Source organism: Buteo buteo, chromosome 14, assembly GCF_964188355.1.
Source record: "Buteo buteo chromosome 14, bButBut1.hap1.1, whole genome shotgun sequence".
Taxonomy (NCBI): Eukaryota; Metazoa; Chordata; class Aves; order Accipitriformes; family Accipitridae; genus Buteo; species Buteo buteo.
In genome coordinates this window covers 30,917,534-31,205,891 of record NC_134184.1, presented here as the reverse complement: position 1 = coordinate 31,205,891, position 288,358 = coordinate 30,917,534, and the positions used below count along the sequence as shown (strand labels likewise).

The window sequence follows — 288,358 nt, the reverse complement described above, 5'->3', positions numbered from 1 at the left end:
GCAATTCAGCAGGAGCAGAAGGTTAAATGACTCCAAAAACCTGCTCTCACCCTATGATTACAAGCATTGAGAAAAAGAAAGAGCGAGACACACAGTTCAGTTTTGTTTTTATTAGATCCTCACCTTTTTTTTTGCCAGGTTTTTAAAGGCAAGAGCCTTAGAGCGAAAGAGGGAATGAGTCACCGCAATAGCTTCTCATTAAACTAATGACAAGACATATAAACAGAGGGAGCTCACTTGGCTAATGTTCCTAGCATCCGCAATGCTAAGCCATAGGAAATTAAACTAGAAAAAAGTCATGTAGCGTGCCTTGGACTGGGTGTTCAATTAACCTTAAATTGGAAATGTTAACATTTGATTTGAAAACAAGAGTTAGGCATTTGCACCAGGTGCCCTGTAGCTGGACAGGGTAAAAAAGAAGTAAAATCAAATATCAAGCTCTGTTGTTTGCACTTTTGAGTGAATATACACTGGGTAATAGCACCTCTGTTGAACCACAAAGGCGGGGAGTTCCTTGCTGTTCTCATTGCTCTCTTTTTAATACCAAGTCAATTACCCAGACACCTCCTTGGGTTATGGTAGGCGCTGAACACTTCTGAAAAATACCCTCTCAGTAAAAGCCATTATTTGCCAGTCTGAGTCCATAAAAATCAATCTGCCAGAAAAAATACATTCTGAAGGACCCCACGCTAAAACCCCTCTTCAGAGAATACTCCATTTTCAGTAGAGAAGTAGATATGAATGATCCTCGTCCAGTTCAAAGAGATTAAAAAGGCCACAAGATATTAATCTGCAGAAAAGGTCTTATAGCAAAACTGTTCTAGGTGTACAGCATCAGTCACAGATTGCAGGAAGGATAAGATCTTTTGGTACTGAGAAAATAATACTGAAATTTTTTTAAAAGTTGCAAACAGCAGTGTTCAAAACACCCATTTTCAGCAGTGTTTCCCAACTAATATTTACTAACTTTTTAAATTGAAATTTTTAGTTGAAATGAATCAAAAATGCAATCATTATTTTGAAATATTTTGATAACATTTTATTTTAAAAGGGGATTGGCAGTTCCTGATATGCTTGACAATATGCTATGTGGACATAGCAGTATTAATGCCAACTAGTTTTTAAACAAAGAATTGAAGATCAAGTTTTTCTAGCAACAACTCCATGTAATTGCATAAGATCTCAGGCCTCTCTGCCTGAGTATTTTAAGTTTTGGAGCAATTCACATTGAAGCATATGTTAGAGCTTTGGCAAAAAAAACCAGCAATAACTTACCTTTTTGCCCCATAAATGCCTTAAAAATAGCTGAAGCTTCTTCAGCTCCATGGCTAATGTAAAGGGAATGAGGAAATACATTCCTTTCATTTCCTCTCTTTTGTATAAAGGCCAAGGTTTAACAGAGAAAGAAGAATAATTTAGAACTTTAACTATGTTTGTAACAGGCAATCAGGAGAACTTGTCTATACAAAGATCCTTAAAAACCGAAAACAAAAAGAGCAGAATCTTAAAAACACTAAAAACTGTATAGAAATGTAAGGCCGACACAAAACCAGCCCAACAAATTAAGTTACACAAATACTTTATGTCATCAGTCCATTAAATTTATCCATTACAAATTGCACAACATTTCTATATGATAAAGCATGAGAGCTGAGCAATCATTTATTCCTGGCATTGCTCAGCATGCAGTAGAAGTACAAGTAGAAGAATGACTTGTACACTAACTCGCACTAATAAACAAGGCCATTATCCTGGCAATGCAAAAAATAATTACAAACAGTTGAAGTTGGGTGGGTGGTTGGGTGGGGGGATGCTGACAGACTGTAATGGAGATTTTTTTGAGCCTGGAGGTACAAGTAATTTTCTCTACTGGTTTCTAGAGAGCTATTTCAAAAGTGGTAGCTAAAAATAAAGGGGCAACAATATTATTGAACGCCATCAAGCTGACAGATACTTCTTTACTAAGATGCAAATAAACTCTTCATGTCACAGATGATGACACCTGGTATTTTCAGTTCTTTGCCAAACTTGAATGTTTTGGGCCAACAGTTTTCACATGAAGCAAGCGTCTTAGTTCGAATGTGTTTGTTTAAGCTCTGTCTAATGCCGTTCAGCCTTTTCTGAGAGAGCGATAAAGGAAAAATATGTTTTCTTTTTCTCATCACAAGCCTTACAATGTTTCTTAATTGAGAAGTTCTAGCACCTCCACGTGACACAGCCAAGATGACATTCATCTCTGTAGAATTGGTGTCACAGCCTTTCTTTTTGCAGTCCCTGTGCAAGTTTATTGCCATCTGAGCTTCAGTTTCAGCTAAGGCTGATGTCTTCGACGTCTTCTTTGCCTCACCCTTCACTATATTTATCTCCCAGACCCCTGTGCTATTTTCATAGAATCACGGAATGGTTTGGGTTGGAAGAGACCTTAAAGATCATCTCGTTCCAACCCCCCTGCCATGGGCAGGGACACCTTCCACTAGACCAGGTTGCTCCAAGCCCCATCCAACCTGCCCTTGAACACTGCCAGGGATGGGGCAACCACAACCTCTCTGGGCAACCTGCGCCAGTGCCTCGCCACCCTCACTGTGAAGAAGTTCGTCCTTACAACTAATGTAAATCTACCCTCTTCCAGTTTAAAGCCGTTACCCCTGGTCCTGTCACTACATGCCCTTGTAAGAAGTCCCTCTCCGGCTTTCCTGTAGGCCCCCTTAGGTACTGGGAGGCTGTATACAGCGTTGGTGCGGCCTCACCTTGAATATCGCGTGCAGTTCTGGGCCCCACAATTTAAGAAGGGTGTGAAGATCCTTGAACGTGTCCAGAGGAGGGCAACAAAGCCGGTGAAAGGGCTGGAAGGAATGTCCTATGAGGAGCCACTAAGGGCTTTGGGCTTGTGTAGTTTGGGGAAAAGGAGGCTGAGGGGCGACCTCCGTGCTCTCCGCAGCTTCCTGAGGGGGGGAAGCGGGGAGGGAGGTGCTGAGCTCTTCTCCTGGGGTCCACTGACAGGACGTGTGGAAATAGCTCAGAGCTGCGCCAGGGGAGGTTTAGAGCGGGCGTTAGGAAGCGTTTCTTTACCAAAAGGGTGGTCGAACGCTGGAACGGGCTTCCTAGAGAGGTGGTCGGTGCCCCGAGCCTGCCACTGTCGTTTGGGCAATGCCCTTAACAACGGGCTTTAACTTTCGGTCAGCCCTGAACTGCTCAGGCAGTTGGACTAGATGATCATCCTGCGTTCCTTCCAACTGAAATAGTCTGGTCTGTTCTGTCTTACTGGTACTGCTGCAGGTCAGCCGTGGTCAGAGGAGCAAAGTCATCAGCTTTGGCTTTTCTGGAACCTGGCAGACAAAGGTGAAGATGATTTACGGAAGGATACAGAGGGTGGCAAGATGCAGGATGAAATGGAAACAAAGGAAGGGGCTGGAGTAAATATGGAGGGTGAGGCAGGGAGAAAGGAAGGAGACAGCAGAAGCAGAGACAGGACCTGGGGATGTGTGTTTGTGGTTGGAGTCAGGAGAGGTTGGACAGGATCTGTAACTACCAGATAACCACAAACAGACAACGCTGTCCCTAATTTCTGGTGGTGTTGTGCTGTCATACAAAAGCCAGAGAGTGCAAACATCACCTTAATTCAACAATTTGTGCATTTGCATTACAGTACAGTAGGGGACTAGTTACCAGAGGGTTAAAGTCTGCGTCACAATACATACGTGCAAGGTTGCATAGACAGTCATAAGTCTGCTATTTTCTAAGCACAGTGTGCTTGCCATTTTTTGTAGTTTGGATTGATGAAGTCTTGCAGCAAGAGTTGTGCCTTACCTAACTCTCAGAAGTGCATCCGAGTGAATAGTGAATCTGCATGGAAAACAGTTTAATATACTCATCAGCAGCAGTTTTAACAGTAATGAAGTTCAAATGTTGGTATTAAGAAGATAAAACCCCTTCTAAAGGAATTTTAGTTCCACCTGGTTTAATATGAAAGAAATTATGCTGCTATTGCTAAAAGCCCATGACTTTGCTGTCTTAAATACTAGGGGAAAAAAGACTGTTTCCCTCCACTCACCAGGCTCAGACTCTCCACAGCAGTACAGACCCTCTTCCCCAAAGGGAAAGGAGGTTCACTCTCTGGTCTCATTCCAAAGGACACCAGACAGGCTAATGCTGAAGATAACACACTCCTCAAAAAACCCACCGCACTCCATTACGCAGTGGGGAAGAACAGAAAGATGGAGCTGGAGAAAATAAATATGGAAAATTGACCTGAAGGCCCAAATGTGATAAATCCCAAATCCTCAATCTTCTGAATTCTGAGTCCGAGCACACATTTGCACACTTGCTAAATCTGGACTTTATCAACCAAAAGATCTGATCTGTGCAAGGAGTTTGTTAACAAGAGGCAAAAGGAACTGATCCTATACACTGAGTAATGCAGTTGCTCAATTACAGTTCTTATTATCCAGTGCCCCAAACAGGAGGAAGTGTGAAATTAATTGATAAAAATCAAACTCTCTCATATGCAAATATCAAGGCAATTGTTGAACATGAAATTTATGATCAATAACCTCAAATACAGCAGGTAGCTCGAGAAGAACCACTTCTTACAATTCTGAATTGTAGCAACAATGAAAATGTCAAAGAGGCTAAGAAAAGCTTTCTTCTGCCAGAAAACTGACTTAAAAATAAATGACTGATAGAGGTTGAATTGAATAACAATTGCAGTTGTCTAATATGACTAAAGACAATATGTTCTTCAACTTCAGAATTATCTACTTATGCACTACTGTGAAAAGACAAAATGGATCCAAAAGCTGTTTTTCAATATTGGTGATATTTATCTAAAAAGAAAAATTCCCTAAGGTCAAAGTGGCATTAATAATTATATGTGGGTTAAGGGTCTGCAGGGGAATTCCACACAGGATTAACATTTAAAGTGCACTAAGCTTTTTTAATTCTGGATGTGTTATTTAAGGTGAATCAGTAAGTGAACTGAAAAAACACATATTAAACACATTCTTGATTATTCATTAAATTCTCTTAGTGCTCTTAATAAATGTGATTACCTGGTTCGAGCCAATTTGTTCATGCACCTTATATCTAATCTCCTGTTATTTGTGAACAATATTTCCCCTGAAGATTTTCAGGAAATGAAATGCAAGGATTGGAAATCTCCAGAAATGGACTGACAAAAAATAATAATCTGAGCTACAAAACATACCAGTTTTGAGTGTGTCGATGCTGAATCCCTACATTGACTCCTCAGTCATAATATATCTAGAGGACTTGCAGGCCTGAGATGGTTCTTGGTTGAAATTTAATACCATTTCACAGGTGGTTTTTAAGAAGAAAAAGTACAATCAAGTTAGTAATCAAACATTTGTGATGCAGTGGGTAAGGAAAAAAGGCCAGTAATGTAACTGGATTTCATATGAAGCTGTCCAGATGTAAATCCCAACAGTACAATTACAGAGGCCAGGAGATCACCAAGTGAGGCAGCTCATCACACAATACTCACTTGTCACCATATTTGAACGCAGACATGGACTTCATGTTAGAATAGGGCAAGAAGCTATTTTCTCATTTTCTTGGGTTTGGAACATTTTAAATTCCTCTACTGAACAGGGACAAAACCCAAGAACCTCAAAGAGACCAAAACGAAACAAACAAACAACCCCCCTCCCCAACAAATATAGCTTTAGAGCTGACTTTTATATGTTGATCTTCTTCATTAAAAATCTTACTTTTCACTGTAGTTACATTTCAGAAAGAAAGTACTTCTGAAATGAAAAAGCAGAGCATTTCATTTTGAAGATACTGGAACAAGATATTAAACAAATGTCAAATCTTTTTGACTTGGGAAAAAATACTGAAAGCAATCCTTTGTCATAAAAAAAGTCTAGTTTTGACAAATTGGCATTTTCAAACTAAAAAAAGAGATTTTTCTTGTAAATCACATTCAGCTCTACACATCTCCAGGATACATTGCAACAAACTGATTCTTGCGTGATTCTGTATGTGCATTAGGAAAGAAACCCGTCACGGGCTGACAGGTGGATGGCCTCCTATGACCTTTGGACTTTTAAATGTGAAAAATAAACAAAATTAAGTCCAGCAAAAGGAGGTCTCACATTGTAATATCCCGTTCAGGGAGTTTTTAAAATGGTTTTCTTCTTGATTCTGGCTAGAATACAACAGAGATGACTACCGGAAAATGTTCTCTATTAAATAAATTAATTGCCTGACTTATCCTCATTACTTTTTTGATATATATATTCAATTACAGATCTATTAGTAGGTGTATTTCATTCGTGGAAGATGATACCACAACTTGAAGAATTATGAACTGAGAGCTTAATCAGCCATCTAAGTACTTGTGGATATAATTTGTAAGTATAATGAGTTAATTTTTTTCTCCTTACTTACACCTTTATGCCCCCAATAATTGCAGCACTCAAGTGGAAGTGGGAGCCGCATGTGGCCCTGTATCCCAACAGCAGCCAGTGAGTTACATCAGATTGCACAAGTGCCCAGATCGGCGATCTCGGAGCGAGGGAGATATTCTCTGCCGCGTGCTGTTTGGTAAAACCTCGAACCTCTTAGCGAAACAGCAGCTGGATTGTTCTTGAAAAGGAAACCTGGGGCCAAAACCTCTGCCAATTTCCCACCCTCCTGACCTGGGATCTCCAAGGAAGAGGTCAAAATACCCGAAAGACGAATTTTAGACCAGCCTAAATACAATGTTGGTGTGGCGGTTTCACAATCGCTTCTCTGTCGAAGCTCAGCGAGACTCTCCGCGCTCCAGTCCCGCTGAACTCTGGTGCATCCCAGGGTAGAACCCTCTTCCTCGGGAGGGATGGGAAGGGGCTGGCGTAAGGTAAGCCCCCCTTTCCCCCTTGACCCACAGACTACATGGCTTTTTGCCGTTCTCTTTCTGTACATGCAGTTTATAAAATTCAGCCGCCCAGGAAAATTGGACGTCGGTGGCTATTGCACTCCATATTTTCCTCTTTCTGCAGATGGAAATTTCTTATCAGCCCGCCGCACGAAATGGCAGGCAGGGCAGCGTGCTATCAGAGCTGGCAGGCTGAAGGAGCTGAGGACGTCTCGCCATGCGCCACTTTGGACAAGAGAGGAATGGCACACAATGGAGCCGTTAAAAGGTAATTTCCACATAAAGAACTCAGGCAAGGAAATCTGGCTCACAACAAATGAATTGGAAGTAGGAGGGAACATCAGTCAGTCACCACAGACACATGTTATCTTCCAGGAAAATACAGCTGAAGGGGAGGAGGGGACGGAGGACCGGAGCGTGCTGAGAGCCGAGCAGATGGCGCAGCAGCGCGAGGGCAACGCCATCCAGTCATCCAGTGTGTCACAGGAGGAGAATTTGCAAGGTATTTTTAAAGTATGCCTCCACATTTATTTGTCCCAGTCATGTGATAAAATAAGAATAAACCTTCTTTACTAGTGATGCTTTGATGTAATTTATCTATGTGCTTATACAGCACAGCTGACGTGGCTCCATAAACAATGATCTGTGGCCAACTACAGCAGTGATGAAGCTGTAAAATGTGTGCCAAAGCAATAGGTGAATGACTTTTATAAAGCCACTAAATCTTTTCCGTTGAGTTGGAATTCAGAACACTTCCTCTCATTATCATTATTATTATTACCATTATCTTTATGACTGTGACATATAGATGTTGTCACAGAATAAAAGATGTCCCTTGCCCCGCAGATGGTCATGATTTAAATTCAAGACAGGAGAATATTAATAACACCAGAGAGGTGAAGAGGGATCTTCAAGGAAACAAGGGCTAATTGGCAAGATGGGAGGGGATATCAGGTTGCCAAAAAGGAGAAGCTTTTCCAAATTTTTTTGTAGATATTATGTAAAAGAAAGTTAGAAGGGGTATTCTGAGTGACAGCAAGATAGAGTCAAAGATGTTTATGGCATTAGCTCCCCAGTATGGGTGACAATGGGAGAGTCATCACAAATGTGTTCAGCATTTAGCAAGCAGGAGATTGGGAAGCAGAGAATAATCAAAGATAGCAGTGCTCTTTGAAGGACTGAATGACAGGCGACAGGCAGAGTAGGGACTGGCCATGAAAGGCTTTGAAAATAGAGATGTCACTTAAATTTAGTGAGGTAGAGAAGCAGGGTGCAAAGACATGGAAAATAATTGGTAAGTGGTAGCACTCTGAACAGGTAAGGGGAAAAAAAAATGTGTTTATCAAAGCCAGAGGAAAGTATGTTGCAACAACTAAGATGAGCTGATGATGACAGCTGAGAAGGAGATTTAACTGCATGGACGGACTGCAAGTATGACATTCATATAGTGCTGTTCAGGATGAACTTCAGGACATCAGGAGACACAGAGAAGCTACAGATGAAGTTGATGACCAGGCTGAGGACCCAGGAATGGGTACTACCTGAAGGAACTGACAGCAAAAGAAGGGAGTGGTAAAGCACTCTGGTAAGTGTAGGTGATAGCTGGACATCCATGAGGAGGTGTCAGAGAAACAGGCTGAGATCTTAGTGTGTATCAATAGAGGAAGGCTGGTTAGAGACACGGGGTCTCTTGTTGGGGACTGGAAGAAGATCCAAGGCAAGATAGCCACTGCAACCAGAGGAAGACAAGGTTTTCCAAAAAATAACATGATCAGTGATGTCAAAGACGACAACAGGCCAGGAAGGATATTCCTGCAGCACAGATGCCAAGCCTCTCCGTGAGGAGTCACTGAAGGATCAGATGTGACTGAGAGCTTAAGGAAACAGTGAAGAAGCTGGAAACCACTTTCACAACAAGGTGCAATCAACATGGAGGAGTGAATTTCTTGCCAAGGGATAGGGCCAGTGGCAGTAGTCAGAAGAGGCAAGCGAAGTTGAAAGGAATGTTTTAAGATGGACGAGGTGGAAAGTTTTCTGCATAGTGAGGAAAGACATCCAGGGAAGAGTGAGAAGAAAGGGGAAGTGTAAATGAAAGGATAAGAAGAGTTCTGGGGAGACCAGCAGGGACTTGTCAGGAGTAATGAATGTCAGCATTGCCTTAGGTACTCTAGTCTGTCTCGGTAACTTCTTACTCATGGGTTTGTGGGCTGATTAACTTGACTGTTATCTAGTTTTCCCCCTGCAGAGCAGAAAGAATCATAAAAGTTTAAAAGAAAAGTGAATGGAGAGGTTTGCGAACTCTTTATTCTGATTCAAAGAGAAGGAGCGGTGATGGAAGAAGATTGTAGAGGATGCTGGAATCAGTAGATTTGCTTGCTTATCACAATTTAATGGTCATCCATGATGCTGGATTGCCAGAATATTAGATCCTATACTGGAGGAACTGAAATGTTGAAGTGACACTTTTAACAGCACACAATGGAAACGACAATGTCTTCTGTGAGCGGAGCACCATCACTCTGCTGCTGGCTTTATAAAAATAAAATATTTGGAGAAAGAAATTATAAGGGCTTGGATCAATGACTATGGCTCCCAAATTATATAAAGACATCGCTCTCTTGCTCTTGAAGACCCAGTGGTGCTATAATAAAGTCAGTGGGTGATTTACAGCTGATTTCCAAAAAAATGTCTCCCCCATGATCTAAGGTAATGTCTGCATTTTACCAGGTGAGCTGGTAGATAGAGAGATCCAAACAACAATACTGATCAATCTCTTTCAAGCTGGGGTGAGCTTCCACTCCATGCTGGCCTCTCTATCACCAGCTCTGGGTCCTTGACTAAATGGGAGGCTGCCAAAATAGTTCCTCACATCTTTTTAACCAGTCTGTAGCCAGGAAATCTCTCTAGTGTGCTACAACAACCATCAGATATAAGAAAATGGGAAATACCAGATCTAATTTCAAAAAGGTTCTGGAGGTGTTTGCTTGCATTGCCGTTACTGATTGTGAAGCACTGTCGACAGACTCAGCTCTGGAAAAGACACACAGCAAGTCACAGAATCATGGGATCATGCCACAATTCAGGTTTGATGGGGCCTCTAAGTCACAGCATTCAAGGATGATGCCATAATTCAGGTTTGAAGGGACCTCTGGATGTCTTCCAGTCATCATCTAGAATAAGTCAGGGTGCTGAAACCAGCATGGCTTCTCCCATCAATGTCAACAAGAACAGGACCAATGGCATCTTCTCTGAATTGCTATAATCGACCATGTTTTTTTGACCTCAGGTAACTTCCAAATTTTTAAAAGTAATGTTTCTGAAAGCTGCCTTAGGAAGTAACGTGCTGCCTCAGACAACCCGCAGAGCATCAGAGGTAGAAGCAAAGGCGATTAGAGACAGGAGACAGATGTGTTTGTGGAGGGGCACGGAGAACAGGCCAGTCTGTCCCCAGTTCCTTCCCCTCCCACCGGCTGCGCTGGAGATGACGCTTTTTCAGCCACCCTGGCTCCGTTGTTTGCGTAGCTGCTGAGAGGCAGAATCCTCCAGCCTGGCAGCAGCAGCAGTGATCATCCTTTCCTGGCTTTTTTTCTTAAATCAATACCATTTGTGCCTGCTAGGCAAAATTAACAACTCCAGCTGCCAGTGGATGCAAGCTGGAGAAAGCGAGGAACCCATTAAACTCTTAAGACCTAAGCCTGAAACAGAGAATTTAAGCCAGACTTAGGAGATCTCTGCCTCACATGGGACGTGGGTATTGATCTGGGTCTCCTTTCTGTGTCTTTGCTCCTTATTTAATTGTAGGCCTTCTCACAGCCAGGAAACAAGAGCAGCCTTGTATGAAAGGGCTTGTCTGGAGCATAAGGAAGCACTTTGGGAAAAGCAGAGATTTTAGAGAGCTGAATGGTAGCATTTGTCATGGAACTGTCCAGGGAACAGCTCATTAATTGAAGTAAATTGAAGCAAAGTGCACGCTCTTAGTGGTATATCTGTATAGTTAAATTATAGTAAGTGACTCCTACTTAATTACTTTATAATTTTTGCTGCTGGATTTAGGGGAAATGTGTTTAAAAGGCAGTCATTAACTATGAGATAAAAAATCCACCGTCAAGCTCTTTCCACTTTGAGATAAGCCAAGCCAATAGGGAAAAGCTTTTGGTGCTTCTCACTATTTCTACATAATATTTTTACACGCTATTACCTTTATCTAGCAATCAGAGATTTCAGATTAATGTCCTCAAATTCACACTTAGCAGAAAGCCTGCTTTGTGTCCAGCTGGATCATTCCCCTACACTGGGTCACTGGCCGTGCTTGGAAGCAGGGCAAGAACAACTGCGGGGTTTCAGCTGCGAAGGGGAGCTGGTGTCTGTCTGGCAACTGCTAATTGACAGTATTAATTAAATTGCACCCTCATGGGGTGATCTCACAGCAGATGAGGCCAACCTAAATGTGGGCTGCCCTCCACAGCCCCTGCAACCCTTCCGTAAGCGTGCCTTCCCGAAACTGCTCGCTGCACTCCGAACTTCAGGACTACTGGTCCTGGTGCGTGGGAAAGGACGGGGACAGGAGCAAAGGGAGAGGCTGGCAAATGGGAAAAGACCCTTAAGATCATTGAGTCCAACTGTTAAACATGGTGTTTCTGTCCAGTTTTGAACCAGTCAGCTTTCACGTGTTAGGCGAATGCGATAACTACTACACTACAGAAACTCCAGCTCAGAGGGTTACGGTGGAGGGGAAGTGTGCTTCTGGGTAATCTGGGGGTTATGCTCTGGTTTGGAGACATGCATGATGGGAAATTATTACCAAGATGCAGAAGAGCTTTATTCTGAGATTTTTGCTGTATTTTGTTTTGTTTGTCTCCCGCTCTGAGGTTTTGGGTGGGAAGCTTTCTCTCTGAGGACAGTTCTGTGTGGAAAAATGTAAAAATGACCAAGTTTGCTTTCACCATAATTAGAAATATTATTAGACCTTAAACAAAATCTGAAATTCCAAATACAGTTAATGTTGCTATTCCCATTTTTCACTTTCCATTTTTCTGATTATTTTAAAAATAATGGTCCAAGTGTTAAAGTAAGCTGCAGTTTGTTTAGCCTCCCCTTCCCAAACCTGTCGTTGACTCCTAGTCCTATTCCTCTAACCTTCTCTCTTTCTCTCCAAAATTACTTAACACCTAAGCAGCAAAATGTGCAGACTTCACTGTGAATTTTTCCCAGGCCACCCTGGGGGTTTATGTGCACAGGGGATTTATGTGCACTGCAGCCCTGGCTGACCTGGGTTAGTTAGCTCGGGTACTGGAGATGGTGTGATGTGACTGCAGAGGACAAACCGTTCTTACCGGTCACAGAACATCCACATTGTTGCAGTCTGCTATTAATAACTGTAATTAATGATCCTAACTTTTATTTATCCTTCAAGGAGTTTTGGGAGTGAGGGAGAGGAAGGTGGCAGGAAGGGGCTGTAGGTACAACTAGGAGAACTTTTGGAAATTGCCTGGGTGGATGTTGCAGCTGGCTTCCCTGAGCCCTTGGTTCATTGCATTAGAAGGAAACTCGGAGAGAAAGGGGCTTTTCCAGTTCAATGGCTGCTTTGGAGAAGATAAACATGACTTTCAGTTCTCATTTTAGTTCTTAAAGTACATAGAAGAGAGAAAGAAGAGGGTAAAGGTTGCCATGGGAAAAGAAGAGATGACAGATGACTCCCCTGCCACCATGGCAAGGATGAGACTGAAGGAAAAAAACCTCCAAATGACCCACATAAGTTATGCCTATACACTTCTCCCTCAACAATATAATTCCATTTTAGCAGAATTTTTTATTTTTCAGCTTTCAGTACCCATGAAATTAAGGATCCAAGCAGACCTTTTTTAAATAGGCTCATCTGAAAGTGGTTATTGGTGCATAAGCAGTTGGTGGGGCTTCTGGGGAAACATAAGTGACCTAACAGGAAAAGCTCTGTGCTAGAAAAATAAATGGCACTATGAACAGGATTAAGAGTACTGCCCAGGCAGGTATACATAAGCCTTCCTGTTCCCTTTTATTTACAAGGAGCATTTCCACCCTCTCTGGTGGAAGAACATTTGCAGACATTTCACTAAAATGTTCTTGTAGGCTGCTTTCATTGCTCTCAATACTGAAGTTGAAAGCAAACAAGGCAGTGGGTACCTTTAGCACAGCGTTGGTACGTTCCCCCGGAGCACAGAGCAGTTGCTAAAGCTACAGCGCAGATCAAGACCTTTCAACATGCCCCTTTCTTTGTAATTACTATATCCTAATGTGCATTCGTTGCAAATCTAACCTCTCCTTCCTACATCGATATTGAATCACTAGACTACATAAGACAAAAAGCTCCTGAGTTTGTATACTTGAATTAAAGACAGAGTTTGATTACTTATCTTGTCTTTGCTATCTCTGATCCTGAAGGAAAATTGCTGGGTAAAGAGCTTCTCATCACAGGTTTTTTAAGGGTATATAATATCTACTTTATGTAACTATCTGAGATTTAGTAAAGTGAAGTCAGCTAAAGAAGAGAGGGTCTGCTTTGTAGCACTGCACCAGATGGTACGCAAGGTACAGGTAAATGACACCATAAGAACAGGGTAATTGCCCATTTATTAAACTTTACCCATATTTTGGGGGTCTTCAAGAAATGCAGAACCCAGTTAATTCAGATTACCAGTGTTTGCCAGTGATTTAGGTTATTTATACCCATTTACATTTAAAAATTACAGAGAACACTGTAGCCATCATGCCTTCCAAATACAAGAGGAAAAAAATTTAAAGACAGCCTTTCAGGTATAAACCTTTCAGGTGCTTTTATTCAAGCAAGCTGTGCAAAACTCATATGCCCAAAAGCCTTTCTGGTTTTCGCAGATGGTATTGATTGGTCTGAGATATTATCACACTTTACCAACCACGGAATAAAAGAAGAACCAGCAGCGCTTCTGGAAGGCGTGCAGGCATACAAGTACTTAGGGTCATTTCCTTCAGGAACAAAGCCGATACCTTGGCCAGGGAACCGATAAAACGTAACCTTCAAATAGTCCCATTAAAAAACTTTCTTATCAAGGTGGGAAGGTTAATATGAGCACCAGGGAGAGGTCTTGAGAGCACCAGAAGTAGTCTTGAGGAGGTAGAACTCCTCTTCACCTCCACCTTGCCCTTGCAAGCTTTCAGGTTTGATGGATAACCAACGTCCCACAGGAGCCAAAGGCACATGGTGCCTTGTGGCATCTGCAGGACAAGCCAAGCTCGTTTTTTCTCATCCAAGCTGGAAGAGCAGGAATTCCTCCTGTGAGAATGAGAAGCCCGCGGAGAGGATGGCAGCAAAAGTTAATGGGAAAACGATAAGTTCAGGAGAGGCTGAAGTTTGGGCTGAAGTTCAGGAGAGCCACAGGAGATTCACTGTAGAACACTTCTGATGAAAAGAAGAGTACAAATAACTGGATGCTTGGAAAGCTGCAGACAAAACAAGCTGTAGGATTTGGGTTTTTTTCAGCTTGATCATTTTTGTGAGCTGGTAGTCGAGGGTGCTCAAAGCAATAGGGGCCTGCAGCCAGATGATATCTGTCTTCGAAACTCATCAGGCAAAACTCTGGTATACCAAATTAGGTACGACTCTGTTTTCTGTGACTGATGAACATGTAAACACAACAGTTATAAGGCCATAAAAAATAATCAGGTGCAAACTTTTAAATTGTTCCGTCATACTTTTTTAACCTTTGGAGAAAGCAGCAACTTTTAAAGAATATTGGAAGAAAAAGACCTAGAAAATGGAACTCCTACAGTATGTTAATCTGTCCTGACTCCCCAGCAGGTACAGCAATTTAAATACAGGTCTAGTCATTGTGATCACTGAAAGCGTGGGTGGGAAAAGGACTGCTACAAAGTGATAGAAATGACATTCTTATCCTTGCAGTTATGGCTTCAATAGGTTTGTTCAACAAATAAGTGATTGCGCATTGGTCTTTTGCAATGTTGGTGTTTATTTAAAGTACCACTGCAGCTGCAGAGCTCCAGCCCCTTGGCTTTGCAGAGCTGCTTTCCTAAACGCTCACCTCTGCTCTCTGGACGTACACGAGCTCTGCCATTTTGTGTTAATACTGGAGAAGTACCATTTGCTTCATGCTACACCTGGACCACTTTGCTAGTTCCGGATTGTCTCCAAGCACGTGCCACGGTACCTCAATATCACCTGCCTTCGTTCCCTGCTGCTGCTTGTCCATGTCCAGAGATACCCACATCCCACCTCCCCAAGGTCTGTTACTATGAAATTCCCAAACTCAAAGCTTTCTAGCAGCTCCTGACACTCTCCCTCATCACTGGCACTGTCACCGTCTTGCCCCGGGGCACGTGTCGTTCCTATTCACATGCCATATTTCCGATTTGGAGCCTGAGCAAAATAAAGAGCAGGGCCCCCGTTCCCTTGCAGAGGAAGGGCAGATAGGTAAAGAAAGGAAGAAGCTGAGGGAAGTGAGATAAGGCTTGCACAACTACAGCAAAGCACGCCGTCCTGTGAGCAGCAGAACAAATTAAAACTGAGCTTATTGAGGATTTACGTTTTGAGGAAAGTATTCCTGTGTGGATGCTCTGGTTTCTAATCAGAGCTGAACTCACCCAGCAGTCCTTCTCCTTCTGAAATCCTTAAAAGTAACCCTTCACTCAGCTGCCTTTTTCATGAGATACGGGGAAATTTAATATCCTTAGGAACTCCACTCTTCTTTCCCATGTGGCTGAAGTTAGCCAATTCCTTCAAAACATATTACCGAGGAAAAGGTAGATGTATGTTGAGAACACTATCATGTACGCCACACTCTCCAAGGAAATTGGGCTAAAAATAAAATGCTCTTTGCTGCATTTGGAAATTTTCCTATAGGAAATCTGACCCGTGATGTTTCAAAGTTCTCCTCTTGCCCAAAGACAAGGGTGTGCAAAGGGGCATGAAAGTTCTTCAAAAGCTCGATGCAACATCTTTGGAGCGTGTGTGTGTGTCTGTCCCACAAGGAGCGATGCTGCGGAGGGACCACACCACCTCTCTGAGCCCCTCATCCACCTCACAGATCTGTGCCACTCCTCACACCTACTCTGTGTTGTCCGTGGAGAACACACTCTTGCTCTTTTCCTCCACAGCAAGCGTGAAACCTGAACACTTGCCTGCGGTTAGTATGACTCATCTGGTCTTTACAGTGCCCTCCACGGTTTTACACTCCCGTGTAGCTTATGAATGGCCCTATCATTCCTGATTCCATTCGGAACTGGACTAGTGACGTAGAAATGGAAGAACTGGCATACGCTTACTTTTGAGCACCGGTAGCGATTCTTTCCGTGCGGAATATTTCTGACAGTAAAAAGCTCCACAACATACCAAGAGGCCTGGCTGGAGCACACTTACTTTCATAAATCTCTGGGAGCTAAAATACCATTGGGGTATTTTGGAGAAATTCCTTCTTCTAAGAACTGACAGAGAATTTATTCCAAGAATAAAGACTTCCAAGAGTTTATTCCAGGAATAAACTTCTCAATCATATCCAGTAACAAGAAACTAACTCCTCCCCTTAGAAACCATCGTTACTATACAGGGCAGAGAAAACCAGTAAGACTCTCATGTCCACCCTAAAGTCCTGTCTGGGTTTAAACAACAGTATTTTGGTTCCTATATTCTAAGAAGTAACATCTTTTGGGACTTCTTTGTCTTTGAACACATAAATAGGAGTCTCCACAAAAGTTCAATGAATGTTTGGAGTGAAGTTCAAACCTGTTTTATTATGTTTCAGTGAGGATGCCATTCCCTATTAGAAATGTCATTTATACTGTGTGCCCAGTAGTATGCATAATCTAGACTATGATCTAATATATCTATATATTAGGCCAACATGTGGCAAGAAGAGCTGGGGAGAGACAGTGAGCATGACTCAATGAGTTGTAATCTGTCCAGTGGGAAATACAACCTCAGAAAGTTACAGGCAAGAGACAAGATTTATGGGAGAGGGAGAATATGTGGGCAGCAAGTGCAAGGGGAAAGGGAGTGAGAAAGATCTTTGAGCATGTTTCCCTTTATTCTTCATCTGGGAAATACCCCATTTCCACATCCCATCTACTTTTTCCAGGAATACATAAACTGCGATAGCAACAAGTACAGAGTAATTGTGTTTTCGTTTCAGCACATCAATAATAAGCATTTCTAAACATTTCACTGTACAAAGCTGGCATTGTATAAAATGATTACTAACACCAGCCAAGCACTTTTACATTCATTCTCATGCCGCAGGAAATCGCGGTGGATGTGTCTGCAATGCAGGCAACTGCTGCGGAGCGTGGAGGTGCTTGAGCTCGAGTCGTACGATCCAGGTCAGGTAGCAGTCCAGCACCACTGCAAAGACCTCAGTGCAAACAAGAAGAAGTCATTAATAACCCAGCTTCCTTCTCTGAAGTGTGAGTTAAGTTCAGAGCAGTGGAGACAAGACCCAAGTGGTAGTATAAAGCCACTGTGATCTGTCTCCAGGGCCTTGCAGCGGCATTAATATGGGCTCTTGGCACATAGAAACCATAGGGCTTGAAACATTGGCCAACCAACCCGAGCTGGAAAGGAGAAAACTCCCAAGGTGAAGGCAAGGGAATTTTAGGGCTGGCTTTACCTTGTTTAACTTTAAGCAGTTAATAGTGCAGTGTTTAGGCTCAGGTAAGCATCTGTGGCGTGATTCATTTGCCTACATATAGACATAAATGCTATGTTAGCCACCCTAAGGTATCCTGTCTGACCTCCTGCATCCCCTTTTAGGGAATGTGAATCATCCGTAGCATCAGACCTGCCAGCCCTGTGGAGATATGGTGCATCCCATCCCCAGCCAATGAAGAAAAGTCATCTCTGATGTGGGAGAAATCCCTTGCTAGAGCGGGTGTCCGAGGCATGAGCCGGGTGTAGGAACACAGACATCCAGTGCTACTTGAGATGCCCCAGTGTAAGCCTACATCCTCACAGGGCTGGAAGACACCACATAAGACCTGTATCCTACTGGAGCGTCAACTGGATACTCAGAGGTACTCCAGGAAATCTCAAATTGCACCAGACCCCTGTGTCTAATGAATTGTGCCCAGAGGGGAATGGGATAAGTTGCTGCCAGCAGGTGCCTGTTCTCTCACCAGCTGGAGAGGAAGACTAAATGTCCGTTTTAGATGAGTTTTGGATGTGTGACGTTGCGTGAGATGAATCCCTATGCATATGGCAATGCAGAGCTTGAGGGCAGTAGTGTGAATGCCAGGAACTGCACATAGCATGTGTGCAACCATGGCAAACCACATCCTCAGCTCCACAACTGTCTTTAGTCGTTGAATTCCTTCATTTAGCACAAGCTACTGAAGAAGGCACCTCACCCAATAAGTTAAATATAAGGGACAACACTCTTGCCTTCAGCTGCACATGCAAACACAGAGACAATGCATAAAGATCAAACTGTAAAGAAAGGGAGAACTGGGTTGGAAAAGATCAAGTTATTTCACTAATGAGGCCATTCCTCCATTAATTACATTAAGTGCTGTGAGGATTCAGTCGTCAGGAGCAGAACTGGAGCTGAGGGACTGCGTGACAGAGATGCCAACAGCAAGTCAGTGAAATTACGGTCGGACTCATTTTTTGTAATCCTTTTTTTTGTATTATTACTGCCATACTACTCCGGGCTATTAACTCACCATCACCCTGAACTAAGCAAAAGCAGCCCTGCTGCGCTCTGTTTGGAAGGGAGCCACTGGGATCCAGTAAAAACACTGTCTCTAACCCAGTAACTGAACTGGCGCCCTAATGTGACACAGTACAGCCAAAACTCTTCTCTCTGGTGTCTGTGGACCATCTTTGGGAACTTGCTGTCTTTAACATGCACCTACCTGCCAGTTTGCTTCATGTCTACAATATGCTCCTTCCTCGTGAGAGGAGGGCATTAATGCAGACCTGAGTGCAGTTCAAGGATGAGAACCCAGCACTGTACAACACAAAACTACTTTTTTGTTGCTCTGACCATGCATTTTGGAAAGAGCTGAGGGCGGAGGGACCAGTGTCTGGCCTGATGGAAGAAAATGCCAGCAACTCAGATCTCCCACGTCACCAGCAGAGTCAAAATGAGTGAAGGAAGTAAAGGAGAGGCAAGGAGGCTTGGCAAAAACAAAATGCATGTTTCCCTCTGAACCTGGATTGGACTGGTTGGCATGCTGGACGTCAGGAAAACACTGGGTGCTAAAGGCAGATTTGTTCAAGTGAAGCAGGAATCTCCCATCCTGAGCTTTTGGTGTCATCTCCACTCCTCGGAGGCCGTCTGCCAAAGTCAGGTCCAGTGCTCTAGGGAAAGTTTTGTCACAGCGATGACACCCTCCCCAGTGTCAAGTCATTCCGCAGCTTCACGTAGATGCAGTAATTGCATTAATTCCTAGCCTAATTAGCTTTTTTCTTTTTGTATTTCAGTGTGCCACTCATCACTTTAGCACTCCTCGTTCAGAAACAGGGATGAGACTCCTGCATCTGTCTCTACGTGCCTACAGCACAGCAAGGCTCCTTGGGCATAAAGATCCTGCTGAAAGCCACTATGTTTTTGTTATTTCATTATATATTGATGATGCCTAGTTAGCCACAGTGCTCTGGTGTATGTTATGAGGCTGCATGGTATGTCCCTGTGATGGTAAGTGTCAGAAATGTCCAGTTCACAGCTGTCATGGTATATGCCATCTGCTCAGAGAGCTGGGCACTGAGCTCTACAAGAGCAAAGAAAAGGACAAGAAAAAGTCAGCAGGCTCTGGGGGAGAGTCTGAGCTTGAAAGAATTTTCCCTCCTATACATATATATGACACAGGAATACAAAAAGTCATTTTAGTCTCTCCACCAAAACTGCAGGTTATTCTTCCATGCCTTAAAGTATTTCGTGTGTGCCTGTATTCACCTCTCTTCAGCGTCTTGAAGTTTACTGTAAGCAGTTTATTCACTCTGCGTATTTGTTTACCTTTTCTAAGCAGATCCAATCAAAGGACTAATTCAGTAATAGAACTGAAGCACTGGCACCAAAAACCATCTCAGAGAGAAGCTACCTGCTACTACTGGTTGAAAGCAAGTAAATTCTGGGAAGAGTTAGCCATAAAATGCAGATTTCTTATGGCTTTGGTTACCAAATGGCCCTCAGGAGGGGCTCAGCAGGTGCCAGGTATATACAGAAATGACACGTCACGACTTCCAGGCCACTTTCCATCCCAGCCCACAATAGCAGACTGCATTAGTGCCAGCAGCAAGGCAGCACTGATGCAACACAGCAGCCACACCGAGTATGGCAAGTCGCCTGTCCAAAGTGCTTCTGACTGCTTGTACGAGCTCAAGCAAAGGGGACTTGAGAAGGTTTTTGCGTGGATATGAAGATATTTTATTTTTTGAGGAAATAGGATTGAGTTGGAAATGTTTTCTCCCTTCTGTCAGAAACTGACATTACAAAATAAGTCAAAATAAAGAAGAAAAGCCGTGACAAAATTTTGAGAATTCATGACATTAATTTTCAGATAAAATTGACTTTAAAATTATTACTTATATAATTATTGCAATTAGTTGAACTTCTGACAAAAATAAGTCTTCTGGATTTTTTTTTTCCTTTTTATGGCAGAAATATCTGACATTGGGACTATGTAAAATCTTCTTTCAAAAGGAAAATTAGTAGATATTGACCTTCTTTCCTGAACAATGTTGCTTTTGCCAAATCAGATTTTTCTGACAAAAATTGCTCATTGAAAATTTTTCCAACTAGCTTTTCAAGTAACTTTTAAAGGAATAGCAAGTCTATACAGAAAAGAGGCCTCCAGTTTAACTGGATCAGACACAACATCTGGCACCGAAAAACTTTCAAAATGTAGTTCACCTTGGGGGTAAAGTGTCCAGATGCAGAGATACATTTGACTATATAATGACATCTGTTATGCAAACCAGTATTACAGGCTTAGATCTGTATCTCCTAATGGGTAAGACAAAAATTAAGCTAAACTAAATGATAAGGAATGATTTAAGATTACAAACTTAATTAAATGGAAGATAAGGGGGTTTCCTCCTGAACAGTTGATTAAAAACTTGTATCTGATCAGAACAAAAATGCACACACATCAACATACAGGATTTAGGAGAAATATTAGTTGAATCGAGAAATAGGCATTACTGGTCCATTGCAAGGTGGATCAGTATGGACGCACCTTGATGGACGTCAATGACACGATGATAATTGCCTACAGCTTTGTGGACCAGGTCATACAAATGGAGGACATAAGTTCTACATGAAATTTTTGCTAGAGTCTAGGATAAATATATAGATTTTTATGGCTATAAATGTAAAATTGTAGCAATAAAAATCTACTGCTAGATCAGCCTATGGAAAAAGTAAAAGACTAAAAAGCTGGGAGGATCCATATGAAAGCATGTGCTTGCGATAGAAGGTAGCTAGGCTTATTTATATGGCTTATTTACCCTTTAATAATGGGAAAGATGAGAGGAGGCTTAATAGGAATGAATATTCAAAAAGAAAAATTCCAACAGATAAAGATGAAAAAAATATCTACGTTCAGTGTGCTGAAACTTCTGGAGCAGGTTAATCTTCCAGGAAGTACTAGCATGTGAAATTGCAAGTCCTGCAGCAAAGCTTTTCTAAATGAACCTATTCATCTCTGGCTAGTGCATTAGCATTTGAAATTAGCAGACACAGCACATGTATTTTGAAAAGAGAAAAATGACCCATGCAGTTACAGGACTGTTAGCCTGGCTCCCAGCGTATGCAAGGTGTTGGAACAAATTTCAAAAGAAAGACTGCCTAACAAAACGGAGATAAGCAGAAAATGGGATGCAATACAAACGGAATTTACAGCAATGGATTTTGGCAGATAAACTTGGCATCTTTCTGTGATGTACTAGTCTATGTTTAGATGAAAGAATGTGATAAACAGAACCCACCTTACCTTCTGCTAAGACTCACATACATTCCAAGGACAAATTATTAATGCTTAAGGAAAAGACAAAGGGGATAATTACAATTAGTTTTAAGAAAAGATGTGGCTGCAGGGTAGGTAACAATAGCTAACACTATTGGAGGAAGGAAGACGAAGCCAGAAAAAGGCAGGTTCTAAGTGGAATATGTCCAGGATCAGCCATTTTGTCAGTTGTTCACAATACCAGGGCACAAAAATAACTAATAAAAATAGTTAATGACACAAATCTGGGAGACAATGTTAATAGAGAGGAAAGGTAGAATATTATATAGGAGGAACTTGATAATCTTGAGCAATGAAGCAATAAAATTCAGATTAAATTTAACAGCCTGAAGTGCCAGGTCAGGCACACAGGGACTACTACAAAGATTTGCTGTAAGCTGGGGGCTGAACTGTGATAATGCGAGGAGAGGAGAAAGCCCAGACTGGAAATAATCATTCACAGCATGGCCATGAGTCATCAACATGATTCAGCCACACAAAGGTTGATGCAATTGTAGGATGTCTCAGGAATAATTTTTCCAGTAGACAGGGACAGAGGAGAACGGTAAATCAAAGAGGATTATACCTGGAATATGACAGAAACCCAGCCACTTATACTCTATATGGTCACACACTATAAATATCCATGGGGTAAGAGGATCTAAACAGAAAGACCTTGTTGGGCACAGAAGAAAGAGGTAAAAAGGGGACGTGGAAATTCAGGCTGGAAATGAGCAAAGTTCAAAGATGATGAGCACGTAGCAGCGTAGCCCCCTGCCCACGAAAAACACCCATAGCACCGCAGTGACCACCGGGCAAGGAATAAACACTTCTCCTATATGATCTGGTTCAACCTAAACAAATACTCTTCCATCAGCCAGAGGCAGGGACAAACTGGGTTTGGGAGCTATTGGAGCAGCTTTTTCCAGCTCGAGGAAGGTTTGTGCTCCCAAACTTTTCCCATGGGTGCCGTGCCTCTCCTCCCAGCTTCTCAGCAGAAAGTTTGACACGAAGTTGCCATCAAATTGCCAATAATTAATTTTATGTTGTGTTTCCTGGACTCATTTTTTACTAATTTTACTATTGCAAGGAGTACATTTTGAGGCTCATGAGTGACAATTCTTGTCACAAGGAGCAGATCTCTCATTAATTCTTCCTGCTCTAGATTAATTTGTGTGACAATCATTTGTGACAAAGATTAATCTTTCAAACAATTACTGTGACAATCTTCTCCACAGAGACAAGCCATCACACTTCTGCTGCTTTGCTCTGACCTTGTTTTGTGACTTTGGGAAAGTTATTGTTTCCTTAAGACTCATTTTACCCATCTATGAAATCTACAGAAGTCATCTGCACAGAGTATTTACCACATATCTCAGGACATGGGAACTTAATAAACTGTGAAACGATCAAAGGGAAAAAGGTGATTGGAAAATAATCTGGGATCTTCAGTAAAAAAAGATAATAGACATAACTTCACAAATATTACAGTGAAGAGCCAACCAGAACATAAAAAAAAATGGATGTATTTTTCTGGAAGTATTTTGTTTGTTTGCTTCTAAGAACTGAGGGTGTTTTCATAAGTAATTTCATGATTTTGATGAAATCGGTATCCAAAATTTCATAAAAAGACTTAGTGAAGTGATCAAAGCGCTATCTCTAGCAAGTAAACAATATTAATAACACTGAACGAAGTTAATCTGCTTTTTTTGGCAGGACTGCAATGCTGACTATGCAAACAATATTTTGCAAAAATATTAAGCTTAAAAATATTTCTTTTTTATTGAAATTTTTTGGCAACCTCTCATGAACATCGGTCCACACAGTGACTTTTGAAGCATGCAGAATCTCTTCTCTGCATGAAATATTCATAACGTAGAGAAAGGGTTATTCTTAGAAAGACAGAGAGAGAGTGTGAGTAGCATGACGGAGAAGGCAACTTTTTCTGTTAAAAGACTCCTGCTCTCTCATTTTTCATATTTAAATAAAAATATACTGTGCAGCTACAGTTCCTGTTCAAACCTTTGGTGTCTAGGGGGGTACCCACCTGCCTACAACACGTGTCAGATCTATAATACGCTACGCAGCACAGCAAAGTGTACAGGATTATTCGTTAAAAATGATGTCCCCAGTGTTAAGGACTCTCTAATGAGGACTGTCACTTGCCGGTGATGGACACCCTGCAGCTTGCAAGTCTGAACCTAAAATGATTTTCTACATCTGAGTTTCCAAACTGTTCTCTGTTTTATAAAAGGCAGATTTCATTAGGCTGCAGGGCAGAGGCAGCGAGACCGAAGCTCCGATTAACAACAAGCTGAGAAGAATCTGAAGGAATTTAAGTGCCCAAGCCCATGATCTTTGCCTTCCCCTCTGAAAAGTCGTGCCCAGGGTGAGGGCTCGCGGGGGTCTCCCCATGCCCTGGCCCTCAGGAGGGTCCCACTGGTGTTGTGCACCCTGAGGGTGCAAGGCTTGGCCATGGTTTTTGGGGGGAACAAGCTGGATCCTGCCTTACGCTCCCATGCAGGACCCTCATGGTCAAGGCTGTCTTTAACCCTGGGGAGGACCCAGGTCCTGCCCTCCTGTGTGACTGTCCTGGTTTTGGCTGGGATGGAGTTAATTGTCTCCCTAGTAGCTGGTACAGTGCTGTGTTTTGGGTTCAGTATGAGAAGAATGTTGACAACACACTGATGTTTTCAGTTGTTGCTAAGTGGTGTTTAGCCTAAGTCAAGGGTTTTTCAGCTTCTCATGCCCAGCCAGAAAGAAGGCTGGAGGGGCACAAGGAGTTGGGAGGGGACACAGCCAGGGCAGTGACCCAAACTGGCCAAAGGGGTATTCCAGACCGTGTGACGTCATGCCCAGTATGTAAGCTGGGGGGAGTGGGGCTGGAAGGAATCGCTGCTCAGGAACTGACTGGGCATCGGTCAGCAAGTAGTGAGCAATTGCATTGTGCATCACTTGTTTTGTACATTCCAATCCTTTTACTGTTACTGTTGTCATTTTATTAGTGTTATTATTATCATTATTAGTTTCTTCCCTTCTGTTCTATTAAACTGTTCTTATCTCAACCCATGAGTTTTACTTTTTTTTTCCTGATTTTCTCCCCCATCCCACTGGGTGGGGGGGAAGTGAGTGAGCGGCTGCGTGGTGCTTAGTCGCTGGCTGGGGTTAAACCACGGCAGTGACACAGCGACCAGGCAGGGCTGGTGACACCTCCACCGCAGACCCTGCTGCTGGAAGGTTTGAGCTGCTCCCCTTGTAGGTCACTGCCAGCCCCAAGGAGCTCAGCCCCCCCAGCCCTGGGTAGGGAGCAGAGGGTCCTAAATCAAACCAGCAGCCATCCCGCTGGCACAGAGGCACCTGAACGCAGATATTGCACATGTCTGTGAACCCAGATCTCAGCAACTTCACAGGGTCTCACCCAAAACCTTTCATGGAGATGAGAATCTTCGCTGGGATCCTGGAGCTACTGGTAAGTGCTCCTTCCCTACAGGCATGTGTTAGCACTGCATTCCCGCAGGTTTTTACAGGTAGAAGGCTGTTACTCCCCTGTAGTACAGCATCATAAAGCTGGACATGTGCAGCGGTGGATCACACTCTGAACAGCTACAAAATACGCCGGCAGGTTTGTGTTAGTTGGTTGTGTGGTCTCTTCTTGGGTTATGTATGCTTGTGCAGTTAATGGGACTGCAATGAAGTCAGAAAATCATGCCTGATTACAAACCATGCAAATGGTACACTAATAATGCAAAATCATGGGATTTGTATGATAAAGGTGGCATGTAGAGGTGACATGTAAAAAAAAAAAAAGTTTTCAACAAACCAGAGGCTACAATCAGAGGGAAGCACTTTCTGTATTCAGGCTGGAAGTTAATGAGCCTGATGCAAAGTGTGAGCAAAGAAACATGGTGGGAAATTAAAATGTTTCAAGAATCATTAGGTGTAGACATCTGGGTTTTCTAAAATTCATTTACACTAAAACTAGTTTTCCAATGCAAAGCTTTGGCAACCACTGTTTAGCTGTAAATTTAAGCAGTAAAACATTTGGTGTTGTTGATGTAAAAAAGGCACTCTAAATGAAAACTTTGCCTGGGAAATGTTGTCTTAATCCCTAATTCAGTTTAAAAAGCACAAGCAATACATCTCATGCATCTGAACTTCTGCAAAGCATTGGGTAGCATAGTTAAACTGGAGACTGCAGATTAAATCACAAATTGACAGGAAAGCACTACGTGGGACATGGTGGGAAGTATACTGCAAGAGGAAATTTTGGCTGGATGGGGTTACTGACGGAGCTCCTCAGGAACCAGCCAGAAATAACAGAGTGATCAGAGCCCAGTGCCCAGCCCCAGGGTGACTCCAGCCCTTTTGTGAGGCAACCACTGAAAAACAACTTCAAAACTAAGCTGGATTCAAGTGAGATGTCTCCAGAAAAAGGATAGGCAAGCATCAGTTCCCCAGTTTTAGGCAGCAGTGACCCCCCCCTTGAATCTTGTATGTAACCAGCACAGCCATGCTTAAGACAACAAAAGCAAAGCAGATGCTGGAAATTGTCCGCTTACAGACTTTTCAGGGGAACTGGCAGGCTGGGACGGTGCGAAAGGTACTTTACAATTAAAGCATCTGTATCATCACATCCCCAGAAACGCAGGGTTTATACGAGCTGTAGTTCATGTAGGATGAGTGCTGGCCTTAGACTTTGGTCCCACTGCTTAATATAGGGACTGGTCAATCATGTCACGGCTGACATCAAGTTCTTAAGCCAATGGGCTCCTTCCCAGAAAACGGTGATTTTATTTGCCACAAGGTGCTATGGGTTTCATATGAAGTCGAGCTACATACATCCTACATTGTCAGAGTGAGCGTGCAAAGCTTAGGGCAAGGGACATACCTTGTGTTAGCTGTACTTCAGGCAGTGTTTCTGAGTCTGAAAAAGTCTGGCGTGCTTAGTTTGACAAAACAAAGGCTATTTTCCTTTACAGAGGAGAATACTTAAATGTAAAGAGAGAGCTGAGACTGGCCAGACCTTTTAGCCGACCAATAAATCTGAGAGGATCTTCAGTGACCAGAAAAGAGAAATTTGACTTAACTGCCACCTAGAAGATAGTCGGAGCAAAAGTCATGCCTTTGTCATACTCTGCAGTCCTTCTCGCAGCCTGTCTGCTTTCACTTTGCAGTTGTTAAAATATCCTTGTGTAGTTGTCAGGGATTGTACAGAGAAATAATTCCAGTCCTGTTAAGTCCCTCGATACAAGACTATAATTTTAAAAATCAATTACTCCAAGTCAAAAGCTGTGGCTGTCCTAAAAAAGCCCAAAATGAAGAGCATGCCCTGTCAGCCAGGCAGAATGTGCACAGCCCCGGTTTCCCTCCCTGGTGTGCAGTTTCTTAGGCTGCTCTTTAATTCTTTGCCATGCTGAGGATTTTCAAAGATAGATGCCAAATTCAGAAAGAATATGACACTTGCTACCTTTCCGTCAAAGTCTATGAGAGCAAGTCGAGATCACTGATTATCAGGCCTGCTAATATCCCTGTGGAGAAGGTCCACTGTGGGAGACCGTAGCCCCAGTGGGTTTGTAATTTGCCACGTGGCAAACACGGTTGCACCGTGGCAGTAATTACGACGGCTTTAAGGTCACCCTGGAGCCAGTGTCCATCCGTGTGGTGTCCAAAGCGGTTCAGCTGTGGTCGATGCCTGCCTGCAGCGTTTGGCGCTCATCTGTACCTGCTAGACCACGGGCAGCAAATCCGCCAGCATCGTGCCCCACGTTAGCTGTTCCCCATCCTCTGACCTCTCCTTTCTTTCAAAGGCAGCGAGGGAAAGCGGGGTAGTTCGTGTGCCCTTTGAAGACCCCATCGTTCCTCCTCATGCTCCTCTTCCCTGTCCCCTCCGTTGCCCGCACTGATCCTCTGAGGGCCTGGGTGCTCTAAATCAACCCAAGGAAATGTTCTGGCAAACAAAAAGATTACAAAAGAAGAAGGTTTTATTTTTTTTTCTAGTTGCTGTTTTAACCCCCAGCTTATTTTGCTGATCCGGATTAGAGCACAGCCCTCATAAAATACTCCTGTGAAGAGGTCAGGCTTGGACCTACAACAAATAAATTTGCCAGCAGGCAAATATTCATGTAACTGTACCTTGAAGTTGTCTAAGCAATTAACATGATTAAGATAAATTCAGGGCAGTAGTTCCCTACCTGCAAAGAGCTTAACTACTTTCTTTTTTCCTTTTCTAACCCTAAGAAAAGACGTACTCTGCAGAAAAGCTTGTATATTTTTTCCCAATTATACTGCTTAGTCTAATAAAAGATTCTCCTGCTCAGTAGAAGTGACAGAATTACATAAACTTCTCAGGAATCCTAATGTTTAGAAAATCTTTAAGCTTGTTTCAGAACTTTGTACTCATATTAATCTATGGGCTTTGTAAGAAATTACTGTAACAGAACTCTGCAAGAGATCTTATGGAAAGAAAGCTGATTTTTACAATACAAAAATCTCTAAGCAAGTCACTTTCACCTACTCCTTCTCAGCCTCTCATAGGTTTCGTTCACACACTTTCCTCTGACCCATATACTCACGAGTACCAAGACACACGTGCCCAAGCAGTCTTAGACCGCTTGTATGCAACGTGGAGGACAAAGGACATCAGGAGCTGAGGCTTCAACACATATCTTGGGTTTTGGACTTGCCTTTTGTACCTTTTAGGAGCGGATGCTGTACTGGATTGCTTGCCTTGTGATTTTGACTCACCTCCTGTAAACGTTAGGCAAAATTCCTGGATTGCACAACTTTTATTTTCCTAGCCTGATAAGCTCTAGTTCTGTTCTTCATCCACTTGACAACTTTAACTTTAGCTCAATTTGTTCTTCCTCTTTATTAGAATGAAATCACAAATCCTGAGCTCTGTGGCAATTAACACATGCCTCTCCTTTTAACCTTTGCTCTGCTGCTTCCTCCAGTGCTCTTGCACACACATTTCCATTCTTACTCCATTCACACCAATCTTCATTTTTCTATTACAAATTTCTGCAGTGCTAGTGGAGTCACTCCTAACTTGGGACATTGGAACGGACAGCTCATTACAGTCCCCCCAAGAATGCCAAATTCATGTGGTAAGAACTGGGAAGAAAGCCACTGCTTTTTTTTTTTTTGTTCAAGAATTGCAAAAATATCAAACATGAGGAAAATACAAAGAAGAATCCCATGCCTTTGATCTCACATAACACATTATTTGATTTTTAACGTGGGTAAGGCTATTCAGATGATTTGCTCTTGGTTGATTCTGTGAGTGCCATTGCAGTCACTTGCTATCGCACCCACACCTTCTGTACGGGACCTTCCAGGTCAGCCCCACCGCAGCCCTGCCCGGCTCTGGCAGAGGAAGATCACTGCTCACCCACTGGTTCAACCCTCTTCTGCATGACGCGCAAGCAGGAGTCTCAAACAGCTCTTCTTAAACTCTCACAAAAATGCTTTCTCCTACCAACAGGCTCATAAGCAAACAACAAAATGTCATTGACAAAATGATTATAGTGGGATGACAGAATGGATCTCCATAGTAACAAGTAAGTGGGGCTAATGCCACCCCTTGCGGCATCACAGGCAGCCACCCAAAGTTTCTTTTACTTTCTCAGAGCAGAATGCACGGAGGATCTCAGCTGCTGCTCAGTCCTGGGAGGTGGAGAGCCAGCAAATGCCTCTCATGGCTCTTTTTTGCCTGCCTGGGATGGGTAGTCAGGTATTGTCACAGCTACCAACAGCACCTGATGTTCCTTAAAATTGTTTTAAAGGAAGTAGCAGGACATACTCGTTCCCTCCATGAACCCTCTTCTATTCATCCTCAACAGAGCAAGCAGAGTCAGATCCCCTGCAAAGTACCCTTTGTATTTGCATTCAGTTAATTTTCACTAATTCTGTGTTTCATTTTGGAAGTGAAATGTATTGAGTGGTGAGGAGGTGGCCAGGGAGCTTTTCCTATCTTCCTAACCACATGTTGTATTACTGTCAACATTTTGACAATTGCAGACCTACTATGTTTCTGTAGCATTGAATACCGCTCACTATTAATTCGTTGAAATCCGTGCAACATGGACAGGCCGAAGTTTCAGTCCTTAGTTTGGCTGAGGTTAGAATTTTGCTCTTTTGGTGTTAAATGTGTTGTTCATCTCCAAGTAAGGCCTTGAGCTAGTACAAACCAGAGTAGCTTTAATGATTTCAGTGCATCTGTGCCATTTTCCCCCCTCAGTATCTTGTCCCACTGTCTGTCTTGTTCACTTTCTCTCAAGGCTCCTGCATCTACAAATGTTTCTTGCAATTCCCACGACAAAGCTGAGAAATGCAGGCATGCATTTAGAAGGAAACATATCCCTGGCATGCACAGTTCTCCACTCCGAACAGCAGAACCAACCTCCGGGTGGATATTCTGATCCTGACACATACAGACAATTTCCATAAACGTCACTGCTTGGTGCCCGACTCATCCCTCCGGCACAAAGCAGCCCTTCCAAAGTAAAGCCAGGATGACACTGAAGACCAGCACAAATTTTCTACTAAGTACTTTTCTTTGTGCTTTTCTGTCATTATACATGAAATAAAGTTGCTGCCTTGAGATGTGATTCTCTACCTCTTCGGTAGATACCTGCTGGGGCTAATTCCTGTGAAGTCACGGCATTATATATCATGAAGGGAGGGGATGCTCAGGTCTCCTTATGCCCCTGGCTTTAATGGAGAACGTGTGATGGAAAATGATTAATGGTAGTCTGTGAGCTCTTAATATAACTCACATCCACGGTTTATGGCTTCTCCTCTGCAATACATTACTTCCTCTATTTCCAAGCAGTTTTTCAGGCAGAGAAGCCATGTGAAGAAGTAACTTGCTTCCCTTTCAACGTGAACTTTGCACAAGTAAAAGCAAATCTGTTGCTCTGCATTTGCAGAAGTGTTTTCTGATACACAGAAAACATAAAAAATAACAGAATAGATCTGAATAATAAAAGTTACAAGTTTTTCCAGGATGTCATGTTTGGGAATCTGTTCATTGGTAGTAGCAGGAACAAAAATACAGCTTATAGACACATACTGAAAGAGGAGTAAAGGAGAGGCACAGAAAGTGATTCCTTGCCACAGTGGTATAAAAATGGACTGGCTGAACCTGCTAGCAGGCAACAACCCAGAGCTGGCTTCTCATAGCTAGACATTTAAATTATTCTCATCCAAAGTCGCTTCAAATAAATAAAATTTGAAGGAAACATGTTTACAAGAAATACACCCTTTACTTCTCAGGGGTCTCTGTGGGATTTTATTTGCTGGTGCCCTCGGGGAGTTATGAGGCAAGGCTGGAGTGATCCCAGCTCATTCCCTTCAGCCTGGGAAAAAAACTGCTCCAGAGCTGCCTTCCTAGAACTGTCTCCCCCAACTCTGAAAAAAAGGATTTAGCTATCAGTGAGCTTACCCCAATTTCCCTGAAGGCTGAGAAAACAGAGAGGGCTCTCCGCTTGGGACGAGACTAAAGAACACCAGGTTTTTGGGTTTTGTCCTTTTCTGTGTGCTCCTCCACTCTCCCAGGGTCTGCCCTTGCTGTCTACCTCAGAGCCCCTGGATCTGGCCCCATCTGACCTTAGGGGGCCTGTGAGCCTGACGTCAGCTAAATTTTTAGTCTGGTATTCCTTACTGAGACTGCTAGCTCTTGCTTCTGTGGGAGCCAGAGTGTTCATTTCCTACCTTTTTTGTTAAAGCTATTGTCTTTATTCTCAATTAAAAAGAGCTGGATACACCAGTTGGTACGGAAACAGAGAAGAGGAAAAAAAGTGTTAATTGCAAATAGCTCTTGAGCGCTGTGTAAATCCTATTTTGCATGTTAAAGCGGGACTTTGATGGAATAAAAGCTTTGTGCAGCTCCTCAGCACTGGGGAAGTTCACCCAGAGTGCTCCATTTCTCTGTCACCCACACGCACAGCTCGAAGTGTGTTGGGAGTGGTCAGAAGCATCTTCTGGATGAAAGGAAAAATATTTGTTGCATGGCATTAGGAAAACAATCTCTCCACCCGTACAGTCTCTGTTTTGTACATAAGCCAAAATGACCTGCGCTGTGCCAAAGCTGGAACAGAAGGTTAAAGGTGTCTGCTGCTGCTGCTGGACCTCATTCCCCTCCAGATTTTGCACAGGTAGAAATCTGCCCTCACCTCTGTTCTGCTCGAGGTTCAGGGACTGCTGAGCTTCCTCACCCACTTCTGTTTTCTCAGCCCCGTCTGACTTATTTTTGGTCCATCAAGAAAAAAACTTTCCTTGTTACCCCAGGGATATTCTGAGTAACAATTTTCAAATATTCACCTTATATATGTCCTGCAGTAAGTGCTTAGGAAGCTGTGCTTAAACCCCTTCAATGGCATGTAATATTAAGCCTGCATTTTTTATAAGAGTTTCTGTGTGCAGTTTCCCCCTCTTCTTCCTGATTTGCCTCTGAGCATGATCCAGAAAGGCTCAGAAACAGCTGAGCCACTTGGCTTCAGCATTTACTATTTATCATGGGACCCCATGCAAAGAGAGGATTTATCACCGATCTACCTTGTAAGTTTTTGAGCGCTTCGAAAATCAAACATTTTTGAGGCTTGGTTTTCCCACTTAGACAGGAGAAGAAAATTTGGACACTCTTCTAAACTGGAATTCACAGTCGATGTGATAAATACATTTTGGGCTGGCATTATGCCATTTTAACAGGTGGGATGCAAGTACTTCGCTGCTCCGGCAGACCACTGTGAAAAGACTGATTCCCAGCCAGGGACACGGGAAAGTTGGTCTTAAAGGCTGCGTGCTTATACTTAGTGATGAATAGGGAATGAGAGTCTTTAATAATCCATCTCTGATTTGGGTTACTTTCCATATTTCTAGTCACCTCAGGCGTGTTTGATGAGCGTTCATTACAATGAAATGTCCCACTTACATTGACACGCGTTACTTTGCAATAAAATGACAACAGTGAAGGGCACCCGGTTGTGTGCCTTAGCAAGTCTTCTCAGCCCTCCCGAATTTCTGCAAGCTGGCCAACTGCTCTGCAGGTGATGTACGGCGTCTGTGACACAGCTCGTAAAAGAATAACAATGGGTACTGGGCAGATATTGAATATTAAAGAGGTTTGGGGAGCATTAGGGGAATTTTGCTTCTCAAACAGGGAGGGGAAAAAAATCTGTAAAGCTCCTGTTTCTGTGTAGGCTGGCTCTGGTATTCAGTATTGAAATGAGTTAGAGACCCTCAGCAAATGCATCATGTGAGGGAGTGAACTAAGGCTTCCTTCTGGCCCCATCTCCTGCCCAAAGACACACTTGCAGAAAGTGAGCTACAGAGCTGCTGGGAGAAGAGAAAGGGACCAGGTACCTCTAACACGAAAGCCTTTCAAGTTAGTAAACACTCTTTGTCAGGATAAAGCTGTGAGCCCTGGGTTATTTTTCTCCTGAAGATTCAAGAGGACAGCTTTCATATATAATAAACATAAATCTTTTTACTAAAAGATATTGTAAATATTAAATATATTTGCACAGTAAAAGAACTAATGGTAAGCCACCAAATACACAGCATCTATCCATCTTGCTTGCTCACATATCTGAAGCTCTTGCTTTTATTTCTCCTGCCTTTGGTGCTAACATGTCTTTCTGGGTGAGCATTATTTCAAGTGACAGGGAATTACTATAATTCTAAAAATAATTTATTATCTTCCAGGAGCAAAGGTCATTTTCATTTTGAACAAATAAATGTCAAATAGTGGATGATATACAGGATAATAATGCATGGGCAGCCAGCCAGAGGAGATAGCTGTAATTAAATTCAAGTTCAGGATGACACAGAGAGCCGAGAGATGAAAATCCGAATGTTTTTAGACAAGTTATCAGAGTCCATTTTACTGCAGGATGTGCTGTTATCTGATCCCCTAATCCTGCCTGTGCCCTCATAAAACACAGAAAACCTACAGGAAGATGGGTCCTATAGAAATCTCTCTTATCTGAGAGCCCAGGCAACCAACAGGCTAGCTTTAGGTAAGGCACGTGCTGGTGCTGGTGGGTCGCGCTGGATGGACCCGCCACAGTTTCCACCAGCAGAGAAGCTGCTCAGTGTCTGTGGAAGTAAATACGACAGGGAGAGAAGCGTGAAGTGCTGAAGGGGACAAAAGCTCTTCACAGGACAAAGCTTGCTGGGTACTGGGGGACACATAGGCAGCTTTTTGCCTCCCCTGTTCCCTTCGTTTTTTAATTTGCAACTTCGCTTGGGACTCAGGTCAAGACTAAGACACCCAACTGTAGTTTTGATAGGCAGATATCCAAGAGTCAGTGGAGAGCGAGTCTTCCAGGCAGTTGACCTACTTTGATTAAGCCAAATCTTGAATTCATTGACTACGGGTTCAATTCATGAGGCTAAACCTAGGAATTTCAGTGCCACTTGGGATGACCTCAGGTATCTGAGACACCTAGCTGGACCTGCCTCCCTGTGGCAGATGTGGCAGAAGACCTTCAGATGTCCCACAGCCTTCAAAACAGGCAGCTGGAGGCCAGGCAGGGTCGGCTGCAGCAGGTTGCTCAGGGCTGTGGACAGTCAGATTCTGTGTATCGGCAAAGGCGAAGATGGGACAACCTCCCCGGGCAACCTGTGCGAGTGCCTGACCACCCTCAAAACCCACCTCCGCTCAGCACCATCCGCAGAGCCAAGGGAGAGACCCAGCTCACACAGCAGGACATCCCTCCCGGAGGAACTCTTCTCCTAACACGGGGGTCTAGTGCCATTCCAAATCTCCTTGCGTGTCCTGCCGGACATCCATCTGCCAGTCCCAAAGGTCTCCCATAGGTCCCGTGCGATATGTGTCATTTAACAAAGAAGGAATTTTCTGTGGTGTACTGTTCTTTTTTCCCCCTACTTTTGCACAAGCATCTACTAATTGTCAGTGCCACAGGCAGTATCCGGAATGAGACAGCTGATTTGCCTCATTCTAAATGGCCAATGTTATGTTGTGTGGCCCTGTTACTACAGCTGTAATAGACGTGCACATCCTATTATTAGAGCTGCAAAGGGTCATGAACTGGAAAATGCAAGTTCAGATAGGGCTTGCTCAGGCATTTGGAGGCTTTTGGAGCTGGGAGAGAATGAACAGTTGTTCACTGTATTACCTTACTCTGCAGAGAAAGGCTGCTTGTGAGATCTGTGTGTACGTCCAAGATTTCTTGCCATTTAAGGATGCTCTGATCTAGGTTTTGATTCAGGCCCATTCATAGCCACAACTTGAGTAACAGCTGTCAACCAATTAATTTCAATGAGTAATTAACAGAAAAGAAACAGGGGAAAAAAAAATCTGTATTCATGCAATAACAGGAGATAATTCTTTAGGCACACAAGAATCTTTTCAGTAAATCTGACATGACAAACTCACTTCCATATTGTGGAGGAAAATTAAGAATTCTCAGCCTAAGTGAAGCAAAAAATAACTTTCTGAGAACTCAATAAAACCAGATTTCTTCCTTTTATTAGAAGTCTGCATATTATATGATTGAACTATTCCCAGGACAACAGAAATTTGCACATGAATAAGTAGACAACTGCAAATTGCAAAGCAGATGTTCTACTGACCTCCTCCCACTGGAATATGCTAGCTGACCTGATTGGGTTATTCTCTCTTTCACCCATCAATAAATCAGCATGTCGACTAGACCACAACGGAGGAAACTTTTAACTAAGTGGGCAGAAATATAATTACACAATTCCTCACAGTGTTGCTAACAACTGGTAGTTAAAATGGAACCACAAGCGTTGCAGAAGTATTGCAACTTAATCCTCACTAATTTTTATATGGTGTTCATTATTCTTTTGTTGGCATTCAGCACTTGGTACTATGAAACTAGAAAAAAAGAATTTGGGACAAGTGGGGAAAAAATGTTTTAATGGTGAAGTTCATTAGACTGAGGAATAATGTCCTAGAGAAAGTAGTGTAAGTTTTATTGTTTAGTAATACAGATATTGCCTAGGCAGAACATCGGGAAAACGCAGACAATAATTGTGAGTTCCTTATCCTGGCACTCCAAAAGAAAAGGGAACTGTGTGAACATGATAATCTAGTAAATCCTTTTAATCCCTAAATACTATGATACTCTTGTCCAGTAAAATACTTGTTGATTAACCATATGCCTAAAAGTTGAGTTGGATGTGTGCCTATCTGATTCAATGAATATTCAATATTGAGCCCAAGAAAATACCACAAGCTACCCTGCTTCTCTTCACTAATATTAAATAACCTTTGCAATATTATAAGTGGGGAGGGGGGGGGGGGGGTTTACTGTTTTGAGATTCATGCTAATTTGTGCTATGGTATTGATTCAGACCGTATAAGCAAGAAATCTTTTCAATGTGCCCTGAGGTAAGTAATCTGCTTTTGCCTTGTATGTTAGTCATGAAGATCCAAAGGTGTTCGAATCACAAAGCCCCCACATTAAGATTCAGTGTTGCATAAGAAAGAGATTTTGCAGTCTGAAGCAATGCTTTGGAGGGCTCCTAATCAGGAAGGCAGTGCTGAGGATGTATCACCTTGCATGCAAGCAAGCCTAAGAGGGTGTTTATTTAACAGATACTGTATTTGCCTACTTGCCAGCAGTTGCCCTTTTGCTTTGCGCATTGAGCTTTAGCTGACTTGGCACATCTGCTTTCCTCTTGCTGTAGGCATTTTATCCAACAAGGTGTCGAAGTTTGTGTTGCTGTGAGGAAGACTCAGTGGGAATATTTTCGAGGTGCTGGGACTTAATAAAACATTTTTGAGAGTAACATCTGTCGGATGTTAATTTAGGAAGTTTTTATTCTGAATAAACAGATTACAAATTGCCCCAGGAAATCAAAACAGTTTGCTCTTTCGTGATACACATTCCAGATTGAGATTAGGTGTTGGGGAGCTATCACACAGCCATACTCACAAGGGCTTTCTTTCTCGGAGGAAGGATAACTTCATTTGTTTCAAGGGGGCAAACTATGACTCATCTGTGCTTCCTCTCCTTCTACCCCAGGAATTCAGGCACCCCATTAAGTGGAGAGGAAGAACTCTTATGCTGAGCAGAAAGGGGTATCAGGGCTATGAAAGTTACTCTAAAAGTTGTTTTCTTGTCAAACTTTTATCTTCTTCAACACTTAGAGGGTACAGAAATAGCCCAAGACAGCACAAGCCATGGATTTTAAAGCCTCATATTGCTATAACTGCATGGAAGCTATCACATTATGCAAATATTCCCTTTCATTTGGTTGAACTATGTACAGAGGAAAGTACACTGAATATTGGTAAAAATGTCAGAACCTGACCTAGAATTAATTTCTGTATTATTGGTCATGAGATAATATAAAGAGCTCTGGAATTTTCTCACAATGAAATGCTAGATAACTGTCACAATGCAATTAACATGTTCATTTTATTCATGCCAATTTTTCAAATCTACATGTTTATATTCCTCACTTCAGGCTTGCAAAACCTGTGTCCTGGGGCATGGGGAAATGAACAGACTGTTAATAAACAGGCAATAAACCCTCCTTGCTGGGTGAAGACTGCCTTTCTTCTGCATATCCCTGAGTTGAGTTTCTCTGCTCTTTCAGTAGGAGGATGTGTTAACCCCAGGTATCTGTTAACCACACTAGAATGAACCTCGCCATGGTTTATAGAGGAAATCAGAGAAGAATTAAGAGTAGGGTTGGGCTCAGTACTGGAAGACGTACAATGATCAAGGTTGGACAAGACCATCTGATCTTCTACCATGACCTGTTTCCCGAGCCAGTAGCTTTAACACCATTACCTCCATACTAAGCCAGATCTACTTGGGTCTGATTAAACATACGCCTTGAGAAGGGCAGCTATCCTTGACTGCAAAAAATGAGGTGACAGAGGATTTATCAGCTCCTTCATACCCAGTGGCTAATCACCCTCCCTGCTAGAGGTTTGTGTCTAATTTCTCATTTGAATTTGGCTTCACTTCCAGCCAGTAGTTCTTGATGTGCTTTTCTCTGCTAGATTAAAGAGCCATTCAGTAACTGGTATTTACTCCCCATGAAGGTTCTTACATGCTATGATCAAGCTGTCTTTTGATCTGTTTGATAAGATAAACAGATTGAGCTCTCACTGTTCTCTCTTTTTTTATCCCCTTCCAGCCATCAAAACATATCTGTGGCTTATTTCTATATCCTCTGTAGTACTTCAACATCCCTTTTAAAATGTTGACATCAGGACTGTATACATTATTCTACATCAGTCCCAATAATGTCACACAGAAAGAAAAGTCAATTTCCTCCTCCTACTCACTATTCTGTTGTTTATACTGACAAGAATTGAATTAGCACTTTTTGCCTCTGTATCATACAGGAGCTCATGCTAGTTCATTTTCCCTTAGAAGCCAATGCTATTTTCAGTCAGGGCTTTCCAGGGTACAGAACTTCTCTCTGCAAGAACAGTCTGCATTGCCTGCTTTTAATGGATAATTTGGTTTGGCTAAGTTTTAGCCTACCATACCATGAGATGAACCTCTCTCTGGTTTTGGCAGTCCTATTATTCTCAACAGTATTTATTATTGCATCACTAGGGATTTTGTATTAGCTTCCTAAACAGTTGAGACTATTGAACATCATGAAATTTCTCACCAAACTCTACAGAAACTCCTAGAAGTAACACTCTCTGATAAAGACCTCTGACAACAATAATTTTTTTGAGATCTTTGAGACAGTCAGGTATTAAGCTACTCAATATATACTTTACTGATACCCTAGGGAGCTCCTTTATTAATCACCATATTCTGTGATAATAAATCAAACACTTTGTAGAGGTCTGAATAATTCCATGTCTTTGCAATTACCATTGCCAACAGAACTTGTAATCTCATAAAAAATGAAATCAGAGTTGTCTGATAGCAGCTAGATCCTTAACATATATTCACTGTCATTAATTACTTACATTCCTGTACCTTAATTCTCTATGTACTTATTCCTGGGTTAGCTGGTCTGTTACTTTGCCTGTAGCAGTTGTACTTAAATGGCTTTACAACTTTCAGGTCAGCCCACTGCACTTTGGATTATTGGCCCAGGATCTTGCACATTCCAACTGATCTTGCAAGATTTAGTGGGAAATTACATTGCTGACAAATGTAAAATACAGTTACCATCTCCTGATTGCAAGTAGTGCAGGACTGACAGTTATAGAAATATTTGTCACCTATCATCCACTAAATAAGGGAATGTGACAAACTTCAGCAACATACACTACATAATTCAAAGACCTCACCCTGTTCTTTCTGAACAGTCTGTACAATTTTTTTTAGCATCTTTGCATTTTCAGCACCTCTATTAAAATTCCCATTTGGTATGTAATTTATACTGGCACCAGGGCTTCTTTTCTTCCAAAAATATTAGTTTCTTGACACTGTCCTCTACCTCAGACAGATACAGACTTCTACCAGTGCCTACCGCTTTCTACTGGTCGCCTATTCTTGCCCCAGATTGCATAGTTTATCAGTGGCATGACAGCAAATTTCAGGAGCCCACAGAACCTCATGATTGGCTCTGTTTTTTCAACAACCTGATGAATGATGGCACATCAGCTTCAAATACCTACTAAAGTTATCAGACATCTGCAGGACATCTCTCCTGGACGGATGCAGGTGTCTCAACAGGGATGTCTAGTGCCATTTGAAATGCTCTTGTGTGTCCTGCCTGGTGTCCAACTACCAGTCCCAAAGATCTCCCCTAGGTCCCGTATGATATCTGCCAGCCCCATAGGGTTATCTTGGATACCCTGGGTGTCCTGGTTTTGGCTGGGATGGAGTTAACTTTCTTCCTAGCAGCTGGTACAGTGCTGTGTTTTGGGTTCAGTATGAGAAGAATGTTGACAACACACGGATGTTTTCAGTTGTTGCCAAGTGGTGTTTAGACTAAGTCAAGGATTTTTCAGCTTCTCCTGCCCAGCCAGAAAGAAGGCTGGAGGGGCACAAGAAGTTGGGAGGGGACACAGCCAGGGCAGTGACCCAAACTGGCCAAAGGGGTATTCCAGACCATGGGATGTCATGCCCAGTATGTAAACTGGGGGGAGTGGGGCTGGAAGGAATCACTGCTCAGGAACTGACTGGGCATTGGTTGGCGGGTGGTGAGCAATTGCATTGCGCATCACTTGTTTTGTTTATTCTAATCCTTTTATTATTATTGTTCCTGTTTTACTATTATCATCATTATTAGTTTCTTCCCTTCTGTTCTATTAAACTGTTCTTATCTCACCCCATGAGTTTTACTTTTTTTTTCTGATTCTCTCCCCCATCCCACTGGGTAGGGAAGTGAGCGAGCGGCTGCGTGGTGCTTAGTTGCTGGCTGGGGTTAAACCACGGTACCTGGGACATCTCACATGGCAGTAGTTCAGGCAATTGAATCATCCCAGGTAGCTGGTCAGAGGAGTCACTCGCTAGGCTTCACCAGCTGTAAAGCTTTTCACTGGCTGTAACAGCTTAGACAACCAACTTACACGTAGACTTCTGAATTAAGGTGTTTTGGACATGGACAGCTAAATTAAAGTGTCTTGATTTTGAACTGAATCCCACCCTTCTTGTTCCTTCATGACAGTCTGGAACTGAGGCTTTTTATGTTCTTATTTTTATGTCAGAATCTTGTCCTCTCATACTGAGTTAATTGCCAAGATGGGCTAGTCCTCTAAGGCAAAAGTGATGCTTTTTAACTGTGTAGGCAGCATTTAGAATCTCTGGTTGACATATCTCAGTAGTCCCTTGAAACTCTTCAATCTCACAGTGATGGTATGCTTTTTGCTTTCAATAAAACCTCTCACTCCCAATATGCTTTGAGTATTTTAGCTACTTACTTTTACCCCCAAGATTAAAGCAGTGTTAATTTTACTCTTCTCCAGCTCTACTCAGTCATGCAGTACCCAGAGACTGAGGCAAAGTCCCGTGACTTTAAAAATTCAATTCCGTTTGTTCCATGGCAGCAGATGTAGCTCAAAAAGACAGCTGTCATTAAAAGAGAAGTTTGGTCTTTAGTTCATAAGGCCACTGATTTAATGAAGCTTTCTCCAACACAGTCTGACAATTCTTCAATTGTCAAACCATAATTTTCAAATTATCTCCTATAACAACATAATGCACCGGAGAAGGGTTAAATCTAAGTCCATTTGATCTTCTGGATGCTGAAAATATCTTTCCAGTTTCTTATAGCAGGCATCAATCTCACGTGTGATGGTCTACTAATAACCCACTAGACAGTGCAGTTTTTCTTTTTCTCTTGCTAGTTCTCCTTCCTGCGTGCTGTTTGTTCCCATTAGTAAGACAAGAACAAAGAATCGAGCTCTGCACTTGAAATGGAGGTGTCCTGTGCAGTCGCTCTTATTTCCTGCAGACTTTGATCTCAGTGCCTTGAGACTGCCTTCACCCACCCCCTCACAAGTCATGTCTTCTGTATGACGGAGTATCTTGCTCGACACCTCCACTGAGCTATGAGAGTGGGGATACCAACCACGTAGTATCAATTTTGGAGTATTTTGTGTTGGGGTCTCCCTCAGCTCAGGGGACTGAGCTCCTGGAAGGTCAGGATGTGAGACTTCGAACAGAGTGGGACAGAGAGTAAGTCTGGTGGGAATGCGATAGCCCGTGTTGTGGGCAAGATGTGTTTTTGCATTTAGTGTAACTGTTGCTATTGAGGGCTGAAAGTTTTGTGATCAACCAAAATACGTCGCTATACTGGGATCACATATAATACAGCTGTGTATAAAAGGCAGGCTGTCACCACTCAGATGAAAAGTGGAGCCTGAAATCTGTTCTCATAAAACAAGGTGTAACACTAACTTTTCATTTACAGGCAGATTGATTGGTCATTTACATTGAATTTGTCATGTGCACATGAAAGAAATTTCAGCATAAGGCCCTATGACTGCAAGATGCCACCCATTTCTAGTTCTTTCTCCCAAACTCTCTACCTCTAGAAAAGATGATTTGGCAATATAACTTCTACCTTGAACAAAAAATGAAGTTATTGCAATTGTCTAACCCTGCATCCCTCAGAATCAATAGGATTAGTGATTGACGGAGTTTAGTCCATAATGTTCTGTTCAGATTTCAGCTGTGCAGCTCTGAAATTATATTTTAATTCCATGCAAGATCCATCAAGTTACTCTGTAGGTAAACCACACCACTGGTATATGTTACTCTGCAATGAATTGCTCTTCTCTAGGATGTATGACTTGAGAGAAGAAGTCCATATAATATATAAAGGAAAATAATTACGTCTCTCATTGTTTTACAAGTATAACGCCTTCACCTACATCTCTACTCCAGACAGGAGAAATATGTGGAAAGAAAAAAGCCCAGTATGATCAGTCTTAATGTGCAGAAGATAGAGCACTCTAGTGATGTGTTGAGTATATGAAATGAAAGCTGGTAAACCTCTGTTGAGGGCTACTTCTAGTGAACCTCACTAACCCTAATATTTATTCAGCAGCTTGGTCTTCTGCAGTCCCATGGAGAAGTCTCTGTTTCTCTGTCCCTAGAAGCCAGAGTCAGAGTACAAGTCAGAAAATGTATTTCAGGCAATCATCTTTAAGCACACATTTTATCAGCGTTCCAGCTGGCTCTTCCAGAAGCAACTGCAATTTCACCTTTATTCCCCTACATTTTAAGGCAAGCAATTTAATTTTAAGTGTTTCTCTAATGACTTTGTATGGCAACTAAAGCAACTAATACCACACCAGGAAAAAATTTTATCACAATCATTAAACGATTTGTTAAATAGACACATTTGACCACTTGTTCTTCATTTCCATTTTACTATCTCCATAGTCATAAAAAGTTATAAAATGTAGCCATCTAACCTTCCCTTTTACGTTGAGAAAAATGGTGATTCTGAGGCTTCATTTGGCTCCACACTTGAATTTTGCTTCAAATGGCAAATTTACTTCATAATTAGCTGCACTTCAAAAAACCCTCACCTTTATGATTGCAAACTAGGTGCTACATTCCCCATAGAAGTGGATGCTAATTAGGAGAACTTTTAACCTCCCAATTACACAAAATCAAAGTTTACAGGCTTGCCAGAGGAAGCATGCCCACATGAGAAGACACTGATTAACACAAACTCTCTGCCAAGCACTTTTTAATCTTTTATTCATTATTTGCAGGACGCTGGTAAATCTGACCTTAGAGTTTTGCCTTTACTTTTCAGGGGAAAAAGCAGACTTTTTCTCTGTATTTCTCACAGAGCTTGAGAATAATGCTGAATTTTTCTTACTTGAGTCATAGCATTCTTTGAGGATGTTAAAAAATGAAGGAAATTCTGAATGCTAGTGTTGATACATACCTGTGAGTGATCCTCATCACAAGGCTTTTTCACAGATTTAGGGTTAATAATGAATGGTTCAAATGTAACAATCATGATTTCTTACACCCTGGCCGTGGTGCCTGGGAGAAGGAAGGGACATGTCCTCATGTCCTGCCCGTTCTTCACCTTTCCTTCTTTTCTTCTCTGCTGCAAAACCGTTGGCAGTTGTTCCTCTTTAGGTCACCCCCTGCTCGTTTTTTGCTGTTTGCAGTTACTTCTCTCTTTCCACCTTTCATCCAGACCTGCTGCTGTAATGCTTTTCAGGCAACATGAAATTGTGAAAAATGGATTCATGCTGCTTCACACCTTTCAGCACAGTTTTTAAACAACAGCAAATCAAAACAAAAGCTCTTTTCCAAGTGAAAAAGAGCTAAGTAAATTAATTACATTTCTTCTTTTCTTATCTTTTTATTGCTTATGTAGGTTCTTTCTCCTCTCTTTAGCTCCCTCTCTTGAATTTCTCCTTTCTGTCTATACTACCTTATATTTAAAACTTAGGAAGACAAATTACCCAAACTGTTGGGCTTGTTCATGGGGATGACTTTGCCAAAACAAACTTTTTTTCAGTCCTTCCAGAATATAAATGATCCGAGCTGCATTTCAAGGCCTGGCCAAGCCCCAGCAGGATGTTTATAAGAAAGTAGTCAGATAGATCCTCTCTTTTAAGTAAGCTCCAGTAAAAGAGAAATTTGGAAAAAGATTCCTCCAACAGCATCTCTATCACCCTGCTTGAGATGATTTCCGTATGGCATTCCCTCCCCAGAGACCCATGGACAGAAGATCTTCCCTCTCCAAACCCTTGCAGGCAGAAATACTAAAAAAGCAACTCTTACCCCACGATGATATTGGGTTAATAATTGTACAGTGATATACTGTGACAGAAATAAGCAGTTTGTCATAGTCCATTGCTATGTTGCAATATTTTCAACCTATTCTTAGGCTTCCTCATGATACTGACGTGTTTTATTATAAACACTTTCTTTTTTTAAATTTATACTGCAGTTCTGGCCTGTATCATGATCAGGCACACATGGTGCCAGGCTCTAATCTGGAAGAGTTTATACTGTCAGTTAAATATTTCAGTTGTAAATCTTGCCCCAGCACCTTCAGGCACCACATTGACGTACGACTGTGTTCTCACCAGCACTGTTCTCTAACCTCTGGGTAATATAAAATCCCTGTTGAAAGGATCAGAGGGACCCTCCACAACCAAAAGAGCAAGCCGTGAGCTCTCCAAACAAGGAGACCTCTTTCCAAAGGTAAAAGGAAAGCACCACAGCGCTCACCAGAGAGAGGAAAGCGCTGTGAGGGCGCTCGCAGTAACTTTGGTCAATCTCAGTTGCAGTCAGTGAAGAAATCACACTGAAACCTTCTGCTGTGGCAGAGGAGGAATGAGTATCTGGGATCTCCCCTACAAACGGCACAGCCATCCCAGAGGGTCCCTGTCCCATCTCTCAGCATCCGAGCAAACGAGATGAGTTATCTCTGGGCACCCTTAGCAGGCAGACCCCCTCCCCTCACAAGCATTGGAAGCTTTCTGCAAAACAAGTGAAAGGCAGCACAGCTGGAAAATAGGGAAAATGCAACAGAACGTGCTGTGTAAACAGCAGTTGTATCCTGACCCTTTGAGAAGGCTGAAAAGCTGAGCTAGGCAATAAGGATCCTTTTCCCTGGTCCAGCATGGAAACACCACCTTTAAAACAGTTCAGTGATTCACATTTTTTAATTTAAAGTTTATCTAGCTCTTCTCCAGTGAGCTGCATCCTCCTCGACACCTCTCAGAGCACGAAGAAGGTCTGAAACCACTAATCTTTGCCACAGAATAAAAAAATCTTCTCTCAGTCCTTCTGGACATCTGTTATGCCTCTGAAATAGAACAGTGACTAGACAGATTGTGAGTACAAAGCCTAAGCTGAAAAAACTCTGTATAGTAGTTCTCTTCCCTTTTGATCATGTGGGGAAGTACCACAGTGCTTGTAAAGCAAACATTCAATTTGCATTGTCATCCACAATGCCAGTAATTAACTCACTAGCTAATCTGTTATAAGCTTAGCTGCAACTAATGGATACAAGATGAAACTTGTCCTTGTTAAATAATCACCTGGTCTTTGATATATTTCCTTCTCGCACAGAATGCCTATGTATATGCCTATGTATTTGTCCTTAAAAGACAAAAAAGAAATCCTGCATGCACGGATATTCCCACTTTTCTTAAGCTCTGACTTATTTCTACTGCAGCTCAATTTTCAAGTTATATGTAATGTATTGGAGAGATGTGGATTTGATGGATGGACCACTCAGTGGATAAGGAATTGGCTGGATGGTCGCACTCAAACAGTTGCGGTCAATGGCTCAATGTCCAAGTGGAGACCAGTGACGAGTGGTGTTCCTCAGGGGTCGATGTTGGGACCTGCACTGTTTAACATCTTTGTCGGCAACATGGACAGGAGGATTGAGCGCACCCTCAGCAAGTTTGATGATGACACCAAGCTGTGTGGTGTGGTCAACAGGCTGGAGGGATGGGATGTCATCCGGAGGGACCTGGACAAGGTTGAGAAATGAGCCCACGTGAACGTCATGAGGTTCATCAAGGCCAAGTGCAGGGTCCTGCCCCTGGGTCGGGGCAACCCCCAGTATCAACAGAGGCTGGGGATGAAGGGATGGAGAGCAGCCCTGCCGAGAAGGACCTGGGGGTACCAGGGGATGAAAAGCCGGGCACGAGCCGGCAACGTGCGCTCGCAGCCCCGAAAGCCGCCCGTGTCCTGGGCTGCATCCCCAGCAGCGTGGGCAGCAGGTCGAGGGAGGGGATTCTGCCCCTCTGCCTCCATCGGGTGAGAGCCCACCTGCGGTCCTGCGTCCAGCTCTGGGGTCCTCAGCACGGGACAGACATGGACCTGTTGGAGCGGGTCCAAACGGGGGACATGAAAACCATCAGAGGGGTGAAACACCTCTGTATGGAGAAAGGCTGAGAGAGTTGGGGTTGTTCAGTCTGGAGAAACCTTATAACAGTCTTTGAATATATAAAGGGGGCTTATAAGAAGGATGGGGACAGACTTCTTACCAGGACCTGTAGTGACAGGACAAGGGGTAATGGTTTTAAACTGAAAGAGGGCAGGTTTAGTTTAGATATTAGGAAAAAATTATTTACTACAAGGGTGGTGAGGCACAGGCACATGTTGCCCAGAGAAGCTGTGGATGCCCCATCATTGGAAGAGTTCAAGGCCAGGTTGGATGGGGCTTGGAGCAACCTGGTCTAGTGGAAGGTGTCCCTGCCCATGGCAGGGGAGTTGGAATGAGATGATCTTTAAGGTCCCTTCCAACCTAACCCTTTCTATGATTCTGAGTATTGAATGTTATGGATCCTCTTTTCCTATTGCAGTGGAAAATTCTGATTGGTTTTGAAACACAGAAAACACAGAAGACATGAACAACCCAGAATTTGGCTCCTCTTATTAAACAGCACAAAGAAGTAGCAATATGATTTTTAAAGGTGCAACTAGGTCAGTAATATTCAGGGACATGAAGGGGCAAGACTTTATAAACTTACTGGAAGAGGGTCTTGATCTCACTTTTCACAGTAGGACATTTCTCAGAGTATTTACTTCCACCTTTTTCCTGTCTCCCCCACCCCCCCAACAAATTTTACAGTCAGCTAAATAATTTGAGCCATAGCAGCAATCTCCCTTCTGCCCAAGGCCAGTGGGGATCCAAGGGAGGGCTGTGTGGGTTCTAATAGCGTTATTCCCAACAGTGTATGGATCCAGTGGTTGTTTCAGATGAGCTCAGGAAACTCAAAGAACAATTACACTGGTTGTCAGAGTCTTGCATCTCATTGCAACAGCCAGCCATAATAAGTTTTCTCTTTAAATGCCACTTGCGTGCCTTACAAATTAATTAACAGAGGAGCTTGCTTGCACTTCAGTTGTTCACTTCTTTATGTAAGTGACCTTAGAGGGTTGCATAACCCAATACAACACTGTGATTCACTGCAATGCTCTACCATATTTAGTCTTATTAGCAGCTATTCGAGAAACACTGCTGCTCACTCTGGAGAGACATCATTTATAGTGCTATATAAAGGTCTCTATATTTTTCCCTCATGAAAAGGATTACTGCAGCATTCTTATCTGTAATGCGATCCAGAATAGGAAACACTCATTGATTTTTGAGGAGGCGTTTTCAATATGGTGACCTGTTCCACGCTTTCATTTGAGGTGTAATTATAGCACAAAATACTAGGATGGGAAGTGCGCGTTGTAGGGGAAAAATATAATACATGTTTTTCCTTGGCATTTACTGAGAAAAAACCTTGCCCATTTTCTAAATGTTAATGAACAGCATACACACGAAGCACCAGTGAATTTCTTCAGAGTTTAAATACCCACCATGCTGACACCAATTGCAATGACAGCATTCTGAAAAACAGAATGAGGGCTGAATTTTCACTCCTAACAGTAGCTCTTTTAGTAGAGAGGAACAACCAGAAGACAGATCTGCACTGCATGAGCGTTTTAAAATTAAAATCAAGGAATAGATCCCTTGTCGTCTCCTCCTGCGCTATGGTATGACTGTCATTTTCTGGATTTTCACAGAGCTACCCCCAGTCTTGTCAGTGCAAGTGGCAGAGAAAAAGCAAGCTTGGTGCTAGTGTTAGCCTGTTTACCAGAAAAGCCATAATTTTTGCTGCTTTAACCTGTGCATTTTATAATTCCGTCTGCCTCCCAAAATATAAGAGAATTAAATTCATCAGTCTTGACGTGTTAACAATTTTAATAGGAAATTATTTTTGTTGGAAAAAGTAAACCTTTCATTCTGGTCAATCTGGATTTTTTACCCCTACCTTCTCCCTGGGGCTGGGGAACGCCTGGTTCCTACCGCCTCAAAGCAAGGCTCAGCCAGGCTCTGCAGGCTTTATCAGAAACAACATCATTTTCAATCTGGGAAATATAAGGAAAATCCTGAGAAGGGAACAGCAAATTTCATATAAGGCACAAAGCTCCTGTGAATACCTACTGCCAAAAGTCATATCTGAGGGCATTACACACTTCCCAAGAAGCAGCCAGCACCTTTGAATATTTGAGCCTATTTTCTTTATAACTTTTTCATTCTCTTGGAGAAAATGAAAAAAAGAGGTACCTATATTGCATATGTATCTATATTGGTTGCTTTGAAAATGAATTTTTTTTATTCTGTATGATCAAGTTATACCTTCTCTTCTGCTATATATAATGTACACAAACCTAAAAGCCACAGGAATTGCTTGGTAGTTTTATGAAACTTTTAAAATGCAATATTTATATTTTACAGTTATTACCATATCTTTGGCATGAATTATTCATATTATTTCCAGTGTCACTGTTGTTTTTCTCAGCCTTGTGGAAGAACACCAAAGAAGTTAAATGAAAGGGGATGATTTTTGTGTGTGTGTGTGTGTGTGTGTGTGATAAAAAAGGCTGACCAATTGCTAACCATTTAATCTCAGGATGAACTTGCAGTAAAAGATTACGGGAATTCTAGAGCAAAGACCTCAACAGTACTGTCAATACCATGAAGATCAATGATGTCACTGTATGATACGACAGAGAAATGCCAAATACTGCTGCAGGGCACACGTACAAGTATATCTCGGTTTTTAAGCCCCCTTGTCTTTAAGGAGAATTTCATTTCTGCAAAGCAGATACGCTCAAATCAGCAGACCAACAGGGTTGTCACTGTCCTGAGCACAACATCACAACCGCCTCCACCGCAGCTATCACTTACAAGATGTTGCCGTGTGTTTCCACCATCAGACAACTACCAGATCTCGTCTTCAGAGAGTCATGAGCTTCCTGCAGCCAAAGATAACGGTGTGATAGCACGTCTAGATGAGTCGGCTCAGGGCCTATAGAGATGATAGATAGGATGGAGGAGTGCTCAGTCGCCACCTTTCATCACAGAGTCCTACGAAGCAGCTTGCCTTTGTTTTGACGGCTGCTGTGACATCTTTGACCCTACAAGCTTTTCCCATCCGTGAATATGCTGGTTTTGTTCAGAGAGACCAACACCCACCTCCATCGTGGTTTCCATGTGCTGTCTATCTGAAGTGGAGAGATCAACATCACGGGAGCAAGCAAATGGGACTGGACGTTAGGAAGTACTCTGTCACTAGGAAGAGGTCCCAGTGCTGGAACAGATCCCTGAAACAACTGTGCAATCTCCACCCTTGGAGCTTTTCGGGATTTGGCTGGATGAAGCCAGAAGTGCTAATTCTGCATTGGTGTAGGTCCTGTTTTGAATAGGACGCAGGGGTATATGACCTCCTGAGGTCCCTTCCAAGATTTCTATGAGTCTGTGAAATGTACCTCAAGCGTCCTGTAAGTAGCCAACACCTCCTTTCCACACCCTCTTATTTGTAGTGGAATTGGAGCTGCTCAAGCCCTCATCACATGTTGCCCATCCAAACCTCACAGCTCTGGGCTAATCCTTTCAAGCAAAGAACAGTGATCTCATGGGACTGCTGTGTCCTTTCAGGTTTAAGTGATGAACTTTTCTATGCCCAATGCTGTGGTCACTTCGGTTAGGATGTACAACTGCTTTCTTCTTGCTACAGATCTGCTTGTTTAGCAAAAACATCTGTTGAACTTCACTGTTAATTCAGTTCCCACCATCTCTTAGACCTGCATATGAGACAGAACAATCTATAAAGAGAATGGAAAATAAAACGACTGTGAGGGTTGTAAAAAGAAGGTAGCTGCAACAGCAAGCTGGAAGAATACACATTTAAACTGAGTTGAAATAGTAGTTATCAGTGTCTTTTTGTCACACTGAAAAGGATGGAGTCCTGCAGAAACCTGCCCTGACCCCAGTGATTATGTATTCTTTATGGACTGTTAATGAACTGAAAGTACATATAAATTTGCAGATAGCATGAAGCAGAAGGGGGTGTAGCACTCTGGAGGACAGGTTCAAAATTAAAATTAATCTTGATAAACTGAAAAAAAAATAGAATGAAATCTGAAAGGTAGAATTCTGTGAAGAGGAGAGCGAAGGGGTCCATTAAGAGAGGCATTAAATGAATGAGTCCAGAATGGGAAATGATGTAGCAGGCAGCAGTACTAGAGGGTATAATGGATCAGTGAGAAAATAAGAGTCCTATGTGAACCTGCAGGGTAAAAAAGACAACTCTACATCCTTACTAACAGGGGAGTTACACATAAGACACAGGAAGTAATTATTCTGCTCTATTTGATATGGAGGAAACCACAGCTGGAATAGTGGGTCCAGTTGTGATCCTTACACACTGAAGAGATGTAAAATTATTGGAGCTTACAAGAGGGATAAGAGACTTTGAAAACATGATTTAGGAGGAAAGAATTGGGTTTCTTGTAGGAAACTTTGATTATGCAAAAGATTGCTGTAGGGATGGTGATGATTCACTGTACTATTTGCTATGTCTCCACCAAACAGCTACTGAAGAAGATTTAAGAAGATCTGATTCCTTCCCAATGCAGATGGATGGACTGTATGATAGGACTGTATGATATCTTTAGAGATCCCTCCTCTACCCTTCCAGAGTTCAACCAGTCGGACACAACTCAGTACGTTCTAAGGAGTTATCTTGCTAATCCTCTCTGAAATCCCTTAGTCATTTTTGTGGATAATTGTGTGAGAGCACTGTGAATGAAGCAATTAAATCTGAGGGCCAGAGGGCAAAGACGTAATGCCAGAAAGCCCCGCTCAGATCAATTCTCCTGGCTCTATTTAAATCCTTCTTCATTTGACACCTTGCACCAACATCCTGCATCAGCCCCAGGACACGTTACGTATTTCTGGGAACTGCTTAATTCACACTAACTCCCTTCTCCTCGCACGAGCAGCACATACTTGCCACGGTCTCTCTGATACCCGTCCTGCAGAATTCTTTTGCGGATCCTAAAGTGGCCTCAGAAAAAGGGCATGTTCTTTTCAAAAGTTTCTGCTCTGTTGAATAAGACTTTATTGCTGGGTAGCCTTGGGAACAAGGCTTCCATCAACTCCGAGACTGTATAAATGTACATCTCATTGTTCTAGTTTATCAGCAATGAGTTATGATTTTGGAGGTAGCACAGAGAGTGAGAAACCTCTGGAAAAAAAAGCTCTTTACAGTAAAGATGTAAATCTAAATACTTGCACAGGCTGCATTGCTGTGGTATTTTAGCAACTCAAAGCTTTTCCTACATTTTATACTTTCAGTACCTGTCTTTAAATTGCCCCACCCAGAGACAGGGAAAAGCATTATATCTTTTTGCAGATTGAAATTTGGGTTGGAAAATTGAGCAACGTACATGACTCAGAAAATGACTGCGAGTGTTCCCAGCTGCAGCGCTCTGCTAGCGTGCGCTACCCTGCCAGTGCCTGCTGGTGATGAATATTCCTTCCATTGGGTTGTATAATTCTGACCCCAGGTGAAATTTCTTTCTTGACCCCTTCTGTACTTACATGGAGCATTCTCTGGGGTTATTGATGGCTGCACATACTATCTGAATGATGTTATTATGCACCAGACAATGAAGCCAAAAATGTTCTCAAGTTTTTCCATTTTTTTTGATTGATATGACAATGTTTTAAGTACCAAGAGGCAACAGTCCAATTCCAGAACCCTTCTGCTCACTGTTTATATGTTCATTTTCTCACTGCGAAGCCAGTATTCCTCAATGCAAGCTGAAGATTCCCAGCGACACGCTCTCAGCAGAAAAAGAGAAACCCAAATGGATTTCCTCCTTCTTCAGGTGACTTTTAGAGATCACAGCTTTACTGATTCCCTGGCAGATTTGCCCCCTGGCGATTAGCACTGTTCTTTATTTTGGCCACTTCTGGATTATCCATTAGTTCACAGATATTCCAAAAGCACCAGTGACTAGGGTCCTCACCGCTTACTTTTGCTTGTGGTAATGGGCGATCTTGTCTGGCATATGAAGGGAGGCAAATTTGGGGACATCTTTTCTACCTCCTCTTCTTCAGGTGAGCATTAAGGCACCCCAGAAAATTACTGAGTGCTGTTGCCTTGCTAGATCAGAGAGCTTGGGTTGCTCATAGGAGCAGTCATAAAGGCGATGTGGTTATAAGTATAAAATACTGACAGAGAAAATGCCTGCCAGCCTGGGAACTGCCAGCCTGGGAACTAGACCTGTGCAAACATACTTGAGAAGCACAGCTGGAACCTTTGAAGTGCAGCTGGGTACCTAAAAACCAGAGATATCCTGAGATACTATTGATAAGTGCAAACCCAAGAAACTGTAACAGCAACTTATCATCTGGAAAGGTGAAAAATAGTCTGGAAAAGAGGGAAAAGAGCCTGAGGAAGTAGGAATCGGCCACTGCTATTGGCTGTTCTAGCTGCAATAACAGGAAAATGGTCTGCAACAATAAAACTTGGTCTGCAATAACAGAAAACATCATTGTCTATTGGCTGTCCCAGGTGAAAAACAGAAATTAGCAGCATCTGTTGGCTGCTCTGGGTGGTGGTGTCCTACAGCCCTTAATTCCCCGTGATATAAATTTGACTTGATTTCCACCCAAAATGGAACCTTTTTCTCTGAGAATGTGCTCTGAATGAACTTTTCTATGAGATCTCCTGGGCAAATGGGACCATTGCTGGGGATGCCTGGCTGACTCCAGACTCTGAGACGTGGACCATTTTTGAAGTGAGACTTTGTCCATCAGTGATTTTGAGGTCCTACTCCTGGGAGCGGTTTGGTGAGTGTTGTACTGGTACTACTGTGAATAATATATATAGGTGTGCATACAAGTAATTAATCATAACTGTATTTGCTGCTTTCTAGTAACTTGTAATTTCCTAGTAATTTCCTAGTAACTTGTAATATTTAAATATATACTAGCTGCTACTATTGATTACTGTTGCTATTGTTATATATATATATATGTGCTTTTCCGGTACTAATTTTGTAATAACTTTATATATATGCCTTATTAATCATAAGTATACTTGCTTTACTAATAATAATTTGCAGTAATCTGTAATAAATATATTTAGAAAATAAAGCTTCTGTGTCCTTGGATATTATGCAATCGTGCAAACCCAGTGTCGTGGTAGCCCTTTAAGTCACAACAGTTGCCTAAATGCAGGTCTACAGCATTTACTTCCAATACCAACAGGTTTTATAATTTTGACCTTTCATACTTTATTGTCTCACATGCATCAGAAAACTATGACTGCCAGCAGCAGAAGAAAAACATCATGAGATGACAGAGTATGGCTTGGCTACTGTACCTCCCAGTGGCTGCAGCTCTCCTGATGAATGTGATCATTTGGTGCGGTGTAGCTGTTCCAGGAGAACTGGCTCCCAAGGTGGGATTTGAGGGGAAAAAAGTAGAAGAAATGTAAGGTGAGGGAAGGAGGTAATTTGTGTGAAAAGGAAAGTAGCTCTGGGAAAAACTAAATATTGTATCTTCAAAACGGGCATCGGCAGCAGAGGAGGGGAAACTGAGGCAAACACGAAAGACAAGAGAAGGTAGATGTGAAGTAGCAACCATCCAAAGACACGTGAGTGGGAAGAACAAGGAGCTTCAGACTGAAGTACCAGAAAGTAGCGTGGGCTGTTATGGCCAAAGGCAGGGACTGGGAAAATGGTCTCGTTCAGTCCTCCCCTTGTCCTATCCTCATTCTAGCCTGGGAACATGGTGGAAAAGCCTGATGCACTAGACCAGTGACTCATTTCATTGCACACAGCAATGATGTTCAATTATTGGAAAGACATGTCCTTCTGGATGTCCACATCTAGCTGAAGTGGAAATTTGCATCAGCGTTACAGGTTATGACACACTGAGAACTTCTACGTCTCTAGAGCTGATGTCAAATAGCTGACTTCACTACTGTTAAGTATGCACTGAAAATAGCTGTTCCATTAATAGACACCAGCTTTTCTTCCTGCCCACTTTGGCTTCTTTCCCTGGCAGTAGTGACATATCTGCACAAGCTGTAGTTCATTATACTGCATGGGGGTTTTGATAGAGTTGGGCAAATAGACTATTACAATTGAGTGTTTGTGCCTGTTCAGAATCGCTGCCTCACCAACAGTGCAAAGTAAGGGCTTCTAAAAATAGAAGAAATTGTTCAGACAGACTTTGATTCCCAAGTTCTTCTGTCTGGATGAGAGGAGCCTAGGTATACATGACTCTTTAGTACAGACACAGCTCTTCGTTTACTCATTCATGCATTCTGGTCCCAGCAGCATTATAACCCTGTGTGTCAGGACATGTCCTGGGCTTTCCTCTTTTTTCAGTGCAGCACGGCTGGTCCCAGCGTGCCACCAACGTGAAACAGAAACGTCGTGATCTCAGCATGCAGAAGCCCACTCTTCTTGCCATCAGACAGGTAGTGATACACTTATCAGTGAAAGGAGATTTGTCTGATCGACAAATGCTCATCTTCCTTCCCACCGGGCTCACACATAACCTAAGCACATCCTACAACCCAGGCTAGTCCAGACAGAATGGTATTTCCCCATGCTTCAAATGGGTTCACCTGGCAGCATTCATAATAAGGAAGAGTACACCGAGTTGCATTCACTGAGAGCCTTCAGCTGCTCTCTCTTCAAATGATGTCACCAAAACTAATGAGAAGTTGATCTGATTTCCCCCACCTTCAGCTGACTTCATCTCCAAATAGTGCCAAATCATCATCAGAAATTGGTTTACTTATTATCATCTCTGGAGGGAAAAACTGTTTTGCAGTGTTGTCACACCGTATTTGCCGGGGGGAGGCATGAATGTGTCTGTCCATCACAGGAGAGCACCCACGGCTCCTCCTCTAGGTCTATAAGGTCCTGTCCCTTCATCCTCTTCCATATGGCACAGGACTTTATAGACGCCACATATTCCAGCATGTTAATCCAGGAAAAAAAGCTTCAGAGCTCTTTCCATCCAGAATCTCGTTTCCCTACACAGTTGATGAAAGATAGTTGTTGGGGCACCAAAGCCAGGCACGAAAAACAAAGATCTGAACATAACAACATAACACCGCTGACTTCTCCCCAGTCCTGCACAGCCAGAGGCCCCAGTTCTGCAGCCCTGGGAAAAAATGGCTTAATAGGTCTCTTGGGACTAGATTTGGGAGTAGGCAGCTATGTCTGGTATTGTCACTACAGCCCTGGTTCTCAACACAGTCACAAAATGGTTGTTTCTAAAAGGCAAGCACAAATGTTCTGAGGTAAGCCTTGAATATGAAATAGTCTGGTCAAGTTTTTCCCTATGCACAGGGGAAGCTGATGGGGGGAAACTAGCAGAAATTTGTTTTAAGGAGCCCATATTGAAATGCTAGCAGCACACGTATTTGCAAAAACCTCAGGTGCGTAACTGCATTTTGTGGACAAATTATGTAGCTGTCTGCATTCTTGCTTAGACAGAGATTTCAACCACATAATTAAGCCCTGCTTTAAAGTATTTGCATATGTATTTGCATTTAGAGGTAGCCATGCCACTGTGATAAGGAATAAAAAAAGATGTTTTCAGTTCTTATGGATTCCAGTTTCATTCAGATTGGTCTTAGCTGCCTGCTCACACCTCAACAGATATAAATTTTGCTGGCAGGAATACATGCAGCTTAAAACTGTATGATCTGAATTTGGCTTCTGCTTCTTTTTACTCCTTGATTTTTTAAAAAACAGCAACTCACAGGGTGATCATTAGACATACCTCCACACTGATTATTAGGGTCAGCTTTGAAGTTATCTGCAAGGACTCTCAGGTACATAGGCAACTTTTTACCCGCATTACAGCTATCTACACAATACTCCTTATCAAAGTAGAGCTGTAATACGGCTTTATCGCAGATGCCTTTTCTCTCCTTCTGGACAGGAGAGGAACCAAGAGGGGGTTGGAAAGGTGATGCTGGCAGTGTCCTTGTACCAAACGCTTCCACAGGGAGGTAAGGTCAACACGAGGATGTTGACCAGAGGCTGGCACGGGAGTCAAGGCTGGCCTACAGTCTGGTCCTCAGGACGTGGACTATCTGTCACCAGTCTGGATGGCTGATGATCACCATGAGCCCACCTACAGGTCTGTGAGCCCGGTCCTGTTCTAACCCCAGGAACAAAGAGGGGATCTCCTTCCCCGGTCAGAATAGGATTGCTGGCCAGAGGAGGACATCTAAACCGACTTTGTGGGCACTCAAGAGACAGTAGCTTCTGTCCAAGCAAGGTCTTCCCCTTTCAGCCCTTGTGAAGGCTGAATGCTCCAAAATAGGGGAAAATAAACGATGGGAGGAGAGTAGGGGGAAGATCCAATCCTTAACACGACTCTTGTTTTTCCTTCCCTAAATGGCTCAGGCAGCTCCTATAGCCGGGTCATTAGGCATATACTGCGCTACCATTTACACTGTAGTGGCTTTTCTAAGGGTGCTTTGCATCACTACTGTTCAGTACTGGAACCATGATCTCTGTCTTAAACCCAAGCCTATGGGTTTCTGGCTTACAAGCAAGATTTCTACAAGCTGAAGAACTGACACTCATTGAGATGACTAGTCCCTAAAATCGGGTTGTGAAAATAGGTTTACCCCTCAGCTCTGTTAACTCAAGGAACTATTAAGATTTATTTACTACTGCTGAATCTTTCTGAGAAAATTAAGTTATCGCTTCATACAGATTAATTGATTACTTTGCTTCAACCTACACATGTCAGATTGTATTACATTCTCATATATCTCACATCAGTGAGTATCTGAAGGAGGAAAGTACCAAAGATAACACAGAAAGAACTATATGTTCAACCCAACATACCTCAGTACTTCTGTGCCCCAGAAATAGGCTGTTGAGTAAAACTAAGCACTCAGCCAAGGTGAGCAGGACTTGGGCTGCAGTCTAGTGCACAAACACAAAACCAAATAGGAAACCCATCCACTGCCAGTGATAGTTACTCACCTCAATATTAGACCCAAATTCCTTGTACTTGTCTCATTAGTAAAACAAATTTAAAGCCATTTGTAATAAGACAGCAAGAATAGTGAATCAAATTACATATATATTTTAATTCAAACGACTGTTCTTGCATTTTGAAAAAACAGGAAGAAAGGATTTAAGTACCACAATGCTGAATCACACTGGTCTGGGACATGATCGCAGAAATTAAACTGCAGCTTGGTAAAAGATCTTCCCATATTTGTCTTCATAACATTTTAATGACAAACATGTGTTTTACATGGCCAGTAGTGTTGCCCTCAGGGTGGACAAACCAAGTCACAGGGATTTGGGTTTTCACTGGGTAATTACTGGAGGTGCCAAGGGAACCAGTGACTATCTTTCTAAAGGTACTGGTAGGACACCAGCTTGTGGGGCCAGCACAGACACAGGGCTGGACCAGTGGTACTGTTTGGAGCTCAGACCCCCTTGCTGCCTTTGGGACAGCTAGCAAACGCCTCTGGGCCTTGAACACGATGTGCAAATATCACGGTTTAACCCCAGCCAGCAACTAAGCACCACGCAGCTGCTCACTCACTTCCCCCCACCCAGTGGGATGGGGGAGAGAATCAGGGGAAAAAAAGTAAAACTCATGAGGTGAGATAAGAACAGTTTAGTAGAACAGAAAAGAAGAAACTAATAATGATAATAATAATAATAATAAAAGGATTTTAATATACAAGTGATGCACAATGCAATTGCTCGCCACCCGCCGACCGATGCCCAGTTAGTTCCCGAGTGGCGATTCCTTCCAGCCCCACTCCCCCCAGTTTACATACTGGGCATGACGTCACATGGTCTGGAATACCCCTTTGGCCAGTTTGGGTCACTGCCCTGGCTGTGTCCCCTCCCAACTCCTTGTGCCCCTCCAGCCTTCTGCTGGCTGGGAATGAGAAGCTGAAAAATCCTTGACTTAGGCTAAACACTACATAGCAACAACTGAAAACATCCGTGTGTTATCAACATTCTTCTCATACTGAACCCAAAACACAGCACTGTACCAGCTGCTAGGAAGAAAGTTAACTCTATCCCAGCTGAAACCAGGACAGCAAGTTTGTGTATGGGAAATCCTCTGAGATTCCCTAGAGCCTCCTAGAAGTTTTGCATAGGCATCAGGTAGGATCAGGTTCAAACCCTTAGTTGTCAAGTTGTGTGTGCCTTTTTGGTACCTGTGCAACTACACATCAACATATGGAGTGGAAAGCCTCAGCTATGCTCACAGACTACTGTCAGCGTGGCTGAGTTTAACAAAGGCTATCACAGCTCCAAAATGGAGATTAGTTAGAAAATGCTTTCCCAGATTCTCCCCAAATAATTAGACAAAGGAACTGAATTTTTCAGAGAGCTTGTTCTATTAATTTCTTTCCCAGGTTGATAAACAATATTAGTATGATTGGAGAAAACCTAAGAAATAGAGATATTTAAGCATTGCAGAATCACAGAACAGCTGAGGTTGGAAGGCACCTCTGGAGACTGTTGAGTGCAACCCTCTGGTCAAAGCAGGGTGAGCTAGAGCAGATTGCTCATGACTGTGTCCAGCTGCATTTTAAGTATCTCCATGGATATCTTCACAGCCTCTCTGGTCAGCCTGTCCCAGTGTTCAACCACCCTCATGATTGAAAATTTGTTCTTCTTATGTTTAAAGTGAATTTTCCATATTTCAGTTTGTGCCCATTGCCTCATGTTCAGTGGTTGCCTCTGAGAAGAGCCTGGCTCTGTCTTCATTCCTCCTCATCAGGTATTTATCCACATGGGTAAGATTCCCTTAAATAAATCTGTGGCCCTGCACTGGACTCACTCCAGTATGTTCAAGCCTGTCTTGCACTGGGGAGCCCAGGACCAGACCCAGCAATCCTGATGTGTCTCACCAGTGCTGAGTAGGGGGGATCACATACGTAGTAAGTAGCAGAACTACCTTAAAAATCAGGTTTATCAAAACATCTCTGCAGATGTTTATCAAAACATCACAAAAATAGGGGATATTTTAATAAACATCTAAACCCCATGTTTATAGTTATACATGATTAAATTTATTTTTGCAACACTGTATGTTTGGAATAAATACTTTGAGGTTATTTATGTCAGAAGGAAATCTTATACTGAATACCACGGTATTATTACCATGAAACTGAAAGGTCAACATTGCATTGCCTTTGTTTTTCCATCAACAGGAATTTAAATATAAATCCACTTAAAATTTAGTACGAAAGGTGATCACTGGGAATGGAAAGCAGAGAAAAAAGAAAGCAAAACTTCTACATGATTTTCTAAATGTTGCTAATTCTCTAAATGATATTTGTCTGAATCACAGTCAATCAATTTCACAGCAGATGGTCCCTGACAATTTACAGCCTCTTACCAACAGTACCTCCAAAAACATTCAATCTTCTGTATTCTATAAAATCTAGCACAGAGACACAGTTGCTCCCAAATCCTTAGGTATCGTCTCTCTTTTGGCACATATAATATTTTTGAGACCACAGGGCAAGAATTTATGATGGAAGTTCATGATCTTTCTGTACCATGGAACAAACTAATTCCAGTAAGTGTTTTTCCCCAGTAAAGGACCATGATGTACTGAAAGCAACACCATAAATAACAGAAAGCTGGGACACTAGAGTCATGAGGGTTTCATTTTAGCCAGGAGTAGATCAATGTACTTAGCACTTTCATCTTGATCAAAAGACAAGAAGAGACATCAGATTTCGCCAGTTTTCACCAGGTCAGAGGGTTCAGATTATTGGCCAGATAAAGGAGGTACACTTTGTAGCACTGTAAACCACAGGAAGATAGATACTCATCTCCACATTAGCACTGAGCACATTTTTCCCAAGCCACTACGTAGTAGCAGGCAGCTCACATCTTCAAGCAAAGCAGCCTAGTGATGCAGCTGAGGAAGACTCAGGCATATTCCTCGTCAGGTTCCTGCTAATCAGAGGTTAAAGAGATCCCTCCAACATTATATGTCATGGTGGAGCTTAAAACAGAAGGTAGATAGGTAGGGACTGATAACTTAATTGAGAGATTCCTGAGCAGCGCCTGGAATTTCTCTAGGAGGGAGCCTCAGCTTACAAGTATAAAATCGTGTGACTCATTTTTATCCTAAGATAAAAGAGCAACCAAATGAAATGACTGTGTGGAATGAGCATAATGGTGCTGATTTAAGTAACTGCAATGTCCCAGAAAGAAGCTACTGACCACATCTTTGAAATATTATGAGACATGAGACATAATGCACTCTTAATACTGAAAATCCTTTCATACACACTTGTTCAGAAAAGGGCATTCAAAGGTAAATGAAGGCTATCTTAGACAAGCCTATTCATTGTTGGAGATCTACTGTCATTAATATCCTCTAAGTAAACAAAATGAGAAACTATTAAACATTCAATTAAGCACTGTCAGATATATTATAATTATGTGGAAGAAATACCGTGCAAGATGAATTGTGAAACTGCTAATAGAAACAGTGGATAAAGAAAAATTATTTCATAGAGAGTATTATGAAATTACAGATGGTTCAGTCAATAATAATACGTAACGTATGAGAAAGCAGAGCCGGTCAGATGCTTCCTAAAAGGACGAGCTGTTCTTGTCCTCCCCAAAAAAAGAAAGAGATCAGGCATAGGGCACAACATGCATTTTGAATTACTATTTTCCAACACATGTCTACGTGTGGCATATTTAATTCATTGTACAAGAATTTTAGAAGTTCCATAAAAATAAGACACTGTAATATAAATCCCCAACTGTATACTCTGAAATCAAACTGCTCTGACTTGGAGCAATACCGATACGATTTTGCCAATATTTCTTTGTCAGTGAGACATAGACAGATGTGCATTCCGCAAACAGCTGTGTCAGCAGCATGTAAGACCGCTCGGGATCTTTCCTCCAGCTGTTCACAGCCCTCCTCCTGCTGCACCACATCTTCCAGCAGACCTGCTCCCAGCTCATTCCACTGGGTTTAACAACGGTTTATAATTTTGTTATTTTCCCATGAGACTCTCTTGGCCAGCAATCCTGCTGCCACATACAAGGTAGTAACAGGAGAGGGAAGAGGTGAGCGGCAGATGAGGCAGGTACTTCAGATTTCAGTAGACACAACTGCAACGTAAGGAGATACCTGCCCAGCATACCTTACCTGCTCTTTGTTGACAAGCCCTGAGCTTCATCCTTGTACAAGTGTGACAGCCCTTTGCTTGAGAGCAGGGAAAGACACTGAAATGAGTCACTTTATTGAGACCTGAGCCCAATAAGCAGGGTAGTTATCAAGCCTTCTCCATGAAAATAATACACTTAGAGACAGCCAACAGCGAGGATTTTGGTTCTGCAGAATACCCTGGTACTTTAGGCCAGTCTCTTGAAGAAGGGTCACGTAACTGAATTTTTTAAATATCCCCAGGAAATACACACCTTGAAATGTTTACGTTTTGTCAGGGTTTCTCTCATTTCAGAATATTTCCCAGGCCCCCAGCCAGCCTTGCAAGTAGCAGATGGGCAGTCCAGAAAAGCCCCAAAGCAGTTTCAGCAGGGAGGGGGGAAGACGGGTCCCAGGCCTTCATGTTGCCAAGGAGCTGGGGCAACGGGCATCCCTTGGGTTCCCCATCTCCATGGGATTCAGCCAGATCTGCTGTCTCCAGACCCTGTGCATCATAAACCATCTTGACTATAGCGGAGGGACATCCCCAGCAACCTCCTCACCTTAATTCCCAGTGGTCCACACCCTGGGGGAAGTTCTCTGATGTTTAATTTGGAGATGACCACCCCAGAACAACTTCCTTCTTCATAATTAAAGAGAGAAACAGCATTCCTGTGGTGTGATCCACCTCATCGTAGGTTATACAGCCGCATTGTAAGATGTACTGTGCCCTAAAAGTGCCTATTTCTCTCCATTGACTGGAAGGAGAACCTGGAGTGTTCAGACATACTAATCGGGTGAGGTGACTCACCCTACACATCTAGCAGAAGCTAAAATGTAGATGGGACAAATCTATTATGCTATTAACACTTCATGAAGACGATTTATTTTTTTTTCCCCCAAAAAAAGTGAGACAAAAAGCCCACCTCAAACTCCCTCCCCAACCACCAGGCTCCAGAACAACATCTCCTTGCTTTCTTTGTGGCCCATACAGCTGATACTCTTTCCTGGTGTGCGAGACAACTTCTGGGAGGTGAATACAGAGGCTGGGAACACAGGTTAGGTTTTCCTATCACTGGTAAGTGCTTTTTTACTCTTTTTATTCCATACGTGAGGCTGCACAGCAATGCCCAGGGACCACAGGAGCCCCTTAAAATGACTGCAGATCTCTTTGCAAAAGAACTGGTAGCGTCCCCCATAAAAGAGGGTAACACATCCTATCCTAGCTAGACTTGTGCTGCTTTTTAAAGCTGCTCTAATTCATCCCTGCAGTTTGCAGAAAAACCTTCAAAATTCAGCAGGGAGAAAGCCCTCAGGCTAAAGGAATACTTTGTCCCATCAAATTCCATTTAACTTTGGCTAAGTTATAAACTGTTAAAAACCACAAGCTCCCCACTAAAGCTTGAAATCCTCAAGAAAAAAATATTGCCAAAGTGCCAAAACAAGTTAAAAAAGAGGGAAGAGGATTTACGCATTGGTTTCTTGCGCTGCCGAGCAGCACCAGTGAGTTCTGGAAGATCCTAGAGGATGGGAGAATGAGCCAGGTCTGGCTGATCTGGCCATACTTCTCCTTACACCTATACATAGTCCCATCAGATCCTGGCACATAAAGCAAAATCTGCTCAGTCCAACAGGGTCAGGCACCTTTAACCAGCCTCTAAAGATACGGCATCGGACACCAGCTGTCCATCTCCTGCCTGGGATGACAGTTTTCTCTAGGAAACAGCCAATACAGCAACTGGAGCGCTGGACCACTGGGCCGGCAAAGCTGTAAATCCCACATGATAACCTGCTCCTGAGGAGGAGATTATTAAAGTTATAGAGACACAGACTTCTTTCAAGCTTTTTCTTTAAAAGAAAAAAGTTAAATTTATCACCACCTGAATAATCTTGGTTCCCTGATTAATTCTCCATATCCATCATGATAGTCTACTTCTATTCCTCTGTGCTATTTTTTCCCCCGTTGTGATCCGATTCATCCCACACACTGTGATGATATTCCTTGCAGAGGGGAGAGAACAGAGATTGCACATGCAACCATGATAGGATTTTTCCTTCATTTTTCGTGTCCTTGTAATGCTGATTAGGTTTTTTCCCCACATACAACACACATGAAAGACTAGTAAACTGATGTGGATTTGATAAACATACTTTTTTACTTTCTGACCTTTTTTTCTAACTTCCTGTTTGTGCTGGTTCCGCAGAGTTATTTTGTTTAATTTCATCTACAAACTTCATTACAGTCAGAAAACCCATTGTGTCATTTAATCAATGCCCCTATCATCATAAAAATGTTATTATTACCACATTTTTCTCTCTTCTAGCAGATGTAGAATTGTTGCAGCTATCTTAAGCAATGCGCTAACAGAATTTATATTGTGAGATTACTCCCCTCTCTGATTTTACTGATGGAAATTTTTGCCTGACAAAAATAGTTTCTTTAAAAAAAAATTTAAAAAAAAAATCACTCATCACATTTCTGGCTTATAATTCCATGCCTTTGTTACTAAGTTTGTCCTTTTAAAACACCTTCACCTGCTTCACTGCTTATAATATTCAAATATTTGCAGGCAGTAAAGTTTTCAGTTAGTCAGCACATACCCAAGTTAAAAAATACGTAGCTCCCCTAATATTTTCTCCAAGTATCAGGCATTCTGACAGTGATGTTGCAGGGTCTCAGACACTGCTGAGTTCTAATGAACAATTAATCTGAGCTGTATAACTCAGCTTCAGAGCATACAAAACTGAATTCATTTATAGCTGAGTAGCACTGCAACCTGCTACAACTGTTAAAAATGTAAAGGCAGATAGAAGATTATTACAGGCAATTGTAAGATGGCTAGTGAGCCTTTATTTCAAGAGATTTTTTTTTTCCCCTTTCTTTTCTTGTATGAGTGAAAGGAAGATTGAATCAATCATCAGTGAAACCTGGCCAGACCAACACAGAGTCATGTAACTATTGACTAAATACTGGTTTCAGAATAGAATTCAGTGTCATAAAATATAGCTTTTAAATGAAAATAACCACAGAGCCTCCAAACTGGAAATCTCTATTTTCTAATACTGCTCTGAAATGCACACTTGAAATTAAAAAAAAACATAGATGTGACTTCATGTTTGAGAACCCTTAGAACATTTTATGGCATATATATATATACACACACACACACACACATATATATATATATATATATAAAACATCCCTTCACCTACAGCTCAGGTAGATTGCACGCAAGTGAGAAACTTCTAGAAAGGTCAATGAATGCTTATATAAAGAGCAACAGTTGCCCTGTGTAGATTCTAGTGTATTTTATTGCAAAGATTTAGTATGTAATGTGTGCAAGGTGGAGCTCTGAACCTGGGAGTAAACCCTCTTACTTGTCGAGGCTAGAGAACCTTGGCAGATGTCTTACCAGAAAACTCTGGATATTTTCATCCAACTTCTTCAGCACACGAGGAGAGAAGGTCTCCAGCCCCACTGGGCTCAGCCTGCCCTTGGCCGATTTGGAGCCTGGAGCTGGGACAAGAGATGGGCTCCCTTCACCTTCAACCTCAAGGCAAAGCATTTCAGAGAGAACTGGGGTGGAAGAAAAAAGTTGGAAACTGCCTCAGAATCTTGCTGGCAAATCAAGGAACCCATCAAAGAGTTGGGAAGAGCTGAGGGAAGTGTTGAAGGTGGCTCTTCAGTCCCCCAAGGCACGCTGGTGTCCGAGGGGAGGGCCTGGGGACAGGATCTCAGACATGTCTTTACATCTACAGAGCACACTTAAAACCAAAGGATGTAAAATTTCCTTAGAAATTGTTTACAGAAATTATTCCACCTGCCATAGCAATGCAAAAACCAAGGAACTGCAGCTGGGATTGTACTGCACATGGAACATTTTCACATCTGAAGAGGACTTTATCCGAAATGTTTATCAAAAGCAGAGCTAACTACTGGCTGTGTCACAAAAAGTGTTTATTAGCCCAGCACTTTGTGGGCTGGAGTGACTGATTATATCCAAGCGGGAATCTGTGCCTTATTGATTTAGAAGTGGTTGATGAAAATACTTCTTCGTGTGGCTGATGATATAGTAGAGATCGTGATAAGAGCATTTTATCAACACATCAAGACACAGTCCTTAAGATGAAACAGAGGAATGAGCATTCCTGGAATGAGTACAGAAATTACTTTTCATGGTTCAGTAGAGTAAGCAATAGTTCTCATAGGAGTTACTGTACTTTACAGAGACACATTTTCTCAACTGCTTGTAAGCATGTAAATGATCATAATAATTCCTAACATGAGACAAAAAGAAAATTTTTGAAACATTTCTTCCTTTTCTTAGGAATTTTTTAATGCAGATCACTCTAATTTGACAGCAAAATGAATAGTGTTTTTCCAAGATTTCCAATAGCTAAAAAGTTTTATCTTCTTAAGACAACAGCTTCAGGCATCATTCACAAAATATTAACTTGCCTTTCAACTGAGAAAGACTTTTAAAGCCAATGTAGAAAATGACAAACTTTTTCCTGTGGCCACTGATGATGCAAACCATGGAGACACAAAAATGTTTTTGATAAACTGTTTGTTACTGCATGGTCAAAGGGGGAATAATCCATTATTTTCAAGACACCCATAAAACCATAAGAAATGCTGGCAGATGTAAAGCGTGTACTGCAGTCAACCAGCTTGAATTTGGCAATGCATCATTTGTGACAAGATATCACGGTAATGCTGATCTGACTTTAGGATACACCTTTCTGCCCACAGATAAATGGAGAAGGAAAATGAATAGCTGCTTCTTGCTAATTGTCTTTGTCTATACAATACAGCAAAGCATTCAAAAGATAAATCAACAGATAAACTTGGGGGCTGTACAGCAATAATTTTGACAATTTTTCTGTATCTTCCAGGTTTCAAAACTACTAAAGATCCTAAATTCTGTCAGTCTGAAGCAGTGGGGTAGGGTAGCCTGCACCATGGCTCTTTCTATGTCTTGTGATTGAAAGAATCTTGAAATGGTTTTCTGTTATGAGAAGTTCCTACAGAATGGTTGAGAATTCCCCACTGAAACTTTAAAGTTCTTTAAAAAGGATAAATTTGGGGAAGATGGAGACATACTTCTGGTGACTTATTTCTCTCAAAAGCTGAAGACTTTTAACAAAGCTTTTACCTCTCAAAATTAGAATACTCAGTATGCACTGAAGTTTATGACCTCACTGAAAAGTAAAATACAATAGAAACAACAACAGGCTTGTTGGTCAAGAATGTCATTCTTATTTAAAAGCATGATGTGACAAAGCAGGTAAAAGTGGAAAGTGGGACATTATTCAGAGACATAAATTTCATATGAATTTCTGTTTGAATTGAGGAACAACAGTATATTAACTTGATCTAGCTCCCTTTTTAAAAAAAACCCATACATTGACTTTTTTAGGAAATCATAAGCATTACTGAAAGTTTGAAATCTGACAAAACGCTAGATCATAAAAAATATATATGTATAAAATTGTTGTGTACCAAGCAATTCAATAAGCTATTTATACATATTTAAGGAGTTTTATATTAGAAAATAGGTAATACTCTACCTTAAAATCTTGGTTATTTCAGTTTATTAAACCATATGGATTAAGAACCACTTTATTATGTCCAGCCTTAACTCACATGCAACCGTGGAAATAATATTTTCTTTATGAAAAAAAAAAGACTGGGCAGATTGCAGAATCCTGCTGAATATTGATAATCTTCTGACAGAGCTTCAAATCAAAGTTAATTTCTATTGTTCACATGAAGACCTCAATAAGCTTATCTCAGAAAGCAAATAAATATCGAAACACATTAAACCTGTTAATAAGCACCATTTTAATAATAAATAAAGTCTTAAACAATTTATTTGGATATTTAAAAATAGTAGAAATGTGCACTTGAGTGAAAAATACATGACTTGCCAAAGGAAAATCGTATTTCAGTAAAGTTTCTCTAAATAATAAATTACCCTTGGTTTTGATGTGATTTCTCCTTATTTCCCCTCAAAGATGGTAGTTGGGATATACTGGTGCCCTGCATAATTGTTATTGGAAGGACAGAGACTGGAGAAATGGTGTTTATCGGTTGCACTTGCCCTCAAATCCCCAGGGCTAGGGAGATAATACTCAAGAGCAGCCTGGCTGAATTGAAGGTTTTTACAAAAGCAACAAGCCCAAAGATGGTGACCAAATAAAAGTGTTCTACTCTGTGCCACCCCTATAATTCCATAACCTCCAACACCCATTACTCAGGTTTGTTTGTATCTGAACTTGTTTACTGAGACCCTCAAATTCTATTTCATTTGTTTAGCCCTCTGATAACGTTTCTGCATTCATGATATTAAATGGAACTTAACACTATTGCTTCTTTTTTCCTTGAAGGTTCATGAACCACCCACTCCCCTCTCTTCCAGGTTTCTCTGCTACCCTGCCAGTTCTACTTATTTTTTATTCTCTTTTCCAAAGCTGCAGCTTTGCAAGCAAGAGCAATTTCTTTGCTTGACTTAAGGATTTAAGCGTATGCAGTCAAATTGCATAGATACATTCCTGGTAAGTACAGCAGGTAGTGACATGTGTGCAGGGTCCTAAATATGTAGAATTTAACTAGGCAGGGACTGTGTATAGGATATGGAGGATGGAGATGAAGGAGCAGGATCGTCAAGGTCATCAAGCGGTGGAGATGCTGGCTTTTTGGAACAGATCACTGCACTGAAACATCTCAATCACTGCCTCCATGATACCAAACTATCGGCGTGAACCTCCCAATACGCCTGTTCCCGTATGGCTTTCGCAGTCCTGATCAGATCAATCAGATTCAGACAAATGCATCAAGAGTGAAAGAGAGAAAAACGGAGCAAAGACAATGGTTAGTAGAGCAGGGCAACAAACTGGTGACAGGACTCCAAAGTGACGTGACAGATCTGTGTCGCTGTATATTATAGAGTATTTTTGTTGTACGACACTACTCATTCCCTTTCTCTCCAGTATGTTCTGAGGGAATCTTTGCAGGCAATTACTGCTGCTTTTTTATTAGCTCTACTAAAAAGAAGGCAAGCCTAACTGAGGGTGATGTGGTAGTAGTGGTGCCTGCTATTTAATACTACGTAGTACCATCAGGCCTTGATAAATCCGCAGTGGAAGACCTGCCACCCTAGTGCCTGGCATCTCTGTTCCCGAGGCAGAAACGAAGGAACCGCTGGCGTACCCACGTGTGAGCTGCGCAGCTTCGCCGTCCAGCTCGGCGCTGAGCACCAGTGCACGGGGCTGGAGATTCACTGCACCTCCAGAGCCACTTCAAAAGAAAAGTAGCTTTTTCTGCCTTCCTTGTGGAAACATCCAGCAGGTGGGATGGAAGTGGGAATAGATGCAGCCCTTAAATCCGAATCTGACAGCACAGACCTATCAAAGCCTTTAGCAGTGACCATAAGCCTCTCATCTGGCAAGTGCTCTGACCACTATGTACGTACATCTGCTCCCTTCTAGAAAGAACACCAGTCTTTGGGTGTGTGTCCAAAGAAACACCCGCCGGGCCGAGCATTTTCCAAATCAGGCAGGGTTTGAGGGAATCTAAAGTTTAAACACAACTATCTTCAGACCCATTCCTCTTTTTGGTGACGTTCGCTGTTTCCCTGCTCCCGTTCCCCAGTTCCTGACCCAACACAAAGGAAATGGGACAAGTGCTCTAGACGCAATTCGGCTAGGTGAGCATCATCAAGCGGCGCCAGTATACAACAACAGGGTAGTTCTAGATGCAGTTTCCATGTCTCAACAGCTGGTGAATTGAGCATAGAAACTTTCCCTGCCTCAAAAGGATCTCAAAATATTTACGCTAAAATTCATGAGGCACTAAAAAAAAAAATGAGGAAAACATTAAAATCTTGTATAGGCAGAAGTAAATGACACAGATCCACTGCTGTTGTCACTAGGACTTCAATTAACTGCCTCACCGCGACCATTTATTGTCACTTAAAATAATCTGGTATATCCAAGGTATCCACATAGTACTGGCAGATATGACACCAGATCTGCAGCTGGAGATAAGCCATGATATCTTAGGGCATCCTTACTGGCAGTTGACCTGTGTGTGGGCAATTTCTTCGAGTCCCTGGTCACTATCGTCAATGGAGTCTACAGGGAAATTCAGCTGACCAGACATAGGTGTCTGTTTGGGAGAGATGACTAGCTTTTCAGATTATATCGACTACAAGGGTGGAACACAAAGGTAGTTTAGGACCAGGCTCATCTAGACACCCAAATCTCGGTACCTATGTCCTCAAGCTGCACACCACACCAGGAGGTCCAGCCAAGCATCTCACCGCTAGCACAGCTGCTGCTATATTTGTCGTGCTCTGACAGATCCTGTTCTTGAGAAACCATGAGTTTTGCAACTCCTGGCCACTTACCGCTCACCCATGATCACACCCAGCTTAAGCCGTACCTAGCCTAGCTCTTCCAATTCTGAGGGCCTTGTTTCAGTGAGCTAGTTTCTTGCTGGTTCATAGATATCCATTTCATAAAGCTGTCTACCCTATCTTATTTTTCATTATTACCATCAGCAACCTTTTCACCAAGATGCTAGTTTCTCAACTAGAAATAGTCTCTAGAGTCAACAATTTTTTTAAGAAAACATATTTATTTATTTCTCTCTGTAAAGCATCCTCATTAGCTTTTCATTGCATATGGGGAAAAAGAGGAGCTTTTATGTTGACAGATTCCATACAATGTACTGACAGTTAATGGAGTGTGAAATGCACAGGCATAAAAGCAAACTAATGTTAATTGAAAATGGCTCCTAAACATGTGTGCTTATTTTGCTAGCACATGGTTGGGAAAAATGTACATTCATTTCATCTAGCTGTGCCCAAGATCACCTGTTTCTGTGCAACAATCTTTTAATCATTGTTTACAGCAATTGAGCTTTACATTTGCCAGTAACACTATCGTATTATTACTGTAGAAACTGTAATGCCACACAGCTGCAGCAAGGAAAGGAGAAAGGAGCAGCTTCTGTTGTAGGAAGTAGAATAAAAACAACAAATATGATAATTTTCATTCTCTTCCCCTCCTCCTCCTTCCCCTCATACACATTGGCACACTCCTTGTGTATATATATATACAGAAAGACACATATGTGTATTTCTCAGGAATAAAAAGAAAGAAGAGAAAGGACCTGACCTTGCACTTCAAATTTTAGTTCCTCTGAAGGCGCTAGCAAAATCCTTTCATCTAACAGCAATACTCCAGCTCTGACTGCTCAGGACAGAGCCCAGTGCACGCTCAAAATGGTGCAGGGAGGCTTTTCTGCCTGCATCTCTGCAGATGCCACAAGATTCTAGCAAAAGTGGCAAGAAGAGCAAGGAGCACCCTGTAATCATCCTTTATTAGAGGCTTAACTTGTCAGCAGCCTCACAGCAATAGGTTTTCCATCACGCTTTTCCCCTAGGAGAACAGCTCCGGTACTACCCCTCTTCTTTTAGCTGGGCTTCACTTTGTGCGACCCCTGACAGCCAGCAACATTGTCCTCTGAGTCCTCGACAGGAATTTCCCCAAGGAGAACTCGGGTAGGTGCATGGAGGAAAGTCATTAAGAACTGAGATTTCAAAGCTCTCTTACTTCATATAAGAAGCGAGGGATTTTCTATTTGCAGTTGTGTGGTTTCTTCCCCACAGAAAAAGGAAGACAATGATATATACGTTCCCAAAATCTGACAGTAATCATAGCTTGGACTTACTCAGGTATCCAGAGAGGCAGACAGCAGGTCTGTGACTTCACTTCTAGCTAAGGCCAGGTTCTATTTAACACCCATTTTCTTGTGCAGCCATGGTTTGGAAAAACCTCCGAGCCTTTTGATATACATTGTTGGTCTCTGCATAGGCTTACTGAGATTGATTTGAACTGAATTAGTTGTTTCCTTTAAAAGATTCCAGCTAGTTGTAACCCAAACTTAATTAATGATAACATACGAAATGCTGCTCAGCTGAAGAGCAATTAAGGGGTAAGCTGAAGGACAACAAATAATCAAGAAAGTGATGGTGTAGGCTAACAGCTTGCAGGTGGTGTGAGAAACCTAGTTAGTATCCAACAACAACAGATATGTAACTATTCTTAACCTCGCCCTCAAAAGGAAAACAAAGAGTACCTGCCACAGTGTGATTTCCCGTTCCCTAAACAAGACAGAAGAAGAGAAAAAAAAGAAATACAGAAGTTGGCAGAGGAAAAACAGCTGCTGAGATAAGCACTACCAGCCTCAAAGGAAGAAGTGGAAAAATTATAAAAGTGATGAGAATGAAGAACCTGTGACACCTGGAACAGAGAGCTGGACGCACGTGCAGCCTGCGGCTTGGTCCCCGTGTACCCCTTGGCACCCCCCGTACCCCAAATACCCACCGCTCCCTGGACAACAGAGTGGTCGGGTGATATTAAAAAGGATTACGTGTCACTGCTTAGTTTTGTACAATTTTGTTTGTTCCCAGGATGTTTCTCCTTTAGACTTGTACCATCTCTACCTTCGCTGCCAACTCTTCGCTTGCTCTCTGGGTTTATCCCTTCAGCGACAGTGGTGGCAGCGAAGCAGAGAAAAAACGGTGAGGGACCGAGAGGAACAGCTTAGGTGAAGGCAGAGTTTCTGAAAGAAAAAGCTGTAGGCGAGAAAACAGTGATAGTAAGACAGTGTTCAGGCAGTGGAGTGGAGTTTTAAGTGCAAATTAAAGCTCAGTGGAAAGTGTAAGTCTGAAAGTGGGCTTGATGCTAGGCTTGATGCCAATTAAATAGAAATGCAGCCTGAAACTCTCCACAGAAGAAACAGCGGTTCCACAGCTCTGTCACAAAAGTCTGTTTCCTTCACTGGAAGATGCCTTTCTCATTAAAAAAGCCACATTGTCTTGTCCTTGTCTCAAAATAACTCAAAATTTTCTTCCTTTGGTTATGACTGTTCAGTTCCTTGTCATGGCAGGAAACCGAGTTAAACTGATGAGTTGCAGTTGTAATTTTCTGGAGTCAATTTGAGGTTCATGCAAGGTCATCAGGGAGAAATATAGAGAGCTTCATATAGGAGATGGGGTATTAGCGTTGCGTCTGTGTGTGATATCCCCTGGTCCCACACCTTTCCCAAAATAGTGCAAAACCAAGCCAAGAACACTGCGAGTTCCTACTACTATTGAACTGATGGCTTTGATTTCTCAAGTAATTTACAGATGATTGAAATGTTGTTAACAGCTCCAAAATCCAGTCTCCAAAATCATCGCTGCTGCTTTTGACCATATGTGTCTTAAATTATAACTTCTTTTCTTCTATGAGAAGTATGATTAGGAGACTCGGTGAGCCTTGTATTTTTAAAATTGACTCCAGAATTATTTACCTCTGTTTGCTCCTTTGCAGCTTTTAGAGTTTCCTGTGGCATGAATCCCCATTGCCAGTCTAAGGACTTTGTTACAGCTTTGCCTTTTAAGATCCTGACTGGAGTTTGTACCAGGATATACAGCCATGTAGACTAGGGAACAGCTTGTAAGCAGACCACTTGTTGGTACCTCTAGGCTATATCTCTGCTAGCTGTCACTGTCTCTGCTAACAAAGGAAGGACATTACAGAAAAAGCAAAAAAATTATCTGGAGGTTATAGTAGGTTAGAAGCTGAATATGAGCCAAAAACCTGCTGCTGCGAGAAACTTTAATGCAATTGTGGGATGTACAGAGGTTTCGTAAGTGGCGAAGAATGTAATTTTTCTGCCCCGCACAGCACTGTTGAGAACCTGTCTGGAGTACAAAAATGTAAAAATAATGGGAAAAACCCAGAAGAGAGTAACATTATTTCTGAGAGCTTTAGAAAACAGACTGGTGAGAAATGCTTGTCAAGAATTTTGTTTCTTCCATCTGGAAGAGAGAGACTTGAAGAAGTTGTCTTCCAATATAAACCGAGTTTTCATAAAGAGGACTGCAATGAATGGTTTCATTTTGCACCAGGTGTGGAACAGAAAGTTCTTTGCCACAAGAGATAAACATTCCAAATATAAGAAAAAAACCCTTCTAAAGGTAGTGGTATGTGGAAACAAGGATCTTAGGAATATTTGGCACTTTTAACAAGGCTACAAGCTGTGCCAAGGCCACGCACTTCTCTTTCCCCAGAGAAGGGAGATGGCTAAAAGGACTTTCTTCAAGTCCCTTCCAGGATGAATAATTTCTGTAATTCATAAACTCATACCTGTGCCCAACAGAAATCCCACACAGTCAACTTCCAGATCCTCCCGCCAGGCTGCCCCAACACAGAAACAGCATGCCAAATGCAAAGTGATCCTACTGCCAGCACCAGAGGCTCCTAGCGAGATTTCATTCATCAAATATCTGTTGGTATTAGCTGCCAAGCAGACAGCTGTCCTAGTAGTGAAGTCCTCCCTTTCATGGTTCCTCTCCTTTTACTGGTAATGTTTCCTGCTAGTCTGGTACAGATTGTATATAATCACTCTTCTCTCTCCATTTCTGCTTATAGCAATTTGCTGTCTTCATAGAATTCAAGCACCTTTTGTTTTATTTTATAGCGTATCTAATATAAATATATGAACACTATAAACCATGTGTTAAGCTGACTTTTACAACGGAACAGCTGTCTTGGGTTTAGTGGGGTGGTTCAAAGAGGGCTCGAGAGCACTTATTCCAAAATCACTGGCGCAGGTTTGTATTTCCTCCGACAGTCCCCAGCGAACGCTCGGGAAGCACACACACTCGTGGTGGGATACGATCCAGGTGGTAAGAGGAAAGCAGGACGGACATCTGAGTGGGGACAGGCTGTTTCAGCGGCTGAGACTTCGCTGAAAAGAACTGCTTTTCAAGCAGGAGGTGTCGATTGCTGCTTCAGTCCCAGCCTAGATTTTAACAAAGGGTGGGCCACGAAATTGTGTCGGATGCACAGTATTTTCCCTGCCTTAGCCTTCTGACTGAAAATCAGATTAAATGGAGGAATAATATATAGCGCGCTCCTAATGGTTTATCCTGTCAAACTGTGGTACCTGAGCTCAGCTGAGATCTATAGTCATCATCTGAAACCCCTTATCACCTATAGTGTTTGCATACAAATTATAGTACCTCCAACGTCTCATAAATCCTAATTAGCTCTAACTCTGATGCCTTAGAGTCTCTGATTAAGGAGATCATCGTATCTCACTTTGCTGCAGGATCCCTCAAGAACCAAAGTACAGCATTTGAAGAATAGTCTGATATAAAGTTAATAACCTACGAGCATCATGTTCAGACCTGATATCTTTAATTAAGAAAACACCAGTTGTCCCATTTGGAAGTTTGAAAGAAAGAATAGGGCAGTTAAAGCAAAACATTTACAAGAGGAGAGTGGCCATTAAGCAATGCAGTTCTTGCGACTGCCTTTAAGAAATATTCATATCACAAATGTATTTTATACTGGCATCATTTACCATAGAGCAATTTGGGAGCTTGCATCTGAACTGTACCCTTACTGGTTTGTAACTGGAAGAGGGCTGAAGGGCTTATTGCACTGCTGGTATGAAATGTTGCCTGCAACCTGGGGAGCCCACTTTCCCCTGGGTTATTGTTTTGTCTTCCCGTATCTAATGCTTCCTTGAAAGGCAAAAAAGCTAGTTGCTTCTCACACTCTGCAATTCTTGCCTTTAAAGATAATGGTCTGTCATACTCCGTGCTTTCTTCCCTTCTGCTCTAGGCTTGTCCTTTATACCCCCAGCCTTTATGGCATGGCTGTCAATTTGCTTTTTATTCCCTGCCTGCAAACCCACACTCCTTGTTCCTTTTTTATGCAGACTTACTCTGTTCCTCAGATATGCTTTTTGAGTGCTACGTTGGAAATTAAATTTGAGCTTCCCTGAGTTAACCTCAGTTTCACTTCACTCGTGGACTGCATATTCCCAAATAGGTTTTGCAGCATTACAGCGCTCTGCCTATCTTCTTACCTCAAAGAGAGACCTATCTGGTGTCAACAAGAATAGCATCCATTTCCACTAACGTATCTTAAAACTAGACTTTTTGCCAGATCTGGCCGCACTGAGGCAAACACTGCAGAATGATTTTGTCTTCTTGCAGACACGCAGAGTGCCATATACACAAATAACCATGTGTAACAAGCAGAGCTGATTTTGAAAGTATTCTTCCCATAGGAAATGTTGACCAAAAATTTAAGAGCAAATATAGTTGCCTTATTAAAAGCAAAACCTGTAGTGTTTGGATTCCTTGCCCTCACCTTCCTCAGTTAGTTGTTTTCCTTCCCTCCCTCTCTCTTTCCTTCTGCTGGAAAGAAGTAGGGAAAAAGAGTGAATAGGAAGAATGGCAGAATTCCCCAAATTTTCCTCCTTCTACAGAGTCTCATTCTCTATTTTCTTCCTCTCCCTTCCTCTCTCTTTCACAAGCACACTTTTTAAATAGAAAGCAAGAAAATAGAAGAAACTCTGAAAACTCCTGAAACTTTTCCTTTTCTTTTTAATCTTCCCTCTTTGTTCCCACTGGGAGGGGGAATAAACCACTAGGATGCATATGTGAAATGAACAGATTTTCCACGTTTTCAAGGCAATCTACTCCAAAGTCATCCCAAAGTAAAGCAGTTTATTCAATTCTGACATGGATATCTGTAAGGTGACAAGGTAAAATAAAATGGTTTTCTCTTAGGTCACATTGAGCAACTTGACATCTTAGGTTATATCTAAAGTTTTCCTTTGACTTTGCTGCTGGTTAAAGCATTTTCCCCTTCCAAAGGTGACAGAGAAACAGCAGCTGTGGGCAGTTTAATTACAGCTGAGTCTGCAGTAATGTCTTCTGCAGAAATCCCCCTACCTTACATATTCATGCAGCTTTCACCCTCTGCCTGTCTCTCTTCTCAAATTCAATTTGCCCTCAGCTCTTTGCAGCACGACACATCTCCCCAAGGAGTTTGCCTCCGTATTTCAGAGGGATGTTTGGCTTCCCTACATGCACAGAAGTCGCATCCGTTCTGCTGAATCAGAAGATACTCACATCTGCCGGTCAGACTGGATTTGCTGGGCTTTCAGTGGTTGCACTACGAAAGCTTCCGAAGCCATGGAAGAGCGAGGGTCAACGAAGAATCCATCTTCAGGGGCAGAAATTTAACCCCACTGCTCTCGGGATGGGTGGCTAACACAGCCACCGCTCACAACACCAGACAAGCATACGATGAAGACCGGGAGCACAAAAACCCACCGAACAATTAACTCTGGCTCTTTACGTTCCCCGTTGACTGCAACATCTTTAGCGTTGGGCGATGCAGGTGTCAGGCGTAACCCGGAGCGGGGTGGGGGACAGAGGGGAGTTTGCGCTGCCGGGCTGAAGGCAAAAATAGAGTTTGAGGTCACTTCTTCACTTTTCCCCCGGGCTTCCCACAGGATGAGACGTCTGTCATCTCCCTGCTAAAACACGGGCATATGCTCTGTTAGCCAGTGTCAGCAAACTGCATGGTGACGGCTACATTTCTCCTTACACAAGCAGAGGATTTTGTCATGGTAAATGACTACAGTGCTAAGCCTAAAAAGTGTCGTGAATTGGTTCAACCCCTCTGAAGAATTAGATCTTAGTTTCTATTTGTCTTCTTACTTGGGGGGGGAGATAGGAAACTAATGTTATTTCTTTAGCTGTCACAGAAAACAGAACTGAGAAAAATATTTTGGAAGCTCAGAGGTTTTCCTTTTTCATAATATTGCACCAAACCTTCCCAAACTAAAAATTTTACAGTGAAAATGTAAGCTGTGCGCTTCTGCTTACCATGTAATAAAGAACAGTAATTCCTCCCAGAAGACAACAGCACTCCAAGAAACTTTTGCTGTCCTAAATACAACAGGATTTCAGCTATCTATCTCCTGGCACCAGAAATATATTCCTTCCCATATTCAGAAATCTTTGCTGGCAGGGAAAGAAAAGAGCAAACACCTACACTTCCCATGAGCTGCTGTTAGCACTTGTGCGATGAATTAATAAGAAGCGATTTGGTCCCACAGCTTCTCTGCTCCAGTCGAGTTGGCTGTCGTTTCCAAGAGCTGGTGGGACTGCATGCCTGGAGGGTCAGGTTTTGATTTACATTTATTTTCAACTGTATTATTCTCTTAAGCATTTTTCCAACAACCTATCTTCGAGCACTGCCAACAGGAGTATCTTCTGCCCAATAAATGCTGTCTGGTTCCAGATGCTAGAATACAAGATTTACAGCCAAGATTAGGGATTTGGGGTGTAAGGCTGAGCAGGTCAGAGAGGAACAGCCGCCCACGGAACCAGACACTAGTGGTGCATTTCTCGGGAGTGGAGCGGCAGCAGCAAGAAGGGAGGCCTGAGGTGCTCTTGAACCTACTGATGGTCAGTCTGAGAACCGGCTGCAATTAACAGCCAGCTCTTCCAAACCGCCTCTGGCGCAGCTTTGCTTCTCACCTGGACCTGTAACCTGGTGATTCAGTGAGTGGCTTTTCTTTATGAGTCAGAACTGATCAACTGCCTTACAAAAGCAGGTACAGGAGCTGGTACAGTCATCTTTCAGCTGAGCTCTACAGCAAAGACTCCAATCATAGAAATGGAGATTTCATAGTATCTTCTTAAGTGTCCTGGTATTTATCAGTGTCTGCACACTGCATCTCTGATTGATAGTTTTGTTTTGTCTGTATGAATTCCTCAATCAAGTTTCTCATAGCATATAGGTTGGGTTCTTTTTTACATTAATATCTCTTAAGACAGAAGACTACCTCAATTCCACAGAAAAAGGAAGAAATCCTTTACAAAGATAGGGTAAAAACTCCCCAGAGCCACTAATTCCAAAGTCAACCACTGAGAAATATTTTGCATATATGTATGAAGTATGTACAAATATGCTATATATAATAGATATATAGTACTATACATAGGATGTAGTAATAAGTAGGATACTAATTCCCTATGCAACTAGGAAATGTCAAATTAAATTTGCAGCACTTCATAAAATTCAATGTTTGAAGAGATTTGACTTACTTATGAATTAAATTCTAGTCCAGCCTTTCTGTCAGACTTCAGTTATCTTTTCTTTTATTCTTTAAGAGAAATGTACATAGTGATTAGATAAGGAAGCATTTATTCTGTTGTCACTGCTTTACCAAAACCCTCTGCTCTCAGATACTGTTCTCAGTCATACTCTACATACCTATGCAGTTATTCTGTAAAACTTATTTGACAAGGAGTTTTCTGGGGGGAAAAAAAACAAAAGAAAAAAAAATCAAAAAACCAAAACGAAGTGAACTCACCCCCCACCCCCCATATTCTTTGATTTCACTAATAAAACATCAGTACCATGGTTATGACCTTTGCTCTGACTCTGTGCATGATTCAGAGAGTACCATAACAGCCCAGCTGGTGTGTAAACAACTGCCAATGTTGCAAAAAGTAGGGAAGGATTAGATGCACAGTAAGTGTGCTCTTAACTTCAAGGGGCATTGCAATTGCCCAGCATTATGCAAAGTGTGAATCACCATAAAGTAGGTAAGAATTATTTTTGTTTTCACCAACACTTGAAGCTCTAAATTGTGTTGACTGCAGCTAATTACAGTATAGTTCTTTGAACAGGGAACAACATATTGGTGCACAGGAGTGCCTCTATTAATTATCAACTCTTGTCAGAGGTTTCAAAAGTTGCTTTTAAAATGTTTGCTAGTTCCTAGTAGAGGAATATTAAAACTGTAAGAGAGTATCTCTTTTATCCCAGTGTGAAATTCTTATAGTACCTTCCTGTTGGTAGCCTTCATAGGACACCTTACGCCTGGGAGAAGGGACCACCATCAGCAAACCCAGAACTCTTCATCATCTCTAAAGAGAAATAATATACCTTAGTGAAGAGAGATCCGGATCTGGGGTGTCCCCAGGTTTCGTGAGACTGTGCAAGGGGAAGGAGCTACGTTCTGCGAGTGAGGAAAACGTGATACCAACCTAACTTTGGCTGGGAAGGCGCCTGAAGAACTTTGCCCAATGTGAAGTCAGGAATATTGCTAGAATAACTGCTGGAATTGCAGGTTTTCCCGGAGCTCAGAGCAGATGTTCACACCGCAGCCCGTGGAGGACCCCACGCTGGAGCAGGTATATCGTGAAGGACTGCGGCCCCTGGGAGGAGGAAGGAGCAGCAGAGAGGAGCTGGTACGGACCCACTGTAACCCCCCACATTCCCCATTTCCCCTGCGCCGCTTGGGGAGCAAGAGGTAGAGGAGTCGGGAATGAAGAAGTGAAGCTGAACCTGGGAAGAAGGAGAGGGTGCAGGGAAGTTGCTTTAGTTTTTGTCTTTGTTTCTTACCATCCCGTTCCATTTTTAATTGGCAATAAATTAAATTATTTTTCTCCAAGTTGTGTCTGTTTTGCCCGTGGTGGTAACAGGTAAGCAATTTCCCTGTCTTTATCCTGACCCATGAGCTTTTTCACACAATTTTCTCTCCCTGTCCTGTTCCGGAGGGGGAGTGAGCGAGCGGCTGGGTGGGTGTTTGGCCCATAACCAAGGTCAACCCACCACAGCACTGCACAGCTGGACTTGGGGAACTTGATGTGTGGCCAACAAAAAGTCTGCTGGGAAGGCACTGTCTCCTCTCGAAGTGTGCAAGGTGATTACCGATGTAGATCCGCTCAGAAGCAGTTCATCCCTGTAGGTGATGACTAAGGTGATCATGCAAGTACCTGCAAGTACAGATGAACCCATCAAGGAGCTACATGGAAATAGTCAAGTTTACCATTTAATCTGAGCTGAGCACTCAATTCCCAGCTTACCTCAAAGGCAGAAGCTCTGTTTCAGTTCACCCTCTACTCAATAAAATTTATTTTGCTTTTCTGTCAAACGCAGCAAGCTATTTAAGCCTCAACTTTAGTGGAAGGGCAATTTAATTAATTCACAGAGTTATTCTTTTAATTGGATTTGTGTGAATCAACTTTTCTGAAACTGAAGAAAGGGAGGTTATTAGCTTGGCTTCATAGATGCTATTCCTGCTTGCATTTCAGGAGCACCAGAAGCAAGGTTATTTCTCTCTGAGGATGTCAGTCTGAGACAGTGGCATCCACAGCAGTTTTATTATTTTATTAACATAAAAATGCAAGAAAATGGAATGTTAAAATCAAACTCTCCCCTTCATAACACATTTTTAAATGATGGCAATGTTAATTAGGCTGACACCAACTTGATCACCAGGCTGTATCTTCAACTGTCAAGAAAACAAAAATCAATGAAAGGGGAAAAGATTCACATTTTGGTGAGGAAACATTCTTGTCAGCTTCATCATGCAACTGGGGCACTTGATTCACCTGAGCGCAAGCTGGTAGATAAGACAGAAATGATGTTCACAGAAGTGTTGTCAGCTCCCTTTGCTGTGCTAAGTAAAGCAAATTCAGTAAAACAGTGAAGAACAACCAGACTAGTCTACACTAAAATAACAGAAGGTTCCTCCTGTATTCTGGCAGGACTAGCTAGTTGAGGAGACACTATAAAACCAGGACGGAAACAAATCAAAAACTCTCAATAACAACCTTTTAACCTAAAAATACTCAAAGACCAAAATGTCTTGAGACAGAATCAGCACTCTATCAATAAGATATGTCAAGGGAAGGATTTTTATTTCTCTTTTTTCAGTGGCAGTGAATTCTGGGGTCATTAGGAAGTGCATAGCTAGCATGATCTCAGTTCCAAACAGTAGGAGCTTCCAGATGGTGCCTTAATGCAAAATTGCTCCCAATTCCTCTCCCCATTCCTTCCCAGCGCACGGGCAGACAGGAGTGGGCAGCGTGTATTGTTAGTGGTTGTGTTCATGCACATATATAAACCTCAGCTGAGTCTGGGGCTGAGCACGTGGTCCCCTGATGGCACCAGGGACAGTATAAAAGCAGAACAGGACACAGTTCTTGCCTCCAGAAGTTTCTAAGTCCAATGAGACACGAAATACTGTAAAAGGAGACAGAACACAAAGAGTAAACAGTGTCAGAGAAATTCCCTCACAAGTGGGACATTCAGTGCTACAAAAGAGATTCTGTGTCTGAACTCACTTCAAGAAAAAAAAAAAAAAAAAGGTCCCTCTAACAGCAATACATACAAAATTGGAATTCAGGTAAGGCAATGAATTCACATTCTATGGCTGCACTCGTAAACACCAAAGTAGATGTTGACATTTAATTTTCTCACATTTATATTCCTAAGAGGAATTATACATTCAGTTTACACAGATTTATTGCCTTAATTGCTTAGCATCATGTGCTATAATAATAAAAAGGTCAAAAAAATGTTTTTAATACCTATTGTGAGGTTCTGAGCCCCTGTGGATTACAATTATAAAGCCTTCCCTCTAAAACAAAAAGCAGTCTAGATGCGAATGTGCACAAATGAAATGGCTTCAGAGGTGGGAAAAAAAGAAAAAAGAGGTAAATGCTGCTTTAAGCGGCATGCACAGAAGCATATTTCTGGAGGTAAATACTGTCTTCTCTGGTGGGTGGCAATATGTATGTGCTGTTGCGTCTGAAGTCCTCAGCTGTGATCTTCTTGTTGGCTGTTCCTGAGCAAAGACCCTGGAGGGAAGGGAGCTCGTGGTTCTGCTTGTACAGGAGCCTGATAAGACCATCCACTCCCGAGCACTGGGACTCATCTAGTGGTTTCAATTCACACTTTGCAGTAATGGGAAAATTAGGGGGTTTATAAACAAAACCCTCCTGCAGAAAGCTTTGCTTTCTTTCAAACGCTTTCAGATTCTGAGGAAAAACCTTTCTTTTTCTTAATCAAATATATATTCCTTTTTTCAAAAAAATTTCAATTTTTTTCTAAAGAATGTTTTCTTTTCCAAACAGCTCTAGTAGATATCTTATGTCAATGACTAATCATGTAATTGATTATTATTTAAGGTCAAGATATGATCTTGCATAATTCAGGCTGGTTCTGCTGAAGTCCAAAGAGTTATGGCCAGGCAGCGAATTTTCCAAGATACTGTGGAGTCTGTACCACCCCGTCTTCTCTCTATCCATGCCAGCAAATGAACCTGCAATGATTAATGCATTGAGACTTATACACCTCCTTCCCCATTCAGATCAGGGCTGCATGCTCCACTGGCAATGCCATTATACGCTGGATGAGGGTCTGGTCGTCAGTGTATTCCTTTTTCAGTCCTAAATTCCTTTGCATGTTTCCCACGTGCAAAGCCCTGAGCAGCTTATGAGCTGCTCGCTGTGGCTAAATAGGAAATTGTTTCAATCAAACCATTTCCCACTCTGTGATGATGATATGTACTGTAACTTCAGTGCATGACTCCTACCGCTAATTTAGCTTAATATGAACGTGTATCATCACAAAATCATTTGGCAACAGCAGCATTAGGATGCCAACCAGAGCTGTTGTCATGAGATGAAGATTAGTTTAGTCTTCTAAAGCAGGGGATGATATTTTAGCTGGAAATGCCACAAACTGTGAAGAACTTAATCTGAAAATAAGGATATGGAGTTGTACAAAATACAGCTGATTTAGGCATGTACGTTACCAAACCAGTATGACATTACACTGACCATGCTGTAGTTTTTATAAATCATACCTTAATGCTGTAATCGGTACATTTGTTTTGAATTCAGCTTTTCACCTGATTTTGATGGAAGAAGAAATATCAGAAATTGGTATTCTCTGTGCTTCCTCAGACCAGTATTGTTCTGAACAAGTTTCACTGTGCCTGGGCAAGTAAAAATTACAGCAGGATCTAGGGTTTTGTTGCCATCTTCTAGACTGCCACTGTTAGAGCTGGATGCTAGAAATGAGAAAAAAAACTCTCCGGACATTGAGTCTAATTCAATGCAAAACGTTTGCTGTCATCTGTGTATTTTCTAAAATCCTCATTCACAAGGTTCCCTGTGGTGGATTTCTCCAGAAAGGGAAGGAGGTAAGATGGTGAAAGAAAAATTGTCTCTTGGCTTCAACCTGTTTCTGTTCCACCCTTTTCCTTGCTTAGACTTTGCTACTTCCATTTCTTCTCTGTAGAAATATTTCCAGTCTCTATCATCCCATCTTGTATACCTCCGCCAATAACCAACTAAACTGAATCTTTGCTGTTGAGTTAAGCCCCTACACTTACTTGTTGCTTTTCTGGAGCGCTGATATGTTCTGTTTCCATTGTACAGCAACACCGAAGTAGTTCATGTCTGCAGGGGGATACCCCATCTTCACGCTACGCTGCTTCCCCAGGTAGGAATGGAAACCAAACACAGAACCCCCAACTATTTCAACCAAACCAGGGTGGAAAAACTCTACCAGTCCTCAAATCTATAGAAGATTCCCATCATGCTTTCTCTTTAAGTAAGAAGAGGCTTTGGAGGACCAGCTTTTTACACAGATGAAAATTATCCCTACGTGGCTTCCAGGGTGGGCCACTGCTTGGCTGATACCACTATGGGCACCTCTCTTTCCAAAAATGCTGCAGCCAAAACAGGTCACAGCTGAAGGTCTTGCCTCTTCCTAGCCTGGTTTCTGTCTGCTGATCTGCCATCTTCCAGATCAGGCTATGCTAGAATGAAGGCACTGGGAATTTTAAAGCCTTAAGCCGACACCAGTTAAAGTGATTACCTCCCAGATAAAACTTTAGGCAGAAAAATGTTCTCTGTTCCTATCGGAGCTCTGTAGCTTGACCAGTTGCTGCTACAGACAGAAGGTTTATTCCTCATCTTAAGTGAGAAAAGAGATTTTTTCCAAACCAAAAGGGGATTTTTTAAATTTTAAGACAAAGCTTAAACTACTAAGCTGTTCCAGTGTGGCTTGTAAAATATAGTACCAGATACAATATAATATTATGTAAAGATCTCTGGGAAGCAGAGACGTAGGACTCCTTGCAATTTCAGATCAGTTTTCAGGAGCAATTTCTCAAGACCCTGCTGTGGCAGGGACAACATGCAGTCAGAAAACCAACATGGAGAGCGAATGAACGAAGGAGTCAAAGTTAGGGTGGCCAAATGCACACAGTTCTGTGCAAAAACCACATTCGGTAACTTACAAAACATACTGATAGGTCTGAGATCACCAGGTGCATCAAATATAGATAAGAACACACCGCTGGCCAGGCACCCCTTGGGCAAAATCTGCCCTGTAAGTCTGCTCAAGTATTAGTTTATTTTTCTTCCCACAAGGCAAGAACAATTCAACGTTTCTTGAGGTGCTGGGTATAAACAAGCTGTCAGAATTACATTCAGGGGCAGTCCTGCTTCGTTTTGCTCATTTATTTGTATGTATAGGACAGGGTAAGCACCTATAAATATTTTCCTGCCTAGAAGAGGAAGGGGGACATTTGATGGTTCACAGCAAACACTCACAGACCCTCAACATTGCCGAATTGCTTCACATGGACGAACTGCCCAGCCCCTTGCTCCTGTGCTCAAGCAGGCGTGCAGTTAACTCACATGAAAATTCCCGTCCATTTACCATGGAACATCCAGCTGGACTATGAACACAAAGCATCTTGCAAAACGAGATTGCTTGCACTGTCCAAAACCCTGCCCAAGTACATGCAGCTGGAACAAGGGATGGTGACACCACTATGACTAACGAATGTAGGTCATTAAGTAGTCAAAAAAAGAAACTTCCTACCTCAGACTCGCTTACTGTTTGGGAAATTCTATCATTACGCTTTGGGAAATTATATTCATTTTTTTCCCTGGATGCTTATGGGTGTGACAGTGCCAAAGACTTAAAATAGGAAGGGTCAAGCTTGCTTAACACTTCAATATTTGTTTGTTGGAGACTATTTCCAGCAGGAAAATCTGGATTGCACATGTAAAGAAGAAAAAAGCAGAAATGTGGCTAAAATCCTGTGAAGAACACGGCAGCTGAAGAAATACGTAAAAATTGCTCAGAAACAAAACAAAACAAAATAAAACAAAACAACCGTTGTTTTTCATAGAGTCATAGAATGGTTTGGATTGGAAAGGACCTTAAAGATCATCTCGTTCCAACCCCCCTGCCATGGGCAGGGACACCTTCCACTAGACCAGGTTGCTCCAAGCCCCATCCAACCTGGCCTTGAACACTGCCAGGGATGGGGCAGCCACAACTTCTCTGGGCAGTCTGTGCCAGTGCCTCACCACCCTCATTGTAAAAAATTTCTTCCTTATGTCCAATCTAAATCTACCCTCTTCCAGTTTAAAACCATTGCCCCTTGTCCTGTCACTACAGGTCCTGGTAAGAAGTCTGTCCCCATCCTTCTTATAAGCCCCCTTTATATATTCAAAGACTGCTGTAAGGTTTCTCCAGGCTGAACAACCCCAACTCTCTCAGCCTTTCTCCATACAGAGGTGCTCCAGCCCCCTGATGTTTTTCGTGTCCCCCCTCGGACCCGCTCCAACAGGTCCCCGTCTGTCCCGCGCTGAGGACCCCAGAGCTGGACGCAGGACCGCAGGTGGGCTCTCACCCGATGGGAGCAGAGGGGCAGAATCCCCTCCCTCGACCTGCTGCCCACGCTGCTGGGGATGCAGCCCAGGACACGGGCGGCTTTCGGGGCTGCGAGCGCACGTTGCCGGCTCGTGCCCGGCTTTTCATCCCCCGGTACCCCCAGGTCCTTCTCGGCAGGGCTGCTCTCCATCCCTTCATCCCCAGCCGGTGTTTGTGACACTGGGGGTTGCCATGTGCACTCGATCCTCCTGTCCATGTCGCCAACAAAGATGTTAAACAGTGTGTTTTACATGCTAACCTGTTCCAGTGGGTTGCTTGCAACCCCGGTAGGTTGCTTGATGCTTCTCTGGCTGTCACCCTCTGGGAAATTTCTGTGACCACTAAGCATCATGGAGCTAAAACCAAAACCAACTGGTATACAAGGCTTCCTTACACTAATTGCAACAGTGAATATTTTTCAGAATACCTGTCATCCTGGAGGAACAGGCAGGATCCTTGAAGATGAGGTTGTTTTCACAACTTTATCCAACTATTGTAGCTCCTGCCACATGAGATGCATGCCCCTGCGCTTCTCCTCTGGAGGGATGTTTCAGTAATAGCAGAATATTCCCCTTGTAGTGCTATAAACTGCAAGAGGAATCCTTGAACAGTGATTCCCCTTAGCGCTTGGGGTGCTCTTACTTTCCTGAGGGGAGTTTTATCATTAAAGCTCTTACCTCTGCCAATCTTCTTTGTTACAGTGCCCTGCTATCTCAAGCACATGGTGGTGGAAGACTTTTCCATCTTAAAGCCTATTCACTCCGCTCCACCTTACCATGCCACGTCATCCTATATCAAGATGTACAGAAGGTTTTCTGAGAGCATGAGCTCTTTTTTTGAGGTTACAAATCCAGCTTTCCCATGTTCTCTGCTGCACCATGACCTCTGCTTTTCTCACCCTGCACATCCAGCAGGCCATAAATTTAGCTGACAGCGGTACCGCACCACTTCCCTCTGCCCCGCTATCCCTCTACCCCATCAGCCGCCGCGGCCGTATCTCTTCCTCCTGCCACCTCCTGCCTACTCGGCCTCCTCAGTTCAACCTCCCAGTGTGATCCTTGCCATACCCTCTGCAGCATTCCTGCTCAAAAGCATCTTTTCCCCACTGATGCTCACCAGTCCTCCAAAGCGTTTGCCTTGCTTTACCCCCTTTGCTTGTCACCAGCCTCCTCCGGTGCCTGACTTTTCCCAAACCTTTTTAGCACTGACAGGGTTAATGATGGAATGAAACAGCTGTGGAATGGGAAGGGCAAAAGCTCCTAATTCACTTTCTCTTTTTTTTCCTTCCCCCCTTTTTAAGGGGAAAAGCTGCAAACACAATTTCAAGGACTGAAATTGCACTGGGGGGACAATCCGTTCCAGCCCAGAAAGTGGTGGGAAGAGAGTCCAAGCAAAAGCAAATTGTCCATCTCCAATTGTGAAATGGAAGAACAATAGGATTAATTATCTTCCACTTTGGATACAAAGGTTTGGCAAACCTTTCCTGGCTGTGTATTACCATCAAAGCTGAAATGTTAAGACATACGCACTGTGAGAAATCGTAAAAGCAGGGCAGCAAAAAGGATGCAGAGGCTGCAGGAATAAAGATTTAAAAGGCTAAATATGCATAGAAGTGAGCTTAAACACATCTACAAAAGAAAAGGGACATAGCAATTTTCTTATCAATATTTGAAGGGTCCGACCACCAAGGGGAGTTACCTCCTTCAGCAGAAAGAATGCAATTAGAAACGGTGGATGAAATCACAAGGTGAATTTAAACTGCCCATTGTGGAGGGGAAAAAAAAAAAGTCTTTACGTAGGAAGATATTCTGGGAAGTGGGTGTCCCATTGCTGGGGGCGTGGAGAACTACACTGATTCAACAGAAGCACACCGCCTGCAGCAGTCCTGCACTGCCAGGGACGCACAATAAGTGACCACAAACTCAGGATTTGCATGTGTTTATTAAAAGAGTTTAAGATTGCTTCTTTGCGCTGTGTCCCACAGGCTGGCATCACTTTGCTTTCCTCTGTTGCCAGCACAAGCGCAGTTTTAATTATTAATGAAAGAGTGGGTTTTTTAAAGCTTTTCTTATCCCAATATGTTAAATCTGGCTTGGAGTTGTACTACTTGTAATTAAGTTTAATGCATTTGAGTTGGAGGCACAAATAAGGTGGATGCTGTAGTAGCAGTGTAACGACGGGATTTTTTGCCAGATGATGATACACCCCGGAGCGTTTCCACTTTTCAAATTTTTAATCTAATGGCTCGTTCCTGTTCTTTACCAGGGAGCATGCGTGAGACAGAGACACAGGGTGCAAGCGCTGAGCTGCTTATCTCGTAAAGTCAGCGGCTACGCACTGCGTCTGAAGCCAGACCAGTAGCTCATCCCAGAAGCTTGGGGCAGGACAGAAAGCAAACTTCAGGCGGTAATTTGCTATTTGGTTTGGACGTTACAGAACCAACTGCTCTCACTTGCCAGCACACATGGATGCCAGGGACGTTAGGGGACCCTGGAACAACATATCTAAACATCTCAACAGCAGCAGCAGGGTGGGGAAATGGGGAGCCCCGTCCCAGGCAGCTGCAGGCAGGAGGGATGCAGCATTTTCCAGCTTCATGTTTGCATTTTCCTGGAGCTCAGGGCCTCCTGGGACGGCCTTCCTAAAGCACCAGGCTGATTTCTAGTTTCTATGACTCTCTAATAATTAATTTTCCATAGTCTGGACAGTGAGGTGGGTAGCACTGATGTGTTTATTTTGGAGAACCATCTACAAGTCCCAGTAAGCCTTGAGTCCCCATGCCAGAAAGCACCTTGCAGAGCGCAGCCCATAAAATAGGCCTGGATCACTTCTTTTTAGGACTTTGAGACACTGAGATAGTTAATGCGTTTTGATGAAGGAACTTCTGCCCCGCATTCTCCAGCTTACATTTTGTGGGAGCTTGATTCTCTATTAACTTCACACTAGTGGGAACACTATTGGTTTCAGGGAATTCACTGTTAGGAAAAAACCCTTGCTTTTATGAAGTCTTCCTTTATTTGTCTTGGATCATGCTGTTTTCTTTGTTCACCTATCACCAGCACAGAATAATTCAAGCCGGATGTGCCAGTTCATCAGTCTGATATTTAAGCACGTATTTACAGGAAAAAGGCATTCCCTGAGCAGCCCTTGACTCAGAAATCGGATTTTTCCAGCCTGGCAGGGCCCAGGGGTTTTGGCCATTAGAAAACAATACAAGGCTCATCTCCTGTCAGGTTTTTTGGGTGGATGCCCTATCGACTTTCAGAGGCAAAATTCTGGCTTGAATCTTGCATTGTAATGCCATGCGTTACACTAAACACCGCACACGGAGCATCAAAGAAGCAATTCGGTGCGATGCTTGCAGCTCTCCGGCATGATGTATTGATTGCACCCAGCGTGTGCCGGGTATGTCTCGTAGCCTTGAAATTTCCCAGCACCACAGAACAGTTTGATTTCTGTTCCCCTCCCGGTGTATTTCTTGGGGACAAGGTATAAGAGACAAATGGCACAAGCAACGTCCTTATAGCAGAAGTGTCTCTCCAAAGTCAACGTGCTGTAGGCACTTCTGTCCTTTTCACTTCCAAACTGCCCCAGGCACAACTCCTGACTGTACTAAACAATACGGTGACGATAAATGAGTTGTGTTTATAATAACTCTTCCTACAAGGCAACCTGGAAAGGAGGTGAATTTTTCCCACTGCCTTTTTTCCTGCGGATTGTGCAATCCAAAATCTCCCTATAAATAAAACCAGACACATATAAACACGCAGCCTCTAACCTCTGCCAAGCAGACTTCCAGTAGCATCAGGAGCCTGCCTCTGCAAACAAAACATCACAAATCCCTATTCTGAATTTGCTCCCCACCATAACCTGTGCAACTAAAGATGACTTCTTGCCTACACATAGTTTCTACTGAAATCTCGCCTGTCCATTCCAAGCCTTCGTTTACAAAGGCAGGTTCTCTGCTGTTTTCTCTCAGACTCTCACTGGATTTCCAGTGTTAGAGGTATTAAAAGTCAGTCTCAGGAAAGAATACTGGCACAGCACCTTGGGAAACGCCGGTAAGAAGATCCCCATGGGCTAGATTCTGCCCTACTGCAGAACAAGGCTCAGACAAGCTGTTTCCCTGGAAAACTTTGTTCTCCACCTGGAAACACACAGGAGATTTTCCATTTACATTTGTTTACCAGTGGTTTGAAAGACACTGTACTGCCCTGCCAAGCTTTCCTTTTCTTAGTCCAAACAGGGACATGGGACTAAGTTACTTGGAGAAGTTTTTCTTTCTACAGCACGCCTGACAAACATATGGAGATAAAGTAGTCTAAGAAATACTGAAGGATGAAAAGGGCATTAAAATAAGGACTTGACTGTGTATGAAAGCCAAGAAAGGATTAAAACTTTAAAGAGAGCTCTCCAGGACCCTAAAGACTCTTTTGGACAGAGATCTAATCTTGGGTTGGTTTTTTTTTTACTTTGTGAGTTTTTGCATTTGAAGCAACAAACTTCAAACCATGGCTGTGGGAAGGGGTCATTCCTGGGCTTACAAAGGAATCTAGCTGGGTAGAAGGGAGTTTTTGTCAAAGGCTCAGATGAGTCTGCATACCTGATACCTGACTCTTATGAAGCTGCAAACCGTAACTGAGAGGTAGATCTTCCTTCCCTCCCCTTCACCCACCAAACATCAAATCCTTCTCCATCCTCCTATACACCCCTCAATTCCTCGCCTGCAGGTCCCGCCACTTTGCACTGCCCGATATTGTATTAATAGACATTATTATTAATTACATTGCCCTATATTGTATTAATAGACATTATAAAAACTCATGGTTGGAAGAAAGGCAATAATTTAAACCATTCAACACTTTAATACTCTTAATGGTAATGACTGTTCCCTCATTCCTGCCTCTCATCAACAGCTTTCGAGGAAGCATCATTAAGAAGGCATATTCCAGTACAAGAGAGGCATCAGGCTCAGTTAATTTAAAAGAGATATTTCAATAAAGCTAATTTAACATTCAGATCAGAGGTGCCCTCAGGGATTCCCGTGCCTGCCCCACACGGCTCTGATGCTCGGCTGTAGCCCACGTTTGTACAATACCGGTGTGTAAGGTATGGGGGTGCCCCGTGAGTGTGGATTTTACTAAAAGGCTGTAACATAAGTCAGTCTTTTTTTGGACTCCATAATACCGTGGTGGTCAGGCATATGTCAGAGTGTGGGAGGGTATAAATTGCACTACATAAAGTGATCTGGTTCTCCACTTGTACTCCAGCTTATGGAACTTGCATCCCTGGTGGAAACTGATAGAAAACTTGATATTTGGACCCTTGGTGGACTCAAAAATGAGTAGGAAGAAAATGAAAGCCAAAATGTTTACAGAGATATCAAACCCCGCTGGAAAAATATTTTAGCTTTCAGTAGTATTCCACTTGTTTCCTTAAGTGATTCAGTGCTTTAAATAAATAGTTTTGATTGCCTTAAGTGTTCTGAAGGAAAACATTTGGATTCCAGGGATATGCAGGAACTAGAGCACACATAAAGCAGTGTCTATTAAACTAGGTAAATAATAACATCTTCTTTTACAAATCAAGTTGTAAGTTTTTGTGATCTCCCCAGGACCTTCACAGCAGAATTTTACAGGCTCTGCAGAGAGTACCTGTTCACAAACTGCATCGAAAAAAGAAGGTGGGAATTAGTTGCACCACTAAGCCAAAGGGATGCTACATTTCCTCTGGAACACCTGAAATTATAGTAAAATTATTTTGCAAGAAATACAGCATCTGAAACATTGGAAGTAACAGCAAAGTCTCAGCACAGTCGGTTGAGCTGAGCCAACTAGTCCAGACAGTGCTGCATCTAGATGTAAAAAACTATTTACGTACTTGGAGATAACACAATTCTTTTAATCTATTTTGCAGATCTGTCTTGGCTCTCACTGTCTTAAGAACCAGACACTATGAAGCTACAATTTGTAGCTTGATATGTGAATCGCCGCCTTACGTGACATGATTAAAGGCTGGGATCCAGCACAGCAGCCCGGTGGATGAGTGCCCCTAAATTTACTGCCACAGAATCGATAGAAGCTTTTCCATTGACTCTCAGTGGAGAGACTCAATTGCCTTTCCATTAAGGCAACTTTTTTTCTATGCACCTACTATTTAGGTGGATTTCTATCTTAAACAGGCAGTCTGGATCCCTGCTAACTAGTTGACAAGCCACAGTCACAACCTCATGACTAATATTTAAGGACTCAATCAACTGGTGTGTCCGGGTAACAAGTTTGCATCTTCTTGCCAGACCACATTGTCCAAACAACCTTGATTTAATGCTGGACTATGTTTGCCTAAAGACAACAACTTTGCCTAATTTCACACAAAATTAGACCTATTGGGTCCTATTAGACCTTTACAGAACTCTTGCATGCATTCCTTAAAGCTGTTCTAATCAGTTAAATATGATTAAACAAAACCTGATAGCAAAAATCTTAGGTTTGCCAAGGAGGAATAACTGTATATTTCTAGAAATATAGCACACATTCAGTAACAGACATTCATACTGATGCTAATTCATGCGCTGCATAATGTTTTCCACTTTGATGGTTATAAATTACAGACTGTAACTTAACAAGTTGGAAAATGTGCTATCCCAGGAATAAGAAAGGGAAAACATAACAGCAGTTACCTGCCCGTTTGAATAGAGAGCTGTAACAAATAGCAGCTATATTTATTTTTTTAAGATCATCACTTCAGGGCTGCAGCTGTTTGGTTCTGCCATATTTAAAGAGCAAGAAAGGTATGCAGAGAAAAAAATATTTGTCATCTTAACTCCTGCTGGTCTGGCAGGTCCTGACCTATTTCACAGATTTCTGGTACTGTCTGCCACACGCCAGGGAACCCATGAGCTTCTGGGGGGGTGGGAAGTACAAACATATTTGGGTTACTCCCTGCCACCGCATAATGCTGCTAAACTAGCAGAGGTGACCCACCTCTTCGGATTCAATATTGACTTTTTTTTTTTTAAATGCTTCTCCATCCATCAATGTCCAAGTAGAAATGTAGCAAGGTCTTCATGGATTCAGCTTACTCTTGCTTTTCTGCTTATGTGCTACTAGAGAAACAAGGAAAAAAAAAGCCCAGAGAAATACAGACAAATCAGTGCCTGGAACACAAAAAATTGAAATAGCTTTTGTTTTCCTTTTGTAATATTGTACTGACCTTGAGAGGGAAAAAAGTCTAATTTGAATACTGCAGGATCTAAAATTACAAGTAAGCATCAGCAGTGAATACAGGAAAAAAAATAAAAACTTTGTCATCTTTTATAAAGTGATGGAAGTTATTGGAGGAGGGGAAAGGAAGGAAGGATGAAGTGCACCCACCTTCTTCTGCAGTGTCTATCACCTGATGAAAGGAAAAAACAGCTTTTAACAGACATGTAAGACTCCCCGCAGATGATGCTGTCTTCGCAGAAAGTTCCCGCAAAACCACCTTTGCAATATGGTGTATGGTTTTGATCACCCCATTGAAAAGGACATTATTTCACTGGATAACAGCTGAGGTGATACAGGCTTTGGATGATGACCAGTGTTAACTGTGGGCAGCAAGTGCATCTATAAGCAGTGAACTGAAGCAAATCAAGTGGAAAATGCTCACTACTGCTTGGCAGTTTAAATTGAGGAAAAAAATTAGTGGAAAATATTCTGGTACTAATGCTGGAATATAGAGCTTTATGTCATGGGATTTGCACTGATGTGTGTTTGGATGAAATAAAATTTCACCTACAGAGGAACTGGCCAATTTGTAGCTCAGATGATCAGAACACAGCATAATATTGTCTCAGAAGAAGCCAACCCGCCAGCTTCTTCCTAGCTGAGATGAAATGAAAATATCTAAAGCCAAACGTGTATTAGTAAATCAAAATTCTGCAGAGGCCTCTGGTGATATAAAAGCTATCATCAAGTATATAAATAGTTAATATTTACAGCTGAGAGAAAGACATGAAGAAGAGCCTGTCATTTCAGGTTTCACTAAAATAGAGCATAGATTTTTAGAGAGGTTTCTTTAAATAAGGCTGCAGAGTTCCACCTAAAGCATCAGGGGCCATTCATTGCTTCAGCAAAAGAGCTTAACGGACACTCCCCAGCAGTTTTAGCCTCCAGTGGGAAATTAAGTTTCCGCAGAATCAACTTTTATGCAAGAAAAAATTAATCTTGCCCAAAGCATTCAGGTTTCCTTCGGGAAAATCAAAACAAAATATATCCTTCACTACATGGGCTTGACCCAAATCAAACGTTTCAGTTTATTTTTTAACTGAACAAGAATATTTTATTTCAACTCAGTTCAACTTGAAACCGCCTCTGGGCTTGCTGTTATGGTGGATATAAATTGTCCAGGAGAATAAGGGAATAAGACAATTTGCATCTCAGCCAGTTAGCCAGCTCATAAGAAAACATTTTTTAATTCAACAATTTTAAAATGTTACATTTAGATCAACAAGACTGAAGCAAAATGTTTTGATACTTCCAAACTGAAGTTCTTCAGAACTTTTCCTTCCATGAAAAAAATTTTGATATGGGAAAAGAAATGTTTAAATAGTTAAAACCGCATGAGGAAAAAAAAAATAATTCCCTCTTTAATTTCCAGGCAACTGATCATTACATCAGTTTTATGCCACAGCAATTCCATTGAGCTCCACTGGAATCATGCTGGAATCATATCAACCTAAAAGGGGTCGCAGGTGCAATGTTATTGATCTCAGTGCAACAGGTTTAGGCAGATAAAAGATGTGCCTTAAGGTGCTCCAGGTTCTCTTTCACATTTACCTCCTTGTTGGGACTGTAAGCATGCGGAGGAACTTGCAGATCCTGAAAGAATAACACGTGGTTAGAAAGGGGGACACCCTATAAAACACGAGGAATACTGCACGTCTTCCCAAAACTCAGGGATGCATGAGACAATCAGGCTTTCAAAAATAAGAGATAAACCACAGCTTCACCTGGAATTGAACAGACTGAAACTAACATTTGCATGTGGGATAGACATGAAAGTTTAGGAAGTTTCAGTTATTTATTTATATATAATATATAATTGCTTATTAGAGAATGCTTAGTATATATTACTCTTAGAAATTATAACTCAGTTAAACTGAGTTATTCCAGCCTCCCCTTCAGCCTCAACTTCTAAGATTCAGTCCTCATTCAAAAGCAGTCCAGACCAAAAAATACAGAAAGCCAGTTCCACAGCAGAGACCCCCACAACGACACACCAGTTACGGCAGGGTTTCAGTCAACTGGACCCGTGGCCCATGGGGTGGGAGGACACAGGGTGCTGGGGTCGCAGCACCCAACTCGCTTGGGTTCATCACCTGCGGACGGCAAGGCTGAGGGATGCTGCTCCCGCCTGGATTTCGGGAAAATCTTGTCAACCTGTCCTCACCTCGCTGCAACGGCGCGGGTCAAGAAGGTCGAGAGATCCAGAAGGGCATGCGTCGAAAAGGGAGCAGAGCTGTTTAGTTATTGGTCCTGGTTCGTAATTACTAGGCTCTGATTCACGTCTTGAGGCACCACAGTATTAACTGCTCCAACAGCCCCTGATAAACGTAAACAGAGATACCAAATAGTAGGAGTCTCGACCACAATCCAAATTATTCACATTCCACTTGCCTCAATTTTAGATGTCAGAGTGAACGATTAACCTCTGCGGTTTATACATTTACTGATTACACAATCCACTCAAAATGTCAAGGAGAGCAATGGCGAACTCAAAACCCGGGGATTTTTATACCTGAAATAATCCTGAGAACACCAAACTCGAGTTATGTAAACTAGGTTTTCTACTTCTCGTCTTTCAGATGAAATCGTTGAAATGCAGCATTTCTAGGAAGCAGTTCTGTGCACCATGCCAAGCATAGAAACCCTGCCCAAGAGGACAGATTAATGTCCCACAACATTTCCAAGCAGAGCTAGGGAACGGAGGAGGGCTCTCGTGAATCTGATACACTGGTGCCTTCCAGAAATTAAAAAGCAATATGTACACTGTTCCCGTGCCAGCTGTGCTTCCAAAGAATGCTTTATGTCTAATGCAGACCACATTGTCGCCATTTTAAGCTAAGATTTCACTGAATTTACATAGGCTGGGACAGACTGCAGCTGTCTGTTTTCAGTGCAGACGTGCTGCCTGGGATTGCAGGTTGCAGCGTGTGAGGCTCCGCTGCTATCGCAGTACGAGCTCGTTTGTTTAAAAATGGGAGATCACGGGACCTACAGTTTTCCAGAGGTACTCAGCTTTAGGAAAGGCAATGGTCGAGGCTGGCTTTAGACATGACTTGTCATCTAGGAGTTGTAGCTCACCGTTCTCTCAAGGCAGGGAACATGCTCAGTTCTGCAAGGAAGCCCTGGTACCCTCCTTTCACTGGGTTCAGCACAGGAAGGTTAGATACTTTTTTGTTGCTTGACCCCTGTAATGACACTGTATGGAAGGGAATCCATTTTCAGGATCTTGGGGGGAGGTGGGAGGGGTGGTTTTTGCAGTCAAAAAAGAAAATCCCGAGATAATAATACAATATACGTGTGCTCAGTAGCACATCCAACATACTTTGCTAGAAGACATCATAAGATCACAGATTTGTTTCTGACTTACTGGGCTACAAAAAAGTGGTTTCTGACTCATCCACGTTTCACGTGCAAAGCTAAAAAAAGACATTTCATCTACCTGTGCCTCAGTTTCACATATGTCAAATAGTTTTCTGGGGTGACAGAGGCACTCAGACCTTGTGGTGATGTGTCTACAGCTAGACCAAAAAGAAATGGTGCAGTGCCTGTCTGAAGAGCTTATGACTGTACCTGCAAAGGTCTTGGACAAGGCAACATGCAGCCTGTTTGCACTCACTTTTTATGTTCCTGGTGTCCAGAGTAGAGCTGCAGTCTTAAATGAGTCATTGGAGCAGAGGAAGGATGAAGTAGCTGAGTGAAAGTCATGCCACTGCAGTGAAGGGGAGGTGAAGCCACTCTGTAAGGTCCTTTAGGCATCTGCTTCAGGTCTACAGGGGGCTGCAGGTGTGAAATCAGGATTGACAAGCCTTTTACACACAGCCTATTTCTTAGCGCATTCATTCAGCAAAGTAGGAGACCAAGTCCTAAACCTCCATCCCATCCTTGGAGCGGGAGAAAGATCTGCTTGGTGAAGCTGGGCTTTGCTGGCACCTACAGCCTCTGCCCCACAGTTTGGGTATTCACCTTCCAAAAAAGTACCTCCCACCCATGACCGTTAAGTTACGGTCGTTAGAGCCCGGAGGGAGCCAGCTAAGAAAATAGCAGGACCGCTGGGTTCCTCACAAGGGTTATACGTAGCCCTAGCCAAGGGCTCTTGCGCCCTGTTTTGCACAGTAGCCGTGTTCAACACAAGCGGAGCCCAACCTCTGCGGCGGACCCGCACTCTCACGTTGAGGGCATCTTCACGGGAACGGCTGCCAAACCCTCTGGAAGGTGGATGCCGAATTCGCTTGGTGAAGGCAGTAACCATTTGGTTATCGTATTAAAGGAGAAAGGGGCTCTTCTGGCTCCTGGACGGGCTGCCAGGGCTGAAACATTTCTGGCTAAACACAACATTATCAGCCTTTTTTTACCAGCTTGAGTTGCCCGATAGTCTTCTGGCCTCACCTATGGGATTGGGAAACTTAAGAACTGGGTTGACTCATTTCCATGCCGTGTGGGCATCAGTAGGAGCTACCGCCCGCTAGGTGAAGGAAATCTGCAATATATTTCAGGATGGGCAGGGCAGCAGCGGACCCACTCGCCTGAAATGTTGGCAACCGTAAGTCTCAGCAAATCTGGGAGTCGGTTTTGTGTTAGGTGGCCAACTTCTTCGCGTGTGTCCTGGCAGCGGAGGTCCAAGGGTGGACGGCCATTTGGTTTCCCCCTCTGCTGCGTGCCATTTTGCTTTATTGGACTGCTTCATTTGGGACACTCGCTTGGGACAGGCTGCTGGGGTTAACTGCTGCGTCCACCTCCTGACAAATGAGCGTGACATCAGGGTGACTTCAATTTTTTGTAAATCTCTATTGCCAATTTGATTAACATGTCAGCACAGACCTGGAGTTAAAACTGAAGGGGACTGAATGTTACTCCTTCTTTTTAAGGCTGGCATAATTTCCCCTCTACGTGGCAAAAGCTTCACACTTACATTTTTCACTAGTATCTACCATCGCGAGCCTTAGGTTTTGTCTCTTTTAAGCCTGCATCCTGCAAAACACTGTAATTGCATGCAGCTGTGTTCGCAAGCCACCCTCTGCAAATGGAAAGCAGGCACTGAAAAAGCACCCAAGCAGAGGACCTCCGAAATACAGCCTGCAAAAGCTGCTAGTTTTACCAAAAAGACCCTCTTTGGTCTGCTCTCCCCTGCCCTCCTCTGCTGCTGCTACCTTGCAGTTTGTGACATCCAGATAGTGGGAGGTCTGACAAACCCAGCAAGGCAGTGAGCAAGAAATTCCATTCCTGTTGAAATCAGTAATTCCTCCGTGCAGGCTGCTTTTTTTTTGTGTGTGTGTGTGTGTGTGTGCGCTTTCTTTTGTGTCACTTCGAGAAAGGCTGTGATATTATTATTACTTTAAATATAGCTTGCCCTGGGGCGGGGAAATGCACAAGGAAAGAGTCGGCAAGCAGCCTATCTCTCAGAAGAAAAGAGCAAGCCTCGCAGCACAGGCACTGGCTTCACTCAAGAGTGCAGTTTAGAAGTCAAAAAACTATTCCAAATACCACCATTTTGGAGGAGGCTGAAGAACAAGGACACAAAACTGGCTAAACACCCCGAAGAACATGGTAAATCAGGGTACAGAGTGCACCTAATTGCAGTTTGAGAGTGGGCTCTGAAGTACAATGTAAGTCTTCCTTAAATTGTGGTTTTTTTATCATAGTATCTAGTTGTTTAATTTCCATTCTGAAGCCAGGCTGGGCCAAAAGATACGATTAGCTGTAAAAATCAGCATGGAGCAGCATGTGTAATCTCTGATACGAGGCTGAAAATGATACTGAAATACAACAGAAGTCAGAGACTATCAGCCATATTATGGAAGATGAACTATAAATACGAGCATATCTAATTATTTCAGGAGAAAGATGCTGGATGGAATCTTTAATCAACTTTCTTAATAGGGAAGCGAGAGCTCTGCTGGTTTGTATGGCAAGCTATTTTAATACTGCTGTGCTTAAAATTGTGTGATTACAGTTACCAATAGCAATAAGATGTAGCTCCAGAGGGGAGTCCTAGTGGTTGCAAAAGTTTTTTCTCTTTTATTTCTCCAACATTTTTGCTCTCTGAAGTCTCAAGTCCACATTCTTTATCCTACAGCTTGGTTTTGCTTTTCAGCTGGATTTTCAATGTATGCCACCGCTGGAATACCTATGGAACTGAAAACAAAACCCTTCAGCTTTCGGAGTAATTCTGGTATGTTTTCCTACATCACGCCAGTGGCAGAAATGCAGTCGGCAAAAGATTGTGCTCCCTCAACTTCTGGCATGGACAGCTGAGGAATATAAAGCCTGATGGTGACAAAGGGTGATAATCTCCTATTTTTCACTATTTATCTCACCGGTTTTGGACTGAGCAATGGATATTCTTTGTGACGAGGAGAGCTCTGCGAACCCAACTGCAAACTCCTTAATACAAATAAATCATGAGAGAAGACTCTACAGAAATGTTTATGGAGCTGGAGAGATTAATATATCACATCTCTTTAACTTGACTGTGGACTCTGAAAACCTAACCAATCTTTCGTGTGAGAGTAGCATGAGTCCACCGTGCTACTCTTCCCTGTTTCAGCTTTCACAGAAAAACTGGCCAGCTTTGCTGACAGTGATAGTGATTGTTTTAACCATTGCTGGAAATATTCTTGTCATCATGGCTGTGTCACTGGAGAAAAAACTACAGAATGCCACTAACTATTTTCTAATGTCACTCGCAATAGCTGATATGCTGCTGGGTTTCCTCGTCATGCCTGTGTCGATGTTAACCATACTGTACGGTGAGTATCAGCTGTGTAACCTACTGCATGTACTGAGAAGCTTTAAAAATTGCATGCACATGTTGTTGTTGTTGTTATTATTTCATTCTCTTACCACAAGAAATTGTAATCACTCCATGCAAGTTGAAATGTATGTAACTGGTTAATGGATGTAAGAATAGGTGAAGTATTTGAATCTTTTCCTACCTTATATTTCTAGTTACAGGCATTTTAAATACAGTCCAGAACATTAGTTTATTACTCAGTTGCTGGGTGAATTGTCTTAAAGTGTATATGAAGATGCTTTATTTTCTCTATTCTTTCAGTTTTTTCCCCTGGCTCATAATTTTCAATATTCCTAACGAGAATGTAGGGTCCTGCCAGTTACTTTGCTCTGCAAACATGCACAGAAGCACTAATGACTACCTTTAGATTCCAAGTAGGCAACCCCTTCAATTTTTTTTAATGAAGTAATACAAATGCCAATAATTTTCTTAACACCAATGCCCTGCTTAGACATCTACTTACCAGCAAATGCTGGAATAAATATTGTGGGAGTTAAAAAATGGATGGGAATTATTTTTTCCTAATTTTTAGTCACATTTACAAATGTAAAGCTATGGTTTCTTAAGATAAGTTATTTAAGAATTAAGTGAATAATGACTCGCAGTTCATACCCTTGTAGGTGATTGATAGCAGATCTTTCTTCTCATTTTCACCAAAATCACTTGCAGCACAGCTCACATAGCAAAAAGCAGCAGCCTAGGTACCAGCAGCAGTTCAGTGCCAATATTGTCAGGCTATTTTAACACCTAAACTTTGAGAAATGAGTTTTCCAGTGCCACAACTGAATTACTACAGTTCAGGGAGAAGCCAGACAATGTCAGGAGGAAAGTGAGGTTGTCTGCAAAGATTTCTATTTCTTCGCTATTTTGGGACTAAGGTCCAAGCATGAGCCTGTGACTTAAGAGAGATTTTATCCAGAAAACTGGAAGTTTATTTCCCAGTTTCAGTATTTCTACACGGATTAGCCCTCAGCAGCATTTGCAAACTGTATTTGGCATCGGTGATGGTGTAACATTGTGATTTATTGCCTTAGCGGTGCAATTACCTTTGGTGGGAGACACAACGTAAAAGCGAGCAGAAATTGTCCGATGCGTGAGATTAGCAAAACCCTTTTAAATGCTGCGTGATTCCCTGAGACATGCAACAGGGACTCCTGCTGGTCGGGCTCCGCTGCCGAGGAAAGAGGCACCCGAAATCCACGGTTTGGAAATGTTTTGGAGGTCGGGACGTGGGATTGTCGCCCTCCTTTGCCATCGCCGGCACGGAGGAGCCACGGGGCACATACAGCCATAGGGAAGGGAGCGTGTCGGCTTTGCCTCCTTTCTCCCTGCTTTTTTCCCTTGCGAGGTCAGGAAGGGGAGACCTTTGCGGGGTAATTTGGGGTGAAAAATCAGCCGGTGGTCCAGGCGGGTACCAGAAGAACCATCTCGGCGTGGGACACCGTCAACCTCCAGGATGACCAGTGATGGCACAGAGGGAAACCTCCCCTTACATGGGAGCATTTGCTCGGCTCCACAGCCCCTTGAAAGAGGATTGGGACTGTTTTGCTCAAAAGAAAGATGATTTCTCCTTCTTGAGAGCTTTACAGCTACTGCGGGCAATTCCCATTGAGCCAGGCAGGCTTCTCCATCCACCCAGCAGCACCAGCCTGTGCTGGGAAAAAAAAAAAAAAAGACACCCAGCAAGTCCTGCCAAGGTGGACGTGCCCACAGAGCAGAAAACTCACGGAGTTGAACAGCGCTGGTTCCCACCCAAAACCACACAGGGTGCTGGATGCCTTTTTGGTCCCGCTTCGGAGACTTGTCCCATGCCATGGGGTGACAGCAACAGCGTGGAGCAGAACATTGGCAGATGCTGCGTTAACTCCCTGCTGCAGTGGAAGGACCAGGCATTTCAGAAGGCTCCTGTCCAGCCCAGACATGGTCTCGGCTGATGTGCTTCTGACAAGGCAAGATGGTCCACAGGGTCTCCTGCCTTACCTACAGACCCTCCTCTCTTCTTTCCTCGCAGCGCTCTTAGCCTCAAAACAGTTTTCTCGTACACCCTGTTACCAACAAGCAGCCACCCAGCCATCCTGGCCAACTTGGTTTATTTGTTTCCTCACCTGAAAGGCCTTGTGAGAAAACATTTCTCCTCTCCTGGGTGCTAATATGTGGCTTCGCCAGGAGGAAAATCTTATCTCATCCTAGGGGCTACCTGCCCTCCCTCTCCGCCTCTCAACTCCCTCATACAAACTCCTAGACCTCAGGAGCTCCCATGGGCTACATGAAATCCTGGACCTTGTAAAACTTTCCGTGCCTATCCAATCTTTAAATCGCAGCCATGGTTTGTTTTGGGTTGGGTTGTTTTGTTTTGTTTTGGCTTGGTTTGGTTTGGTTTGGTTTCCCCTTGGCTATGTCGAGGAGTGAGTTGGGCATTGGCCAGAGCACAGCACAAGGCAAAGATGCCCTGCGCCATGTGCCACATAAAATGACCCAAGGCCTGCCTGGAGGATGTTCTCTACACCCTTCTAACTCTTACTGCATCCACAGTTGGCTCCTCTCATGTGTTTTCCCCTTTCCTGGCCCTGTAGTCTCCCAGGTAGTTTATCCGATGGATGCTGGTTATCCCCGCCCCATCCAGGTTTAGAGCAAGGACAAGGGGTCTAGAAGGATATGACAAATGCATTCCCAAAGGCCACTGAAGCAAGAGAACAGATGCGTGTTGTCAAGTGTAAAAATACTTTATCGCTTTTCCCTGTGTAAACTGGCCTGGCCTGACAGAGAGATGCTGCTGGGAAGAAATGCCCCTGAGAGCCAGCTCTCACATAACACACTCCAGAGACCAGATTCCCCACTGGGAGACCAGAAAACGAGATAAAACATACCCATAAATGCTGTATGGCTTGTCAGGGTCAGCTCGTATTACAGCAGTCCAAGAGCACCAAGAAAGAGGTCTCCTCAGTGCTTACCGAGACTGAATTTAATTAGGCACAGACCTAGCTCCTCTGCCTCTCCCTCTGTTCCTGCCGTTGCAAATCTTGTTCTGTATCTCCAGAGGAGACAGGCACTCCCCCGAATAATAGCCTGTTCTCACAATACCAGCTTTGGCACTGCCCCATGCCGCACTGCCAAGGGCAGCTGAGGTAATACGCTCTAAATTAAATCGCCGTAAGATAAGGACATGGATAACTGCAAAACTCGCTCCAAGGAGAGTTCTTGGCGGTTCCCTGCAGGACCAGAAGGGCCTTTGAGCGGGGGTCCTGCAGGGCTCTGCTCAGCCTGGCTCTGCTCAGGACTGCTCCGAACAACTCGGAGAGCGCACGGAGCGTGAGCTTACGCAGTTTTCCAAAAGCACCAAGCTGGGAGAGGGGACAAGCACTCGGAGGGACAGGATCAGAATCGTCAACAATCATCTGGACCCCCGAAGAGAAAGTCTGAGACGATCACGTAACATTCAGTGAGGATAAATGCAAAGATATCAACTTAGGAAAAAGAGAGCAAACCAACTACCGCTGGGGAAATTTGTCCGGGCTTCAGGAATGCTGCGCAAGATCTGGCTGTCAAAATGGATCATAAGCTAAGTGTGCGTCATTAGTGTGATATTTTTATACAAAAGGCACCCACCATTCCAGGTCATGTAAGTAAGAACATTCCCTGCAAGACCCATGAAGCAATCTTGTATTTCACTCAGCAGTCGGGAGGCCTTTGCGAGAGTCCTGAGTCCTGTTTTGGTCACTGAACAAAGACGTGGATAAATTAAATAGGTTCCAGGGCAGAGAAACAAGAAGCACAAAAGTTTTAAAAGCATCATCTGTAAGCAAAAGATAAAGGAATTGGCTTTGCTTAGTCTGGAAGAGAAAAAAAACCAAAAACAAACACCTAGGCAAGACTCGATAGCCATCTTCCAATAGCTTCCAGAAAGGACAGCAATCAATTATTCTTCATGGCTAGTGGAAAGAACAAGGAAAAAGGGAAGGCTTAATTTTCAGCAAAGATGTAGGTTGGATATTGGTAAACACTAATGTGTTTGCTTTGGATTGCTCTCTCTGGAGGAGACTATCAATATTCATTGATACAGGGAATATCCTTATTTAAGTATGTGGTAGGTGCCTAAAGACAGGTGAGATAAATATCGCTGGTATGAAACAAAAGAAATTTCTTTTTTCAGCTGTCACTAAATCTAAAGTTTCAGTTTCAGAATTAAGGCAGCTTTGCATGTCAGCAGGTGTTAATAATGCAGTAATTACATGCATAAAAAGACCTAAAACAAAATTGAGAACTTGCAGGTCTACAAGTACAACATTGCTTCTCTTTCCATAGATTTGCTGCCAGAAATGGTTAATTATAACATCAAGCATTAGCATTATGCAAACAGAATTAAAAAGAAAAAAACCATACACTGCCTGTAGCCTGGGAAAGAAGCAGAGTTAATCTCAAAAGCTACGGAGTTAGGAGGTTGTAAGCAAAAAAAAAAGGTTTCTTGAAACAGTGTGAGGTACCTGCTATTGAACACATCACTTACTACCAGCTCCTCCTAGAAGGATGTATATATGCACTAAGACATATGTGTCATAACAAAAGATGTCTGCCACATTCTCAGCTGATGTCAACTTTCTCTCGTGCAGGATACACATGGCCTCTACCTACAAAGCTCTGTGCGGTTTGGATCTACTTGGACGTGCTTTTCTCCACTGCCTCCATCATGCACCTCTGCGCCATCTCACTGGATCGCTACATTGCCATTCGAAACCCCATCCATCACAGCCGGTTTAACTCAAGAACTAAGGCTTTTGCAAAAATAATTGCTGTTTGGACCATCTCAGTCGGTAAGTGAGGCAATATTTCAGCGTGTAATTGCAGATTTCTAGCCTTTGAGAGGATTTGACATATATATTGCAGTCTAAAACTGTATTCTCTGCCTGCGATATTTTGCTTGCCACAGTCTAAGAAGGGCTGTAATGTAGTAATTATGCAATGGAAATCAACAACGACATCGGGAAACGGAGGAGAACTGAGCAGCACTGTCACTAAAAGAATATACATGAGTGATAGGACTGCTGGGTTCAAGATTGTTTTAAAAATGTGTTTATTTCCCATGTTGCTTATCCATCATTACCTTAACATCTGAAAAGAAAAAATTACCTCAACTGAAAGATTTCCCTGTTTTATGTAAGTCAGTCAGTTGTTCCCAACTTCTTATTAGGGTAATTTGCTTGGAGATGTTTCTTATGAGGAGATCTTTTCCGCCTTTCTGGGTGCGTAGGGTAGGGTATTTGTGTGTCCTATTTAGGAGGCATTAGATACTCTGTGTACACTGTAAATGAGAGAAGTTTCCCCACGGGACAATTCAGAGTTGCAGCCTAAAATAGATGCCCCGAATGACTCCCTGTGAGAGAATCTCATGAGAATGAATCTTTCTTTGCACTGGCAAAACCCAGAGGCTTGACACCAGGCACGGGACTGCCGCTCTTCCATTCCCGTGCTGGCAGCACCCCCAGCCCGGACCAGTTTGACGGCGAGGGAGGTGGAAAGAGCTTGGTGTCTGATGCCGTCGGGGATTCCTTCACCCACCTGGGGCTGTGGTTCTCAAACGTGCCGAAAGCGCAGTTCCCCTTCAGCTCCTCTGGTTTTGCAGACCCCCCCGAGCATTGGCACCTCACCTATTCAGAAGCAGAAAAAATTCCCTCTCTTGCCCTGGAAGAGATGAGTGTTGCCAGCAATCAAAGGTAATTAGCCGCTTCCCCGACTAATACAAATTACTGCAAGTGGTAACTGTAATCCATTACCATTCTTCCGAGGGGATGGAAAGGAGGTGATGCCTAACACTGCTGCCTGCCGCTCTGAATCATCTCCCGGCCTCCTTCTTGATCCTGAAAATCTTTTTCCTGAGAAAAAAAGCAGTCTAGGATTTTTATGACTTAAAACAACTGTATCTTCTGCTGGGCAGCAAGACATAGTGGGAGCCCTCTCTCAACAGGAGGAGAGTTCTGCATCCTCCAAGACCTGGTGAGGTTCCACAGCATCACGCACGGCTCTGGGGTGCATTGGGCTGGTCAGATGGGGACGTCTAGCACAGGCCAGGAGAACGCCACCCTAAAAATACCTCGCCTCTACTCTAAAGGAAGCCTAGAGCAACTCAGATGTAGCTGGCTTCATTTAGATTAGATGAATCGTACCTTATATCTCTACAGTCGCTTTTCTTATCAATCCAGTCGAAAACATATTACTTACTCTGCCCAGTTTTTCCGATTTTGGACACTGCTAAGTGCAAGCATTTTTGGTGCATTCTGCACATAACGTAAAAAAGTCAAGCATTCCTTAAATTTGTACGTACTGTGTTTGTCCGCATTTGTGTGTGGTGGCTGTGCTTAGTGCATGTGAAATTACTGTCCCTTTAAAACAAATAAATTCACAGAATTATCAGAATGACCATTCCAGGGGCAAACCAGTGGTCTACGCTGATCAGCATCTTTCCTCAGGCTCACTGCCAGAGTATCTGAGTTAGCTCACTATTAAAATGAATCCAGAAAAATGCTTTATTTAAGCCCTATAAGTTAAAACACGGTTTATATCCTGTAGCAGGAGGGTTTAGCTCTTTGATATCTTGGTATTTGATTTCAAAAGTTAGGACTATTCTTTGCAGTAATAACTAACAACTGATAACAACATTGTAATAACACCTTTTCTGCTCTCTAGAGAATTTTCTTCTAACAGTGATCAGAAGAGCCACAGATGTTAGTTGTTAGTAATATGGCAAACGATAGCAACATGGTCCCTATTTATATAGCTCTGAAAAATACAACTCCTTGTTTTATGGGAAAGCACTCAAGCGCGGCATGAGTGAAGAGGACAGAGTCCTGCTTTACTGCAGCTGGATAAGGACACACGTGGATGTCAGGAAAATTGGGGGCTGATAGGGGAAACCCCGTCTCATTCACACATCACCTGTCATCAAAACAGTGAGCAGGTTAACTAGCTAGAAATGAACGCAGGCAAGCACCCTGAGGTGTGCTGGAGTGATAAGGAACCTTGATAGATCCCAGATCACCCGTGCAACTTGCCGCCGGTCGGTCATCGACCCCGTCCTCCTGATCTGCCACCGTCCCACTCAGAATATGGTTTCTGACAGATGAGGTGCTTTCTATAGAATTTACTAATAGGAAATGCTTTCTGAACAAAGAGGTGCTCTATGTATCATTTACCAGGCTCTTAGTGCCACTTAGAGTGGCAGGGCTATAAATTATTTAACGCTTTGCATTTTCACATAGCTAAAGCTGGCACAGGCAGAGCCGGTGTCGGGCACAACGCGGTCTCCGCAGCGCACGGTGTGGTTGCCATCTCACTGACAAATTTGGAGAGACAGGAGTTTCTCGAGGTTTTGCCCTCCCGCCTCAGTTAGATATCCTCTGGCTTCCCCTTGCTCCCGCAGTTTGCAGCTGAGCTGGTGCCCTGTGAACTTTCATGATGTACGAGATGGAAGGTAAAAAGCAAGAGAAAGAAATGAAAGACATTATGTTCCCCTGCATAGAGGCTCATTTTAGCAGGGGAAGAGGGGGGAATCTGCTGATGAGAGACCCTCAACAGCTCCCTCACTGTCAAAATCCTTAATCCATCCGCTTGCATAGCCCCCTTCAATGACTCCTTTACCAGGCTGAGTCCAAACCTATTTAGGCTCTATGTGGCAGTATCCCATGCCCAGGTTGTCTTTGTACCCTTCTCTGAATCTTTTCCAGTGCTTCTACATCCCCTTTGAGACATAAGTGGCCAGACCACAATATTCAAGATGTGGACACACCATGAATTCATGTGATGTAGTAATATTGTCTGCCTTGTTCTCAATTCCTACTTTAATAAGTCTACCTTTCTTTTAGTCTTTAGGACCATCCCTGCACACTGAGCTCAGCAAGTCCAAAATCATGGAATCATAGAATGGTTTGGGTTGGAAGAGACCTTAAAGATCATCTCGTTCCGACCCCCCTGCCATGGGCAGGGACACCTTCCACTAGACCAGGTTGCTCCAAGCCCCATCCAGCCTGGCCTTGAACATTTCCAAGGATGGGGCATCCACAGCTTCTCTGGGCAACCTGCGCCAGTGCCTCACCACCCTTGTAGTAAATAATTTGTCCTAATGTCTAATCTAAATCTACCCTCTTTCAGTTTAAAACCATTACCCCTCATCCTATCACTACACTCCCTCTCCATCTTTCCTGTCGGCCCCCTTTAAGTATTGGAAAGCCACAATAAGGTCTCCCTGGAGCCTTCTCTTCTCCAGGCTGAACCACCCCAAATCTCTCAGCCTTTCCTCACAGGAGAGGTGTTCCAGCCCCCTGATGGTTTTCATGTCCCTCCTCTCTTTCCTGAGTAGTGACAAAGAGTTTTGTGTATCTAGATAGGGTTACCCCCAACTAATGTACAACTCTTTGCTTCTTAGCACGGAGTTTTGTCTGCTACTTTGCTGTCCATTAGCTGAGATTTATGAAAACCTTCTGCAGTTCTCGACAGCCAACAGCCACGTGTTGCCAGCACATTTATTCAGTTCCAGCGCCCACACAAAGAGGTCCTGGATGGACTGAACAGCACTGACAAACACAGAGGGATGTTGGATGGTTCCTTCTACCACCCTCATTCTGGAAACAAACCATTTAATCCTACCCCTTGTTTTCTTTCATACAACCCATCCTTTTTCTACACAAGAACCTTTCTTCTTCTGCCATTACACTATAATTTCTTTAACAGCCTTTGACAAAACAGTGTTGTAGGAGTTTTCTGGAAACCCAGGAATATTATATCAGCTGGATCACCCTTATCCACCTGCTCACTGATTTCTGCAAATTCTTCTAACTGATTAGTGGGGCATGGTTTCTAGCTGATTTGTGGGGCACGCGGAAATTCTCCTAGTGCTTCTCAATCTACCCACGTCTCTTTCATTATGCCTTCTAATTTACCTAAGTAATAACCCTTTCAGTCACTAAATTTGTAACTTTCCTTTTATACCCTAAATTCCCAAATTTATTCAGTGAATTTGATCCAAAGATGAGTCAATCAGTGGTCTTCCTTCTCTGGCTTCAGTGAAATATAAAGTTTTTAAAAAACAGCATATAAAAGCTCAGATAATTTGTTTTACTTGACTTCTGAAATCTTGACTTTCTTAGTTAAAAAAGAAATTGTACTAGCACTTCGGTTTGCATTTAGTGGAAGAAGAGGATTTAGCCAGCAGCCTTTCTTTCAGTAGACCATGTAATGCCACAGGCAATTGGTTTAGAATGGATACTAATTACTGTAACAGATTCTAATCGTGTCTTTAATTCTTAAATCATCCAGTACCCAGAGTGGCTAGATAATTAGATTATTTGTAGCTGTTGAAGGCAAAAGCCCATTAAAGCCTGAAAATTATTCCATTTGTTTTAAAGCACAGAGGTCGTTACTGAAAACAGGTGTAAAAAGCCCATGCATTTCCCCTTCCTAGAAAAATTAGACTTGAATTTTGAATAGCGTTTAACTGGAATCTATAGAATTGTAAATGGAGCCTATGCTGAGAAATACAGGTAAAGCACCTGTGAGTCCTAAGTGGGCCTAAGAAACGTATTGCTCTGCAAGAGGCCAACAATGCATCATTCTCTCCTTTAAAAACCCTTGAAAGGGCCACATAAAAGAATTACAGTCGTGAATGTTAAGCCCTTACATATATCATTCCTCAGTCCTTATTTCTCTCTATTCCTCTGTTAATGCTCTAAATAATGTGAAGTTTGATGAAGCCCAAATCCTCTTAGCTGAGTTTTCTCTTCTCTTATCATTTCTCACTCAGCCTACACATCTGTTCACTGCCTTCAGGCAGTCTCTGCTCTCCCCAGTCACTAACAACTTAGATTTATTCGGTACTTTTCATGCAGAAGAAAAGTCTGGATGGAGCTGGATGAAGCTGGTGATTTATCTCCCATTGCATAACTCTCTTAAAATTTTGCCATTGCTTTCGAGGCTTCAAAAATACAGAAATACTGTAGCATGCGAAGCAACGTTCTCCAAAGTGCAGGCTGCAAAATGTTACCTCCAGGTGTAGGAAACAAGCCCAGTGCCACTGAGCCCTCTGATAATTTGGCAGTGTGAAGCTTTTTACCTCTGTCCCAGGCAGCCTGCAGTTTCTCTGCGTGACTTCTTGCTGTCCTACAGTACGAACGGCCAGGGAAGCAGCTGGGATTGGGAGAATGCAACTCCCGTGTCTCTGGATTGTGGTTTCTTGATGGCTTTGGCTCCTTCAGCTCCCTCCTCCTAATGCCAAGGACAGCTTCCATTTGAAAGTGCCTTTACTGTTTGCAAAAGGCACAAATAACCAAGGGGCTGCAGGTTGGGAATCCCTGTTCCGGATCCACCACATCCTCCTTTTCTTCCAGATGATGTAATTTGCCGGTTCAAGAAAGTCTAATTTAGGGATGGCTTGGCATAGGAAAAGACCATTTGTTATAACATGGACTATACTGCCAAAATACACAAAATTGCAAATAATTACACACAGCACTGTACTCCGACAATATGAAGTCGAGCACCTAAATTTGGAAGTGCTGGATCTAAACTTGAAATATCTGCTACACTACTCTGTTTACCATGTAGTCATTCACTTTGCTTCCATTTCTTTTGAAAACTTGGCTTTGCATTCTTAGCAGAATTTATAATCATTTCCTTAGTTAACATTTCTTCTTTCTTTCTCATACTCATGAAATCATCCCCCAGAGAGGGAACATACTGTTTGCTCTTTCCAGCTGGAGGATCTCAAGGGCAAACATTGCAGGTTTTGTGTTTGGGAAACCCCCTGGAACCTTTTCCATTTGCAAATGTAGATGCCACCGTAAAAATAAAATGCCATAAAGATGTCATCAAGAATTGTGACACAAGATACAGAGAAGTTTGCTTTAACTATAATGAAGGGCCATGGCACAAAATTTCATAAGCAAAGTATTAGAGCTTCATCACCATCTCATAGAAATAGGATCGTCGTTGTATTATTTTATAGAGACACAATGTGTGAGGCTCAGTAGTCAGCAACAATTATGCCAGCAGAAAGTTAATTGCCATGCCAATGACTCCAACAGCAGTGACAACTGATGAGTAAAGGAGCGTGTCATGTGTAGGTTGTCCGAGGGAAGTCAATATTCAGTGCTGTGATGCACAGTTCTGAGTTGGCTAGCACATGTATTCTGGTTATGAGACACTACTTAAGATGGTTCTGAGACAGAGGCATAAATATCGTATTTACTTTCCTCACTGATGTAAATTATTTCCATATTTCCCATGTAACAGAATCCTTTGCTTGATTTGTTCTTCCCAGAAGAGTGAACACATCTCGTCCACCTGACCAACAGCTTACCACACCTATCTCCCTCTAATAACTGTGAAGGCTAAAAAAGCTTGCTTTGGGAACTTGTACGTGGGGTTTTTTCATTATCTGACAAGGAGGTGTTACTAACCTTATACTTTTCTTTATGAAAAAATCCTCAAAGGAATGGTAATGATTGAACTGCTTTCTAAATTCTCCAAATTGTCAAATGAAGAATAATTATTATGTATACATTTACCATTTCCTTTGTGCAATTACCTGATTATCAGGAGGAGATGAAGGTTTTTGCCTATGAAAAAGGCACACACTCATTTTGTGAGCACCTCTTTTGCAAGAAATATTCTGCTTTACGGGTGAAAAAAGGAGTGAGGAGTGGCCACAACATTAATGCATGGCTTTTCTTTCTGCTTTGGTTTTATTTTTCAGGGCTAGTTTTAAATGATAGAGCTGTGTTTTTAATAGCAGAGCTATGTGGCAAGAACCTGGTTAGTCAAGGGACAGAATTTGTTCATTGTCTTTTTTTTTAAAAAAAAATCTTCTTTGCTTTGAAGACCGTAAGGACCATGATGTTCTTCCCCTTGAAGCTACTGGCAAAAAAGCATTAAGTTCAGTTGGACCAGGCTGGTTCTATTATCAGGTTTCTTTGAATGAATAAGTAACTGTTTGTGGTTGGCAATATGACCTATAATCAGCCAGTCTCTCTTTGTAGGATATGTCAGAATAAATGGAATGTTTTAAGAAAAAAGGCAGTAACAGTACAGTGCTTATTCTCTCTTCTTTCTCTTATTTCTCCTTCTCTGCAAGGCTATATTTTTTAGCCAGTCGTGTTCCCAGCACAGCATGCAATACATACAAGAATCCCGAATGGATTCCCCATCCAGAGCGGGAAGGATGAGCCTAGGTCCTACGGCAGGACACCCTTTTCTGCAGAAAGTGCTATGTGAGGTGTTGCAAAAAGCAGAAAGGACACGTTCGCAGCCCTGCTCTGATCTTTTGCCAGTAGGTCTCTACAACAGTACATGCTCAAAAGGAGATCCTATATTGACCAAGAAATTACTTGAGCATCTCGAATCAGAGGAATTGGCATTTCTGCATAGCAGAAGCCACAGGCAATATAAATGAGCAGAAAAGAAGTGCACAAGAAATCATGTTGGGATTTATAAGCTCTGTCATCTGTACACTGTAATTGCATTTAATCGCCTTCTAAATTAAAAACTGTTGTTAAAGTAGCACGGTATTGCATAAAAGAAAATGTCAAGAACAAAGAAATTTTCATTCATTTTAAAATTATACAGAGCAATTTCACAGCTTCTGTTATGTATTTCAAAGACTTAAATTTTATTTAATTCAGATTTTGCATTTTATAATGCTAAGAAACATATCGCAGAATTCTGCTTTAAAATGGAATCCTTACATTTACCCCAATTAGCAGGAACACTGCAAACTATCACACACTCAGGCTGCAATTAACTTTCCCCATGCATTTCCTGGCCCGTGACATTGGCATCACATCTGAGCAGAAGCCCAGCCAGTAAGAGTCAGGGGTTTTGTGAGAGCTCAGACAATATATTCCTAATTACCTACAACAAATTTAGAAATACCTGTCAGCTGATTTTTCCTATGATGTCCTCTAGAGTCCCTGATGGAAAACAGCCTGTCAGACTCCTCTGACATCCTGAAAGCAGGCTGAGGCATCGCGATAAAGGCTCTCTTTTCTGGCTGATCAAAATTGGAGCTGTGTATTTCACGGTATTCATTTATGTTGCAAGTAAATCACGCCCACTGGGAAGACTTGTTTCCTTTTGGCAGAACATAACCCTCGTTAATGATTTTGTATCTGATCTGAATTTGCAAATGTCAAATGGACCGCTATTGCTAGGATCATAGACTGAGCTGAACTGTGAGTATCCCAAGATAAATACTGCGTGGTTTTAGGTCCCAGGTGCGCTGAGTGAGCAGCGTAACTTTCTCCTTGCAAGTCCAAAAGTGCCCAAAAGTCTTAGGTTGAATGTTCCCAGAGTAAAACCAGCCCTGCCTTGTGTACCACTGCAGGACATGAGGAGGTGCCTCCAGCATTCAGAGTAGCCATTTCTTGTTGCAAAGGCAGTTCATTTATTTATTTTTCATTTTCAAGGTGGTTTGTGTCTTTTAGCGGAAAGATAAACCTAGGGATTATGCTATAGCACCTCCATAGACACCTGTAGAGGGGAAATACAGGCAGACATGATCTATCACTATTTCATCTCTTCTTCAACCCTCCCATCTTCTAAATGTGACCAGGGCACTGCCTGGTTTAAGAGAAGAGCAGTTCAGTCAGGGTGAAGGGCATTATTCACTGGGCGGGCAGGGAAGCATAAAGCACAGGATCCTGAATCACGATGTTCAGACCAGTGCGGGTCTCTAAGCTGCTCCTCATCCTGTTTTTCCTTCCAAATTATCCATCGCATCAGGGCATCTCCAATAACTGTCCAGCCATTGGTGCAGTCTCCTTGGATAACTTGGCAGGAGCTGACCATTTGCTTAATCAGGAGCCACTGCAAGGAACCACAAAAGGAGGCATGGAGAGACAGAACAAAGATCTGGATTAAAGTGGGACCTGCTTTAAGGTCTAGAAAGTCCAGAAGAATTACAGTTTTGGTTGTCCGTGCCCTTCAGACTCAGTGCAAAATTGTTGCTAAAAAAAATAATAATAATTAAACAACTTATCTGATCGTTACATTCAGTCTCCTTTTAAACTATATAACGAGGTCAAGCAGTGCTGCTGGAGAAATCTCAGAGAGATAACAACAGAAATCTCTATTCAGTTCAGTGGAGGATTAAGGCAGAGTTAAGTAAATTATCAGCATTCAACAAATCATACCAAGTAATAATTAAAAGCCCAGAAGTATAGAAACTGGGATAGTAGAGGATCTTGTAACTTAGACTGCTCCAGGAGCAATCACTTTAGTTGCTTATGGCAGTGGAATATCTAAGATTTTTCCATAATTTCTAGCTTATTGCAACTATATATATTTTTTTTTAAGCATTACTGTGTATGTAGCATCTATAGCATATAACGAATTAGCCCTGAGGAGCCTTCAGGAGCTTCATAGCTTAAAAGACAGACTGATAATGTGTGACCTGGGAAGATCCTGTTACAAATGTATGGTACTTCTTTCTTTCTCAAAGCACAATTATCTTCAAATCTGTTCTCCTAGGGGCCTGAACAGTAAACATTGCGAAGCCATCTGACATGGAATACAGAAAGGTCCTGTGCTAAACAGGAGGGATATCGCAAGTGGCTGGAGGTGATCCCACTTAGAGGCTCTTTTCCTTTTCAAATTAAGATATTTACCTAAGCGAGTGACAACCGTAAATTTGTAACGTCTTTTAAGTAGAAATTAAACCATTGCTACAGGGAACTTAAAAACACCAACGCAATTTAAATAACATTAACTGAGGACGCAGAAAGGAAGAAGTTTGACCTGCTCTGCTGCGTTTTGCTGAGCCCCAGAAGTAGCAGGTTTGTCCACCCAGGAGCTGTAAATAAGAATAAGTAGCACCTCGTCCCTCTGCACAGAGCTAGGCTGGAGACCCGTGGCACCTCTTGTAATTTTTCAAACTAAATATTTAGCTCCTTATCATGAGGTCAGTCACTCCTAATCACTTCTAATCACCATGGATGAAGCGGTTACAGAGCCGTTACCGGCCTCCGTCGCCTGGAGGAGAACATTAAGGCCAGCTCCCTCCCGATTCCCACTGCCAGCAGGACCGTAGCTGCCGTCTGGCTCCCTCGGATTTCGGCTTTGCTCACTCAGCATCTCCCGGGCAAACCATTTCCTCGGCCTCCCGTCCATGCCTCGCACACACCGCCTTGCTCTCTACTCTTTCCAGACCTGGGGACAGTGACCAGTCTCAGCCCCACCAAAGATCAGACTGCAAGTAAATTGGCATTGTAAATAATAATGCAATTAAATTGCAGGGTGGGAGGTCTTAAAAGCCTTTTATTGTTACATTAGAAACCTTCCCCCCACCCGCAGATTTTTGCAGCTGCTGATTTTTTTTTTTATTATTATTATTTTTTCGCTGATTTCCTCTAGGCGCTGTGCAGTGCGACACACCATCCCCTCTCCCTCCTTGGTGAGAGGCAGGGATTAAAGTGCAGGCAGATGCACAGAGCAAGCCGCAGTCCGTGTAGAAGGGCTGGCACATGGGGCCAAGCACCCTGTCCACCTCCCTTGATGTACACCACCACCGTCCCAGCTGGGAGCACTGGGATAGAGACCGGGACGATGTGCAGGCAGAGGACCCCCCGCAGGAGTCTTCACCAGACCCAAATGAAAATGTATAATGCAATATTGACATACTACAGGGCTACAGAACTTGGAGAAATCTCCACTGCCACCCTATACCCTTCCTACCCTATGCACTTGAGAGCGGGCAGGACATGTCCTTTGAGCCAACAGATACATCAGCACTGATGCATCGCCAAACTGCAGGCTAAAGGTTTCACATCCCTGGCCTTGGTGGTCTTCCAGGGATTGTTGGTGTTCATAACACCCTACACACAGAATTATCAAAACAAGGCTGATGTAAGTAGTGATGAATTCAGATCACGAATACACAGCTTGTCATTCAGTTATTTAGAAAAGCTGGCAGTCTTAGTTGGGCAGCTACGTGTGCACGTGCAGGTGGGCGTGTGTCCATGTGAAATTAGTGCTGATTTTCAGTCCTGCTTCTTTTAACGTGACTTGTTACGGTATCCACATGCCTCGGAGCCGAGGAGGATATAGAGTACCCATGCCTTCCCACTCCTTGTCATATCTCATACTCTCAGATTTTAAGATGCACCTGAGGTTGCAGGCAGGTCTCCCTGACCTTCCCTTCTTCGGGCACTTCCCCGTGAGAATTGGTGGCCTGAGGAAGGGCTAACGAGAAGGAGACGCAAACCTAACCTAGCCCAGCTCCCAGCAGAAGAAAGCTATGACATCCATACAGATGGCCCATACGGAGTGGGTTTTGCCCCTCTCAGTGCTCCTTCAGCATTGCCACTCCGATGCTCGTGGTCCATCCACCCTCAGCATCATCTGGGAACCACGGGACCGAGCAAGGCAAAGGAGGAGCGATTTCATCTCAGATGTGACACGGCAACGTGGTGCCAAAACGCTGCCGAATCTTTCCCATAAAAATTTCTTTGTCCCGTCTCTATTATTGGCTTTTAACCTCCTGCACATCCTGCACAGCTCTGTCTGCCCTTCTGCTGCAAAAGCAAACCCAGATGCCTTCTTGCCTCCCTCTTCTTCCCTGTAGATGCATTTATAATAACTTGTATTTGCACAGTAATCTACACAACGCCAAGCGATTTACTTTTTATCTAAAAGTTGACACACTTACCAAGTCTAGGGCTGGGGGTTTTTTAAGATCTTTCTCCAGGCTTAACATCACTAAAATATTCAGAATCAGGCCATGAGGTCTAACCAAGCACAGTAAAAGGGAGATTCATTGAACCCATGGGAGACCGCGGAAGAATCTGGCACGTGGTACACATTATTTTATTTTTCAGCCATATTTAGCAATAATTTATTTGCTGGGCAGTTTGGTATTTCTTACTTATTTAGGAAAAGTTCTGTGCCTCGGTAGATACAAATACCACAGTAAACAAGCAGATGGAATGCAAGTATGTGTCATCTAAAAGAAAATTTCTGTATAAATTGATAAAGTCATTCAATTCTCTGAGGTTTCCACTGATCAAGAACATACTCATTCTATTTGCTGGCCCTAGACGTGAAGGTTTTACCTGCAGGTGTCCCGTACAGCAAGTCACCAGTGTGCTAACTCCAAGCAGAAAGACTTTTACTCTACAAAGACAGAAGCAACTGCAGGGCTTCAGCTAAAATAAGTCAACGTGCAGTCAGGGGCCAAGGAGGTCATTACCTGGGAATAACTACAAGCATATTAGGAAATAACTAAAAAAAAAATATCAATATTCCAATGAGATACCAAGACTGGCTTTGGGAAGTGTGACTGCTTCCCTGCTTATGAAAGATGAGAGCAGGCGGCACAGCTTTCTCCAGCGATTTTTTACCCCTTGGAGTCCTCCCCTTCACCCACTGCAGGCAGCAGGAGGTGGAGGCAGCCTGTGCAAACCTGCGCGGGCACTAAACTAAGAGAGTTTGACTGCAATAGCAAGAGCCTCGTATTTCAGCTTGTTCAGGTGAAACCACCAGGGTCTGTTCACCATCGCTCCTTGCTGCATACATGAATGGCATAATCTGAAATCCCCAGTCCCTAAATCCTTTTTCAAAATAAATTTCTTCAGGACATTTATAAATCAATCTTTCTTTCTTTCTAGCTATTTGATAAGTGTAGAGTTCTATATGCCTCTGTTAGTCCCTTTAGCGGCTGGGTAATCGTATTATATAGAGGGATAACAACTTTTCCTTGATTTGAGAAAGCTGTGAGAAGCCAATAAGCACCTTGGCAGAAGCCTCTGCCCAAACCAAAGATAATGTCACTAGCAGAAGAGCAAAGACTGTATTGGTGGAGAGGCTCCCCTGGAAATTGCTATGTAAAAGGTTGTGTCTTCCTCAAATACTCAGAAGGATTGGTAAATCCAATATGGAAATAAGAAGGACCAGACACGAAGGACACAGAACGGCTGTAAACAAGTCCTGCAGCACAGCTAAGAAAGGGGATTTGAGGCGCGTATAGGCAGGAATAGCACTTAAAGCCGAGAGCGAAGGAACTGCTTCCTCCTGTTGGGTTCTTGCTGCCTCTAGGAAATAGGGCTGCATGCACATTTTGTAAGGGAACAGGATTATACCAAAGCAGCGACTCCATCAGCGCTTTCCTCCCATAACTCAGCCCACCCTGGAGCCCTGGGTTCGTAATCAGTCGGGTCAAAAAGGGCCAGCTGTCCTTCATAACATTTTCTGTCCTCCCTGCAATGTGCCTCTAATTTTGTTTCTATTTAATTTATTCTCACAGTCCTACAAATTAATTTGCACAGACACATCCCTGTACTTGTAAGAAATAGGCTTCAGGACTGAGAACATAAATGAGAAATATATCAGGAAGACAGTGAGACTTTTCTGATTTTGTTTTTCTAAAGTGAAGTAGACAATTTACGGCATTATATTATTATAAATGACCATTTACAATCATTTTCTCACATAAAAAGAATTGAATATATCTCCTACAAGGCTAAATAATATGTTTCCTTTGAGATTTTCTGAGCTGCCAAGAACAAAGCCATTTCAAAATTTACAGAATAATCCAAGTATTACCTTGCACCCCCTATGTGAAGTTAAATATAAAGTAGTTTTCTTTTCAGTTATATTGAATAGAACATGTGTGACCAAATAAAATGCTCCAAGGGAAAGCTACAGAAAACCAGCTCTGTGTGTGCCCTCGAATAAAAAGCTAGATTTGGCCCGTAGACAGCGATAAGGAAAATGCCTGGACACGCTCTGACTCCAGTCCTGTGGGGCTGGTCCCTTGGAATGCAGCAAGGAGACGATGCTCCGCCGGCACGGTGACTCTTAGCTCTTGAGAAGATCCATCTGAAAGCAAATATTACGTAGGGATTTGTAAGAGAAAGCTCCTCACCCACTCCTGCCCCCACCAACACGTGTACCTGCTGCCAGGGAAGAGATCCGTCCTTGTCTCGCTCGCAAGGAGAAATTCTAGCCCAGGACTTTGGGGACACTGCCACGCTGACTAGGCAAGGCAGGAGATTTTTAACATTCATGCTAACTAGATGCAGCCTGAGATGGCGGCTCCCAAACCACCCAGAGCTTGTCCACCTGTCCCCAGGTGGAAATTTCTGTTTCTGCGCTGCCACCCATCAGCAAACCGCACAACCTTGCTATCGGCAATGTGGCTGGCACTACCTGGGTAGCGACGAAATGACAACATGAAAGGTTTGTTGTGAGTGGAAATGAGTCGGTTGGGAAATAACATTTTCAGGTGCGTGCAGAAATCCGTTAAGTGTTTGCAGGTCTGGGGAAACGATGACTCCCATAGCGGTGAGTGCCATACACCAAGCAGAGACGTGGAGCCAGACTGAGCAGCTCTTTGCGGGTGTTTAATTGAAAGCACACAAGTAGCTGTTGCTAAACTCCGGCTCCTGCTATAAGCTCCAGACATATTTGCATCCTTGATACTCCGAGGAGGATACGGTCCGTGGTCCCCCCACAAGTGGCTCACTGTGCTTTGTGTTCCTAGAGCAAGCAGACATCCACACAGGGCACTATGGCAGCCCGAAGGAATGAGTATTATTTTGTGGGGTTATTTCAGTCCAAAATATTGAAAATGATGTAATGGCTGCGTTGCACCAAGGCAATTTTTATACAACATGAAACCGAGGGTATGCGTTGTTTGCCCTGGGATGTACTACGCGAGCATAGACGGATGGCTGTTTGTTGTTTGCTTGTGTAGATGTACCAAAGGAGGATGTTCTCCGAGTACGGAAAAGCACCAGCCGTGGGCTTTTCTAAAGAACTTCGGACAATATTGCCACATGGAGCTGCTTGAAGGAGAGACTGGCCTTCTCCAAGCAGCAATCCCGTCGGAGGTCTCCGGTGTCACAGCGCAGCTCTGTGCAGTGGCCCGTGATCTGGCCCATCACCTGAGTATGTCTGAATCAATGCGACTGCTAAAACTGCAGCTGGGGAGGCTTTTTTCTTTTTCATGCAGAGGTGAACAAAGGTGCCGAATTTTGCTGAGAAACTGTAATGACATTTCTAAAAGGTATTTCCTATCCCTTGGACATTTATTAAGGCACATAGTAATGCTCATTTGTATTCAAATCGATTGCAAGGGATATATGTGAGGTGAAAGCATGTGACTGACAGTTTCTCCTTGAAGGAGACTTCACAGAAGGAACTTTGACTTTATCAGGTCACTCCCCCTCCTTCTCTTCATCCTAAGTAGCCCCAGTGTGCCACCCTGCAGGGCATATTGTAAATTCCGGTTTTGATTCATTGATAGTCTCAGCAGCTCAAGGCAGCCGCAAACCCAGTTCACCTGTCCAGTTAAAGTGGTTTTATGGCTGCTGTATATCTCTGAAGATTTGCAAGCCAGCAATGTGTATCACTAAATCAACCTTTGTCAGTTTTACCAGGCTTTTTGAGAGAACAACAAGAAGGATGCTATTGCTTTACTTCTTAACCTTTGGTGTTTTCAAGAGCTTTTTGTCATTCTGAAATTGTGCCCAAATGGTTGAGGTTTAATGTGGGATTTATTACTCATCTTTATTGCTTGGGTTCTGTTTTGTGGTTTATTAAAGTCCATAGAGTTTGAAACAGCCACCTGTGTATACATCAAGCTTTATAAATAAACCACCTTCTAGCAGAGGAACATAATATTTAGGGTTTGTCCACAAGGGCAAATGTTCTGATATAAGTGGGAATATCAACTGGAAAGGCACTGGCTAATGTACCTCCAGCGCTTGAATGGATGCTCCCATTCTGTGCTGAGTGTTTCCTTTGTCTCAGTTTAGTTGGATTTGGAAGCAGAGTAAGATAAACCATAAAAAAGCACTCAGGGGATGTCAAGACTCTTTCCAGACTGACCTTGAGCTAGTGGGAGCCAGGGACATGGAATAGCTTTTCTACAACAACCTTGCCAAGTTGTTTCCCCCAGATCTACTGTTTGTACATGGTCCATTTCCCAAATACCTGCTCGTCCCTACCTGGTAGCTCTGACCAATCCTTTCTTGTGAAGCTGATTTTCTTCTCTTGAATTCACGATACGCAGGCAGAGCCTGTGTCTTCTTAAACAGCCACAGTCACCAAGAGCAGGGAGCTGGAAAGTGAAGACAATAAAACCAGCAAGAAATTATACATTGGAATCATCAAGGAGAAATAGATCAGTCAGCTTCGATCTTTAAAGAATGAATTCAGTCAGCTGCAATAATGCTAATACAGCTTAGACTGGGATTTTTTATTATCAATCTACAGTACAAGCTTGATCTTGTTCAAACCCGAGTGACATTCTTGGCCATGTGTGATGCCTCTTAAAAATCCCATCAGAATAGTCAACTTAGGTTGTACATGGAAGGTCTTTTATTTACAGTTTGAAGATGACTGCCTTTGAACTTGGTCCCAGTGTCCTCACAGGGATTTGCCATCCTCACGCTACAGAAGCCAGAAGCTACCTGTTGAAGAGGGACAAACTCTGTTCCTTTGGGGAAGGGAGCAATAAGTTTAGTCCCTGTAGAGATACGAAAATAGAGAGTTGGGCTGGAAGTTAATTTATTCCATGCAGGAATGCCACAGTACCATTTGTGGGATGCCCTACACCAGCTGAACTAGGGTGTACACAAAAAGCAGGTTACAGCTGTCAATGTTCTCTGCTACCGACCTGTGATACGTCTGGTATCTCCAAACTGTATACAGGCCAGTTACCTGCAGCTGTAGGGGAAAGATGCTTTGAATGGTCATCCAAAAAAACCTCCATGACTAGCAGTGCTTGCTACAGCTCTGCTGTGAAGAGCACTTTTGCACTTGTTAAAGGAATGACAAGGAAATGTGAAAACTCCAGCTACAAGCTGAAGCTCCTTTCCATTCAGTCATTTTTTAAAGTCAGAAATCCAGATTTAGATGCCAGTCCTCCAGGAGCTGCTAACAAGAAAACAAAGCAGGTGGGAAATTGCTGCCCTTGTATTTCGGGTGAGGAGTTGTAACTGACTTTGGCCTTTTACTTGAAAAAGCTTGCAACTACGCTAGAATGTTCCTCTTTTTAGCGCTGCTGCCTCTCCTCCCGTGCCTCCCAATGCAGCTAAACCATAAGATCTGCAGTAATGAAAGGCATCTTTTTACCCTGTCAATACCATTGTTTATTTTATCTCTGCAGCTCACACTAGGTCTTTGAATGAAATGAAAAACCAGCCCTGCTGTTATCAGTACAGAGCAGAACCGGACGGGAAACTTGTGGTATTGCTCTGACTAGTGCTGTGTCTTCACGCAGCTGAAGTGTAATGCTGGGAGGTGCTGGGTGCCTTCAGTATCCCTTCAACTTTTTCAAAAAGAAAACGAACTTCAAAGCATTCCCCATTTCCCTGGAGGTGTTCGGCACCCCGGATTACTCTACCGTGGCTGGGCAACGTGGCTCCTGCGGGTGAGCTCTCCCCCTGTGCCATCAGTCTCGTGCTTTTTTAGGCAGCAGCTTTCCCAGCATCACTGGAGGTTTCCATCAGCTCGACCCAGGAGCTGCCAGGCACTGCATGAGTTTGCACCTCACCCACCGGCTTCTCATAGCCCACGTTCAAGCCTTTAGGGCTTGTGCAGCAGAAACAGAAAGGGCAATACCGCAAGCTCTCCACCAGCTTCTGCCCCGGGCAGATAAGAACAGCACTTTTGTAAACTGGCCCAAGGCATTGCCATGACTCAGTTCAAAGCGGTGCAGATAAAATAAGCTACAGTGTTGTTAGAAAAATAAAGAGCGGTGGTGTTAGAAAAATTAAGAACTTTGTAGAAGCTCCAGAAGCACCAAAAGAATGGAACATTTGAAGAGAATAGTCTAATATTATTCTTACTGTTATTATTATTGTTTTGTACTATGCCTGGACTCCACAGCCTCCCTCAAGGACTGGAGCTGTTATACTGGGCACTGGAAATGCGTGAAATGAAGAGACAGCCTGTGCTTTTAAAGGGCTCCCAGTCTAAGCACCAGAGTGGGAAGAAGGGAAAGGAAGGGAGGTAGAAGGAGGTACCACTGATATGCTGAAGTTGAGAGGATGAGTTTCAGGACTCATCTGTGGACCAGTAAGGACACTGTTGGGCACACAGGGGACAAGGTAGGGCACAGCATCATCCTCACATCATAAGAAATTGTTCTCTAATTTTTTTCCTTCCTCAGAAGCCGAATACAGCATCTGGGACTTCTGTTCAAAGATGCAAAGGGGACTGAAGCCCCCAGATTATGCTAACTTTCCACAGGAGTCAGACTCCTAGCTGCTTTTATCCAGGCAGGGCTACATTATCGCTCCCTGCTTCACGGCTCCACTTTTGCCGTCTTCGCAGCACGTCACCCCTTTTGCTGTCTGAACATTGCCTCTCTTCGAGACACAGCATCCATATGGGGGGAGGGAAGGAGACAAATATTGGAAAAACCCCAAAACCAACAACCAAAGAAACAGCAGCTGTCTGATTTTGCTCAGACACTAGCAGCATTTTGCAGAAGTCCCCGAGGAAATGGCCGAGCGGGCTTGAATCAGAGCGAGCCGTCCAAGGAGAATGGACTTCATCACCTGGCCTCGCCGCTCATGACAGGGCAAGGACGTAGCACATGCTCCAGGGAAAATAAAGTTTGCACGGCTGCCCTTGCCTTCAGGGCTGAGCTTTTGGCAATACCCTGAAGGGACCCGTGCAGCCCCGCAGGGTGAAACACATCCCAGGCTGCCTCATATCGGTGTTTCTCAGTCCTTACTTTGTCCCCATCTTTCCTCTGGCTGTTGGGGCGGAAAGTTTTTTGGGCATTTAGACTGTGTTGACTGTATGGAGATTACAGGGAGAAATGAAAAAGACCCAATGAAAGATTACTCTCAGACCTACGATAAAAATTTATCTTTCCTCCTTAAATCAGTATTTCACAGCCTAGTGAGAAACCAGTACCCAGAACACTTCTAATCCTCTTACAAAAAACAGCCTAAGACCACTCTCAAGCCACCCTAGAAAAGAAAGACATGGTATCGTCTTGATCATAGTTGACAAAAGCCTTTGCCAAGGTGCCAGGAACCAAGGAGCAAGTCTGAAGATCATTACAGGGTCCCCAAGATCCAAGAATATAAGGAGTTACACATTTGTTGCTAGTAGGTGTCATGGGACAGTTGGATGGAAGCAAATGTGTTCTACTTGTGGCTGAGGTTTCTTTGAAGGAGAGAGGGAATTCAGATGAGAGCACCAGTGAAATCCCGTGTAACACCAGCGCTGCTCTTCCCCTGCCCTTCTTTGCTGGATCCCTGTAAAAGTGGTGGCAGCACAAATGCCAGAGCCTGGTAGACCACAGCTTAGTCCCTGAAACTCAACATCTGCAAGACAAACGTTTCACACAGCATCTTTTCTCAGCGTGGCCCCAGTAAAATTCAACAAGAACAGGATTAGCATTGTGCTGCTGCTGAAATATGAGACGCAGTATTTTTCCTTCCCTTGTAAATTCAGTTTGCTTTGGGATGTCTGTCAACCGTGGCTCTATCTGTTAGTGTTCATTTGTGTCCTATAACCATTAATTCTTTGAGAAATGATCTGTGTATAGCTAAGAATGTTTTGCTAATTTTTTCTTGGAGATTGGAGATGGTGGTTTTTATTATTGTGTTTAACCTCTTCTTTCTCTCATCCTCCTTCAGGTATCTCCATGCCTGTACCTGTCTTTGGACTACAAGATGACTCCAAAGTGTTTAAGAAAGGCAGCTGCTTACTTGTGGATGACAATTTTGTCCTAGTAGGCTCTTTTGTGGCATTCTTCATCCCTCTAACCATCATGGTGGTCACCTACTTTTTAACTATCAAGACGCTGCAGAAGGAAGCTATGCTATGCGTGAATGACATTGGCCCAAAGACCAAGTTTGCTTCATTTAGCTTCCTCCCTCAGAGTTCCCTGTCCTCAGAGAAACTCTTCCAGCGCTCTTTGAACAGAGACATGGGGACTTCTGGGAGGAGAACTATGCAATCCATCAGCAACGAGCAGAAGGCTTCCAAGGTTCTTGGCATTGTCTTCTTTCTGTTTGTTGTGATGTGGTGCCCGTTTTTCATCACCAATGTGATGGCCGTAATTTGCAAGGAGTCATGCAATCAAGAGGTCATTGGAGGACTACTCAACATATTTGTCTGGATTGGCTACCTTTCTTCGGCTGTCAACCCACTCGTGTATACGTTGTTCAACAAAACCTACCGCTCAGCTTTCTCTCGTTACATTCAGTGTCGCTACAAGGAGGAGAAGAAACCTTTCCAGCTGATTTTAGTGAACACTATCCCAGCACTTGCGTATAATTCCAGCCAGCTTCAGCTAGCGCAAATGAAGAGTTTGAAAAAAGAGGCAAAAATTATGGCTAAGGATTATTCGATGGTCACGATAGGAATACATCATTTGGATGGCACCTCCAAGGCAAGTATCAGCCCAGCAAACGAAAAGGTTAGCGGTGTGTGACGGTCAGCAGCTGCCATGACCCCCACCGTGCGTACACTGAAAATTTCACCTGGCTGTGAGAAGCTCTCATAGCTCAGGGAAATCAGCCCTGCTCAAGAGACCCTCCAATAACATCACATACTCCTCATATTATCCTGTGGATGAAAAGCAGGGTTGAAATGGTATCAAATGTGCAATTTTTTTTCATACGGTACTTTGGCTGTTTTAAGCACAGGCTTTATTAAACTTATTTTTTTAATATTCTAAAGGATATATTTCTTAAAGAAAAAAAATGCAATTTCTGGTATTATAACATGGGCTGTGAAGAAACCTACGCTTTTCTTTTCTCTTTGTAAATGAAAGCTAAGCTGTCCTTTGATGTCCTCGCAGAGTAGGCTCCAGCTAGTTTGTCTTGCTACAATGGAATTTTGCTATCATCTACTGAATGAGCACTTTATGGAATATTAAAAAAAAATGATGGTTAATTTGCTAATATATATTTAAAATAAATTTTAAAGTATTAAAGAAAAATCTATTAAAACCTGTATAGATTAATTATATGGACATTTTGGTAACAGTGTTTTTATGGCTATTTTTTTCTTCGGAGTGACCATTCTGAAATGTTACTGGGCTTTTCTGCCATTTGTTCTGTAGTTCAAATCAGCACTCTTCAGAGGTAAATTATACTTGAATGATCCTTTGTTTCTACCACCATTCGTAATCTTTATTTCATGTCTTGTGCTTTATTTCCATTCAGAAAGTTTCATCTGTTCAGCTTAAAACTTGATAGCAATGTTTTCAAAAGTAATTATTGGGCTTGATTCCCTGCTCCTTCCCACTGGTGTTGATAGGGAAGTGAAGTGAAGTGAGAGAAGAGTGGAAAATCAGGCACAACATTGCTAAATAATTTCCAGAACGATTCCACGTCCGTGCCTCTGTTCGATTCCAACAGAGTCTGATTTAAGTAATGTCAGTGGAAGTTTTGCCTGAGTAAAGCCTTCAGTAAAAGGCTGTAGCAGATCGTCTCTCATCATTTCTCTTTGGTTAAAAAGGCCATTATGAAGAATGTCCTTCTGGTTTTGTTTTAGGGCTTATAGAGCTGGAATTATTAGAAAACTGTTAGTTGCTCTAAATTGTTTTCCCTGGTTTCGCCGTTTTCCTGTTACGGTAGATTGCTCAGGAACGGTAGGTAGCTTGCACTATTAGGACTCAGCCTTAATGAAATATGTATGGGCAAATGGGGCCCACTTGAAAAATAACAGGACTTATAAGCGGCACTGTATTTCACCTGCATAGCTCCAAGGGCAGAATACATTACACAAAGAACATCAAATACATTGCTTGACAGAAATGCCTAGTCATGAAACTGCTTGCTTTCGGGCATTATAGACAATTTCACTGAAGCCGGTGGGACTCTGCTGGAGAGCAGAAACAGAAATGTTGCATCCACCTGCAAAACCTAAAGCCAAGCATTTGATTCGTTCTACGAATTTTGTGGCCATAATCATCAGAAGCAGGATGTATTCCAGTTTCAGATCCTATCCGCTCTGAAAAAAACACTGCCTACCCAGAAGCCAAACTCCAATGCCTTCATCAGTCCTTCTCTTGAAGTTGTTCAGTTTTCACAGACCAATTAAACTTCCACTAAGGCAAAGAAAGAGAGAGGCAGAGAGAAAGTGTATCTGATTCTAGCCTACCAGCCGGGGGTCTTTGGAAGAGGAAGACTTTTAGCTTAAAATACTCATCTGTGGTAGAAGAGGACTTGAAACTTGGCTGGGTGTTTGGCTGATTTCCAAGAAACTGCTTTTATTGCTCTCTCGCCAGGATGATAACTAAATCTGCTGCTTTTATGAGCCTTTTCCTCCAACGTGGGATAGGTCAGAGCCACCGTGCACCGGTGGCACAGGAGCTCGGTGTGCAGGAGGTGACGCCGGCTCGCTCCGCAGCGTGGCCGTTAGTGGTGTCCCCCCCAAAAATGGGAATTCAGGATCATCTGATAAATCAAGTGGTATAAATGCTGTGCTCACCGAGGTGGTTTATATGGTCTCTCTGGCTCTGGGTACATTTAAACACCACTGAACAGCTTCAAGAGAAGGAAAAAGGAACTCGCTGCTCCTGCCTCCCACACAGCACCGTGTGAGGGGTGCCACGCAGGCACAGAAGGGATTTCGGGGGGAATCTGCTCAACACAGCTGAGCATGAAGACCACCGTAGCAGTAGGTGAGAGCAGTGACTTTCCATTTTTTCCTGACAAGTTTGATGTGGACCCTAAATCAGGGGGTTTGAGCTAAGGACAACGGCCAGCTCGTATCACACAGGCCAGCCAGGCAAGGGCTGGAGCACTGATGGAGCACGAGTGGTCCAGGGCATCCCACGAAACAGGGTATTCGGGCACCTCCTGGTGTCCAGGTATCTCCACTCCACAACAGGAGCGATGGTTTTTGAGGATTCACCCTTGGGAACGGGCACCCCAGGGAAGAAGTAGGCGGTAATAAAACCAAAGGTCTTTCGCGAGTAGAGGTCTGAGGCTCAGGATCTGCCGCCCGAACTAGATTGCCTTGAAATGATGAGTACGGACACGGGATCGAAGGTCTCTAACCCTGAGTGTGAGGGTAAAGGAAACACAGATGCTTCCACCGGTGGAGGGAATGGCCATGTTTTGTGCGATTTGTGCCCATCTTGATGCGAGTGTCTCTGGCCTTGCAAGAGGAAGAAGCCGACGGGACGGAGGGCTCGTGTCCTATTGCCCATTTGTGCCTGCATACTGTACTGTGTATGGCACCCTGCACTTCTCCGAAGTTCAATTCCCCCCCCAAAAAAACCCTGAAGGTCTGGTTGCTGGTCTGCTCAGTCTCCTTCACCAGCTTGCACTTGATAAACTGTTACTGTGCATTTAAGGTTCGCTGTTTACGCTCTCTGCTTACTGTCTGCATTTCGCCCACGTGGCACAGCAAATCAGCCCCCCCTGTTTCTCTTTCATTTCACCTTCTGTTCCCCTTTCACAATGTCAAACTGCTCAGGTTGCAAATACTGACGGGGAATGTTTCACTACAAACAGAGAGGGTTTCAATTACTTGCTTGATGTTTCATTAGAAGATGACTCTGAACGATAATGTTTTTCCAGCTTATTAGAATAAAACCTATGTTTTGGACCTAAAAGACTTGACAGCATTCCTTTAACTGACAGCTGGAGGTAACATAAAACTTATTTTTTTGCTTAGAAGCAGGGATATCTGACATTTTAATTCTGCGAGCACTCAGAGAGGTGGTTTTATTGAGTGATCAGCAGCTTTTGCCTGAGAAGCCTCTCGAAGCCAAGAATTCACAGCAGATAAAGACCAATATCTCCAGCTCTTTATGGACATCTTTGACAGTTTAGCAAGGCCTGATTCTGCCACCTCGCACCAAAATGTTAATAGAATTTTGTGTGGTTTGCCTTAGTGAGGATGTCAGAGTCAGCGTCTGAATTTGTTCCACGCACCATGCCAGATCTGCAGGAGGTTGTTCATCAGTAGATAGCAATTAATAGAGTCATTATACTGCAGATGACAAAGTTCAGCCATTTTAAACCAGAATTTATAGCACTGGGCCCACGCTTGGGATGAGCTCTACAGTTTAGTATGACCAGCTTCAGAGCAACACTTCCATCTTGCAAAAAAATGTGAGTGTTTTCATTATGCATCAGACTGGAATGGAAATGTCTGTAATTTTCCAGGCAAAAAAAAAGAAGACATTCACACAGACTAGCTCAGAGGTTAGGGTCTTCCCCTACCTTACAGGAAAAGCATGCTGAGGCAGCCTGTCACATCTGAATCCAAAAAACCCACTTTGTCTGAAAAAAGGTTTTAATCCTCAATTTTTCATGTAGATTTACAATTTATTATTGTTAAGGCTGCATCTGAAAAATGTCCAAAGACATGAAGCTCACCACGTATCTCCTAAGCTGGTGTGCATCCTTTCTACACTTCAGGGTAAAAAATCCTATGTATCTATCCCATCCAGCCAACCATGCACTGTACTTATGTAATTATTGCCAGACGGTGAGATGCATTCTATTTTGAATACCTATATGTTTGCTTATGTAAATACATAGAGAAAAACGTTTGCTGTATTTTGTAATGTTAATGTAAAATGGTGTTCCAACGCTTTATTGTTTTGTCAGATCCCACTGCTAGTAAAGCAGATTAAAAGATTTAAATGCCATCAGTTGTTTTACAAACTGGAGGTTTGTCTTAAGTAGTTATTCCGGTTTGGTTTAATCTCTCCCATACATACTCACAGTACAATGTCTGCTGAAGGCTCAAGTCATTTTAAATATCTTGCTGGGCAAAGAGAAAGAGTGTGTTGCAGAATTTAACTGTCTCAGTAAACTGGTCCAAAATCAGCCATTGCAATCATTGTCTTTTTCTAAGGACAGACATTCTTTTACCAAAAAGGTATACTCTGGATAAGTGCATATAGCTTAAAACATTTCAGTCTCAGGAACAACGTACTTGCAACAGTAATAAGCCAATTAAATTAATTTTACTAAGAAGTCGCACTATAAGATTAAAATTAATAAGAAGCATCAATAAACAGCACTGCACAGTTGCACAGACTTCAGTACACCTGAGTCACAGAACCACAGTGCCATCTATTGGTAGTATTTCCTTTCGTAAAGAGTATTAAAATAAGAAACCCAAATGGATTTTGTTTCCTTTTTGTTATCTCCATCTTAAAACCAAAATACATTTATTCCTCCAACTGATCTTACGGCATACACGCTCTTGTTTACAATTGCAATGCATATTAAAGTAGTACGGCTGTTAATAAGAAGTCCCCTCAAAACCTTGCTGTAATCTTACAGTTTCATCAAGCTTTATAACACGTAGAGAAAATCATACAAAGGCATATTTTTCAGAAGTTATCAAATGAAGGGAAACGGATTGTTTTAGCTACAAAAGGCGCCATAGGGTGAAATGTGCCAGATAAGACCCCTGAATTGAAAATCCTCTGGGTTTTACCTCTAAAGTACCAGACTACTGTACATATGCTCCAGGGTATCACCATTTCTTATGTTCTTTGGAAAACTCCTTGCCAGATTCACCTTTTTTGACATACTTTGCACTGATCATTGAAAGAGAATACATTTAGTTTATCCATCTGGCACTTCAACCCATAAAAGCAAAGACACTTGGAAAAGAAGTTATTTTGTCTTCAGATTTATAATATAATCTTCTGAGGACACTCCTTGAAATATAGTAAAAGGGTCTTTGGAAATTTTATATAACGCAGTGAAGTTCTTTGATATACCTGCAGCTTTGACATGTGAGACCTGGTAAATAGCAACAGCAATTCAAAAGCCTCCTTGATTGAATCTTACTATGTTCGATGTAATTTAATCATAGACATACCCTGTTATCTCACCCTGAAAATAGTTCTAACGATGGTTCTGCAGACCCTAATTCATTGTGTCCAAAGTTATTTGACTGCACAAAAGCTTAACATTTTTCAGTCAGATTGAAATCTTCATTTTAGGACAAAGAAAAGCTGACAAACTCAATAGTTTTATTCAAATTCAGTGTGTCAGTTTACCTGTTTAAAGTTACTCATATTCTTAGTGTTTGCAGGACATCAGTTCAGAGTAACTGCATCTAAATTGCTTGGATTATATCACTGCGTAACCGGTACAAAACCATGCAAAATAGGTGATGGCTATAGCTGTGTTAATCTTTTAACTACCAAATTCCCATCAGAATGGAAAATTAAAAACTAATGCAAACAAAGGATTTTAGGTGGTTGTGGAGAAAAATTAGAGTTCAGCACTCAGGGGCCTGAAAATCAATCCAAGGCAGGATATCTGCTTCAGAAACTGGCTTGTGAAAGAGATGGAACTATTCAGGGTCAAATGAAGGTAGAAAATTTCAGGATTTAGAAGCAGACTAGTCCCACAGATACTCCACCAAATTATTTTGAATTGCTGCATATAACTATGCATAAAGTCATGGATGAAGTTTCCACATAAGCAATACTCATCATGGCTGGACTCAGGAGATCTGTATCTCTGTTCTCCACGTGTGAAGTGTAAGAAATACTTTTTTTCTCCTTTTTGTCCTGCAGACAGTGAACTCTTCAAGTCAGAACGTTTGCTTCAATAGGTTTTTTTACAGTGCTTTGCATTGTGGACCTGGTCACTGTCAACGGCAATAAGCTCTTTTTCTTTTTTTTTTTCAATGACCTGTATTATCAATAGTGCAGAATGGCATCTCCCTTCCTTACTGCAACTTAAATTTTTTTCTAAACTCAAAAGCATGTTTCTGAACTGAAGCCTATTCTTTTCACAAAGATCTATTATCCTTCTCTCTTTATCTCTGTTACTGCAGGGAATACAATAATCTGTTTTTTTCTTTTTTTTGCCAATATATCTCAAATTGCACTCCATCTCATCATCCAGGTCATTAATAAAGACACTAAACAGTCTTGTCCCTCGTATCGATCCCTAAGGGGTGTCATTCTGCCAGCTGGACTCCTTACTGCTGATCAATACCCTCTGAGCCCAGCTACCCAGCCAATTTTCCCCCACCTTATTGTTCACTAATCGAGCCCATATTTTGCCAATCTCACTAAAAGGAGACAAGGACACTACGAGAATTTGGTGCAAAGCCCTTGTTAAAGCCAAGGTATACAACTTCCACTGCTCTTGCTTTGTCCATTGAGGCAGACTTCTCATCAGAAGGCAATTAGACTGGTCAGGTGTGCTGTGCTCTTGGTAAATCCATGTTAGCTGTTCCCAATCAACTTCTCATTCTTTGTGTACCTGGAAATGGCTTCCAGGAGGATTTGTTCCATTTCTTTCCCAGGGATGGTGGTAAGGCTGGCCTGCCTTTAGTTTGCTTGATCCACCTTCTTGAAGGTGGCTGTCATATCTACCTTTTCCCAAACATCAAAAAGACCTTCTGGACTGTCCTGACCTTTTAAACATGATAGAAAATGGCCTTGCAATGACATTGGCCAGTTCTCTCAGCACCATCTAATGCATCCCATCTGGTTACATAGACTTGTGCATATCCACATGAATTAAGTGCTCTCACTGTCCTCTGTTCAGGCTAATACTTACCTGACAGGCCAGCTTTACTGGTGAAAACTGAGACAAAAAAAAGCCACTGACTATCTCATTCTTTTCCATGTTCCTTGTCAGTAGCTTCCCTGCTCCACTGAGCAGTGGGCCCACGTTCTCCTTAGCCTTCCTCTTGCTGTCAATGTACATAAAGAAACCTTTCTTGTTACCCTTCACATCACTTCGAGTTTCAGTCTCAGCTGAGCTTTGGCTTTCCCAACTCCATCCTTGCATGCTTTAGAGATGTTTCTAAATTGTCCCCAGGTAGCCCATCCCTGTTTCCACTTTCTGCAGGCTTCCTTTTTGCATTTGGCACACTCAGGAGTCTTTTCTTCATCCATGATGGCCCGCACTGGTTTTTCTGCAAAGTGAATGGACTCTTCTTGTCCTTTGAGGAGGTTGTCCTTGAAGATCAGCCAGCTCTCCTGGGCTCTCCTTTGCCTGCCAGGGCAGTGTCCTTTTGGATCCTGCCAATAATCACTATTTGCTCTCCTGAAATTCAGGGTTGTGACTCCATTTGTTTTGCTCACTTTTAGACACTAATTATAACTAATCACACATATTAGTTATAGATAACAGATTTAAACAGTCCTCACAAGAAGAGTTTATGATACACAACTTGAAGCTTCCTTCTGCTATTTTGATCCTAAATTTGACAAATGACTTCAAGTCTGTGGCCTGAATTGCACCCCAAGACCAAGAAAGAAAGTCCACTGTACTTGTAAGGCTCATGTAGGGATCAAGAAATCCTAGGAATGCCGGATGGTGTTGGTGATCATAATTTATTCCCTCAGACCTAAAGAAAAGCCTGTCTCCTGGGGAAAGACAACCATAAGCCTAAACAAATAGCATTTATGTCTCCACCTCTCCTTGGGGCTCCCGTTAATAAGGCAAGGCCCAATGTTCTACTAAATTATTTATTAGCTGAAATGGAATTTTAATTTGTGCTCTGGCGTTCTCTAAACCAGATCTTAACTATTACATTCCTGTCAGCCAATATCTTTCTTTAGCTGCACTTATACCTGAAATTTTACACATGGTTATCTGAATTCAAAATACCAGCTTCAAAGGCTCAGTAAACCCAACACGAGGAATTTAAAACTGTATGTGGAAAAAATTCTCAAACAAGCAGACTCTTTGTAAATTCAAAATTAATCTGTACTAGAAAGAAATAGAAAGCAAAAGACATAATACAAATATGTGCAGTCAATTTAGTATACAAAAAGCAAGCAAGACCAAAGGACAATGCCATTTCCCCAAAAGACCTATGGACTCAAATGACACACTAAGTCTCTAAAGAACAAAAAGGAAATAATGGAAGCAAGAAATGGACTAAAGGAGAAAAAAACTCAATGTAGGCAGATAAAATAAGTGAGCTTGTATAGTCTCTAGCCTCTGCCATGGGTTTTGTTGGCTAAGAAGCACCTCGGGCAAGTTGGAGAGAAAGTAAAGAACTGCCTCGAAGGGACAGCAGTTAATGACATGACAAGTTGCACCCAGGTGAAATCTTGACAGTATGGAAGGAAAGAAAAGAAAATAAACTTTGGAAGATCTAACTTCCATCTAAGACAAAAATTAAGATAGATGGATGTGGTAAAGAAAGGGAAATAGAAAAATAAATCAATAACAATGAAGCAGCAGAAAAATTTCCTTCTCCCTGTGTAAAATTTCTCCCTTGAAAAGCTAAAGACTCGAAGCAGATTGGGTCAATACAGTCAGCATAAAATATACTGAGGGATAATACTGTTATACCAGCCAAACAAGTTGCTTGGAAATGACTGATAGCACGGTATAAGACATTTTAAGACAATTTAGACAAATATAACATTAGAATCATAAATGACTAAATTATGAACAGCTACCATAAAGAACACTGGAAAAGAATGACATACAAATAATCTCCTGGCAAAGTAGACAGTGAAGTGTGAATTCAGTGTTCTGAATAACCAAAGCGAAGATGAGATCACATACAAAAAATTGAGAAAAAATGACTGAAAAGCACTAGTGGGAGGTGGAATCCACAGCTATTAGGGAAAAAAGATTAGCAGCTACCATCCTTAATTCAGACTACCTCAACAGAAACATTGGAAAAGCGTGTACGCAGATGCACGGCTGAGGGAATGACTGTACTTACTGAAAAGAAAATGGGAAAGGAGGAATTTGGTACTATAAGCTTCAGACATACAGGTTGCTTGTCTACATTGTGGAAGTTTCTTACTGGAAGCTTAAGTGAGTTGCAGCTAACGGTATTTTTCCCCAAGTACAGAAAGGATGGTGAAAATGTGGTGAAAAAGCAAAACCCCTTCTGACAGAATACAAAGCCATCCTTACAGATGCCAAAAGAAATGCTAGGTAGATGATGCGAAATCATATCTCACCACTGGATTAGATCAGCAGTAACGTGGTTGAAAGTACTGTCTGTGTAGGGGCAACACCAAGAAAGTATGTTGGAAAAGTAGGTTTTGTACTTGGAATACAACAATAAAGTAATACATAATGCAAGAGGTATTCCAAACTGGCTACCTGTCATTCCTTTGTTTTATATTCTCATTTCTACTGGTTGCCCTGCTGCACCATACGAGGAGAAGCCATTTAATGAAGAAGGACAGGAAGCCCATTTCACATGGGTTTTTTTACAGATAATCTGAAATGATATGCAGAATGATGCCAGAATGAATTCACTGGTGACAGCTGCAGGCACTGTCTCAAAGGATACAAAAATGGCATTAAGGTCAAAGAAATGTGCATAACCAAAGACACTAAAAAGATCTACACCACAGGGCAGAAGAGACTGCACCAGCTTGGCTCCCTCTACCTTACATTGTCCTTAGCACTATTCTGGTGTGTTTTGCACTTCACACATTCTTACACAGAACACACACTCAGCTGTGTGCCATGAAAACAGCTCTCTGGAGGGCTCCGACACAGCTCTGACATTATTTACTTATGCATTTACTTCAGACATTTTTGACTGAAAAGACATACAAAAGAATGCTTTTATCCTGATGTCATGGAGATGTAGGGAGGGCAGGTAAACTCGGCAGCAGGCTGCCACTTGGATCGTTCTGAATGTGTCACTCTGAAATGGGAGCAAACTGGACAGAGGTTATCTAAGGGACTTGGACAGGAAGACCAGGAACACATCAAAATCTTATCAGCATCAGTGCTGAGCTAGGCAGGTTTTATACTGACAAGAGAGAAATAGCTAAAACCAATTGCAGATGTCATGGAAAATGAGATGTGCATAATGACGACTGACTATACAAGAGAGAAAACAGACTGGCTGAAGTTTAGATCAAATAACAAACTAACTGGGCAATATCTTGCTAGCGAGAGTAGGACTTTAAGAGAGCTACAAAACGCACAGATAGAGATGGAAGGAACAACCTGAAGAGTGTTTTGAGAAATACTAGTAAAGAAACACCTTTTAATTCAATTAACGGCAGATTAAACCTGGCTTGTGAAAGAAAAACCGAGAGAAGAAAGTTTAAGCAGCTCGGAGACAGACTATTTGTACTAGCTACATCCCCGTAGAGAGACAGGATAGGAATGCTGCTCTGGAAGGCAGGATGGGTGACCCAGGTCCAGAGTCCAGCAGCTGCAGTCCAAATGGATCTGCTGGGGGAAAGTAGAAAGTAATTAGGGATTAAAATAGAATTAGGGATTAAAAATAGAAACAAATTATTGTCACATTGGCAAAGTAACAGATGATCAGACTGTAAAATGTTACGGGCAAAAATAGTTACTACTAACGCAGTACATGGTATGAGACTAAAAAGAGGGAGAGAGCTTTGTTGAGGACACTTTTGGCAACAGATGGGCATGCTTAATTGCAAATTAAAAAAAACCCAAAATGCAGCAGGTGGGAAGAATTTGGGTTACGAATCAGATGAAAGCATTGCCAATTATCTTCTTTCCTTCATGAGCTTGCAAGCGAGGTGTCACGACAAAAACTACCTAAACTACAGTTTGGGTTTATTATCAAATCAGGAGTCCGTCAGGCAGCAGCTGCTATGAATAATGCTGAAATACCGAGGAGAGGTAAAACACTTAAAATTTAATGATGCGGTGGTCCCAGTTCAGCCCACTTCAGCAACTTTTTCACCCCCTTGAGGTCTTGGTGGTGGAGAGAAATCGATGCTAGCATAAACGCTTGCTGCTTTGACTACTTTGCTGTTATCAGATTCTTTGGATTAGGTTTTTATTCATTCCTTCATTTTACAGTTCAAGGTTTTGCTCCTTTAGACCTAGGAAGGCCCTGGGCCGCGACGCTGCCTCCCTCAGCCGCCTCCCCTCAGGCCCTGGGCGGGAAGAAGCGCCTGAGGAGAAGGAGGATGAGGAAGACGAGGAGGAGGAAGACAGCAGCACCCCTGTGCCCCCCCCCCCGACACGGCAGACCCCGCCGGGGCCGTCCGTTTGAGCCCTGCCGAGGCGGCAGCCCCACAGACAGGCACCGCGATGGCGGGCTGCGACCGGCCGCCTCAGGGCCCCGCCAGCGCCGGGGGCGGGCCGGGGCGGCGGGCGGGGCGGCGGCAGCAGGCCGCGCCGCTCCAAGGGCCGACCCCGCTCCTTCTTCTCCTTCTTCTTCTTCTCCCGCTCCGTCCGCCGCTCGGCCCCGCCGCTCCTCCGCGGTAAAGGGAGCAGGGGAAGGGGGTGCCGGGGGGGTGGGTAGGTCGGGTCGGGGGAGCGCGGCGGCCCGGCCGGGGCCTGGCTGCGGGGAGAGCGGTGAGGCCGCAGGGCGGTGCGGGCCCTCGGGCCCAGCCGAGGGGCGGGTGTGGGGGGATCGGTGCTCTGAGGGTATACCGCAGGGTGAACGTGGAGGTACAGGAGAGCGCTTCGGTGCAGCGGGCAGGGTTAATCGTGTGGAAATAATGGAAATAGGTGTCCCGAGCCGGGGCCGAGCGTGCCGCTCCAGCGGCCTCTGGCTTGGTGCTGGTGTGGGACGGGTGTAGTGGCTTTCAACGTCGTCTTCTTCAGTGGGAGACGGTGAACAGGCCCTGAGGGCTCTCCGTGGTGCGTGGGTTTTCTTGCCCGGTGTGCCCTAGGAGAACGCCACAGGTAGGGTTAGCTGGTTTCTCCTCAGGTGTGCCAACCCTTCCCCTTTCAGCCGCCCGGTTGGCCTGACTGTCTGTCCAAACCACAGCGTCTGCGTTTGTGTCAACCTTCCCGAGTGTCCTTAGCAAGTCACAGGCAGCTCCAGGCTAGCCGCAGCACGTCAGATTTCTTGCCCGGTAGCAGCATCGGTAGACAAAGCGAGCTATGGTTAGTGCAGAGGTAAAGGTGATAGCAGGTGTGGGTCTGTAGGAAAGCAGGAAGGCTTTCTTAGCTCTGCTCGCAAGAGTTCAGCTCCCTCACCCCTCCATTTCCATGGGGAAACAGAAAGTTAATGAAAGATCAGAAGGTGTTTGCAGGAGATCCTTTCTTCTAAAAACCTGTGACGTTAAGCAAAGATGCTTTAAGTTGTATTCAAATTTACCATTGCCATAACTCACTGCAAGTCCAGGACTGTTTTATTTTCACATGTAACTTGCTCCTTTTTTTTGCAGTTAAAGCCATGGCACTGAAGCAGGTTTCCAGCAACAAATGCTTTGAGGGTTTCCAGAAGGTGTTTGAACATGACAGGTAAACACTACAAAAGCAATCTAGATGTTTGGCATGGGGCAGTGGATCTATACTATCATTGCTGTCAGTGTTCTCAGTCTGCAGGAAAACAGTGTGTTCTCACTGATACCCATATTTCAGTAAGGAATGCTGTCTGCTGCTGCTTTGGCTGTGTTCTTTTATTTCTGTGTTAATGTTTAACATGTCTAGTATACTTAGTGCTGCACATCAGAGATAGGAAGCCACTATTTCTACCTTTGAAAATGATGAATTTTCAATTTCTGAATTACTTTGGGTTGTGCTGTTTGCAGCACAGAGAACCGCCATGTGTACAAAGCTCCATTCACTCTACTGGTTACGTAACTTCTATGCACTCTTAAAAAAAGGCTGTGAGCAGAAAGACAGGAGGTAGATTCTTGTTTGATGAAGGTGAACAGAAAAACATAGGGGTTTTTTCACTTCTGATCCAAAGAAAAAAAAATCATTAGTTATGCATAGATAAGCTTTTATTGACTATTTTAGGCTCTAGTATTAATTGGGCAATCAGTTAATCTGTAGACTTAGCAGATTGAAAACCTCTCTTGCTGAGGCATGCTGTGCAGTGCATGTTCTGCAAGTCATGTGGATGTGTTCTTCAGTAAGAATTACTTTCCAAGTAATTTTTCCAAGTTCAAGTTAAATATTGCTGGGGTCCGAAATTCAATTTTCAAACTTCCCAGTTAGCAGCACTGCAAAAATGTGGCTTATTTGTAAGTCTCTGTTTTAAGTGTATTCAGAACAAGGTAGGAAGGTTAGCTGTTGTCAATTCAGGAGGCTAAGGCTGAGTTTTAAAATTGCTCTTCACTTTATTTAACTTAGTTGTTATAATTCACTGACTAAATCTCTCTTTGAACGAAATGCATTGACTCAATCTTCTTTCTTTAGTGTTAGTGACCTTGTTAATAAGTAGTGGTGGTAACAAGGAGTATTTTATTAATACAGTGCAGAGCTAAAATGCAAAATGAAATTTGGAATCTACCTGCCTCCAAAAGCAGAAACTGGGAAGTGTCCTGTGCTGTATTGGCTCTCGGGTAAGTAACATGAATTTTAGTAACTTAAAAAAGATAATCTTAAGCATGTTTAAGCTACTGCACTACAGTTACTGAAAACCTGATGTAGAAGTACTAGAGTGGCAGCTCTTGCATTCTACAAAAGATTGTCTTCTGGAAAACGCATTTACTTTGAGTGTATTGTGATAAAGTCAGATGCAGCAAGTCTCAGGGCAAAGCCTATCTGATTGTGTTCTAAAATGCTCAGTGTTCAAAATGTTCTACCCTTTTGTTCTAAAATGGACATCCTTTTTGTTCTAAAACATACATATTTAAAGGTTCTCCTGAAAGGGAGATGCCTCCTGCTTCCCTTTGTCTATGACAGACAGCTTCAGCTAACAGCATGGGGGGCAAAATCCAGCCCATGGGAGCCAGCAAATTTGTCATCTGGACCCCACCTTATTCTGAGTGCTATTTTTCAGGGAGCAACTGGTGAACTTGGGAAGGGAGGTGCTATTAGCTGCCTCCGCACGAGCACAGCTAGAGTGAGGTAACCCTGTGGGATCAGAAAGGGCCGGGGTCTGAAGAGGGTTGTGTGGCAGGAGTGAACTTGCCTCATCCACAGCATTGTTTCTTCATCTCTCCAGCTCCTGTGGTGTCCTATCCCACTGCTGTCTTGCTGGAAGTAAGGCAAGCTGGGATGAGACTGGATGGATAAAAATATGCTCCCAGTTATCCTGGCTTTAGTCCTCCACCCTATTCCTGTCGTCTCCCACAGAGCTGGGACTTGCACCAGAAGTGCATAAGTAATGTTAAGGCATTGTTTTCAAAATGGTCAGATTTATGTTGGTGATGGCTCCAGGATTAAGTACATCTATTTTTTTTTTTCTCTATTACTCAAAATGAAAAGCAGAAGCTCTGTCTTTTCTGTAATTTTAGGAGCTGCTTTATTGAGACTTGTGGTTAGAAAGTTGGAGAATTGACTGGTAGCGTGGAGACTATATTCCTTGTATGTACTCATTTCACAAAATAGCTAGTAGGTCTGATTTGTAGAATGACAGTGGACTGCGTAAAAATGTTTACCCTTGAAGTTGGAAGCATCAAAATTGTCTGAAGAGCTCAGAGTCAGGCAGCATGTTTATTTTTTTTTTACTCTAAACCATGCTGCCTTGGCTAGTATATTAGTCAAATTAGGTTATTTGCAACTTTTTTCCTCAAAGAAAAATAGAACCATTAACCCCTCTAAAATGGCACAGTGAAGAAAAATTGAAATATCTGTGTGCAGTATTATTTATTTGTAATCGGACCTCAGTTGGGCCTGTTGCAGTACAAAAGGCAAGACCTGTGGGTTTTGGAGCAAGAGCGCTTATGGGCCTTTATCCTGTCTAAAGGATGTAGGGTTTGTCAGACCACATGTATAATTCTGTAATGCAAACAGCTGAAATGGTGGTAGAGAGAAAAATATAGTTGCAGGGTTAGATGTCAGAAGTTAAGAATGTTAACCTTATCAGCAGTGTCTGTAGTCTGTGGATTTAAATACATGGTACTTGAGGAAACTGTATATGCCACATGGGGAGTACAGTGTACACATGGACCTGTTTTTGATCAAATGTTAGTGTGACTAGATGTGAAAGTGCAACTGTGTTGGTTTCTGTGGATTATTAAGCATTGTTGAACCTAGTGAAAAGACTTCTCTGTGTTTATGGAGACAGGAATCCCTCTTGTTTTTCAAAACCTTTTCTGCCAAAAGGTTTGGTATGCTGTGAGCAATGTGTAACCAATGATATTTTTATTTCTCTAGGGTTAACTTGCACGGAACAGAATTTTATAACGAAAGCTGGTTTTCATCAAGCTGCAGCTGAGCATGGCCTTATTGTAGTCGCGCCAGACACAAGCCCACGTAAGTTTTAACAAGAAGGGTTGTAACAGTTGTGACACTGAAGTACGCAGTCCTTATCCTCCATTCTTTGAGTGCTGCAGTTGGCTACAAAGTGGGTTGCCCACCTGAGACAGTATATGACTTCCCCTCCATATCTTGCATTGTTTGCTAGATTATATTGTGTGTATTTGTAATAACATGGTAGTGAAGGTTTGACATTTGAAACTTTTATTGTCATGGCACTAAAACTAGAACAAAGGGGTCATTGAGTTCAGCACAAAGGAGGAGACGGAAGAAAAGGAAAACAGGAGGCATGTTATCAGAGACACTTGCCTGCACTTTGTGGCTTGCTGTGACTTTAAAAAATCTGCAGAATTGTGTTGTCACACAAAGATGTAATGTTTATTCTTTACCGTATTCTGTCTTCTAAAGCCAATTAAATACATGTCTTCAGAGCACTCAAATATTTAGAAAAGCAAACCAGAAACCCTTGCCCCCTGCAGCTGTAATAGGCTACTGATGAATGGCTTTTTTAAAGGATGTGCTGTTATTTGTATAAGGCCAAGCTTATGTGTGGTACGGGAAACCTGAAAATGGTGGATCTGCAGTTATGGAAATACAATCTTCTGGGGATTCAATATATTATGTTTAGTATTTGCTGGATTCTGCTAAAGTCTCATGAGTGCTGTATATAAAAGTGGCAGTCTTCTATTTCTGAAGCTTTGGTGGGTCAAATCTGAACACAGGTAATACAGGAAAGAAGTGACGTTCTTTCCAGAAAATATTTTTCACATCTAGCTTTTGAAGTTGTCAGGTCAAAGAACAGAAATGCATGTTTCTAATGGAGAAGGAGGACAGAAGAGGAAGACCTGTGTATTAATGAACTTCACACTTCATTGTTGCTATTTGCTGCAGACTAGAGATGGGCAACTAGCTTTTGTGTTATTCCCGTTGGGTAATTATACTGGGACTTGTTTTTAGTGTTGTCTGTGTAAGTTGTCCCTATCAATGTGTAACTGAATTTGTATAGTTCATTGCTTTGTCTGTTTTCTTTTAAAACCCTCTTTAGAGCTTCTCTTTTGCTTTTTAGTCTAATAACTGATGAGGATTGCTCTGCTATTTAGATGAATTTCAGTATGTGTTTTATATTATACTCTTAGATTTTTAGGTCAGAGAACCCAAGTGTTCTTAAATCTCTTTGAGCTGTCTGGAGAAATAAGTGAAGAGCAGTTCAAATGTAATAACAAATTAAGAGATCTGAGCATAGGTAGTGAAAACGCTTATATGTGCTTTTTAACTGTTGTCATGACTTAACCCCAACCAGCAACTAAGCACCACACAGCTGCTTGCGTACTCCCCCATGCCAGTAGGATGGGGGAGAGAATTGGGGGGGGGAAGTAAAACTTGTGAGTTGAGATAAAGACAGTTTAATAGGACAGAAAAGGAAGGGAAAATACTACTAAGAAAATATACAAAACAAGTGATGCGTGATACAGTTGCTGACCACCCACTGACTGATGGCCAGCCAATCCCTGAGCCAGCCCCTCCCCCCCCCCCCTAGTTTACATACTGGACATGACGTCACACGGTATTGAATACCCCTTTGACCAGTTTGGGTCACTGCCCTGGCTGTGTCCCCTCCCAGCTTCTTGTGCACTCCCAGCCTCTGCTGGCCCGGCAGTGTGAAAAGCTGTAAAGTCCTTGACTTAGTATAAACACCACTTAGCAACAACTAAACCATCAGTGTGTTATCAACATTGTTTTAATCCTAAATCCAAAACACAGCACTATACCAGCTACTAGAAAGAAAATTAACTTTATTCCAGCCCAAACCAGGACAACTGTGCATTTATGAGAATTACCTTCCAGGAGCTAGGACATGTGTCTGGATGGGGAAAAAGACTGCATGAAAACATGAGATACCTGTCATTACAGGCCCTCTGTCAGGCCCTGATAGACTTTACTTTTCCTCCTTCATAGGGGTTTGCTTTTCCAGACAGGTGTGCTGAGCAGTATTTTGCAGGTTCCTTTTCAAATTTCTTTTTTCAAGGCTTCCCTTAAGTTTCTTGTAGCAGAATCAGTGTTGCCTTCATTGCCTGGCAGGACTTTCTGAGTTTTTGTCTGTCTCTGAGGGACTGAAGATAGAATTTTTATATCCAACATGTTGTGTAAGCACCCCCAGTCCCTGCGCCTGCTGGACTGTTAAGTTACAAAATCACTTAGTGTTCAAGGGCACGTCACTGGAGCAAACTCAACTTTGATCCTTGTGAAAATCTGATTTCACGCTGTGACAGGGTGGCAGGTATCTCTGCATAAATTGTCAAGGACTGTCAAATTACACATGGGTTTGCAGTGTAATCTGACAGTGGTGAAAGCCCATGTAATTTTGGATTGCAGAAGCTAAGAACACTTTGGAGAAAGGGAAGCCATTATTTCCTGTCGCGTATATCTTGAAATATTACATTCTGTTCTGCAAACCAGGCTGGTAAATCACAGGCTAATCAAAGGGAGAGTAAGAGAGGCTGGATGGGATGTATTGACTTTCAAGGAGACATCTGCAAATTTAGTTTGGAAGTGTAGCCTTGGAAAAGAAGATACAGCCCTGCAGTTATTCAAAGAAGAAATTACTTAAGTTTTATGGGGAGTTAAAGGTGGGAGCAATGAAATGAATTGCAGAAGAGGTAGAGTTATATACTTAAAAAATGATAGGAACAGTAAGTGTTATGCTGCTGAATCTTAAAAAGGGAGGTGTAGCAGACATTATTTGAAGCACATAAACGGGTCCGGACACACCACTTGGTGATATATGGTTCTGTCCTTCTGCGGGAGAGACAATTTTCTACAGTTTCTGTTTCTCACGTGGTTTCTTGTACTCAGCAGGATGAAGTCTAATAACAGAAATAAGCTGATAGCACTAATTAAAAAGTGCCTGAGTAAATTGGATGAAGCTTTACAGAATTAGTTTAGGAGAGATCTGTATGTTATGTTTATTTATGAAAGGATACTGAAACAAGTTAGAAGCTGGATACATCTGTAGGTAATACTTAAGTGGCATTTTGAAAGCGTTGTTGAAGTAACACTTGAAAACACTGTACTAATGAATGAAAATCTGAATTGTCGTATAGTTGGAGGGGTAGAGATATGTTGGTTGAGAAACTCATGTCCTGAGTCTCTGATTTGTATGGCAGGTTCTCCAATTCTGAACATCTAGTAAAGGAAAGACAGTAACTATAGAAAGAATTTTCATGGTAGGTGGCTGCAATATTGAAGGAGAAGATGAAAGCTGGGATTTTGGCACCGGTGCTGGTTTTTATGTGGATGCAACTGAAGATCCTTGGAAAACAAACTATAGGATGTATTCTTACATAAAGGATGAGGTAACTTTGCTGCTTGGTTCTCCTGGTGGTGTTGGGTAAGATAAGGGTTGTGGTTCAGTTGTGCACTTTGTTCCTAGCACCAAAGCTTGCTTAAGGTGATCTTGATAGCCTATGGATGGTTTGTCATTTTCTTGCTTTCCTCTTTTATAAAAATAACTTTATTTCTTTTTTAATATTTGATTATTTCAGTGATTGGATTTATCCAGTTGTAAGGCCTTTCCTCACCAAACAGATATTGTTGTAGAACTGAGGAGGGGGAGAACCGCAGCAGACAGATGATAACACCTGGCAGGGCTTGAGCAGGAACTCCTTGAGGCTGCTTTCCTGCCGGAGATGCCACAGGGTTGGCCTACACTTCTAATCTCCATTTTGCTCTTGCTAAATCTCTGCTCTGTTGCTTTGGGAACAACCCACTGCATTTCACTGCACCAGTACTTCAGTTGTATTGATCTTTTAGACTGTATTCACATCTGTCTTGGGAGAGTGGGGGGGTGTGTGGTGGGTTTTTCGTTTTGTTTTCTTTCCCTTAAGTTGGTGTAAAAGGAGATCCTTGAGATATATATTGGAAAGGTGAGTGTCCAGTTTACTTTGCATGCGGTTTGTGTGATCTGGATTAAAACTAAAGTTGATGGGAATATGGGGAGCAAATAATCTCCTGAGAAAAATTTGCCATTCTGGTCACTTACAGGAGCACATACATATTTATGTATCTATTGAAATAAGACTTACATTACAGGGTTATGATAGATTTCGGTAGAGATACTTTGAGTTACTTATTATCAGATTAATTCTTTCCTTTTGATTTTACAGTCCTGTTCAGATTGCTTTCAGGCCATGATCACAAATGTCAGGCTAGAACCAAAGATGTGCCTTTGGTTTCAGTGGCTTCCTGGTATTAAAACACATTAGTTATTTGTGTGCTTTTTTTCCTAAATATACTCAAGTTGCTTTAACGTTTTTATTCCACTGTTGTTCCTTTACAGCTGCCTAAACTAATAAATGCCAATTTTCCAACTGATCCTGAACGGATGTCTATTTTTGGGCATTCCATGGGAGGTCATGGAGCTCTTATTCTTGCTCTGAAGAATCCTGGAAAGTACAAAGTAAGATATTATACAGCTTATATGAGGTATACTAAGGCTTATACAGATTTCTGTAGAAGTGAAGGAAGAAACCATAATAACCAAGTTCTGTTATAGCATTAAATATATAAATAGTTTTAGTTGTAGCAGGTCATTGATCCTTAGTATTAGAATATGGAAAATTGGCAGAAACACCACTCTGGAATGTGAGTATCAGCGAAATAAAAAAATCTACAAATTTTAAAAGTTAAGAAAAGTTCTGTTTCTTTTGCATGATGCTACAGCTCTTCCAAATGAATTGTTAGTTACACTTAAATGTAAACAGGCTCCTTCTAGCTCTGGAGTTAACTCATGCTGCCAATATTGTCTAGAAATCTGGTTGTGTGATTTGCTGTATCTTTTCAAATCTTCTCTTGTTTGTTTTGGAGCTTTCATTACCAGCAAACCTTTTTGCCACCTTTATATGTGTGTTTGCTTAGAATTTACAACAGGGTAGTAAACTCCAGCTGATAGCAGGTGTAACTGTAAGTACCTGAACTGCACACAGAATAGTATCTGGAGGATATTCCCCACCTCTTTCCCCCCAGCCCCTGAGATTTGCTTGTCAGCTTTCCTAAAGATTGATTTTTGCAGTATTCAAAGTATCTCAAGTTGTGTTCATTTGTATTCTGCTTGAGCCTAAATCAAACATGCTGCTACTGATTTGCCTTTCCTTTATACTCGTGAGGGTTGAGAAAAAATGTTGTTCTTCTCTTTGGATCTTCTCTTTGGAGACATGCTTATGTAAAATGGATTTCTGGGGGGAGAATCAGGCATTGGTGTTTGAGAGATGAGGGGCTCTGCCTTTGTGGATCAGTCCTTTCATGGGCTGTCCTGACCCTGCACTTTGTGGTCAGCTGCTGCAAAAATGCAACTGTGTTTTTGAAAATAGCAGAACATTTGCTCAGTGTCATTAGCTTGGTGTTAAGAGTAGAATGTAAGATGAAGCTTTGTTTTTATCTCTCCTTTTTATCTTTTGGAGCCAGTAGTTCAGAAATTTCCATTTTTGCTGTTGGCACTTAACTGTGAATTGTAGCATCTAAAAGAGTTAAACATTAAATTGAAAATACCAAAATCCAGGAGAACTGGCAGTGGCTCAGGTGGTTTGTTGCTATTTTTTGTAAGTCATAAAAGTGGAGATATTGATGTCCCAGGGCCAAATTGTAAAGAAGAACATTAGAATAGAGCTTGGACTTCTGATACCAGTACCTGGACTTGTGATCTGAAATGTGCTTTTCTTGACCCCTAATCCTGGATGTACCTAAATTCATCAGACACTGTTGCATGCTTAGACTGGCTGAGCAGCCCCATGCCTCAGGCTTTTGTTATGCTCTGCCAGAATCCAGCTGGAGGTGAAATGGTCCCACATTCTGACCATGCTGACCCAGCAGTGGACTTGAGATCCTTCTCTACTGCTTAAAGGAATTCAAGCCAACATCTCCCAACAAGGAGAGGAATGGGGCATCTAGGCCTGCCTTTTGAAGCTTGGCTGATGTGCAAAAAGGAAAGCAAAACTGTGGGGCTAGGAAGAAGAAATAAGAGGGAAGTAGCATAATGGTTAGGGCACCTCAGAGGGTTGGTGGGGGAGTCCTGGGTTCTGGCAGTAACCTCAGTTTTTGAAAAGGCTTTTATTTTTGCTTATTAGCAGAAATCACTTCTCTTAATTCATACCTTTTTTCATGCTTTCTTTCTCAACAGTCTGTGTCGGCATTTGCTCCTATCTGCAACCCTATTCAGTGTGAGTGGGGGAAGAAAGCCCTTGGTGGATATCTGGGATCAGATGTAAGCAAATGGGAGGTACGTGTTCCAACTCGTAGTCCTATAATAGCACATGAATGAGCAATCTGTAGGTGTATCACAGCAGGGGTCTGGAACAAAACTCTGGGGTGCCCCTGAGCTGGTACTGTTGTTTTACTACACCCCTAAGCGTGGATAAGCACTGTATGTTTCTGGTGGGTATGACTTGCTGTTGCCTGATGGTGCTTGTAACAAGTGTAATGAGATAGAAGGCTCTCATCAAATTGTCTAAATTCCTCCCTGTTTTATGAAGATCTTAAAATCTGGGCTAAGAAGAATTATGAGTAGTCTGAGACTTTCTCCTCTGTGTGGAAGCAGTGAGCAGTTTAAAAGAGAGTTAGGCTATTGCTTGTTTCTCAAAAACTCAGTTCTCAATATACAGAACAGCTGGTTTTTGTAGCAGCCTGAAAAGAGAGACTGCTACAAACTTATCAGACTGATGAGCCTCATGGCATCTGCAGGGCCAGCCTCTTGGAGGCAGCTAGCAGATGAGCCCATTGGAAATCGGCATCCCGTAGAACAGGATTAAACCAGACAAAGTTAGGTTTTAGCTCCAGGGCCTTAATTTTGAAATATAAGTAGTTGTATACGAATGGCTAAGATACAAACATTTTTGTATGCGTGTTGCTGCATTATTTGAGCAGCGCTTCAGTATTTTTAATCTCAGCATAAACATTGCACTGTCTCCCTAGAATTAAGTTAGAAGGGATCATTGTGACCAGGTACTCTGATCTCCTTGTAAATAAACACAAGCTGCAGTTAAATCCCGTGTAAATTGGATTAAAGTATCTCTTAGGAAGACATCCAGGGCAGATTAAAACATTACAGGAATGGAGAGCACTAGCTGCTTTCACAGTTATTAATAGTTTGTATATTTAAAAATCACCAGTTAAACTTGCTTACATTTAATACAGTTAATTTATTTTCCAAAAAGAAAGTTTCTGGCCCCTTAACTTGTTTTGGATCTCTTCTGTAAACCCAGTCCAGCAGATCAACAGCAGGCATCAGGAATAGACTTAGACCTGCCTTTGCACAGATACACAACCTCTGATTCCCATATTTCTGCTTAAAATTGCCACGTGTTACACTGGTGTTTTGACCTTTATCTGCCAAAATAGTTACATCAAGATACCAAGTTATTTTGGCAGTATCTAGTTTATGTACAAGCATGTGAATTGGTACTAGATTAAATTGCTGTTCTTGATTCTGTATGAATTTAGTGCTGGACTGGACATAGTGTTTGTTCTGGAAATGATGTCAAACTGCCAGCTTGGTAATTACTTAGATCATCCCACTTGCCCTTTTTAAAACATGGGTATTACTTTTCAGTTGTCTGGAATTTCCCCAGTTTTTTGCTTTTCCAATGTGCAAATTGGTGTCCTGATCAGTATCACTCCATATATGCCATTCTTCTCTTGCAGCCAGCAAATTTGACCCAGTCTAACCTATGTAACTGAATGTCATTTCTCTTCTATTCCTGCAGGCATACGATGCTACACAACTTGTGAAGTCCTATCCAAACTCTCACCTGGACATATTGATTGATCAAGGCAAAGATGACCAGTTTCTATCCGCAGGCCAGTTACTGCCTGATAACTTCATTGCTGCCTGCACAGAGCAGAAAATCCCAGTTGTCTTTAGGCTGCAGCAGGCAAGTTGCTTCTGCAGTCTGTGATTGTTGGGTTGTTGCTTTGTGATTTTTGGGGGTCTGTGTGGCAGGTAGTGAAGAGAGTGTCTCTTCATGGGGTGTGCTTTCACTTTACCTGTGAGTCTGTCCTTGGCCAAGTGAGGAAAAGGGTGAGAAGTGATATTTTCCTTAGTATCAGCTATTGAGGTGTGCAGTATCTATCAGATTCAGCTGCATTTCACCACTAGGTGGGGGTCATGATTTTAGTTTCAACAAGCTGATGAGTTGATGGTAACTCAAGCTGCCAGTGGTCGGCTGAAGAAGCAGCATTAATGATTTTTAACAAGTATCACAGTCTCTGAACAAGCAAAGTGACAGATGTCCTTTTGCTGGATTCCTTATCTGTACTGCGGCTATTGTGTTTAGCATAAAACTTTGTGATTTAGTTTGCATGTGTTTGTGTAAATCAGGAAAGGTTTGGAACTACTTAAAACCTTAGATTCATTTAAAGACCCAGGTGGAAGGATTGCTCTTTGCTCTAGTGCAGTGACCCAGAACAGTCCTGTCCTGAGAGCATTGAGTCTTTTCAAGTGACTGACAGCTTCAAGCCAGACCCAGTGAGGGGCCCAGCTGTGGAGAATGAGGGATTGTCCTCTGATTTATCAAAAGCCCTGCACCAGAAGATACAGTTAGTGCTGACCAAGTGGAGTATTTAAGAGGTTTACATGTCATTTTAGTGTAGTGCTGGAGCAGTAATTCAGACCTGGGCTGTCTTCTCCTTATACCTTATGTTTTACCTGTCAGACAATGCAGTGAGGGGAACTGTTCTCTCAGATTGCATCTTGTTCTGCAGCTGACAGTTGCTGTTACCTGTCTGTAACTTACATGCCCAGATTAGGGCAGGTTAAAGTACTTTCTTTTCGTTTAGCTTCCTAGTGTTCATATATACTTACCCTGTTAGTTAGGTATCCTTTACAATTTTTATATAAAATACAAATATTTTTGATTTCTTAAAGCAGATCAAACCAGAAGAATCATTACCTTTCCTAGAAGAGAGCTTAGCATGATTGCTTTATCATGAACTATAGGCTTTTGCTGATTTCCTTGTTGTTGTTATTCTTTTCTAGGGTTATGATCACAGCTATTTTTTTATTGCTACATTTATTAATGACCACATCAAACACCATGCAAAATACCTCAATGCTTGAACCATTTGGATGTGAGCGTCGTCTGTCCAATATGAATCAAGGGATAGAGGTGAACTAAACAAAAAATTATTTGCTGACATAGTGTCTGTAAAATGGAGCTCTTCTCACTGTACTGCTAAGAAAAATAAAAGTCCCACTTAATTTGATATGTGTGCTTTAGAGTAAGTATTTTGGATGTTCTTGTATGCTTTAAAAAGTCTCTCAACACTGTGAAGGTGCCTGCTGCATTCTAGGTCAAAATAAAAATGAGCAGATGAGTGAGTTTCAAGATGGTTTCTACTGCAACTACACAGACACTATGAGTAACAACAGCGTGCCTCTTCAGCTAATTAAATACCAGGGTTCACTTTGTCACTTAATGCTGAAGGAAGTTGTTAGTGGCACAACCAATCAAGCTACTTAACACACCAACTACTTCAGATATTTTTTCCTTGGCCTGTCTAAATACATTCCAAGGACAAAGTGTGGTGGAGAACACAGACAGAAGTTTACTATGCAGAGTGGTTTACTGTGTGTTATTAACATCAAAAAAAGTAATCATCTGAGGAGTATTTCATGGATGATACTTAAAGATCTCTTAAAACCCATGTGAAGGAAGCGGTCTGTAGTAAAGGAAGGTTTTTTTTTTTTCTCTGCTTGCCTTTGATTGTTGCTGAATGTGAAAGGCTTATGCTGTGTTTCTGGGTTTCTTTGACTTAACAGGACTGAGAGGAAACTGATAAATAGATCTGAAAAAAGCAACCCCTATCTATAGATGATCTTATATCTCACTGTTGAAAACGAGTGTGCTTATTTTACAGAAGATGGCAGAATTTAGGCCTGACAGTTGCAGATCTGCAAGAGTTCCCAGTGGTGTAATTCTGCCAGCTACCTTTGTGGGGGGCAAGAACACAGATTGTTCCAGTGAGCTGTTTATCATCTTATGTTCAAGGAATCACTTGTAGCCTCTGCTTTCCCATGGTTCAGCTGAACCTGCATTGTTGTTCCAACCTTGACTCATTCTTGCCAGAGGAAATACTAGGTTAGATGTAGTATCAGTTTGCTTTTGCAAGCAATGGTGAATGCTCTCCTGTTTCTCTGGCCCCTGCTAGATTCTAGGTTGCAGGGAGGCTGATGCTGGGAACTTGGGTTTCTGTTGCTGGTGACAGGCTTAAATTATGTATTGACTTATCAGTCTTGTGTCTGCCTGTTTCTGGAGTAAGCTTGGAAGGCTGGAAGCTACGACTGTGTGCACTGCAAGAATTCTCTGAAATGCTGAACTCAAGTGGATTTACAACAGAATCTAACTAACTAACTCCTCCTTTCTTATAAAGCAGGGCACCAACATAAAAATATTAAGCGGCAAGTGCTAAACATTTAGATTTTTCCACTCCCACAACAGCAGAATTGGCTGTGAAAGGCTTGCTTCGTGTGTGGCAGTTTCTTCTAGATGTTCGTCCCCTGCACCAAGGCAACCAGGCAACTGTTCTGCCATAGCCAGCAAATGAATTACGGGGCTGTATCTCGCACTGGACTGGAGCAGAAGCGCGCTGTGCTTGTCCTGCAGCCTTGTGCCAAGTCCTACAAACAGAGCGGCAGTGGAGTCAGGGTGTTCAGCTTGGTGCAGGTACTTCCGATGAGAAACAGTTCTGTTGTTTGTTACCTGTCAAAGCTGGTATTTTTTGCCTAATGCATTCTGATGATTGTATTTAAGGGAAAGGGGCATGCCATTTTTTTTTTTTGTCCCTAACAGGAGTGTGTGCACCTGCATGTTACATTAGAGGATATGATTAAAAAGCGGGTTTAACCGTGTCATTTACTGTAAGTGCTTTTAAACCACCCTTTTAAAGCTGCTGGGTTAATGGTAGGAAACAGCTTGCCCCATGTTGGGGGTGGGGGGAGCCCTCTTTCATACTTGATAAATTTATATAGCCTATACTGTGATGGTTGTGGGGAGCTTTATTTCCTGTATCTGTAATTTACAGTCCAGCAGGAGATTAATTACCATATCAGCTTCCCCAAACAACTGCCCAGCTACAATTTTGGAGCTGCAAATAGCTGTCATATTTTCCACTTGGCTCTCCTAATAATTGACTGCCTTCCCACACTGTTTGTTTTCTTGATAAAACAGCGTTTGCATGCACTGCTACCTTCCTCCTTGAGAGGGACTTCTAGCTGCCTTGCTTGTGCGTGGGAGTGGATTCAGGTAAGCATCTGACAGGGTCTTGTGAGTCCATGACCTTGCTTTGGACATCAGTAACCTCAAGGCTTTATAGAAACTGCCCTGAGCTCCTGTAAAACTGGTGCTAGAGGGTTGACAAGGAAGGGGCCCATGAACTACCCTTATCCCTGGGCTGCAAGTCCAGGAGAGCGCAAACCTGTGAGAAGACTCGGGGCGTGGGGATGAGTTGTGCAGACAGCTCCTGCCACCATGTGTCTCTGCACTGTCTTGAGAAGTGTGTGAGGCTGTCAGATCTCTAGCTGGCAATGCTTAAATGTCAGCTGGACACAGCCCTCAGCTGCTGAACAGGCTCTGCTGTGGGCGAGGAGGACTGCTGCAGGGCTCCTCCTGCCTAAATTATGCCGATTCTAACACTGCGATCAGTCTGTTCTGGCTTTGTATCGCAACAGCCACAAAGGCACTCAAGCTTCCTTGGCAATCAAAAGCAGCGTCTCCCCAGGAGCTTATTGCAGAAAGATCCTCTCCTTCCACTATCCACTACCAAAAGTGAACAAATACAGCCAAAAAAATCACCTGGTTAAATGTCTTTGCGTTCATTAGAGAAATGAGGAGAAATAGCAGAATCTGTACTTGGATGACTTCAGAAACCCACAGGGGTGAGAGAAGGTTGTATACTCACACTGTGACCTACAACCAGGAGTCCCTACTACCCTGTTTCTGCAGAGACAGAAGGGCAAAGCAGGGAACTGACACCAACATGACAACCTGACAGTTACCAGCTGGATCCTATTCCTAGTTTAGCTGCACACTTCCTTTATTTGTGTCTCATCATCTCCACCCCCAACCCCTGATCCATCATTCCCAGTGTTAATTAAGCTCTCCAACCACCACCTCTTTTACAAGCAACTGTCAGTCACAGGGGCAGTCATTGCAGGGTTTCTACAAATAATATAGTTTAATTGTAACTACAGTAAAGATTTTCTATGTACATTATGTTCACTGCTGAGGGTATTAGAGATTTGCCATGCATGTTTTATTGCACATATAAATAGTGTACAAAGATTCATGAAGATTCTCTCTTTAGCCGTACAGGTTAAGACTGCATAAAAAAGCTGTATTACAAAATATTTAGAGCTATTTATTTACAGCAAACTTCAAGCAAATACTGAAAGACACTATTGGGAGAAAAACAAAATTTTAATTATGAAAAAACCAAGATTTGTCAAAATAATAATTACAAAGCTTCATGTTGCCATATATACATTGTAAAAAAATACTCAGGAAACCTGCATTTTATCCCTCACGATGCAGAAATCAATATTCCTATTTTTATACTTGATCTTTGAATGCTTTTAAAATTTGATAAACTCTGACTTGAAAACTTATTTTCTTTACATTGCTCGTGCTTTTTGACAAAACAGGTATTTGTGCAGCTCTGTAAAATATTAAAATACATTTTAATTTAGTGTTAAAGTGCACAGTACATTTTATAGGTAACAATATGCTAGCTGCCAATCAAAATTACAATTTAAGTCAATGTTCCCTCTGTAAAAGAAACGCTTTTGCTTTGGTTGAAGTAACTGGATATTTTGTGCATACTTACATGTTTCACTGTCTGTGAGTCCACTTTCCTGACATGTTGCTGTCAATACATAGCAGCACATTGGCAATTTGTGGTATTAAAAGGCATAGTCTGCATTCAAATACTCTATTAACCATTAAAAATCTGCTAGTGGAATACTGGTGGTTTGTAAATGCAGTGTCTGTGAACACGCGTGTAACTTTGCCTGGATACATAGCAGTGACAAGTATGCATCGTTCTTCTAAAAAGTATCTATACAATAGTTCTCTCCACCTTTTCTTGCTTAAATATTCAGTCCTCCCACCACCTTGCCTCTTTTCTGTCATTATGCACCTCGAATTTGCGCACACCACTGACCCCTCGCAGCTCGCCCTTTTTGCCACATGCAGCTTTCCTGAACTGCTTGCCAAAGTTCCATCACTGGCTTCTCCTATGAAAGAAAACTGGATGGTCCAGATACTGCAAGAGTGGCTGTGCTGGAACTTTTTGATCTAAAACGTGGGATGTTTTACAATAAATTATGCTTTTTAAAATCTCTTCAAGAAATTTAAAGTTGTGATAAGAAAAAGAACCTTATTTTCTATTGCTGATGTGGGATTAGAGGTCTGATCCTGCAAGCATTCACTACAGAACATTGTGCTTAATTCCGTGGGAGATGATGGAGACTAGAAGGAGAAGCACTGTACCCAGCAGGTTCTATCTGGAAGATCAGGTCTTTGAGACTGCCTTTGGCAATTTTAAGAATTTTATCTCAAAGGAATCATTGAAAATAAAACAATTAAAATTTTTTGGCTACTTACTTGGTAAATCTTCTTAGTAATGTTCTTGTGCTATTTTTGATTATTTGTTCTGTAGTGCTGTAGTCTTTAAAAGAAATCAAGTTACAGTGCAAAATTATATTTCAAGACACATGATCCTAATACACATCATTCATTTTGTTGTGGCAAAAGTTAAATGTCTTGTGCATAGTAAAATAAGCAATCAAAAATATTTGTTCACATTTATTTTTCAAGTTTACATCTTTCTTTTTTTTTTTTTAACATCTATATACAAATAAAATGGGTGTGCTCTCAGGTTCAGCCAATTTAGTCTAGTGGGAGGAAAAGTGCTACTGGAATGTAGGGAACTCAATGGAATGCAGACAAATTTTTACCAATGTTCCACAAATTCAAGAAATAAAGAATGCCATTCCAGCTAGCTGTTCTTTTAATAAAAGCACCTATTTTGTTTGCTTTGTATCTTACATATTAGAAAATACAATTTACGGAGATCTAGAGCTACTGCACACCAAGTGGAATAAAAAATAACTAAATATTTATATTAAAATAAAGTGTTTAACCACAAAAAAGCAGTAATAAAATACAGTTTCCTAATTTACATTTTGCATCCAAAGGATGAATAACAACTCACTAATAAATAATATTTATATAAATATTTTACGTCCGAGTATTTTTAAAAGGCAATAGCCTGAAGCAACTGCAGAAAAACCTAATGTGGTAGAAGTCTGATTATTTACTCTCCCTGCTCCCCCCCCAGATGATTACAGTGATTCTTAGTTTAATAATACGAAGGTATCTTGCTGCAAGACAGCTGTGAACTCCACGCATTTTTAAGTGGCAGAGAGGTGGCTGTTTTAGTAAGTACTTTACAAAGTGAGCTATAAAAGCAGTGGAGCGCCCGTGTGCTCTAGAAAATGTTTCTGTTTAGTTTCTGCTTTGTAGTTCGACGCACATGTACAGTCTGAAAGATGATTTTAAAATCACAAGTATAAGAATACTCTTGGAGCACTGGTTTGGTTTTTTTGGTTTGTTTTTTTTTCAATGCAGTTTGAAAAGACGGGCAGGATTTTGATTCTTTGATGGCACAGTGGAGCTGGTAACAGCAGAGATAGTAGTTTCATGTGAATAAAGCTTGTTTCACTGTGGTTACATCTAGCAATGCTTGAACTGTTATGCTCACTTTTACCAAGCCCTTTTCTTCTAGGATGTGATGTGGTAGGCAGAGCTTCTCCTAGAAAAAGACAAACAAAGGAGTAAAGATTAGTATTTCATACTCACTGCAAAACCTTGCTTGACATGATCACATACCCAACAAGCAGGAACCGTTTCCTATTTTTAATTAAAAAGAACTCCCTACGATTTTGACAGAATGTCTCTGATTTTGCTCTTGTTATACCAAGGAATTAGTGAAAGATCTGTTAATATTCTGGGCCTCAGAAACCAACCTGTTCTGTGCCCGTTATGGTACGTAAGCATCTTAACTAATAGTGAGGGCCAGTAATTACACACTGAACTTTCACCTGCAAAGTAAGAGAAGGTGGCATTCGCCCCTCCTTACATAGGAGTGAGTTTGGGGACAGAAGGCTGGTTTTATCGGTCAAAAAAAGTTCTACCACTGAGCTCTAGACAGGTCTTGGTCCCAGGATACGCACCGTGAAAGCCACCCATTAGCATTTACAGAAAGCCTGTGTAATGTTGTGCGGTCAATGGGCGAAGCGTTTCGTTCTGAGTAACGAGCAGCTTATTTTGAAATAGCCAGGAAGCGGCTTTATTCACCGTAAGGACACAGCAGTCGTGGCCAGGGCGAAACCTACTCGCTGTCCACAGAGGCTGTTCCACCAGAAGACAGACAGACAGTAAATCCTGTAACTCCTACAGGTAAGGAGAACCCCCCTCCCCACAGTGAGCAGTTACAGAAAGCCTCGCATGGAGAGGCAGCCTTGCGTCAAGATTGGCTCTCTCTTTAAAAAGAAGTTTTTCTTAATGTAACTGGGTATTCCTGTTAATGAAATCCATGAAATTGTGAAAGCAGGCAGCAGGTTTATAATAAATAAAGGGAAAGGCTAGACTATATCACATAAACCAGAATTACAACTGGGAGACTCATTGCCACAACATGGAAGCCAGAAGCGTTAAGTGGGATGACAAAAAAACACAGATAGAAAAAAACCCAAACAACGCTATTAAACACAAACACATGGATACAGTGCCTGGCTCATTAAGTCCTTAAACTGCGTGTCAGACTGCTTTACGTTTGGAAAGGCACCATCTATGTGATCTAACCTTCCGGTCTTCCCCTAAGCATCCGTACGTGACCATCAGCGGAGACGGGATAATGATTTTTTTTTTAGAAAGAGGGTTGTTTTGATACTCTCAGTATTGAATCTCTTGGTTGTTCAATAAACTTTAAGCTTCTACAACTACCGATGCCTTTGAGATTATATTTTAACTAATTGCCTGTCTTCTACTGAATATTCTTGCTTCTGTAATGTCAACTAAGGGTCTCTTATTTTCTCTCTGTGCAACTCATGGTCCTTGTCACACTTCTGCATATTCACATTGATTATATCTCCGATTTCAGCATCACTAATCTCTTCAACCTCTCTTCTCATGACACATCTTGTTCAGCTCTAGTCCCTTCCCTGACCTTTAGGAACCCTTAAAACTAAATATAATATTCAGCATGATCGAACTGGAACTGCTACATGCAAGAACAATTAATACAGTATTGATCATGTTATGCACCTATGTTTAATTGCTTTTATCTGCTTCCACTGTTGTCCAGTCTTTGCTCAGGAAAGTACCACTATTAAACAGCTGCTCCACTGCTTCTGATGTTTATGACTTTCTTTTATTAATAAGCATCTCCTATTGCACAACCAACACTCACCCTGCTTAAATTTTTTGTCAAGTCCCTCACACCCCACTCCAGCCTCAACGAGAGAAAAACTGCAAAACTTACCTATTAACTACCAAACCTAAAAAGTGAGAGCCAAACTTCATTCACAACCATGGTGTCTGATACTGCTAACTGTAATTTATCTACATTTTATGTTTACATGTTATATTTACTACTTAAAAATGTTTTAATATCTATTATTTTATGTTTAAAAGATTTTTTTTTAAGCTTAATTTGTAATTATATTTTTTAAGGCTTGTGGCTATAATCCAGAACACCAAACAAATACTGTGGATTCCTTCTGCACACATGGACCCAAGAAACAATTTCAAACAGATAATTTTCAAGGATCTTGACTGAGCAGGTCTGCAAGAGATGGACAACATCCATTTCTCCCCGTGGAAGATGCTGCAACGTTCTGGCGATCTGCTAAACGTTGGGTTTCCACGTCCACTGAGTTGGTGGATTCTGACTCCCATTGACCAAACCGCTGTGCCAACTGCCTCCCGCCCCTGCCTGCCACCCTGCCCCTCGCTGCTGGAGCGATCTGCCCAGTCAGCCCAAAGGATTATCCCCATCTTGCAGCCATTCCACTTCATCACCCAGATTTCCATGCCAAACCTACCCTAAATTGGTCATTTAAGTTAAGACACTGGGTTCTGCAGTTCATTCTTGTTTGTTCTTCTGAGTTATTGACCTGCAAGCTGCAAGAGACAGTCCTCCCCAACTTTTATTCCTCTGGAAAAGTGTCTTTTCCAGAGAAATATATAAATATATTTTTAGGATGCAAACTCCTAAACTGATACCTGATAAGCACTGGAGTAGCCACAAAAGGTTGAGAGAGTGATATCAAATAAAAAGGGGGGGGGGAACGGACCCAAATCCCCAAATATTTCTACTTCAAATGTATGATTTTTTTACTAAAAATATTTTGCCAATCTAATGTCTCGGGACACAGTTCATATAAAAATCTACAATACTCTAATTCCAATAATTTTCAAAAAAATTCTATTAATCTTACTTATTGAGAATGCAAATCAGACATCTGAAGTGAAATGTTATTCTCTCCACTCTCTTCTACTTCTTTCCAGTGCTCTTGCACAGGCGGCTCTTGTTTCACAGATTTGGTGGCCCACAACATGCCAATATTGCATTCGTCTTTCACGCTAGACAAAAGGCATTAACCAGGAATGCCTGCTGAATCCGGTATCTGAAAACTGACTGGCGTTACAAGGCTGAAGGATAGGCATTGAATCCAAAAACCCAGCCCCAGAACAACCTACCTTGCTAGACATTTATGTCTGAGAATATTCTAAATTTTTCTATTGAAGCCAAATTTGCTGAAAAAGCTACAGTTGTTTCCTTTAGAAAAACTTAAATTCTAAACTTACTATTTTTGTGGCACCTTATAGCACTCAGAGAAATATTCTGTCACGCTTTCTTGCTAGGAATTTTGCAATTGTTTCTAAGTACGCTTTCACTAAAAGCATAAAGGAGCGCATGCCCCATTTTATATAAAAACCCCATCCAATGTAATTTTTCTCCTTTTAAAGAAAATGCATTATCCAAATCTTTTAAATTCAGCATAGTAATCCCATTTGTATAAAGCAACCTCTCTCCCCCTGCTGTACTTACAAGATGCATACTCAAATAAGGAAAGCTATTTAAGGAGGTCTATAAAAAAATAGGACTGTACAACTGTGTTCTAGGAGTGAGAAGTTTCACAGCATGTTACTTTCTTATGTTATACATCATTCTTCATTAGTGCTTGAAACATATACAATTGACAGCCTTCTCTTATTAAGCAGAAGGTGGAACGTGGTTAATATTTTATAATTCTGCAGTTAAACATGTGGCTACAATGAACTTTCCAAAACCAACGAGACCTCTGCCATCTCCTAAAAATGAGAAACTTTGTCTTAATGCATCACAAATCAATTCTCTTCTCTAAGCCCTAATCACTACCTTCAAAGCTTTGTAAATGGCTTTCATCAACCCTGCCTCACATATTTTTCCAATCACAGCTTCAGAGTAATACAGAAACTCTTCCCAGAATAAGAAAAATCAAACCCTGCCAAGGATGGAAGCCAGAGCACACTGACAATAGCTCGACTTTCTCCCGAACAGCAGTTACCTGGGGCCAAGATCCCGGGTGTCTCGGTCCTTACGTCCAGCCGCTGGCCCTGCAGCACGGTCCGTTTTCCACGCTCTGCCTCGCTCTCTAACCCTGCTACTACTATCTGGGAACCACTGACAGGAGAGCTGTGGAGCTGCAAGCCATCAAGATTTCAAAACTTTTCTTAAATCCTGGCATTTTGAGACCATATTTGCCTGACCAACCAAAAGAAGAACTCACGCGTGACTTTGTGAAAACTCAACCTCACCCACTTCTCCCCGCCCTTGAGAAGATTTCTGTCCCTTTTACATTAGCGTCAAACCCATAACACATCAATATAGTAGTATCAATCGCCTCTCTAAAAATACCCCTGTTGAAACCATCACTGAACAAAACCCAGAAAGACAGAAGAACTGGCTACTCATTCTCAAGACCAGCCCAAAAAATCTTTAAAAACAACTGTGGAGAGAAGGGCTGCCACTCCACTCACAGCAGCATGAATATCTCTCTTCTCTACCTACTACAGAAATGAAGATCTACATCTTCAATGTATTTTTTTTTTCTCCCTAAGAACACAGAGGAACTTAATTACTTGTTGCAAGCAAACCACTTTCTACAGACACACAGCCACTTTGAATGGATAAAGATGTTTCCAAACTCATCATGAAGCAAAAGAACAAACTCCTTTTTGTCAGGGAACAAAAAAAAAAAAGGCACAAAAAGGAGGTAGGAGCCAGGAGGCTGAGTCACAAAGCCACACAAAAAGACAGTACAACAGGTGTACATGCGTGCATGAGCTTGCCGGAGCAAGTTTCTAATCCTGGAACAAAAGGTCCGATTTAGATGGTGTAGAAGAAAACCAGGAATACACAAGGACAATCATCCCACAAGGATACGTGACACGCTACACATACATATCTATTTGCTTTGACGTCAGGTAACTTCAAAGTCACGACAACTGTTTGAATTGGTTTATGCTAGGGCAAGCAGCTTGGCAATTCAGATACAGTAAGTGTTTATCAAAAAAGTAATTGTTGCCATTATATCATATGGGCAAGTAGTGAAACGACCACATCGTGGTAACAGCAGGGCCCAACTGTATTTGTTAGCAAAATTACACAGAAGCGGAATTCTACAATTTGGCAAGAGCCTTTCTCCCTTGTATTTGTAGAACATGAGATTTCAGATCTACAGGGAAAAAATTAAATATTCATAAAACAATGAAATACTGGAATATGTAGTTTCTCCAAGGACAAATTAAAAAATTCAGTCCATGTAATGCCCATCATTTAATGTTGGAGCCAGCTACTCTGAAATGGAAAGTCATTAAAAGAAACATCAGGGCCTTTCATTGAAGCAAGCTTATGTCAACTATACAAAATCTTGAAATTTAAAGAGTTGAAAAAACTATAGTAACTATTTACTTTTTCACATACTTAAGGCAATTTGAAATTATGTCTTTTTACATATATTTTCTTCATTCACTATTACTGTTGATGTCTGTATGTGTCCAAATGCCCTGAAGTTACCATTTGAAGTACAAAAGAAAAGAAGATAAAAAAGGCACAGTAATTCAGGCTATAGGTATATTTCATAATTTTTTTCTTTTAATTTCTAATGGAGAGATTAGTATGTTTTTTGAAGTATACACTTATGACCAGATTTGACAAAGCAAAAAAACCGCTAGCCCTTCAATAATGCAGCTGCAATTCTGTATTTGGAGTTATAGCCAGTTAAGACGTCTAAATATGTGCATCTTCTGAACATGTAATAAGTTGCAAATATTTACAAAACTGTACTTGCAGGTGGTGGGCTTCGGACCCTTTTACAAATTCTGGCCTTGAGCCATAAAATTTTAAAAGCAGATCACATATTTTGCCAAAATGCCTCACGGTTTCATTCTAACATGCTAAGAAAACGGTGACCTGAAACTGCAGGGAACAAAAAACTTCGTACAGACAGACACACATGAAACAGTGAAACAGTAAGAGAAAATGCATACTTACAGGGGAAGTATCGATTATACCATAACCTTATACATTAAATTCTGAGAGGTAAAGTGAAGGAATGAGAGTGTTTTGTATCATCAAAGTAGAGTGGGTTATTGCCCTAAAGTATTTTTATACTGCTCTTTCTGCATAATGCAGCTTATGTGCTAGAAAGGAAGGAAATGGCAAAGGTTCACAAAACCTGCTCTACCATGTTTTCTAAACCTGCATATATGACTGATTTCCTTTTTTTGTAACAGGAGTAAAATGCTAAGAATATTTCTTTTTGTGAAAAACAATTATGTGGCAGTAATTTGGAAACTTATTAATGTATATGGAGTAGAAAACTGGACTGAGTATTTGCTCAGGTCTAATTCATTCCCTGTTCATATTAAGTGTAATTTTCAGAAAACTTATTAGGAACACAAAAGGCATCCATATACTCCTTTCAGCTGCAAAAGCTCGTTAATATACAAGAAAGGGGCATTTGAAGAACTATGACACTGCACTTGAAAATATTTATCTCTTCTGGCTCAAGGCAAAAGAAAGCCAAATCCTCACATCAAAATGCCACTTGTAACCCAGTGCAAACACATTTTACCTGCATGTAAATCCACTACAATTTGTATTTATTACTTTCTTGCAGTATGGATGAGATGACCTCCATGGGATAAAAGAGAAATCAGTATGATGGGCACAGCACAGATTGGAGTAGACCAATTTATGAAGTTTGAAAAAACAGTTTGAAAATCTCTGATGACCATTGGAATGGGAAAAAACTGAATGGGCAAAGAAACGGGGGAGCAAATATAACTCATGTTATCCATGAATATGTGGGTGAACTACAACGTACATTGTTTTTAAACCCATGGTCATCAACTTAATCCTGTGACTGGCTGCGAGCAGTAAGTACCAGTTGTATTTAACTGAATGTCTCAGTATCAGGATGTCCTCAAAGGTAAAGAGCCAGCAGTCAGCTGAACTGTTGGTTTCCCAAGTACTAAAGCCACAGGAACAGCAACGCAGAAACAGGACTGTGAATTTAGCAAAGAACCCATTAGAGTAGATTAATGAGCTACATATATGTTTTAGTTTCCACCTCCCCATTTAGAGGCAGAACTACGGGCTTCAGGGATGGGCAGACAGTTATTTTTCACATTTGCATTATGTTTGAAATATATTTTGAGAAACATTACTACATTCGCACTTAGAGAAATGCAAGGGTGTATTTTACTATTCCTCTCCCTGTAAGATTTATGTATATTTGGAAGTGTTATCAATAACAACAACAACAAAAAACCAAACCGGATAAGCTTCACGTATGGTAGTAAGGCTGTGCTTGTCATGAAGCAAGTATGTTCATTTTTCACAGTCTGGTTCAAGATGGCTTCAACTCCAGAACTATAAGAAAGTGCTTGTAATGTTACACTTTAATTACTGTATATTGTCATAGTTGAGGACAGTGAGAAAACGTACTCTAAGTAACTAAAAGACAACTCTGCATGGTAAGACTATGTAAAGTTAAAACTTTGGACAAGTTTGGGACTCACGTATCATTATGACTGGGGTATGTCCAGTTGGCCAACATTGACACAACAGCAGTTCAGGTCCTAACCCAGTGTCTAGTCTGATAAAACACTCAAAACCACTGAAGACATGAACTTCCATTTCTGCACGCTGGAAATGCAAAACACACTGATCTACTTCTTCTCTTACCTCCCTCCCAAAGCTACTGGATACACTGGAGAATCAGACGTAATATTAGACAACGAGACAGATGTGTACTATAAGATGGTAGCATCGACTTTCACCACCTGATTTTCTAATTTCAAAAAATGTTAAATATACTCATAGATCAGTACTATATGAGAAGTGCACAACACAAAGCATTGACAAGAGACCTGTTTACCACTTACGGGAGCAGGAGTAAAAATCCCAGCCCTAGAGAAGACATCACTTTTGTCTCAAATACCAACACTGGACTATAAAGAATCATACAATTAATAGATTCTGAACTGATTCAAGCTTTATGGCACTTTCTCAGTTTCACTAGAAAAGCAATATCGTTAAACCAAGACAACCAAAATCAAGACAAAGATCTGCTGAAAGTGGAAGCTTCAATGTCAAGCTCTGAGTCTGGGTAAGCAAGTGTCCGGTGCTGGAATCACTGAAACTAGGCACACAGTTAAAAGACAGGCCTGTGCAGGATGAGGGCACAAGTCTGGAGCTACACACCCAAATAACTAGTACCTTCTCCTCAAGTCTGAAGAGCCTCGAAGCACTCACTAAACTCATGCCTGGTCACAGAAGACGCTCCTTACAATAGAGGAGTTCTACGTATGCACTGGAAGCTGCCAGACACTAAACCCTTTAAAAAAACCTTGATTTATCCATCATCTGAAATTAATTTTCCCTTCTTAAAATATGTAGCTGATTATACATTTCATCCTTTTTATATATGTATGTATATATTTAAGCCATGGAAACCAGGAATGGAACTGCATTTAGAAGTTTTTTAATACAATTTTACAAGTATCTGTGGAATGGGGATATTTATAGTGTAGCACTAAATCATAACCATATGGCCAGAATACTCAGTAACATACAAGGTCTTATGCTAGTTATCCTCTAAAAGCCTATAGGTGATTTTTTTATATACTAGGCAGTGAGAAATGAATGTATTTATTTCACTGACACGAAGCTGAGGTCCTTTGGGTAGCTCGCCTGAGACTGAATTACAAATTTAGTCAGCAGCATCTAGGCCAATACTGCAATGTCAGCACAGGTTTGTAGTCAAGGTTTTTCTATTGTTCAGTCAATTTTCATTTATATATTTCATGTTGATAAGGAGTAAAACAAACAAAAAATTGTCTTTATCCAAGTTTTACAACAGATGAACAGAACTGGAAGGGAAACGGAGGTCGTGAGTCCAGTGCTGTAACCACAGGCAGAGTTCAAACATCCCCAAACGCCTCCTGGCTAACGTTTGCCTAACCTATTCTTCAAAACCTCCTCGGATGGAAATTCTCGAGTCTTCCCAGATGATCCATTTTCCTAGCTACGTTATCTTTGTTACATTGGTCACACAAACAAACAAACATTACCTGCATTTGCACAGGTGATGAAACAGAGACAAGATAGTGACGTGACTTGCTTGGCGTCACACGTAAGAATGGCAGATACAGGAATCTAACAGCTTTTTCTCAAACTGTCTTATCGTAGCACACTGTACCCCATGATCTTCCTCCTGAAACATTCTAAAGTTCCTTGCATGTTATGGGCTGCTCCTACCCGCTACTAATTTACAGTCATCTGTGGGGTTTAACACAGCAAAGTGTTTAAAAGCAGTTCAACGCTGCTTTGTCAGACAGAAGAAAAAGATTATTCTATGGAATCTGGAGGAAAACAAAATATACGTAGGAAAACATAACTACTCCAGTATGGAATTTAATCGGAACAGTAGAGATGACCAACAATCTTTAAAGTTACAGTACTCTTGTAAATCTAAAGGATTAAAAAATAACAGTAATTTGAAAGATAGTTCTCTAAGTGCTCTTAATACAACGTAAGTTGAGATAATTGGCACCAACTCCGAAAATACTATCATCTGTTGAGGTGCCACCTCAGTTGCTTCAGTATCTGCAGCATTCTTGGATTTTCACAAAAAGTAAGAGGCTCAGTTCTGTTTAGCTTGTGATACACATCTAGCCTACACCCAAAAGCGGGCAAAGAGTAGCTTCACTGCTTTTAACACATTTAGTGTGTAGTCTAGGCAACATAAAAGAAAACAAACTATAAATAAAGAGGTACATAAGTTCTTAAACTAGAGCTGGAGGGGAGAGAAGAGATGGGACTTGCCTTCAAGATGCTACTCCCTCTCTCCCCTATTTCAAGAGATTAATAAAGATATTACAAGGAAGGGAAGCGAGGGAAAGGGAGAAGTTTGTAAGACAAAGGAAGGAAATTAAGTACCTGTAATTTGTCAGAGACAAAGCAGAAAGTTTGTGTGCACATGCGAACAGGTTATGCTGTTAGCACATTCCAGTGATAAGTTATATACATCAAGACTATAAAAAGTATGTGGAAAAGACAAAAGCCTATTAGATCCCAGGAGCGAAAGGTAGAAGTTGATTGTGGGGTTTTCTCCCCGAGGGCGAGCAGAGTGTCAACAGTCTTTCGAATGTGACGAATATCCGACTGCAGGATGTCATACGGAGAGCAGAGGTCAGCCTATCCCGAAGGGCAGCCATTAGAACAGAAAAAAACAGTGCATAAAATTAAAAATACAAAAATAGAAAGATATTGATAAATAAATTATCACAATATTCTAGCATAAACATGTAGGAATAGTTTCTTCCTAGTATTGCCTTAGTCACTAGACATCCCAGCTTTCTTTTATTTCCTCGAAATACCGAAGCTGTCATACAATATCAGAACGTTAAGATAGACGAGCTCAGGCCTTCAAATACTTCCAAAATTATGCCCAGATTCACAAGGGTGAGGAGGTGCGTGTGATCCACTTATTCCAATGAGATCTGCACACCTTTGTCCATCTGGGCCTTATTCAAATGCTTAAATGGAACCAGCTGTAAAAGCCAACTTACATAATAGCAAACAGTGGGTTAGAAAGCTGTTAAAAGCACAAGCAGCAGCAATATGAAGTCTCAAGAAAAAGTACTTAAAGAAATTGTTAGAAGTATGCAGAGTTCTCTGACATAATAATCTCAAACTTGGTATTCAAATATCATCTTAAATGATATCCTGGGATGGAAACTGAAAAAGTCAATGTAGCACTAACTGTACTTAATTTTAATAACGTTTCTAAACCGATGAATTTGACACTAAATTCCTTAGGTAGCATTTTAAGTTATTAGCAGGTTAGACTCCCATACTTTTTTTGGAAAGTAGCAACGACTTCATGTAGTAATTTACTCTAGACTAGCTATACAAAATGAAGTGTAGTATGTAATAATAATATCAATATGCACACACAATATTTAACATTAAAATCAAACCAAGCAACAACTAGTACTTTCAAAACTCAATCTACGATATACCATTGTACATTGCAAATGAGGCCTTACTATCAACAAAGACGGTGAATACTTACTGAATAAAATCATATGAAGTAAGAAAGAGATCCCCTGTTTCAGAGGAACACTATGTTTCTTTAGTAGCTTTTCAGTCTCACTTGCTTAATGAACTGACAGTACACCCAATAAACGAAGACGTGGAAGTTCAGATGTCTGCTTTCTGTTAGTGCAACGTTTCAACGTCTACTTGGCAATAAATTAAACTTTAAAATATTTAAAAGAACATTCTATCCTGAAAAGTGACTAGTGGAACTGCAAGTCAGAACTGTCATTCATACACAAAGAAAAAAGTGACACTTTTTTTTTTCTTTCTTCATTTTTGCTTACCATGACAGGTTCTAGCTTTAACAGGAGTTAAAAGCTGCAACATTTTAATTTTGTTACTTAGGCCAGCAGATACACAGAGCGGGGAAAACCACCCTGCCTAGCAACAACACTGCTATTTTTACACTCATTTTTCAGAATTTTTTCAACTCAAAATTCTAGTGCGATCATAAACTTCAATGCAATTGTATTTGCCTTTTTCTAAAGGATGAAAACTCACAGACTGAAAAAAACGTGCCCATCTTGTTTGAAAATGGGATGGGACTAGTACTGTATTCGAGAACATCTACATCCACAAGCTGCTTACCAGAGAAACTAGTTTTAGGGCAAACAAACTACTCATGACTATCGACTATGTAATAGATTGCACTTTCGCCAGACACCAATAAACCCAGCAAACGCTGGATTAATTTTAAAATGGCATACAGGACTCAATTCCTACTTGTTGCAAATATATCCCCAAACCAAATATCTAAGTTACATTGAAGTTAAATTTATATAACAAATCTGATAGAACTTTAAAAAAGGACTTTTTTTTTTTCCCCCAGTTTTTGTGCAAAACCCCTCCCAACAGTCCCTACTGCAGTCAAATGGAAAAGGAAGTAATTTCAGAGTTAGAATGAGAGCTGGTAATAGGTTGAATTTTTACAAAGCCTGAAGAACTTGCTAACCAGAGATTAACATATTAAGCAGTACACAGGAGAAGCCAAAGCATACAAACCCAGCCAACACATGCAGAAGACACTTCCTATGGGAACTGCCATGCTGTGCTTTAGTGAAACAGTGAAACTTGGGGAAGCCTGAGAAATGTAAGATCATTCTCGCTTATTTTTGTGTGTTCTGTGACAATGGATAATTTGGTGTTACAGTCACACCTTATTAAGTAAAATGTTTATACTGTATGTATTTTAAACTTATGTAACTCTGGATTTAAAAAAAAAAAAAAATATAGCTTTTTAGTAATGGAGAGCGTATTTCCACTTAAGTTACCAGAATTTTAGAGATGCTGTGAAATGGAAATACCAAACTAGAACATGACATCGTGAAATAGTGAAAAAGTACATGACCCCCACTGAAAGTCAGACAACCGCCCACCCACCCACCCACCGCAAGCACTGCCCTTCTCATTTAGGAGACTGAAATGATACTAAAAATATACATATGCTTAATCATTACATTTATGGACTGACTTCTTAGGTCTATGAAGCTACGCGATGAAATCATACAGCTGCCAAAATCATGCATGCAGAATAAACACAGTAAGACAGAAGTGGAACGACAAAAGCTGTTTGTGTGCACAAACCGCCCTCGTTCTATGTGCTCCTGCAGTGAGTGTGAAAAACAGAGAGCATTTCAAAACCAACCTCCTCAGGTTTTGACTCTGGTAAAAAAAAAAAAAAAAAGGCAAGAGCAAGCTTGCAGAAGTGCATTAAGGAATGAAGTGTGTAGTGCATATGCACTGTACTCAAACCACGAGGACAGGGACTCAGAATTCTGCTTTCAGTACTCCGACAGCGTCCTGAACCCCTTAACTCCGACCTGTCGGCCAAATAGCGTACGTCACCGAGCCCAGAGCAAAAGGGTGGAGAAAGGAGCCGTACCTGAGAAAACTTACTGCAACTTCATGGAGGTCTCAGGATGAAACTATGGAGAAGTAACTGATTACGTGAACTGATCAGAAAACAAGCCTAAGTGGTAATGAAAATATACCTTGCATTAAACTGGGAAACATGATTACCAGTTGAACAACACATAGGTGGATAGAAGATAAAATATTGACACTCTGCTTGGTTGCTTCTTTTACTTTGTTCTGCCAGTTTTAACATACAAAAGCCTCCTGGTTTTTTCCTATTTGTTTTACTTAATTAGCCATTTCTACAGTAACACAAATCATATTGATTTTTAGAATAATTCTGGCTTACGTTGCAAAACAGCTGACCTAGTTTTCAGAGAAGGAGGTGAGCCGCAGTAATAGCTCCTGTTCGCAGGACTCGAAATTCAGCGGAAGGGGCACAGGTAACCCTTTTGTAATTGGAACCTTCATATGATGACTTGAGATCCAAAAAGCCACTTCTTACCATCACACTCCTTTCTGTTCAGTACGTGTGCACCAAGTAGCCGACTGAAAATTTGAGAGACGTGGCAGAAGCCTCTCATTCCCATCTGAGAATTAACTCGTCCCACTAAATCCTGCTGCACCACTACTGACATGCTGGAACACAGAAGCTCAATAAACCCGCTGTAACAAGTGGCTGTGAAAGATTTCATTTTATCACTACCTTTTATCAACAGAAATTACCATTCCAGCATCAACCATGATAACTTAAGTCTATCTTTTTTTCAGGCTATATGAAGATTGACAACGTGTGTCTGTGTATGCAGACAAAGTCTTTTCCTTTTTTTAAAAATAACTCTACCTAATTTCTCCGACTTGAAGAGGTCCCATAAAGGGCTAAAAGAGGCTCAAGTGCCTAATCTGCTAAGCTACTACATTAGTGTAAGTTGCACATCATAAAAATTAATTTGCGTCTTTGTAAAAAGCTAGCTTCTGGATTTTGGTTCACAAACATTGAAAATACTTTGTTCAATTTCTTTTTTAACAAAATGCTTAGAAGCTCCTACTACTGATATGCCATATTTGTTCATAATTGAGAACCAGAAGAAATGCAGACCAAAACTTATAACTTTTGCCTTTCAAATACCATATTGCATTTACAGCTGTGTTTTGGTCTAAATCTCACTTGTAATAAAGTATCATTCAGCCCACCACAAACCAGTTATTTTTTCCTTTTGACAGGAATATTTGTTAATGTAGTAACATTAAATGCATAAGAATGCATAAGAAATGCATAAGAAAATGAATGCTTACGAAAAAATGCTCAGTAATATGGATCACCAAGAATAACAGCTACCAAGAATAAAAGCTAAAGCTTTAAGTTATCGATTTGCAGGTTAAAATGGGAAAGTCTACTTCGTTGCTACTAGTATGAATACTGATTCTAATATGGCAAATGACAAGTTGAATAAATGTATATGAATATTTTTGTCTTTATTTATATATATTGCTACTGGTTTTATGAAAGAGCAGCTGAAACCAAAATACTTCCGTAACTTTACATACATACACATGTGATAATAATTCAGACTTTCCTGACATTTTTAATACCTCTGGGATGAGATGTCACTAAGAAGAGTAAAACGGCATTTGAACTGGTACATTTGATGCTTTGGGGGCCACGCTTAAACAGAAAGAGAAATAAACCGAAAAAATAGCTTTATTTTTTAAACCCAGAGAGTGTGAGAGGGTGAGTGCAATATAGGTGTCCCGGGCAAGCATTATAGGTGGTGTGGGTAGCGGGTTCGTGTGACTTTGACAACCTACTCCCGTGAACGGCACCATCCAAGTCCTGCACGTTTTTCTGAAAAATGCAGCAGGACAGGCCCCCCCTCCGTATCACACACCTACCGCCGCTTGCTTCAATCTGCATCAGCCAAAAAGTAGGAGCGTTTGTCATTCTGTTGCTATCACAGAAGAGATTAGGCAATTTGACAGTTTTTAGTTGACAGTGTAAAATAAAAGTCATCTTTTGTACTTTTCTAAGTGACAAAGGTTGTACCTTTTCTGTCATATACCTCCTGAGGGGCACGGCAGACACTGTCTGAATCTTCAGGCTTTCAGATGCTTACCTGCCACCGTCCCTTCCTCACATCAAACAAAAATTTTGTTTTGTCTCAAAAAAATGATCATTTACAAAGATCTCTGATAAGGTTCTACAGGAAAAGTTAGTGACAGAACTGGACACAATTTGATTGTCCTACAATTCTCACACTTGTGATAGCCTACCAGTGCAGTAAGAGCCTTGCTGTTTAGTTTCTTATTAAAGGGTCAGAACCGTAAGCTTAAAACATCTCTTCTGCATATGATCCGGAGCATCATAAAACCATCAGCAGAAAGTGATTTCAAGATGTCACCCGTTGTACTGAAATTCTCATCTGGCAGGTAACGGCTTTCAGAATCACCTCCATACCGGGTCTGTATAAAGAGATGCTCACGTTCCCCCATTTTGTAGTTGTGATTCTTTGGGAAAGATGCCAACTCCTGATACTTATTATGACACATTTGGATATGGATGCCAATTGCATTTTTCTACACTTGGATGAAGTTTTCCAGGATCATTCTGGGGAAAGCAATTTTGACCCAAGAATCAAATGCTGAAAGCCACAGAAGTAAGAGACCATGCACATCAGCACAACACAGTAATTACTTAGCTATTTTCTTGTTTTCTTTTTACGTGATTTGGCAGGATATTATTCTAAACCTGTGGAGTTCAGGAAATAGCATGTACTCTATTCCATTCCATAAATAACTGAAAACAAACCAACAGGAACTATAACAATTTTAAATCCTTAAACAAAACCCATGAAGCAGAATTTCAAGTTAATTCTCAGGAACTAAACATGGACATAAGTATCACAGAAAAGCCTAATACCTGTGGGTATTAGGATCCATAAGTGGAACCTATCACTTTCCCATCAGATGCTTGTTTTAAAAAAAGGAAATAATTCACTGCATTCGTTTTACTGGTTTGTCCAGAGATAGTTAGGCAACGTGCAACTCATCAACCCGAAGCAGCATTAAACACCCCATTTGTAGCTGACAAGTATGCAGCTGGCTGTCATACTTGCTATCATACGACTTCGTATTCCTCATACATGTCCCTTCAACACACAGCAAAGCTCCATCATCTACCAGCTAACTCCACAACACGATGGATTTTCACAATATATAGCAAACATATACATTTGCAAATTACCAACAGCTATTCAAAAAGAATATCCTCAGAGTACTGAAAATGTATTGTAAATTTACAATTGCAAGCTGCTCATTTAATGTATAAGTGAATGAGTTTTTCCCCTCAAGAGAAGTTAATGCTTATTTCGATTCATAGGGATGGTTAGTTTATAAACCAGATCGGTAAGATCTGGCCTTGTGCTTAAGGCTCTGTGCAACTCTACAACAAATATACTTTAATAAAAAAAAAATCCTAAAAAATTCTACACTAATTTCAATGGAAGCATTAAAGAGGAGGGGTAATAAATATATAAAAATGTCTATTCACAGAAAAGAAAAAGGCATTTTTCCAGAAAGCATACTTATAGAAATCCAAAATAAAAAAAAAACTTGGGGTAAAGGCTTAGCTTACCCATCTATAATATGGCACTACAAGGATCTTTGTAAATATTTCTGTTCTTTTTCCATTTCTGAAAGATCTTTTGACAACAGTGAAAACAGTTCTTGGCCTTTTCTTTCCCAACGGGCTATATCCAGAAAAACCTGACTTGTATTCTAACTCACTGAATGATTTATGATGCATCAGAAGACAATGAATTTAGGGGCAGCTTAACAAACACTCCACGTCTACAAGCCCACAGCACTGGGATTTTGATCTTCTTTGAAATTTTCCCTTTAATATGAAATCATTCTAACTTAATAAATTACATAATTACAAGAACTAAATCATCCATTACAACTTAGACACCCAGCCCATTACACTGAATTATCAAATTAAATTTATGATGAACCATTCATTGGAGCTGTGAAATAAAGTCTCCCCCTCAAAATTCCTACAAATAGCAAAAATGATCTGTTACTTTTGTTGTCCTCCAAATCAAGTGCTAAAACATAGAGAAAATATAAAGAATTCAAACTGGAATTCTTTCCCAATGTCAAATCTTTGCATTACCATCTGCTCCCCAAGGGGGTGGTGGGGGAGATACACAAAAAATATCCTTTCGTTTCAGCATTCTTGAAACACAGACTAAAAAGAACTCAGTCTTCATTATACTGTCATATGTATGCAACAGTGAAAATACATCATGCAATTTTCATGTTTTCAGATTAAAAAGACTTTGTACAACACTTTTACCTTCTTTTGAAAGTCATGCATTTGAAATTAACTTTTTCTTAATAGGTACTTCAAGACCATAAGGGAGTCTTTGAAATATTCCCAATGCAACTCCAGAATTCATTACATTAAAGATATTTTTCCTTATTAATATGAGAATAAATTACACGATGAACGCTGCCATTCTTAAATGAAAAGCAGAAAACATCAAGCACTGCAATTTCCCTATTTCCAGCTTCTGAAACACTTATATCTACATTATAGAACCTTACTCGTACATACTTTCCATACTTAACACAGAGACAATGGTTTTCTTCACATCACTGCAGAAGTGTTTCAGTACAAGAGATGAGTGTGTTGTTAGTCACTTTTACAATGCATACAATAATGCTTAATATTGTAAAAAAAGGAAAATAAATAAGTAAAAAGAATGAAGTCCATATTCTAAAAGCACTAGGTAAAAATGCAGTTATGTTGTATAATGAAAAAAATTAGCAAACTGTCTTCTAATTACATATTACCTGATTACCATGTTTGTTATTTATTTTCCATGGCAAAGAAAAGGAGATATTGGGGATAATACTGAATTACTGATTTAAGACAAAAGCCACAATTTTTAAGTGCTATGACATGAGCCACTTAAATGCACTAAAGTAGTATTAAATCACATTATTTAGATCAATTTTTTAAATTATATGTCTTAATTGCTGAAAAACTGTAGTTCATAAAGTTATCCCTCAGCTTTAAAGTAATTCATGTGTTTTGCATTTTTGATCATTTAGAAATGACAGACTTAATTAAATTACCTCTGGTATCCCCAGTTTTCTACATGCATCCAGAAAGTTTTCCACGTTTCTCCTGCATTTGGCCATACTAAGTTTAGGCTGTAAAACCAAGAACAAATAGTTTGTGACAAAAGAATTCAAAATCATTAATTCAGTCAATTCACCTATTGCATTATTTTTGTACTAATGCACCATTTCCATATTTCTCCTGAAAAGAATGCATAAAACTCTGCTCAACTTTTTTTTCTGCTACTCTAAAAATGTCACGCCTACAAATACAATCTGAGTACATAAGTTGTGGATGCCATTTGCTTTTACTTAGTTATGAAAGTCACCAGCACATTTAGATCTCTACTTATTCACATCCAGCTTGTGAGGTTTTAAAACCTGCCTCTTATGACGATTTGTGATAGACAACATTGATTTTCTGGACAGCAAGTAAACTGATAAAGGATTCCAACACACAGAACAGACTTAACTGTAATTAACAGGCTTTTACTTTTTAAATTTTTTATGTACTCACAAATGTACAGTAACTACACACAATTTTAATTGTCTCTGAAGAAGAAATTTCCTAATTCAGGACTATTCACCAAATACTGACAGAAATATGACGTTACTAAAAAAAACCAAAATCAACTCACAATTTTACTTCCTCAATTCAAGATGTGAAACAATGGTAATTCCTGAATATCCACTTAAACCAAGAATTCACTATAGCAGCAGGGACTTCAAAGAACTAATTTTCTAGGCTAAAGTAATTTGAAGGCTGTTTTAAGCAAGAGAACGTCATCAATATGAAGTTGAAATGAAATAAAAATGGATTTAAAATATTTTTGTTTTGTTATAGAAAACACCAGAAGATTTTTATCTTAAAAAAACCTCCAAAAACCCCCAACAACTGCACCAGCACTCCTCCACAAAAAAACAGCAACAAAACTTAAGTTTTTGCCCCAGAAATTCAAGTTTGCATACTTTGACAATGTTATATTTTTACCAAAGACAGAAGTAACTTGAAATCAAGCAACAGCAAAAGAAACTCCACTAGACCACCTGAGAAAGTGTCTTAACAACTGTCTTCTTGGACATTCTTATAGATTGCCTCTGAAAACCACACGCTATTCTCAGAACTGAGTATCAGGCTGTAGATGGCAAAATTTTACCAACAAATACATTCAAAAAAAAAAAAAAAAAGAAAAAAGCAGGGGGCTGACAGTCTAAAAACATACAAAACCTCTTCAGAACCAGACTGGTATCAGAAATCTGGAACAATGATCTGTCCAAGCAAAAGACATCAAATAAACAGAGAAAACACTAAGAAAATTACATTTCAAGAAATGCACACCCACACAGATTACATTGATTTTATGTCCTGAAATCTTCAGGTCCTTAGGTTTGGCAAGCCAATATTAAATCCTATTCCATTCTGTCTGCAGGTAAAAGGAATAATTTGTACATTTAACCCAATAGGAAGTATATGCTAATAAGTGCTGTAAGTGCTTCAGTAACATGACATCTGCTAAGCCAGACATTGCTAAAGTTAACCTCAGATTTTTTTCAATCAACAAACAAGGGGCTAATTTTCCTTTAAAAAGGGTCTCCTAGAACAAAATCTTGTAATCATAGAATTTCATACTGTACTGAACAAAAAGGCCATTATAAAAGAAAATCTGATCTGTTGCTAGATCAGAGAGGCAGGATAATTTTACTCAGTTATAGATGTGTTTGTATATAAATATACAAACACTATATGTATATAAAATATATTAAAAAATGAACATTTGAATTTGTAATAATGTAAATGCTGCCCCTAACAGCAAAGAACATTCATTGAACAGCAACCTGTTCTATGTAACCAAATACCATTTGGCAATAACCCCGTAATTTTTCAAACATTCCTCCCCCTCACCCCAATGTAACAAGAAACATCCAACTTACTACTGCTGGTGAAGGTACATGAATACTTCCTACAGACCGAGGACGAACGTGATTTACTAAATGGCAGAGAACTACACCATCCATCAGAGCAGACCCCAAGTCTTCAGGCAAACAAATCTTTAGTCTTGTTTCAATGTTCTGCAAATGAAGAACACATGCACACTTTAATATAGAAATGGATGAAGGCGGGGGAAAAGGGAATATATATGCTCATCTTCTCCTATGCTGTAAGACACATAGCCAGTTTTGGAGTTTTGGTTTACCAAGAAACTCACTTCCTTTATATAACTAATTCTTTAAAAACTGAAAACCAACCTCCTCTACCCTATGTTGGTCACTAAATCACGTAAACTCCTTTAAAAGAAGTCGACACTTCAAATGCTGCTGTCATAATATGCATTTATTTTTATATATACATATAAAACCACATATGCATGCAGTTAGCCATGTGATGGCTCTACATGCAGCAGTCTTCTATTTATCCATCTCAAATTTTCTTTATCATCAGTACTTTGAATCGGAACTACATTGTGTTAATCACTGTACAAGCAGAGAGTAAAGGCAATCTTTCCCTTGTAGCCTAAAAATTACTTACAAAGCATTAAAGTGATCAGAAAGACAGGTAAGGCAAGGCAAAACATTCAGATTTAAAAGAGAATTTTTTGATACTTGTTAATTAAAACTGAAGTCTCACTGAAAAGAATTTGAGATTGCAAAATAAAATACTTTGAATATATTTGAGAATTTTCCAGAAAAAAAACCTAAAATAAGTTTGTCACATATAATGAGTTTCTTAAATTGCACTCCAGTCTTGAAAACATTCCAACAGTACATTGAGATAACTCTTAGTTTAACTCTCAGAGACAATTACTTCCATTATCTTAAAATGGGTATTTCTTATTCCTAGCTGAACCTCCTTAATGTCATTATTCTCTATTAATACATTACCTCAATCTAAGCTGGGTGTTTTAGATGAAAATAGATTATTCTCTTTAGAATTAAAGGAGAGTGTAGATTGGAAGGGATTTCTGAAGGTCACCTGGTCTAACAAATTTGGAGTGAGATCCGAGCCTTGGTTAGTTCAGTTCTGGATATCTGCAAGGAAGGAGATCCCACAACATCTCCAGGCAACCTTGTTCAGTGTTTCACCACCCTTATTACAAAGAATTTTCTCCTTATAGCTACTTGAAATTTCCCTCTCTGCAACTTTTGCCACTACGCCTCATTCTTTCACTGTGCATCTTTGTAAAGCCTGACTTTATCTTCTCTATAACCACCCTTCAGGCCGCGGAGGACAGTCCTATGATATTTTCAGCGCTCTCTTCTCCAAGCTAAAGAAATCCAGCTCTTAGCTTCTTTCTCATACATCCTTTGTTTGGCTGCCCTCACCATAAAGTAGCCTCCACTGAACTCACTCTGGGTTTTCGTTATATTTTCCCAGTTTCTTCTTTTAGTGGACACACTACTCGAGTACCCACACGTACGGTCTCACGAGTGCCAAATGGGGAGTGCATCACGTGCACTAATACAACGTTTAGTTTTCACCTTGGATTAATTCATAACTTAGATAACATTTTTGTTGTCATACATGCACAGAAAGAGTCCATTTTGAGACTTTCTTTCCAAATCTGTTACAAACAGGTTTGTATAAATTAAGAAATTAAAAATTCCTTCAGAACACTGATTTGCCTGTTGGGAGACTATTCAGTATAGATCAGGGTGCATTTTTTTTTTATAAGCCGAGCACACCTACAACACTACTTCAATGCCATTTCCCTTTGGAGTTCATGGTTTGAGACTAGATTTAATTAAAAATGAAGACTTCAAGAAGTGGATTAATTCTCCTTCAATTTTGTTACCATGGAAGAACTGCTCTCTTTTTTAAAAATAATCCACTCTATAGTAGCGGACAATTTGTTCCACTTAGCCTGACAAAACTATTGAAAGTTTACCCTTTGAGTGACAAAAATCAAGCAGTATTTCTTGCTAGGCTCTATTGCTAAAGTGTAAGTGGCAAATCACTCTGGAGATGACAACTGTCTGAAGTGACTGTGGATGTCTACAAAATCAAACGGAGGAAAAATATTTATGGGTCTGAAGGAAAAACTTTTATGAAATGGAAAAATTTCTGTAAAAACACCCCATTCTAAAGACAAGGGGGGAATGTGTAGAAGAAACACCAATGTTCTCACAACATGCGGCTCAGGTGAAGCAGTTGAGCTAAAAGTAACTGTGCATTTAGATTTCTAAATAAGGAACCTGAGTACTGTAATAGTTGTTCCTTCTTGTTTAGTGCCCAACTTGTTTAAGGCTGCAGGTTCTGTGAAGTCCCACTAAATTCTAACATGCCATGAAACAATTCAAAAGCAAAATATCCCGGCGTAAACTTCATTAATTTGAAAAATCTCACTTCCAAACAGGGCCAATCTTCTCGCTTCTGTCACTGCTCCTTAACTCGTCATCAAACTTCTCACAAGAGACAACAGAACTTTCATTTCAGGACACAATGCTTCAGGGTGAGGGCAAAGGATAGTGCATGGAGCTGAAGGTCAATAACACATTAAACCAGTATTACTGGTAATACCTAGCAGTAATATAGTGTAAAGAGAACCTTATTAAGTCTCCATGATCCTGCCTGACATGGTGAACAACCTTGTTCTACTTTTCACTGTAAGGATTAACTGAACCAATGCACAAGGCAGGAACATTGAGGACATTATTTTTAGGAACAATTACTTGGGGACTTGCTACATATTTGTGGTAACTTTTAAAAGAAACGTAAAAAACCTGCATTGATGCCGCTGACTAGACTATGCTCAGAAGAACTACATCCTAGTGCAGTTTCTTCCTGCTACTTCCATGTTCTTCTCCATTATCAATAAGTCTGTCTCATCCGATTCCTGCATCTCGTCCCTTTGGCATCATCCAAGTTTAGAACTGGTAATATACTACACTCAATCAACTACGCTGAACCTTCAACAAGATCTGTTCTGTTCAAAAATTCAGCAAGACAAAGTAAGGTTAATCCAGACTTAAAACAGGTGAGGGCCTGAGGTAAGAGAATGAAAATCTAAAAGTCCTCATAGCTCTACATTAAACAACCCGCCTTTTAAAGACTGTTTGATAAGGAGAAAAAAAGTGAAGCCTTTTGCTTTAAAATTAAATAATACAAGACATGTTACTTAAAATAAATGAATAATTTTGGAATTAGTCATTCCATGAAGCTAATGACGTAAGAAGAAATAATCTTGTAATTCCGTTGTGATATCAAAGTCACCTACCACACTTTCAGGATTTGCACTGCGTTTAGGAGTGCGACAATACCATCTCTTCTGTGGGTAACACAACATCACTGGAAACCTTGACAGGTTCAGGGTCACAACACTCCTTGGGGCAAAGGTTGTAATTTTTTTTTTTTTTTTTGACACAAATAGGTGTCACACAAACAATGCTACCCAGGTATTAGCTGTGTAACACAGGCCCTACGCAACCACATGCAGCAATTTTTGCATCAGGCTCTAGCTTCTGTATTCAAGACAATATATCAGGAAACCATCTTGTATATTCAGATTCTCAAGTGATGAAATATTCATTACCTAAGAAAGCTGTTTCAAGCATTAGTTATCTGCTTTAAAAAAAAGTTTCTAACTTTAGCTTTTACTAATAGATTTCATTATGCCTTTCACTTGCTAGGTTGAAGACTTCTCCAGCTGTTTGAAAATAGTTTCTACACCTCTCTATGTCTTAAGTGATCACTTCATCCTTTCTGATGAAATTACTTAAATTGAGAAATCATTATTTCCACCAGTGCAAGGCATGCTGCTGTTTAATTATATGTCATTCAGGTAACTCCCATTATTATTTCCCATTTTTACAAAACCTGTCCTGAAGTACACACATCTGACCGTGATAAAGCACTTCAGGAATAATCTCATCAATGTAATTTGCAGAAGTAATATTGCCTCATTTAACCTTTTTTGTATTCTCCTACTTAGACAACTTTCCCAAAGAAAAATTTAAAAATGCATTCCATTAGCACAAATTAATTCTACCAACACTCACATACCTCACGTAGCTGTTCCACAAGCTCTCTCTCTTCTCTCATCTGCTCCATTTTCCTTCGAATTGTAAATTGTGGGTCTATTGATTCCAAATTTCTTTGTGGTCTTAAGAACACTATGATTTTAAAAAAGACAGATTTTAGTTTAAAAACTAACACCTTGATTTATTAATTTCTAAATGAAGCAAAATCCTTAGGCATTGCCTCCAGCAAAAACTGTTAGACAACTTCTCTGTCCTCAGGAGGACAGAAAAATCTGATCTTGGATTACAGTCATAAATGGCTATTTTTTGGATATTGCTCTGAACGGCATCCTGCGCCATCAATGGAGGGGATGATTTTTCAACCAAATCCTAATCTCAACAGGCAAGTTTTGTCAGATGATTAAGCAGCGGCACAGTCCCTTAGAGATTCTGGTCTGTACAAAACTTTGCATCTAACACGGAAGGAAACACCTCTTACTCTTTTAAGTAGAACCGTCTCCTACAAGATGCTGAATTGTGTAACAAGCTGTGACAACCATCTTCCTACACACGACAAACTGCTTACTAGATAAGGTTATACTAAAAGAAGAAAAACCACCCACCAAACAAAGACTGATGTAGGCAGACTTAGCCATTCAGTAAGTCTGCCTACATAAAAAAGTCATATCGCAAATGTAGCACTGCACAAACTCTTTGCGGTACTCCTTCCCACCAATCCTGCCGACTGTCTCACTTTGCCCACATATAGTTCCTTCAAATAATTACATGAAATCTCTGCACGTACGCACCTCTACACTTCCTTTTTTTGTGATCAATGACCATTTTGAATGGTTCAGCAGAACAAGAAGATGTACGCTCAAAATGCAACTGTCACCTGTTTGCCACTCAAATTATAGGACAACTTGATTATTATGGAAAATGATACTGGTTAAAAGAAAGAAGTGTTTTGTATTATTACTTTCCTGCCTCTCTCCTGAATGCAACATGAAACCCTAAGTACCAATTAATGGGGTGGGAAGTACAAAGCCTAGAAACGTCCTTTTTCACATACAGCTACTGCTCTATCTCAGTTTTGTTAATTTAAGGCCATTAAAGAAAGAAAGGATAACTTCTGGGTCAATAAGTAACAGGATAGAAGAGAGTAGCCTTTTATTTACTAAAAGGCACATCAGAAAATTAGAAGCGTATGAATTGCCAATAGCACCTACTTGAGGAGTAATAAAAGATGAATTACACTTGACTGTAGGAAAGGTACACATAGGTATAATCACAGTAATTCTGATGTTCCATTAAAAATTGTGGCACATCAGTCATTTTATTTAGGTTGTGATTTGGGTAGTAGGCTGAATTTTAAAAATCAGTCCTCAAAATATCTAAGAAAATAAAACATTGGACCCTCAGTAAAAGGAAATTTCATCTACATTCTGACCAAAAGTAAACTGTTATTGAAGCCCCCAAATCAGTTCAGGGTCAACATACAAAATTGCACCCTCTGACATCTAGGGCTCAGATAAACAAGACAAAGTTTCTGCACAAGAAATACTTTGAAATCTCAGACAAGTCTAGTCACCAGGAATCTTGCCTAGCTGTATGCAGGTTGGTTAAGGAACAAAATTAACGATCTAAGCTACCTCTCCAGCCGAAGGGACAGACAGACACCACCTATGGCAGTTCAGCCAACAAGCAGTAGTTCTTTCCCTTATTTACTGAAAAAGGAGCTTAAGGCAAAAAACTCCTTGCATATCCTTAGGCTACTTATGTGAGGAATCAAGATAGAATGAACTATGGCCAGCTACCAAACTTGCTTCCTTCCACTACTTGACTCACACAGTCGTAGTTTTAACTTTTCACAGGCAACTGAAAGTTGCTACGCTGCTGTTAAATCAGTAATTTCAGGAAATGCCCTATTAAAGGCTGTTTGTTTAAACAAAGCTGCTTTTAAATGTAACACGTAAATATTACAGTTTTATGTTTTATATATATATTTTTATATATATATATATATATAAATAAAAACTCTGCCCTTTTTAACGTCGTCAGAAATCCCACAGGCAGAGCATCCCGTAGAGGACGTGCAGGACGGAGAACTGCAGCCAGGGGCTGTAGCTCCGTTCCCTTCTCCAGGTGGGCTACACAGGTTCACCCGTGTCACCACGCAGAAGGATCTACACGCACACAGCATAAATAAAACCATTCACCATACTGACCTCCCACACGTAACGTGAGAGTAGCAGAGCCATGCCTTCAGAGGCAATAGGTCCACAGCTGTATCGACATTCAAACTTTGCCTTTGTAGAAGGCAAACTGCAAGCTCAGAATAGAACTCGATTTCCGAAGCACAGTGTATCAACAGATCCATACTACCCAACATTTTGTAGAGGCGCATATGTACACCATGACCGCGCATAGCCACACACACAAAGGTTCTTATAGCTGTAACTGCTGCTCTTACAAAGTGTAACAATCCATATACCTGATTTAACTACGCCGTTTCAAAAGCACTACCTACTGATTTAGAGAATTTTAAACCCATTAATACATTGGTAAATTTCCGATGAAAGCAATTATATATGGTGAAAATTAAACAATTAGAAATAGCTAAAAAGTAACTTAATAATTCATACAGTAAATCGTATAGTTTAGGACAGCTACAACAACAAGAAAAAAAAAACAACTCCCAAGTTTTCAAAGTGCAGAAGTCTTACCCAGGACTTCTATTAAACTCCAGAATTGTACTGAATTAAAATTTCTGCATTAGCAACTCTGTACAATTTATTGGAGACTGCTCCTAAATTTTTAGGAGGTGAAATAAAAATCTCCTATCACATTATTAAAAAACTGTAGTTGCAATTTCTAAGATTTTAATTTTAGAAATAGTTCATTGTACAACTCTAACGAATTATTTTTGCTGCTTCTCACAGACGAAATGCCTACATAAAACTATGCTTGAAGAGTAATACCATATTGAAATGGTATTTAAATGCCACTGTAGCTTTACTGGCAGCAGCAACATTTCAAACTATTCTCTACGAAAGCATTAGTTCATATTTATGTTCAATCTTGCAAGTGTCAGAGTATTATTATGGACTTTGTTCAGTTTGGCCACAGCTCTCTTTGTTTAGGCCTTTGCCAAGTCAATATGAATGTCCCAAGACCTACTTCCTTCCAATTTCAGACTACAAACATCTGTTAATGAAAAGTAAATATCAACATTACTTATTCAATTCCATTCATGAATGAGACCTACATTCCACCAGGAGGAAAAAGGAAAACTAATCTCAAGGCAGTAGGAAACTACAATTAAAAGTTTCTAAATGAAAGAAAGTAAGTTTAGTTGATTAAAAACCAAAACAACCTCCACACATTGAAAAGCATTAGTTATAAAAGCTTCAATTATATACTGAATTTAAAGAAAAATGTTCTAATACGGGAAGTTTGGGCAGTCCTGAGTATTGCTTGCTTCTCTGCATTACATACGTTTTTCAGCAATGGGAGCCCATACCTCACAGAGATGAAGGTCTAATTTTGACTCCTTCCAAGAGCCAGTTTCTGGTTTTTGAACCCATGCTCAACCAAGGTTATTACGTAATGCTTGTTCCAGTAATTTTTTTAAAAAGTATTTTGTACAAGTTTCAACAAGTTAAATGGGTAATAGTTAATAACACAATATGTATTCCACAGACCATAGTCAAGGACAAACCTCTTTGTGAAAATTTTCATTTTTGTACAGAGTTACTGAGTTACGATGCACATAAGTGCACTTACAGCACATCAAGGAATTTAGTGTCCTGAGGACTTCATTTGACAACATTATCCTTCAGGTAAACCACAAAATTATTTAACCTGACTCTAAAAATAACAGACAAAAAGAAGGCTGGACTAATCACAGGCAGAGATGAAGTCAGGCTAAATGTTTATAGTTAGATTTCTCTTTGATTGATTTATTCAGTCCCAACTGAAGTAACAGTGAAGTTATTAAGAGTCATTTGCTAAACCAAAGCCTCCACAATGGCATGCGCACTGGTCTTGGGAGACCTGTCTGCTCCAAGCCTTATAACCTCCCAGAAATTCTGGACTTCACCTCCTCTATTACTTTTGCCAGGCGGTTACATTATAGATGATATGAAGTATTTAGATACTACATTGACACATGGCATTTCTATATCCAAGGCTACACCTATACTAGCAAGCTACACGATGCTGGCGCGCGGATCCTCAGCACTGGGCTGCACACATCCATCCCGCTAACGTTGCTGCTCCCTGGCAGAGTTTTGGTCTGTGCAAACCCACCTCTCTTCTACGCAATGTCTTGGTATAGCTCGAGGGATAGCACAGGCGAAGGACATTCCCCAAAGGCAGCTTAAATGCAGCCATCCTGTTCTGGACAGTAAGAGTGCTTTGGTGTGGATTTGAATCATGCTGTGCCGACTAACCTCAGCGCCAGAGAACGGTCTCTGGTCCATTTTACTTCCTACCAGAGGAAGATACACCTTAAATAACAGACTTAGACCCAGATAACAAACTCTAAACAGAAAGGCAACAGTCCTGGCTAAAAAAAAAATAAAATATAGTTGTAAAAGCAGTTTTCTGTTGTAACAGCCCAAGGCAATAAACACTGATATTTGCATTTGGCTTAAGATTTAAATGACATGAGACATCTATCTGTTCCGAATGCACAAGCACACACCAGTCTATACTGCTCATTGCATTTAGAAGAGTAAAACAGTAACAAGTCTAGATTAACAAAGATCAAATTGTGCACTGCTAGAAGTACCTCTAGCTTTCCCTTTTCTCTGTCAGAATATTCATCAGCAAAACATCAAGTTAGTTTCATACAATCATGAACTAAATTCAGTTTTTCAACTTACCTTTACCACAATTCTTATATTCCATAAACATTTCCTTTATGGAGCTGATTCCTTACATATGCTGTCTTCTACGGTTTTACAGTCAAGAATAGTCAGTATTATCAAGTAATGAACTGAATGTGGGCATTCTAAACTACATGTTGGCTTTATCATTCAAGATTTGTGGTCTTAGTTTCAATCTGATACTTCTGACAGCTTCATTGCCTTCCAACACCTAAACACCCTTCTCATTTAGGGCAACTGGAAGAACAACAGACCTACTTTAAAAAAATACCTCTGCCTATCAAATATTTATAAATGGTTCAATTGCCTAGGTTCCATTTCTTCCGTCTGACGTTTAATTACTAACGCAGTAGATGACTCTGATAGCCCAGGCACAGCCAGCTTTGCGTATTAGTGCCAAGACTCAATGTACTATGACAATAATGCCCTGGAGAAAAACAAAGCAAAAGAAGCAGTAACAACATTCACAAATGTGCCTGGCCTTCACTATGCACAGAGAAGTTTGACAGCTCTACTAACAGTTTCTTTTGGACAGAAATCACTATTTTTGCTTAGCTGGTTGTTTCAGCTTTGTTTCTTCATGGATTCCTCTTCTAATTAAGTTAGTTATGCACCTGCATCAATAACTGCAGATGGGAGCAGGATATTTTTATTAACAGTCAGTATCTACCAAAAAAATAATAAATAAAAAAAATGCGGAAAAGACAGTAGCAAAATTATTTGCTGTTTGAGTGCAACTTTTATAAACCCTGGAAAGTAAATCAAGTAAATAAACCTATATTGGAAATAGTTCTTGGAGTGGATATCATGGGAAAAGTTGTTTTGCCAGACCTGTAAACAATGACACTCTTCACTCATTTACTTTTGATACTACTACATATTCTATAGTAAATTAACATGCATCCTCTGAGGTACTTAATCTTATAAACACCCCCTCAGGAGTACTGTCCCTCATCCTCAGCCACGTGAGGCATTTGCCATATATTCAGGTTTCTGAAAACACAAAATTAAGTAAGGTATATATGGAACACCTACCATTGTCACTGTCTCCTTCAGATGGGATACTGTAGCTAAAGTTGTCCCATGTTTGTGCCTGTGTAAGTGTGTTGAAGGAGATAGGAGGAAGACTGAGGGATGGGTCTGCTGGAGGGGAGTGATAGCCAGTCCAGCCACGGTGGTATAAGGACCGGAGGGGGGACAAAAGGGGGCAGCAGCATTTCATTTATGGCATTAGGATTGTATGGTAATGACGAAGATGTAATTCAAAGGTGATTAATACAAAATGTATAATTTTTGAGAAAAGAATGAAAGATGGTGCAGAATAAAAAGAATGAAAAGTTATATGTTAGTACTTGCAAATCATACATTTTATGCGCAGTTAAGGCTGTTAAGCTTAGCAAGATCATTGTAACCATAGCACTTCACACAACTTGTTTATAACCAAGTTTTAAGAAAAAGTACCCATAGATTTTACATTAGAGCCTGACAAAAAACTTGACTCTCTGAATCAGAAAGTAAATATACCAGCTGTGAAGTTTCAGCAACGAAAAGTTCAGAGAATAAGAATTTTGGTACTTTTTGTAACTGTGTAATAAGAACACTTCCTCCCCCAAAGACAATCTACACATCCATACGAAAATACTATTACTTTACAACTTCCTAGCTTATTTGGATAAGTAGCAACTATATTATCCCTTGGATTCTCTTTCTGTTGAAATATGTTCTGTACATACAGGTAGTACAGATGTTTTCCTTTTGTTTTAATTCACTTAATAGTACATGCAGCACCACTTTTATTTCTCGCTGACTCCCCCAGCAATAAGTCCAAACCTACAATGGCCCCAGGACCTCAGGAAAGTTCTGGTCCTCCGCAACTTTTACAGACTTTCCAGGGATGAGAACAGACGTGCAATACCTCCAAAGGGTGATCCCAAGTTTGCACCACAAACCTTGGCAAACCTGCGCTGTAGACGGTCTTCTAACAAACACAAACTCAGCGATGGGCTCCCTGAAGCATGCAAAATTGCGCATTTCCACAGAAGCTGCAACGGAGTCTGGACACTATTCACCAGACGACTGTAACAGCATGTCATGCCTACAGTTCGTGAGCACCCGTCAACTCAATACAGAGCTAACCTTGTACAGCAATAAAGTCCCTATTTTCCATCCATCCTGCCTTCTCTCTTTCAACTAGCCATGACAACACCTCTTACTTGTTCCTCAAATCCCTCAGCGCACATTTTTATTCCTTCCTCACCACATCTACTCTGCAATTCTGTCTCCTGTCTTGACTGTGGCAAGGATTTCTGCCCAAGCTTTCCTCAAACCACCATTCTCTAGTGTTTCAGAACTGGACACTGACATCCTTAAAGTATCTCCTCCCTGCTTATCTTCAGCACATCATCCATCCTTTCAAAGCTTCCCACTGGTTTCCTATTTTCTGACACAGAATTTAAATCTCTCTTTCTCTGCCTTTCACAATGATGCCACTTCTTAATGAGCTTTTCCTGTATCTGATCACAATGTTCCTTACCACTTCTGCCACAAAAATTACAAACTCACTCATTTCTTGGTTCCCTACATATATTTCCATGTTTTATCTAACGAATCCCCCACACAAGCAACATTCATGCTCCTCAAACTAAACTGGAGATTATAAACTACCTCTATTCTAAATGCTAAACCATAACCCTAAATCAATTTAAAATTGCTTTGTAGATCAAAAAGCAGCTAAACCCATTTAATATTAGAAGAAAGTCCAAGGTAAAGTTTCAGTAAGCACAGAAAGTCCCTATTTTATACCATTCAAAATTAATAATCATAAGGAACTTAATCGCATAGACATTCTCCTTCCCACAATTCTGGAATCTGTATTAACATGATAATAATTCAGACACTGTTGTATAAAACTTCACCTTCAACTTCTCTTCACACTCAACCCTTCAAGAGCTTGCTCTCTTTAGCCATGCCTTTTTCCAAAGCCAGTTTACTGCTTCTGGCTATTGCGACCCCAGATCAGCTGAACCTGAGTCGGCACAACCTAAACTCTGAGCAGAGTCAAGACTGGGTAACAGAATACAGATTTATGGCAAATGGTAAACAGACTTTAATTATGCTGGCAATTAGGATTCTCATTATTTTCCAAAGTGCGCAGATAATGCAGTTAGGCAAGAAAACAAATGGAAGGAATAAATATCCAGAGATTAGAAAACCAGCAACTAGCATTCAAAAAGAGGGAAAGATACTGTCAAGTTCTAATGATCATTATGTGTTCCAACAAACTTAAAAGACACTGAGGCAAGCACGTCTACTAACATCGTGCTTCAAATTCTCTACAGGCTATGAAAAATGAAGACACTGGATTCACAAGTAAGATTATGCTAAGTAAACAGTTGCAAGGGAACAATTTTTCACTTCACAATACAAACTGCTTTGTGATTTTGAGTTTTGGCAGTGCTTCTTTTAGCCTCTAAAAGCACAATTTTGTTGGTTGGTTTGTTTGTCTGTTACCTTGTTCAGCAGAAATTATGAATTTTGAGTGATCTCAAAATGGCACAGAACAAAAGCAAAAAATATTCTTGAGTACTGCAAGATCTATTAGTAGATGCTCAGACTTCAAGGTCTAGCATATTAAAGGTATCATTGCAAGAGCTTTGCAACACTCAGTTTTGACAATTAGCACCACTCTGAACATTTTAATCAATTCATGAATCAAGCACAAAGAGTTTAAATTTATTAGCTCTTTTGAGTGGTTCCTTTTCAGAGAGCAAAAGTACTTCCCAAGAGCAAAACTGTGGTTCTAAGAAAACCTGTCATTTTGGGTTCTTTTCAATAGTAATTTTTTAAGGTTTTCAAAATTAATGTGAATTTGAGAAGCCCATACTCTATAAAAGTATTTAAAATACAGGAGGAAATAGTCTGAAAAATTAAAAAAATCCTCTCTCTTTTTACCTTTTATGTAAACATCTGACCCTTGAAAAGAATTTGTCAAGAAGTCAAAACACATTCATTACCTTTCGAAACATTTTCTTTGGGTATCAAGTCAGCCATCAGATATGAATTTTCCCAATATTTTCCCTAGCTTTAAAAAGAAAGAATAAAAGGACCTTCAGTCCTGAACACATATAAGTATATACTAACACAGAAATTTAAGCCACTGCGGTTTATCCTCTGGAAGCACTTCCATTTGTGTGTGTAGTTCAAAAAACTGGAATCCAGAAGTCTAGAACAGTTTACTTTCACCTTTCCAAGAGACATAAATCATTATGAAACAATGGGGGGGTGGGGGGGGCGGGAAGTCAAATTGAAAGCAACATTCATTTGAAATAGATGAAAATAAACACAGTGAAAATAAACTCTCAAATTTCAGAAGGGTATGGTTCCATATATTTTCATTGAAAATTTGCCACTATTTTTTCCATAGAGCATGATGTACACATTTTAGATAGAACACTTTAATGTTCTTTTAACCTTGCACTCAGATTTAAAAGATTTATAGAAGCAAGTAATTCAAATGTAAGCTCTAATGAAGTTAAAACAGCTAAACTCATTTCCAAAGAGTTTTAATGTTTCCTCTAAGGCCATGAAGAACTTAAATGAAAAAAGCTATTAAAATAAACTACAAACTGAGCTGAAAAACTTTCCTGGATCACAGAATTCCTGGACCCCTAGACTAGCTCAGCTCTAGGGCAATGAAGCCGTATATAATTAACAAGTAGAAATTCAGACAGTGATAGGATGCTTCAAACTCACACAAAACTTGCACGAAGTTTTAAAGGAAATACAGTGAAAAAACTAGAGGCATGGCAAGCTAGCCAGCTTTAATGGGAAAAACATGCAGAATTCACAAACCTGCTACTATTTCCAGTCAAGTACTACTTCTATCTGTAAATTAGTCTTATGTGTTACCAAAACAAATTTTAATACTACTTTTAGAGTAATTCTAGGGTGGGAACAGGAGAGAAAACAATACCCAGCTTCACTATTCCTTTGCAAGGTTTCATTTTGTTACATTGTGCCACATAGCTAATACACAGTCTTTTTATCTGAAGTTGGACCTAAAGTTTTACTATTGCCAAATTCCCCTGTCTTACCATGGTATAAATTCAAGGTAACATGACTGAAACTGGATGCAATGAGGTGAAAGACTGTGCAGTAATGCCTCTAGCTTGGTGACTCTGTAGTGTATGACATGGAAAGGAAAATAAATTCAAATTATCAAGTTTTCTGGAACACGCAGCTGTGACCAGAAGACGCTATAGTATTGGCATACTCAAAGCGATTCAAATATATGAATTTGAATTGGCACAGTGTAGAAAATCAACAGATTATAACCAACTGACTTTGGTAATCAATGAGGCTACACACAGCTGCAATATAGTCAGGGGAAGAACTGTAGGAGTTGTGCCCATCTGGTCTTCCATTGTGCGACTTGGAGGATTTGCTGCAATCCCTAGCAATCCACTCTCCCTAGAAATCCTCTAAAAAGATTCAATAGGCTATTTTGCCCTGACCTATTACAATCATTAAGTATAGGACATCTTGGCGCACCGATATACCAAGGCTTGGAAGCGCACGCTAAACTAACGCTCGAACAAGAAGTCACAGTCTCGCGTTCCCTCCCACAACGCTGCTTCCAATCCCTGGCAGCAGATTTTACTGGCAGCTCAGCACAACACGGGATACGTCCCGCGAAAGCAGCAACACGGCACGGGCCCATTTGCCTTCACGCATCTTTCTCCCAACAGTGTTACCGCAATGTTACCGGACTGTGCAATATTACTCCATGTTTTATTTTTTCCAAATGCTGAAAGGACCCATTTGCTCATCATTTAACCCATACTTTAAATATACAGAGAAATAACAACATCTCTAAAGCATCAGGAATATACAAGAATAGAGCCAGCGTTTAAGAGTCCAACAAACTAAGAAATGCAGCTGAACAGATCTGTCAAACTGTACGTCATAACTACATGAGAAATTTAAAATATCCTATTCATGAAACAAGGTTGGTTCAATACCATTTCCTGTGCTTTTTATAACGTTTTTTTGAAAAACAAATCTATGGGTACAATTTCTTAAACACTCAAATATGAAACTGCTGCTATTATTGCCAAGATATTTTGTTATGGAAACTACAAGCTTGTAGTGGTTTACCAGCATTTGATTAAAAGCATTTGTGGTGAATGCGAGAAACCAGAATTATGGTCTTAGGACGTTGAAAAATACTGGAAAACCTACAGTTAGTCTTTAGAGGTGATGTGTGATCACTTAACAATATTGACTAGCTCAGCACAGAGAAGATAAAAACTGAGTTTAATCTTGTAGCTAATCCTGTTTTTAAAGGAAGCTGTTATCCAAGCCCTCAAATACATCTGTATTTTTTTGTTTCATTTTGTTTGTTTGGGTTTTTTTTTTCTTTTTTTTTAAATAAACTGCTGCTTGTTAAAAGATTGATGGTTATGCAGATTTAGTGCATTGCAAATGCATTAAACTCAGCTGCTGGCTGAAGTAAACATCTAATCTTTCTATGGTGCTTGATCCTTACACAAGCGTAACTACTGAAAGACTCACTGCAATGAGCAATTTTCAGAGCAATGCATAAGTGTTTTCCAAACAAGCCTAATTATTCACATACATTATTCAACAAAATCTAAACTGCATACCAATTAAGCAAAAGCCGTATTTCAATTAGTATGTCAGCCCAGATGATATATATGTATCTGTGTGTATATATAAAATACGTGTATTTATATACATATACACATATTTTTTAAACATACATACATATTATTTTATAAAACGCCTAATTTACTAGTAAGGGATGAAAATTGATCCAGACGTAACATGCCAAATACATACTTGTTACAAATTCAATCTTGATGCAAACCTACAACCTTAAAATGTTAAAATCTTCTTCTAACTGTTGTACAGAAAATGTTTCATCACTGCCTTCTTAAGGGAAAAAAATACAGACGTCTATTAATAACACAGATGTTGAAAAAAAAAAAGTGCATACAAATCAGTTAATTTTCTTTCCCACATTACCTGATCGTGGCTTCAGGCCAAAAGGGATCGTGGTGTTTGTAGTAGGAGACATTGTCGGACTTTTATCCTTGTTCTGTGTAATTCAAGAACATAAATCTAAAGCTAAGAGTAACATCCAGAGTATCTTAGCACAACTGACTATATAAAATGCAAAAGTTAATAATACTGTGTGCTACAATGACTCCACCATAATCTGATCACAATATAGCCTCAAACCTACAATAGTCTCTCTTTGTTATTGCATCCTATTCCTTTGCTGGAAAAAATGAGCTTCTGTCCAAAGACTGCAAGATATTCCCCAAGCTATAAATAAGCTCAATTATTTATTTTCTCCCATGTAATCATTTGTGATTAAAAACATCAAACATACATTTTTGTGGCACAGTACATTTAGAAAAACAAAGCAAAGGCATTTTTTCCTTAGATACATTCGTTTCTTTCACAGAATAAATTACCATTCTGCATGGTACTCTCCATGCAACACTGAATTTCTGCCTAAAAGGCAGAAAAAAAGGACACCTCAGAGTAGGATCGTCCTTGAGCCTGAACTAGGCTAACAGCTGCAGGAGGAGGAATGGAGAAGCAGCACACAGAAGGCGAGGTATAATCATCATACCACTGCTGGTAACATTGAAAGAGTCCTATAACCAAACTCCAAAATGGGAATCCTCTTTAAAAAGTGATTCCTTGGGGAGTCAGGAACTATCGGAGTCCCGTCACCAAGACTGAGGGCAGGTGGCTGGGTGCTCATTAATTTGCAAGATGCTCATACGCAGTGCAAAGTAGAGGAAGAAGCCTTATTTCTGCACAGAAAATACGAAGGGAAAAAAAAATCTCCATAAGGAGCTCCCTGCCGTTTCCCTTTTTGACCTTCTGCTAAGATTCACACTGTGAAGCAATAGGATCAATAAAATCAGACTCCTCTCTGAAAACTAATCAAGGACATGACACAACTGTGCAAAAGGAAATTGCACTGAAATCAATAGAAACTCTTGTGGAACAAGGAAGAGTCAAAAAAAAGACAATGTGGCAGAACAAACAAAACGTAAAAAAATTAAATGTTTTATACTGAAGTACATAACTCAGAAACAAGCTTATCAGAAAGCATATTTTTATACCCTAGTAAATCCTTAAGACGACAGGAATGATTTACAAGCCAAATAAACCACATAGCCATTACTGATGAGCTCAGTCATATTTTCTGTGATATTCAATTACATGTTTCATTTAGTATATAAACCATTCATATAAAACATGTAAGAGACAAACAAATAGCACTAGCATCTTACCTCATTGTGAGAGGTTTGCCCACTCGTATTCCAAACAATTAGATCATTCTGCATGTTTGGAAAGGAAGGAAAAGAAAAAAAAAAAAGACCATTTCAGCAACTATATTAGTGATATACCACAACAGGATATTTTACTCATGATAACAGATATATGTTAATACTTCATTCTTTTTTTCACTGAAACAATTAATTTTCATAAATAATAAATACTTTTATTGCTAGTTGAACAACATTTAAAAAACTTTGTGGAAATTATTCACACAGATTTGTCATTCATTTTTGAGTTTCAATCCTAAGTGATTATAACTGCATTTATAAGATTTTAATGTTTGTTGGTTCAAATGCAGTATCCAATTTTGTTTCACAGATTTCGTAAACTATCACCAAGAGTTTAATATGCAAATATAGATTTTTTTTTTAAATACAGATTTGAAGAGAGAAGTATTCTGTAAGCACTTAATTTTATAATTGCAATGTAACAAAAGGTATGTTACCACTTCTGCTACAGTTAAATTAGAAACATGTCAATCACCTTAATAAGTATGAAATACAATCCTTAATCCTGCATCAATCATAACTCAGTCAGCAGAAACACAGCTGGCATAAGTAAAAACAAATTATAATTAAATTCAAAATCATTTCCTTAGGGCCATTTTTTTTTTTTAATCGATTAAAAGTGGAAACAAAACCAGAAGACAGCACTTGGAACACTTGGTCCTAACAGTCACAGAGCTTTCCAAAAGTTAGCAAGATGGGAAGGAAGATTAGACACCCATTCGGCTTCATGACCTTTCCTGGCTACTTTTCAAGCCGAAAAAAATTCTTCAGCTTTAGACACCTTTCATGATATCACCTCAACAACTGTATTACCTAGAATAAACAGAAAGAAATCTTATTCATCTGGTCCCAGCCAGCTCTACCTGGGGACTCCCAGGTTTGAGCACTCCTGTGCGCAGGGACCACGTTCTTGGGACAGACCTGCCAGTTATACCCACATTGCAGGTCTGATCTCACTCTCAGCATGCAATTCAGTAGTCAGAATTTTGAATTTATGCTAAACGGAATTAATTTAGCAACACAAGTAGCTACGGAAGTGCTTAGTGTACTACACGGAATGCAGCATGATTAAAAACTTGCTCTTGCAAGATGCGTTTCCATTGCGTGGAACGTGCCTAGTGCGTTCACCTGCACCGCACAGTCCTGATCAGGCCCTCTGCAAGTGTTTAGGAAGATTTATTTCTTTTTAATAGGTTCTTAAAAGTGAATCAGCAGTGTCCTTGTTAAACAGTTTGTCAAAATACAGAGACCACACACTGTGATACTGAATTAGCCTTATCTGTTAATCTCAGCAACGGAGTAAGAACTGTTCCAAATGAAGCATAGTAACCCCAACGTACAACAATATAACAAAAGAGATGAACCAACTCAATTTCTTTGAATTTGCTATTTCAAAGAAAAAAACTAAGACAAAATTAAGGCTAACAAAGTCACAAGGATATCATAGGAATATCTGACAGTAATGATTATACATAAGAATACTTGAAAAGCATCAAGATAAACCAGATTCAATCTATGTCTGGAAAAGATTAAGATACCATATTAAGGTACTACCAGTATAGACAGAATGTCATGTAATTTTGTTCTCAGAATCTTCTTGCAAGAGCAGTCACAAAAATCCCTATACAAACAAGTTCTGGAGTAATAACATAGGCATCAAATATTTAAATTACGAATTTTTTCATAGTTCTTTCTTTCTGCATAGTTGCAATGTACACAAAACTTAAAATATTTTTGAAACTCTAAAACTATTACCTTAACCTCTATACAGTCTGTTTGTAATATCAAACACATTAAAAATACTGCTGTTAAGAAAAACTTAGCAGCTTACATAACTACGAGAGTATTTGGGGTGAGGGGGAAGAGGAATCAGGTGTTTCATTTTATTGAAGATCTAACTTTGAGGTGACTTATTTTTTCCAGGGGAATGCAACCACTGCAACTACTATAGTTTTTATTGGAAGAAAAGACTTTTATTAATTTCATTATATCAAGTTTTTTTCCTGAGAGATGGGTCTTAATCAACTTCCCATTTAGAGCCAAACCTTGAGGTTCATGCTAAGACAAAAAAAACAACCTCATGAGCCTAAACCCACTATTATCTCCACACACAAAGTGATCATTTTGCAATGATCCATTCCAAATGTTTTCACATTTATTGCAACTAGACACCTCCATACCTGACTCAATGACCATTTTTCACCCTGTTCACAAGTTCGCACTTCAGACTTTGCTTTCTCCATAATCAGCTCCCTCCTCCTCTGAAATTCTAGTTCCTCTTCAGCATTTTCTCTCTGTACAATAAACAACTCTTCAGACTGTGTATCACTGGAAATAGAACTCTGTATGATAAACAACTCTTTAGACATGTATCACTGGAAATAGAACTCTATCTTTTTTTTGCATAACATTACCTCGGAAGTATTTCTTACAAATACTGTGATGAATAGCGAACAAACGAGTAAGCAGATACTATATACTTGCAGTTCCAGTGCTAACAGGTAGATAATGTAAATCTAAACAAAGTACTTCGTAAAGAATACCAGTTCACCAGTCAGGATACAGATCAAATAATAAGCAGCATACATCACACTGTAAAACTCCAAATCATACTTCATATACTCTCTGTAACTGTAGTGACAGTGCTCTGGGAAAACACTGATTTTTAGTTTACAAAATATTTTGGGGTTATCCTTAATGAATGCACTGTTTTCCTACACCAGAACAGGGAGATAAGGGGGGTTGGGATAGTAGACGAGTATGCAGAGCTGAGCTATGAACTGGCACACATGAGTCACACACAGAGGAAAAAACCTAAGATGAAAAAGTAACTGATAAACCCAGAAAAAAATTATTTATACACATATAAAAAAAATAAAAACAATTCCATAAAAATGTTAAAGAAGAATTAGTTTTGTCCTCCAGCCTACTAAATTTTTCCCTTCCCTACTTGGTAGATTAATAATTGATGAAATTGTTGGCTCATTTCCTGTCATTCCCCCCCAAATATTTTGTAATAATATACTCATTAACGTACCTGACCAAGGGAAGACATCTCCATCTGCATTTGACCGCTATGTATAAAGATAAACAAATGCAAAGATGTAATTCATTGTGTAGAAACTTGAACACGATTAATCTAACAAATGCAGTATTTTTTTTCTAAAAAAGGTAGATAAACACACTTTACTGTAGACTCCTGAAATTCTAAAGCTGTTGCTGGTTCCATGGGATACAGATTCACACCACTGCTCTCTGAAATATCCATGCTTAATCTGCAAGGTTTGAAATAAAAACATTGCACTGGGGTATAGTTTTGGTAACCATTCTGTTCAGAATTTAAACAAATGGATATACGAAATACTTTTATAGTCATGGTTTTAACATGCTCAGTGTTATCTCTTAAGAACTTTTTGAAATGCCTCCTGATGCTTCACTGTCACCAGTTCAGTCAAAGCAACATTAATGCTTTCATCTGCAAAATGTCACTCTGAGTAATGGTTTGTATCAAAACAAAAGGACCTCTTTACTACCAACAACCATGCCATTATCTGGAAGACTGTAGATTTCTATATCCAACCTCTATATATTCAAATAGAAGCCACCGCCCCGGTTAGACATTCAAATTTAATTTACAGTGGATGAAAATAAAGCAGTGCAACAATAAATTTACAACAGGCAATGATCTGAAAGAAAGCAGGGAATGTAGGAAAGGGAATATAGGAATCTGAAGCAAAGATCTGAAAATACTGAAAAACGTTGAGTCTGAAATCTTTTTCCTTCCCAGAACTGAAATGCTGCTTATGTGCATGCAGGGTATGCAGATTTGAAATTCTGCAGAATGCTAGGACAACGGTAACTGGACAAGCGTTTTACCATTTTGTCATCTCCGTTAGCGAAAATAGCTCCAATTGATACGTTCCACCCTGAACTCTAGCCAGCACGTTAGGTGCGTCAGCATCGCCTGCTGTTTCAGCCCCTACAGTGATTTCTCTTTCTAACTCCTAAATGGCCTTCAGTGGGAGATAAGGATAATTCTGGTTAGAGTTAGTTATTTCAGCTAAGTTATCCTGACCAGGTGATTAGAGTTATAGTGATGCACAAAGGAAACCTCTTTGGGAAAGTTATAATTTTTTACATGCTCTAGGTTTAAGTTAAAAGCACATGAAAGCTTTTGTGCATCTTAAACTATGGAGCAATGGAAGCATGTAAATTCCTCTGTGGATCTGAATAAAGACACAAAAAACTATTCAGTATGAAAAATAAATTTTTCTCACACTGCTTTATATAATGCAAGCATATAACAAACTGCCATGTAATCCAGTAATTATAAAAGAAATGATGAGGAGCCCATGGCTCAGAGGATTGAAAGCCTACAGCATCATTTGGCAAGTATTAGGCACCCAGGTATATCTTGCTAGGTAAGTCTGGATGTTAACTTATGGGAGACGTACATTGAAAAGCCTGTATAGTGCTCAGTAAATTAAATACTCATATCTTAAGGTTAGAAAAAGAAAGTGAAGCCACAGAAGAAAAAAAACCACTATGTAAAAAAGCAGTAGAAAAATACAGACGTGCATGACATAAGCCATTTTTAAAAGCCACATTTCAAATTTACTATAGTGTTATTAATGAAAGCACATCTGAATATTCATGGAGAAACAGATTAATTTTCTGTATTTTATTGCCCTTTTAATAATTTAATAAGAAAAATGAAATATTTAGGAAATAATGGGGCAATATTTGACAAAAACCAAAATGACAACATTTATAAGGCTAACTGAAATTTTTTAAATGTCACTTTTCTCCAAATGAGACTTTTTCCTTTTTTAACTGCAACGTCTCCCACAAAGTAATAAGCCTCATATGAGCTGCAGAAGCAACGGTATATTATCTTACAGAAGCCACAGGCACCAAAAAGCTTTCCTAACTTGTATGACTTTTTATTAAGCAAAAATACTTGTGATTCAAGTATTTAGTATATGATTCAAGAATTCAAGTAATTCTTTATATGATTCAAAATAAAGCCAGATAATTGTCCCTCTAGAAATACTAACAGGAGTGAATTTCTGTCCTAAAAAGTACAAAGCTCTGCTAGGTGAAAAAGCAGTATTAAAATAGGCATTTAAATTAAAGAACAGCGTAGTCACAAGAACAAAGAGCTAGAGCAAACTGGTCAAGGGAGGAAGGAGGAACAAGGGAGGAAGAAGAAACAAGGATACTCAAGGATGGAAGTGACAAGGAGGTTTCTAGTCTTCAGTGAAATGAAGCTGTAAACCAACTACCTCATAGAAGTAATGAAGAAATACAAGTTACCTAGTTTTGAAATTAACTTAATCGATTTCTGAAGGTGATTACACAAAGAAAAGCATCTGGACAGAACTACTTACACCACTCTTGTCAGTCCTTTTCAGCAGGACAAGCATTTATTTCCTTTTAAATACTTATTCTTTTCCTTATTCACAGATCCAGAGTCATTCCACCTGACGTTAGCCACTTAAAACAGGCACCTAAATTATAAAACCTCGCCTTCTGTAGTCAGGGGAAATCTAAGTAACTTTCTTTAGCTGCTGCTGCTTCTTTCTCCTTTTGCTTTCAGAGGGAGACTACAGAAACTCCACCGCTAACTCAGGCACCTCCTTTTTGTGCTCCATTAAATTGGGATGAAGCTGGGCCAGCAGACCTTCTCCACTCCCACAAAATAAACCAAGCACGAATAAGTAGAGGAGAGTTTATAGTCCCTAGAAGAAATGTGGCAAACCTAGACAAAACTTCAGAAAACCACAGTAGTGTACACGAAATGAATGGTTAAGGGGTGTCTCCACTTCTAAATTTAGGTTTCTTTTATACCTGAAATCCTTCTTAATGTACTGGGGTCCTTGTCTAGACAGTCAGAGAGAGAATGCAAGTTTCTTTCTTAATTATCTAAGCGCCTGCTGACAAACATCAGTATGCTAACAAAGCACTTTGTAACTCCAGAGAACTTTCAATTATCAGTTAAAAAAGAACTCTAAAAGTAATTCACAAAAATTTTAAATGCATTACATTAATACATTAGCTATTGTAAGCATACCTGTTGGGATCTTGTAATAAATCTACTGCTTCTCTTAGTTGTTCTATCATTGCTATATCAATAGTTTGGTCTTCTGATAAATTTATTCTATAACAGAAAACAAAAGCATTCAAAAAAAGAGGTACAACAGCAATTATCAAGGGTAGTCTGAATTTCAGTTTGAGCTGTAGCTTCCAACTGGCACACAAACACTACAGAGGGGAAAAACCAGCCTCTGTGCACACTAGCATGTGCTGAACTTACAAAAAGAGTTTCTTCTGAAAAAATTCTCCAGCACTTTGTCCTTAACAAAGCCCCCCCAACCTAATACATACATACATAAACAAATGTGATGAACTGAATTGAATTTAGCATTCAATTAAACAGACTGACTTCTAAAATTGAAAATTTATTTATCAGTATTTGAATCTCATTAACTGCACTCATCACATGTACTGTTCTAATGTAAGTACTAAATACAATGATTCTTTTAACAGACCAGCATGCTTTCTTTTGCTTTTCATATTTGTAATTCTTTTGGGGGTTTAGAAACACAATCTCCTGTTAGTTCTGCCAGTAAGGCTCTTTCAGAAAGCACATATTTCTCCCTTCCTTCAGTTTTTGTTTTTAAATTGTATAGGACTCCACTGTTCTGATGAGGGACAACTTCACAGTACGCTGTCATGTTAAATCCCCTTTTCTTAGGCACTCGCCTCAGCGACTGATGTTCACTTGCTCTGCTCTTGAATTAATATCTACGAATTCACGATTGATTCAGGGTTAAAATTACGACAAAAGAAGAAAAAAGACTGAGGGATTTTTTTCCAATTAAATTAAAAATTTTTAAATGTACATTAAATTTAGATCTTACAAGTTTTAATGAAATCCTTTTTTACCAATGCCATTAACATACTAAATATCAAAATACATCATTAAAAAGCTTGCATTCTACACATGTAAAAATATTACAGCATTATTTGTGCATACAAATTAATCAGTTGTAATATAACATCTGCTCTATTTGGCAATAACATATAAAACACTGAGCGCACACAAAGTGCAAGGCTGTGCTTCTGTCATGCCTCCAAGTCTACAAAATTATTAACTGATAACGAATTGCCAATTCTCATCAATCTAATTAAATGACACAGCTAATTACTTACAGATACATAAAAAATACTTACATTTCGTCTGTTTGCCATTGTGTGTCCTCTTCTATTCTCAATAATTCATCACATTCTGCTGCTCTGCTCTGTAAGCAGACAAAGTGATATTGAGAACTGAACTTTGCAATTAAGTAGGCAGATAAATTTTGCTTTCAGACTCAGCACTGACCTAATTTACGTAACAGTTTAGGGTGGCTAGTTGAAGCAATCCAACACTTCTGCTCCACTCCTCACCCTACCCCCTTTTAAAATACCGATTACAAGATCCTTCTATTCACTCTTCAGATTTTATTGAGGTCAACAGCCCTTACCCTCCTTTAACGGTAAAAAAGAAAGTCAAGCAGCATGAGAATTCTTTATTCTATGTCCCAGATTTCATTTGTGCCTTTCTGGTGTATGCAAACAGTGCTTCAATTAAGCACAACCCTAACTCTCCCCATACTTGCTCTCCTACCGCAGCCAGATTTGTTTACAGAACAAGCAAATTCCAAATACGCAAGCAGTAGCAATTACATACTTCATCCATAATTATTAACAGGATTCCTACTTAAAAATTTTAGAAGCCATGAATATTTATTTTAAAAACAAATCAGAACGAAAACTGCAAGGAAGAATTCATATCAGTCAGCCAGTTATTTTGGGTTGAATGTAGGCATAAATTACAGCTCTCACTGTCCCACGTATAACTATGAAGTGCTACTTATTAGAAAACTTGACTCTTTCATGCTTCCATTTTGTGCTTTGTAATTTTCTTTTCTCTTTCATCTCAGATAGGGAGAACACTGAATTAGTTCAGCTGCCAGTAAAGACAGAAGCTCTCTGAACAGATGCGCATTTCTACTAGTAGAGAATGAACAGCAGAAAACAGACAGACTTATCCTCTTTTGTGTCATGCGTTTGGCACATCGGTCGCATCACCCCGTACCAATAAATGCTATCCAACTCTGCAAGATGCGTCACTGAGGGGTGTACCAGCTTCTCTAACATACCCCGAAGGTGGCCCATTTCCCAGTGCCAATCCCCAGTAGAATGAATAAAGCCCTTCTTTTTTCTATTTCTTCTCCTTACAGGAACAAAGTACATGATTTTTCCCATAAGCGCACATATAAGTTGACCAAAATGCAGCACTTATTCTACTTTATCCTCCCCTGGATTTTACTAATGTAACAAATGCAAAAATTGCTCAATTCAAAATAGAAAGCAAATAGCACAGATCATACCTGGCACTTTTTCTTAAAGCCTTAAATATAGTTAAAGGATAACTCTCACATATACTAGAAAGAGTTACGGGTAAATTGACCTCCTAGATTAATTATAATCACTTTAAACCTACCTGCTTATTTTTGCCTTCTGTATCTTTTATGACAAAAAGCATCAACTGCGGTCTCTTATTCATTAAAATGTCTGCAGTTTGTCACTCCTGTTTGCTCTATACTTGTGAAAGTAGTGAAGATATTTCCCCCCATTTAAAATTGTCACAAACTTGCCTTAATGTAACTCATAAATTCAGTAGTAAGAGTATCCGATTCATTAAACTGGTTTTCTGTTTCTCTTGACTTATCATTGACAATCAGGTGAGAAGATCCTTGATGGAATTCCACTAATAACAACAACAAAAAAAAAAAAAAAAAAAGAGAGAGAAGAATGATTTCTGGTTCAGCTCAACATTTGCTACTCAACATAATTTAAGTGTATTAAATTATAGAGCTCAAAACCAAAGCTTAAATTGGAAGTGTATTAAAAACTTCAAACAGGTTAAGACCTTTGCATTTTAATGAGTGATGCCAATTCATTTCAAAGTTGTACTAAATCAATACCCTGGGCTCATACAGTAGTAGATCAGAAGCACCACAACCGGCATTAATGGAGTCAGTTTTGAACTACCCCAAGGATGTCTTGCCAGTACCGGTACCAGAGCACAGCTGGACAGCTGCAGAGTATTTTAAGACATTCAGATGTCTCAGCCAGTGACTTGCCATTTAATGCAGCTTCAGAGTTATTATGCTGTAACAAACACTCAAACTCTTAGCAGAAGTCAAACAAAATGATTCAGAGCCTTCAGAGCCTATGCCCATCTCTTGTTTATGTATACTATTTCCAGGGGCATGCGGCAGTAAGGATTTTCTCCTCTGTTTGAAGTGGTCTGATCCTATAACTTACTCTCTCCAGTTTGCTAATAAACACTGTAGGATGTAATGCTCTTACTATCTCACTTCGTATTCTCCTGAATTCTGATGAGTATCTCAACTGAAGTTCATTTAACCTAGTATGTAACACTGGGCAAAGGCTGATCTCCTATTTATGCGTATGCATATGCTACTCACTGACTTCATCCTGCCACTTATCATTAGTATGTGCAGACCTTGGAGAAACATTGTTTATCAGTACGTAGATATAATTTAGAAAAATGTAAGTTACTTTAATAAAATTTATATAAAATTACACCTTCTCTCAAAATCTGAAGAGATTTACTTGCTTGCAGAGGTAATGCTGACTTTGATTAATAAAGCTTTAGATACACATTATGTCCAACCAGAGAAAGGGACTCTGCTTTTGTACATAGCTAACGCAAAATCTGAGTTAGCATTTGATAAGTTATTATACATTGATATTACTGGTTGGGAAGCATGGTTTAAACCGACTCTCACTCTTCTTCCCCAAGTCAGAACCAGAACTTGTTACACCTTGTCTCAAGAGCTAGTAAGTTCATTGGAATTGCTACGGAAAACAACTACAAGGACCTCAATTCAGTATAGTTAAAAATGTTCTAAGTAGCACACTTTTCCTTCTTTTTTACATGACTGCATACGCATGCTTAAAGCCTTTTGGGTAGGTAGGCATTTATTACAAAAAAATTAAAATGCATAGGGTGGCAAAAATACCTGTTGATCAACTAGAACATCAGCAGGAAAAATCAATTTAATAAGGTATTTATCCAGAGCAAAATTAAACACTGAAAGTTCCAAGGAAAAATAGCAGTAAATAAAATGGATTTCATTTAAAGATGATGTTTGTAGACTCCTGGAAGATTGATGTTTGTTGGGTTGTGATTTTTGCAAACTGAATTTAGTCTTATACATGGAATTATCACCAGAATTTCCCTGTATTTATTCCACTTTTTTTACATTCCAACCTTTTCTTGAGTTAGCGTGGTGACCTGAATCTTCCTTTACAACCTGATCTTCTTCCACGATGTCCGACATTGGAACATTAAAGCTGATAGTATCTTCATCAGAAGGCTAAGAAGAAACAAGAGAAACGCTGCTTTCAGCTCAAAACAAGAGTGATAAAAACGTACATATTAAGAAGAGCGCTCACTAAAGAGTGACAAACTAATATGGGAGAGGATACCAGAGCATCTAACATGACCAAATCCTGTTGTGAGAAGCTGTAGTCGTGCTGAATACATCCTGACAGGAGGCTGGTCAAGCAGAACAATTAATCTCTTCTCTTTCCCTACCCTCCTCGCAGCGACACCTCTCCACCGTGCTGCTCTCTGTGCAATTTCCCAGGACAGCTGAAAATAGAGGCTCCTCGTAGCCACCAAAGTCTGTAGAAAAACTGAGCCTCGTATCACAGTCCTTTTCTCTTTCCCTCCACGACTCTTCTCCCCTGCTTTACCCTGCGGCTTGTTAATTTAGTGCCTAAAGCAAGCAAGATGAACTTTGTAGGCTGAGGCAACACCTTTTATTAGACTAATTGGTGGAGCTGAAAAAAAAGCAGAAACTCAAGTACGCTGGCTTTTCTTCCTTGACTTAAAAGCGCATACATTTTTTTCAGCCGTATTAGCAGGTACACTAAAACTCATTACTTTTATCTACAAGCTTATCTTGTCTATGACTTTACAGATAGCGGCTACGCAAAGAAGCGCTGACACTTCGCTGCCTTCGCTTCTGCCCCACGCCACTAGGGCACGGCTGCTCCTGCTCACGTTCTCTCCCGAGGTGAACTACAGCAAAACCACCGTCTGCAGAAGAGGTCAAGTTTTTATTCTTGCTCTCCTGAGAGAGCTTACCATTGCAACAGCCTTTCAGAGCTCTGCAAATGCATTTCCCAGCAAACCCACTGGCGTTGCTCATTCGTTAGATGCTCAGTGTTTCTGGAACTCGCCACTCTGCGCTTACATATTCTGTACATGTAGTCTGTAATTATAACTGCTATAATACATATATAGCAGTTTGTTCCATATCCTTTAAGAATATGTATTTTTAAGAAAATGGTATATGCCTCTTTATCAGTTCAGCCCATTGTAACACCAGATCCACAATGGAATGGGAGATTGTTACAATCCCATCCGTTATTCTTTCCCACAGTTGCAAGCTTTGAGCAGAATTATCCCATTCTTGCTAACTTTATATGTTCATATTCCATACAAAAAATATTTTTTTAAATCCTGAAGCTAAGGTTTGTGATAAAGGATGGAGCAAATCTGCTTTGCACTTAAAGAACTGTATCGAAAATACACGTGGTTATTCCTGTTTGCCAAGAATACCATGGACTTAACACATTTTGTAAATGTGGACCACCATAAATGTTCTTCTTTATGAATAAACGGCATGTTATTAACTCTATGAATTCACTGGCTGTATTCTTCTGCTTAAAGAGAAAAAATTCAAAAGGATGTTCAGGGACTTGATAAAACCTTATCAAAATAATGAAGCTTTATAATGAAGTGAAGTAACGTTGCAGTACTGTTCTCCTATTTGTCAACTTTTAAAATAATTTTTAAATTTTAAAATAAATTTTATTTTAAGATGAAACAAATTAGTATCTCAAACAGAAAATAAACAAACCATGCTCCAAGTAGTCTAAGCACAAGTCACTCGTTTTTAGACCTGAAACAATGACAATCCAACAGCTTTAAAAAAAAAAAAAAAAAACCAACAAAAAACCACCAGATATACACAGTATAAATTTGTTCAGACAACCAAGGTTACTGTGAAGTTCCTTCTCTTTCTTTCAGACTGTATCTCATGTGACATTTAAGCATTAAATTTAGTTACTCTAGATCAAAGATTCATGTTTTGTTAATTTCACAACTATGATTTGAAAATACTATAGTGTTTTTCTACACATTATTACAAGTTCTGAATACTAAAACAGGCAAGATTTTTTTCTCAGCATAGCAACACAATACAGCTTTTAGGAAAATATTTTGGCATGTTGGTGTAAAAAAAGCCATGGGCCATTCAATTTGGAGCCATTCAATTTGGAAACAGAAAATCATTCCTTTAACAGGCTACGTCTCGCTTTCAGGGCCTACAGAATTCTGCAATTGATTTTCCAGGTGTTTCCTGCCAGTATACCATGAAACAGAAACTATCCAAAGCAGCCTGCGATAATACAAAAGTATTGCTCCTTCACAGGTGAAATACTGTGTCTCACTTCCTTCGTCCACGATTTTATTTTTATTCAGCCAGCAACAGAAGACAATAGACATATAAGAATCAAAAATACCTAACATTATTCCAACACTGAATTCAGGTGATGCATTTTGAAAGAATCTTCATATACATTCTTGCTGGTACTAATGCGTCACTTATCAGTAATAAAGCTGGGACACCATCTGGGTCTTAACAAGTACCCTCTTGTTCTAATGAATTTTAACTAAGGAGAAAATAAGGTCAAAGAGAGGTGGAAAATGAATCAAAATGCTACACTGTTCCTAAAAGATGAGGTACGTGAGTGCACTACCTTAAAGCAGAATTTGCCTTCAAGTTGCTGTGATCAAGTTTGCAGCAACGCTACAAGATAACTTTCACTTGAAATGCCCAAAAGGACTATAGCTCTGAAGAATTGACCCTGAAATTACCCTACCAACAAGCCAGACAGAAATAGGTAAATTGTTCAGCAAGTACTCCCCTCCTATGTGTATGCGCCCAAAGCTAATTAGCAAGCTTCCTAAAAAAATACATTTGTTTTCAAACAAGTGATTCAAGTTACTGTTTTTAAGCTACACAAATGCAAAATGACATTGTAGTATTTTTCTGTAAAAGAGCTGAAACTCAACAGCCACTGGCATTCAGACTAAACTGTAGTTTGTTTCTATATGTCTGATGTATTTATAAAAACCCTCCAAAAATGTGTTTTAATGACCACTTTATGACCTATCATTTAATGTTTATCTAATGTTTGGTATGTAGACTTCTGATTGTAATTAACAACATATGTGAATCTGTATTCACAACATGCTAATATTGCACAATTCCGTGTAAAACAGGTATTAAAGATCGCATCAGAAGGAAAACTGAGTGATGAATTTACTACCAAATACATTTGGGATTACTGATCTCAGCATCTATTTTCTCCTTAATAGTAGAGCAATAATCAGGCAGGGATGGAACAAGTAAATAGTTCTCATATAAAAAGCCTTTGTGCTAATAAAAGTGGATCAGTTCACTGTTGGTTGTCTTTAAAAGATTTTTTTGCAGCATTCAGATTGCTACATTTTGATTACAGGAAAGATGGTCTATTTTCTAAAGGTGTTATTTATAGCTAAAGAGGAAATTCTGGAATAACAGTTTCATTAACAAGCTAACTCAGCTTCAGGAAGTGTGAGAATGGCAAAACAGTTTGTAAGCATCTCTGAATGGACTGTATGCTCTTACAACTAGAGAGAAGCCATTGGAAGTCTGGCTAGAAATCCCAGTAATTCTGCTTCATTTCTATCTAGCAAGAAACTTGGCCAAATACTTGGAAATCCCTGTGGGGTTTTAAGTGCTTTTGTATTAAAAAGACCAATGTGTAAGTGGATTCATTTTCAATTTGCTTTTTAGTAACTACAAATTCAGTATCTAAGCTTGATTCTTTATACATTTGTTTCAAAAGCAACAGAATCTCTTTTCCTCAAAGGAGGAGAAAAACACTAAAGAATCATTGTATAATTATTTTAAGCAGCACGAAGCTCATGCTTTTATTGTGCCCTGAATACTTCCCATCAAGTCAGACCACAAATCCCATTATTTGTTCATTTCAGAAAGATCATCACTGAATTATACTGCAAATTATTTACTTATTTATCATTATTTACTCAGTTCAAGTCCAACTAGATTTAGTGCCCTGTTCAGCTGAGCAGTACCTCAGAAAAAAGGTCTAGGAAAGTCAGCTCTAACTGCTTAGGACAACATTAGTCTTAGGAAAGCCATCCTTTTTCTTTGCTCAGTCAGATAACATAGTTCAGAAAAAATTCTGAAGGCTTATTTCCAGTACTGCCTAACTGCCAGAGCACGTAAAGGCATTAAGATCTGCAAAGTTTCTGAAGTTCCTACGCTACAGCAAACTGCCATAACCACAACACCACAGAACATACCAGGACTGGGCAGACTGAACTCCTCTTAATTCCCAACGGGAAAGAGTCATCAGTCAAAGAGAAAACATGGGAGCAGCAGCCAGGCGTGTAACTGTTAGGACATTTACTTCATTGGAAACAGCAGACGTGGATTCTGGTGTGGCCCTCATCCTCTAGATTATCTAAACTGCCTGAAAACTGTAGTGAATTTTCACTATTGGTAGGTTGTTGAGCATTTGTAAGCAAGTATCTCCCTGCCCTCACCAGAAAGCGTACAATGGAAAACAAAAAAACAAAACAAAAAAACAAAACAAAACAAACCCCACCCCAGTCTCCTTTTATCTTTGTTTTATCCATTTCTTAGCAAGAAATTCATGCCAAGGATGTGTTTGCACAGTTTTGATGGCTAAAAACATATTCACATTGTTACCCAACTTAAAATACAGTAAAAAATATGGGTGCTGGAAGGGGAGCTGGACACAGAATTCAGGCAACTTACCTCTGTTGCTGACAAACGTTTATCGCCGTTATCACTACCAACTCCTGAATCTGAGTCCTTTTTATTTGGGTAGATGTCATCAATGCTAGATGCGAATAAAAATAAAATTAAATACAAAAATCAATAAAAAGCTATCATAGCATTTACCGTTAGAATTCTGTCCTGGTTTTACTTAAATTGAAGCAAAATTCCAACCAGGCTTAATGATAGAGGGTGAAATAGCCTAGTATGGTTAAAAACTACAGATTTGCAGTCTGGTGATAGTAAAATAGATCAGATGGAATGGCTGGTTAGCCTAAGGATTAATGAAAACAACAGAAATAATCTGCTGTAAAGCTTGCTTTTGTCTATATACTAGGTAAAAAATGCTTAGTTACTAGCTAAGTAGCACAGGAGTCTGAAGTCATTTAGCCATGGGATAAGCAACTAAACTAGTTGAACTCAAACTGGAGTCAACTGATTTAATTGTAACCATTGATGCATTAAAAATGAAGTGATATCTCCCTGCGGCTTGAAGTAATTATTAACACAGAAACCTCCTTCTGGTGCTTTAAAATAGACTTTGAAATTTAGGTTTTTAAGAAAATGACTATAATAATGACAACTGCTCTCTCTTCTGGTTTCATTACCTAATATAACCTCTACTCATTTTAAAGTACGCTAGTAGATGCAAAACTCTCATCATCTAAATTTTTTTAAAATATGCTTTATTATCCCCTCATTTGCAATCCTGAAAGCTATAACCCTGAATTCAGACTGACACAGCAATTTAAAAAAGAACTTTAGCAGTCTTCACGTGAATAAGGTATCTGATTAACCCTAATCTTAAATTATTTCTTATTAGCAAACACTAAGGATTTTGTGTAGAAACTGCCTATGGAAATCCTAACTGGGTTCATTTTTTCTTTAGAAGTGTGAAGTTATTCTCTAAAATAAAAGTTCGGTTATTATTGTGTGACAGACATTAGGCTGTTAGTTACCAACTGGTACCTACTCTCTACTATCCCCTGACCCTAACCTGTATGCTCCTATATAACCAAAATGTCATCCAGGACCTGACATTCCTGACAATTTTCTTATATACTAAAAGAACAAAACAGAAAACAAGCAGGTGTTTCCCAAATGGAAAACTTACTCTTCATCCTGGATTCTTCCCACCTTTGGCATTTATCTGACAGAAATTCACAAAGGTGTTTCCAAACATACATGGAGGAAAAAAATTTGCTTGAAACCTTGCCTAGATGACTGAAAGGGAGATTCTGTAACAGTTCTTTTTTTTTTTGTCCCCCAGGGTGTTATCAGCAACATCTCTATTTTTATTTACATCAACACTTTGTTTTTATTGAGTACTTCTCTCCAAAAATAAGACATTATCATACTTTCTCTGATTGTTTATATTATACTTCCCATGTTAGCAAAGAAAGAGCTGACTAACGCTGGTTTCCAATTAGCTATGGAGATTCTCGTAGAAAGGAGCTGCTTCGTATCTAGTTCCTTTCCTTAAGCCACAATAGAAGATGACATTTCCTAGATGTTTGATGCAAGACATTAAAGATTTTGTCTTTCATTTTGCTAACAAATTAGCACATTTCACTTTAAAAGGATCTCAACATTCATGCAGTTCTCTTTGCTGGATGGATAAAAGCCTCTGGACGAATAAAAAAGCTTAAAACAACTACGTGACGGATGTATGACAATATCTAAATCACAAAACAGCGCAAGAAATTAAAACTTATTTAGTGTGTTAATGGATTTACAAGGAAGTTCCAACACCTAATGATACTACCATCTGAATTATTTTCAATATATTCCTGTAGTCTACTAGTAAGAGGATAGATTTAAACTAAGGTTCACTTCTAAGATCTTTCCTAATGTGCTGCTAACTTTAATCAGAACTGACTGTTAAAAATATTTTGTTCTAAACTCTTATATGGATTTCACTAGAATAAAATATATTAAAGCAAACCAAATCTCTGTTCAGAAAAGTCCACTCTAAATAGCATCTAGACAAATGAAACTCTGAAAGCTAAAGATATAAATATATTTATTTCACTTTGTTTATAACTGTTACATGAAAAAACTAAGTGAGATTTTCATACATACCTCTCTTCCACAGGTTGTGGCAAATGCTGTTGCTCTATGGCATTAAGATACAGTGAGTCTGCTGTTTTAATCTGGCAGGCCTGTACAGTTAGGTATTTGAATATATGCACCTTACCCTTTGTACAAATCTGTTAGACAAGAAAAACAAGTTAGATTTATAACTAGAATGAAAGAAATAATTTATTCCAAATGTCACTTAGTGTAAAACTCCCTGAAAACCAACTCAAAACGTCACAATAGATACCACGTAAATGGATTTTACTGATTTTTTTTAAAATTACTAAGAACTACTTCAATTACCACATCAATTATTTGTGTGTACTAGTATGAATACTATCAGAGAGTAAGACAGAAAACAAGAATGTATTCTACTTTAAAAAATCCAAACGAGCTTTTCACGCAAAAAGAATTACGATTAAATATATCATATGGCCTATTACTAACGGTAAATTGAATAATTATTGTCCAAAATTAGTCAATAATGACATTTAATTCATCAGCATGTCCTTTATACTCTTAGTCACATTGTTTTTACTAGTGTCCAAGCATCTTTATGATGCATTTCACCTGCATTTCAGAATTTTTTGTCTTTAACTGCACACTTCTAGCTCAAGCGCTTGCTGAAACTTGCTCTGTATTTTTTGAGTTTAGGAGCAGCATCACCATTGGTTATGAAAAGCATTTCTCCAATGTAATAAAAACTCTCAAGTATTTCAACAGCTGTCGCTCTGGAACAATTGTAGCTTTCAGAGATGTAGTTTGAATCCACTGTCCAGTAAGTCAACAACAACAAAGTTGTCCTTAAGCAGTAAGCACAGGAAGCATTCATTTATTATCATCATTTCTCAGCATGGCCTACAGTTCAGGAGCTTGATTTCTTTGTGTATCACAACCTATAAACTTAGACTATAAAGTAAAATAAATTTCCTGTGGATGACATTTGTAGAACCTTCTAGAAATGGGTTCTTATTAACAGAGAGAAAATCTGTCCAGGAAGTTTCTCACTTCTCTTTTTCAAAATTATATACATATTCCAACATTAAGTTTCATATGCAGATAGGGATGACAAAAATAAACAGGCAGCTAACAGGGGAAATCTTCTAGGCTCATGTTGGTTCAAGTGGTGCACAGACTCATACACAGAACATAGGATATTTTCAATGTCTTATTTATATATCAACGAATAATGTCTGTGATGACTAAGTTCAGACGCCTCTAATTGCAGAAGGTGACATTTTATAGGCTATAATTTGTTATCATCCACCCAATATTAAGGCACAATTTAAATTATAGATGTTACTTACTTGTGCTGGTGGAGACTGCAAAGGATTGTTCTCAAGCAGTAATACTTGTAAGTGCACCATCTTTCTAAAACAAATTGGAATCACGAGCACTTTATTGCAGGAAAAGTCAAACTTTACCAAGGGAAGCTGTACTAGTTCTAAAAGTAACAAAAAAAAAAGAAGGTGTTATTTTTTGCCATAAAATAATAAAATATTTCTGAATAAACCTTCTTTTGCATTCAGGAAAAAATACAAACTCGGACAGGAATATGATCAACATTTACTCCATTATATACTGGGAAATTAAAAGTGTTATTGTTATACAAGTGACAATAAATTTTAAAATAAATACTTTGAAGGTGGGTTTTTTTCCTGAAACTCAGCTGACAGTTCCCATACTGCATCCACAGGTAAGTACTTGTGCAACTTAAAAGATGCCTAGAATCATAAAGATAATTCATTCAAAAACCCTTACACACTGTTACTTAGTGAGTACCACTGAATGTTATATTCTACAAACTCAAATGGAATAAATTTGAACACAAAGCAATTGCTACTTTTTAATCATATTTACTTACATGATTAAAAAATACTTGCAAAATGTTAATAAAAAGAGCTACCGTAAAGGTATTAGGATTTTTTGTTTGTTGTTTGTTTTTACCTTGGGGTAAAACTTCGAGGTAATTTCTTCTGACATTCAGTTCTTTCAAAGATTTCAGCTGGCCTATCTGCTGTGGCAAAGCTGTGATTTCATTACAGCTGACATCCTACAGCAAAATAGTAATAATAGACATAATGAACTTTTGGCTCCTAAGTGTTAAATAACATAGATGTGAAATTGTAGCTATTTTGCTATTACCATTGTAACATTTTATTAACCTGAAAACCTGCAACCATCTGTGTCCTTTCTTCACAATGCAAAAATAGATACATGAGAAAATGTTTATACATTACTTAAAACCTAGAGCGAATTCTTATTTGGAGAGTAAGTTAATTTTGAAAGTCAATTTAATTTCTATAGAAACGTTCAAAACCATTTGCTTAAGATGTTCTACCTTTTTATTCTTAACTTTATTCACATGAAGAACTCAGTACCATGATTATATAACCAAATATGCTTGGATAAAATGTAAAACTGCTAGTGTGTGGCTCTGACTTTTTAAAAAGGTTCTTGTTCTCCTGGAGGGAACATTTAAACAAAATCTAAAAAAAAAGAAAGAAAAAAAAAGAGAGGAAACGCCAATAGCATTCTGTAATGATGCTCAGGAAAGGCACATATTGGATTATCACATCACATAGTAGGCCATAATAAAATAGGACAGGTCTTGTTTACTGTTACACAGATATTCAATATAGTATTGTAAAAGGTACTTTTTAAGTGCCTAGACAGGTTCTAAGTAGGTCTGATTTTGATGACTACATACAACTGGTTTAATAGTCTGGATGAAACTGGAACCCATCTTCATTTCAGCATTCCTAAAGGACTAACTGCTGTAAAGTTGAGTTAAAAGTATAGGGTCTGGCTATACTGAGCATAATTTCAAGCAACATGTTCATATACAGTAGTGCTACTGTGATAAACAGTATACTTTAACACTATTGCTAATAAGAAACTGCTATGAATGTGTACTAAAGATCAACTTCTTAGATTAAGTCAGTCTAAAACGCGACAGCTTTTAAGATACCAGCTATCATTTTTGCTGCTAAACAGTCTACACTCAATGTGAAATCAAAAGGACATTGAAACCTCTGCTTACATCCCAGGCAGCCTGTAAATTTGAGTAATATCCCGATTATGCTTCCATTTCTGCATTTTAAAAAAGGAAACAGCATTTCATAGTATGAGAGCTACGTGTGGTAATGCCAGATTTTCCTGAACAGCCACTGGAATACTTTTAGGATGTTCACTCCTATTCTCTTGATTGTTTCAAATGGATTTATACAGTACCTGGGAGGTCTTAGACTACAAAATTTCTAGAACTCAGTCAGGTTTCCAAGTCATCTCTTTGAAGATAGTTGCTGTAATACTAGTCAAAAGCATTAACTCTCTATCTTCAAGCCTAAAAACTAGTTAACAAAAGATGAGAGTAAAAGCAAAATGTGATCTGGCAATGCTGGTCACTGTATCAGACAAGTTTCTCCTTGTAACAGAATCTCACTGCTGCCAAAGCTTCCTTCCCTTGTCAAAACACAGTCAGGAAATTATTTTAGCTTTTAGACAAGGAAATTAAAAATCCTAGTTAATGAGTGCATCTTTTGCCCAAGTTGCCACAAAGTATGGTTAATTGCACTGTTCCCAGATAATTTATTTTTAAAGCTTTACTGTCCTATTTTTAATTTACAGACTTTAAACAACTTCATAATTAGATACTCAATTTTTAGAGCACAGAACTTAAATTTAAGTCACCTTGTGGCAGAGAAACTCTAGACCAAGTACACTTAATGCACACACATCAGAACGAGTCAGGGAAAGAGACAGGGAAGGAAGGAAGGGGGGGGGGGGGGGGGGAAGAAAAAAAAAAGCCTGGCAATGTGTAGCCTCAAAAACAAGTCCACTTACAACCTTTCAAAACATCCTTATTAAGACTGATCTGTTATGACACCATGTCAGCATTCACAAGATCTCTAGAGACAGTAGTATCCTTTATCCTACTAAACACTGCAGTCCAACTTTTTTTTTTTTATTACTTTGCTTGAATAGCTGTGGAAAACAAAGACCTATAACATTATTTCTAGTTATACTTATGCTCTTGACTATTATTAGACTTCACGAGTGTGTATGTGACAGAGACAGTGTTTATCTTTCCCATTAGCCTGGCAGTAATGGAAGCAATACTATCAAAGTCGAATGCCTATGGTTTCCAAGCTAATATTTTTTAAAGGAACTATGCAACCAGCAGTTTGGAACTTCACTTCACGGACGTCTGCAGCCAGCTGAAGTGCAAACACCTACTCAAGTTGCAAGGGGCTAGCGTTTGGTGAAGTTCAGGCTTGCATTAGTTTTATTTTGTTCTCATCAGTTATGCCATGTCCTGCCATGACAACACAATTTTTCCAGATTGAAGAAATGTATTTGAAGTTAACATTAATTTCTGTGGCATGAAGCTCGATGGCGTGAAAACAAATTAAAATCATCACCATTTTTTTTATAGTAAAGTTTAAATGGTCTTAAACCAATAAAATTCAGCATAATATAAACAGAAAAATAAATATGGTACTCTGGCTCCATATTAACATATTTATTGACACACACACACAGGAGTTTATCTAAACCACCCAAATTGAGGTAAACTTCCTCCTCACATCCATTTTAAAACTTGGGACTCCTGATTGAGCTGTTACTCCTAAAAAGCACGTGGATTCTGTCAGGGCTTGTGACATACAAGCCATACAGAATGGTAAAAAAAAAAAGTTACAGGGTGCAGGAGCACATCGACCCTTTTAGGCAGCAGAAGGCAGCAGGTCCCACTTGGTCCGGCTGCTGGCCCAGATGTGGTGAACGAGGTGAAAGACCTAAATCTCAGTCGAGAGATTTAGAGGCTTCCAACCCGAGACAGGAGCGTCCCAGAGACGGAGAGGGCTGTTACCTGAAGAAGGCAGAAGTGCAATACTGCCTGGTAGGATGGAGAACAGAATTTGACCATACATCCGATAGTTTCAGGTATAGCTACTGAGACACCTCTGCCCAATTTTATTTGATGGAAAATACATTTCAGATTATCTTCACACCAGTTTTGCACTCATCCTCCTGGCTGACAGTAGAGGTATGACCAAGTTACACGGCTGCAAATAAAAGTAGGTTTCCCAACCAAGTTTTGCAAATAATTCTAAGATATCCTGCAGGAAGAATAAATTGTATGTTGATGCCTGTAAGATAGCTGTCAGATCTATATAACCCAGAACCCTAAAATTTAAAATACCACCTGAAAATTTACTGCATGTAATATCTAAGTCATTCTATGCTACAAGTATGAAATTTATATAAATATATACATGTAATAGGAAAAGAACTGCCTACCCCATTTTGGAGGAGAGGGGGGGAAAAAGCGGAGTTAGTTGGAAAGATCTGACCTAATGTGCAGCAAACTATGCTTACATCATTCTAGAGTGACTATAGAGGTAAAATTTGTTTCAACAAGTTAGATTTTTTAAAAAAAAAAAATCCATTTGCTATGTATACACAGATTTTGCTGCACGCAGCTTGTGAAACACTTTGGGAACCTGAGGGTGCTTGGCAAAGTCCTAGTAATACAAGACCTGGATGCAGCCAGGTGGCACCCGTCACAGCGCAGGATGGATCCCCCGGGCCAGCTCAGCCCCAGCGCTGGGTCCGTACCAAACCAACCAAGCCTTGCCCCAGGGCTGGGTCGTGGTGGTGCTTGGAAGCCCCACGCTATTCGGGCTGGCACTGCTCTCACACAGCTGAATGTTTTGGGCAACAACTGCAGTATGACTTAATCTTTATTTTTTTTTATGCCAATACAGATCCTGGCTCTCAATCCTACCCCTATTTGCTTCTCCCAATACACACATAGTTTAGTCGTTTCCAGCTAAATAATGCAACTCTTTTCACTGCAAGGTGGCATCGAAAAAAGTAATCAGGTCATCTGAGTAGCACCATGGCCAATTTAACAAAAACTTGTTATTCACTAACCCCCACCCCCTTCTAATCACAAAGAACTAGCATCAAACCTTCTTCAGCTTTCTTCATTCTTCTAACCTACCAAAGTGATCTGTTGCTATAGCCTCTCATGAAATATTTTTAGAGCAGGAATTGTTGTGTTCTTCATGACAAAGAGTAACACTGAAATTATACTGTAACTGGAAAGCAATATGAAAATCCAGTATTCCAGGTGTTAATTTAAACAAATGATTTGTTTAAAAAACCCAAACCAACCCTATCTCCTTTAAGTATAATCTACATTGATTTTCAAGCTTTTAGTTTTTTACTTTTCAAAATTCTAAAATAAGGATAAGGGCTGCTATTAAGCTGTGTACAATCTCTTACTAATAAATGAAACACTTCCAGCATCAGCAATGCTAGTTCACCTTACTGGGAGGGTTTAAACTTGAAATTGGAGAGGAGATTAGATAAGAAAGCACTTCAGCAGCTCTTTACTGAAAATATTATCACAGACCTCAATTAATACAAAGAAAACAGGTGATTTTAACCAGACAGAATAAGGCCAAGTCTTTCAATTATTTTACGAGCACCCCACCACTAAGCTGGGCCACATTTAACCTAGAAGCAATCGAGAGCTAAGAGGTTCCAATCATTTTTTATTATCTCTTCAGTCATCCTATCCCCTAAATTAGGATGTGTTTAATACAGTTCAACTTTAATTATATATAAAACTGGAACCATAACCTTTTATTGAATCTATTTTCAGCACAAAAGAAACAATGCTATAGGCTAACACATTTTTTTGAAGGTTAATTAAATCAAAACCATTTCAGTAATCTAATTAAACCCATCACACACACACACACACACAAAAACTATAACATTTGATAAGATAAATTAATAATGCTCACCAAACAAAACAAACTTGGTAGTCTTTAGCTCAGGTATAACCCAGAAAGAAAAAGGTAACTGCCCCCCCCCCCATCCTCATCAACGGCCACAGCAGTTGTAATAAATAATAGAGGCCTGATATCACAGGATGCTGTACAAAAAGAATACTAGAAGAAAAAAAAGCCCCAAAGTTGCCACTTCACTCCACATATGAAGAACCAGTAGCAGGACTGGGACCTAAAGCAAGGTCAGCTCAATTTCTGTAACATAGTTTAGTAGAGGAACTACGGTTATAAAAACAGTAATATGATAAGCAGGCACTTTCAGGTACCGAAAAGATGTGCAAGATAAAGCTGTCAGTCGAGATATCAGCAGTTGGAAGAAGGTTCAAGTATCAGTGTTTTACGATGCATAAATTAGCAGCATCAAAGTGTAGTTTATTTGTCAATTTGTATCTTAAGAGGTCAAGGTGAACAGAAATTACCAGAAGACATAATGCATATGCCATAGAGAATTCAGAGCCTCAGCCTACAATATACAAAAGAGGAAGAGAAAGGGAGAGAAAGGGAAGCATTCTCTTATATACATTTTCCACACGCAAAGTTTAAATAAAACACGTCCGATTAAATGAATTTTAAGTTAAGGTACCAAATAATTTTTGCCTTTTCAGATTCTCATTTACTAGACAATACGTCGTAGATGATCTACTGCTTGCAGAAACAGTAGTTGTGTGGACAGCTTTGAAAACAAAAGGAATATAATCATTTTGTAAATCTGTTTAGATGCGTGTTCCAGGAAAGGAAGGTCTTATGGCAAAAACAGTGAAATAAAATGAAAATAGACTGATAAGTCTCCCTAGTGGAATCCAGTGTGGCAAGCAGATAGTAACAACAGAGAGAAAGGAAGCAGAAGGGGAGGATGCTCCAGAGGGGATACAGCTTGCAGAGCCTGATGCCAGGACTAGGAACTTGGTACAGCAAAACAGGGAGCCAGTGCAGGCGGTGACTAAAACTGGTAAAGATGATGAACTTAGAAGCTGAGTTTTGAACGAACCAAGGGCAGTGATGTTGTTTAGAAGGGTCCTGAAGAACATAAAAGAAACTATTATTGTGTTACTACTCAACACACTCAAGAAGTTCAAAAGTTAATTTTTTAACCTCTATTATCGTATTATGCATTTGTTCAAGTATATTTGCAAAGTGAATTTTTCTGTTTCCAGTTAAATACAAATGAAGTCAAAATAAAAAATTAAAAAAAGTTCATTAACATACCAGTTCCATTAACTGTTTTAGTTGACCTATCTCTTCTGGAAGGGAACCTAGCTTATTGTTACTTGCAATTAAGACTTTTAGAGGAAGACCACACAGGCAAGCTGGCAAAGAAGAAAGCTGATTTCGACTGCAACAAAACAAAAAACAACAACCATTAAAACCACCAGTGATGTTCTACTGTATACTCACATAAAGTCTGAGTGTTGTAAAATTCCTTCATTTTCATGGGTCAGATTTTATGCAGATAAAAATCTAAATTTTTGAATGGCAATCATTAAGAAAACACTTGCACATCAAAAATATCTGCATTACTGACTAAATACTGTGGAATGTTTAGTACTGTGGAATTTACCACTCTGGAAAAAAATGCATTATATCAGTTTAATAATATTGTAACAAGACTAGCTGTCACCTAGAACAGCTGTTTCCCTTTCTAACGAATATAGGAAAGCCAACCAAGACAGTATTTTGCAAGTATTTAAACATTCCTATGGTTTCATGTGGCAGTATAGTGGATGTCTTTTGTTCCAACTGAAAGACAAATAAGTAAATTACAGATAAAATGGTTATTTTTTCAATTCCTTTAAAGCACACTTATAGTTGAAGATTACTTGATACTTGTTGTTCTATGATTCTATGATATTAACCCAGGTAAATACAGCAAAAGATTCTGGGACCTTCAATGGTTCGTTTCTTTCCAAGACTCATATTAAGCCATTTTATCTCTTTCTCACTTTTTCCAAAATTGGTAAAACAACTTTAAGTGATTGACATGTGCCATTTTATTCTTCATACCACATTTTGGGGGGGGGGGGGGGGCAGCAGGGAAGAGAGAGAGATTTTCATTTACAGGAGTTGCAAGGAAAGGCAAAATTTGGTAGAAAACTTTCAAGAGATTTAGGTTCTCATTCTAGTAACAATTACTCAAGAAGCTAGAACTTAAAGATGACAAATGCCATGACCCTTTGTGATCTCCAGATGATTAAAAACATTAATTTCTTGTGATTTGTGGATCAATTCCCAGAAGAAACTTTAAGATCAACAGAATAACATGTTAACTACTGTCTTTCCTAGAATACTTGAAGGTTTTCTTAAAATATAACTTTTTCTTTTTTATGGGTATTAACCTGTAGGAAAACAATGAACAGTAACTTAAAGTGGCACCCCAGTAAGAACCATTTAGTTAGCTTCTGCATGACTGTTAAGGCTCTGGAGAACAAACATGCATGACTGAACTCTGAAAACAGATGGCAAAAATTGTCCTGTGTGATTTCAGTAAGAGTTGCAACGCTGAATTGAAACAAAAGGAAACAAACAAACAAAAAAAATCAAAATTCCACAAGTCTCAAAATACTTCTTCTTCAACTGCCAATCCCATAGTCTGCTACAAAGCTGCATATAAAGATGTAAATTCATGCTCAACACAGCAGTCTCAAAACATTTTACAAAGCAAACCATCATCATATCTCTGTTAAACAGGCCAGGAGACAGACAGGTATTAAATAACAAACCCAAGGATATTAAAAATGAGAAATCCAACTGCTAACGAGCAGTAGTTGAAAAAAAAGAATCAATGCTTATTGTGGAGTCAGGTTTCTCAATTCTAGTGTCTTTACAGAAGACCAAGACACAACTTATTCTAAAAAATAAGTAGAAATAATTTTTTAAGTTCTAAAGAACTCAAATTGAGGAAGCCTGGAATGTAAAAAAGTTACACTATGCAGCAGATCAGACACCAAAAAAAAAAAAATTAAGTAAAAATAATTTTTAACTTCTACAGAACTCAGAAGCAACCCACTAAGAGATAAGGAACAACACATAACCAGGGCAAGTAAGTAATAAATCATCATTAGTTTAAAAGTAATTTCTTTAAATGAAACCTGAACAGTATCTACCAAGGCCCAAAGACTATGTATATCTCTTGGCAGCACTTTTTAATTCTATTTAACATATGGGCTTTGCTGGTAACGGGCAGAAAAATATGAATTTTAAATCTATAATATTTTTCTTGCCAAAAAGCAACACGGTTAGAAAGTCAAGGATGTATTTCCTCTGTCTACAGACCGCTTAGTCTGTTCAACTAACAAGGGGGAAGGGCACACCCAAGTGAAGAGGAGATTTTAAACTGAGGGTAATGACCCTACTTAGCAAAACCTGAAAAATTTCCTTTTATTTTGTCTAATTTACTGTGATACGTGATATTAACTCTGTAACTATTCTCATTTTGTGGTGAGTCACACAAATTCCATCACTACATTAAGTTCTAATTGAGTTCATTCTAATTCCTAAATTTACTAAGATGTTTTATGTAAACTTAATAATTTAATCCAGTCTTAATTTCTTTATGTATATCTAACGAACACTATTTCAAAATTTCGGGTCCTATTCCTTCACGTGTGCAGATACTCAGGACACACTATTCTCTTTCGATTTTTAGAGCCAAAATTAGTGTTCCACAGTGGCCAAAACTGCAGTACAATAACAATACAGGCAGGCTTGACAAACATCCTCACTGTTTAGAAAACTGATGACAAGCCTTCATATCTTGAATTTAAAAGCCCAAGAGCCACTTTGCCCCCTGCTGAAACCTCATTCTTACAAAGAACAGATTGTTATATCTTCACTGTTACTGTTTTTACATACTTAACTGCAAAGAAACCTCCACACCTTGTCCCAACTGGGAAAGTGCTGACATGCCCTCTCGCAAAAGCAAATATGCATTCACCTGCACTTTAACCAGTAGAATTCCCTATACTGATTAGTATTCACAGGCACTTTTCATTGAAAAGAGACAAAGGTGCCTAATTCTTTGCCCTTTCCTCCTAAAAAAAGGCAGTAACTATACTTCTTGCACAACCACAGGATACTAGTGATAAAGTATCACGCTTTTCCTCTCCATTCCCCACAAAAACCCAACATTAATCCTCTGTCTCTGTCCCTCCATCTTTTTAACTACAAAAAGTATGTCAAGTTTCACAAAATCTATCATCAGAAGGGAATTACAGGAATCCGACTGTGCTGAGGTGATTAGCATACTGAATTTGCTAGAAGAATAAGGGGAAGAAAGGGATTAATATTACTTGGTCTTTCTTTAAATAATTAGTTTTACATTTTGGCTTTTACAATGCCTTCATACAGAGCTGTATCTATAGCCAATACGTTTTTGCATTACTGCTTCCAATAAAATGAAAAATATAGTCAATTGTTCCAGAAACACATGAAGTACAGACAAAAAAAGCTTTACACATTTGCAAATAAACAAAAAATGTGGCAAAGTTAAACTTACCTCAAATTTAAGTAAGTTAGCATTTGCAAGTTTACTATGGCATCTGGTATAATTTTAATACAATTGTGGTATAGATTTAGTGTTTCCAGTGAAACAAAATGGCACAACTCCGTAGGAACCTCAGTTAATCTATTCTTGGATAAATCTGAGAAAAGAAAAAAAAGAAAGTACGTTTTTTGAACCATCAGAAAGACATACTTTGAAAAGCTACGCTTCTTTATTAAAATGAATGAATAAATGTAATCCTACAGTGAGACAGCAAATTAAGCCAATGTTTTTATTATACAAAATAAAACTAGTGCTAACCTTTACAATCTTGAAATGGAACAGACTGCGTATAAGAGAGCAAACATTCAATTAAAATTTATTTGGTCTAATAAAAAGTAATTATTTGCAGGACTCAATATGATGAGGAAATACTTGCAAAAAGAACCAAGTACAGATTCCAAAGCTCATATAATATACCCAAAGATCTAGCCGATACACAGCTAGACATCTGCAAATAATGATAGTGTTTAGAGAAAACAAACAAGGATTATATCTTTAATTTCTTCAAGCATAAAAAAAAAGTTCTTTGGGTAACTCTTCAGAGCGATCTGTATTTCCTAGATCTCAATCAATTATGAAAGAATGTTACCTATAACAATGGTGAAGACCTTCAGGGATGGATTTGATATAAGCACATACAAGAAAACAATGATGGATTCCAATCCCCCAAGCGAGCGCTTGTAACCACAGAACAAAAGCTTTTGATTTTTGACCAGTTATTCATTCTTTATTTCTAATTTTAAGCACACAGACACAAAGGAAAATCAGTAGGAAGAAAAGTTACTGAGCTTTGTTTCTTAACTACCAGAGTATGAAAAATGAGGTATCATAATACTGATGTGAGCTCGAGTCATAAAATAATAATGCATGCCAGCGTTCAACTGAATTAATTGGGTTTAAAGAAATGTTTAAACAGCGTTGCAGAACAAACATCTCTTATCATCAGAAACCGCACAAATGCCGCCTACCCACACCATCAGATGGAAAACCTGACTTGAAGAATGGTGACCCGTTTTAAGTTGAAGGAACAGGAGTGTACCTAGGCAAAAAGTGATATATCTGACGGGAAGGATACAAGGAAAAAACGCAACTTAGTGATCTCCTCACTTCTTCACTGCTGCTATTTTAAGGCTCCTCCCTGATCCTTCAAAGCTTATTTTGAAGCTTACTTTAAACTGCATAAAGGGAAAAACAGCCAAAGTATAGCAGATACATTTCCAGAGCACTGATGATCCGACTCCTCTTTAGGGCCATAAAGTAATATTTTTGCTTTTGTGAACAAACAGGCAGAAGCCCAAAGATCTTTTTAACTTCCTTTGCAGTTCCAGACTCATCAGTTTGCTGTGCAGAGGCACAGCTTGAGTTCAAAACTATCGTCAGTAGGAAGGTTTTATCATTTTTATTTTTGTTCCTGTCGCCTGCAATGCGAGCTGAAATTCAGCGCGCTCTATTCCCCTTATCAGCTCCCACTTTGCTTCACCTCATTGCTTCCAAGAAGTTGGTTTCATTATTCCATCCTCTACCAAGACAACAGCAACGGCCTATGGATGCAGTCCTGCTGACCCAAACGGCAGCACTGTTGAATTGAGCACCTCAACCAAAATTATTCACTTTTAAGTTACTATACAACAGCAACGCTTGAACTGCTCTGCTTTCTCTTACCCGGCTTTGATGGCAGTTAGATGCTGCATTATCTCAGCTCCTCCTTCCCTTCACTTCTGCCATCAAACTAAAGCATTCCCTATTTGAATGAATGTTATTACTGTTTCAAAGGGGAAGAAAGCTCTTCAGTGTTCCTCTGTTTTAGTGCTTTAATCCTCTACTGTTTTCTATTTATCATGAGAACACTTGTTTACTAACATGGCATTCCAAAAAAATTACCACTGGTCCCCCTCCTGCTGCCTTCCTAGCTATGTTTATTATCAAATATTAACAGAGCACTGCTACGCTATAACTTTTTGAAACGTGCAGGGGACCTTCATACTTTACAATTTGATTGCAAAGAAAACCTTCCCTTTTTTAAACCACGCTTTTCTGCGGTGACATTGCCACCTACGCGCTGCTCGTTTCCTCCTTCGAAGAGGAAGGAGCCGCAAGATCCCAAAGAGTGAGCTCAATTTTAGACCAAGGTGCATGGCACTGGTGGTACACGGAGAGTGACACCTCATCCTTCGTCTGATCCTTCTCAAGTGATACACGGATCAAAAACCGGGAACACAAAAACGTTACTTCTTCTCAAGCTACTAAAACCGCAGCCCGCCACCTTAACTCCATCTGCACGCCTGTTCTCATTTACCTTCACATCGAATAAATCGGACTGTTGCCACAACATCTGACTTACCCTTGAAAAATTCTAGTACCTCAAAAAAAGAGGAACAGCAACTAGACTGACCCTGCTCCTATAGCAGACATTACTATGATGGTAAAATGCTTTTTAATTGTTTTTATTTTGTTACTATCCTTTGCTCTCAAGGACTTTAACTCTGTTAATCTGAAGAAGGACAAAACAAAAAACCCGCAGATGATAACAGATAAATTCCTTCCTGTCATCCTCAGGACCATGGGTTATAGGACACGCTACGTGCACAACAAAGGAATTCAAGAATTAACTTACAGCAAAAGGAAGCCAATTATTTGTTATTGTCTAGTTATCACAGTTTAAGATCACTTCAACACTTGTATCTATTGTTGCTTCCTAAATAACAAAAAAATAATTCTATTCACAGCATAAGGCAAAGGAATAAAAACTATACATTTTATTTAATACCACTGTAACATAAATCAAAAGAAAAAGCAGAGGTTTGCTACTATAGTTCACTGATAAGAGGTATCATTAATACCAAATCTGAATGTCTTTGAGAAACAGAGTACTAGAATGGAATCTGACATACAGAATGCTCATCGTATTTTTGAAGCAGTGGCAATAATTTTTGCCAAAAAAAAAAGACTTCCCTGATCAAATGGAAGCAAAAGAAGAAAAGAGATTGTTTTTATTTAATCCTAGAATGAATGTGAGCCTCTGAACACGATGCAGCTGTGAAGAAAGCCTAGCGGCTTTCAGCTGTCTCTGAAAATTCCATACAGACAAGCACGCCTTCAGAAATGAAAACAGCCTGCATAACAATTTTATACTGTGTCTTAAAAGCATATATAAACATGTACAGAAACCTCTGAAGTTTACATAATTATTTTCATATTACTTTATAGGAAAGTACTTTTGCCTCAAATTACTCCATCTTACAATGAGTCTGTATATACTTCAGGTTTACTCTGATATTTAAGTTCTAGAATAAAATACTAGGGTTAAGCCTTAACGAAACTGCAGAACCTTTTGAACCTACTGAGAAAAACAGTACACATGTATCTTGTTTCTGTCACAATTCAAACTTCCTGAAAAATATTTTGCAAAGGCTTTCTTGGGTTCATTATTTGGGGAAAAAGAATAATGAAGAAACTAAAATTTTACACAACTTCTGAAAATATTTTTAAAATATGGAAATCATTAGTTGGCAGACCTTAACTTTCTTATTGTGATTTTTTAACTCTATGCTTCCCAAATCACTAAGATACACATCCCCCTTGCTTCATTAATTTGAAGACTAATGCTTCAGGTTAATTAATAATAATGAAGTTACTGTACAGACTAGCTTTTGCTACAGAAATGGAAATGAACAGAGGGATGGAATTTGCTGGTGCTTAAAGGACTTTTGATTAATTTGCTTATACTATCTAACACAAAGGAGATGTAACAAATTAATGAATCTGTGATGGCAGAAGTCCATTTCATGGACCATTGCCAGGATGGCATAGGTAGGTTTCACCTGAGGTGACTATTTCCCGTAACTTCCAGTATGAAATAGGTGACAAATATCAACAAATATGGGGGGGAGAGGCCATGCGCTGGAGCGAGCTTTTTGTTTTAAACGCAATATACTATTCATTCATTATTTGTGACATCCAAGACATTTTCAAACTACATCTGGCTTCACTTCAACTTTTCCTGCCAAGAACAAGTTTGCTAAAACTCCAAAATAAAGTAACTGAACAGAAAAAAATAAGCAAGCCAGTTTAGAAAAATATTAGATGGAATCTTGGTCTTTAACAGAGTCAGCACAATTCTGGCCCAACGACATGGCTTTTGTACGAGAAATGTTACTATGCTGGAAGCTAGGCAGGAACTACACAAAATAAGCACTTCCTTAGCTGGGAGCAAACAATAAGAAGCAAAAAGTTCAGACTAGTAAATAAGCATTAACAGAAGACTCCAAGCCTTGTTAGGTGACTGGCACACTGCACGGTCAGGGTCCACGCTGCCGTCACGCCTGTGAAAACTGACCCCATCCACTGGCACTATACATATATACACAGGGTAAAACACTGCCACTGCAGAAACCAAAATGGCACTGTCAAAATAACCAGAATAACACTAGAAGTCATATAGTTACATTTGTTTCAGTAAAGTTACCAAGGTGCTCCACTTTTCCTACCTTCCAGTTATTAATACTTTATTAAATAGTGGTTATTAATACATTATTAAATAAAAATCGCAGACTATTCACAGGAGAGCTAAACAATTTAAGCCTTTAAGTCAGAACAGTAGTTCATTAAATAAATATGCATATGCGCTACTACATCACAAATCTTACCCAAGAATTTTAATGAAAGCAGTTTACTAAAAAGCAGTGATTTAAAATTTTCAGTTTATAGAAAAACTCACTATAAATTGATATTTCTAACATACAAACCTACAACAGATGAAAGTCGGAATTATGCAAGTAAGTATCTATCCACCGTTGAAAAGGAAATTTTATGTGTGTGTGTATATATATATATATATGAATATCTATATTCGATACGGAGTTCTGAAATCAAGAAATTGCAAGGTAAAAAAGCCACCCAAACGACCTTAACTCCAGCCACCAAGTTCCTATTTTTGTATTCTTCAGCACATACTGAATAAAAGACAGGAATTATTTTGAAGAAGCTATTTGCATTTGTACTAAGAAACCATTCAAGGTATTCAAATGAGATGTCTGAATTGGATTTGACAAAGAATTCAAGCAATTCATTGCAGGAGCCTAAAAAAATAGTAAGTTCAACCCTAATTTCACAGGAAAATTATGCAAATAAGAATGCTAGGAAATACATAAAGAAGTCTATATAGGACACGATACAACTGTATGGAGCTTTACCTTTTATACTCTAAGTTACCCATATTTTTGTTAGGCTTTTAGGAAGCCTGTATTTCCATATTAGCTAGGTCTATCTTCACTGATAACTGAAGCCACAAATGGATGGCACTGTATCTCGGACAACTTTTGAAATATCTATTTAAGCGCACTTCAGACCTTTGCCAACACTGTATCCCACCCATACTTGCCTTGGCAAAGGCAGCAAGTGATGTATTATCAATGTAATTGTGCCTATCAGAACCAAATAGTCAGTGCTCTCTAATGAAGCAGTTACTTCATTCTAGCCTTTACCCAATTTTCCCCCAGAAATGGTAGGAAAATGCATCATTCTATAGACAAATGCTACATATTAGTCATGAAAACAGTCATATAGTCATGCAACTATAAAGTGGTATATACTTTTACGATATGCCCTACAACTTGTCATTATCTCGCACAGCAGCATACCTTGTCTTGACTACTTGCCCTCTCTATCTGCCAGTATCGATGAATAATGTCCTGGATGTACAGCAAGCTTTTACTGTAGTCAGCAACTTCTACCGACAGTGATGCTATACGAACAAAAAAGAGGCAGCAAGGACCTCCGCTGACTCCGGCATCAAATGCATTCTGGTTTGTACATGACAATTATGCCACAAAGAATGCATGGCATTTCTTCACTAAGAGACATTTCTATTTATTTAGCAGACAGAAGGACAAGTAACAGAAGACAAAGAATGCCCAATAAAGTAAAAACAATTCTGCTTCTGTATAAGAAAAAAAAAAAGTAACATAATAGTGCATGGACTCAAGGTTTTTCATTCTGAAACTGCAGCTTGTACCAGACTGAGAAAAAAGTAGCTCCAATGCTGATTCCCAAGAAAGTCATCATTACTGATGCAATAACATATAGCAATAACATTTAGACCCTGATCAACACTACGGAGTCTAGATGTACAACTGCTGACTCAAAACATGTAGAAAGTGCATCTATCCCAGGCAGCTGGCCATAAAAATGTACAGATGTTGCAAGAAAAATATTTTGAACAGGTTATGAAGTGACGCTGCTGTTTCACACGCTTGCTAAGCGGTACTTTTTGGAGCACTGTCAGCATATTTTCCTTTTCCATCTGTCTCCCTTTGTTAATTTAAGAATTAACATTAAAAATCTCCACCTCAAAACCACAGACAAATTAAGATTGCACTACAGGTGTAGCAAAATTCAAAGTGATCATACATGTACTTTTGGATCCACTTTTCTTATCATTACTGTGATTTAACACATTAAAAGTTTCTCCTCCTCCACCGTGTACGTGAGTTCTCTGATTCTTCCCTATTCCATGTCTTGACATAGCCTTATAATACATGGGCAAGTTAAAGAGCTAACACCAGTGATACACAACACAATGCCGTCTTCTTACAGCACTGATGGCCAGAATGAACCTAATTTATTACTTGTCATAGTAACAACTGTACTAGTGATCATACATATTCACCACAGTTACCAGAGGGGACCTAAGTGTGAGGTTTAGGGGGAGAAAAAAAAAAAAAACCAACCCAAAACCCAAGGACTGAAGGAGACCCACTGGCTGAGCAGAGGAATCTCGCAGAGGCATCACCACTAGAGGGGGACCTCATCCCACCGACTGGGCCAACACCCTGCCACCATGGTCTTCTTCTGGAGACCATCCGCAGCGTATGAAAAGGACAGAAATAGGCAGGTACACTTTACACACACACCCCCCCAGCACTCCTGTGAACCTATTGCCCACCACAATTTTCAAAATATGACAAACGAGGCTAATCACTTGCAACCATTCCTGCAGGAAGCAAATATATACCCCGATTTCTAACGGGGTCAAGCCCTTACCAAAAAAACCCCTCTATTCTGAAATAGTCACATTGAAGGATTTTTCCCCAACCTTCCCTCGGATGATGTAAGAATCTGAGGTATCTTTGAGCTCTCTGTAGTACAGTAATAGCAACATTTGGCCTATTTCAGACAAAAGTGGAATTAAAAGTTAGATGATACAAAGACCCTGCTCGCAAACCCATTCCACCCCAACAACCCTCATCTACTCCATTTCACCCATCACTCCGTTATGGAATACATCGCTTACTTTGCCACAGTGCCCTGTAACCTCCCGATAAAGCACAGCCAAATGTAAGAAACGTGCATCCTACATTTTGTCTCCAGTAGTGCACTGGCTAGCCTGAAGCAATCCAACAGCATAAGCAAGCTCTTCCAGACACCAACGCTTTGAGCAAACGTCACTTCAGGGTCTTTTAATTCCTGAAATAAGGGTGAGGGAAGAAAGGAGCAAAACGGTAGCATATTCTCATGATTAGTTCTGTGGCACGCTAATTCCAAGGAGACAAAGGAAATTTCTCTGCAAGAAACACGCACAAAACAGTATCATAAGCCTGGGAGAAGAGAAGGTTAATACAGCAGTTTGCCTCATTATTGTACCTGCCTTTAGGTGGCAACATAAACCATCCAAATTTCTCCTTTATCTTCTATTTCTTCCTCTTTAGGACAACAACAGTTTGGGGTTAAGATAGACAGAAAAAGTGGTTCCAGAGGAGGCTCTGTTTACATTCTGAAGATGAACCTGGTGTGGAAGTGCATGAGGCTCCCAGAAAACATACTGTAAAACAACCGGATTCCTCCCGCAGATCTCCATGTAGGTACGAACAGGTCTGGACCGTGGTGGGTCGATCTTGGCTGGCCACCAGGTGCCCACCCAGCTGCTCTGTCACTCCCCTTCCTCAGCAGGATACGGGGGAGAAAACACAGTGAAAAAGCTCGTGGGTGGAGGTAAGGACAGGGAGAGATCACTCACCAATTACTGCCACAGGCGACACAGACTCAACTTGGGGAAATTAATGTGTTGCCTATTAATAACAGAGTAGAAGAGTGAGAAATATAATAAAACTAAAACTGCCTTCCCCCCACAACTGCTGTGTGAGAAAGCATTTTTTTTACCTTTTCTTAACTATGTTATCACAGAGGCGTGACCAGCATCGCTGATGGGCTCAGCTTTGGCCAGCGGCGGGTCCGTCTCGGACCCAGCTAGAACTGGCTGTCGGACACGGGGCAGCTTCTGGTGTCTTCTCACAGAAGCCACCCCTGCAGCCCCCCTGTTCCCAAAATCTTGCCACATAAACCCAAACACTTGTATCATGAGATGGAGGAAAAAAAAAAAAAAAACAAATCAGACAGCAAACACCTTCCATCAACAGAATGGCCTTTAATAACATGTGGTATGAACCCAGTTCATGGGCCATGAAGCATTCCTCCTTCTCCCACGCCTTCCGCACAAGAGGGAGGATACAGGTCATTAATTTTGACTCCGTAATAAACAACCAACCCTAAGAAGGATCAATGGATTGTACCATTCCAATTTTGTACTAGTTGGCCTCAGCAGGACTTAAATATTTCAGGTGTTTTCTCACAGTAGCAGTAAGAAGAAATGTTCGCCCAACTCTAAGAACTTGAATAAGAACAGTTCACCATTTTCAGCCTTTATATTACGTCGATGGAGAGCACTGGAGGAATAAAAACTGAAGTGTTCACATCATACACTATCCAGCTGAACATCTTTACTGTATCAAACTATATTTCAGTCATCTGCCTGAATCGTTCATACTGGCACATGAAAGGAAATTTGATAGTGAACACCCACCCACCATATGAAAGCAGAACCTTCGCTGGGTCCTCTGTGGAAACAAAAACTAAAAGTATACCTTGATACTGAAAGTCCTCAAGATTAGCTTCAGCCATCACAGATACAGTTTAATTATTAGCATGGAATGCTGTGAGATAAGATAAACTGTGGACTGTAAGGGGACTTCCAGGTATATTAGAGACTTCTCACAAGACTTAGACTTGGATTATGAAATTCTTTTCTGAAAGAAGAATAGTGACCACAGCTTCCACCAAATTTGAAACAAAAGTTCAAAAATACGTAAACTGCATACGTGTGTATATAAACACACAAGCACACAACTTGATTTCAGTCAAGCAACTTACTTCCACCTATTGGAGAAGAGGGAAAGATGTGAAACAAAAATGTGAATTACATTCTATCCCAAAGATGGTGCTGGATCCCTGCAAGGACGTACTCTATTGTCTTCTATTATGAATCTCTTGTTTCAGCCACAGAGATCTCCTTTCTTAAAGCTGTCTGTTTTGGAAACCAACACCTTCTACTTCCATGGGGGAATTCCACATGATACGCTCAAAACCAGCAGGATGGAATCTAGTGGTCTACAACCTTCCCCAGCCCACAGACAACACTACTAGAAGGAACAAGCTGAATGCAATGTCAAGGTTTGTTTTTCACTTCATTCTCTATTTTAATGGCTATTCTTATTATTTTTCCTCAGGCTGTGAAGAGAGGACACTATTTATGCTATGCATTATCTCCCCTGGTGACCTGCTCAAAGAGGAGTTACCTCACATTTACCATCTGGTAGAAGCAGCACATAAACCAGTTTCCGTGAAGTAGCTCACTTGCCTGCACTCTGAAAATGATTATTTTTCACACTTGACAGACTAAAATACTAGATTTGTTTATTTTTAATTCATTTTTATACAGGAACTGTCTCATGTTCTGTAAGAAAATTTGCTATGAACAGGGAAATGAACAAAGGTTATTTGACCCTTGGGTATATCAAAGGCATGTGGGCAAAGACATGAAAAAGCTACCTGATGTTAATTCACAGGGACATGGAAAGCAGAGTATTACTCACCTAATCACTTCCCTTTTTGTCAGCCTATCTCCCACAGGTGCCAGGATTAATCTACCTTATCAACATTATTCATGTACTTCTCCCGCAATGAAGTCAGCACAACATAATTGTAACAGTTTATCAACACAAATCTGACTTCTACCATAAAAGCTGAGTTACACTATTGAGTACATCCCTAAACAACAAACTAATTATATGGCCATTATGCAGGAGGTACAACATTTTAAAGAAATGGCTAAGAAATACTTCAGACTTCTAAACAAAACAGGAATCTGTGAAAACATGACCAGAGACTGAGATACCAAGAAAGAAAATCCTGGAATAAACAAACTAAGTTGTACTAAATAACCAAAAATCAAATGGCTATTCCTAGATGGGGAGGGGGGGAAGAAATAATGGAAATATTTCCTTGAACTGAAAGCAAAATAAGCACAGTACATACTGTCGCTATACTTAACCCAACAAACTGAAAACCACCTCGCTGGAACAACTAGAACTATAGACCTGTAATTTTTGTACCAGTATCTCCAGCTTATGTAACTGTTCCCATGGCTCGCTCTTAAGACAACGTTTCTCATCCTTCTCATTTTTCCTTCCTTCAGAATCAAAGAACCTTGCCTTCTTTGGGGAAACCAAAACCAAAACAGTATCTCATCCAACATGCTGCTTGTCGGTCAGGGGAGGGGCTGGGTTTGATGGGTAACACATGCAACTGGTTGGGTTTTTTTACTTGTTTTAACAAGTCATAGTTTACATCAAGATTTTAATCTAACATGTTTATAAGATGAGAGACATCAGATACATTAGACTGCAAAAAGACTGTGGAAGGGAAGTAAAACACACACACACACCCTCTACTTACAAACAACCCAGTGCCTGTGACTGGGCAAGCAGAAACCACCTTACGCTTCCCATTAACGCTTACTGGGACACAGGTGGGAATAAGCCATCAGGCATCGATGGCACTTGTGGGTCAGCCTCCAACCACAGGTAAACATCAGCACTGTTGGTATGTAACAACTGCATGGCAAAGTGCGTTTCACAGGGACAAAAGCATGTTTCCTTCTGGTCTAATTTCCTTCATTTTATTTGGGGGGGGGCGGGGGGGGGGGACGACCACACTTCACAGACAGTCTTCTGAAATGCACAAAATGACTAATGCTCATCTACAAAGCTTCCTGACCCTGGCCTACAATTTCTGCTTCTGGTGCAGATTCATTTCTATTTTCTTACTCATTTTCTTTTCAAACTACCTTTCAGGAGGTCTAATTTCCATCTTACATGCTAAGTATTACAGTGCTTATTTTTCCATAAGAATCATTTTGGACTGAGCTCTCTTTCTGAAGGAATTCTGTTCTGCTTTTTTGTCTATCTTACCTTGCATCTTCCTCTTTATTTGATGGCTAATGTGTTCTTAATGTGGTAGCGATGGGTTAGCACGGACACAGAACAGGTTGCATATAAAGCAGGAAAGGGACAGGAAAGTGTTAATTTGCTATGCCCTCCCCATCAAGAATTAAAACAAAATGTAAAGAACTCCCTACTCTGTGGTTTAATCCTGAAGAGGCTACAAGGGCTAGTTTATTCAGGCCCAAACGAGACCCCTACAGGTAGATAATAAGGAGTCCTGTGAAGAGCAGATAGACAGCATTATTTCCCTTTAGTTATTGTAGCCTGATGGGCAGAAGGAAAGTGTAAGCCAGATCTATTAGATCTTAGATTTAAGCAGTCCAGCAACTGCAGTGCACACTATTATTTAAAAAAAAAAAAAAATTTTACTCAGTCTGCTTTCTTCCAGCTGATAAAATTCAATAATGCTTTAATGAAACAGTTGGGGTTAAATTACCATTGCTGGAAGAAAGAAAGTCTTTGCTGTACAACCTGTGAACCTGCTCAAATCAGTGACAAAAAGCAGTTTGATACACCTACTGCTGCAATCCAGGTCAGATTTTGTGAAAAGAGGAATCAAGCTAAAAAGCTTCAGGACTAGAACTTGGGAGATTTGGGGAGTACACCTTCAACTGTGGCAGTAGAAAGCATAAAAGATTTTTAAAAGTACTTAACTTCTTGGTTTGTTTCTATTATCCAGCATATACACTTTAAAATCTTTACTATGAGATGAATTGTTCATTTTCAATAGTTTTCCACTAGTGGGGGTGCTGAGCCTGGTTGTTCAGGATGCTGAACCTGCTAACCTTGTACTACTGCTGTATTATTCAGTGGCTGAACTTCCTCTGATATCGCAAACTCCAAGTCAGCAATTTCGAGTTAATTCAGTTTTGAAGTTGTTAATGCACTGCAAAACTCACTGATTCAGTAACTGATACTTTTAACTGTACCCCCTAAACATTCTGACTCGGTAACTGGTTTTTGGGGTTTTTTTAAGTGTACCCTCCACAAGTTCATTAATATACAGTAGTTAAAGTGACCTACTGGTGATTTAGCCGGTTTTGTCACCTTTCAGACAATATTAAAACTACTCCTGTCAGGACTCTGACTTACCAAATGCACTCTCATGACTCAGTATTTGAGTGTCAAGTACTTTAGTCATGCCCAGTAAGAAGAGGCTATACCTAAAGAGAGAACTGTGGTTTTAACCAAAAAACTGCATGGCATTCTGCTCAGATTACATTTTCTTTTCTGCATAATAAAAAGCAACGATCTTGCATTCTTATTTAACTCACTCCCAATTCAGCCTTTTTTTACTCAAAAAAAAAAAAAAAAAAAGCCCAAGAGTTCAGAAGAACCTCTAAAATTTTCATTTGGACTTCTTCCAAAACTGGGTATTCTTTGTGACTGATGCATATACTTCTCAGCTCTTGTCCCTTCTCCCTCTCCCCCTGCCTCTTCAAAAACTTGGATAGGAAATTCATTCTTTTGGGAAGAACTCTAAAGAGATTCACTAGCAAATATACAATTATAAATACATTTTTTCGGGGAAAAAAAAAAAGGCTCTGATTATCCAGAAATTATGAATCATTTCAACCAGCAATTCGTTCTCTGAAGATACGGCATTACCACATACCCCCATGTGTTTCCTATGCTTACTTAATGAAAGTCTCATGTCTGAAGTTTGTTTATTCAAGACTGCCACAGATAGCAGAAAATCAACTCTCACACAAAAAGCCTCTAATGTGGCTCCTGCTGAGCCCTCTGCCAGCACACCTGCAGATATATATACTGTGCAAGATGCTACACAACTGTTGTGCTATAAATTACCATTGATCTGTTTTCTGTATACAACAGTATTTGATTTCACAGAAAGCTAATTTTAACCGTTGACTGAGAACAGAAATATCTATTATATACCATGCTCTTCTAACAAATGGAAAAGGTTAAAAGGTTGGCAAAACTTTCTTAAAAGGTTAGTTTATGCTTTTAAATCAAGCATCTCAAGATTTTAAAATGCCAGAATGCCAGCAAGCTTAAGATATATTCTGTCAAGATCTGCTATATCATCCAAAGCCTTTTGCCAGAAACATTTGTAGATAACGAATTCTCCTATAGCTCTCTCCAATGCCTTACATGCAAGAGGTTTTTTTCTTACTCTGCAGCCCGCTTTCTGTATGAAAATCCACATGAATATGTAAGGCTAAGGATGAAGACTGCCCTTTTAATAGTTCGTCCCCCCACCATTTTTCCTGTGATACATTCGTGAGAACAATATCCTCCCCCAGTCACTCTTCTGCAAGACTAATGAACAAGCTAGATTCTTCTAGTTCCCTCTTATTACAGTTTTCCTGACCATCCAAGCAGACTTTTTCTGCACCTGTTTCAGTCTCAAGTCATCTTCCTCGAACATGAACAGGACATAACCCTCTACAGGAGGATTACATTACACCATTGCCATGCGTAACATCATGAAGAATTTCTAGTCCCTATTGAAATACATCTTCTGATACAGTCTCAGGACAAAATCAGATGTTTGTCATACTGGCAGCCTGTGACCATCTTTACAAGCATCATATCCAGGTTTTCTTCCTTTACTAATTACAGGTGATGAACTCACAACTTAGAGCAGACACTTCGCTTACTGACTCTTTAAATTTTCAGCTGCCTTTCTTCTGGACCATTCTTCATAGAGCAATGAATGTTTCCAACACTAAATATACCCTGACTGTTGTTATAAGTCTGTGTTCTCACCACAAAAAAATAAGATTGCTTAAGAAACACAACACTGGGTGAAAGAAAATTGGCACTAGAAAATACTTTGTTTCTATAACAAAGTTTCCTGTCTCAGAAATAAGTTAACTACTTCAGCTGAAATCGAAGAAATTAGAGAAACACCCACCAAAAAAAAAAAAAAAAAAAACCAACCAAAAAACCACCCAACCCAAAAAACAAACCAAACAAACCAAGTTTTTGCTCACAAGAAAACTGTAAGCAACAGCAGTTTCTATTACAGGTTCATAACAGTGAAGTGTTACGCAAGCTTAAGTGTATCTGGCATTACAATGCTCAATTGTAATTCCAAAGATAAAAGCTATAATGCTTTAGTAAATTAAGCCAATAACCAGACCACCTTTACCAATTGATTATTTGAAAGCATATGCTTATTGCCATTTGTTACCAAGTTCTCCTAGGTCTGCTTTTGTCAAGCCTGTGAAATCCTTCCATTTCAGTAGGTTTTTTAAGACTTTATTCTCCTATATTATTTTGTGCTACTGATAGCAGAGGGAAAAAATGCAAAGTCACCACCATCCATTTTCCAGGTTTTGAATGCTGGAAGACAATGTCTTAAAATTGAAAGTAGTATTTACTTCTAATGGATTAGTAATACGGTGGCCTAGGATCACAGTGTAAACAGCGCCTGTTTTAGGGGAAACCTGAACAAATTAAGATTCCAACATACAGATATGTTTTAGAAAAAACAAACTACTTGTACAAATAAGGCTGCACTATTTTAAATAGCTATGAAAAGGTTGGTCTAAGGTGGTTTTTTAAAATAATTTTAATTATTATACTTTTTGTACAGTAGACATTACCATAGTCTAAACGTACCCAAATGGCTTTGGTCTTCTTTAAAAGAAAGTAAATTTCAATTCAGGTATTACATGACTGTTACAAGAACAGCTCTTCACTGACTGGAACAAGAAAATAGGGAAGAGGAAATCTCAATCCTTGCATATGCTACACTTATAAACAAACACGGGTAAAAAACCTTCTCAAAAGCACCAGTGTCACTAACATACTAACTCTTTAGACTACAATATTCTAAGTATTATTATTACACATGTAATAATACATGTATTTAAGAGATCGCATGGAAAAAAATCTCCTTAAGCACAGAAATAATTACTTGAAGTCTCTGTTAATACGTATTTCATTTCTTTTCTTTTGGCACACGAACATAAAGCAACTCATAAAAAGCATATCACTGAGTTGCCTCAAGCTGCTTCTAGTTGTAGACAACGGAATTTATTGCCAGCTGGAGCAGTCTACATTTTTTAAATTGTTTCTGCATTCTCCGTATACAGATTGTCAAATTATTTGCATGTGGTAGACTCATGTCATTTCCAGCTGCTCTTTGGTCCTTACTGTTTTGCACCAACATATAACAACTTTCAGTATAGCTTACTGAAACTTGGCCACTGAGCAACAGTATCTTCCAAAACCACAACGAAACATGCAAAACCTCTCTCCCAGTCATTAAAAGGTATAACAAATAAGAAAAACAGCCTTTCTTTGACAGCCAAAGCAAACAACTCAGTAGCTTTCATTCACTGTTCTTCAGTAGCTTTCACGGCCCAATTCTGACAGGCTAAAAGTCTCTTTTAAGCCTTTAAGTTCACTTCAATTAAGCAGAAATGAGATTTCTATGAGTCCTTAATATATTTTAAGCAAGTCATATACTGATTTTCAGAAGTATTATAATCAAAGACTTGTAACTGATACACAAACTTCAATGCCTACAGTTTCTACTCGTAAGACTCTGCACTACAAAGGCAGCTGGTGAAAGTTTGTCAGATCCCCTCAAAATTTATTTCCAGACTTAAATATAAATTTTTTAGGTGTTTCTAGAAGCTTTCCAGTCTTAAGTATTTCCAAGAAAATACAGCTGAACACGGAACTATACCCTTTGCTTTCACATGGGTTTCCAACACCAACTTTGCAACATGACTAATCTTGCACTGAATTGTGAAAATGGTGTTCAAGTAACTTGTATTCTGATTACAAATCTTAAAGATCAGTTTTCAGTGTGCTAAGTTTAGTGAACTATGAAGTTCCCCAACTCCACTGTAATGCTCAGTGAACTGTAAAGTTCACTAAAAAGTTAACCAAATCACTATCTGGGTAATATGAACATGAAAAGGATCACACAGATTGACAGGTAATTCATACAGTACTCAAATTAAGAGTTCGATCAAGAACTCATGAAACAAGGGGGAAAATACTCCTGATTTTAGACCAGGCTCTAAATTATTATCCTTTTTGCATGATATGGATAAAGTGGTGGTTAGCCTCTTTGCAGGACATGGATGAGGTAAAAAACATTCTAATTAGGAATCTAGAACACTTTTCACAAGTCAGAAAAAGTGTTGTGACTTCACACTGTCTTTCAGAATTAAAAAAGCTTTCTTCTCAAATTCAGTTATACTGACCACAGCACCTGCTCATCCAAATTTCTACACAAACCCTCTCCAGTTTGCTTTGGCTAGATTCCTTGGCTGTACCCTCTTGACCGAGGTTATCTGACCCCTAGTACTATCCCCGTCATAGCAACTTCCCAAATATGCCAAGCGAGAGACTTTTGCTCCCTAGGTTTTCCTACCAGCCACCCAAACTGTTATTAATAAAATTAATTCATTCAATTTGAATTCCCATATAACTTTTGGCCTATTTTCTGCTGAGAGAGAATTATCCACCTTTTCAGTAATGAAACTAGTAATTTAAAGTTTTGCTTTACTGAATTCAAGATTTAGAAGTTATTTATTTTTTAATTTCTTAACGGGAATTTTAGATGTGTGCATTAACTAAAAAAAAAAAAACACCCAAATGACTGAAATGATTTGGAAAGGCCAAGGAATTGTAAAGGTAAATGTATCCTCTTCAAGCCCAATGTGTAGCTCACAGGATTTATTTTTCAGACTTAGTTTGTCATTTGGTCTGGAACTCTGATATCCCCCTACCATGCAGGGACACACATGCCAGGGCAAGAGGTCAAAGGACTTTCATTCCACTCTTGGTCTCAGCAAAATCTGCATTTTGATATATACGTGACTGCAGATTACAGCCCTCCATTTTCTATTTCAAACCAGCCTTGTACTGACTGATTCCTCCCCAGGCCAGTTTTCTAACTCACCAGCAATTACCCAAACATTTTCAATAGAGCAGCCTGTCTTCTTCCACCTTTTATCAGCAAAAATAAAACTTCACAACTGTGCTATTTTATGGCTCCAGGAACAGCTAAATCATATGCAGATGAAAGTGACTGCCCATCTGAACACAATGTACAAAGTTCAGGAGGAGTTTAAATGCCTTCACTTTAGATCACAATCAGTAGCTGATTTACAAGAATGAAAATAAGACTGTTATGATACATAGTTTTCAACTCTAAAACTTCTGAACTTCTTGTGCAAGTCTATTCAAAAGTGGTGAGTATATGAGGGAAAAATGTTAACTGTGCTATTATTAGTAATACTGTAAATACATTTATTCACAGACAATTGAACTGTCTCAGCTGTTGCTTTGAATGCTTAAGCATACAATCTATAGCAAACACTTATGGCAAATCAACAACTCAAGAGAAATAAAGACGACGGAAGTTCCTGACACTGCTTAAATTCAGTAGAAGCAAAGTAAAAACAAAACAAAACAAAAAAGACATCTGGAACTTAGTAATACGCAACAGAAGTTTAGCTTTATTTTTATACCACTGTTTCCACAGTACTGCAAGTTCATTTAGTAAAGTGTACTGTGTATACCCAAAATATACTGCTTTTTACTCTACACTGAACAAAGAACTTAGTAAATAAAAACTGTAACGTACTATTTATTCCCTGTAGAAAATAAACTTTAGTGTCCCTACCCTTGCTGGCAGGAGCTGTGAAATTGTTTAGACATAGTACCTATTACAACTGACTCCAGCAGAATGAATTCAAACTATATTGGCATCAAATGTGCCCAACCATCTAAACTGCTTTAACTGGGAGTCCCAAAAAGAACGTCTGAGTTACTGTATTGTCTATGTAAAGCTGAAACTTTACTTACACTGTACTGAAATGAAAAAAACCAACAATCACAGAAATGTAATACAAATTGCTCTGCAGGGGTTTAAGAATCTAAATTAAGAAATAAAACAAACTTAAAAAGCGTTATGTGAAGAAACTGCACATAATACTGCTTTTTATCATTCCAGCTCAGACTAATCTTACAATTGAAAAGTTCCCACCTACACCATTTCCAGCAATGTCTTTTACCACTGTATTAAAAAGAGTTTGTTTATCCACCATGAATTTAGTTACAAAACAGTGAAAAGCTAGGACTGCCTCAACATTCCCCTTATTTGAAATCATTCAAATTGGTAAGAGGATTTTGTGCGTGCATGCATGCAAGTCGATAGAAGAGCAGATCACTAGGCCTTCGGTTTTATTCCTCTAGAACTACGAGATGAAGAAAGGGCATTAGTTGAATGAGAAGAAGGTATGATAAAGTTATCAGGGTCAGATCGAAGAGGTTTTAGAAGCTTTTATCTTTCTAAACAAGCTCAGCTTTTAACATTCATTTTGCAAGCTGTAAAGTAATTCTACCCTGATCAAAGGGAGAACTTAAGAGCAGCTGTTCAACTGTACATATGTATCTATATTCTTGGTAAGTCAATAATGCTGTTTGCATTCTGTACGTCAAATAGTGGCCTGCTAGATCATGACCTAGTTAAGCATTACAACTATACAGTTCATAATACTACACTTCTCATGGCTGTAAAGACAAAGGCCAAGTGAAGTGTTGTCAAATGACATTGTGACACTGGAGGAACCTGTGCTACACAGGAAGATGAATGAAGCATAAAAATACTGCATATGGTGGGTGGGAATCTAATTTAACATATCAAATAATGGGTTTTAAGCATGGGAATATAAAATCTTCATCCAACCATGCAGGATATGAGAGTGGAATATAAAGCTCCCAGAAAAATGGGAGGTATTGTTAGAACATTTGCACTGTTTGCAATATGCTTAATATGCTTTTCCATACCCTAAAAAGAGGCATTCAGTAAGCAAAGCTGGATGACACTTTTCCCCTTTTTTCTGAATTGTATGTTACTTCAGAGGATAGAGATTTTGAGTTATAATAGGTTTATGAAAGAGCAGCACAGTGCTCAATATCAATTGTAAAATTAATTGAAATATTCAGAAAAGCAAGCAAGGAAGGAAGCACAGACTAAATAGCAAACAACTATGCCACCACATAAATCCATGGATCATTCTATTTTGAAGACTGCACATGGGTCTAGGAGCCCCTTTACCAAAAGAATACGGCCAGAACTAAAAAGGCCAAAGAGGAGTATAAAATAATACTAGAAGTTTTGGAACACTTTCCATAAAAAGCAAGATTGAGTTGTTTAAGATTCTTCAGGCTGGAGATAACCTAGTGGAAGGGATATGAGAGCCAAGGTCAGGACTGGAACCAACAGAGTCAGTAGGGAATGATAATTCAACTGTCTCTGTAATACAAGGAAAAAAACCAAAACAAAACATGGAACTCCTTACAAGAGTTTACTGGGTTTCAAAAAGGAACTACACAAACTGTCTGAAAGAACTACCCACTGAGGACTTAAAAACAAAGGCAACACTTCTGCCTCATGAAGTCCCTCAGTTGCTGAATTTTGAAAATTGCCCATGTGTTCTGGGGAGGTAAGAACACACATTAGACTAGTCAGTACTCTTCCCTACACACAGCCTATGGGCTACTGAGACAGGCCACTGGGCTAAGCAACAGCTACTGCTACAAGCTCTTCTCTTTCACTGGGATATAAAAAGCTCACATGAAGTTAAAGCCTGCAAAAATTCAGGGCAATGGCTTTGTTAGAACTGCCAATTGACAGTAGTACATTATGATTAGTGACTAAAGTTCATTGATTTACCATAGTCCCTTAGCTGCACAACAATAGAAAGTAAAGCTATTACTTGTCATTTCATTCCACAAATCATATTTTTGCCATTTCACTGTGCCATCTGCACAGCAAACCTGGCATACAGCACTTTTTAATTCAATGTCAAAAATTTTTTAAGGTTAAAGTAGACATTTAATATGCCTCAATATACTTCAAGATTTTTAACACAGTAAGTTTTGTATGCATGACAGCTTGATATTTTAAGATGACAGATAAATGAAAAGAAATAGGACTTCTAATGGAAAATGGTTGCAGCCACTCTGTCAACATAATGATAGCTTTTGGTTTCGAATATATATGCAGTCTCCTAAAAATAGATTGGAAAAAGAGCTGCTTCATATCCCAGCAATATGCTCATTTAGTAAGATAAAAAACAGTATTGTTTTAGGGGCACATGAGTATAAAAAAAAAAGCTACATCCACATATAGAAGAACTGTTAACTTTATATGAATAAATAACATACGTGTTATGCAAAGAACAAAGTCATCTCTTCTCTGAAAAGTTCTTAAATCTAGAGGTAGACAACTACACGTAGCAGATGTGTAACATGCAGAAGTTCACAGGCGCAGCTCTCTAGTAGACTTCACTGAATTCTACATGAATGATACTTTCCAATAATAAATAATAATCATCATCATCCAGTGTTCCATTCAGAATGTCACTAAGTTACGCAATACTGGATTTACGGGCAGACAACTAGAACCATACCAAAAGAAGGAAATGTGACCCACCTGCTAGAATTATTTTTTCCACCAGATAATGAAGGTCAGGCAACAAAAAGTGCTAAATAAGACACCTTTCTGACAGGACTTCTGTTCAAAACATCTGACAATATATGAAGTCATATGCTAAAATTCCCAACTTTGTGGGATTCAAGCACAGGACTGCAGTTGAGACAAAAAAACACTTACATTGCTTGAATCTCTGGTTGAGCGGTTGAGGAGCTTTCTCCAAAATTCTCCTTAAATTTCATGTGATAAAGCAAAACACATTTTATTCAATTAATCCAGCAACTGCACCCATGAACGTGATGAACCTGTATCTAACACTTAAAGACGCACTGGTTTTCAAGCACAATGCTGACTGAATTTAACAGATGAAATCTGAGCTCCTATGAAGAAGCAAAGGTGCCTTGATTTCATTACATCTGAGATTTGTGCCTCAATGACTATATTTCACAGCAACCACATTAGAATGTATATTCACCATTCTACAAACATGAGAGCTCAAGTGTAACTATTGCCATTTGCTTCCTCCTTTAGCTGGAACGTTATGATAACTTAGTCAAATGATGCTCTTCGGTCTGGGAAATCATGACCTAGATAGAAGAAATTGGTTTGATAGAAGACCGCTTGGTAATTTTGGGCAAAGTCAATCAAACCCCTGCAGCAATTTTTTCAGCAACAAGTGACAAAAATTTATACCTTACAACAGCCCTAAGAAGGCTGATGAATTTTTGTAAAGCTTTTCGAGAGAAAAGAGTTAGTAAAAACTTAAAGCATTAAAATCAGGAACAGTTTTCAGCAAGGTCACCTACTGACAACGGCTGAAATAATTTAAACGCAACTGTTGCCAAATCTATTTTTAAGTAAAATGTTGCCTAGCATGTATCTGTAATATTTATTTTTAAGCATAATGACGTTATTGCAGATTGACAGAAGAAAATGCTTAACAGAGTAAAACTAAGTCTACCTGGCATGCAACTTGATCAATCTGGAAAAAATAACTCCAAGCCAGATGTCAATTGTCTTTTTACTCACAAAACACATAGTGTTGCCTAAGAGATGTAAAAAGAAAGTATATCACATATAAAGACAGTATGAATAAAATGTTTTATGGAAATAAGTAAATTATGCGTTTAGGTGAAATGTAACCATTTCAAACCCACTTACAAACATGGCATAATATTAAACAAAGACAGGATTTCATGATTTCGTATCTATCACCTCCACGTGTTGCATAAAATCAGTGACTAATTTAGACTGGAAAGGACTTCTGGAGTCACCTGGTCCAACCTCCAGCTTAAAGCAAGGCCAACTGTATCATATTATACAGGGCCCTGAGCTAAAGCGTTTTGAGTATCTCCATGGATGGAGGTATCACGGTATTGCTGGGCTACCTGCTCCAAGGACTGACTGCCCTCACAGCCACTGGAATTTCTCATTACAATTTGTATTCATGTGCCTCTTGCTCCCTCACTGTACACCTCTGGGAAAAGGTGGCTCCATCTTTTTGTATCCCACCACCAAGGAGATGTAGAGAGCAATAAGATCCCCCACCCCAGCCTTCTCTTGCAAAGTCTGTAGAAACCCCATTCTCCCACCTTCTCCTCAAACATCATGGACTTAAGCTCACCAGCCATCCTGGTAGCCCTCAAGACTCACTCCAGCATGTCAGTATTTCTCTTATGCTGATCAAAATCAATACAGTACTCAAGAAGCAACCTAAGTGCCAAATAAAAACACTTCCCTCAACCAACCCAAAATACCTTTGTCTCTGGGCACAGAGACAAAACCTTAAACTACTGGAACAACAGCATGAAACAATATATACAGTGGTCAAATCCAAGTAAACTTACAGGCTGCAAACATGTTGCCTCTGTAGGATGGAAAAATCTATTAAAAGAGATAGAATTTATTGACTCCTTTTTTTTAAAAGCAATTTATCCAATTATCTTGACAACATAACAGGTTTGAAAGTTTCTGAAAATTTTTTAAGTCCTGAAAATTTGTTAAGCATATAGGCACCTAGCTTACTGATTTTAATCAATGCCAAAACTTCTGAAGTTGTGGGCCTAGGTATTTTAGAAGACCAAGTTCCACTTCCATGATTTCAAAGCCTAAGATTACTCAAAGAGGATATATGGTGCTTTGAAAAAGTCTACCTACATGTATAAGCAATTACAATATAAATACAACAGTCCAAAGGCTTTCAAATCACGGCAATCTCTATTTAACTCGGCATGTACGAACACTTTGCATATTAAGGCACAGGGGAAGAGAAACCCCAGTAGATTATTTCAGTAATTCATTCCTGACTTACAACATCAAAAGAAGGACACAAAAGCTGTGTGCTTAACTAAGAGGTTCTGAAATCAGTCTGTTATAAAAACATTTCTGGAGGAGCAAAATGGACTAAACCATTTTAACAGAGCCAGATCCATGACCCAGATTTTACATTATTGAAAAACTTGGGTATAAAATAACCACAGGAAGAGAGACCTACACTATCCACTAACAACTTGGAATATAGTACCTTAGAAGCAACACACTTAACATGCTAACAAACAAGGTCTCACAACAGAACTGCAGATGAAGATGTTACTTCTAACTGCAGGTGGGAAACTGTGAGTAGGGTTCGATCACCACAGCTATAACTGGCCTCAGACAGGTAAAATTACAAAATAACCTTCTTCCCCTGTACATAATGCTTTAGACAAAGTTAAATTGTAAGATATACACAAGGATGTATTAAGGACGCACCACAAATTTACAATTTAGTATATTTAAAGAAAAAAATCACATAAGCACAGAAGGCTAAACAAGAAAAGACACAGTATTAATAATCTGATAAATTGGTAACACAACAATTTCATGTTCCATGCAGACAACACCATGCTAAGGTTAGTATCAACGAGAGGGCACCCACATGGCCCATCCTTAGCAAATGGCCTGGATGACACCACTTGGAAAGCCAGAAACAAAAGCGTAAACGGCGTGAGACTGGAACATCCAAAACTATCTGAGAGAACGTTTTGTGAAAAAGATGGTAACTCTAAAAAGACAACCCTGAAAAGTATTGAACAAACAGTAACTGTGGAATTACAAAGAGACTTTTGAAACAAAGGAAGAGTCAGCTTGAAAAGAAGGACAAACATTCATGCTTTGTTGATAATGGAGGAAAGGAACCTTATGATGGCAACAGAGCAATCACCAAAGCCTGACCAGACAACGCAGGAATCACCCCACCAGCATCGCGACCTCCTCCGTGCCTTGGGGAGAGGGGCAGCCGCACCCCAACCAGCACAGTGGCGGTTTGGGGTGCGGCGGGTGGGGGGATCCGCGGCTTGGGTGGGCTGTGTGACGTGGGGGAGTGGGGACTTGACCGCTGGCCTGCGGATCAGCAGATTGTAGGGAGCGGCCCTGGTATAAAGCTGGAACATCCATATCCCCAGGAAGAGGTTTGCGTGCCAACTGGGTGAACTCGCAGTCCTGGAAGAGCAAGCGTTGGTTGTAACCCACACTGACCATGGAGCTGTGTGTCAATAACTGTGTGGGGGAAGAGGGGAATTAGAACCACTCATGATTAGTTATGAAAAGTGTTTAGATATTTGTAGATGTTTCTTAAATTTTTTAATGGTCCCACACTCTGGTTTACCTGTTCTATTCCTGATATCAATCCTAAGCATACCATTCCCTGATTTCAGGTTACATCACGTTAACAAACCAATAAATTGCTTTTTGTGGTTTAAACTACATGACCTGAGCAGTTCTGCCCTGCAACAGTCAACAATATGACTCTCTGAATATATAAATCTTTACATTCATTTCTAATGTTCCTTAGCAGTTGTGCATACATATTACAGAACAAACATGCTTTTTAGTAGGAAAAAAAAACCCCAACCCAAAACATTTCCTTGGAGAAGATTCATTATTCAGCTGCATCCATTTAACTCAAAAGATACATCCTTTAACAAGGCTTGGACTGAGGAATATGACCCTAAAGAGGCATTCAGTACCTTTATGAACTCTCCAAATTCCTTCACCTCTGATCAAATTCGAAGTGGGCCTCTCCATCAGTTAAGTCTTTTAAAATCTTATGCTAGCCTGCTTTCACAGGATGACATTACTTCCAGCAAAATCAGAAATCCCACACATATGCATGTTAATTAAAAACAGATCTAAAAGAAAGGGAAAATTATATTGAAAATGACTAGACAACAGCCATGTAACTTTGCTTCACACTGCAGAATAACAGCTCATAGATACAAATGAAGAAACAGGCAAGGTTAAAAACACTTGCATTTTAACAAGTTAATTCCAAGCTGTTTTTACAGCCACAAGTTTTCAGGTTTGTTCGGCACTGCTGAGTAAGGTAAAAAACTTTTTACCTCTAGGGAAACTAAAGACAAGGTCAGTCTCAGACAGAGATACAGGTCTTGCCTCAGCAAGTTTACCTCAGCAAAACAGAAATACCTTGTCCTCACTGTTCTGCCAGCACTGCCCACGCACAGTTACCATGGTTAAAAAAAATCCAAACTCATGCCACTCCCGCTACTATTTTTCTCTTTCAATTGTGAAAACGAAGCCTCAGTCTGGCCAGATGGCTTCAGGTCTCCTGAATCAAAGTATCTCTCCCCTGAATAATGACTTCATTATACACATATCAGAAGAGAAACAAGCATGAAAAAATTTCAATCATGTAGAAAAATGATTTATGATCCTTCACATCACCTTTACTCAATTACCACCTTCATAAATGGAAATTTGGCGATGCAAGCAAAGCAGACTGTTGCACAATCCACGCCTCCCAGATCACACAAGGCTTTCTCACAGTCACCTACCTCAGAAGCGTCTGGCAGGAACAGAGAGTGTTCAAAATTATACCAAAAATTATATGCAAAAACCATCATGACTCACATACAGGAACAAATCCTCATCTAGAGAAAGAGATAGTAGGTGACCATGTTATCACAGGAGTCATCAATATTCTCTGCACTTTGTACTGCGTGGTCCATCTTACAAACAAAACTAAAGCAGCAGCAGAACAAATAAGCCCCGGGTTACTATTGGCTTTGTATCTCTGGTTCAAGTACAATGCTCAACCTCGCCTCATATCCCATCAAGGCAGTTTCTTTGAGATTAGAAAAAATTATAGGTATCAAAGTCAAAAGCCATACTCCACTAACAAGCAGCTCTCTAATGCAAAAATTTTAAATGCATGAGACTTGAATAACAGCCCAGCTTCCTTGTGAATCCCCTCTTAGTACTTCTAACATTACAGTCCTACAAGCTCAGCTGTTTCAAAATCCTTTCCAAAAAGGCTATACCTGGATTTCTAACATGAAGACTGAAGGGCAGGGGGATGAAATCATTCAAGGCAGAAGTACAGAGGTGCTCCCAAATTTTACATTAGATTGGATAAACTAAAGAAACAAAAAGAAAGTGAGCAGCCACTGTACGCTATTAACAGTTTACAAATTCGGATTTTGAAATAATTACTGGAGTAAGCAATTAGTTGAGAGAAAACACAGGAAGTAGTTTATACTGCACAAAAAGTGCAGTATTTAATCTGACAACATAACTACTTTGCAAATCTGTAAGAAGCACGTAAAATCTAGGTGTATAATCCATTAAAATACATATGCGGTATTTTGTTTTACAGTTGGGGTGTGACTTGTACACCTAAAAATGTTGACTTTTTCCTTCAACTCTTTGCAACTAGTGCAACTAGCTCCCTGCAAACTGTCTGAACTTAAACCAGGCGGCCTCAGTGACAGTGCTAGTTAAAAAAACCAACCAAACAAAACCCATTCCTTCTTGCTCAAACATTGCTGTATAACAAACAAAACATAGCTGTACAACAAACATACTTAAGGCTTTGGAATTCTAGGATTTGTGCGAGGTAAAAGAAGTTGAAAGTCATGATTTAGTTCTTTTGTATTTGACCTCATTGCAAGTATAAGAATCTCATTTCCTGAGGAATGTAACTAAGTTGTGGAATTCTTGTATCACAGCAGAATGACTTGAGTTAACAGAATTAAAACAAAACTGAATAAATGATTTAAAAAAAATAATATAGTACTGCAAAAATTTACAAGCATTTTTGAAACTATGTTAAAAATAGCTGCATGCCAAATATTAAACAGGAATCAAATTCAGTAGTGATTTCCATTTTCAGCCCTGGAAGTTAGAGACAAATTGCTCTTGCCAATTGCAGAAGATACAGTATCCTGGAGTTTCCATAGGGAAAAAATAAACACTGAAAAGCAGAAACAAAAACCCTAAGATTTACCATACAAGGAGCTCATAACAATCATTATACATTGCAAAACAGTCCTGCAGACTAAGAGTTCTATCACTGTTATGAACAAACTTCTTTAAAATTAATTTCTTAAAAATCTGAGAGTATGCGTAGCTATTCTGAAAACTATATTTGCAATTCCTCAGAAATTCCCTGTTTAATCTCCCCATTAGAGAGAAAAGTCACAAAGAATCTGTGGTATGCCATAGAAATGTACAATTTACATAGCACAAAACAATCAAGCCAGTAGTTTCTAGGGTGCCCTGCGGGCTGTGGATAATTTTTTTTTCTTTATTTCTACAGAAAAAGTGGTTATGGCTTTGTTCTGATCAAATTAAAATATACTTTTAAAATTCTGGGGCATACAAAAGTAAAACAAACTATATTCTAGCAAAATAAAATTTAGATTTTTGTGCCAGTAATTCTGACTCTGAAGTTCCAACTGAATCAACAGACTTCTGTTTTGCTAAGTAAAAAAAAGATGACATGATAACAATATGACTATTCCAAAAAACATGGGGAATATTACAAAAAGGATCATCACCGTGGCAGGAAAACCAGAGTCACTCATTCATCAGAATTTTAAGTCTTTTCAAAGTACAACTGAACAAGGTACAATACACCCACAAAATTTATTTTTAAGAGGTCAGTAGGGTTGCTTGTTCTATTACTGATTGTCTTTGCTAACTATTCAATAAAGAAAATATGTTGAGAACATTAAACGTGTAAGGTAGACAATAAAATGCAATATATACAACATACCCACAGGAAACGCCAATGGGAAACAAACTGCCTAATTCTTGGTATTTTGCAACTATCTCTGCAAACATACTATTAAGTCACTAAGATAAGTAAAACCATCAATCACACTCCCCTAGTTACACTAACAGGCTTGCCTCTATAGTAGTTCATACTCACTACATAATTTAGTTGCATTAAACTATTCAGTAATCTCATAACACAAGCAATATACTTAAGTCAAGGGATACACAAATTTTACATCCCATGTTCACTTTCTATAGACTCCTAAATGTTCTTCCATCTGACAAAACATCACACTTTTTCACTTTACACTTTAGTAACATGCGCCCCCCCCCCCCCCCCCCCCGAAAAACTTTGGAAGATCTGGCAGGGCCTTAAGGCAATGCTGGTATTGCAACGCTGTGGACTTCCAAAAAAAACCCAAATAAAAACCGGTAGCGCATTAAAAAATAACCTATTATTTTCAAACATGTTTGCTCCTGAACATACAAGCGTAATCTGAGTTTCCCCATTTACCTGTAGTATATGACAGTAGCATTCCTTTCTCCATCTCAAAATGGGGCATTAATAGGAAAAACTTAGTTTTGGAAAACTTCCGGCCTTTACGTCACGAGTGGCACAACATTATGAATAAAACCAGTGTCTTCCTTTGAAGCAACAGCACACACCATGCTTCTGATGTGCGTACATTGTTTTATTTTTGTTGGCTGCAATTCCAACAACCAACCAAAAATCAACATTACCTAATATCTGGAAAAGGATGACCAAATATAACAATTTGGTCTTAAACAGCTACCGTTCTGAAACCACTAAAGAACATGCAGAAAATGTAAAAGTATTATGAAAAAATAATTTCATTATGAACTACTATAATTAATTTCCCTTAGGAAAATTCATTTAGTTTGATTCTCAACTCATTTTCAAGCTGGGGGGTCCAATATTTGATATATTTCCTTGTTTACCCTAACTCCACAAATGCCCCACAACTGCAGCTCAGAAAAACTGGGGTGCCATAGGGAGAAGCTAAGAAAAACCACACATGCAGCACAACAATATGCACAATGGAACTAATGGTGGTCTTTGAACTGGGTCCAGAAAAGACCCTTCCAGAGGTATTGCAAGAGATTATGGTATTAAGTTAAGAGAGACAGTTTGTTGATCAGACTGGGAACTAAAACCCTTCCCTCTAAAAAGTCCAGGATAAAAAAAAAAAAAAAAAAAAAAATTAAACCAGCTAGTCACCACACATTTTCTCATCTGCATTCACTGCAGATTTAGTGATCTCTAGCCTGTTTTCTCCTTCAAAAACTATCTACTCAAAGCATCCATCCACAAGCTATATTTAGGTTTCTTTGGTAAGAAATGTTATTATTAGACATGTAACAGCCCTATAGTAAATAATGGTTTAAAGCAAATGATCAAGTACAAGTTTGTGTAGCATACTTAACATTGCTGCTTTTATAGTTCCTTAGTAATAATACTTCTGTTGTTATTAACAATAAATTTGATTATTAATAAAATAGGTTTTTAATATTTTAATAACAGCCTCTTCATTCAGAGCATACCATATTCAAGATGGTTTAGGTAGGTGCAATTATCACAAACCAAGGGTTGGATTGATGTGCCCAAACAATTTCCCTTCTAGAATCTCCCACTCCTTTTAGCAAAAAATAGTTTAAATAAAACTGCACAGTCACTATTTCAATGCTTCTAAAAGCTTGTCCTTTGACATTATTAAAGAAGTCAGTAACTACTACAGACTTGAATAACTACATGACCTTTACTGTTCTTTGCTAAACAGAAGATCCATCAATCCATAAAACATTTATGCACTTGTCAAAACAGCATGCATATGTGCAGTAAAAACTAAAAGAGGATCTCCTAATCTTTTTCTAATTTTCCAAAAATCAATTTCTATTTTAAACTTATCAAAGAGTCCCAGAAATACATTCCTTCAGCTGACACAGATTCCCATCACCTGGCTGAACTATAAATTTAACACTGTCTTTGGAATAAACCAGCAGCACCTTACTGTTATGGAATGAAGTCCAAGAACTGCTTTATACCTAGCAAATGCTACAAAAAAGGGTGGCCAATACTAGTCAGAAATGAGATCAGACTTTGGGCTTATGTACCTGCTAGAAGACAAGAAATTCCAGAGAGAAAAACCTAAGGCAAGGCTGAAACTCATGAACTACATGCTAACGAAGCTGAGTTCACGAAGTGCAGTGTAACTGCACGAACTACAGGAAGGCTAAATTGCAGCCTCAGGTAAAAAGATGCTCGGATGAGTGCATTTTTTTCGGAAGAGAAGAGGAGCAGCTAGAACTGTGCATTGCTGTCTGTGCCAACAACTAATACCGCTGCGCAAGAACCTGGTGAAAAGTCAAGTTCACTTTTATTAAGAGGTTTTTTCTCAATATGGCAACAAGGGTCAGCTTGACTGAAATTTTCTTTTTTCCTCAATGCCTTTTTGGGCCCTGTTTTTTCAGCCAGCTGGCCAGACAGCAGTCACTTCCAGGGTAACTGAACCACCACAGTTTGTCTTCCATCAGCTGTTTCCTAACATAAGGATTATGCTGTGGGTGCCTATAAAAACTGCTGCATCTACTGCTTTATTGCTGATCCTATGGCTTATATATTAGTCTTTTTAAGACCTAAGAATTTTGTATCTTTTACTACTAGTCAGTTTTCACACTCTTTATACAGCAAGTTAAGAGAAAGTGATTGAAATGATCAATCTAACAACTTCAAATGGTCCAGCTGGCACACAACAGAAATATTTTGAACAAGTGTAGAAGTGGCAGACTACACAATCCCCCCAGCGTTTTTTTTTTTTTACCTGCATTCACGCACAGTCTTTCAAAGTCATTACTGGCACTGTGTAATATGTCCTTTTCTTCATCAGGCAGGGATCAGGGTGGTAAGCAATACAAGCCTAGGTAAATGATCATGCTTATTGCTGGTAAAATGTTGCCAAACAATGAAGTTGCATCTCATACAGAACCATAGGAACACTGATAATTTCAACCTAATTGATACCAACACCAAGATTTTTATTGCTTTTTTTTTTTATTTTCACAAACCTCTAAAAATTGCTTCAAGACTACAGAGGGATCCTCCCATAAATACGAAATAGAACACAACCATCCATTCAGAGTGGTTCCAAACAAGTTCTTTGAAAAACTTGGCTTTGAGCTGCAAGCAGCAGATTATTGTAAAAGATGCCATCACTGTTAGAAGGAGTTGCCTTAAATCAGTAAAGCGCAAAGAAGAGGCTATGTATCTTGGCAGTCAGATACTTCTACAATGTTTGTAGATCACATTTACTCTCTCTGTCACATCTATAACAAACAATGTTTTATGTCTTAACTAGAGCTGGTAAAACTTGTATGTCTTGCAATAGTACTTGGCAAAGTTGTATCACTTTGTTTATTAAGGGCGTCTAAAACCAGAGGAAGCAACCTGGTGCCACGCATACTATCCAGTCATGGTATACAACAAAAATGTTACTTAATGAATCTTGAGATGACAAATGAATTAATCTTTCGTTACTGCATGATAACCCAACACTGAGTCAACAAAGAGAAAGTAAACAGTAAAACGGAGCAGGAGAGCATTACATTTTAAGCTAGAGAAGGAGCAAATGACTAAGTATTCTAAGAATTCAGAACCAGCTTTCTAGCAATACTGGTTTGCATAAAGCTGGTATAAAACAAACTGCCCAGACTTCTGAGATAAAAATCATGTTATAGAAGCTCTCTACTTCAGCCACTGGGTTTATTAACAAAACTAATCAGGACCGTAAATCTACCAGGAAAGTTTTGTTAAAATAAAGCCAGAACATAATAAGCAGCAATGCCTTCTGAAATTCATACTACACTACTTCTAATCACATCCTGTACTGTGGAGGCAAGCTTTTCTCACACAAAGAATTTCTCCTATTTTCAGAAATGTTTACAACAAAATAAATGTAAAAATATGAAATTATCATGGCTATTTCCTCTTCAGAGAAAACTGATTTTCAGAGATGCCCCTGAAGAATCCAACTATAAAACCATGAGAACCATAAAAACCCCTCATATCCATTTACATCTTGCAGATTTGCTTTCCCCTGATATACGTGGTGCTTCATGAATCAGCTGTATAGCAGGTTAGTCCCTTTGGATGGCTGAGTTCATCAGCTGGCCGCCTCTGGGTGAAGCGATAACTGAACTGGGATTGCAAGGAAGACACGCATATGCAACAGAAAACTTATTTCCTGCAGTCTTCATTAGAAAACAAGTTTTATATTAACAGGACTTCTGGAAACGGTTGGGAAGTAAGGGCTAGGAATAGGAGTAATCCTAAGACACATCTTATCTACTCATGTTTACACATTTACCAGTGTTTGTGTTAAAGCAGTTTTGCAATAGTTTTGCATATGCTCTTGCCTAAAAATCACTCAACCTCTCTGCCCCTCATCATCACTTTCTATTTGTTTCTATTAAGTAATTTTACAGCAATAACAGAGGACTACTAAAAAAACCCCACAGAATACTTAGCTGTTGTGCTAAAAGATACAGCATACACTTAAATCAGTAACAGTGTTTATTTACTGTTACGGAGAGAAAGTTGTTAGGACTGAACACATTAAAATCCAAAAGTGAAAGTACCCTAACTTTCAGAGGTGATAATCACCCAAAGGGCATATCAAATTCCAACAGAGTTCAGGGTGTTAACCATTTTTTGAATACCAGGACTCCAACATCGAAAATTTTGTTCTGCACTGTTGGGTACAATCCTGATACAGAAAACTTGCCTTGAGAGCAGCATCAAACACGGCAAAGGATCCCTCAGAGATAACTAACAACTGAAGAAGCAAAAAGCTTATTTCTTAGGGGTAGCCAAATACGGTATACTGAGGGACTCCGGGATTCCTTCCTCTCCTGGCCTGGTCAATAAGAGCTGCTGCTCCCTAACATCTTTTTAAGTAGCAAGGCGGAGCAGTAATTCCAAAGGAACAGAGACACACCTTACAGATAACACAGCTCACCACAAACACGTAAGATGAATAGAAGGGGCCGGTACTGCATTGAACACCCACACAAACACAGACAGCACAGATAGGTTCATCCTGTTGCTAAGGATCAATGCTCAGAGATAAAAAAGCCTTCACTAGTGTCTGCAATAGCTACCTCCCAAAACTTCAGTCCCTCTACCATCTATCTCTCAGACCCTTGTCCTGCTTGCCGCTAGTCCAGCTTGAAGTCTGCTAGCAGATCACACGCACATCCTAGACAGACATTCACAGGAGGAAAAAAAAAAAAAAAGAAAAAACAGTTCAGTAGGATAGGATAAGCCAGGGTGATCAGGCAACAGGGCTTTGCCAGGCAAATGTACTAACCAGCTGCCTGGTTAAATGCAGCTGGCCCCTTTTATTCCTTCCTTCTCTCCTTTTTCCCTCATACTCGTTCCTCCCCACTTCAACTTTGATCCTTCTCTTCTCTGCCTCTTGTCCTTGCCTTAAACATCCCATAGCAGATCTGTACAATCCCCAAATTCTTTTGTTCAGTCCCCAATTCCACCCCTTCAGCACTCTGATACATCCTATGGGCCTTTATTCAACAGCTCCCCCTCCCCAGTTTGCCTGGCATTCCAGAGAATCTTCCAGTGAATCACCCGAGCAGGTTTTGCAACAGGGACAATGGCTTCATTGGTCACCTTTGCTGGTTTTAGGAGCAGCTGATTCAGAGAGATTAAGTTGGCTCAGTTCTCCACCTTGTCACTATTCCTCTGGTCATTAGCTGCCTATCTCAATAGCCATTAGCCAGATATCCTTACACATCTGATCTCAAAAGGCAACAAGCTTTTGAGACACCTTAGTTATTATTTCACCAACATTTTAGCATTTTTATTGTATTATTTAGTTCTATTTTTTATTTAAAAGCACTTAAGCATGATTAAATAAATACATTTTTCAGTATACTGTAGTCATTAAAAAATCAAAAATAAGAGGTGAAGAGAAAAACTTAATGATAGTTTAATGCAGCGGCAAATTATACTGAACTGTTAAAACAGCTGGTGGTGAGGGGCAATGCTACTCTTCCCTACTATAATACAACCAATCTTGCCCTTAACTCCTAGTTCCAGCCTTCCTTCCATCTTTCCCCATTCATTCCAGCACTTGTTCTTGTATCCTGCTGACACATTTTCATGAGTCCCGAGATATCGGTGTATCCCCCTTTACCACACTTTCTCTTACCATACTTCTTCCAGGTAAAAATTACTGTTACGTCTATCTTACAAGACAGGGATTGGAGACACAGCGACTATCCAACTGACTTGAAATTAGTTTTTCAAAGATACCACACATTATTTGCTTCAAGTGCGGGGGGGGGGGGGGGGGTGTATTATCCATATTTAATAAGTAACACAAACCAGCAAGGCCAGACTAATAGGAAAAAGCCAGATTTGTCTGTCTTACCTCAGATGTATGTTCCAAGATGACATCTTATTTTCCTAAGAGAAAATTATCAGGCAGAGAGGCTGTAAAAGGATTCAGAGGAAGAAAAAAGTGCACAGTAATACTGCTGAAAGTGGCAGAGAAGGGGTGAAAGAGAGAGACGGAGAATCTCCCTGTCTTTACCATACACAAACGCTGCTCTAAGCACCACGGTAGGTAGCCAGCTTTTGCCTGAAGAATCCAAGACACTTCAAGGGGTTTTTTGGTTTTGCTGAAGACTGAAGAGTTACACTGCCCAGCATTTACTAAATGTAAACATTAAGATTCAGAAAAAACACCTACATCAGCGAAGTTCAGATTCCTAGTTTGTACTGGTTCGGTGCCTTTACAATAGTAACAGTGTAGACCATAAACTAGTGCCAATATGGATACTTCTGCTATGTCTAATATACAAAGTTAGGATATAAACAATATCCTTGCTTAGCTTTCACTATCAGTTCCAACAGAGAATTTTCACCCCATTTTTAAATAAGGCCAAAAAGTTTTAAGGTAATTATATTTTATTCACTATTTCTTTCACAATTAAAAAGTGGTTTGCATTGCTTTACATATAAGCAAAGGCTAGGCGTTCATTTAATTAACCAAAATGCTTTTTTCTCTGCTTTTCTGGTATGTTCTTAAATAGCAGCTATCTTCAACAATAAAAAAGGCTCAGTTCTACTGAGAATTTAGATATCACACAGAACAATCACATCAGAAAAATGGATTTATTTTAGCTTTGGCTAGCAACATCATCCAAAAACTGTTTCTATACTGTGGTTAGTCTATTCATTATGCTCAGCCACAGGATACTAATTTGCTATGTTATTTGAAGGTCTTGTTGTATTTTTTAATGTATGCCTTATTTGCTTTTTCCTCTTTCCCCAGTGGTCTCATCTTCATTCATATTTGTTTCAGACAATTCCGCAAGGAAACCACAAGCACTGCCACAGTCCAGGACCTCAGCATAACCCTTAAGAACCTAACTTCTTTCCTACTTTTGTTCAAAACCTTGCAAACTAAGCATCTCAACTGTCAAGGCACAGAAGTCATCCTGATAAGCCACAATCAAAAAAAAAGCAAGCAAGAAAAGGATTTTAAACTTGTTTCTAGTTCTCAAATAAAAAGTCCATCTGAAATATTTCCAAACTTATTGTAAAAATATACTCTACTTCTAAATTAACACAGAGTAATTCTGAACTTGAATATAAACCAGTATTTAAATCAAGTATCTTTTCTGAGAGTCTAGCATATTCATATAAAGAGTAAAAAAAATTATGCAGACAGATAAAGCTGTTACATTAACGATACTGTGGTACCAAGACACTCCTCTCTTTGTACAGTCAAATGACATCACTTTCACTATAAATAAAATACCTCTAGTAAAACAAACTAACTAAACCTTTTAGGTGAATCTACTCTGCTCAATATGCTTCAACTATTATCACCAGCCATAAAATGTCTTATACAGTTTTGAAATCGAGCATATTTATCTAAGATTTGCCACCACAAAAATAAAGGTACTTAAAAAAATACCACAGTTCACTACTAAATTAATGGAACTTAAATGACAAATTCCCTGGTGACAAGATGCATGGATTTTTAAAACCATTTCAAAATTTAAATTAACTGAGGAAGTGCCAGGGAGATTTTAATATGCTTAGATTACAGAAAGTCAAGCCAATATTAAAATGGCTTACCATCTTGTTTAACCATGAGAAGACCCCGTACAATATTACTCCAGACAAACATCCTAACAAATATTCTGAGTTTTGTCCAAAGCAATAAAATAAACTGAAATTAATGATCTGAAAACACATCTAAACAGTGTAAGATTTATAATGATTGATTGCTTTTACATATGTGCAGAGAATTTGAGTGGACAAGACTCTATGACAAGAAAAAAAACCAAATGTGTAACACTGTCCTCGTATTGGCTGGGATAGAGTTAATTTTCTTTCTAGTAGCTGGTATAGTGTTATGCCTTGGATTCAGTATGAGAAGAATGTTGATAACACACGGATGTTTTCAGTTGTTGCTAAGTGATGTTTAGACTAAGTCAAGGATTTTTCAGCTTCTCATGCTCAGCCAGCAAGAAGGCTGGAGGGGCACAAGGAGTTGGGAGGGGACACAGCCAGGCAAACTGGCCAAAGGGGTATTCCAGACCATGTGATGTCATGCCCAGTATGTAAACTGGGGGAAGTGGGGCTGGCAGGAATCACCAGTTGGGAACTAACTGGGCATTGGTCGGGGGGTGGCAAGCAATTGTATTGTGCATCACTTGCATATTCCAATTCTTTTATTATTATTATTATTGTCATTTTAATATTGTTATTATTATCATTATTAGTTTCTTCCTTTCTGTTCTATTAAACAGTTCTTATCTCAACCCACGAGTTTTACTTTTTTTTTTTCCCAATTCTCTCCCCCATCCCACTGGGGGCAGGGGGAGTGAGTGAGCAGCTGTGTGGTGCTTAGCTGCTGGCTGGGGTTAAACCACAACACACTTAATCACACTAACAAAAATGCTTATGAGCTGTGAAAAGAAAATATTCAGAATTACAAATTGCTCTTTTCTTAAAAAACAATAGTGCCTCATGGTGTAAGATAAAACTGCTTCCAATGTGTATAAATACACGTATGTAAGAAATCACTTATACAATTCCAAAGCTAGTCACAACTCAGTATTCCTACCTCACAGTCCTGGATAGCAAGTTTCTTAAGTTCCTTCTAACACAGAAGAGTTGGACCCGTTTCATTTGCTTATCTCCACTTTGAAAACATAACGTATTTACCCCTATTTAAAAACCATCCTTGGTTAAATTAATCTGGTTACATTAAGCCTCCCAAGTTCCTCCTGCTTCTCTCACAAAAGCCATGTGCCTTCCTCAATTTTCTTTGTTCCCTCAAGCTTGTTTACTGCTACATAAATAATTCTGAGAAAATTACTGCTGAAATTATCCTCTTCTGTTACTAGGAATAATAATAAACAGGTCACTTGAGTTCTGAGGTTAATGAAAAGTTCTCTCAACTCTCAAGTCCAGCTAAGATACAACTGTAATCTTCAAACTCTCAACATACACAAAAGGCATCTATATTTACTGATTCTTAGCTATTAATTAGGGACTTAAAGGAAGCAGTAACATTCCTGCAGGGACAAGCACTACCACTGCTATTCCAGATGAAATTCATGTAACTTCAACTTTTATGAACAAATTACATTCAGTTATTGGTAGGGGAAAGGTAGTCCTGCAGCAAAAGATGTTCCAGATTTTTTTAAAACCGACACTACCAGGGGCTTGAGGCATTTTTGGAAAGGTTCAACCACCGCTGCAGAGACAATCATTCTCAGAACCAATCCATCACAGGACTTCTCTTTTCGCGAGAGACTTCTTTCATCAGTTATGAAAAACAGGCAGTTTTGTGTCATGTTCCTCATCTGTGGACCACAGTGAGCCCATATTACCACCTCTGACCTTTAAATTGATAGAGATGTCTTTCTTTTCTTCCAGAAATGTTTTGCTTGCTTACTACCTTTCTCCTGTACATGCTTTCCACAAGCTTATCTCCTTGGAAGTTCAGTTGCAATTCTGCAAGAAGCAAGCCTTGCAAAACCCTGCAACAATAGTCAGCCTTCTACAGGAAGAAGGGAAAACTGCAATTCTAGATGAGTACAGAGAAGCACTCCTGCTCAGCTGGTTTAAACAAAATGTAAGAAGGAATAAAGGTATATACAGTCAAAGCACTCAAAGTTTTTTCACCCCTTCAGAAAGAGCACAGATTTGCTACTTAAAATGTAAACTTTGTTCAGAAATCTGCAGAGCTGTTATCAAGTCTAACTTTTCTTTAAAAACTGGGAATTGACATCTTTACTACTTGCTCATGTAACTTTCATAAAAACTTTATTCTTCTACAACTCTTCAATTCTACCTGGATAAACTTAATCCTCCTATACCCAGGGTTCATCAACTGCTTTTACATTCATCTGTGAAGACCATCTGAAATGGGCAAGACCGGGAAGAGTCCCGTTATTAAACAAGAATTTTCATTCCAGAATCTCTGGATTAGGCAGTCTAGCTCTCCTTTGGAAAACAGTTTAGTACTCAGAGTTTGGTTTTGTTTCTGACTATTGCTTGTATTTTCAGTAGTCATAAAGGAAAGAGGATGTTCTTTCAGGAAATCCTCAGGTTTCGTGTCAAAGATCGGTAAACAGTTTGAGTGGAATAGCACTTTCAAGGTTTTATGTAATTAATATTCTTCACTTTGGAAACTACTGTTGCAGAGAAACTGTCCGAAGTGAAAATCAGTGCAAGATCTCTTCCGCCTCCAATTCCAACAGATCCAAAACACTTACAAAAAGTCCTTCTGACATGGAAGGTTCAGCAACACAAGTTCAGAGGGAAAGGTTTTCCATACCTTTGTTTCAGTAAGAATTTATAAAGAATACCTCAGTGACCTTTTACACACACTTGAATGTTATGTATCCAATAAGACTGTTTAATGTTTTGCCCACCTTAGTCTACACCGAAGGCTTTTCCTTCAAGTTGTGTAGTCTACATACATCTTGATTTTACAAAGCCACCGGGATACCCTGGCTATTGCAGTGGTCCCCATTCCTGCAGCTCCAAAACATCAGACTTTAATCATATACAGCCACCACAGTTAGGGATGCACCTGTATCAGCATTATATTACTCTGATTTTCAGCAACCCTTGTAATACTTTGTTAGATGATATTTAAAAAACAGAGACTGAAAGTCCCGTAACTAAGGGTCTGGGTTGATCTTTGCCAGCACTCATACGCCCACACATCCCACACTCACTCCAGGCACTGGCACCAGACACAGGGGCCTCTGAACACCAGTCCCACTCCAGCGGCCAGCACTTGGTTTCACTCACTCCAGTCTCTCCAGTCACTGGCACCACAGACCCTGTGACCTGTAATCCCACTCTGGTTGCTGGCACTGAAGTCCATTCAGTCCAGTCTCTCCATTTGCTGGCACCACGGACAGACAGGCCCTCCAACTCATGGTCCAACTCCAGCTGCTGGCCCTCTGCTCCCCCTTCACACCCATGTGCACAGAATAGGGAGTCCCTCACCCAGGAAATGAGTTAAAAAGGAATTTAATAAGATGATACAGACTGGACTGATTAGGTGCAAGGCACAGTCAGACAAGCGTACTGACCAGCAAATTATTTACAAGTGACTGGCCTTTTATATCACCTAACTACCCCTCTTTTCCCATACACGTTCCTCCTCAAATCACTTAAATCACTCTCTTTCTCAGTCTTTGGTTTATCTCCAAAGCATGCCATAATAAATCCAGTGCAATCCCAAAACGTTCCTCCCCTGCAGCCCACAGTGTGCCCCATACCCCAGGGCAGGACCCCTCTCAGTCTAAAAGCTGCTCCAGCCTTGACTCATCCTGATGGGTCTCACACCTGGATAATGGGGCTGAGGCTTTCTGGGAGAGCATCTCTTCCTTCAAGTCCTTAATCTGTGTTCCTCGACTGCCTTTGTGGCTCTGTGCTCCTCTGGGCTTGTGGAGGTGGGCCTTGGATGGGCTGATGGCTGCTGTGATGGGCCTGTAGTAGCCGGGGCAGGGTATTATTTGGGTTCCCCCTCTTGCACTATCTCTCTGTGCTCCTCCGTGGGGCTGCAGCTGAGCTTTTATCACTTCACCTAAAAAAAAGGAGGCACAGCTATGCTAAAAGGAGATGTTAATTAAAACATTCTTGCAACTTTATCAACTAACTCATAACACAGATTTCCACATGGCATCAGATCAAAAACTCATCCAAAATTACAAGAATTAGAAGTATGTCTATCTTTTTAAAGCAAAAGCTAGGCTCCAAATATTACCTTTAAAAAAGGTGATTATGATACAGTATAGTTTTACATGATAATTTTCCTAATGTAAATTAGCTTTTTGCCTATGTCCGATTAATTAAAAAAACAAAATCTCAGTCTCTATTCTAGCTCATATTAAATCATCAAATGTTAATTTCTCTTATCCTATCAATTTAACTTTCAAAACAAGGTCAGCCTTATTTAAAGTCTGTTGAACTGGAAAAACCTGATTTTATTACCTCTTTCTGAATTCATGTACAAGAAATAGAGAAGGTCATCCCAAATAGTACTAGTTATTAAAACAAAATTTGGACAACGGCCAAATGTAAGCCACTTAAGTGCAGCTCTAAAAGCATTAGATACTGTCATCTTTCAAAGTGCAATATACGATCAGAATTATTCTAGGCATTCTGTCCCTCAAAGCAGCGACAGAGATACTAACCTTCCTGTTTCAGCAGAATAGGAAGTTATTTTCCTTGTATGCTTGACACAATACTTTGAAAGCAACATCTTTTATAAGCATCCTCCTGTTATTCTAAATAGAGTGCCAGAAAAAAATTCAGATTGTTGAAAATACACTGAGTGTGTCTACAGCAGCATTTTAGTTCAGATCAAGCACGGTAGTACAATTCAGAAATACTCAAAGAATATCACTATAGATTTGTAATCAGTTAAGAATCAGGTAATGTGAAAGAATATTAACTTTAGATTAGAAAAAAAAAAAAAAATCAGTATTTTGGCGAGAAGTGCTGCACTACTCCTGTCAGTTTCCATATCTTTGTACATTTGGCTTCCTAGAGAAAATATATCGCAGTTCATATAAATATCAGAAGATAATTTTCTAACAATCAGATACAGGACTATAAGAACAAATTCTCCTAATATTTTATTATTTACATTACCACTACAGTTTCCCCAAGACAGTCTGAAAGTAAAAATTAAAAGCAAGGCGTAGCATGCAAGACCATAGCTAGTAAGCAAGAATAACTCTCTTTCAACAGCTGTAATTGCAAAGTCACACTGTATACAGACATCTATACTACTACAGTCACAGTGACACATACTGAAACTCCTTTTGAACAATAACCAAGACCACCACATTCTCTTTTAAAGCGTTGTAAAAGCACTTCCAAAATGCATTAACCTAAGTCCTTTCTTCAGTATTCCCTAGACAGACTAACAACAAGAGTCTGCCTTTGCTAACAGATGCAAAGTACGTCAGAATTTATGTCAATACACAACTGGAGCAAAACTCTACAAGTAGGTTTATGGATAAATATGGCAGCAGACAAAAGGTGTCTGAGTAGTATATTTTGCATAGATGCAAAGCAAGGTTGTAAAAAAAACTTAATCACCTTGGGTATTCTTTCACCAAGAAAAAGTTGGGAATTCACAACAGGAGGAATACCTGGGAGTTCAAGATACCTGACAAGAACAGATCGAACAGGTTCATACTTGACCCAGCTTTGCACAGATGGTTGGACTAGATGACCTCCAGTGGTCCCTTGCATCCTAAGTTATCCTATGATCCCATGAAATTTAGATACAAGGTTAGAAAAAGGCTTTTACTGAATTAACTGCATATTTTAATTGATACTTGCCTTTTTGTTTACAAATAAATATTCTGTTTCAAGAAGCTAGTTTTGTGAAGCTGTAATTAGATCTTAACCAAGAGTTTCCAAAGGGAAAAGTTACCACTAAAATCAAATACTAGTTGAACCAAAATTATCCTAAGTGAGAGAAAATCATAGATAAGAGATTCAAAAGAAGACAACAACACAGCTTTGCCATCTAAGAAAGGCAATTGAAGGGGTATGTAGTAGAAAGATCACAAAATGATCTAAAGTGGAACCTACACTGCAATCATTTAGAAAATTTAAAATGGTATAGGTAAAAATCCAAACCACCTACTACTCTATTTTTATTGCCTTAGATATGATCACCTGGACATCAATACCACCAATTCACCTTAAACAGTAAGACTGCTTAGCATGCAATTCCTTTTATGTCACTGACACTTCTAAAGCTGGTCTTTATGTACTGGCTGGATCACCAGTATATAAAAAAATCTGATGTCATCTGCATTCCACCAAGGGTGGAGGCAGACAAACACTTTCTCAAAATGAGTTCCCAAGAAATCCACATTTCATAAAACCAAAACATCCTGTTTCTATAAACAGAATTGTCAAGCAATCCATTCTAGAATGGATACTCAAGGAGAAATTCTTAATTAAAAAGCGACTTTTCCTGTATTTGATTTAAAACCGTCTTCAACATCAGAAATAACCTTCATTTTTATGTCCCTAATTCATATAGCAGAACACCAAAGAAGACACAAGTATAAAACTATTGCAAGGAAAAAAAAAATACTTTGATATCTTCAAAAAAGTACCATCAGAAGCTAAAACTTATATAAATCACATTCTATAATTTCATATCAATATACTGTCTACTAGAAGAGCCTTTTTCGTTTGTTCATACTGGAACATCGGTCATTTTGATTTGGCTGTAGAGTGTGAACCTGACATCTACTGAGAGAAACCGAACAGTATCCCCAAGGAAGTCATTAAGCACCTCATATGAGAACATTTTTAGATGTATCTCTTCACAACCCAACGTATCAGTCAAGATTTTTGAGACTTTCCCCCCTAGAATACAAAACCATTGCTGACAAAATCTGCAACCTGCCATCTTGCAACGTTCACTACAGCAATGTAAGATATTAGCATTCTACCTTCCCTAGAACAGGGGCAGCAGGTGGAACCACGTGCCAGCTTCTCAACACCACAGTTCAGAGCCTGTCCTGTTAGTTTAAATCCACCTTCATCACCATTTAGCCTGGTCACCCTAGTTAGATAGGCAGTACCTTTCAGTAAGAAGCTAGATGGACAACTGCAGTAGCATCTTAAATTAGAGTAAGAGGAAATACCCCTCATTAATCAAAGCTCTTAGTTTATTAAAGACAAAGGTAAAAAAATAAATTTATAAACAACTGCAGAAGAGTGAATGTCTGATATAGTGGAATAGCTGATCTAGTAGTTAAAGAAAACAAGAACAAATGACCAGAAGTTGAAGCTAAAATACAAAACAGTATGTGTAATTTCTTTTATTTATTTGCAAAGGAAATATATAACTAATCATACTATTATCACTGGCGTACTTTAAAATCGAGACAGTATGTATGAGCCATGAATTTCTGATCTAGATACAAAGACTCAAGAAAATTTATCGCCAGTATTACACAGAGGGTCAAACTGTACCAACATAAAAGTCTCTTTTAGTATTAAGACATATCAATTATTCCATGGTTCAACAAGTACAGTCCACTAGCCCCAGAATGAAAACAGTAGCATGAAATAAAGTGAGATACATCTGCTAAAGAATGACAGAAGTGACTAAATATTCTTGAAGTATTAGAGAAATTTCTCTAAAAGAAAGCAGCTTCTGCTAATGAAACAAAAAACCTTAACAGCTTATTGCTCTCTAACATTTTCTTTTTTGTAACCGTGCTTCACATGGATTTAATTACACTATTCCACAGGAAAGACATAGAGTGGTTATGCTCACATAACCTTAATTTAATAACTTAATTGTAATACTTGCCAATAAAGTAACATTTTAATATTATTAATGATTATTATTAATCATAATAGTTACCAATAAAGTAATATATTTCTCCCTATGTCCCAACTTCTTTCACAGATCTTGACTGGCCTATCCTCAGGCTATACCTATTTCATGCATCAAGGAAGGACATAATTTTTTTTTTCATGTTTCTATATAATGCATTTAATATATTTAATACACATGCAATGACATAATGTAAACTGACTAAGACTGAGCACAAAAGTTACCTGGGTTTTTTTCCAAGCCGAATCAATTACAAGCTGAGGAATACCTTCTAACTGCAAATATTTTTATTTTTCTATGATAAGAACGTTGAAAAATAAAATAGCTTTGTTAGAGACAAGGAAGGAAAATTTTTTAGAGGCAGTCTAATTCCTTCAAATACTGTTAACTGAGAAGGTGGTTTATCTTCAGTAAGTACCATATCAAAAATAATTTTTACAAATAGCAAACATTCTATAAAACTACTGGGCTAGAGACTGTTAAAAGTAAGAAATGTAAACAGCTTAGACTAGCTAGCCATCAAAACATGAAATAAAAGATTCTGGTTTAGAGGGACAGCTGTATTTAGGACAACTGGCAAGGTTTCTGATTAGTCCAGGTAAGTAAAATTCAACCTTTCTGCAGATTGAGCCCAGGTATCCTACTGAAGCTGAACTTTCTTTTTCATAAATGGTTTAGAACAAAAGCATTTGCATTTTAGAAACAGTAATTTTGGAGGCAGATAGCTCTCAAACAGTAGCACTGATACAGAATTAATAGTCTTTGCAGAGTCATTCACTAGTCTGGCAACCTCAAATTTGTGTGATCACAAAGTCGATCAGAAGTAATTTTATTTGGGCCATATTTCCAGACTACTGTGTTAACGAAGTCTTACACTGCAAATTTAGAACACAAAAAACCAATTCTGATTTCTCAGGAGATTTTAGAATAAGTGTTTTATGGATATTTATGAGCGCTGTCTAGAGCAACACAGATTCTCATGCAGAATTTGTCCATGCTGACTTCACCCATAAAAAAATTGATATAACTGTATTTTTATACAAATTCTAGTCAGAAAAGCTTTCCTTTCCTGCAGCACCATGCATTATTCCCACTTGTTCCAATAAAAAATTGTGGGAAAAAGCTAACAGATTTGGAAGGGATGTAGACGGAAGCAATATCCAGCCTTCTCATACCTTTTACTGGTGTTAAGATTTTTCAGATTTAAATAGTTAGCCTCTCATCATTCTCCTGACTATTCCAAACTCCTGGTTATGTAATCATCCAAACTATTCAGAAATCGTTCAGAAGCCTACATTTATTACAAGCACACATTCGCACGTAGGACCTGGTGTACTTGTTTCTTGGCAGAGGGATGACAGTGTGTGTTTGTTTGTTGTGTTGGGGTTTTTTCACTTTTAAAGGTAAATCCTACTATACTGGATAGAAACATAAGGAAACTTCACAGACTTGTTCTATTCCCCACATGTATAGTCTCAACTGCAATGCTCGTGCTTCACTATTCCCATAGCAATACCATGATTTATTTCTTCATTTTAGAGCCTTTCCCCACAGAGGCTAAACCTTACACTCATTCTTACTTTCCTTTAATGAGTACTTGTACAAAAGCCTCTTTTTTTTCAGGCTACCATTGCTTCATAGATAAACATGGCTGAAATTTTTCTGATAAACTGAATGTTGGAAGGATAGCATGGCCACATTTCCCACAGCTTAACATCTAAGTGCATAACTAAAATGCTTCAGTGAGACTACCAATTACTGTAGTTATGTTACTACCGCACAGAACTGTTCAACACCAAACTGAGCTATAAGATTCCAGAAGCCATTTTTAGCCTTGGGCACTAGGCCAAAAATAACCTTTTCAGTTCTCTAGGAAGCCAAATGCACAAAGATATGAAAACCGACAGGAGTAGTGCAGCACTTCTCGCCAAAATACTGATTTATTTTTTTTCTAAAGTTAATATTCTTTCACATTACCTGATTCTTAACTGATTACAAATCTATAGTGATATTCTTTTAGAGACTGAGTATTTCTGAATCGTACTACCATGCTTCTGTGCCAAATGCCACTATAAAGTGAGCTCTTCAATCCTGCATTGTGTTAATACATTTAAAATCCCAGGATTTAAGACCATAATATAAAAGATTCAAGGTCTACATCTTCACTACTATCCCAACGTCCTCCACAGCAAAGCTTCAATTCAAATGCCTTGACATCCATTCTTCAAGATATCTTACACCATCTTGATTGAGATGTAAAAATAAAAGCCAGAGAACCAAAGCTGGATTGCTTTCAGTTTTGTCCTTGATCTGTTCTGAGATCTGGATTAAGCCATTCAAAATTTCTGTTCCTCAGTTTTTCCCACCTGTAAAACCAGGGATAACCTGCATCATTATAGAACAATGAAATAATTCACTGAGAAGAGCAAAGTTTGCAAGGTAATTTTTAATGGAAATATAGAACAAGGTCTATGCTAGGACCAACTAAAACTAGAAATCACCTTTTAAAGTCATTATATTAACACTCAATATAATTAAATGAAAGGCTTTTAAATTAATCAAAACACAACAAATTTAAAAGACTACTTTCTCTATCCTTAGAAGCTCCTGACTCTTTGGCTGAATGTCAAAGTTACACACAGCACACTTTAACATAGCAGTATTAGCTGTAATACCACGATACAAAACGATATACCAAGAGAGTGGCTGTCTTATCTCTAAATTCCCTTACAAAAATTTTAGCAAATTGAAGTTACTGGATATTTTATAGTAGCTCATCTTTTCATTCAAATCATAAGATCTATACCACATGCACCAAAGATTTTCTTTGAAGAGCGTGCCATAGATCATCTTCACTTTCCATGTTGAATTTGAGTAAGCACATCGAAAAAAAAAGAGGGCAGTTCCAAAGATGGGGAAGAAATGTGCCAATTTTTTTGAAGAAAAAGCAGCAATTTCAGACTCAGGAGCCTCTTTCATCCCCCAAAATTCATCAGAAAAATAACGGATGAAACTACACTGTCAAACTAACATGATAGTTCTCCATCAAATTTGAAAGTTCAGATAGTGAATGGAAACATCCATTATAATACACCTGTAAGTCAGTAAAGCACTCCATTAGTTTCCACACATTTTGACTAAGAAACTACACCATCTGCTCATGAGAGAGTAAAAAAAAATAATCAAGAACTACACACAATGACAAAGTACGTTGATGTTGTACACAAACTAGGTACCGGTACTGATAGGTCTTAAAATAAGACAAAGTATGGAAACATAAAACTTTTTAGATGGACGCCACAAACAAATTCTTGGTCACACATCTTTCTTCAAAAACACTACTAAGCAGGGGAAAATACCATGTCTGGTAAAATTTGCAAGTGACAGGATGCATATGAGTGAGGAGAAAAACCAAGTCACTAACACAAAGCAATCTGAACTGGCTGGTAAACAAAACACAGGCAAAGAGTAGGCATTCAGCCAGCCTGAAATTCAAATCTTGGAACAGGGTTCACAGGCAAAACTTACCGAGTAGGGAAATGACATTGTACATAGTGGAAGGCAAAAAGACAGTTTTCTTGAACTGGGATGAACTCCAAAAAAAATTAAAAATAAACCCTAGCAACACAACATACAAGCATGGGAAACCCGGGTTTAAGTTTCTCCCCTTAACCAATCACAGCTGCTGTTTAATAACCAGGACATCTTCCCCCCAGCCCCAACTGCTGAGAAGGCTCCTTTCACCTTTGACCAGAAACCCCATCCCAGAAATCTTCATCACTGTCCGTATTTTTTCATTATGTAACATGAATTGACATTACGTTCTCCCTCCTTCCCCACCGAATAAACAGACAGCTTTGTTGTTACTACACTTGCCATGCCTTAAAAAGACTGAACTGAATGAATTCAGCTAGGCCTCATAGTCTCAAAATACAGTAATATGGCAATGGTACGACCTGTCGAGTACTCAATAGTTTTACCCCCTATTTCTCCCGTCACTACATTTATAAATAGTTAAAAGTTCAAACAGTAAAAATAAAAAGTCATTTTAGTGAGAACTTCGCTTGCCATGGTAGCAATTTCACTATTTTTAAATTCTCTGACACAAAGGTCTTACCATACATGAACTGTTGTATTTGTATTTTTGGTATCTTGCCTTACTTCCTGTAAACCTCATCCAAGGGTGTATTCTGTTCCACTTCTTTCCTTGGATTAATCTCTGATTCCGTTTTCTTTTCCTACTGCATTTCTTGCCCATTTTCCAAAACTTCTCCATCAGTTCCAGTGATAACCAACTTATCTTTGCACACACATTTTATGAACCTGGTTTTTTCTGTTCACCAAACAACAGATCCAACTTGTCATTCATGCCATTCTCTTCACATTTAAAGGTGGAGGGGGTTTTATTTCTCATCTGATTTTCTTCATTTTTACTTTTTGCCTGTCTAATGTAGTGCTACAAAGGAGCGATGCCACTGCAAAAAATGCAACCAAAGATGCAGACTTTAGATGTTAAAAAAACCTGATATGTCTGTATACACACAATAAATCAAAGTGAAACTGTCATTTGTAGTTACTTTGCTTGTTTTGAAATTTACTGCTTTATATTATAATCTACCTTATAAAGAAATCAAGGCACATGCCATGTTTAAATATACTTCCAAGATACTTTTTGCTGAATTTAGTTTCTTTAATTCAAAAAATTATTTACCTTAAAACCTCCATCCCCATATTAATGCCAGTTGTCCCAGCAGTGTCTCCTTCTACCAGAAAAAAGTACTTACAGGGTTGTATGAGTAGAAAACACCTAACTAGTCTATACAGTTAAATCCAAAAACTAGAAATTAAATCTGTTACCAATCCTGTATTTTACAGCACTGCAGTTTTGGAAGGAAATAAAAGTTCTGTTTTTAAAGCAGGTGTCCCAAGCCTACCTTGATATTGGCAACATCCACTTCAAAAAGGAAGGACTATCAAGGAAAGTGCAGAAACAATTGTAGGGAGACACAAAACATTTATAATGTTTACAACTTTTGCAATTTATATATGCAAGCAGTTGGTGTATTTCAATAAATTAATTCATTGAAAAACAGAAAAGGTAACAGACAGCAAGTATCTTTTGACGTATCTTCCTATTTGCTCAGCACAAATAATTCCCCCCATTCCACAAAGAGTATTTCCAAACCAAGAAGAAAACCACCTGTACAAACAATTACTGCAACTCGTACCAAGGAATAAAATCACCCAGCTACAGAAAACCGACATAAAAACCTTATCCATTCAGCAGCACAGGTCACTGTTAACATGGTGGTCAGCTGTTTTGCTCTTGTTCTGCTTCTCATAAAGATCAATTCAAGAACTCTGTTCTGATATTCAAAACCTTTGGCTGCTTCCAGTAACTTCTCTAACCATACCTAGAAGAGCTACCTCACACGGGCATCATGAAATTATCAGCTAGCTTTTAACTAAAGGAGTCAGAATTCCCGCAAGCTCAGCTGAACATGAAACTTTTCATGCAGCTTCAAAAGTGAGCGCAAACCTCAGGCTCCAAATTAAATGCAAAACTAACCCTCATTTGGCTCTGCCAAGATCATCGTCTCACTCGCAAGTTTTGCCTTTTTTTTTTTTTCTTTAAAAATATTTCTCCTATGGACTGGGATAGAAGGACGAAAGACTGTTATTGTTATTTCTATTTTTAAATAGTTAGGAGGTTTACAGATATTATGGTGTTCTGCACCATACAAGGAAAGAAAGGGATAAAAAGGCAAGCTGGCCAGCAAGACACCCTTGGGGGAAAGAGGCTGGGGAGAAGCATTAGAATTTTAGAACTGAACTCCTCCCACAAAGACATATCTACCCACAAATTAAGGAGAAAGTAATTAATCCTCCAGAAGCTTAACTCCTCAGTACCTTTCCAAAGAACTACTCTGATGTATGCATTATACCTTGCAAAATATGGTCAGCAGAGAGCAGTCAGAAGTCAGGAGACGTAACACTCATTTCCACTTTTGACAGTGATCTGCATACTGAATACAGTGGTAACGTTTCTGGCTCTTTCAATTTTACACATGGGAGAACAATAAATGGGTACCCTATTTTCATCACTCTGGTCTCAAAAGAACACGTTAAGGATACCTCTCTGGTTTCAGAAGTGCCATTTAAATTATATTGATTTTAATAGTGAATTAGGGATTTAACCAGCTTGGGAACTTTCACAAATCTGGTAGATGGTTACTAACAGAGACAGCAAGAACACAATCAACAGAATGAACAGTCTTGTGTCCTGAGGAAGTTACTCATACTTCAGAATGGTCATTTCAATATGCAAAACATCACTCCCTCCATCTTGGTTGCTCTTACAACTCTGTAAGCAGCAAAAACGTCACTGGCTTTTCCTTCTGCAGGCAAATGGATGCTAAGCTTCCCAAACTTAAATTCAACAGTTAATCTTTTAAAGTATGAATTTTAAACTATTATTTGTAGCATAAAGCCTGTAAATGTCAGGTATATTAGAGTCAAATAATTTTCTCCATGTTTATCTGTGTTCACAAAATTCTAATAATCAGTATTAATGTAACTGCTCGAGAAATCCATTTTTCCTCACTTTTACAGGTATCAGAAAAGTATCCCAAGCCATTACACTCAACCAAGAATATACAGCTCATCTCCCTGCTTGTAATCCTTTCCCTTCTTCCACTTCCACCACTTCATGTATTTTCACTCAGTGCTTCATAAATTTTCACGCACTTTGTATGACACTTCTACCTTCAAATAGTATCTTCTTTCTATCCATTTTCTTGTTTAAACCTGTATTACACTGGCATTTGCCCCCTTCCTCTTCCAAGTCACAGTTCTACTGGGCAAATACTCACTCTACTTTGTCATAGCCAATTCTACCCTGATCTCTTCCCCTCACAAAAATATTTAGTGTTTCCAAAACTCTAAGTATAGTTACTGTATTAAGATTCACACTGTCTCTCCTGTTTTACAGATGCCTAAACCAAGATCTCTCTTGTGCCAAGGAAACAAAAGAAACAGACCAGAGGAAGGAAGAAAAGGAGGCTCACAAACCACGTAGGGATATTTGGCTTCTACCTCCCACAAGGCCTGTGATCACATGCGAGTGGATCTTCAAAAACAAAGCTGTTCGGCTAGAAGCATTTGAAAAGGCACCTGTAGCACCTTTACTACCATAATAGCACTTTTGGAGCTCTGAGTCAAGTCTTTTCCAAGGCAGATGGGCCAAGGGCACACAAAGTGACAACATTTCTACAAAAGCAATCAGTTTTCAGCCATTTACATGCACAGCATGGCCAAACACGGCTCTGGCAATTCTAGGTTGAGCTGTTTAAAAATCAGCCACTCTAAATTGGAAGTTAACTTTAAGGGTAAAGGTTCAATAAACTCCTGAGTTTATTCCTGCTGAGGTTGAAAGATCTCACCTTCCCTCTTATCAGGTGATTTCTAGTCTGCCACCTCTCCTGCCTCTTAGTCCTTGCACTAGCTTTGAAGCTCCTCTACAAACAAAGCAAGCTAGGCAAAAAAGAAACAAACAAACAAACAAAAAAACCACACTCGGGAAGGAGACGGACACACGCACACACTCACACACACACAGAGAGTCAGTGGTAGAAAGCCATTAATCTGCTCAAACCACATTCTGAAACAGCAACCAGGCAGTTGAGTACTCCTAATTTGTGTCATGCAACAAAAGGCACTCTGAGCTAATTCACTTTATTTTGTGCTGAGAAGAGCCTAACAGCACCTGCAAAGTCACTGACTGCGTTTCAGCTATGGGGCATAAATCTCCAGACAAAAGAGGTAACTTTCAAAAGCACAACTGACTAGACTTTATATAGCAAAAGAACTAATAGACTCTTTTCAAAAGCAGTCAATAGCCTTGCTGTTTATATGATCCAGAAGCAAGGACATACTCAGACTTGGGGAAGAAAAAGAAAAAAAAAAAAAAAAAGACCAAAGGGCTTTCAAGGGTATTCTGCAGTTGTAAGTTGCTAAGCATGTCTACGCTTCTAAAAAAAAAAAAATCATTTAATTTGATAAAGCTCTTTCACAAAGCACTGCTTATCAGATAAAAAAAGAACCTAGAATATGTTAATAAAGAGATGTCCAGACAGACCACATTATGAAGTTACAGTCTGAAACTGCATTTATACTGTTGGACACGTAATAATGAACACAAAATGAATTTATCTTCATTTTTTAGCCTTGATACAAAGACACATTCTATAGTAATCTCAAAAAAGTTACATCCTATAAGTTTTGGCTGCAGGGCAATATTCAATTCATCTGTGAGAATAAACAAGCATACTTCCTCCTCTCTCCCTCTCCTAACACTTAGGATATTATTTGTGTAAGAGAGAGTAAGTAAGGTTAGAAATCTTCAAATAAACACAGGAAGGCTGTAGGAAGGGACTGACTATTGAACATAAAGAAGAAACCAGAGTTTTATTCTTTTTTTTTTCAGATTTATAATTAAGGATGTTATTTTTATTGATGTGAGTTTGGATAAAATGGGCAAAATGCAAGGTTCTCAAGAAGCTTCATCAAAAAAACCCACAATGTAATAAAAATTTGAGTTCAAGATGATGAATTATAAACTACTCAAAGCAGTAATTATCAGAGAGAATTCTTAAAAGGAGAGGGGCATATCAAATCTCTTTTCTTCCCTAGTGATCAAATAATAACCAAATTCTAACAAAGAGTCCATTTGGCAGTCATTTTTGGTTTATGAAAGCGTGCAGTAGCACAAACTAGTCTGTATCTGTGACATCCTTCCCAGTACAACCTGCATCTATAAGTGGAACCAACTGCACATCTACTGCTATAATTAGAAGAATTCCCAGAAGTGAAGGAAGAATTACATTAATGGAGGAGTTGGAGAAAATCGGTGAGAATTAATTATGGCAATCTAATATAGACAGTTGTTCATTTTTTAAAAAAATTGGTAAATAAGATTTTTTTTTTTTTTTATTAGCAAAGAGGACTGAAAAGCATGTATTTCACCTGAACCAATATCAATACCCAAAACAAGAAATAAATTTTTCGGAAAGACGAACAGAAAGAACTTCTAGCTGTTGGGTACAAACAAATGCATTCCTGGACTTAACCGTGATGGAAGACAACTTGTAAATTTGTTATTGTTTTTTTCCTTTACATGATCCCACAGGAAGCACTTAGATGCCAAAATTCAAGCTAAAATGCCCCAAAACCTAAAATTAAAACGCTACAGGTTCTCCAAAAGCTGTTCAGGTGCTACTGGGATTTTTGGACCACCTTGAAAACAAATCCGTAGTTACACAGTCCAAAGAATTATTTCAAAGATGCTGCCAGGCAGGCTAAGATGTCTTCAGCACAGCAATGTCTGAAGAGCACAGTCCATTTATAAACATTTTAAAAAAACAGCAGGTAGGAAGGAGTTCTTTTGTCTAGTGAGCATTCTAAAGTACAAAAAATAAATACACATTCTTTCCAGAATTTCACACTCTCCAAACTAGCAATCAAATACTTCAATTTGTATTTCTTTTCAAACAATCTAACACCTGATTAAAAAAAAAAATATTTGCTTCTCTCCCACATGATCGCAAGCAGCAGCAAGTAATCCTTCCTTGTGTGCCTAACTCACACAGTAGAAACGGATGAAACAGGTATTCACCAGAAAAGGTTGAGAGGATCTGTCTTTAGAAATACAGCAAAAGCCTGCAGAAAGAGGTTGAAGTGATACAGGCAGCCATGGTTACACATTTAAGCAACAGCTTTGGGGCTTTTTCTTCCTCTCTTATAAACTAACATGCTTCCAGCATTCCCAGTGGTTTTGAGGAATATAATTGCATACTATTACTTAAGAACTATGTGATTACTGTGCCACTGTCTTCTGCATAACCCAGCCTGTAATAAAAGTGATAAGAATAGCATTTATTATTTTGAAATGGTTTTTGCAATGCACCCACACTGATGTGGTTTAAAACATCTGACTAAACTCAAGATACTTTACGTAGAGGTTTTATTTTCTTCTAACAGTACTGCACACCATGCAAACTCCCTTCTGTGTGCAAAGATACTGTCTGAAAGTTCATCTGACCGGGTCACTCAGCTCTTTAGCAAAACTTTCAAAGGCTGAGGAGGAAATGTCCTATCATGTCTCTATAAGCAAGATGTATTCAACACAAAGAGAACTCACAGAAGAAAAAGCATACCAAGAAGCTGCACAAATAGAAAGTGACAAGTATAGTTAAGCCTCTACAGTTACTATGGAATGCAACTGCAGTTAAGAACTAGAAAAGTCAAACCATTCAGTACCAGCTATTAAAGGCAACCTACAGCCCTTTCATAAGTGTATTAATTGCCTCACAAAAGCTGATGTCTAACTTCAGGAAAAAAAATAAATGCACAAACAGAGAATTTAAAGTTTAACACCTCTGTCTTCCTCAGACCTACCTAAAGCACTCAGAACTTTTCTTGATAATATTTTATTTGAGAGTAGCTGTAGACCATCATTTTCTGAATCCAAAAATACTGTCAGTATCTAGTGCTACAACACTGTCAAGATGCAGACATCGTTTCAGTTTTCTGGAAATCCCCTGCTCCTCAGACCTCTAAACTCAATCCCCCAGACTAGTCTTCTCTAAATCAAGGACTGTCTGTATTTTTCAGCGAGATCGGCCCTCTTCAGCAAAAAAGCTTTAAGAGTGAAAGGCTACCCCTACCCCAAACACCAACGTTTCAGGGCTTCAGAGACATGTCAGCACATAAAAGTCACTCCTTGCAAGGACATATTCCGAGTAGTACAAGAAAGTACTGTTTTTATACTGCGCACGTTTATGGAGAGGAAGCAAGAGAAAATTCCCATCAAGAGTTTGCCCCAAGAGCTTCAGAAACCTGGGCTTAGGCCAAGAAGCTCTTCTGTTTATATATTCTACTTATGTAATGTAACAAGTGAAAAGGAACACAGATTTTTTTGGAAATGTATCAACATAGGACTTAACTCACAAGGCAAACAATTCCCATTAAACAGTTACAACATGCTGTTACAAACAAAAACATAAAGTAACTATAGATTAACACACGGTACTCCCAGAAAGGGACAATGAAAAAAAGGGCTGCTGTTGTTACAAGGTTGAGACATGGTCTGCTCTATACTGCTGTTTATACCAAATAAAAAGGGAATGAAAATCCCATCCTACATTTAATATCATATTGAATGTCTTCTATGCAAACTCTGACAAAAGCACATTAACGCTTGAAGGCAAAGACTATATTTTTCCTGAGCTGTCCTCTGAATAGAAAACTTCCTAGAACAAGTAAGCACGTAACAAGCATATACTACCTATACACACAACACAGCTCATGCTTATACAGAACATACTTACACAACATACAAACACTAACATGTAATCACTGCCCATCAAAGAATTTTCTTCCAGTACATAATTTTGTTTTCCAACAGTTTGGATCAGTATTAGGTCAAACCTAACAAGCTAACTTTCTGGATTTCCAAAGTACTTATCTCATATCATGGTGTGTCTTCATTAGACTACAACTTTAAAAAAAGAAAATCGATAAGACATCTTGCTTGGGGAGACAAGCTGAAAGTCATTCTTCTAACTGCATACAGTTCCACTATCATGCCTTATCCCTTTCACCATCACATCTGTTACTGAGTCAGTTAATGGTTAACACGGCAATTCATGCTACCAATTCATGGTAGTTTCATTCATCAAGTTTCCTTCATATTTCTCTTTTATTGATATGATGATATAGGTGTTCAAACGGAACACTGCGAAATCCATTCAGCAACAGCGAACAAGTGACAGAGCTAATAACAATTACATATGACGCCTACCACACATCTGAGACATTACTCTGTTCCTTACAGCTCTGGGATAGATACAAGTACACAGTCAGCACATATAGAAAGGCATAAATACCCTCATGTGCAGGAGCAGTTGAGAATTTCGGTTCATGTTATCACATGTTTGCATGCAGGTATAGCACCTGCTGTTTTGTGGGACAAGAACAAGTGACGACATGTCTGCTCCATTGCTGTAACAACACAACTATCTTCAGCAGGCAAATGGGGACACAAAAGGGCACGCGGAGGCGGTAGGCTAAAGATCTTAGGAATACGCTAATATATTCTTCTAGTGTGGGTTTGTACTGTTCTACCTAGTGATGCTATCTAAAGAACGGACTACATTCCAACCCCTGGCACAAATACGGGCAGGAAAACAGATATGACCCTTTGTGGGGGTCTGCCTCCTTAGGTGAGAAACAAGTGTGCCTTTTTTCACGTCGGAAGGGGGGTGTGAGGGCAAGGTAAATGCAAACTGGATACACCTCCCCTCACCGCTCCTGCCTGCAGGGTTGTCAGGCCTGTCCCCTCTGCAGATTTACATAATGATGGTGTCCCCCACCGTAGAATATGCACAGTGCCTGCGAAGACGGATTTCTCTCCGCATATGCCTTGGGAGACAGCGTTACATACAGAGTTGGAACTACGGCTATAAGGATACAAGGGTGGATGTCAACCCCAGTGTCAGACAAGTGGCATTTGTGAAAGGTAGCACGCTCTCTGGGGTGGCTGCAGCGCAAAAGCCTTCCTATGGACATGCCTCCATCTGCGGTGTGCAAACAGGAGCACGAGTGAGATACAGACAGGCATCCCCTCCCTGCCAGGTGGGTCCAACCTACACGCAGCGGGAGTGAAGGAGCAGGTATCCCACCCGGCAAGCGTAATTCCTCACAAAACCGATCCAAAGGTGGGCTGGCTGCCACCTCGAACCTCAGCGGCCAGGGAAGGGTGGCAGAGAGACGCACATTCCCCAGAGTGGGGGGGAAGAAGAAGAAGACAGGTGCGAGCAAGAATCCACGCAAGAATCCACACACGCTCCCCCCGGCTTGCCAGGGGAGAGCCAGCTCTTCCTCACCAAATGTGGAGTGAAGGGAGGGAGAGGAGGGTGCGCAGCGATCCAGCCATATGGGAGCAAACACCTACCTCATACACGAAGGCGGGGGGGGGGGGGAAGAATAAAGAGAGCATAGGGTCCACGGAGAGCTGGGAAGCGGGCTCGGTTTCCTTGTGGGGATGGGCCCACGGGAGGAGGAAGGAATGCCTCAGGAGGTGGAGGGAAAGGGTGGGGAGCGGGTCTTCTCCTCACAGGGAGCTTGGGGGGCAACTAGGATGCCAGAGGGAGCGGAGAGGGGGGTGGAAGGTGGGTGTCCCCCCCCCACCGGCGATTAAAATCGCCGGTGGGGGGGGGACACCCACCTTCCACCCCCCTCTCCGCTCCTTCTGGCAAGATACCGGCACCGGCCATCCTCTCCCACCTCACACAACCCCCCCCACACACAGCCCGGTTCCTCGCCTGGCCTCACCTGCCCGCACCGTATCGGAGAGATCGTGACTGAGGGCGGCAGCGCTGCGCGGGAATTCCTTCAGCTTCCTACCGCTCAGGTTAAGACCCCCGGAATGAGCCGCTTCCTCCAACGCCCGCTCCAGACCACGGTTCAACGGCGCCTGCAAACCCAACGACCCGCCGCCGCCACCACCGCCGCCGCCGCCGCCTCCACCACCGCCCACCCCGGCCGTAGCAGCGGCGGGGAAAGGCTGCGACTCGCCTCCCAGCGTCGCCATCTTTCTCCTCGCCCAGCTTACGCCGCTGGGGGTACCCGAGAGAACCGCCGGACCTCCCTCCCTCCCTTCCTTCCCTTCCTCCTCCTCCTCCTCCTCTTTCCCGCTCGCTGTGGTGGCGGCACCGCCGCTGAGGGGAGGAGGGCGGGGGGGGGGGGGGGGGGAAGCGGCAGCGCAAGCAAGAGGCGGAGGCGAAGGGCGCGGGTGAGGCGCGCCCCACTGCGCATGCTCCGCCTCACCCCCCCCCCCCCACCTCCATTACCCCGGCGGACGGCGGCGCGCGGGGTGGGGCACTGCGGCGCCCCCTAGCGGCGGCGCGCCGCCCCCCCCCCACCGCCCTCGCTGCAGCTGCTGCTGCAACCGCCGATGCAACCGCGTTGCAAGTGCGAAAGGAAGGAAGGGGGGGGGGGATCCCTCATCCCTCCCTTGGGTTTTGGTCACAACGTTCCCCACCGCCTAGTCCCTTTTTCAGAGGGCTGCCCCGATACCTAGCTTTCGGGCCCTTTACTCCCAGCGTCCGCCGAAATCGTTCCGGGGGCCGGCCGCGCTGCAATTTGCGGTTGGGTGGGACGAAGGCCGCCCGTGCGTGCGCTCAAGGCAGCGGGGCCTCATTTGAAAATTAAAAGCTTGCAGCCGCTCTTCTGAACGAGGCCCCGGGGAGCATCTGCCCTGCAGAACGCTTTTCTGGGGCTGGCTTCTCCCACAGGGGCTGGTTGGCGGGTGTGCGCGGCCCCTGGGGACGGCCTGCCAAAAAGACAGACCCTCGAAGGTGTCGTTTGGAGGGACAAAGCAAGCCCGGGAACGATGATCGGTTCCGTTTTCAACGGAATAACCTTTCCGAGGGGGCGAGGGTGTTGGGTTCGGTTTATTTCCCCCAGCCTTTCTCAGATATATTTCACTCTGCATTCTGTTGGCTTTGGAAAGCCGAGCCCAGGAGTAGGAGAGGAGCGAGGCCTCACATTTCCACTGGGTTTACAGAGTTCAAACCTAAAAAAGGACTCGTACATCCTCACCCATGACCTGTATCTTACAGGCCGTTACGTTTCACTCAGTTACCCTGTGTTGTCACCGATGGCTGACATTAAACCAAAGCCTTCCCGGCTCCAGGGAGTTCAACCACCGAGCGCTACGCGGCCAAGGAAGACGGAATCGCCACAAGGAAATAACTCTCGGTTTCTGAAAAACAGGAGAGATCACAGCAAGTTTAGCAGTCACAGTGAGAAGCAGAACTGGTTAAAAGGGAGAAAGGATGTTAGAGGCAGATCTTTTTACGTGACAGTATCATAATCTCCATTAAAGACTTGTTCGTTATGATGAATATACACTCCCAATATCAGCATTTTTCATTTAAGTTTTATATGCCTTGTGTCACTGCAGAAGTGTTGCAGGCAGCACAGCAGCGGTTTTAAAGAGGCTGCCTTACATTAAGGAAAGAGCTGTAAGGTCAGAGGGGTAGGAGAGGGATTATTTTACTGTAAGTACATTTATACTGCACCTAAAACACAGGCCCTGAGCTTAAACTGCAGTCCAAACTCCCCTCACACCTACAATTGCCAGTTCTTCATGTTTGATGCGGAGATCTTGGGTTTTGGCATGACGAATTCCGTGTCCTAGCGGTTCAATAAAATTTTGGGTGCAATTCTTGACACTGTTCCTTTGAACAGCCCCTAGCCAAATAGAAATCAGCAGTTACCCCAACAACAGTTGTGCCCAGATATCACGTTGCTTTTAACGAAGCTCGTTGGTGGGTTATTAAGGTAGTATTTCCCACAAATTTCCACTAGTCGCAGCATGGTTTGGATTTGTTAAAAGGCTTACTTCCAGCTTGCGTGCAATCTTTGCATTGCTGCTGGGAAGCATAAAGAAACAGATGAATGGCTACATCTCCTCAGCAATTTAAAGAAAAGTGTTGATGAACAGTAGTTCAAGTTGTGTAAACTGTGAATAGAAGCGACTGCTAGGCTTCCCCTATAATAGGAATTTTTTAAAATGCAAGTTTAATGAACTAGGTACTACATTCTTTTACACTTAGAGAAGTCTGAAATATCGTAGGTTTTATAACTCAGTAAATGACTTTGCACAGGACATTTCCAGTTTATTAATTACCCAACATCACGGAACTTTATTTTGAAACTAGTAATATGCGACTAAACGTTCAGACAGCATATCTGCAGAATTCATGTTCCAGCATCAGCTCTTTACAGTCATGTAGCAGGCCTGCCTTTTGGTGAGGTTTGGTAAGTTTTCTCACCAGTGGGACACCATGTTCCTTCCTCCCCCACTTCTGGTAAGACAATATTATTTCTAATGCTGATTTTGATAAAAACAAAAAGGGTTTTTTGCTCTTTGTTGTCTTCACACCGCACCGCTAACCCTGGGATTTGATTCACGGCATTTTGCGTAATGGAGACGAGCAGCAATACCTTTCTCAGCCTTGTTTGAAGGACAGCTTGTCCTCCTTTGCAGGAGGCACCCGAGGTGACGAGGAGCCATCAGGGTCCCCTGCTCACAGGCAGGGACAGCGTGCCCAAATTGTTGGGCTTGCACAAAGGGCCCGTGGCTGGCAGAGGCAGCCAAGTCAGCACAGCGTTCTCCCTAAAGACACCCAACGTCAGGACAGCTAAGGTATAGAGAGGCTGCAGCTACCCTGGTACCTGGTCTAGCAGGGGTTAAAGATGTAGGTTCCCCCTTATAGCAATGCAAGGGCAATAATCGGGGAGCAAGCCTGTTTTAAACTGCTTTTTGATCCAAACGGCTGAGGTGCAACGCGGGCATGACCTGCACTTATCAGATACTGTGTAGAAACTCCTGGAGGATGCACTTTGAAGGCTGCTAACGTTATCAAGGTCGTGGAGCAAAAAAATATATAGCACTGAAGCTGTGTTGCCTTAACTTTCTCTCCTCTCTGCCTGAGCGCTGTGCCAGATCTAACTCCGTTCCTATAGATACAAAGGATTAGAAATTGGCAACACTACAGAAAAAGAAAAGATCAGTCACAGCGGCACCAGTTTCCTACCCATGCAGATGTATATAAAAGGTCACGTTCCATATATTGACTCTGGTCGGATCACAAAGTGGGCACAGCCTGGCACAGCAGCTAAGCTGAGCTAGTGGCAAGCCGTCATTGCAAGTAGCCCTTCCACTCCTTGCCCCCAGCTACGTGATCTCCCCAGTTCCTATGTGACAGTATTTGCATTTGTCTGACTCTTCGATGAGACCTAAAGCAGCTTAAAAATTAACTCTAGAAGGAAAAGAAAACAGTGGATGCTCTTCAGCAAGCAGACACGCGTGTAGCAGAGGAGGGAAGGAATGCAGAAGGCAAACTTATGGATCTAGCAGGAGGAAAAGATTGCAGAGGTGACCGTTCTGCAAATTGGGTCACACATAATGGCTGCGACAAGAAAAATCCTCTCGGAGATGTACAGAAAGTACCATAGCTGAGGGAGACCACGAGCCTTAGAGCCTCAGAGTGAATTTCTAAATTGGCAGAAAAGAGGTAAATAACAAGGCCCACGTGGCTTGTGAACATCAGGGTTTATGTGCGGGAAGCCGGTGCCGCACAAGGTAGCGTGTGACCTCGGTGTGGAATACCTGTCCTGTACTAGACCCAGGGATTTCATGGTGTGGAGCGGGAGAGCTTCACTTTACTTCAACATACAGATGTCTACCTCATGCTCCGTGTGCTCTAAGGCAATCCTGACGAGGCAATAGCGTGGAGTAGCTCATACACAGTCAGGGTACGCCAAAGCTTTCTTCAGGTGAATATCCCGGGCGGACAAGAGAGTATCTCTTTCTCTCATGCAGAGAGAGAAATGACACACAAACACTAAGTCAAATACCAAATGGAAAGCGGGCATCGCTCAACTTGCAAGGCTCCCTCCATTCGGTGCTACGCAGAACAGCCGTTGCAACTCAGAAAGGCCACATTATACATCCTTGGTAGCATGACCGTAACGGCACAAGGACAAAGAAAATTATTAGAAAAATCCCAAGAGAAAAAGCATGCAGACTGAAGCTTCAGGTGGCACAGATTAAAAGATGCTCCTTTCAATTAAAGCACGGATTCCCGAACCTGCTCACAGCCTGCCCAAGGCAAGTGGTTCATAGCAGAACGAGTAGCCTACGCAGAGCAGACAATCCAGCAAAGCTGGTGAAGAGAGTTTGAAGGGGGGGGGGAAGCTGTATCAGGAAATAGCTCAGAAAAATCCATCTATAAAGCACTTGCCTCACAGAATACTCGGGGAAAAAACGGGGAGGAAAAGAAGAAAGCAATTAATTGATAGGAGGCAGGAGATGAGGAGAAGCTTATATATAAAGCAGGAGCTCAGAAGGTAGGTAAGCAGCATGGTCACTGCTCAGAAGACACACAAGGTTCATCCTCGCATAGATCTGAGTACGTTCGCTAGATAAGAGGACAGAATTATTTAATTGCTACAGACAAAGAAGCACTTCTTGGCCCCAGCGACTGGCCATGGCAAGCACTGGGAGCTCAGGAAAGCATCTCCCTCGCTGTGTCCGGAGACCCAGCGGGTGGGTAGGCTCAAAACACACACTGGGTGATGGCTGGGGGGGTCAAATGCTGCAAGATTGATCCCGAACGGCACCATACCAAAAAAGTATGCAAACCTAGATGTGTCGGCAAGGCTCGCTGTCGTGGTAGCGATGCTGCTGTATGGCCACGGATGCAACAGGAGAGAAGCTGCAAGAGATCGTGATGAAAAGCTCATCTCTCAGCGAAGAGGTCATGAAAATAGAGCTAAGGGTAACCTAAAACCAAACCTGAAACACTTGACCTGACTAAACATTTAAAGGCAACATAGTGACATGCCCATACCTGAAATATTAATTTACTTCAAAGACTATTAGCAGTTGTAAACTGGCAGAGTTTCTTCCAAGTTTCTCAGATGACCTTCAAACATGCAATGTGATAGAGTGGTAGCTGCGTCCACGCTTTACCTTGAATCTACTGCTGAAATACAGCTTCAGCAGAGATTCAGGGGATTGTAACTGAGGTGGGAGCCTTGCTCTTCACACGAGAAGAGCCGGTAGGTGTTTGCACGACGGTCAATAGAAAAAAAGACATACCTAAGGTGGGAAAGGAATGTCTTGCAGGAGTTTGCCTTTGTGAAAATTTGAAACAGCATCTGGTAAGGGAAGAAGCCATCAGAGTAAGAAATAACCTGTCCTCTAATAAAAATAGAGGCGGCAATTGGTTATTGTCACCAGCGATGAGACAGCATTTACAGAGAGACACTGTTGGCAGTCCCACAATGCCTCCAGTGTAGGCTGTTGAAATAGTACAGTTTATACATCTATTGCAAAAAAAGTATGCAAACCTGATTTCCTACCCGCAGCAGACTATTAGCACAGACACGTGGACTTGAAACAGAAATACAGAGTCCTCAGTCTATTGCAAAATCCAGAAAATGCAAGTAGAAGGCATCAGCCAAGCAGCTGAACGCTGGTTTCTAGGTGGAGCACACAAGGCAAAGATTTTGTAAGACCCATGTTCATGTTTATGGGAAAGACAGCAGGTAAAATGCTTCATATCCCTGTTAACAGCAAAAACGCTGGAGAACTACTGCCTGGTAAGCTGTTGTGATATATAAAGAGAAAGTGAAGGCCTAAAAGTCAAAAGCAGCAGTGGAAATGAAAGAACAGCTCTACCTGAATGCAAGCCCAACTATTTTCCCTGCAAACCACACAAACCACCTCTCTGGTATAAACAAGTTCTTGAGACGCCTGGGAACTCAGTAAGAGCCGTGAACCAGCACCAGCCTGGTGGTTGCAAACCGCTCACCTGACTTGAGTCAGGTAACTAATTTTAGTTGACCAGAGCTCTGTTTATGCCTTTTCCCCACTCAGTCCAACCATACGCTGATACCAGTTGACTGGCAGCAGTAAGTGTGAAGGTAAAATTGCAAAGAGGGTCTTCAGATACTTGCCACTGGGAAAAAAAAGCATGCATACTGTTCCTGAACGGGGAATTGTATCCAAGAACATGTTAATAGCCAGATATAATGCTCTGATAATGCACCCAAATATGGATCCCTGGAACCACCAGCACCTCTTTACCCAGAAAGTATTTCACCCCTACGGGGTATCTTTGCTTTCCAATATGCGTCCAGGCCCACTGAAGCAAGGGTTATTTGCAATAACAGCACCAGCAGAATAAGGCTTTTATTAGCAAACAGTAACCTCCTCCTCGGACGTCCTAACAGCACCCAAACATCAGCAAGAATGCCAATATACAACGTTTTGTTGGAAAGCAAGTCACAAGGACCCTCAGTTTTAATCATTTGATTTCAAACACTTTTCGTGGCAGCGAAGCTGTATGTGTTACAGATAGACAAGTTTTGGCCCATGGGGGAATGTTTCCTCACACAGCCAAGAGAAGTGCTGGACTAGGAAGGGGATGGCCGGTACACTCCGTATTTCAAGAAATATGGACTGTATAACTTCTGCAAAGAAAACGCATGTCTAAGAGCAGCCTTCACTTCTTTTCTAGTCCATTCATGATGCTAGAGCAGCTGATAGTGCCTTGCAGGTCCTGGGGTGCTCAAAAATAACTTAAATCCACATTTGCCCCTTGCCTGCTGTGCTGCAAGTACTATGGGACAGCTCTTGAAAAAGAGCAGCAGAGAGTCAAGATCAAAGTTTACGATCTAAGTGTCCTCACCCCTTCCATAAAGATCAAGGCATTCAGCAGTTTGTTTTAAACATCCCAACAACAATAATTTTGACATAACTACCAAGAAACATAGCACTTGCTGGTTTATTTGAGAGAAGAACAAAGACTCGGCATGTTTCATCATAAGCCACTAACACATCTACAATAACTATAATAACTCTATACCAATTAAGCTTATAAGCAATATTTTAGAGGCATTTTACTCCCAGCTAGCTACAGAATGCACCACTTGGTTTAGAGCAGCCTTATCTTCTCCCAGCACATAACAAAGCCTCCATCCTGTGAACAGTCGTTTTAACATTAGTTCCCAGCTCGTGAACTGGGTCGCCGGAGACCAGCACTGGGTGGGCTGGGATGCAGAGGGTGAGATCCCTGAGATGCAGAGGGGATGCTGAGGGGGGGGAACCTGAGAAGAGGAGATGAGAACTGCTCCTCCAGGTGTGGCTTTGCTACTCATTAGAAAGCTGCATTAGAAAGCGCTTCCCAGCAGCGCGGCGCAGGCTCGCAGCACCCGGGAGGTGAGCAGGATCCTCACAGAGCAGACTCCCGCTGCCTTCCAGTGAGCTCCGGGTCCTGCAATTGCAAGATGGGGCTGTGAACCTTCCACCGCTCCAAAACCTCATGTGCTAAGTGCCACTGACCAGACGCAACAGGAGCCGGGTGGGAGCCGCAGGCAGGACCCGTGCTCGGATGAACCCTGCTAAAAAGGTCGCCCTCTTCTCTGCAGCCTCCCTCCAAACCCCATCACACTACTCGTCCCTGTCCCTTTCCAAACCACGCCGTTACGCGAGAGCATCTCAGTCTTTGCCAAAGAAGATACTTGTAAGAACCAAAGTAACCGCTTGTTGCTTAGGGCAAGTTCCTCCTATTTTTATTAAAGAAAAAAAAGCTGGAGATCCCCATCAAACAAAGATGTCATTGCGCTGCGCAAGAACACAGCTACTGGCCGGACTCTCTTGCATTGTAAGTATCAAACCGTATTTCATACACACAGGCTTGGATGTTTGGCAACCGAGTGCATATGGTGAAGTAAAAGGCATAATATCAAGGAACCCAATGGCAATAATAGATTCCCCTTGGGCAGAAACAGCACGCAGTGTTCCTAGTAAGACTGACGGCAGTACACAGCTCGAAAATTGATGTTGACGTGGGGTAAGTCCAGGTTCTTGCCGTGCTGGGCAGGCAGCGCTCCTCCCTTTATCTCCTCCTCTTCCTCCAGATAAACACCGTCGGACGGGGCGACACACCCCCGGCAGGATCGCTTTCCTTCCCACTGGCAGGTGGAGTTACAGCCTGCTCTCGGGCACGGCAAAATAAAGGCGATCCAGTCAGCCGCAGAGTTTCACACCCTGCGTGCAATGCCCGGTGCCCAGGGGTGGGTGCTCTGACCGATTTCTCACAACAGTTTGGCTCCTGGGAGGTGCTGGGAGGTCGTCCCTTGCCGCAGAAGCTGACGGGGCGGAGGGTGCTCGCCTTTCCGCAGCATCCATCCGTAAGGGCGCGCATCCTTACGTTCTCGACGTGCATCCATTGAAGGACACCAACCTGAATGTCCTTTTCGGTTCTCCCCCGGGTTCGTTTGAGCCATCTGCCTCACCTCGTGCCTTCAAGTCCTTCCTTAGAATTAATGCCTCACACTACATTTTTTTAACAATAGGAGATGAACACTGAAATGGCCAAGTGAAGCGTACGTGGAGAGAAAGGGAAGGAAAAGCAATTTTCTACCCATCCCCCATTTGTGAAATGTACATCTCCATTAATAAGTAAGACACAGAGCAGCCTGTACAGCCTACAGTACGTGGAGCACTCAGAACAGGGATGTTTTTTCCATGTGTTGCCTATAGATGTGAAAACACTGCTATTACTAAAACACCCAAGCAGTAATGCAGATTACTAGTCCTCAGAGGTTCTAATAAATGAAAGAGAAACAGCAGAAGTCCCTGAGAAAAACCTTTCGGGGACTTTGCTAACTTTTCCCTGAATTCATTTGGGCATATAGGTGGCAAGGGTATATCCTTTATCTGCTTCATGGGAGCCTAGCAAGCTGTTTAGAAAGGATGAAAAGAGCTAGCAAACAAAGTGAAAAAAATGGTCTTAATACTCTGAAGAAAAGAAAAAGTAAGAAGGAAAGTGCTGGTCAGGGAAAGCATTCAAGCCCTTGCATGACAGGTAGGCAGGGGATAGAGAGTATTTTTACAGGAAAAACTGGAAATAGAAATTAGAGTTTACGACCAGCGCTTTACTGATTTTTTATCACCCCCAACCATTCCGCATTCGCCACGCTTGCAAAGAAGCAATTGATTTTCCGACATATTAAGCTGGGAAATTGTTAGGGTGATTGCAACCATAATGCACATACCTTCAGCTTTGACAAAATTCCCCTCTCCACATCAGTGAGGCACATTTCATGAAGCGTTTCAGAAGTTTTGTCCTGAAGTCAGAAATCACCCTTCTTTGTGTACAGACAAGCTCAAGCTCACACAAACCAGCAGCAAGTGGCCATCTATGGCCACTTAGTTGGTCTTTCGGGCCAGCAAGTCCTACTGCAACAGCATCTCTTACGTGACAAATCATGCGGATGCTGGAGCATCGGAGATTTTGGTCCGCAACCCGAGCGGGTTTGGCTCCTATGGGGCAAACTTCTACGCGCCTGTTGGACCTCCTCGGACCGCCGTCGTGTGGGTGATTTTGGTCACCGCAGTGTGTTAAAACTGGGATTCAGGGAGGGGAAAAAATACGCGGAAAACTTATAAAATGCCTTTCCCGAGCTGTGTTGGAGGTACTTATTTACATACGCTAGGCACTTACTCACAGCAGCACTGCACCTTTCAATCACAGCATCTCCAAATTACCTAGTGCCTCACATAGGGACGGACTTTGGTCAGGCCATGGATATTTAACGAGATAAGTGAAGAAGACTGACTTCAATACAAGCCTATATTTAAAGGCTAATTG

The 288,358-nt window shown here is 40.4% G+C and overlaps 3 protein-coding genes across 10 annotated transcripts; 2 read left to right on the top strand and 1 right to left on the bottom strand.

The window, feature by feature from the left end:
• The first annotated feature begins 98,232 nt into the window (after window positions 1–98,232).
• HTR2A (5-hydroxytryptamine receptor 2A) lies at window positions 98,233–125,858 on the top strand. 3 transcript variants are annotated; one of them, XM_075046208.1, is made up of 4 exons: window positions 98,233–98,546; window positions 99,035–99,689; window positions 104,341–104,541; window positions 124,372–125,858. In XM_075046208.1, exons 2-4 carry the CDS (start codon window positions 99,275–99,277, stop codon window positions 125,169–125,171), a joined length of 1,416 nt encoding a protein of 471 aa, XP_074902309.1. In that variant the 5' UTR covers window positions 98,233–98,546; window positions 99,035–99,274; the 3' UTR covers window positions 125,172–125,858. The 3 variants fall into 3 exon arrangements, with proteins under 3 accessions (XP_074902309.1, XP_074902308.1, XP_074902310.1); XM_075046207.1 differs by having other exon boundaries at window positions 99,017–99,689; XM_075046209.1 differs by lacking the exon at window positions 104,341–104,541 and having other exon boundaries at window positions 99,017–99,689.
• A 10,859-nt stretch (window positions 125,859–136,717) lies between these two features.
• On the top strand, window positions 136,718–150,030 carry ESD (esterase D). Its single transcript, XM_075046206.1, has 9 exons — window positions 136,718–136,877; window positions 137,793–137,868; window positions 138,829–138,917; window positions 140,677–140,775; window positions 144,007–144,131; window positions 145,115–145,234; window positions 146,951–147,049; window positions 148,533–148,700; window positions 149,804–150,030. The coding sequence occupies exons 2-9, from the start codon at window positions 137,801–137,803 to the stop codon at window positions 149,882–149,884; spliced, it is 849 nt and encodes a 282-aa protein (XP_074902307.1). The 5' UTR covers window positions 136,718–136,877; window positions 137,793–137,800; the 3' UTR covers window positions 149,885–150,030.
• A 3,031-nt stretch (window positions 150,031–153,061) lies between these two features.
• On the bottom strand, window positions 153,062–278,811 carry LRCH1 (leucine rich repeats and calponin homology domain containing 1). 6 transcript variants are annotated; one of them, XR_012652931.1, is made up of 21 exons: window positions 278,457–278,811; window positions 221,227–221,371; window positions 217,941–218,067; window positions 211,816–211,921; window positions 211,176–211,312; window positions 209,872–209,999; window positions 207,769–207,853; window positions 203,115–203,220; window positions 201,469–201,581; window positions 200,000–200,067; window positions 198,837–198,923; window positions 195,949–196,038; window positions 195,801–195,837; window positions 194,944–195,105; window positions 192,707–192,754; window positions 191,418–191,490; window positions 179,522–179,631; window positions 175,456–175,593; window positions 173,539–173,616; window positions 165,382–165,639; window positions 153,062–155,637 (listed from the first exon to the last, which is right to left on the bottom strand). XR_012652931.1 is itself a non-coding variant. In XM_075046203.1 (20 exons), exons 1-20 carry the CDS (start codon window positions 278,713–278,715, stop codon window positions 155,524–155,526), a joined length of 2,211 nt encoding a protein of 736 aa, XP_074902304.1. In that variant the 5' UTR covers window positions 278,716–278,808; the 3' UTR covers window positions 153,062–155,523. The 6 variants fall into 6 exon arrangements, 2 of the variants coding, with proteins under 2 accessions (XP_074902304.1, XP_074902305.1); XR_012652932.1 differs by having other exon boundaries at window positions 194,944–195,057; window positions 278,457–278,810; XR_012652933.1 differs by lacking the exon at window positions 195,949–196,038 and having other exon boundaries at window positions 278,457–278,810.
• Window positions 278,812–288,358: the final 9,547 nt, after the last annotated feature.

Coding starts and splice junctions, on each gene's coding strand:
- LRCH1 (XM_075046203.1), bottom strand. CDS start 278,715: ATGGCGACGCTGGGAGGCGAGTCGCAGCCTTTCCCCGCCGCTGCTACG. Junction 210,000..211,175: donor TGCAGTCTCCACCAGCACAA/GTAAGTAACATC, acceptor CTTGTCTAACAG/ATTTGTACAAAGGGTAAGGT. Junction 173,617..175,455: donor ATGTACCTTCACCAGCAGTA/GTAAGTTGGATG, acceptor TTGGTTTTACAG/CCTAAACTTAGTATGGCCAA.
- HTR2A (XM_075046208.1), top strand. CDS start 99,275: ATGGATATTCTTTGTGACGAGGAGAGCTCTGCGAACCCAACTGCAAAC. Junction 99,690..104,340: donor GATGTTAACCATACTGTACG/GTGAGTATCAGC, acceptor TCTCTCGTGCAG/GATACACATGGCCTCTACCT. Junction 104,542..124,371: donor TGTTTGGACCATCTCAGTCG/GTAAGTGAGGCA, acceptor ATCCTCCTTCAG/GTATCTCCATGCCTGTACCT.
- ESD (XM_075046206.1), top strand. CDS start 137,801: ATGGCACTGAAGCAGGTTTCCAGCAACAAATGCTTTGAGGGTTTCCAG. Junction 140,776..144,006: donor CGCGCCAGACACAAGCCCAC/GTAAGTTTTAAC, acceptor TTTTCATGGTAG/GTGGCTGCAATATTGAAGGA. Junction 145,235..146,950: donor AGAATCCTGGAAAGTACAAA/GTAAGATATTAT, acceptor CTTTCTCAACAG/TCTGTGTCGGCATTTGCTCC.